General features: G+C 38.7%; 6 protein-coding genes and 1 long non-coding RNA gene across 41 annotated transcripts; 4 read left to right on the top strand and 3 right to left on the bottom strand.

Moving 5' to 3' along the window:
* Window positions 1-8,638: 8,638 nt before the first annotated feature.
* On the bottom strand, window positions 8,639-33,058 carry BRD9 (bromodomain containing 9). 14 transcript variants are annotated; one of them, XM_085540068.1, is made up of 19 exons: window positions 32,947-33,058; window positions 31,815-32,035; window positions 30,923-31,055; window positions 30,395-30,455; window positions 29,882-30,026; window positions 26,904-27,014; window positions 25,953-26,128; window positions 25,028-25,034; window positions 24,359-24,474; window positions 23,707-23,839; window positions 22,277-22,352; window positions 20,018-20,113; window positions 19,091-19,223; window positions 18,186-18,297; window positions 16,608-16,646; window positions 16,126-16,197; window positions 15,443-15,545; window positions 14,249-14,416; window positions 11,927-12,639 (listed from the first exon to the last, which is right to left on the bottom strand). In XM_085540068.1, exons 1-19 carry the CDS (start codon window positions 33,017-33,019, stop codon window positions 12,539-12,541), a joined length of 2,076 nt encoding a protein of 691 aa, XP_085396194.1. In that variant the 5' UTR covers window positions 33,020-33,058; the 3' UTR covers window positions 11,927-12,538. The 14 variants fall into 14 exon arrangements, 11 of the variants coding, with proteins under 11 accessions (XP_015710343.3, XP_015710344.3, XP_015710345.3 ...); XR_014943510.1 differs by lacking the exons at window positions 24,359-24,474; window positions 25,028-25,034 and adding an exon at window positions 25,364-25,435 and having other exon boundaries at window positions 8,639-12,639; window positions 16,118-16,197; XR_014943511.1 differs by lacking the exons at window positions 24,359-24,474; window positions 25,028-25,034 and adding an exon at window positions 25,364-25,435 and having other exon boundaries at window positions 8,639-12,639; window positions 16,118-16,197; window positions 25,953-26,068.
* Window positions 33,059-33,092: 34 nt separating this feature from the next.
* TRIP13 (thyroid hormone receptor interactor 13) lies at window positions 33,093-45,216 on the top strand. 4 transcript variants are annotated; one of them, XM_015854868.3, is made up of 14 exons: window positions 33,093-33,246; window positions 33,569-33,671; window positions 34,424-34,589; window positions 34,840-34,969; window positions 36,399-36,454; window positions 37,549-37,639; window positions 38,586-38,658; window positions 39,476-39,539; window positions 39,780-39,866; window positions 42,328-42,434; window positions 43,261-43,414; window positions 43,596-43,708; window positions 44,411-44,480; window positions 44,950-45,216. In XM_015854868.3, the coding sequence occupies exons 2-14, from the start codon at window positions 33,580-33,582 to the stop codon at window positions 45,043-45,045; spliced, it is 1,299 nt and encodes a 432-aa protein (XP_015710354.1). In that variant the 5' UTR covers window positions 33,093-33,246; window positions 33,569-33,579; the 3' UTR covers window positions 45,046-45,216. The 4 variants fall into 4 exon arrangements, with proteins under 4 accessions (XP_015710354.1, XP_015710353.1, XP_015710351.1 ...); XM_015854867.3 differs by having other exon boundaries at window positions 33,093-33,322; XM_015854865.3 differs by having other exon boundaries at window positions 33,093-33,435.
* A 6,026-nt stretch (window positions 45,217-51,242) lies between these two features.
* SLC12A7 (solute carrier family 12 member 7) lies at window positions 51,243-128,587 on the bottom strand. 5 transcript variants are annotated; one of them, XM_085540061.1, is made up of 26 exons: window positions 128,475-128,587; window positions 92,025-92,119; window positions 90,965-91,087; window positions 88,409-88,555; window positions 87,544-87,598; window positions 85,423-85,553; window positions 84,808-85,049; window positions 82,208-82,419; window positions 81,143-81,310; window positions 79,989-80,087; window positions 79,288-79,345; window positions 77,474-77,648; window positions 76,043-76,161; window positions 74,814-74,912; window positions 72,751-72,870; window positions 70,097-70,201; window positions 67,266-67,434; window positions 64,559-64,754; window positions 64,073-64,242; window positions 63,797-63,928; window positions 61,609-61,716; window positions 59,950-60,066; window positions 58,011-58,192; window positions 56,767-56,781; window positions 52,571-52,704; window positions 51,243-52,177 (listed from the first exon to the last, which is right to left on the bottom strand). In XM_085540061.1, exons 1-26 carry the CDS (start codon window positions 128,491-128,493, stop codon window positions 52,086-52,088), a joined length of 3,282 nt encoding a protein of 1,093 aa, XP_085396187.1. In that variant the 5' UTR covers window positions 128,494-128,587; the 3' UTR covers window positions 51,243-52,085. The 5 variants fall into 5 exon arrangements, with proteins under 5 accessions (XP_085396187.1, XP_032298428.2, XP_085396185.1 ...); XM_032442537.2 differs by lacking the exon at window positions 128,475-128,587 and adding an exon at window positions 107,213-107,376; XM_085540059.1 differs by lacking the exons at window positions 56,767-56,781; window positions 128,475-128,587 and adding an exon at window positions 107,213-107,376.
* On the bottom strand, window positions 92,059-180,506 carry NFX1 (nuclear transcription factor, X-box binding 1). Of its 11 annotated transcripts, none has more exons than XM_085540056.1 (25): window positions 180,454-180,506; window positions 169,025-170,071; window positions 167,230-167,391; window positions 166,204-166,281; window positions 164,052-164,157; window positions 160,575-160,646; window positions 159,864-160,003; window positions 159,280-159,379; window positions 158,964-159,181; window positions 157,883-157,980; window positions 157,059-157,089; window positions 155,435-155,517; window positions 150,298-150,406; window positions 148,428-148,547; window positions 146,828-146,907; window positions 146,196-146,426; window positions 145,826-145,899; window positions 143,644-143,745; window positions 142,717-142,758; window positions 141,033-141,131; window positions 139,341-139,407; window positions 132,728-132,873; window positions 129,895-129,996; window positions 128,475-128,587; window positions 92,059-92,119 (listed from the first exon to the last, which is right to left on the bottom strand). In XM_085540056.1, the coding sequence occupies exons 1-24, from the start codon at window positions 180,476-180,478 to the stop codon at window positions 128,512-128,514; spliced, it is 3,408 nt and encodes a 1,135-aa protein (XP_085396182.1). In that variant the 5' UTR covers window positions 180,479-180,506; the 3' UTR covers window positions 92,059-92,119; window positions 128,475-128,511. The 11 variants fall into 11 exon arrangements, 5 of the variants coding, with proteins under 5 accessions (XP_085396182.1, XP_015710309.1, XP_015710305.1 ...); XR_014943509.1 differs by lacking the exon at window positions 92,059-92,119 and adding an exon at window positions 140,919-140,949 and having other exon boundaries at window positions 125,665-128,587; XR_014943504.1 differs by lacking the exon at window positions 92,059-92,119 and adding an exon at window positions 125,665-126,225 and having other exon boundaries at window positions 128,449-128,587.
* On the top strand, window positions 179,879-181,722 carry LOC107309769 (uncharacterized). The gene is made up of 2 exons (XR_014943517.1): window positions 179,879-180,076; window positions 181,587-181,722. It is a non-coding gene; the product is annotated as an uncharacterized LOC107309769 (long non-coding RNA).
* A 6,394-nt stretch (window positions 181,723-188,116) lies between these two features.
* ICE1 (interactor of little elongation complex ELL subunit 1) lies at window positions 188,117-216,085 on the top strand. 3 transcript variants are annotated; one of them, XM_085540026.1, is made up of 20 exons: window positions 188,117-188,258; window positions 189,304-189,362; window positions 190,474-190,509; window positions 190,930-190,947; window positions 191,033-191,144; window positions 194,405-194,481; window positions 196,119-196,156; window positions 196,959-197,041; window positions 197,300-197,339; window positions 197,421-197,477; window positions 198,525-198,614; window positions 198,709-198,762; window positions 200,390-200,733; window positions 201,254-206,038; window positions 207,677-207,845; window positions 211,172-211,332; window positions 212,206-212,396; window positions 213,568-213,674; window positions 214,314-214,412; window positions 215,212-216,085. In XM_085540026.1, exons 1-20 carry the CDS (start codon window positions 188,145-188,147, stop codon window positions 215,391-215,393), a joined length of 6,816 nt encoding a protein of 2,271 aa, XP_085396152.1. In that variant the 5' UTR covers window positions 188,117-188,144; the 3' UTR covers window positions 215,394-216,085. The 3 variants fall into 3 exon arrangements, with proteins under 3 accessions (XP_085396152.1, XP_085396153.1, XP_015710303.2); XM_085540027.1 differs by lacking the exon at window positions 188,117-188,258 and adding an exon at window positions 188,337-188,482; XM_015854817.2 differs by lacking the exons at window positions 188,117-188,258; window positions 189,304-189,362; window positions 190,474-190,509; window positions 190,930-190,947; window positions 191,033-191,144 and adding an exon at window positions 195,937-196,020.
* Window positions 216,086-216,846: 761 nt separating this feature from the next.
* On the top strand, window positions 216,847-227,586 carry HUS1 (HUS1 checkpoint clamp component). Of its 3 annotated transcripts, none has more exons than XM_015854873.2 (8): window positions 216,847-216,957; window positions 220,876-221,003; window positions 221,501-221,677; window positions 222,332-222,439; window positions 223,139-223,213; window positions 225,293-225,392; window positions 225,750-225,881; window positions 227,285-227,586. In XM_015854873.2, exons 2-8 carry the CDS (start codon window positions 220,983-220,985, stop codon window positions 227,365-227,367), a joined length of 696 nt encoding a protein of 231 aa, XP_015710359.1. In that variant the 5' UTR covers window positions 216,847-216,957; window positions 220,876-220,982; the 3' UTR covers window positions 227,368-227,586. The 3 variants fall into 3 exon arrangements, with proteins under 3 accessions (XP_015710359.1, XP_015710357.1, XP_015710358.1); XM_015854871.2 differs by lacking the exon at window positions 216,847-216,957 and adding an exon at window positions 220,499-220,597; XM_015854872.3 differs by lacking the exons at window positions 216,847-216,957; window positions 220,876-221,003 and adding an exon at window positions 220,499-220,597.
* Window positions 227,587-245,903: the final 18,317 nt, after the last annotated feature.

Below are 245,903 nucleotides of genomic sequence, written 5' to 3'. Positions count from 1 at the left end.
ATCTTTATTTCTTTTCCTTTTCTACTTTTTCCTTATTGTCATATACACTGTAGGCAATTTCAAACAGTTGTGGAATAGACATCCCTGAAGCCCCATCAACTTTCTGCAGCTTCTTTCAGCTACTGGGGGCTGACTTTCCAACGAACAAAGTATTAAACATAATTTTATTCTCTTCTGCTTTTGGGCCCAAATCAGTCCACCTTCTAGCTGTCTCACATAATCTCTTCTCTTGCATGTTTTCACACTATAAGCAGATAAATACCCTTTTATGTTTTTCCTTCTTATTCTCATGTAACATTATCAAAGCCCCCAAACTTGTTTCCGTCAACTTGCATTTCCATCTATTATCATACTCATTTTGTAACAAAAAGAACACATCAACATACAGAATTTCAGCCTGCTTATTTACGCAGTGTATGGGAAATTGCTAATCACAGCCAGAACCTTTGATTTATCAGCTGAGGCAAGTGTCAGGTCAGCTGTGGAAGCACAGGTGATAGTAATTTAGCTGTGCTCCTGGAAGGGGTGGAGCTCGACTCCACCTTCTCTATACCTCATTTAAGGGCTGACCACCACTAAGGTAGCATCTCTTGGAGATTGTTCCTTGGTGGAGATTGCCTTAGCTGTTCCCAGCAGACTGAAGGCTTCCTTTGGGTGAGTTTTTCCTGTAAATATCCTTTTGGGTATTTACAGCTACCATCTTTCCATTATTGTCACTGTACGCACAGTGACATAATAACATTAATTGCAATATTGTATCATGCTTCCTCTTTTAAATGAGGAGAGAGAACTGGCTACAATAGGCATGGAACGGTCTGAGGAACTCCACAAGTTCTTGGCCTCAGACTTCGCAGGCCATCAGGCTTACCACCTCTCACATCCCTGGGTCTTTAGGTTTGGGGGGAGCAAAATCCCCCTCACTGAGAGCAGAGCAGATCAGAGATCCACCCACCTCATGAGGTTGAATATGTACAAGTCTATGGAGCTTGATGACATGCATTCCAAGGTCCTAAAGGAAATAGCTGATATATTTGCTAAGATGCTCTCCATCATTTATGAAAACTCATGGCTGTCAGGTGAGTCCACAGTGATTGGAAGAAAGAAAACATCACTTCAATTTTCAAGAAAGGTAGGCATGTGAAAGATGAACCAGCACAGCTTAATCAAGGGAAAATCAAGCCTGACCAATGTGGTGGCCTTCTGTGATGGAGTGACAGCATCAGTGGACAAAGAAAAGGTAACTGATATTGTCTACCTTCTGCAAGCCCTTTGACGTGGTCCCATGCCACATACTTACCTCTAAATTGGAGATATGGATTTGAAGGCTGAACTATTCAGTGGATAAATAATTGATTGGATGGTTTCAACCAGCATGTTGTGGTCAACAGATCAGATGGAGGCTGGTGACAAGTTGTGTCCCTGTGGGGTCCATCCTTTGACCAGTGCTCTTCAACATTTTTGTTAGTGGGATTGACTGCACCCTCAGCTAGTTTGCTGATGACACCAAACTGAGTGGTGCAATTAATAAAACAGAAGGAAGGAATGCCAACCAGAAGGACCTGGACTGGTGTATGGGAAATTGGTAATCACAGCCAGAACCTTTGATTAATCAGCTGAGGCAAGTGTTGGGTCAGCTGTGGGAGCACAGGTGAGAGTAATTTAGCTGTGTTCCCAGATGGGGTGGAACTTGACTCCATCTCCTCTAGACCTCATTTAAGGGCTGACCACCACTAAGGCAGCATCTCGTGGAGATTGCCTTAGCTGTTCCCAGCAGACTGAAGGCTTCCATTGGGTGAGTTTTCTCTGTAAATAACCTTTTGGGTATTTGCAGCTACCATCTTTCCATTATTGTCACCATACAACTGGCTTGAAAAGTGGGCCCAAATGAATAAAAATAGGTTCAACAAGGCCAGGGTCAGGGCAATCCCAAGGAAGACCTAATTGTGGCCTTTCAGTACTTGAGGGGAGCTTATAAACAGAAGGGGCGCCAAATTTTTTGCATGGGCAGATAAGGATAGGACAAGAGGGAATGGCTTTAAATTAAAAGAGGAGAGATTTAAGTTAGATGTTAGGAAGAAATTCTTTACTCAGGGTGGTGAAGTACAGGAACAGGTTGCCGAGAGAAGCTGTGGATGACCTACTGGGCAGGCATTCAGGGCCAGGTTTGATGGGGCCCTGGGAAACTTGATCTAATCTTTGATTTAGCGGTTGGCAATCCTGCCCATTGCAGAGGGAACCAGATGATCTTTAAGGTCCCTTTCAACCTTAGCCATTCTGCTATTCTATGATTGCCTCTGAAGCAGAAATTTTCTTGGGATTTTCCCCCACGTTATGCAAAACTGAAAGCACATCTGCTTTCACATGTGTCATAAAAACAATTATCAGTTTATCATAAGAAATGTTAATGTTTTTAAAAAAACTATCAACTATGATGTCAGTTCAACTATTTCCTCATTTAATTGCCTCAGAACCACCTTGAGATTTCTTAATGGCACAGGCAAAGCTGAAAGCAGTTCTTATAAGAATAAAGGGGTAGGCCTAAATTACTTCTGCAACAGCAAGTAGAGATGGCCTAGTATGAGGCAAAGATGGGAGTAAGATCTGTAAAAGTTGACTTAGTTTTCTTGCTGCTTTTTGGAAGAGAACTGAAAAAGGAGTGGGCTAACAATCAGCTTCTTCTCCACCCTTCCCTAACCATGAAATGTTTCTATGATCCTGCCCTATATGATTCACTTCAGTGCAGGCAAATTCTGATTTCAGGAGTCCAGGAATCTTTCTGCTAGTAACAACTAGCCAAAGTATAACCACAGTCTTGCTGCCAACTCCTGTCAGCACTCAGGTCTGTAGAATCCTAGAACAGCCCCTGAGTGACTCACGTCATAATTCTCATTCTTTTTTTAATACATCACTACGATTGTGTATTTTGTGTAATGCTTTCATTTGTTGCAGTTGCTGATGTAGCCTCCTAGCGTTTTTTGTTTTGTTTAGTTTTTTAAAGAACATACTCCAGGAAGTATAGTAGGCTTATCTGAAGAGAGGAAATTAAAACAAGTAATTTTCATTAGCAATTGATGGGAAAAGATATTACTTAAGGTGTACAATGCAATTTTCTGAGTTATCTGCTGATGAATAGTATGATTGCTTCTCACCTGTTTAATATGAGTGACTAGTTTATATGTGTCAAAAACATCGACCCATTAATTTTTACCACTGTAAAACTGGAAGTAGGTTTGGTGAGTGAATATTTGAATATGTTTCTTCCAAATACACTTACTTGTTGTTTCACTATTTGACAAGAAGCTGAAGCATTCAGGCACCAGAGTAAGAAAATGTTGCTAATCTTCAAAAATCACAAAATGACCTTTGATCTGAAACAAGTGTAACTGACAAGGCCCCGCAGCAGAAGACAGCTCAGTGGAAAAGAGCAAAAAGTTAAATTTCCCAGGGAATGTAATGAATGACCACCAATTCTTGTAAAGTAAGCTGAATTGAACACAATGGGACCTGGAATGTAACCTTTGTTTTAGGTACTCAGCTGCAGAAGTAAGAAACAAGGTTTAATAAATAGCCTTCCTTGAGATAATTATTGAAGACCAATGTCTTCCTGAACTAAGCAGACAAACATGGATATCTGGCTCAGACTAAAATAAACATAAAAACCAATCAACCAACAAAATGAAAAGAGCACTGGGCTTTGAACTGGCTTCAACTTACACATTCCTTTCCAGCTACCAGGGATGACCAGCATCATGAAAGGGAAGTACTGACATAGGCTGGCTTGTTTAGCAATAGGGATTAGTATCAATATATTAGTTTAAGGACCAAAATATTAGTTTAGCAATAGGAATCAATGACTGTTTTACAGCTGAGCAGCCTTTCTCTCCTAGCCTGCTCTTCCTGTGCGTTATCCCTTTCTTCTTCTATTAACTCAACAGATTTCTCCTCAGCCTACTATGACTGGTAATCATGTCTTGTGGGGAAAAAAAAAGACAACTTGTAACAAGAACAAGTATTTGGACAAAATAAAAATCAGCTGAACTCAAAAATGAGAAATGAAAAAGATGAAAAAAATTTGTTAAATTTGCCTACAATAAATGAGCCTAAAATGAGATGAGCTAACTCCCTGAGTCTGTTCTTTTACAGTCTTTTCTACATCAAAGCTACGGAGATGATAATTAGGATGGTTTTTATACCTTCATTTGATCAGAGATACACACTATTCTGATTTTTTTTCTTACCATTTTTACAGCTTTTTCTTTTATTAATCAGCTTTCAATAGTATTGTCGCGCCTTTGATCAAAAATAAACAGAATCAGATTAAATGAAGGTTTTTGTGATTGTTTACCAGTGGCAGTTTTCTTTGGTGAAAAGGAGATTTGTAAATCCTTTGCAGGGCATTTCTGTGCCACTTACTGCCCAAGATATCTAGTTAAACTGAGAGGGAAACCAGGGTAGCAGAGTAAACTGGAGCAGGTTACTTAAGACTATGTCAAGTATGATTCTGAATATCTCCATGGATGGAGAGTCCCCTGCCTCTGGCTAATCTGCTTCAGCACTTGACTACCACCACAGTAAAACATTTCTTTCATTTGGAGTTAACCTTCTGTGTCTTACTTTGTGCCCACTGCCTCCCATCCTGTCAGTGAGGAGAGGTGGGAAGAATCTTACTTCTTCTGAATTCCCTTCATTAGCTTTTTATGCACATTGCTATGACCATCTCCACCCCAAGATTTCTCCAGCTTGAACAGCTCCAGCTGTGTCAGCCTCTCCTTATCTGAAAGATGCTCTATTTCCTTCATTTTCTTTGTGGACTGGGACTTGGATCACATCACTAAGTTCATTTTTCTCCTGTACTTGACAGAGCCCAAACTGGACACAGTAGATGTGGCCTTACCAGTGCCAGGTAAGTGGAATTGTATCTTCACAATTCTTAGAAGCTGCCTAGTTGCTGCCGAGAAGGCAAAGAAAGAAAGAAAGAAGCATTAAATTATTATTGCAGAAGCCCAAGAAAAAGCACATACAGGAAAGCTGTCCAACCTTTCATTCCTATTTTTTCTCTCAATCTTCACACAGTTGTTTCTTCCCTGTCAGCATATCCAACCTTACTTCCTGCCATTTTATTTACAATTTTACTACAGTGTTATGAGAAACTTTATCTGCAAGCTGCAGTGTGACCACCACTTTTTATGAAGTTCTTGTACTTGCTGCTTTGTTCTTCCTGCGACTTCACCATTGCTGGAGCTCCAGGATTCCAGAGGTTACCAGTTAGTTGCAGAAGTGTGGAGAACTAGTGCAAAGAGCTACTAGGAACAAGTTGGTTACTTTGCACTGGGTTGTCTGACATTCCCCTCCCACCTGTAAAAATTAACCTGCCAAAAAGAACACACTGCTAAAAAAAGCTGCCAAGAAGAACACTCCTCATTTCTCCCCACCCTTTCTCCCAGTCACCTCCCCATCCCCTCCCCCCCCCCAAAAAAAAAAACAACAACAAAAAACAACAACACACATCTGGACTGTTGCTTAGGGAAAAAAAGAAAAATGTAATCTGTGATAAACTTAAAGAAGAGGATATCTCCTGTGTTGGACCAAAAAAAAAAAAAAGGGTTTTAGAGAGGGAAGAGATACTCCATGTGCAATGTTGAGTGTAGTTGCCACAACAGGTTTCTGTTTTGTTACCATAACAGCAATTGCCAATACTTTCTCACTGACACAACAAAAATACAATGAGAAGGTCATTTTCTGCAGAAGTCCCGGAAGTCTTGTTGACTACCCAAACATGATAATTTCCTATGGTAGTGGTGAAAAAACTCATTCAGGAAGAGGCAAAACTAAGAAAGGCAACAGTTCTAGGATATTTCCGCTTCCAAGATCTGTTAAAAAGAAAGAATCCTTCTCTCTCTATGTTTTTTAAAAGCAAATCCTTCTGTCAGGTAGGCTATTGAAATTCTTTGCAGAATAGGTGCCAAATGCTAGTTTTGTCTGCATTTTCTTCTTTTAAAGCAACTTTCCCTTGAAAAATAGCATAAAAATGAAATCAGGCTTCACAGCCTTATGTACACCTCTTCAAGTCGTTCTAGATCACAGCTGGGAGAGGAAGGGAGAGACAGAAACCTTGGAATGAACAACCCGATCTGACCTCTCATTCAAAAACTCCTAAAAATAGTGCAACACAACACTGAAAATGCAAACCTCTGTCTTCCTTTCCTAGATCTCTCCTGCTCTGTAAATGCAACAGTACTTGTGCTACCAGTACCTACCAGCATTCACACCCACCTCAATTTGTAGATGTTTCTGACATTTTCAATTGCAAAAAGTAGACATTTATATACAATTTTTTTCATATACACCATTTTTCAGCTTCTTTCCCCCAGATTACGATAAAAGCATTGGTTGCATGATACAGTGACCATGACTCATTTTAACATGAAAACTAATCAAATTGTTGTGGAACATAATACAATTAAAGCCTAAGTCCTCAAGAAATAATACGGAAGATGCACATGATAGAAAAAACAGGACTATAGATCTTTGGCAAGAATGCTAAAAAACTCAGCTGTAGAGATATTCACCAATATCCTGTGGTGTTTATTTTGTTTATTTGTTTTTCCTGATGTATTTTAAACTTTATTTTTCCAACAGAAAGAGAAGGGACATAGTTAATAAACTATTTTCTCACACACACTGTAAAGAGACTTATGCAGCTGTGCTAACTACTCAGCCTCTGTTTCAACAAGAATTGTTGTGCAGTCATAAGAACATTTCATTGACACCCTATCATTTCCTAGCAACAATCAATGTTTTGTACATAAAAAGTGGGCAAAATGCTGCCTATTAATGTTTTCTTTGTTGTTACTGCCATTAAATTTTTCTCCCTCTCTCTTCTGAAAGGGAAAGATTCTTATCTGGGATGTAATGAGGAACTTCAGACACTGCTATGTCTTGTACTTAATTACCAGAGACAAGAAATCAGACGAGGTTACTGAAAGATATCGTTTCTAGAAATAAAGTTAGTGTTAGTTCACAAATCCAAGACAGACTGACAGTTTTTGAATCTTGCAACTGTTTGTCCCATAAGCAAATAAAGACCTGGCCATCTTGTTTTTCAATGGACTACTCAGTTTTTCTCTGGGAAAATAATATCCAGTTTTATCATTCAAATTCTTTGCCAGCCAAACCACTAAGTATAAGGAATGTTTCACTGTTGTCTACTCCAGTAATGAATCCCCAGTAATGAGGACAGCATACCTGGATTGATAGATATTACTTCTGCAATGTAGCGCTGAATGCAGAGCAAGCACAGAATGGCAGCACGGGATATTCTCTTTATCATTTTTATGCAGATATCAAGATGCCTTGATATACAAATGAACCAGCATGTGCAGCTATTGAAATGCATACTTTCTCTTTGTAATTCTGTTTATTTGTTTCAAACATATGGAGGAAGAAATTCACTCTGACCTGGCTTCCTATGGACTCTTAGCAGCAGCAAGGCCACCTCTTGGTCAGAATCAAGTGATGGACAGCAGCTGCTCAGAACTCATTTCTTTCCAGCACTGATAGCTGCGCTACAGAGCATGTATTGAAGTTGTGCACAGGGAAGATTTGTTTTATTATTGTTAATTAATTAATTTAATTAATTATAAGTTTTCAAATTCCTAATGTTTTACAGAAGTATAAGCTTCCTCTTTTTTTCCTTAAAACTTTTTAATGTATTTAGTATGATGTTATACTTCTTAGACAAGAGCAAATAAGACATGGCTTAGGCTTCCTCCCCATACTTCAAATAAGTAGTGACAGGACTGGCAGAATTGCTTCCTAAAACTTTTCTTGAACTAGAATAGAATTAATTAAGAAATGCAGCATGCTACTGGGCACAGAAATAGAAGAGAGGGTTTATTTTTGATCTTGGGAATAAGTAACAAAAGCACTATTACAAAAAAGCTGAACAGAAACTAGTTACTCTATCTTAATACATTGGGAATCTTTTCTTTTTAAGAAAGACATGTATAATTTAATTAAAAAAGAAAAAAAAAAAGAAAAAGGAGAGGGAGGAGAGGAGAGGATGCAAACACAGAATCCAATCTTTCTAGAAATTGCAGGGGAAAGATTTCTCAAAACCATGTAAAAGATTTCTTCAGGCATTCAGTACTCTCAGTACACCCAGAAAACAGAATTCAAGTCAACATTTGCTGTTTTGAGAAGACAAAGTAGCATACAAGAAAAAAATTTGCTTCTGGGGAGGACTCTGTCTTAAGAGTGCTGTGTCCCATTCCGCCCTCCCTCCTCTGAAGAAAGAAGTTAGTAGGCGTATTAAAAGGGCTGTCTATCAGCCATAGGATCTACAGTTAGAGATTACCGTGTAGAACTGACACTGCCCGAGGGTGAGATACGCTGAACAAATAGGCAAACCTTCCTAGGCACAAAGTGCTTCCTGGAGCAGTAGTAATACACAGACTACACGGCCATTTGTACAGATAAACCACAGAAGCTTAAAGGCTAATTTGCAGAATTCCAGTGTTTGAATGAGTACTGGCTGAAACCCAAGATGAAAATGATAAGATACTGTATGTTATTTCAGTTTTCAATATTTTACAAAAACAGTTTAAGCAAAACAAACAAACCAGCACATTACTCTAAATGAGTACTTAAAACAGTAGATTTTTATTCAAAGACAAAGGTGAGCAATGCAACAGTAACAACAGTTTCACTAAAATTTTCCTCACCATTATTATTAATTAACATATATTACAGGAATAAATTTACATTTATATATAGAGTATGATAAATTAAGCCTGCTGTATTAGGGGTTAAAAAACAAAACAACAACAACAACAAAAAACCATTAGCTTTAAAGATATTTTTCAGTTATTATTCTCTTAGACATTATTGACCAATGCAAGACCCTGTGTCCATGCAAAGACTTTCCAACAGCCAACACTGTTACAGTGCAGCAGATCATACTCATTGCTTCCAGGAACACACACCGGCTACTATGTGTGCATGAGTAGCAGACAGACTGAACACACTGCCACATTGCCAAACACATATACACATACTTCTAACAACTTCCAAAACAGAAAAGTCAAACTCTCTTTTTTTTAGCATTGTGGCAAGTGGTGTGAAAACATACGTGTGACAGAGGTAGTGATTTATGACATTCATTAGCTACCAAAAACATCCCTTAAGCACTGAATTTTTGCACTTCATCAGGCAGATACTCTTCCAACAGCCTCAGCTCATCCATGGCATGTCAGGTACGATAGTCAGGTACAGCCTTCGCTGCTGAGTTACGATCCCACCTAGTGGATGAGGGAAGGTGTGTGGATGTAGTCTACCCAGACTTCAGCAAAGCCTTCAACTCTGTTTCCCACAGTATTTACCTGGAGAATCTGTCAGCCCAAGGCTTGGACAGGTCTACTCTTCACAGAGTAAAAACTGGCTGGATATCCAGGCCCAGAAACTGGTGGTAAATAGAGCTGAATCCAGCCAGCAACTGGTCACTAGTGGCATTACCCAAGGGTCAGAATTAGGACCAGCTCTGTTTATTGTCTTTATCAATGATTTGGATGAGTGCACTCTCAGTAGGTTTGCAGATAACATCAAGCTGGGAGGAAGCAATCTGCCTGAGGGTAGGAAGGCCCTACAGAAGGATCTGGATAGGCTGGATCAGTGGGCTGAGGCCAACTGCATGAGCTTAACAAGACCGAGTGCTGAGTCCTACTCTTCAGTTTCAACAACATGCATCCATGCATCAGTACGGGTTTGGAGCAGAGTGGTTGGAAAGCTGCACAAAGGATCTGGGGGTGGCAGCTGACAGCCAGATGAACGTGAGCCAGCAATGTTCCCAGGTGAACAAGAAGGGCAGTGGCACCCTGAATAGCAGAAATAGCTGAGTGAGGAGCACTAGTGAGGTGATCATCTCCCTGTACTTGGAACTGGTGAATTCACACCTTGAGTGCTGTGTTCAGTTTTGGGTCCCTCACTACAAGACAGGCATTGAGGACCTGGAGTGTGCAAAGAAGAACAATGAAGCTGGTGACGGGTCTGGGACACAAGCATTATGAAGAGCAGCTGAGGGAAGAGAGTTTAGTCTGTTTAGTCTGGAGAACAGGAGGCTTAGATGAGATGGTATCACCCTCTGTGACTGCCTGGGAGGAGGCTGTAGTGAGTTGAAAGTAGGCCTCTTTTCCCAGGGAACTAGTGATAATGCTAGGGGAGGTTCAGTTTGTATACTAGGAGAAATTTCTTCTTAGAAAGATTGGTGAGGTATTGGAACAGGCTGTACAGGGAAGTAGTAGAGTCACATCCCTGGAGGTTTTCAAGAAAAGGCTACTCAGGGCTCTTAGGGACACTATTTAGTGGGCCAAGAGTTGGACAAGATGATCACAGAATCACAGAATTGTAGGGGTTGGAAGGGACCTCTAGAGATCATTGAGTCCAACCCCCCTGCCAAAACAAGTTCCCTACACCAGATCACACAGCTTGGCATCCAGGCGGGTCTTGAATATCTCCAGAGAAGGAGACTCCACAAACCCCCCTGGGCAGCCTGTTCCAGTGCTCCGTCACCCTCACTGTAAATAAGTTCTTGTGCACATTCGTGCAGAAATTCCTATGCTCCAGTTTCTGGCCATTTCCCCTTGTCCTGTCTCCACACACTGCTGAAAAGATACTGGCCTCGCCTCTCCACCCCCCACACCTCAGATATTTATAGACCTGGATCAGGTCCCCTCTCTGTCTTCTTTTCTCAAGGCTAAACGGACCCAGTTCACTTAGCCTTTCTTCATAGGGGAGATGCTCCAGGCCCTTCACCATCTTTGTGGCCCTCTGCTGGACTCTTTCCAAGAGGTCCCTGTCTTTTTGTACTGGGGAGCCCAGAACTGGACACAGCACTCCAGCTGAGGCCTCACTAGCGCAGAGTAGAGGGGGAGGATCACCTCCCTTGACTTGCTGGACACTCTCTTTCTAATGCACCCCAGAATGCCATTGGCCTTTTTGGCCATGAGGGCACACGGCCAACCTGTCATCCACCAGGACACCCAGGTCCCTCCCTGCAGAGCTCCTCTCCAGCAGGTCATCCCCCAGCCTGTACTGGTACATGCAATTATTCCTCCCTAGATGTAAGAGTCTACACTTGCTTTTGTTAAACCTCATCTGGTTTCTTACTGCCCAGCTCTCCAGCCTGTCCAGGTCTCGCTGAGTGGCAGCACAGCCTTCAGGTGTGTCAGCCAATCCTCCCAACCTCGTATAATCAGCAAACTTGCTGAGGGTGCCACTATCCCCTCATCAAGGTCATTAATGAAGATGTTGAACAGAAGAACAGCACACTTAGCCACTCAGTTTGGTTTCCAGAACTCTGGCCTCAGGATGAACCGTGAAAACAAGATCATCATCTGAAAGAAGGCTTACTTAGGCAAGATAAGACAGCTGAGTATCTTATAAAAATCTTAGTGTTACCTGTTCACTACAAAAGGAAGACACCATCAAAGATGTACTGGCACAATATGAGAGGGGTTTGCTGCAGAATTTTTGTTCTGAGAGAACCAGAGATGTCAGAACTTTTGTAAGCAAGAATGCTCATAAGGTAAATGGCAAAGACAGATAGATAGTAAAGGCTGTATAGACATGACTGTATAGGCAATGTGGATGAAAGCTCTGGTTCCTGATTCTCACTCTTTGTTTTTACATATATACAAAAAATATTGTAAATTTATAACATGCCCAGCTTGCATATACCACTATTACATCCCCCATGAATACCGAATTCCAAAGATTTTACCTTAGCATTACCAAAAAGCAAGCTGCATGCAGCATTTTTTTTTCATTCAAGTGAATACAAATATTGAATTTAAAAGTATCAGCGTTGTAATCTCTTCCTTTTTCAAGACACAAGGGTTCATAAAAGCATCCACCTTTTTTAGATACAGGGTAGAATTAGTGTGGTAAGCATTATAAAGCAACCACAAGTACTGTTTTTTTATTTCAGTATTCTCATATTGAATATTTTCCAGGGTGATGAAATGAAAGATTTACAAAGAGAGGGCAACACAAACCATTTCTACAGATTAGAGGGTAGAAGATGGAAAGTTAAATAATGACCACAGTTCATTCCGTTCTGTCACTGCGGAAGTAAGATATTCCTCATTGAGGATGTCCAAAAGAGAAACTGGTACATAATTCTACAGAAAACATTTCAAGATTGCTGCCATGATGGTGGAATAATTACCACTTCAGTTTTTACAGAACAGAAACTCTCTAAAACAGCACTTCCTGTTTTCAGTCAAAATTCACATACCAGCAGACAAGACACACTCCAACATAAAAGCAAAAGCAGATCTAGGCACATTGCTAACATTGTGATGCACTAGAGTACTCTGCCATTTTTGGGGTTTTGTTTTGTGTTCTTTTTTTGACCAGTATATATTGCAACATTATACTGAAATCCTCATACAAACTAGGACAAACTAAGGTTTCTGTCATGTACAAAATCTTTATATAATAACAATACAATTAAAATACAAAATATATATAGAACATCATATTAGTTACTAGTAGCATTTGAGGTTTCTGGGGACTGAAGAAATTCATAGGGATCATGAACTATGTCTTGCTGCTCTCCAACACTCAGATGAGAAGGGCTTCCTGAAGAAAATAGGAAGAGAAATATCAGAACCTTCAGAAGTACAGAAAAAGAGCGTGTGTTTGTATGTGCATACAGAGACATTTAAATGAAATTTAAATAGGGAGAGTCTGAAAAAGAAAGCACAAGATTTTTAAGCATTTAAATCCTTTTTGAAAAAGCAATTATTGTTATTACTTTGAGTTGAAGAATTACCCAAGATGTAACTTAAGAATCTATGAGATGATGTTTGGATAACATTAAAAGTGACACCAACTTGTTTTGTTACCCCAGTATCCCATCACTAAATTATACAAATGAAAACAGAAGATTGCTGTGGAATCATACCTGTGACTTGCTACATGCAAGTACATCGAAACTATATTTTTATTATGTAGTATCAAAATACATAATGTGTTCCTTAGTATTTCCCAAGAGCATAAAATGCAAGTGCCAGTCAGTATTGATTTGTTTTATGTATTGGGTTTATATAGCAAGATTCTGTTAGCAGGAGGTACTGCAATCTTTGAGAAGAGATCAGGAACTACAGTACTAACTGTACTGGACACAGTTAGTTCCACCTAGCTCCACAACAGACCAGTTGCTTGCCAATGCACAACGCCACCAGTACCCTTGTGGTGACGTTTGTTTGCTTTTTAACAACTTTATAAAAGAAAAAAAGCCTTGCACAAGCTACAGGAGTAAGACATCGACCAGTATCTGTGAGGAAGGATGTGTTCAAGGCACTGGAAGAGAGATTTTCCCTGTCACCAAAGAAGAAGATTGTGGTGAATCAGGTCATCCTCTCCTGCAGGCCATGGAGGGTGCAACATCGCAGCAGGAGTACATGCACCAAAGGAAGCCACAGGCTGTGAAGAGCACAAACAGCAGCTCCCTAGTAGGAACTGTGGCCCTAAGGAAAGGAGTCCAGCCTGGAACAAGTTTTCTGGCATGATCTTTGGCCCATGGCAAACTGCACCCCATGGAAAGAACCCATGCTGGAACAGTTTGTGAAAGACTGTATTTCATGAGAGGGACTCCACTCTATCGTAGGAGAAGACAGTAAGGAGAAAGGAATGGCAGAAAAGAAGCATTTATGGACTGGCCACAATCCCTATTTCTCATTCCTCTACACCACTCATTAGGGAGTGAAGAAAGTAAACTCAGTGAAACAAAGCCTGGAAAGAAGATGAGGAAGGGTTATTTCTCACTATTCTACACTTCTATTAAAGTTGGCAGTAAATTAAATTAACCTTCCTAAATTCAAGCCTGTTTTGCCCATTATGGTAATTAGTGAATCATCTCTCTGTCCTTATCTTGACCAATGAATTTTTCTTCCACTGTATTTTCTCCCTGTTTTACTTAGGATGAGGAGAGAAGGGTAACTGGAAAACAGAGTTAACTTACCACCCTTCACAATTACTTCAACTGTGCTCAATCTAAACCAAAAATAAGCAACTGTAGCTTAATTGCTTTTGCCATACATACTTCAAAATTAAAATTACCCTGCAGTTTGAACACTATCTTATCAGAGTAGTTTCTTGCAAAAGATTTATGTAAATTAGAAGTTTTAAACTAAAGTTTAAAATTAGAGCAGAAATACTGCAACTTCTGTGACACAGTTAACTTTACCAAGATGATGCTGATCTCTTTCAGAAGTATTGGAGAGAGAACTCAAATTAGATGATGGTCGGGATCCCACTCTGTCAGCTTGAGCCTCATGAAGGTCCTGCAGAAGCTTAGCTGTTTCATCGAGATGTAAATGGTTATCATCATGATCAAGCTCCTTCTTCACTTTCCCTAGGGGCCACAGGTTATCAACAAAATCCATAATCAGCACATGTAGATTGACTTGTGAATTACTAAATCACTTCTAATAAATTCTAAAATAAATGGAAGCAAATATCCTCTATTAGACTAAAGACATGAATCTTGCACTTTCCTTTGCACTTCTAAAAGGTATCAGATGCAGACCTGTTTTCAGTTTCAAAAAATACACGTTGACATGTACTTGGACATATAGGAGACCAAAGGATCTAGGACATATCCCTGAGAAATGGAATTGATTCCTAGTATTTAAACAGCTACAAGAGCTTAATTTGTCTTTGTGATCTGTTGATCTCCAGACAAAAAACAACAGATCTATTTTGCTGCAAATGTAGTGATGCCAGTAGAAGGACGACTTAAATATGTCACTTAAAATACAGGTAAAACAGAATGTGTAATTCAGGGAGGTGAAGAAATCCCCATTGCAGAAGGTTTTTAAGAACCATCTCCATGCATATGATGCCTTCATACGAAGACATAAACAAACAAATAAAGCACTGAATATCTCCAGAGAAGGAGACTCCCCAAACCCCCTGGGCAGCCTGTTCCAGTGCTCTGTCACCCTCACTGTAAAGAAGTTCTTGTGCACATTCATGCAGAACTTCCTATGCTGAAGTTTCATCCCAGAACTACCCAGAATCCCTACTTCAAAAGATGTCATCCAAAACAGTACCTTTTCTTAGCCAAAGCTCCATAGTGCTTCCTAATATTAAGCTAATATGTACACAAAAACACAAGCAAAGCTATCAAAATTGTAAAATACAAATACTTTAGTTTATTCAGTAGTACAGGAATAGTTACCTTTTCTAGAAAATGGATGTCCCAAAGATAAAATAAACTAAGGCTTCTTTTATATTATATCAGCTCTAAGACTTCTAGCTAAATCAGCTGTGGATTTGTTACTACTTTTCTAGCACTTTTACTTCTTTGCAAATGCAGGTGTTACCTTGCCTAAATGGTACAACTAAACCATAATAGTTTAAACACTTAATTACTTACCTAGTGAACTTAACATTGAAATATCCAGAGATACATCTGAATATGATTTCATAGACAGAAAATCCAATTCAGAAGCATTACTGTCTCCAGCAGATTCTCCAACCTAAATAAAAATTCAAGAAACAAAGAACTGAGAACAGTAGCAAACTGCAACAGGAGTACAAAGTAAATGCATGAATCCATATTATATATTATATATTAGTATATATTAGTATATATATTATACAGCACATATGATCAGTTATCGCATAATTTGCAAGACAAAACTAGTATCACTTAAAGAAAGATCTGATTAGTAACTGTAAAAGCCTAAGATAAACATTATTTTCCCCTACATTACAACAGACATTTGCAGTGGGTCAGACAAAAACTGACAGTGCTTTTATTCCCACTTTTACAGCAAGTTGAACCTCAAATACTCATCATCAGCAGACCAACTATCAGTTTCCTAAGCTTCTGAGAGTTAGTCCACATGTACTGAATTAAACAAGAGAATACAGAATAATAAGACTAACAGACACAAGCTGAAATGAACTGAGTGTTTAGGAACATTTTCTAAGTAGTTCTAAGGAAACTTCCCCTTGTTACTGAATTTTTAATGCTCTGTTTCAGAGGATGTACATCCCTGCACTGAAGCAAAATTGAATGTACTCAATACTCCCATTTTCTACAAACCATTTTACCATAATCTGTTTGGAAGAATCTGGGCAGGTGTTACGCAGCTTGTGTTCTTCTTTTATGAGAACTGGCAGAACCTAAAAAATAATTTAAAAAAAAAGTCATATTATAGATCTTAGCACTTCACTGCTTAGTGACTGGTTTACCATAATCAGATCCTAAGCCACCACGGAACACTATCCTGTTCTGTGATGTCTGCACAGATCCTTTAAAAAAATTAAAAAACAAAGACTAGACTTTCTTTAATGAATGATCATACTTATACTCACAAACAACTGAGAACTAGCTAAGATTTTAACAGCTTTTTTTTTTCTTTTCTAATAAAAATATTTAAAAGGTTGATAAATTGAATGTATATTAAACAGAATACATGCACGTGAAATAAAATTAGGAATTGAAATGCAGAAAGTTGAGAAAATATCATGTTCCAAACTGTAAAGACCAACACAAATTTTCCAATTGAAAACTAAGTATCAGCATAACTTACTTTAACATCATCCAGTGGTTTTACTGGGATGTTTCGTCTCTGAAGAGAAAGAATATTAACAATTAATCCTGGTCAACATATTAGAAAAGTCCCTCTTTCATACAGTTTCAAGTATATTCAAGCTCCTCACACGAAATGATGTCAGAGACAGTAAACTTTCAAGCATCTGTAATTAAAATGCAGCTGTTACTGCTTTGAAATATCTTAAGTCATTACTTCACTTGCTTTTGATTCCAGATCACTCAGGGTTGTGCATATATTCACTCTTACTCATATGAAGCAGCACAAAATACTGAAGCATAAAACACCAAAGCACATCATTATTGAAACACATTCAATTGTACAAAATCTGTATACATACGTGCAAATTACAACTGTACAGTATTTATAAGCATGAAGGAGGCACTGATCATTTGAAAGAATATATTCTCTGTCAAGAAATTCTCACTTGAAACAATATTCATCTAACTAGATGTTAAAAAAGAAACAGTAAAGTGTGCGCTTTATTTTTAAGCTAAGTTATATGTGTTGTATACACCCATTTCTACAGGTAAAATAATATCCAAAAGACTGTTTTAGAACACTTATTTTGAATACTTTTTTTTTTTTTCTTTCATACTAGTGAAGTTTTATATGCAAAACTTTTTCCAGTACTCTATATTTTTTATTCTGTTGTCTCCTATTCCCCAGGCACCACCCACCCTATCCTACTGCTAAGAATACAAAGATTTAGCATAACCTGATTTCCAGAACATCAGGAAGTTTGAGTATCTTTCACCTCAACCCTCCATGGTCCCTCCATACTTTCCCATTTTTTACAATCATTCAGAGCGTGAACATCTTAACCAACAGGCAATTATTTTAAATTAAGCGTGGAATTAAGAGTTAAAATAACATGAAACAAAATGTGATTTCTGGTAGTCTATTTTGTCTTAGCAACGCAAATATTCCCACTACTCTGACACACTCATCTGACACCTGAGAAAATTTCTTCTCCAGTCTGAGTATGGATCTCTCACCTAGAGTGCTTTCATTAACAAGCTACAAGTTTTCTCTTCATACACGCTATACAAATTTAAATGTTACCAATCACAGGCAATATGTATCATTTACAGCATTATTTTCCAACATTCTTTCAATACTCAAAGTATTAAACCTTCTTCCACAAGGAATGTATTCTGCATTTAAACAAATGAAAACAAATCTGAAAATCAAGCTTAGCAGTGTGACTCTAAGCAAAAACTTAAGTGATTACCATTGAGATACAGGCTACCCACACAGCCTCGTTTTGTTAGTTTCACTCCACTCTGTTGTACACCTCTACCTGCTCCTTTCTGCAGTCATATGGTGAACAGCACTGGAGAACTGATTGAGCTGGGGCAAAGACAGAGGAAGATCACTTCACTGCTGACTAATTCTGTTTCTAACTTGGTTCACCATGTTGCTCTATGAAAAGCTAAGCATGCCCATACTAAGCTGACGCTTCAAATCAATGCCTCTCAGCTAATATTAAAAAAAAACAGAGAGGTTTTTGTGTATTCATTAACATGTGACATTTCTGTGCATCAACAGACACACCTGCTTTAGCTGATAAACAGTTTTGGAATGATCTCCGCTTGTGATCTGGTCCAGAAGATCATCTACTATTTTCTTGCTGTAATGTCCAGCATCCTTCACAAATTCTTGTAAGCTAGCAGAAATGGGAGATAAGTATTGCAGAAAATGTTTACATTCATAACAGATACTTCAATTCATAGTATGGTCTTCTCCACCTATGCTGTACTACATTGTCCTCATTCTTTCACTTTTCCATGCTTCTTTAAAGAAGAAAATAAAGCTTTCAAGATGTTGCTTTTTTTTTTTTTTTTTTTTTAAATTCCCATTACTAATGATAGCTCAAGAGAAAATTCATCAGTAGCTTTAACAAACAAGACTGAATATTTATTTACTTAACAAAAATAGTAACAACAACAACAACAAAAAAAAAGGTTAAGAAAACAAAAAAGATTGTGATTAATTCTTTCAGTCCAAAACCAACCTTTTAATGCAAAGTGGTACTCAGGAAGATATGACTGTTTTGAAACACCTTGAAAAACGCCACTGCTTTAAAACAAGCATTTAAATTTATCACTTGTATCCAAGCTCACTTATAGCTGGTGTTTAAAGCTAAATCATTAGCAACCTATAAATTCCTGTAGTCAATATATTTATTATCAAACAGTCTTGCAACAAACACTTAATAGAAATACAGAAACAAACAAACAACCAAGCGAACAAACAACCCCCCCCTAGAAACAAACAAAACTCAACCAAAACAAAAAAAACTAGGATGAAAGGTAGCCAGCTTCATGTTTTATTCATTTGGTAAAGTTCAGAGAATTAAGTTGGGAGGGGGAAGGACTCCTAGCTAATGTTTAGTAATTTTAGTGAAAGGTGACACAAAAGAGACAATGCAGTTCAATAAAAAATGCTGAAGCACTTACCTTAAGGCACATTGTATCCCAGTTTCATCACCATATGCTGAGTATAGGAGTTCCATTTCTTCTGATTTCAAATCATGGAAAATAGAGTTGTTTTGCATGGAAAGGGCTGTACTAGCACTTGTAAGAAAGGTTACTAGACAGGTAGAAAAGGCAGACAACAAGTAATTAGCACAAGTGCACATGACTAGCTGAAAAGAAAGTAAGATTTTTTTTGTGAAGCTGTATTTATCTCAAGCAGAAATCAAGTGCAATATCTCAAGGACACTTCTGGACTCCACATTAAAGCAACAGCTTTAACAATTTTTACATATATATCTAAGAAGAAATAACTAATTTAATATCCTCTGCCCACTCCCCCAATTTTTCCACATTTACCAGTTTTCCATCAGCACAGGAAAAGAAGAGCGCGAAAATAAAAGCTTTTTTTCAACAACGGAATTCCAGATTTAATCAGGTAATTTTAAAAACCACTTTCACAGTTTATGTGATATTCCAGTGCTAAAAACATTGGGTGAGAAACTATTATATGTGTCAGTACTAGGGAAAAAAGTGAATATTCTAACTAGAAAGGCACTCCAGTTTGTGGAATTCCTGTCATATGATAAACAAAGCGGACAACCAAAAGTGTTTTTCTCAAATCTAAGCCCTGCTGGCCCAGGAAAAAAAAAAACAAAAACCCCCACTGAAAATGTGCTACCTTTATTAAAAAGATTCTACTGTGGAAAAATGCATCAACAAACAACTTCTTATGTTTATTTGGACAAATAAGTCAATTTAACTAAAACCACATTCTGCTATAAATCAAGTAATTACACATTATAGAATTAACTAAGTGAAATTTCTGAGACAAGCACCATCTCATATTATTTTGTATCTGGAAATTGTTCAAATGCTTATCATAAACATAACATATTATTTGGCATTTACCTTTGTTCCTTCGTTCATCTTTAAAGCCCAACGAAGTGAAGGCAGGTAAAAATTTGCTTGACAATGAACTCAGATCTACTGGATGAGTCTCTTCCTCTAATAAATTAATTAAAAATAAGATAATGATTTTTTAAAAATCTCATGTTCAGGGTTTACTTACGGTGATGTTTAGATTTTGTGCTTTTCAAAAGTCACAGTCAATACAAAAGCTGAAAGTCTTTTAATCTGCATAGTTTTATTAAGGATAGTTAGACAGATCTAAGTTATCCATTTTAACTACCAATACACACTGTAAATATGTTTTAAATAATAAGTTATTTTACTTCTAATGCACCTAGTATCACCTGAGATTTACTATCTAATTCATAAACAGCCAACATCCAGATATTAAAAAAGCAATAAAAGCAACTTCTTACACTGACTAAGCAGCAGCTTGTGTGTAGAAAACCAAGCCATATGAAGAACCTTGTTAAGACAGCACTATTGCTATAGAAATATTTCTTCCTTCTGAATCTGATTCTGAAGTATGGGCTCATGAAAACCTAATGAGGTTCAACAACACCAAGTGCAGGGTGCTGCACCTGGGTCAGGGCAATCCCAGCTATTTATACAAACTAGGGGGAAGATCTCCTAGAGAGCAGCCCAACAGAGAAGGACTTGGAGGTCCTGGCAGATGAGAAGCTGGACATGAGCCAGCAGTGTGTGCCTGCAGCCCAGAAGGCCAGCTGTGTTCTGGGAGGCATTTAAAAAGGGGTGGTCAGCAGGGAGAGGGAAGTGATTGTCCCCCTATACTCAGCTCCTGTGAGATACCATCTGTAGTACTGTGGCCAGGCCAGTACAGGAAGGATGTAGAGTTCTTAGAATGAGTCCAGAGGAGGGGCCACTAAGATGATCAGAGGGCTGGAGCACCTCTCCTATGAGGAAAGGTTGAGGGAACTAGGCTTGTTTAACTTGAAGGAGAGAAAGCTCCAGGGAGACCTCATTGCTGCCCTCCAATACTTGAAGGGAGCATATAAACAGGAGGGGATGCGACAGTTTACATGAGTGGATAGTAATAGGACAAGGGGGAATGATTTTAAACTAAGACTGGGGAGGTTTAGGTGAGATGTTAGGAGGAAGTTTTTCACTCAGAGGGTGGTGACACACTGGAACAGGTTGCCCAAAGAAGCTGTGGATGCCCCATCCCTGCAGGCATTCAAGGCCAGGCTGAATGTGGCTCTGGGCAGCCTGGTCTGGTGGTTGGTGACCCTGCACATAGCAGGGGAGTTGAAACTAGATGATGGTTGAAGTCCTTTTCAACCAGGGCTGTTCTATGATTCTAAGTTTTGAGAATTGCTTAATTAAAATGGTTTAAATTATCGGGAATGTTTTTATACTGAAAGAAAATGGAAAAAATTTTATATATAAAAAAAAAAGGAGTATGCATTTACAACACTTCCAGTTAAATTATATCTCATGGATTATGTTAACTAATCCTAGCTGTAAATCTAGTATAATTACTATTAACAATACAAACAATAAAGAAGAAACTCTAGAGCCGTGAAACATAGGAAGTATTACACTTACTGACAGTTCATACTGGAGGTTTGTTGTGTTCCCTTTACCACCATTGTCTAAATTTTCAGTGGCAAGACTGCAGAAGTATTGATCACATTTATCTAGTTTGTTCAAAAATAGGTAAGTGCATGATGGCAGCCACAACACTCAATTTCATTCCAGAACAATTTACTCCAAGATGAAAAAGAATTTAGACAGTCAGAAAATATGCAGGGTTGCACCTCCCAGTACGAATAATCAATAAAACAAAACAAAACAATTAAGCAAAACTTAATGAACTTAAACATTTAACCACTACTTTAAAATAGGAAATACATATCCTGAATAATTTTTTACCTTTTTTGAATCTGTGTATTGCACATTTATGTAGCATTACAACAGTTTTATTCACCTTTTGTGTAAGAAAAATAGAGCAAAAGCCTCTCTCCCAAGTTCTCCGGAAATCTGTATCAATGTACTTATAAGTAGGTATTAATTTACCTCACTGTTATCATCAATAAAAAGAGCATCTAGAGACTGAAAACTTGAGAGAGAGATTCCTCTAGTACTTCCAAAATAAGCTACTGGGGAAAACGTGTCATGTAAATACAAATTAACTGAAAAAAAACCAAAACAACTCATCTATCCTACACAGGATCTGTATATACACTACAGACTCTACTACAACATACAATATTAGAAAGGTTTGCTTAAAAGATTTACCTTCTGCTTCTGGATCAGATGAATTTACTACACTGAACAATAAAGTTCCATCTCCATGTTTTTTCAGATAACCGATCTGTAAACACAATAAGAAAGACATACAATTAGTCTTTCAAAAAGTCTAAACTCAAACCATTTTTAAAAATCATTTTTAGCTGTATTCAGATCCTGAGCACCTGTATTACTTCCCTTTTTAGTACAGAGAATATTTAGAAAACTATTTATCTCCTTCTAGCAAATATACTGCTCATTTGTGCTTCTCATCCACAACATTCTCTATTTAGAAGTACTGTTGTGCACATGCTATCGAATTCTTAACAAACAAGTGCTGTGCCAGACCGATTGGAACACACATGTAAGTACTTAACTGGGGTCTACAGTGGGCTGTCAAGCTGACTGACAGCTCAGACATGAGGAACAGAACATCTAAACTCTTCCTTGAGCACCACTGAGTTGCTCTCCTCAGAAGTGACTGCAACCTGATAGGCTTTTCCAGTATAGCTAGCAGGTAGCAGATTGGTATTGCTGTAAATGGTTTGTAAAGAAATGGTCTTACTTCATAGGTTCACAAATGACGTTTGCTCTTAGCAAGGCTTCTTCCTAGCTTCAGAAATACACTGAAGAAGCTAAACCTTCTACTGTGAGACTTTTCTTTTTAATCTAGCTGACCCAGAAGTGACCACAGTCAGGTGTCATAGTTCCAAGAAATAGGCACGTAAGGTTGAAAACAACATTACTACCGCATCAATGCAGATGTTTCTTCTATAACAGCAGTTAAAGCAGCTACTTATCAAAGGCTGTTTTATTTTGTACTTATACAGGAATATGCTATAACTGACAGCTACTACTGCTAGGTACAAAAATAAAAGGGATTCTGGACTTCTCACTGAAAACATTAAGGTCACACTTCAGAATTTCTTAACTCTTTTAGGGAGAGGGAATCCCAATAAAAGTTTAATCTATGCCAAAGTTCTTCTATGGTTGCAACAACAGAGTTATAGAATTGTTTGAATTGGAAGGAACCCTTAAAGATTATCTAGTCTAAATCCCCTGCAACAAACAGGGATATCTGCAGCTAGATCAGGCTGCACAGATCCTGGTCCCGCAATATCTTGAATGTTTCCATGACTAGGGCATCCACATCTCTGGGCATCCTGCTCCAGTGTGTCTTCACCCCTACTGTATAATAAACTTCTTCCTTCTATCCAATCTAAAACTCCCTTTTTTAGTTTAAAACCATTTTCCCTTGTCCTATATGAGAGTATCATATTATTTTAATCATTCTCAATGCTAAGAGTTGAAACTAAGGAAGACTGAAGATGATTCAGTGTTTTCTGCAAGTGAATTTTTCATGTTTAAAACATGACACAACTTGAGATCCACTTTAGTTGGACACAACATGGAATTGTGAACTTTGTCATGAAGCAGACCTTGCTGTTGGGTAGATATCGATTGATCCTATCCCGGGCTTCATCTGCTGCATGCTCTACTAGTGCGAGGACATGTTCTTCAGCAGTACTATCTGTCAGGCTGCATGCATTTCCTTCAGGTTCAAATATGCAACTGAAGAAAAAAAAGAGTAGCAGTTGTAGAAATTAAAAGACAAAACACAAGGCAAAATTCTGAGCTTGCTAAACAGAATAGTCCCACTCCTCTCCCAGTGCCTGCCCAATTCAGCATTAAGTGGAATTACAATTACACTATGAAAATGAAGTTTTGCAGAAGAACCAGTCAACACTTAAACTTCAAAATTTACTTGTTTTTGTACTTCAACAAAATAAAGGGAATACTTCAAAGCATAAATTGGGAATCGATTTTTTAGATCATTACAAGGTGAATGATGTAGATGTCTCCCACACGTACGAATATGCCATTATTCCAAATGAAAGGATGCAGATTAAAAAAAAAATAGATGATGAGGAAATAGAGAGTCTATTTCTGGGTGGGAGGGAAACCAATCAAGAAAAAAACCTAATGTTTTAGTGCGAGTCATCCTTAAATACAAAAGAAATACTTCATAGATCAGAATCTATCAGAGCATTACATATGCTAAAGTTACATTAGACACCAGGGACTGACTACTTTAGGTACTGCATAGCAAACCTCCTCATACCCATTTCCCTCTCCTGAGGTACCTTTTCCATTTGCTCAGCTAACAATTTTTCTCTGTATAGACTCAGACTGATTATGCAAAAAAGCTTTGCTGTTTAAGACAATAAAAAAATAACACATTTTTCTCATTCCTATTCTTCAGAAAAGATTGCAAAGAGCAGCAAAATTTGCTACATCCGAGGCTTTCTCTTCTGTACAAACAACAGACAAGAACTTTGAGTGTTTCACAGAAGACTTCTGTGCTAAGATCATCAAGCCAGTTTTTAAACTACACACAGAGGTTTGAACTACTTTAACACTTCCTGAAATTATGGTCTTCAGCTCTGTTTTTAACAAGCAGTTACAAAATCTACCAAAAGCTCTTACTGTACATCAAAAGACTATTACATGGATATCAAAATACAATTGGTTTAAAGGTCAAGTTAATCAGAAAAGAAACAGTTCTGAGTATTGAAATCACAAACATTTAAGAAGAAAATAAATTTACAGCATTAGTGAATCCAAGGAAACTGGATAGCAGAATAGTTAGAAATAGCTGACAATTCTACTTGACTGCACATTACAGTTGATTCTGAAGACAAAGCAGTACTGTGTCCTTTGGTAGTCTCAATTTCTTGATCTTTTAGCTCTCTTTGAAACTTGTTTACTTTGAAAGCAAGTACACAGATGGTGGCAAAGTAGAAACAGACCTCTGTAATGCAGTTTACTTAAGAATTAATCAGAAAATAAATATGTGCCATACAAACAAAATCATAGACTAATCAGGAAGAATCTGCATAAAGTCCCCTTAACAGAAAGGTACTTGGTTGTCTAATAGGTAGTGTGTAGGAATTATCAAAGAATAATTTGTTTGTTATACAGCAGCATGTCTTTCTGTATGGTGGTACCAGAACAGCTCCACCCCCCAAAATGACTCAGTTTAAAATCATTTTTGAAGATAAACACTGCTGTCTCCTGCTACAAAACTACAAATACCTGTTCTTTCTCCAGATATGAAACAGGAGTCTTATTTTTTTTTCCCAGATGTGGCTGTTTAGAACTGTGAAACTTGTTTTTAACAAAAACAAAAAAAAATATGAGACAGCATAAGCTTGAAATAACATTGCTCCTCCTACCCCCAACGTCAGATATGTAAGTATATCTCAAACAATTAAAATACATTATTAGCAATGTTTTGTTACAGGTTGTTTTTTATATAAAATTTGTCAAATTCCTGACACAAAAGCAATGGGACTCAGTGATTTTCCTTCAAAGCTGACACTTACCACAGGTTTAAAGTAAAACAAAAAAATCAAATTTTCATCAATACGTTCAAGATTTGTGGCTGTGATAAAATGAACATCTCTAACTACCACAAGAAGGAACTACTTGTATTTTCAGCAACTATAAAGAAAAGATAAAACACTTACATATGCACATTAATTGCAAGTTATCATTTAAAAGAACATGAAGTCATTCCACGAGGGAAGAGGCCACAGGAAGTCTTTTCTTCTCAATTATTTGCTCCCGACTAATATTACAAAAACTGCAACAGACTAGAAAGCACACCAATGAAAACCTTTACCTAATAACTTCCTTATTTTGCTTTTTGGATTTCTTGGTAGTCTCTACTTGTACAGGCATAACTTCAGGGACAGGCTCCTCAACCACTGTGTCTTCATCACCCAAAAGAGCTGCCTGCTGAGAAAAATCCATGTCCTGCATAAACGACATGCTGCGCTTCAAAGCTAACAGCCGTTCCTAGAATCAGAAAGGACAGAGCGGCAGGGACTTAACCTTTCCCTCATAGCCAAGATGCTATGATAATGGGATGGGATGGGAATGGCCATGGCCTTATTTTGTTCTTTATGCCTCATTTTCAATGGCGATGCAACATGATTTGTCATGGTAGCATGGCATCAGAATTTCTGCAGACCAACTATCAAGAAAGAGAAACAAACAAACAATGCATATGCAAAGACAACAACCTATTTCACACAAGACTTACCATATGGAACAGCAACACTAGCACATGCACACACAAAGAAGCTCACAAAAATAACTCAAATTTTACAGATCAAGAACTTTTAACTTGAGTTAAAATTTCTCTTTGCATAAATGCATTTATGAAATGTCTGAACCCTCCCCTACACCTACCATATTTGAAAATGCAGTTTCCTTGTTTATGCAAAATTATAACTTAAGAGAAATGAGATTTTTTTTTAATCCAAAGTTAAAGACAGAAGCAACATTTTCTTGTTGGGTTTTCAGCACTTAGATCCTAGTTACTTCCACTGAAGCCAGTAGAATAAGCTCCCACAGACTTCAGTGGTACAAATGAAGTTGAAAAATAAAGCTGTGTTTATAACTTGAATGCTATCAAGCCCCTAAATAGAGTAGCATAAATAGGCACAGTTTTAAGTAATGTCAGATAGATGAAATAGCATTGCTATTAATCACATTTGTTTTGATTACGACCAAAAAAAAGAATCCCCCAAACAAAGTGTTTCTCCTTTGTTTTTAAAAGGTCTCTTACTTTGCTCATCATTTTAAAGCCTGTGTGCAGTATCTTCTTGGCTAGCTTGTAGTAAACAGTGTCTGGTCTGTTGTATGTCATTGCATTATCACACATGAGTTTAAAATCTGCCTGTAAAATACAAAACAAAACAAAAAACTTAAAATTCTAAACACCTTTATTAAACAACCTGCAGATACCACACTACCGAGGCAGCTCTGTGCTTTCCTTAGTGTATAAACAAGCTTAACCTAAGTGACAAATGTAACGTTTCCTCCTTTCTCATACACACTAAACAAATAAATATAAAAAATCAGTAGCAGTACTGAGGGACAAAGAAAAGACTTTCATGTTTTTCCTTCCTCATAAATCAGAACAGGTTTGAGAAATCCAAAAGCAAAAAGGTAAGTATCTTATATATAATTTTATTTATAATACTTTGTAGGAATCTTCAGTCACTTAAAACAGCAACAACAACAAAAGCCTACAAAACTTAAGAAACAACCTTACAAATGCTCAATGCATGCAACAAGTGGGCAAAGCAGCCATTTTGTCTTCTCCTTTGAATGGGTACCTACCACATCAAATATCAGGCAATTTTTAACTGATGCAACTCGCTAAAATAAGCTTTAACACATTCCACTGCAAATTAAGCAAAAAAAATGTATTGTAGATTATGAGAGGTTTTTTGTTTCTTCTGTCTCTTCCCTAGGGAAGACTTTATTTTAGCCAAAAATTACCGGTCCATTAAGTAAAGAACAGAAAGCATTATTAGAAGCTCTATGAAACACTGAGCTAGAAAGACATTATTACAGTCTTCTGAAAATTTAAAAAGTTGACAAATTAATAACCAATGCAGCAGCACTTCACAAATGGAACACTAACAAATTATACTAGTGTGTGGTTTAAGGATGTATTTTTCTTTCAGTAACTTTTCAATATTGAAATAATGACCATTCAAGCCATTAAAGCTCTGTAGACACAAACACAGTCTGTGCAGTAGTCTAGTAGATGACGACTTTGTTCTGTGGTAAAGATCCACACTTGGATCAACGCTTTTTGGAGTGAACCCACCATGTTCACAGTACAGATTTTCTGAGACAAAGATTTCTTAAGGATGTTATTACAGCTTAACATGAAACTCTTCTTGAAGACTTCCTCTGACAACAAACATTAATATATGAAAACAAAATATTTTGCCCTACTGCATTTCTGATCAGATTATGGAGAAAAAAAAGTTTTTATTTCTTGTTTCCCTGCAGTGACTCCAGAGCAGCGCTCTCCTGATGATTCAGTGTCATCAGCTCGATACTAGCTAAGTAGATAAAGAGCTATAAATGCTACCCTGTGACTTCCTGTGACATTTAGGCTGCCTTCACTTACGGAGACCATCACAAAAACAGGAATTGTGAAGTTGGTACAAAGGAGCAAACAGTTAGATAAGAAGCAAATAAGAAGACGAGGGGAGCAATGCATCTAGGTCCTTGAAGGACTGCAGAAAATAATTGAGAAGAGTTTTTTGTTTGTCCAACTTTGGTATTCCTGCAGCAATTTTTCCCATACTAAATACAGCATATGGTTCACAGTAACTCCTGTTTTTGATGTACTGGCTTCTGACTAGACTGAGCTGGTTTTAGTAGATTTATCAGAAATGAAAGACAACCATCAGAGCACTCATTTTCTGAGGTCAAAACCTAAGAACATTTCTGTACTACATAACAATTACAAAAGCATGAGCATATAGTCACATCTAGAAAGGGAGTCCTACCTCTGTCACTGGACAAAGAGGTTGGACACTGGACAGTGATAGATTTCCAGTAAACATTTTTTACTCTTCAAAGAGTGCCAGCAGAAAGCAAATCCTTCAGAGAAAAAGAATCTGTCAGTCTGAATAACACAGTATTTTTCATTTTTTTTGGCTGCTCTCCTACCAGCATTATTAGTGTAACCATGACTGTATGTAAATACAGCCAGGGAGCTCCCATTCAAACATGCTTTTTAAAATCACTAAGACAAGCCAACAGGATTTGAAAACACCAGATGGCGTGGCTGGCTGATTGCAATGATAATATGTATCCTTCTTATTTCCTACCAAAGTCTCCATTTAAAAAAACAAAAAAACCCAATTTACACATAACAAAACAAACATTTGTTAAGGCACCTACAGGAAAACTATGCTGCTCTTTGCTCACCTTGCTGGAATTTCCTATGGAAGAAAAAACAACCCTGAAAAACAAGCCAATCCCCTCTATCAAGACTCTTGTTATATCAGTTCCACAGCTGAAAACAGTGAACATTAAAGGCCATTCATAGAACTTCATGAATAGGTTAAATAAAATTTCTTTCCTTCCAGGAACTGACAATACTAAGAAAAAGAAGGGGAAAAAACAAACAAACAAACAAACAAACCTTACAGCACTGGCTGTAGAATGACAATGTATTCAATAAGGTATTACTGTAGTGTCAATTGCCAATGTAGCTGAGGCAAGTTGCCAATAACCTTGCTAATTTCTGTCAAAACACCCTCTGAAATTGAAGTTATATGGAAAGCAGGGTAATTCAAGATGAAGCATTCACAGCTGTTATTGTAATGCACACACACGCACACAAAAATATTTCATTAACTCCAATTTTCATGCAGATATATTTAAATTGCCATTTAATCAATTTAACCAAGTCTAGATAGAAAAAATAAACCTAAGTTTCTTAAAATACCTTAAACCCTAAACATAAGTAAGAATATCATGTCTAGCAGCATGAATTCCATAGATCTTTAGAGCATGTTATTCATTTCCACCATAATTTGTAGTGAACTTTTCTAGAACAGGCAACCAGGAAATAAAGAAACATGAAACCCATTCTAATATGCAGAATACACAGTACTGAGCTCCAAACAAGCATACAGTAAAATAATTAAGGTAGGAAAGACTTCTAAAGTAAAAATGAATCTGAGGTTTGTTACTGAAGTGTTCTAAGTAACTAAATCTCTAACAATTCACCTTGAATTCAGTCACTGATTTGTATTCATTTGCTGCAATTTTTTCCTTCATAGTACCAAAATCCATGGGGTGCTTTATTATCATGGAATATCCTGGAGCGATGGCATCCGTGACTGGAAAAGCAAAAAACCCATGAGGATCTTTCCTAAAAATAAAATTTAAAAATAAATAAAGAAATAATTAAGATTGAAAGCAGCAAACGAGACTATCGTCGTTTCTACACCACACTAACAGAACAAAGTGGCCAATGCCTTACTTAACAAAGAAAAGAAAAAAACCACTAAACTAAAACACTTTCACAAAACAGTGAAATATTCAGGAAGTTCCCTGCTACAGAACAGTTTTGATAATGCGTATGCAGGCTTCTTTGAAAAAGACAAAACTAGGTCTTGATTTGCTTAATTATTTCTCTGTCAGTCTGTGATTTTAAAACAGAAAGCCAGAAGATGAAGTTGTAATTTAACATGTGTGTGTTAGACACTACCAACACAGTTGTGGATAAGACATTAATACCTTTGAAGCTGACGAAGGAAGTGTTCTAGTAATCGCTGGATTGGTGTGCTCTCATTTTCAGCTGCAGTTTGAGATGGAAAACAGACAAATTAAAGGAAGATATATTCATATATTTGTATCTAAACATACCTGGTTTAAGTATACAATAACTATTTCTTTTACTTAATGAGTTTTAAACTCATTTTTCTTGAAGGGTAGTTTTAATAACATTTGACTTCGTATTTACTAATAGGTTAAATACATGTAACGTAAAATAAAAGTAAGGCATTTTACAGGAAAGAAAAGAGAAATTTAGCCACTCAAATAGCAACACTGGGATGCCCACATTCTGGTAATGCTTTGATTGGTGCAATTTTAATGGCTCCTTTGCTGTAACACCCATGGAATTAGTATGCCTGAAATACAGCCCATTTTTTTCAATCAAATAGAAGAGTGACAGATAGATGCAGACCCATTGGGAAGACAGGTATGGATTAAAAATCCACATAACGTACACATTAAACAGATTGAAGTTCTCACAGTACTCACCTGGCTGAGTTCTGCATGCTCTGACAGGACGATCTGGAGGAGGCTCGACCTCCACTTTTTTCCCAGGATCAAAATCATCAGTCTCTCCTTCAGTGTCACACTGTTCTTTTTCCCTTTTCCTCTTTTTCTCTTCCTACAACAGCAAAAAGATAGATTTTGGAACATACTTGGAATGCACAATCCTAGGGACAGAAAAATAAGAGTGATTTTTTATTTGGCATACACAAGGTTCATCAGAACCATAATACGGTTTAAACAATATTGTGACTGTCATTTTCTCTTTCCCCAATTATTTCCACATTTTTTTTTAAACACAAAGGCAAAAAATAAATAGTATTACATAAAAGTACTACTGTTCTCTCATTAATAGGTGGAATTCCACCTAAAGGTATTCTGAACTCATGTAAAACCAGATTATAAAGAAGCTGTTTTAGACATTGAAACTCTTATGTTTAATTAACAACTTATCTCAGGGACTAAAGTTCATTCTAGATTTGAAAGTCTAGAAATACCCTCTTCAAAGGACAGCAAAGCATATTTCTGACCCAGCTGAAACATAAAACATTAGATTTAAGAACAGAAGTATTCATACCAATACACAAAACAAATGGATAGGAAAAATATCAGTTACAAGGAACAAGCATTTACATTGTTCAACAAAACAACACACTGATCACTCTTCTAAATGGCAGAAATGCACCAACTGGACAGGGGCGTTTTTTACAGCTCTGAAGTGCTGCCTCCAAACAGCGTCTTCCTACTTTAACAGTGATTAAAAAAATCCTTGGGGAGGGAAGAACTGCGGGGATCCTATAGACTGTACCAGACCTGTACACTTATCTGCTCTCAGTTCAAACGATGGTATGTCTGAATTCTAAAAATCACAGCTTACTTTTCTTTTTCTTCTTTCCTCATCATCAAGGTGCTTTTCTTTCTCCTTCTCAGACTTCTTTTTCTTTTTTTTCTTCTTTTCTTTATGTCGTTCTCGCTCATGATCTGATCTGTCATCATAATAACTAGAATCGTGTCCTGATCCAGAAAGTTCAGTTACTTCACTTCCTCCAACCTTCAGAACCAGCTTTAAAGGTTTTTCCAAAGGCTTGTCTACATAATCTAAATTAAGAAAAAAGAAAAAAAAAGAAAGTCAAAGATGCTGATGAAAGTGATAGCATGCTATCATTAAAGCATTTCAGTGATGTTAGTTCTGCAAGTGCTAATTATAAGAATCTGATACAGTTTGAAAGTGCATTTGGAGATAAAAGCAGCAGAAAAGAATCAGAAATCCAAATTAAGAAGCAGCCGTTCCACGATAAAAAATATCACAGATGCAGATACAGCTCTCACATCTCACCATAGGCCGCAATGTTGGTGCCTGTACAGCAAACCATCCAACCTGCTTCTAATCTTGAGCAGCCAAAACCTACCAGCGTTGGAAAATCCACGTGTAAGTAAAGCAAACCCAGTTCTTACAGTGAAAACTGACAGTCACAGTAATTAGTTCACTGTAATTTTCTCCTGTCAGTTCGGACTGTTTGCTGGAAGATCTCCACACATCTGCCAAACGACTAAACTTCCAGCACGTCCTCTCACGGCTCATCACCTCAAGCAGCACGGAAATCCTACATACATCCGAAGAATACTCCCCGCAGCATCAGAGCATGGCAAACACTCGCCAGATACACGAGCTGACAGGAATCTCTCAATAACAGCTGCACAAACCACGAAGGAACCCTCTGTGCTCTCTGCACCTCGCCCGATCTGCCTTCACGCTCAGGCTGCTCCGCTCCCCACCTCACTCCCCTCTCTCTCATGGAGAGCAATCCCGCTCTCTCAGGAAACCTTCGATTCCGCTCTTTCTTTTGTCCCCACGGCCCGCCCTGATAACGGGAGCTCAGGAAAGCCCAGCTCGCAGCATCTTCACCCAAGCCAACGATGGCTTCTCCCTTTATGCGCGGCACCACGACCCAGCTCGCCAAAGGCCGCCCAGGCTCTGCCGCCAGCCACGAGCTGCTCCGGGCTCTTACCGCTGTAGGCGGTGGTGGAAGCCGACCGCCACTCCGCCTTGTCTGCTTTGTGCTTCTTGTGCTTCTTCCCCATCGCAAAGCCTACCACGACGGATGGAACTTCCCCTCCCCCGCCGGAAACGCTCCTTCTGTGAGGAGGAAGATCCAGGTCAGGGGACGCGAGGCGGGGCAGCGCGCCGCTTTTCGAAGAGGCTTTCGGTGCCTTGTGTCTCCTGTGCGCTCCACAGCGCCGTGCTTCTGGCTCTGAACCGCAGAGGTGCAGTCCTCGCAGCGGCCCGCCCGCGGAGGGGGACATAGAAGGTGCTCGGTGCTCAGCTCCCCCTCGCGAATCTCTATCGTCCGGCTTCAGGTCACCGTCCTCGGGGCCCTGTCCGACGTGAGCTCCTCTCCCTTCCGTGCTGCTGACGCTGAGGGTGGAGCGGGCCGAGCCGTCTGTGCTCGCAACGCGCTCCTCGGGCTGGTGCCTGTATATCCCGATAGAGGGAAGGGGTATGTTGATCACGGTGGCTGGGGGGGCCACACGGGTGGGACGTGGTGTTCCCGTGTGAAGGAGGGTTGTTTGCATTCCTGGTTGTAGCAATAACTGAGAGCCTGTTTCTCATTCTTGCCGCTTTCTCCTTAGGAGTGAGAAGGATGGATGAAGCAGCTGGGGATTTGAAGCAAGCCCTCCTGAATACGTGCGATAATGTCCAGATACACGTGGAAGTCCATCAGAAATCAAACAGGTCTCTCTGGGCCTTTCAGCTTTGCGATGCCTTGCTGTGAATTTTTAGTTTGAATAACAGAAAAAGCATACGTGCATGAAAACGGGAAAGGGAATTAAGTGCTTTTCAGGTTTTTCAGGTTATTGGTTAATGGCTTTTCGAGACTAAGTTGTCACTCAGGACAACAGATCAAGTGTTTGACCCTCCTTCCTCATGCCAGGAACTGTTTGTTGTTGCCTGGCTACAACTTTACTTGCTGCAGCTTGTGTCTGCTGCCTTTTGTCCTTGTGCTGTGCACACACAGCAGTCTTGCTCTGTGTTCTCTTAACACATCAGTGAGTTTTTCCAGCCTGGAGAGGTCCCTCTGAATGATAGCTTTGCTTTCTAGTATATTGGTGGTCCTCTCTGTTTTAGCATCATCCCTTATGAAACTTAATGCAGTTGCATTCCATCCCATTGTCCAATGTGATAAAGAAGATGTAAAAATAGTGTTAGTTCCAGCATTAATCCCTGCTCCCTCCCTGCCTCACATACTTGCTGCTCCACTTGGACTACTATTTACTGAGCAGGACAGTCCAGACAGCTTTATCTGTTTTTGAAGAATGTTGCTGCATTTGGTGTGTGTGGTTGTTTGTTTGCTTTGAATGGAGGCTGTTTTCTATGGAGGGAGGCTTACTGTATTAGATAAAACACTCTGGTGTTGTTTCAGATAGTAGTTACTACTTGCCTTCTAAATGTTAATGCCATAAATAATGCTGTTTCTTTCTTATTAGTACGGCAAAGAAAGAAGACATCAGGATGAGTGTCCTAAAACTGTTGAACAGACACAACATTGTGTTTGGTGACTACAAGTGGACAGAATTTGATGATGGCTTCCTTAACAGCAATGTGCAATCTGTGTCAATTGTGGATACAGAGCTGAAACTGAAGGAAAGACAGGTATCAACCAAAAATGTACTGCTTTGTTCATATGTATATGAACTAATTGTAGGCAGACATAGAAGAAGGTTCAACTGGCATAAACAGGGGGAAAAACAATTGAGCTTACACTCATTATAATAAGTCTGAATTGGAAACAGTAGGTTTCAGAGCTGAATGTCAGCTGAGTACTGTAACATTCATATCTTCTAATTATCTCTGAAGTGTGAAATATGATGTATCGTTGACAGTCTATTTGCATCTCTCCTAGCCTATTGACTTGAGCAAAAGCAGTCTTTCCATTCATATTTTTCATCTGAATGAAGAAGGGCCAAGCATTGAAAACTTGGAAGAAGAGAATGAGGATATTGTTGCAGCTAACCACTGGGTGCTACCTACAGGTACCCACCTGATAATTCTGGGAGATCAAGAGCAATTACAATAGAAGAAAGATTTGGAAAGGGTGGAAGTATTTGTAGGGTTATTTTTAAATATAGTAGCTTAATTGACTGTATAATTTTGTTCTTTGTTGATGGAATCAATCTATCTAGAATTTTCTAGTGGTTTTGACTGAGTCACTACAGAAGATTCTACGAAGTGCCAGTTTTGTTTGTAATTGTGGTCGAAATAATTGATCCTGTGGAATAAAGCCTGAAAATACACAGTCACAATCACAAGCATGCAAATGACTTAACCCTACAGGCATCAGCCTACAAGAGCCCATAGCTAGCTATGGTACTATAGGTACCAGCCTGCGAGATAATGCTGCTATTACATTCTTAAACAGAAGCCAATGGTCTGGCAACACTTGAATCTCTGTATAAAACCTTTACCAAGACCAAAACAGAGAAGGTCCAAGAGCTGGAAGTGCCTTGTTAACTTGATGCTCTGTAGGTTCTTGATTCTTGCATCTTTTGCCTTTATTTTCTCATGAGAATTGATTTTTGAAATAATTTCACTTTGCTTCCTGGATGACTATGTTAAAAACCTGGTAATCTGGGGAAAAAACTGAGATTTTAAACAAAGAATACTATCCTGAATTTCTTTTGACAACTAAATCATAAAATACATTTGTTCATAAAGCCATGTGCTAGCAACCTATTGCAAAGATAATTGGAACAAGTTTTCAATTTCAAGAAGGAGCAAAGAAAGTGAAGAGATACAGGGTCCTCAAAATGTTTCTGGAAAGAATAATGATTTCTTCCACAACAGAGCATGGCCTGCTGGCTATTATTGTCTAGAGCCTGTTAAGGTTGGACTATGTATATGGGAGAAGTATAGGTCTGAGCTTGAGGCCAAGGAGGGAGTGTGAGTCTTTGACAGTTCTTGTGCTTTTCACATTGTGAAAGTATTTCATATTTTCATACAGTGAAAAGTGTAAATATTTACAACATTTTCTCTTGGAGGAGAATTCCATCCATAATTGGACATTCCCATACTATTATGGTTTATAATTCTTCATCAGAGTCCTTTTTCACTTTTTCCCTCCTCCATCTGTTGATGTTATTTCAAATAAATGTTGAATATGTTTATATATACATACACATACACACACACTATACATAGGTAATATGTTATACATTATATATGTCTGTGTGTATATATGTAATATATATAAATTTATGTATAGAGTCTTTAGAAAGTAGGGTTTGCTTTTTGAGAAAATAATCCATATATTCTTTCCATATACTTTGATCGCTGTTCTAGATCTGTTCTTGATCCTTAATTTTGTCTGAGAGAAATTTGAAAACTACTTGGTGATGCCACAGCAGATTATGAGTTCCTACATTGATTTGCCTTAAACAGATGTGTAATTTATTGCTTTCACAGCTGAATTCCATGGCCTTTGGGAAAGTCTTATATATGACACTGAAGTAAAATCACATGTAAGTAGAACATTGGTAACAATTAAAATTGCTTGAGGAGGAGTAAGATTTGAAATGTACCCAGCATGAAGTAGCTGCATCGTATGGAGAATTTACTTGGCAATTACCTTGAGAGACAATTCTGATGTCTGCTTGGTACGCTCCTACAAAGAGTGGCACAGTTTTAACCATTTTGCAAATCTTTAAACTCTTACCAAAGTTTCTGTGTTTTTTTAGTAATTCCATACTTAAATGTAACTGTTGTATGCTTAAGAGAAGAAGACAAAGTTGACATTTTAAGATTAATCATCATATCTCTAATGTGTATGAGTAGATATTACTGCAAAGCCTGCACTGCAAAAGACAAAAAAATCTACCAATCAATCTATCTATCTTAGTTTCCATGTTAGAAGTTTCTTTGATGATCATTCCAGAAATTAGACTTCATTTCTTCACGGGTTTGCTCAAGTAATTAAAAAAGTGAAGTGTTGCCATGTGCCTCATGGAAGCACACGGCAACAGTGAATGAACTTCATTTCTGCAGCTTTTTGTAAAAGCTATTTGGGTGAATATTCGTTATTTTTACAGCGTGGAGCTGGCTGAGTATGGTTGGATTCTGCAGACTCTGAAATGATTCCTGTTATGTTTCAAAATGGTGTCTCTGTTTCTCAGGATATTACTGGCAAACATGCTTGATGAAGTTCAGCTTTTTTTTTCTTTCCTGCTATGGCAGGAATGCTATTTTGTTGTCTTATTGATTCAGGTAGATCAAAAGCATTACAGGTAACAGTGATGAAATAAAAAGATGTCAAATTTATTTATTTGGAAGGATAACAAGTCTACAAATACTTGATAAAAATACAAGACCAACTGATATCCATTTGTGGCCAGTACTTGCATTTTTTTTCCCCTGAGGGCAGGAATGAAGTGAATTTCCAGCCTTTGCAGAGAAATTGTGGTCTAAGACTGAAAAAAAACCCCAAAAAAACAGTTTTTGTTGTTGTTGGAGTGTGCAATAGAGATAATTAGGAGATTGCGTCCATTTGTAATTGTATTTGCTGATATGTCTCTAATTTGTGTATCTTTTTTTTTTTTTCCCCCTATTCATCTATTAGTTACTTGATTATGTCACGACAACATTACTGTTTTCTGACAGAAACGTTGACAGCAACTTAATATCATGGAATAGAGTTGTTTTGCTACATGGTAAGTATTTTCTATCTTAAAATAAGTTGATGCACTGACAACCTGCTTCCCTTCAGGAAAAGCTTGTACAGTTCTGTGTAATGAAGTTAAATGTGTTCCTGTGTTACAGTAAGCAGTGCCTCTAGACATATTTAATGACATGCTTCTAGAGATATTTAATGCACCAAGATTTTCTTTCTACATGTATGTATACACGTACGAAATTGTAGTAATGAGCTCTTTATTGTGACTGTAGTAAAGTGAATACTGGGAAATCTGAAACTCTCGTAGTGCTAAATACCACATTTATGCTATAAAGGCAGTACTAACTTTGAATGGAAGTTCTGTCAGCTGTCTGCTGTTATCTGTTGTTATGAATAAAAAAATCAATCTTCATACATTCATGTTCTGTTTAACCATGTTTTTCTGTTTGGAGAAGATCTTTGTGGCTTTTCTGTAGGGCATCATTGCATATCCAAAAGGTGTGTTGTGCAGTATACTTCCTAGGATGCTCTCAGTTGCCTCACAGTGGAGATTTAGGGAATGTGAACAGCTTATCAAACCATACATGATGGGTTTCTGTTTTGCATGTTAGCAGGCTATGTTTCAGGAAGATGAAAGTTTAAGCACAGGTTTTTGAGAGTGCTAACATTCATAAGCCCAGCAAGAGCAAAACACTTTGTTCCAATATTGTTTGATTATTTTAACTCTATGATGTTTGTGTACAAGCTGGTGAACTAACCATACTAATAACTGAAAGTGAATTAGTTTCAGAGCTTCTAGAGCACGACTCTAGAATGATAACTGGGTAAGCAATCTTCTCAAAATACCCTGATATTTCCAGTCCTTGTCTACTGTTATCTGCAATTAGTGCATTAAGGAAATACAGTAATTAAAAAGATATTTTGTCATCAACAACCTGATGTAGATTCTTTGTAATATGTGTGTGAATTTGATTTGAATCCAGGCCCTCCTGGAACTGGTAAAACCTCTCTCTGCAAAGCATTGGCTCAGAAGCTGACGATACGACTATCGTACAGGTGAACGTTCTGGAATTTCTTCACTTTATCTAACTGTTGTTAATTGTTATTTTTCAGTAGCCCGAAGATATATAATACTTGATTTCAAGTGCTGACATTCATGGCTCTGCATTAGCAATAAAGTTGATCCAATGTAAAAGAGAGATAGATACAGTATTGTAAATCCTTCTGAATGTGTAATGGTTTGTGTCAAATTATGAAAAACAAATTCAGATGGCAATATAGTCATTTGTGCTCATAATAAACATTTGTGAAGATCAAAGAATGAAGTATCACAGAGTATTAAGCCTCCTATTTGTATGTTCATGTTTGAGAAAACCTGTTTTTAGAAGGGACCAGTGTGTTTGGTACTTGAATTCTCCAAATGCAAAAATCAGTCTGTATATCAGATATGTCAGACAAGTAGTGAAGTTAACTGTAAACTTCTTAGCAACTAGTAGTTGAATAAACCTTCAGACATTAAATAAACTTCACGGTCTTACTTGGTATACTGAAAATAATGTTGTATGAACAGAGGAATAAGCTAATTAACATGGAAATGGTTTCTTAAACTACATGGAAGTAACAATCAAAACTGTTCTAATGGAGGAATCCTGGTAATGATTTATTGTGGAAAGCTATAGTGAGACAAATTTCTGGAAATTATAATTAAAAACAAACCAGATATTGTGTTTTTAGAAGTAAGTAAATTGAAGTACTAATTCAAGGCATTCCATGGTTGGAATGGAGGGAATAAGACTTAAGGGATTTACTGACCTCACTGACTTTTATTTACAATGCAATAGAGTTGATGTTTATTTTTTCCTTCATATTTTAGGTATAGATATGGACAGTTAATTGAAATAAACAGCCATAGTCTTTTCTCTAAATGGTTTTCTGAGGTATGTATTGATGTATCTTAGTAAGTGGACTGACTTATAAATCTGTATATGTTGAGTTTGGTTCATAACGTAACTGCACCAAATATTATTTAGGATACTCAATGTGCTTGAAAATAATTTAAGTAGAAGCTATATTAGAGATTTATTTTAAAATAAACAATAAAAAGTAGTTTTCCACTGTTCAACATAGTGAGACTTGCAAAGGAAACAGTTTAATATATGCATATGACCTCTTTCTAGAGTGGCAAGCTCGTAACCAAGATGTTCCAGAAGATTCAAGAGTTAATTGACGACAAAGATGCTCTTGTGTTTGTACTGATCGATGAGGTATGATTCTAATAGTATTGATGTATGTAAGACATAGCAGAAAGTTTTAATTTTGGGGTAGGAAAGTGTAATAATATGTATTCTTAAAGGACATTAAAACAATAATACTTAGACTTTTTTGTAAACTACAGAAGAGTGAATTTTAATATTGACTGGAAAACTGAAAGATTTCAAAAGGACACATTGTGATTTAGCAGATATATTCCAGTGAAAATGAAGCAAAATCTTTCTTGGTGACACTTAGTTTGCTAGTGCATGTTTACAAGTAGAATATCATTTCAGACTTCCAAGTAGCCTGGAGTCATATTTATAGTGTTCTTGTGTATGTTGTAAGGCTCTAAAAATAGTTAATTTGGTTTCAGTTAATTGTTGCTTAGTTGTCCTTCCCAGGCTTGGATACATAACCACTTAGTATATCAGTGTCCAACCTTTTGGCTTGCTTGGGCCTCACTGAGCGAATAGGAATGTCTTGGGCCATAAGTCACTTTGAATGTAATGCTTCCAATTTATTTCCATGGATACTACAGCATAAACAAAGAACACAACAACACTGTTTGGTAAAGTAAATTCTCAGCTACAAAACACTGTTTTTCAGCATAGTCACTACATTTAGCTTTGCATTTTTGCAAACGATGAACAAGAGCCTGCATGCTGTTGCCATAACAATCTGCACCAGTGGAGGTGAACCACTACTGCCACTGCTGAAATGAACTGCCTACCACCTCAGTAGGTAGATCACAAATGTATTTACTGCCAAAAAGCAACGACATGATTAAGAGGTGACTGTGAGGTGAGGGATATTCCTTTCTCTTAAGATAAGGATTATGAAAACCTTCACTGGCAAGGGCTCTAGCTGCACTGCCCAAGTTCCAGAAAGCAAAGGTAAGAACTAGATGAAGGAAGATGTGCCTACTGTAAGTGAAGATCAAGTTTAAGACCATCTAAAGAACTTGGAGGTACACTTGTCCATGGGACCAGAGGCAATCCATCCATGGGTTTTGAGGGATTTGGTAGATGAAGTTGTCAAGCCTGTATCCATCATATTTGAAAGGTCATGGCAGTCTGATGAACTTCCCATTGACTGGAAAAGGGGAAGCATAACAGCACTGTCAAGAAGGGAAAAAAAGATCCAAGGAACTACACACCAGTCAGACTCACCACCGCGCATGGCAAGATCATGGAGTAGATCTTGCAGAAGGCCCTACTCAGGCACATGGAAAATAAAGATGCAGTGACTGGCTCCTCATGGATCAGTGCTGGAGCCGGTGCTGTTTAACATCCTTGTAGGTAACATAGTGGGATTGAGCACACTCTCAGCAAGTTTGCAGCTAATACCAAGCTGAGTGGAGCAATTGACAAATTAGAGGGAAGAGCCATACAGAAGGACAGGCTTGAGAGGTAGGCTCATGCCAACCTTGAGTTCAGCATGACCAAGTGCAAGGTCCTGGACCTGGATCTGGGCAATCCCAAGCACAGATACAGGTCAAGTTGGGAATGGCTTAATGGCAGGCCTGAGAAGAAGGACTTAGGGGTGTCAGTTAACGAAAGACTCAGCATGAGCCAGCAGTGTGTGCTTGCAGCCCAGAAGGCCAATTGTATCCTGGGCTGCATCAAGAGAATTGTGACCAGCAGATTAAGGGAGTTAATTCTGCCCCTCTGCTCTCACGAGTCCCCACCTGGAATACTGCATCCACCTCTGGGGCCTCCAACACAAGAAGGGCATCGAGCTGTTGGAGCAGGTCCAGAGTAAGACCGTAGAGATGATCAGAGGGCAGGAGCACCTCCTTTACAGGGACAGGATGAGAGAGCTGGGACTCTTCGGCCTGTAGAAGAGAAGGCTCCAGGGGGACCTTATAACAGCCTTGCAGTACCTGATGCGGACCTACAGGAAAGCTGGGGAGGGACTTTTTATAAGGGCAGGTAGTGACAGGATGAGGGGAAATGACTTTTAATGGTTATTGCAGAACAATGGGTGTGTGCCTGGGGTCACTCTGGAAAAGAGCCACTGCCTTTGCAGTGCAGAGCAGCTGCAGGAAGCATTGCCAGCTGAACCAGGTTGCGAGTTGGACGTGCCTGATTTAGTTCTTAAGTACTTCATTAGGTTTTTTTATTTTAAGTTATGATTGCAAAGCTTGCTTAAATCAAACTTATTTATTTTATCCTTTTTATTTTCTGGAAGTTGAATTAATGAAGACAGCCTCTGCACTCTAAACAGGGATTTCACTCATTACGCTTCTCCCCCTTGATATTCTCTTCACTCTCTCCCTAAATTTCTATTTAACAAAAGACTTTTAAGGGTGAAATTTCAGATACCAAACTGGATCTGAAGGTGTACTGCATTACTTGTTTACTGCCAGCATTCCGAATGTGCAATGTTTGGTATGTGAGCGTTGGAATTGTTTGGTATTTTTGGTTTGGGGTTTTGTTGTTGCTATAAGGTCTATGCTTTTTATTTTTGTAGGTGGAGAGCCTCACAGCAGCCCGCAGTGCCTTCAAGGCAGGCACAGAGCCTTCAGATGCTATTCGTGTAGTTAATGCTGTACTGATGCAAATAGATCAGATTAAAAGGTAAATTCATTTTATTGCAACAGCAACTAATCTGGGTTTGTTAAACTATAGATAATATAATTCCATTAAAGCTGGGGAGGGATGGTCATCATATCTACTTTGGAGAGACAAGAATAAGCTCAGTTAACATTTCTTGGTCTACTGGATTTAATACAGCACATCTCTTGTTTTATTATTGCCACCTCTTCTTTGGGCATACTTGGCCCCGTTCGCACAGAGACAGGTGCCCTGTTATTTAGCCTTGTGTTGCTGCTAATTAAAGGTAAGTAGTTTATTCAAACACAGTACTCAATCTTCATAGAAAAATATCTGTGGTTAAACATTTTCTTTACGTTTTTGTTAGAGGAGTTGTTACTTCCCTTTTCAGCTCACTCTAATGTCCTGCAATGTTGAATGTATCATGTTAGCAGTTACAAATAAATAAATATATACAAATATATAAAAATAAATAAGCACTACTTACTTCCTTCTGAAGTGAAATGAAAAATATATAGATAAAATATTCTAATTTACAAGTCTTAATTTTGTAACTTAATTTATGGCAAAAACTATGCTGTAAACTCTCTTCATGCAAAGTAGTCAGTGTATACTGCTTCTAAAATAGGGTTAGAGAAACTACTTGCAAAATAGCTGAAGGAAAGAGACCATGCATTGAAGTACATTAGTGATAGCTGATGAAGAGCGTGTAATTATTAGCTGATAAGAGTGATGTGGCTGTTGATTGCATGAAATGGCTTAAGTTGTAAGAAGGAAGGTATCTGTTTGCCAGTGCCAACTGGAGCTGATTCACATACATGTGACCTAAGAATGTGCTTTTATCTTGAAGGTATCCCAATGTAGTTATCCTGACTACTTCAAATATTACAGAGAAAATTGACATGGCATTTGTAGACAGAGCAGACATAAAGCAGTATATTGGCCCCCCATCTGCTGCAGCAATATTCAGAATATATCTTTCTTGCCTGGAAGAGCTGATGAAGGTAATATTTTGAAAGTAGATCTATAAAACATTTTATTAAAATGATGTTTTCATCAAACTTCTTAAATAACAAAAACACACAAATTTTATTCCTTCTCTGCATCTACACTCTTATTTTAGAATTTAATTTTAAATGATTTTTTTTAAGGTTTCATACAACAACATGTACCTCTTCTTTCTAGTGCCAAATAATATATCCTCGACAGCATCTCTTGTCACTCAGAGAGTTAGAAATGATTGGATTTGTAGAAAATAATGTGTCCAGGTTAAGTCTGGTACTAAAAGAAATCTCAAGGTAACATTTTTTATAAATTCTACATGAGAATGTATGTGTATGTGTGTGTATGTGCATTCATATTTATATATAAATCAATTGTGAAATTATGTCTTAAAGCAAGTGAATTAAGCTAGAGTTCTGAAACATCTTGAACTCATTTGTTGTTCTGGGTTGGTTTTCTGTTTGTTTGTTGCTTACTTTTTAATATTGTTGTGGTTGGTGCAAAACATCAGCAGATAATAAGTGGAATTGATCAGGATGTGCAAATTTTTCTTGGTATCAAATGTGACTGGTTTCTGTTCTGCCCTTTGAAATTCTATAGACAAATTGCTGTCTGACTTAATGCCCGAAGTTTCAGTGGATATCATGGAATCATAGTTTGATCATAGAGGTCCCATCAGAACCAAACTGTTTGCAAATCCTGCCTAACAGATATTCTCCTCTAGATTTATGAGATATGTCGCAGTGATTTTTGAGAGGCTTGATAAGAGCACTAGTAGGCAATTGTGACTATGCTGTTTCTCTACCCTTTTTTCTTGTACCATGCGGCCTCCCATACGCTATTTCCAGCTTCTGATAAAACTGTTCCAAGTAAGCAAGCAAGGTATTATGACTTGAGTATAATCAGAGTGATTTATGGGTGAAGGAGAATGGAAATGTCATATTTTAAGAGTGAATATTTAGCATTTAAGCAGTGCTTATGTCTCTCTTTTACTATAGAAGAAGTGAAGGTCTTAGTGGCCGGGTCCTCAGAAAACTTCCTTTCCTAGCACACGCACTTTATATTCAAGTAAGTTTTTTCTATTTTGTATATTTTGGTTTGATTTTGAGCCAGGTAGGAAGACCATTGAATGCCTGAAGTAAATGATTTGTCTTAAAATGTTTTGCTCATCTAGACTACAATTTTCTGCTGCCATGATGAATAAATGAATAAAATTAAATTGAAGAAGACTGATATCACTACTGACATACTGTGACAAACCATTAATATTTGTTCTCTCATGTTTTGATGCTGAAAGAAACCCCTATCACTTTGTAAATAATAGTAATTTGTTCAAACGTTTGTTGAAGCAAATTCTCAGTAATGTTGATTGACTCGAGATTTTACATAGCAAAGTAAAACTATGTTAGCTGGTTTATATGAGGTTTAGCATTCTGAGTATTTTGTAACATGAAAGTTTAGTATTTCCTTTTCAAATAACTGTGCTTTGTGTGCCTATGGTTGTGATAGGTCTAACAGAATATTTTCATATTTTCAGTCTCCCAGTGTTACAATGGCAACGTTTCTTCAGGCTCTTTCACTTGCAGTAGACAAACAGTTTGAAGAAAGAAAAAAACTTGCAGACTGTGTGTGATGGTTTACGGCATTATACTTTCCTGTATTGTTATCATTGAAAAGTACTTAACTTTGCATGCAAATTGTGCAGTTTCTATGCATCTATAAAACAGATCGTCAACACCTTAAAAACCCTGAAATGCTTAATCTAGTTTTTAAAAACTTGTATTAATAAACAGTTTTTACCGCACACTGTGCAATTTTATTTCAAATACTCTGTGACAATTGGAAATGTCCTTTTAGGGAGAATGTTTACATCAATTGCAGTTATTAAAAGTGAGCAGAATTCTGATCCTCACATCTTAACTTTCTATCCATACATTAGTTTTGATACTCCTCATTTCTTTCAAATTCTTGGAAGCAATTGAAATTAAGTATTTGATATGTATGCAGTAAATGTACTAATAATTACTTCAGAAATAATAATGAAACTAGAAAAGACTTAAAGTGTTCAGTGTGATATGCAAACATTTTATACTGACATCCTTTTATCCTGAACCTGAATATCAAGGTTTTTTATTTTTTATTAAACTCTATTCAAATTTTTAACTCAAGAGATCACATAACTGATTTTTTGAAATACTGCTTTTTTTTATGTTGCTGCAAGTAGTCTGAAAAATAATTCACTGAATAGTAATTAAAAAAATGTTTCTTCTTCAAAAGGTCAAAATGTAGCATCATACCAGACACCGTGAAGAAACGATCAACTCTGCCCTAGCTGAAACCAGGATAATAACCTATAAATCTCGTAACCTAAATACTATCCCCAATCCGTAGGCCAAACCCCAGCCCAAACTGTAATGCAAACAATATACATAACAGCTCTAACCCCTAAACATAAACCTAACCCTAACAAACCTAATTCTAAACCCAAAACATAATGTAAAATTTACATTAATGATGATCACTTTCTCTGACAGGAATACTAAATGGAACATTGATCATGTACAAAACCATAACCCTAAGCCTCACCTTAACCAAAACTCTAAACATAGTCCTAATTATAATTCTAATCCCAAAAGTTTGTGTCAGCCTAACCCAAAAATGATAAGCTTAATTCTAGTACTAAAACAAAACAAAAAAGCCCTTAGAGTAAAACTGATTATAGCTCTAATGTTAAGCTCTAACCAGTATGTTTAAAACTGGCCTAATGATAAACCTAAATCCAACTTGAAGGAAAATCCCTAATCATAATACCTAACAGTCCTAAACCTAAAGCTAATCATAGCTCCATCTCTATTTCTAATGCATATTCTTAACGTGAACCATAACAGTCACCTATACCCATTTTAAACCTTAACCCTAATCCTGAATTTAAACCAAAGGCAAACCCAAAAGCTAACCCAAGACCCCAAGCCTAATCTTAAAAGCTAACCACAATCCTAAACCTAAACATAACCATAAGACAAATACTAAATCCTTAACCTCTCCCTAAATGAAACCTAGCTTTAAATCTAACCCTAATGCCTAGTGATAACTCTCACCCTACTAAAACTTAACACGTGACTCTAACCCTAACCCCAAACTCTACCATCTAACTCTAAGCATAATCCTAATAATAATAAACCTGACCCTAATAATAATAAACCTAGCCATAAACTAGAAGTAACAAGTAGCCCTAACCCTAACTCTAGCCATTATTATAACCCTAGTCACTTGTAGTAACCCATGACTGTAACCATAACCATCAGTGTCCAACCTTTTGGCTTGCCTGGGCAACACTGATTGAATAGGAATTGTCTTAGGCTGCATGCACAAAGGTTGCTCCAAAAGTAATGTCTCCTATATTTCTGTAGAACTACAATGGATAACAAAGAGTACAATAACATTATTTGATAAAGTCTCAGCTACAAAACATTATTTTTCAACACAGTCACCACCATTAGATACGCATTTTTGCCAGCAATGAACAAGAGCCTTTATGCCACACTGCTGCTGTCACCACTGTTGAAACACACCACCCACCAGTCCACTGTGTTCACATCCACAGTGAACACATACTATTCCATGAACACTCAGTGAGTGAAACTCAACAGGTGCCAGTTTTTCCATGTGGAGAAATTCAATTCCACTCCTCTGCTGCATATATAAAAAACTGATCTTAGTCTTTGTTTTATTAAAAAATGGGGCAAATCACTCTGCTTTTGTGAAACTAATGCATCGGGTTGGTTCGATAGCAGTGGTTGCAATTCTTAGTCACCTTTCAGTGTGTTTGTCAGATTTTTGATGAAATTTTACGCACCCTGTATTCAGCCTGACCTCGGTACTGGGGAAAGTTATGGAACAAACATTATGGAAGTTATGGAACAGCATTTTGTTCTGCTTCCATTGATAATCTTAACTCTTTTCTGTCTCAGTTGCTGTTTCCTAGGACCTAGATGAGTTAACATTGAACTTTTTGCTCCCATATAATATATACATTCTTTTCTAAAAGTCACCACCTGTCCTTAAGGATTAATTGGAATATATACATGTATATCAGCTACAATCATTCATGTGCTGGTAAGGTTTTTCTCAGTCAGGCAGGCCCAATGCAGGCATAGTTCTTTGAGGTGTTTCAGTTCCTTCTTGGATCTGACTGTGGAGTAGTTTATAACCCCACTTTCCTTCAGCATTTTCTTCATTTCTGGCCTAACACCCCCCCCCAGGCAATAGCCTTACTACTCAGAACTAAGCCTATTTTCTTTTGCCAAGAATAGCAATTAAAGTTAGTGTTAGGTTGTGAATCAGTGTAGTAGTTCAGCCAAGCAGCTGAATGCCACACAACGTTTTGCTCGTTCATTTCACTCCCATTTGGATGGGGGAGAGAACTGGAAAAAAGAATTCATAGATTGAGATAAACACTATATACTAAGAATGGGAAGAGAGAAATAACAGTAATTACACACAAGCACAAATGCATATATACAAGCAATATATACAGTGCAATTGCTCACCACCCACTGACCAACACCCAGCCACTGCCTGAGCAACAGCTACCCCCTCAACCACCAACTCCCCTCCGTTTTGTATGGTTTTTTAATCTTTTTTTTTTTTTTTTTTTTAACATGTTGTTATATAGTATAGAATATCCCATTGGTCACTTCAAGTCAGCTGTCCTGGTTGTGTCCCTTACCAGGTCCTTGTGACCTCCCAGCCCCCTTGCTGGCAGGACAATAGCAGAAGCTTAGAAAACTTAATTATTCTTGGCACTGTATAGCACTGCTTGGCACAGCTACAACATCAGTGTGTTACCAACGCTGTTTTTCCCCTAAAGCCAAAAAGTGGCATCAGACCACACGATATGAAGAAAATAACCTTGTCCTATCTAGAACCAGAACAGACAGTGTTAGGAAGAGGCTTAATGCTAGCATTAAAGTCAGAACATGGTAAAGGTTTAGGGTTGGGGCTAGATTTAATTTTAGGGCTATGGCCAGGGTTAGCATTAGGGTCAGTGACAGAATTAATGTTAGAATATATGTCAGGGTTAGGGTTTCAGTTAGGTTTAGGATTAGTTTTAGGGTTGGGGTTTGGTAAGTGTTGGGCTTAGTTTTCACATTAAGGCTTGGATTAGGTTTTGAAATGGGGTTATTGTTAAACTCTGGTGTCAGTTACAGTGAGGGTTAGGGTTGACTATAGGTTTATGGTTAGAGGTTAATGTTAGGTTTAGTCTTAAAAGCAAGAGTTAAGGTTTGGATTAGGTTTTGAATTAGGGTTAGGGATTGGTTTATGGTTGCAGTTAGTCAGGATTAGTGTTGGGATGTGTTTTAGGGTAGTGGTTTGCTTTTAGTGTTAATTTGGATTAGGTTTTGGATTAGGTTTAAGGTTTATGTTTAGTTTAGAGTCACAGTTAATGTTTGGTTTAGGTTTAGGTTTAGTGTTAAGATTAGGGGTAGATTTACTATTAGTGGTTTTCTTAGGGCTTAGGTGTGGATTTCTGTTAGGGTGCTATCGAAATTTGCTCTACATCTACAGAACAAAATACTTCCAAAAGCACTGTCTGTAATACAGGAACTTAGACTTAATTTCAGTAGACAGATGCACTACACATTTTTTTTACCAGAATGTATATATTTATGTATATACCAACCCCAACATCAATGACATAGATGATGGAATCGAGTTCACAGACAACACCAAGCTGAGTGGTGCAGTCAATACATTGGAAGGGAAGCCATCCAGAAGGACCTGGACAGGTTGGAGAAATGTGCCCATGTGAACCTAATGTTGTTCCACTAGGCCAAGTGCAGAGTGCTGCACTTGCACTGGGGCAATCCCAGGTATTTTTACAGACTGGGGGAAGATCTCCTAGAGAGCAGCCCTGCAGTGAAGGACTTGGCAGTCCTGGTGGTCAAGCTGGACATGAGCCAGCAGTGTGTGCATGCAGCCAAGAAGGCCAACTGTGTTCTGGGCCCCATTAAAAAAGGGGTGGCCAGCAGGGAGAGGGAGGTGACTGTAGCCCTCTACTCAGCTCTTGTGAGGCCCCATCTTGAGTACTGCGTCTAGGCCTGGTGCCCCCAGTACAGCAAGGACATGGAGTTCTTCGAGCAGGTGCAAAGGAGAACCACTAAGATGATCAGAGGGCTGGAGCACCTCTCCTGTGTAGAAAGGTTGAGGGAACTGGGACTGTTTAGCTTGGAGAAGGGAAAGCTCTGGGGAGACCTCATGACCTTCCAGTACTTGAAGGGAATGTATAAAGAGGGGAGGGGAGAACTGTTTATGAGGGTGGGTAGCGAAAGGACAAGGGGGAATGGTTTTAACCACGACAGGGGAGGTTTAGGTGAGATGTTAGGAGGAAGTTTTTCACACAGAGGATGGTGACACTGGAACAGGTTGCCCGAGGAGGCTGTGGATGCCCCATCCCTGGAGGCATTGAAGACCAGGCTGGATGTGGCTCTGGGCAGCCTGGTCTGGTGGTTGGTGACCCTGCACATAGCAGGGAGGTTGAAACCTTTGAGGTCCATCCAACCCGGAGCATGACTGAGTAGTTAGCAATCACTACAACCTGCCCACAGCAGCAAGTTGGAACTAGATAGGAGTCCCTTCCAATCCAAGCTGTTCTATGAAAACAGTGATGTTGTCACATAATCATGTAACTAACAAATGAAGGGGGAATAAAATGACATCCAAATTAGAGACACATCAGTGAATAAAATTACAAATGGAGGCAGTCTCATAATTTTCTTTATCATGTACTACAACAAACAAAAAACAAAAGCATGTAAGTCACTCCATTCCAGTCCAAATACTGTAGAGAACTTTTACATAAGTAAACTAATTTATTTACAGAAGTGATATAATTTTCATTTTCCACTGTCCCACTTCTAGCATGTACTTAATCCACGACCAAATACAGACAGTCAGAGACCCTGTTTCCTATTCAGCTGTTATTAAAGCCACATATCTATTTAGAGTGCTGTAGTCAACCCACCAAGCAAAGTACTTATACTTCTGTGTTCCGGTTGCTTTATACTGACACATTCATTTCATTGTAAGCAATTTATATATTTGTTATCCTTTCAAATAAGCAAAGCTGCACATATTTATCTTGAATGTTTACTTTTAAAAGCAATTACTTCATTCTGGAATTATTTAGAACTTGAGATGTGAATCCGTAGTTGTTTTCTTTACCTATAAGAACACTTTGTATTGTTTCTTATTTTCTATTACTGCTACTCGTTAAGTAGTTTTGATCCATTTCCTTGAGTAGGATAATAAAATAGTATTTCCTGTGATATCTCCATGCCACAAGATGTGGCAAGAGAAAAGAGGAAAAACAGAGGAAAAAAGCCCAAAACCAACAAATGCACTGGTAAGCCTGTTGGTGTAACACAGGTTGCCAAGGAAGTTACTTGAATATGGTTGTCTTTCTATTTCTGTGCAAACTTCACAGTATTCCAGCATTGCCACCTTGGCTTCCAGAGCACTGAAGCTGATACTCAGTTCCATACGCAGTTCCCTGGTCACAGTGGACTGATTCACACAGATGAGCTGATCGAGCCACTTTTCATTTTGTGGTGTGACAGCAGTACGTAACTATCTGGAACACAGCTGATCTTTCTCATCATGGTTACCAATGCTGAAACACACCACCCAGCACCTCAAAATGCCGTCTTCTCTTTGGTCTCCATAGATGTTCAGCAAGCAGCAATGCATGTCAATGGGTGCAAGTTTTTCCGCAGAGGAATTCAGTATTCTAACTATTTCCTGAGCACAAATAACACATCCAAGGTATCATTTTTCTTTCAGAAAAAATTTATTTTCATAGCAGCAGATGCATGCAACAATTATGGAAATACACACACGTGAACATGAGATTACACTCCATTGGTCAGCTGTTTACCAGTTGCTATGACTCTTATCTCCAGCAGGTGATAACACTGCATCACAGAATTCCTATGAATTGACTGTCGTAATTGTGCAGTATTCCTTCAGCTGCTGGTAGTTCATGTGAAAGGAACATTTGCAACTTACTGCTACTCTCACCTGGAACCTTTACATTCTTTGCTTGAAGTATTTTAAACAGGAAATTTCATTTAAAACAAATGTAGCAAATCATAAACTTAGGGAAATACTTTGCAGTCCGCAACAACATGTAAATTGGAGTATTTTTATATGTTTCTAAATGAAGTTTCCTGAACCAGGGACTAATCCCATCAGAAGCAACATAGCAGCATCTTAGTAAGTGAGGAAGCAAAGTTTTCCCTTTTATTTAGAAGCAGAACAAAGATTAAGAAAACAAAAGTTCCTTATATTTCTGTATGTTTAAAAATAACACAGCATTACCATTTGTTGTGTCAGCACAGATTAACACGACATAATGCACTATACATATCCTAATCCAGTCAGGATTTACTAATCCACTACAGAAGTGTTTTCATAGGTCTTTAAAATATACTTTTAAATATAACATTTTAGTAGGAAAAAAAAACCAAAACACCTCAATTTTCATGTTTCCCATGCGCTAGAGCTCTTAAATGAAGCTGCTCCCATTACATCAGATAGACTTTATACATTTTATTCCCTTCATTCAAAAGAAAATTAAAAAAAAAAAGAAAAAAAAAAAAAGGAAAGCCAAGGTTAAGAATAAATGGTGATCACTTCACGTCCACTGCCTCGGACTAGGAGGACTCTGTCCAGACCTTCTGTTAGAACCTCCAAGAACTCCATGTCTGAAGTATTGTTAAGTCAAAGGATCGCAGAACAGGAGCAAAACAGCTACCAATGACTCAAGAACTCTGATGTACAATTGAAAAGCACATTCACCAGGGAGCTTCCCCTTTACTGTCCCATTATGCTTGGGCACTTCCACCTGTTTATTCAGTCAGAAGTGAGAACTAATTTAGGGTATTCCCATGGAAAAACATGCTATTTCTACCCTACTTACCTACAGGGGCGGGAGGGGGAGTTTAATTTAAAGGAGAAGTTAAAAATTGAGGAATTTCTTACATCAATTCAGTTGACAAAACCCCCATGGTTAATAGTGCTAGCATTAGCTACACTTACAAAATACAATAGCATAATCAATGGTCCAAGAACTACATCATCATTATCGTAAAGGATACAGTTTTCATCTCCTTTCCTGTTTTTAGGAGGTCCAGGCATATTCAGGAGAACCAGCTGAGCATGTTGTGATTTATTAAGCACCACTCCATTGAGCTTTACAGCAGTGTGCATTCTTCTTACATTCGACTGATTCCTAGTACACAAATATTTTTAGGTACTGAAAATACTTATGTATCTGAATTAATACATTCAAATGTACGTATACTATGTATCTGAATTTATAAATTTAATCTAAAATGCATTTAATAATCTACTTCCATGGAAATCAATACTCATTCCAAGTAAACCTGAAAAAGTGAGATACCTAGGTTTGAAAGATCTCTTTACTTCAAAAATAGAAGTGATTGCTTCTGATTGATTTCAGGAATTTCTTTATGTTAGCATCTATGTTCCATGACTTATTTTCTCTTCAGAAGTAAAAAATAATAGTCTACTTGTTGAGTTCCTGAGGAAGTCACGCTGTTATTTTTGTTACAAAACTAGCCAGAACTGGGAATGAGTCACATGCACCAGTGCAACGGAAATACCCAGTTATCAAAGAGATCCGCTATCCTAAAGCGGATTCTTTACAATTGAAACAGTTGCTTCAAAAGGAGCTTTGGAAACACGTGGTGACAGCACATCTCAAGAGCAGAACTGACAGGCTGTCATAAGATGCATCACTACATCCCGTGCAATTTCCTTAGCACTTTTAGTGCAAGACTACCAGTTAAAGCATAACTGTGCTCCACTCTGCAATATTCATAGATTGTCTTAGGTCAGAAAGTGGACTGGCAGGTCAGTAGCAGCAGGACATGAGACATCCTCTGAACTGCCTGTCCAAGTCCATAACATGTTCTGAATTCCTGTAACAGTAGTCAAAAATGTAGTAGAAACACTCCACCGCTGTTTCAGATCAGGAAAGCAATAGAAATGATTGATATTATTATCCTATAGAAAGCCCCACTTTCCTTTAACAGCTACTCCTACTATTAGGAACAGCACATCTTGAAGTGTATCTTTACCTTTAGTGCTGCAGGTGCAAATAGAAGGGAAAAACGATGAAAAATGGAAGACTGGAAACTTAGTAGTCAGTGGAGACCAACCCTATCAATTCCAATTCTCCTAAAAAATACAGTAGCATTTCCAAAGCTAAGTTTATCAGTCTGCCCTGGGGTGTTTCCTGTCATGGGGCCTTATGTCCTAAACAAGAACTATAAGAAAACCACATATAGAACAAAATACTTGAAGGTCAGCTTTCCAAAGGCAGAACAGCAGCCTGATAAGAATGACTAGGAGAGAGACAGAATTATTTAACTGAAGAGATGTATAAATACTGAAGTAGAAATTCTCTTAAAATACAGATGTGAGTGAAAATTTGCAGTGGAGCGGACAGGATAAATAAATAAATGGTCGAATTGCTCACTGTGTACAGTGTGAACTGAGGCTCACTTAACTTTCAAACACTTGTTGAACTGAAGTCGTACATGGAACACAGTGTAAGCCACCTAGTTTCCTTAAGCAGCTCAAACTGGCAAATACACAAAAAGAAGCCAACACTGAGCTCAAAAAAAACAAAAAAGAAAGAAAAGCAGAGCAGTCTTAAGCTGGTTCTACCCAAGCATGAGAAGGGATACATTATTCAGAAGTGCAGCAACCATGCACACTGACAAAGGCCATCCTTCTTTGTTCTGAAGACAGAATGGTATGCAATTATAAAGGCTACAGTTCCAGCTGAAGCATCTATCCCACCTACACCAGCACTCTTCAATGCCTCTTCCCAGAAACAGTGGCTGAAGGGGGAGTACAGACCTCAGGTTGCAGGAAGCAACTAGACTTTTCTCTTGTAGAAAGGCACAGGGATCAGACCTGCTTGCAAGAAGTGTGCCCAGACAGTAATCTCCTGCAGGAGGTAGCTGAGCATCAATAGGCAGTGAGAAGATTACACATCAGGGAATCTGATGTTATGTGTTTCCATGCACAGTCTGCATCAGACCCACAACCAGAAACTCCCTCAAAAATACATAGAAAGGAACAATACTCAAAACATGGAAAAATGTAAGCTCATTACAGCAAGGACCAGTAGGAAGGATGAGACTTTCCCTGCTGCATGAGATGCCCCTGCTCTAAAGACTGCAGAGGAAGGACCTATCATGTCACAACAGACTCCAGTGTCAACTGAACCACTTGGTCTGTTTTCCAGTATACTGAACAGAGCAACCAAAAAAGTATTATGGGTGACAGTTGTAGAGGTTTCTCTTTTGCAGCAAGTAGAAGCACCCATTTGCCAGCCTAATTTAATCTCAATAGAGGCTTGCTCCATATCAGGGACTCACATTGAGAACATTACCAAGAGATAACCAAGCCTTCTACAGCCCACAGACAACTATCCACTGATGTTTTTTCACATGGGCATCAATTTCTGTCCGGAGCATCCCAGTCGTGTCATGAAGGACTACAGAGCAACTGCAAAATGCTCTCCAAGTGCACAGTCTTCTCTTTGGTCCTACCAGTCAAAGGAAAAAGCTTTGAAAGGGCCTTTTGAATCTGGCAGATCAGTGCATGGTTGCTGGACTGGTGTTACAGCCAGGGATTTGGCTTTTCAGACCACAGTTCTCTTTAAGGAACCTGGTTTACTGGGAATTGATTAATTCCACCTGTCAGAGAAGAGCGTCTTTGGTTATGGGTTTGTCAGCAAGGTTGGTAATATAATCAGAGTCTACTGCACATCACCCAGCTAGGTGGAAGAGGTAAGAGACAAATTCTATAAGCAACTAGAAGACTCACAGTAACAAGTCCTTGTGTGATCAGATACATGGGTTCATGAAAGGTAAGTCCCGCCTGACTAAACTGATCTCCTCCAACAAAATGATCTGACTATAAGATGTGGGGAAGGATGTGGATATTGTGCATCCAGATTTTAGTAAAGTGTTCTGCCATCTGACCATAGTATTCTCCTGGAGAATACTAGTTGCTTAAAGTTAAAAAGCCAGTTCTTGCACTTGGGTCATTAAAAACCCCATGCAGCAGTAAAGATTTGGGAAAAAATAGCTAGACAGTTACCAAAATGAAAAGAACCTGGAGGTATCCATCAACCACTAGCTGAACATTATCTGGCAGTAGGCCCAGGTGGCCAGAAAAGTCAATAGCAGCTTGAACTGCATCAGAAATAGCACTGCTGAAAGGACAAGGAAGGGGGTCATCCCTTTGTACACAGCACTGATGAGAATGAACCTTAAATATTTAGTTTAAGACACTCACTACAAGAAGAATATTAATTTACTCAAGCAGAGTAAATGTTTCTTGTGCAGAAATGAGCATCATAGCTGGTGAAAGGACTAGAGAACATGATTTCTGAGGATTGGCTGTGGAAACTGGGATCACTAAGTTTAGAGGAAAGGAAGCTGAGGGTAGATGTCACCTCTCTCTACAATTATCTGAAAGGAAGGTGTATCTTTCCTCTGGTGACAGTGAAAGAATGCGAGAAACTGTCTCAAATTGCACCATGGTACATTCAGATTGGATCTTAAAAAAAATTACTTCATGGTGAGTGTGGTCAGGCCCAAGAAAGTGTTGGATTCCTCATCCCTGGAAGTATTTGAGGGACATGTAGAAGTGGCATTAATGGGACTCAGTAGCTTAGGTTGACAATTGAAATTGATATCTTGAAAGTTTTTTTCCAATATAAAAGATTCTTTGATACTATGATTCAATTGTTTTTGTCTGCTTGCGTCATACCCAATGTATATCTACACATGAAGAGTAGAAGTGAGCCAGAATTGGCATTCAGTGGAAAGTTAAAAGCTCTTTATGATACAACTACCTGGACCACAAAGATGGAATTAGTTACAAGAATGGGTACTTTTCCAGACTAAGTTTTCTTCTGTTTTTTGGGGTAGTTAATCAGAAAATTAAATATTACTTCGGTGGAGAAGAACACTCAAGTGTTTCATTCATACAGAAACTGAAGTAATTCCTCTGTAACTTACCTTGAAAGGAAAACTAATTGTATTCACAAAAAAAAATTAACCATTAACAGGGCACAATACAAACTGCTTATCAGTGATAAATGCTAAAGCACAGCATAGAAAACAATGAACAGATCAATACACAAACTGCAGATCATGGCTTAGGAGCATGCAGACAAAGTACACCACCACAAGAGCCAAGGAACAAAGCCTAAGTTGCTTAAATGAAAGGAAATTTGAAGACTTACAGATTTCCCCATTCTCTATAATGGAAGGGAAACAAATGCATAAGAAGTTATTTTTATAGTATCAAGTACATTTTAATTCAACAATATTAATAATTGTACAGGCATGCTAAGTTCAAACTGTAGTTTATACTCCCAATGACATGCAGTAGCTTCTAAATAAGAGTAAATGAAGTCTAAACTCTGCACAATTCTAAAGAAATAAGAGGAAATCTTTTTTTAGTTTAAAAAAAACTAAACAAGCAACAACAAAAACCTCCTAAAAATGAGAGAATAATGGAGCTCAGAACAAAACAAAATAAAGGTATTCTAGAAGGTGACGGCTTCATTTTGCAAGGTGTCTGGAATCTACAAAAAGTAAACTCTTTGCAAAGAGCACAGAACAAATCCACAAAGCAACCTGGAATCTTAAGTACTTCTAGAAGTAGTTAAATCCACCCATAAGTCCTCAATTTAAGGTGTTTCCTTTAGACATTAAATTTCCCTTGCTATTCACAGTTTCACTATAAGTATGTGTAGAAAATTGACTAGACCATCCTTTCTTTAAGGACTCAGGAAAGATGCACATGTGCAACATGAATCCCAAAAGAAGTAAGCTGATGTCCTATCATTGGTTATGTATGCCTACTCTATCAAGAGGCAGTATTTCTTGGTGTAGAGGAAGTAGCTCTTATCGAGTGTCTTCTGTTTGAAAGACATTAAGGAATATAACAGTTTCACCAGAAAAGACTGAATATATCAAGACATAAATATAAAGCAATATAAAACTTGTGGCTATATAAATTTACAGGATAAAGACCTAATGCCTTTTTTAAAAAAAACAACCACAAACTAAATATTTTGAAAGAATCTGCTCCTTTGTACTTGCTGCACAGCAGAAAAAAAAATTAAGGCAAATAATACACAATAATTAGGTACTTAAAGGAAGAAAGGAAAACAAAACACTTCAATCAAGAAGCTGAAAAATCTTAAAAGCCTGACGTACTTGACCTTCATTCATAACATTCCTGTAAATATTTTATGTGCTTATTAACTATTCATTACAAACGCTTTTATTCCACCAGCCCATCTCACAAGAATGGCATTTAAGCCAAGTTCATGGAAAGATCGTATTTTCACTCAATTTCAAATAAACCAGAATCTCTTGAAAATAGACTGTACAAGGGCAACAAAAACACACCTACAGAAAGCAAACAAGAAAACCCCCCACAAAAAACACAAACTTCAACCACCACATGTGTACTTACGGCTTCATGTTAAAAATATCTTTAAAACCTGACACACTTGTGTCTTTGTTTTTATGTTTTTCAGCTACGAACTTCTCCTTAGTCCAGGTCATTTGCACTTTTTCTGGCATGGCAGCAGCCACGCTGGCTTTGACAGCTGGAGCTGAACGTGAGGCTGTGTTTCTGTCGTGGATCAACTGAGCCTGGCCACACCAAGAAAAAAAGTAAAATTGTAAGTTACAGATTATTAAGTCCTTGAAATGCAATTTAACTGCAGCATAGCAAAAGAAGAAAAAAAAGAGTATCTTATTTCAAAAACAAATGTGAGACAAACATCAGTGTTTTGACACTAGCATGAAAGGAAATTGATTGTAGAAGTCTAGTTATTTACATATGCAGGATTACTTCCAGGCTAGGATATGATTTTGTAATGTGCTGAATAGAATTTGAATCCAGTTTGAAGTTAGCCTTCTAATATCAGGGGCTTCTGCCAGTGAACAGCTTGAAGGACAATGAACTATCAGTTATTTTTGACTTGCTCTTAAAACTTGCCCTTATAAACACTGTAGTTTCTATCAAAAACAGAACAACTTCAGTACCTTAGACTCTTCCAATTTGAAATGAATTGGTATTAGGGGAGTGATTATTGGTTTTGTGGGGTTTTTGCTGGTTGAGGTTTTTGTTTTGCTTAAAGTTTTAATAGTTTTAACTCTCTTCAAAGAGACTTGTTAAATCATGAACTGAGCACCCTATTCTATTCAAGAACATCAAGCATTCATTTTGGTCTCTCCACACACGTGATAACTCAGGAGAACTGATTTCATTCAGTCATAATGACATGAATAAAATTTAAGTAAATATGCGAACTGCTTTCTGTCTCTTACTACTGCTTCTCCCAGAGGTTCATGGATTGTAATTTCAGCTGCTTTTAACAGTCTTAGAGCTCATAAGTTTTCCTAAATTATTTCTCCAGTTCCTAGTCTAACCTTGAGTATTCCCAAATCCTACAGTTCAATTCTGTAATTCACATATAAACACCTATCTGTTTGATGGACTTCATATCTCCCAGAAGACTACATAATGAGTCAAGTCTACTAAGTAGACTTAGTAGTAACTAAGAAGTTACTGTGAATGTGGTAGCAATTCTTATAATAGAAAAAGTTAATAAATATTTCATTCAATAAATAATTCATGCTGCAGAGCAGAAACCAACATACTAAAACTAACAACTGTAAGGTGAATTCAATTTTGCTTTAACAAAAACTAAACATGTTCATAAAATTGTATATATAAAAAAGACACACGTTTGTTAGTGCTACTTTGAAGACAAATTAATAACACAGAATAAAACATTCTTCTCACTCTTCAAGAAGGGAAACAAAGGAATACATCACTTCTACAAACTAGGCACTGAATCACTGAATCTCCAGAGATGAGCAACACTTCAAGTGCACACTAAAAGCATTAATTACAGCAGTCCATTCAATTTCAAACCCTCCATGTAAAAAAGTTGTCATGACACTTATGGAGTAACAGTTGCATATCAACATGCAAAGAAGCCTTTTCCTCTTATAAAAACCCTAATACATCTATAGAAACTTAGGAACTTCAGCACCACAGTACAGCAACTATAAAGGAAAAACAATGCTCTGAAAGCATGAAATATTAATCTAACACCCTCCATTATCATTTTTAAGATAAGAAACAAATATTTATGCTTTTAAGAAAAATAGGTACTCTCAGATAATAAATATTTATTTTATGGAAACTAACTGTGACAAAATAAAGATGCAATTATTGTCACAATCATCTAGACGAAAAAATACAATTAGGAGAATACTAGAAGTTTATGAAGGACTGCTTTAATGGCAATGAAACAAACTCATTTCTAGTTCGGTTTGCATCAGTGGCACTTCAAGCGTTGCAATAGGAAAACCTACAGAGTACTATTTCTAGCTACCTCCTCCTTTTCATAATCATTATTCAGCAGTGCCTGTACATCTTGGCCAATGGATTGTGGACAAGAGCAGCTTTTTCTTCTAACAGAGCCTCGAGATTCATCAGTGATGCTTTGAATCTGGGACAAAAAGGTTACCAATGACAAAAAAAAAAAGAGCCTGAGAAATAAATGGCTGTATCATTTGAAACAAAAATTGCCTTTATTTATACAGATCTTAGATTGTTATAAACTTGGTTTGTTTTCACAAGCATGATATCTGTTATACACATGTATATTTATTGAGATATATGTATAGTTATTTCAGTAACTAACTGCTAACAGTTTCAAAGTCTCTTCATGGAGATTTTTTAAGTCATGAAATTAAATCCTTTTGTCTGTACGAGTACCTCAAATACACATGCATGAGGGTCTGATGAGTTGTTACATGCAATGATTCAGATGAACAGGTTTCATTCACTCCCAATCAAAATATAGACAAAACTTAAACAGATGAAAAAACTACTTTTCAGCTCTAAATATTGATTTATTCCCAAAAAGTTCACTAAATATAATTTACCCAAATTGCTCTCAATCTTGCCTAGCAGCAACAATCTACAGAACACCAATTATGTGGAACAATCCAGTACAAAGCAGCACTGTGATGGATGACTTCCTTTTCACAGCTTCAACATAATCGCTACCTGGCCCAACAGTTAGGACTAGTCACAGAAGGAAGCCAACTGCAATTAAGCAAAGTGGCAATGAAGTGAATCTGTTTCTACAGTTTTTTTCATATTTGCAATATTATCGAACTGAATAATATCTGGCATATGCACCTAAGTGTGCAGATCTTAAGCTCTGTAGGTAGGCATTTGTTGTGTTTACACTTAGGTAGAAGCAAGCTTTCTCAAAACTAATATGAATAGAAAAGAGTAAACAAAAGAAACAAGTCCTGTATTCCAGTTCCACATGAAAACCCAGCCACCACAGGGTCATGATCAAACAAATCTCCTTTAAAAACAAGTGAGAGAAAAGGGGAGGGACACGGGTGATTACACAGATATAGGAACAGGCCGAAGTGAGAAACAACAAAAGAACACCGCACGAGTTCCCTCTGTATAGATTTAAACCAGGTATGAAGATGTATCAACACAAGTATAAAACACTAATTTTGTTGGGTACCGGAAACAACAGAACTACATGCATGACCCAAAAAAATGGAACATTACTGCAATTTTAACCTGAAGTGGTGATACTAAAGAGAAAACTACTTTAGAGTATAGCCACTTTAAAAAAAAATTATCTAACTCACCCAACTGGAGAAGAGGCTCTCTGGCTATGCAGCATTCTTTCTCAGTATGCTGCACAGACCCAACACATGCTCTCCCTTCAATGGCTGGCCTTTACATGAGCACAGCATGGCTCCATCCTGCTCCACCCCTTCTGGTCACACAAGGAACACAGGTACAAACAATTTGCCTGTGCTCCCCAAGTCATACACATCCTTTCACCAGGTGCTCAATCACCAGTTCAAGCCATGACCTAACCATTCCCCTACAGCTACTCACCCTAATTTTGGCTCCAGGAAACAAGCTAAACAAAAAAAGCTAATTGGTCCAATTGGTCCAACCATTTTTAGATTTTCCATAGAATATCACAGAAAAAGTTAGAAGTTCTTACCTCTCTTTCCCTTTCATTTTTTGATAGCTGCATCTGTTTTAGCATCTGAGATCGCTGTTCCATCATTAGTGTCTTCTCATACGTGAACGCAGAAATATCATTTTCAAACTGCAGAAATGATTGACAACAGAAATATCAGAAGTACTACTCAAAAAAAAAAAATCCAAAACATTTAGACAGTCATACCCCACTTATTCTTGCATTCATTGAACCCTGGGTTCATTAATGGCATTAGAGTAAGCCCAATAGTATATTTCACTGATCGTTTCCATTACCTGAATGGTAATGAAACTAACCTGAATTAACCTGAAGATTAAGCTTTAAGAATTAAGACAATCTTCTTCCACAAACTATTGTACAATATCAACAAAGTAATATCAGCTAAATTTGAGATACATTTGACAGACTTTCTAATATATCTACAGAAACAAGTAAGGGTAGAAAGTGTTTGTTTAAACCATCTGATCTGCTGACTCCAGAGCACATTTGCATGCTGTTGTCTTTGAAAACAGTCTAGAGCTGCAACATAACACACCCTCCTTTCTCTGGTGAGAACTGCTAACAAAGAAGCACTAATGAAGCAACTTCAGCATATATTCCACCTGGAGTCCAGTTCTGGGACCCACAACACAATAAGGACAGCAGTCTGTTGGAGCTGCTCCAGAGGAGGGCCACAAAGATGAGGGCTGAAGCACCTTCCCTATAAGGGCAGGCTGAGGGAGCTTGGGCTCTTCAGCCTAGTGAAGGCTCAGGGAGGACCTTACAGCATCCTTCCAGTACCTGAAAAATGCCTACAGGAAAGCTGGGGAGGGACTTTTTGTAAGGGCATGTAGTGACAAGACAAGGGGAAATGGCTTTATACTGGATGAGGGTAGATTAAGACTAGATATTAGGAAGAAAATCTTTACTACAATTGTGGTGAGACATTGAAATAGGTTGCCCAGTGATGTTGTGGATGCCCCTACCCTGGAGGTCTCTGTTCAAGGCCACAGTGGATGTGGCTTTGTGCAACCATTTTAATAGATGTCCCAGCCTATAGCAAAAGGGTTGGAACTAGATAATCTTAAAGGTCCCTTACAACCCAAGACATTCTCAGATTCTCAGACAGGCGCAAATCTAAAATACAACCTAGAGCTATTACTGATGTAATTGACATTTAAAGTATTTCTTACCATTTGGAAGATTCTCATGCTTAAATGTACAAGTGACAGGGTATTCAGGGAAAGCCCATGAGCTGGGTTAATTGTTTGTTCAAAAGATGACACCCCCGAAATTCTCAAACTACACAACCAAATGCTTTTGTGTTATCTCAAACTTTTTCAGATCCAAGCAGGATTTTTCCCTAAAATTCCAGCTTAACTGCAAACATACTCTGAAGGGAGCATATAAACAGGAGGAGGAAGGACTGTTTACTAGGGTGGGATAGTAATAGGATGAGAGGGAATGGTTTTAAACTGAGACTTAAGTTAATTAGTTGCATGGAATGCTGGGATGCAGGTATCACATGACATGGAATCATGTGAGAGGTATCATGTGGTGTGGTGCCATCAAGTGACCTAAAGCATGGTGCAACATAAGGATGTGTTAATGATCCAAGCCTGTAGAACAAAAAAGTGGATAATATAACCAATGTGCCTGTAGATGCCCTAATATGGTAAATATGTAGATCCAACCAAAAAAGAACACATTGCATTAACAGCCTATTGTTGAGTGTCATGCATTTCCCTTAATAGTAACAAAGGCTAAAGAAATTGTGCAATAAACGAGCACCTTCAGCATCCTATTGGCGTGTGGTGTCTCCTGTTTCAACAGACAGACATTATGCTGCACCGAGCATTCCAGTTGGTAGAAGTTTTTCCCTCAGAGGGTGGTGAGGCACTATAACAGGTTTGTCCAGAGATGTTCTGGATGCCTCCAGGGATGGGGCATTCAAGGCCAGGCTGGATGTGGCTCTGGACAGCCTGATCTAGTGGTTGGTGACCCTGCACATAGCAGGGGGGTTGAAACTACACGATCATTGTGGTCCTTTTCAACCCAGGCCATTCTATGATTCTATGATAGCACTTCATTAAGAAACAATTTCTTCTGGGTGGGACTGAAATCTTTGCAGCACTGTATTTAGGCTAACAGATCCGTTTTCCAAGTTTAGACCTAATTTCAGCTCTAAAAAAAAAAAGTAGTAACTTACCATTTCAACAACTTCCACTTCAGCATTCAGGCGAAGATGGTACAGGAACATCTGAAGATCTTTCTTCATTTGGATGCTGTTATCATCCATTTGAGCAACCGTGAAGATACGCATTTTACATTTTCTCCAAACCTAGTCAAAAATAATTTATTTTTAACTGTTCATATTACAGTGATTGCTCCAAGCATAATTCTTCTGTGGCCTATTTCATCAGAGAGCTTTATGAATACCCATTACAAGAAAATGGAATCCAAGTTGTTTTTTTATTGTACTTGCCTTGTGTTGTCGAAGAAGAAAAGGCAGCAACATCAACATTCCACCATCATGAACAATCCACCAGACATCTATGTTTCCTTCAGTAAAACGTTCTTGATTTGTTGGAAACAAGTCAATGTTTTTAGCCACCAGTAAAGCTTGCTGAGCTGCTGTTGTTTCTCGTACAGTGTCTGCAGCAGAAAATAAGACATTTGATCGAGAACTTCTAGTTTTCATTCACGTTTGTTTTTTGTTTTAAATTCAAAAGCTTAAATCCACCCAGATTGTGCCTCTGTTGAAAGAGGACATCCTGGGTTTAGTGCCTAATCTGCTTTAGAGGAAAAGAGAAATTAATAACTAAAGAGACATAGGAAACCCACTCCACATTAAGTCAGAATTCAGGAAGCATTGAATGTCAACTGGATATTCTACTTTTTTTCCCACACATCAAATACATTAGTCATATAGTTGTCTTAAAATCACGAAAGAAAAATAAAAAACAAATACCAACAAAATTTTTCCAAGAGAAGTGATTTTCTGTCTGCTTCCATGACTGTGGCCATGCCATCAAAACTGTATTGTGTTTCATTCCTCCCAGGCCAGCTGACTGAATTAAATGTGATATTCCATCTCTGAAACTAGGAGATACCACAATCTGGCAAAATCCCTTAGTCTTTTCGACTCCCATTAAAGCTTTAACATTCTGTGGAAAAGGAAGATTACACACGAGGAAATACAGTCATCAACACAGGTAATAAATATCATGAAGAGCAACAGTAAATGTACAAAAATCACTAGATATTAACATACCAACAAGACGCCACTCTAATTCCATAACAGTGAACATGATCCTACAATTAAAGCCTCAAATAACACTAAGTAAGATACCAGAGGTTTTTCATTTGTTTAGTCATCATTCATTTAGTCATTCCAAGGAAGATCATTCCAAAACATTATTAATGGATAAAATAGCATTTTAATGGAATTGCACATCCTTTCTTTTGGAAACGTAAGCGTTTGGGAAATGAGATGCCAAGGTCTTCAGAAGTCCTTGAGAGCTTTGATACTAAGAGGCCAATTCTGTATTTACCCACTCCTAACATGGTAAAAAGAGATGTGCAGACTATCAGAATCACTGGCTATATTTAAATCCCAGAACCCTTGATTTCAGTATGGCTCTCCTTCATTTAAATGTTTGACATAATCAAATAATTTGTAAACAACATTCTAAACAGGATCAATGTCGAGCAGGAAACAGTTTTGGCATTACCCACGCTCTCCAATAGCATGACTTTCAAAATCCCATCAAGAACTTGCAAGGGAGCTCAGCATAGTTTCCAAAGAAAACACTGAAGCACCAAAACTTGGAATTTTTGCAAGCATCAGAATACTAAGGTTTGTTGTTGTTGTTTGTTCTTTTAAGAAAAATCAATCAGAAGCTCAAAGGAATAGAACTTTTTGGACTCACAAAATACAATCAGCAGATGCAGTAGCACTAAAACATTCCTATATTCTTAGAGCTCAAACAACTTGTAAAATGGATGGATTCACTAGGTTTGCTCACCGGCTTCGACGTTTTGTCAGAAACTAAAAATGCTGAGGACTAGAGAACTATCAATACTGATCTGCTCTTTAACCAAAGGACTACCATAGTCAGCATGCTGTTTGTGACCAAAGTCTCCTCAAACTGGTTATCCATAACTTAACATCTTGTTTCTGTTTTCTTCTCAACAAAGGAGGGCTCAATCCTCCCAATTCCGAATCATTTTCCCTAGTTCATAGACAGAAACTGTCCTGGTCTCCCTGTCAGCTGTTCCTTAAGCATATTTCCTTCTCTCATTCCCCATGGCAATGGGAGGGCCAGACAAAATAACGGTTGTTTAAAAGGTAAGACAATCATCTGCTCCTAGATCCTATGCCTGACCACACAGATTGCCACTTGAAAAGTACAACAAAGTACAACTGCAAGAGAAGCCCTACAAAACACCAGCAGGGAGATATTTGATTACAGAACACTGGTGCTAGCTTAGCGTGTTTCACATGAGGAATTTTGTTCTGTTTAGGAAAAGCAGTCCTCAGAGAATTTGATAGTAAAGCTAACAAACCTGCATATCTAAACAGTATCTGTAGGGGCTTATCAGTTTACATGTTTAGTTTTTCTCATTTCTCTTGAAAAAGGAAGGAAAAAAAATGATTTTTGACAAGTCAGAAACACTATTTTCTAGCTGAAATTTTCCAAAAATCAATAAAGTCCTTCATACATTCAGTCCTTTGAAATATCTTCATTTCTATCTTAAAAGCAATCGTTGACTATGATACCAGCAGGTCTAACTTCTTAGACGATCATGGGGATTAGGCTTCCCTTAAATTCATTTCCAGTTCCAGCTCTCAGATCTATTTTTGAGATAGTCTGAATAATTCACAGGAATCTTTACATAGAGTTGAAAACTTCAATCAAAACAGTAGGCTTTTCAACAGATTTCCATTTCAACAACACTGAAGATATTAACCATTTTGAAAGACATAATGGCCAAAGCCTACATAATATTTTCTAGAAATGTTTCACTGTGCTCTGTAAAGTTAGGAGTAAGAGAGCTGTGCATAGATAAGCAACTGTATATCCGTGTCATTACCAAAGTATCAACACTGGAACTACTGAGGTATACAAAGAAGTAAACAAGTTGATTAAGATGGAACAGGAACATATGCTTGCTTGGCACGGAAAATCAAAGTTATATGAACAGATCTTCAGAATTTCTGTCTATTAATTTCCAGTTTTCATTCTAGTGACAGATTTAACATTTTGAGTTCAGATATTTTCATGTTTTTTCCACATAGTTGAAATTATGCCAACGTCTGCATTTCTTAAATGAATAAATCAGTCTTCTTATGAAGTTTTTTTATTAGTTTGTTTTTTTTTTAGAAATATATCACTCAGATTTTCAGATTTTACAAGAAAATAATTCAATTCTGAGCCCATCTGGCCCTCAACACTGAAAAAAAATAAGCATCAGTCCTGACTCATTAGGAATTTTTGTAAGACATTTTGTTATAGTACAGCAAACTGTTTTTAATTTAAATATACAAATAGATCAATGAAAACATTTTTATAAGAAGCTTTTTTTTTTTAAACCATACCTTAATTCAATATCAGATTCAATATTTGAGTACTAATAGAATTTACAAAAAGTTTGTCAAGCTGGCTTCTACATACCTCTTCAGCTTTCTGAGTTTCTACACATTTATCCAAGTAGGTTCCTTGAAGCACAGATCCCACAATAGTCAGCCCTTTACCAGCTTTCAGCTGAGAAGTAAAAGAAAGCAATCTCGGATGCTTCACCAACTGTTCACAATCCAAATTTAACAAGACCAAAAGTTGAGGTCTGCCAAAAAAAGTTACATATGACACATACATACACAGAAGTAGCAAAGAACAACAACAAAAAAAACCAAAATAGAATTAACAAGTAATAAACGTTAAGAGAATGGTTTCACCAAGAAAATTACTGAAGCAGAAATATCACCCCTTGGAGGTTTTCTAGTGCAACCTGCAGCTTGAAGCAGTTAAATAGTGAATTGTAATTGTACTGATTGTTTAGGTCTCAGTCCAGTTGGATCTTGAAAAGTTTCAGGGTAGAGATTCTACCACCTCTTTCCATTATATCATTTTCTCTTATTCTCACACCATATACTGCCGTAAAGTATCTCGCTCAGTAACATCTCTTTAGGGACTGAATATTTACTAGCTGTTTACACAAACCTTTAGGTTCCACTTATCCTATATTTTCATGATGTGTGTGCCCTGATGGCGCAGTGGTTAAGGACACCACCTTGCAACACTGGGGCCCAGAGTTCGATTCCCCCCTGTGGCGCAAGTGGTAGAAGTGCCGCTCTGCTACACAGAGGCTCGAATCCCGAGGGCTGGACTCGATGATCTCTAAGGTCCCTTCCAACCCGCACAAGACTATGATACTATGATGATGATGTTCATGTTGACTCATTCATATACCTGACTAGGTCCTTCCTAAAGATGGTCATACCCTCAGACTGCAATGATAGCACCACAAGTTCAGTTTAACCTCCATGCTAAATTTGGTTGCATTCTATTTCCTCTATTCATTATTCACTTCACATACTTTCCCCAAACTGAATCGTATGATTTTTCTTTAATTACCAAAAGTTCAAAAGAGCTGCAAAAGAAATTGAATGTATTTCCCTCCTCAACATCAGCAGAGGTTTATACTCAACTAAGTCTTTTTCTAGCAATTACCTTGACAAAACAAGAGAATAAGTTGTCTGGAATTGATGTCAGACATTTAATAGAAGCATTGTCAGTTTACACTGATGGTTGTCAGTGCTTGTCGTTTCATGCACAATACAAAAACTAGAGACAGGCAGTGGCTCACACATGCATGGGAGCTTCTCCAGTTTAACAACTCCACAACTGAAGTTAAAATAATACTGTTACACTGAAGGGCAGCAGAACACAACTAGTGATAGTTTCTTTTTTGTGTGTGTTTCACTGATTAAAGAGTACATTAAGAGTGACAATGTGTAAAAACACATTTGTTTTTAAACCTGAAGTCTTTTTTTTTTGTTTTGGCTTGGAGAAAATTGTTAGTTTAGCAAGCAAAAGGAATTAACTGAAAAAATAGCAAGGGACATTTATTCCCATTAAATACAAAAGAGCTCCAAATGTAAAATTTTATTTTAATGAGAACTAAGCACTCTCAGAAGTGTTACTATTAAGTAAAATTTGCCTTACATTATAATAGGTATTAAAAAAAGTTCTGATACAAGTTGCAGCTTGTTTTGTCCCTTATTGGACAATCTTGCAGCATGTTTAGATTATGGGAAGGGTCTATTTCTTTGTATTGAACAGATAAGGGAGACTCAACAACTTTGTATGGACTATGTATGAACATCTGGGAATACCTCCAAGTGTATATAAATTGAAGACCTTTTTGTGCAAGGTATGTGTGATAGGAGAGTTTCCTCCCTGCATCCAGCAGTGCTATTAAGGAATGCCTACTTTCTAACACTCCACATTGAGTCTTAGAGAATTTCTTGATTAACACTTTACAGTAACAGCAGTTCTAGAAATAATTATTCCTCTGCAAGTTTTCACAGTGTATTTCTGTTGAGGTTTAATCTGGCAGGCAGCTAAGCACCACACAGCCATTTGTTCCCTGCCAAATGGGACAAGGGACAGTACTAGAAACAAAACTCGTTGGCTGAGATAAACTAGGACAAAAAAGAAAAAAAAAAAAAAAAAAAAAAGGAAAACAAATAACAGTGTGATGATAACTATATACATAATCTACAATGCAAATACTCACGACCCACTGAACAACACTTAGCTAACAATACTTGCCACCTGTCACTCCACTAACAAAGCAAAGTCACACCACGCTCTGAACAATCTCCAGCTAATCCTAAACAGGCGTCTTCCCCTGCCCTGCTTCTCTGAGCTCTGTTGCCTTCCCTATAAAGTCACATGGCTTGGAATAGCCTCTTAACTAACTCAGGCCAGGTGTCCTGGCTCTGCCCCACTCCCTGCTTTCACACCATAAAGGTATTAGCTCTTCACTGATAAGAAATCTGGGGCCACACACCCATCACACAGCAATAACCAAAACACTGCTGTGCTATTAACACTGCTTTAGTTGAAAACAGAACATTTTCACAGGGAATGATATATAAAAGCAAAAGAGCCTTATGCACTTGCAGCACATCTTTAACAAAACATTCAGATCAAAGGTAACTGTTGCTTTGAATCTGAAAACCTCTAATAAAACATTAACATTCTGCATTTTAGAAAACCACGTCCACATTGCATGGGTGTCAGTTCAATTTTATCCATGTAATCAGCAATCTGCAAGGCTGATTACACGCTACTCATAAATAACAGAATTGTGATTACATCTTTCCTATGCTCAAGTTAAAACATTAAATTAATGTTGACTTTGGTCATTAGCTTTACCAGTAGTATTCACAATAACATCAGCTTTATGTGCGAATTACGTAATCTTAGAAGACTTTTACCTCCAGTTTTTGGTGTGAGGAGGACCATCTTCAACACGAAGCAAAGCATATCGAGCTGCATTCAAAGAGAGTCCTCGTATTCCATCACCCCACTCTTTTTCAGCTCTTTGGAGTACAGAAGAGATTTAATTAACATGGTGCAGCTTATTTATAGAAATTAAGAATATTTTCCCATGTGAAAAGTAAGAAGTATCAAAAATAAGCTTAGTCTCCCCTTTTTTGTTGTTGTTGTTTCCACCCACAACCCCCCCACAAATGCTTGACAAAATCTCATATTATAGATTTATATCTCAGGTCCTTTCAAGATATCTGTTTATAATATTTTTAAGTATTTATTATGGTTTATGCTAAAGATAAAAGGGTTTGTTCGCAATAATGGTAGCCTCCTAAGTTGCTTTCAAGCATTAGAATAAGCAAGATTTTACTTCCTATGTATTAGTGTTCTACCTTCTCCCCACATCCATACTGCTTTCTCTACTTCCTTTCTTTCTCAGCTTCTTCCAGAGAAACCTAAATCTTAATCCTTCTTCCCAATCACTTTCCTCCTCTACATTTTTAGTGGTTTTTAGGATGCTTAGGTGGATTCTCACTCCTCCCATGAAATCAGACTCTGCATTTACAAAGGGAGAGACTGAGTTAGAGCAAAATAGAATCTTTCTACAGGGTAGATGCAATGGCTAAGTTTCAACATTTTGAGAGTCTGAGTATGAATGTGGATGTACGTATAATTTTATATATGAATATACCAATATACACACATAAGGAGAACCAATCATTTGATCTGACTGATGAGGTAAAACAGACAAGAAAAAATTCCTGTTGAATAGCCAGGAGCTGTTACAAGGGCTGCTTCAAAAGGAATGCCTCCTATTTTATTTACATTGGCCCATGATGTCAGAGGATGTTGATGGTATGGCAGCAGAGTTTGAACCTTCCCATGAATATTCTATTACATTATGTTAATGTGCAAAAGATAGCAACAGAAGGGAAGTCTGACAAAATGACACTTGACATAGATGAGTGTATGAAGCAAATGTATGGAATTGAATTCCTCCATGAAGAAAAAATTGGCACCCACTGAGATTCATTAATTCTTGCAGAATGTTTATGGAGACCAAATAGTGGATGTTGGTACAGTGAGGTGCTAGTTGGTATGTTTCAGCAGTGGCAACAACGATGTAAAAGACAAGCCACAGTCCAGATAGCCAGGCAGATTTTTTACTTCGTTTTCACTGCTGGTGAAAATGCATAGCTAATGGTAGTGACTATCTTGAAATGTTTTGTAGCTGAGAATCTGCTTTGTCAAGCAGTGTCATTGTGCTCTTTTTATCTGTTTTAGTTTCCATAGAAATAAATAGGAGGCATTACTTTCAGAGTGACCTATGTACAATCCAGGAAAATTCTTTCCAGGAAAACATCTATTCTGCAGATAGTGATATGAAAAGATGGAGAATCTACAACATGGGATTGTTTATATCAGTTGATCTACAAACATTTATGCTTAATTACTTATCAAAATAACTAGACTCATTTCAATTTTCTGGTCTTGGTCTTTTTTTGGCTATAATCTCTTGTCAGTGGATGCCTTTTCCTTATAAAGGGAAAATTTATACACTAATCACGATCTCCTCTAAATTTTATTTATGTATTTAATAAATTGAATATGCTCTTTAACTCCCCTACCTCCCTTCATTTCTTACAAGTGCAGCTCTAAAAGTATATTTCAAGTTAAAGATTATCTAGACTTCAGAAAATAAATCATTTTCAGTGGGTGTTCTGGTTTCTTAAGCGTGATCCATTCTCAAAAGTGCTGAAGTTCACAGAAAAGAGCAGAGTTTTACCACTTTTGCAGAAGTTCATTGTATTTTTGTATTAGTTGCTGCTTGGTGCAAAAAGATGATCAAAGAGGTTGGAAGGGATCTCAAGAGATAATCAAGTCCAACACACCCCTGCAAAAGCAGGTAATTTATAGTAGGTTCCACGCATAGGCCTCTAGACAGGTCTAAATATCTCCATACAAGGAGACTCCACAACTTTTCTGGGCAACCTGTTCCAGTGTTCCATTCTTCCGCATGTTTACATGGAACTTAATAAATCCAAGTTTTCGGCCATTGCTCCTTATCCTATCACTGCACACCACTGAAAAGAGCCTGGTCTCATCCACTTGCTACCTCCCTCCTTTTAGATATTTATAAACGTTAATCAGATTCCCCCTCAATCTTTTTTTCCCCAGGCTGAACAGACCCAGGTTACTCAGACTTTCATCAAAAGGGTGATGTTCCAGGCCCTGAATCATCTTTGTGGCCCTCCACTGGACTTCTAAGAGATCCCCGTCTTTTTTGAACTGGGGAGCCCAGAACTGTGATGTACCTCAAATACTGAAATTAACAACACAATATTAGTTCAAATTAATATTTTCCAGCCATATTGCTCCTTATTTTGACTAGTTATGTTTGCTGAAGATTTTGGAACTGAGCTGCCAGAGAAGTGAGAATTTTCAAACTTGTAACCTTTAATGTAGATGGAATCTTACCTTGTTTCAAAGAATATTCTTAGTTCTATTGATTGAGTTGTACCTATTTTATATAACAAAAATCTTTTTTTCTGAATGTTAAATATATTAAATATAGAATAAATAAGATATTTGGTCTTACCCTCTATATTCTATGTATTTGTATATACATCCTGCGATTAGCATGGCAATCAAAGCATAGTACCAAGAGCAAATGAACATCAAGGCAAGACATAAACTCATTCCCAGGAATGAAAGAGTCCTAAAAGAAACCATTTTTTCCATTTTTTAAATAGGCATGCATATATTCTACAGTCAATTTCTTACTTAACTCCCCAAAAGATCTCTCCTTACCTTCCAATGTGAATTCATAAGTATATAAGTAAAAATACACTGTCACAATTTTAGTTTATAAAAAAATACATTCTGAAGTCTTTTGTGTGAAATAAATACAATTGAAATAGACATAATAAATTTAATACATCTGTCAGTTCTGAAACTTTTACCATTACCTTCAAGTAGGATCAGTTTCGAAATACTTGGTAATCACTTACTATGGACTGGAATTTAAACCCGAAATTTCTCAAACAACACTGAAGGACTTCATGTTACTTAGAGCAAGAACAGTTGATATTTAAATTAAATTTGACTCACAATTTATTTTTCCACTTACACTGTGATACGCCTCTTGCTTAAGAGCATACACGTAGTGGAAGGCTTGTCTTTCAAAGACTCTCAAGAATGACTGAGCTAGAAAAGTCACAGAAACATGTCCAGACTGAAGTTCATATGCCTGCTCTGCTTCCACTATAATTCAGACAGATGTAGCTCAGCTCAGAACTAGACAGTTTTCTGACTACATTTAGTTAGATACTTGAATTTCAAACACCTGCTTTCAGAGTCAGAACTTGCTTTCACTCTATCGACAAGGCAGAAACAACTTTTGTTTGGTTCCTTTAGTTTTCTTCTTTATTACCATGCAAGCACTGAGTCCAAATGCATCCAGTTTTAATTCAAAGAAATGCTACCCCGCTTTTCTGAGTACATCAGTCTAAATATATTTTGTATAGCAGAACAAAAGCTCCTCTTTCATAATTTCAGCCAACTAATGATATTGGTTTCAATTACAAAACAGTTCCATCCCACTTCTGACCAAGTATTTTGACATTTGCTTTTTCTGTTAAAAATGATTATGTATTCACATGGTAAGTCAGTTGGTTCACTAGTCATTGTGAAAATGTGGGACAGGGAGAACTGTTGCCAGATTTTAGAACTCTTTGCTTTTCCTTCCTTACCATGGTCCATCCTCTTCTTGGTACCCTCCCATCTTATCCATCTGCATTAGCTTCTATGCTTTGTACTTCCTAATATTTCTCACACAATCCCATTATTTGTGAGAGGAGGGGCTTTAAAAACAAAGCAAAACAACCAACCAAAAGATGACAATTCCCTATTTTCTTCTTGATGTTGAAGTGGTAAGACTTGAAAACCAGCACTGAAATATTTTGAAATTTAGGTGCCAAACTAGTAAGTGTTTGCTGAGTATACCCTAAAAGATATTTCAGGAATGAAAATATCACATTTTATTTATACTCTACCATTTAAAGTGAGGAAAACAAAACAAAACTTCCATACTAGAATCAGGCCTGTTTGTCTCCAAAAGGTTCTGGTCTTTAAAGCATTTTGGCACTAAAATTTCTCAATGGAATCACTGTTAATTTAAAACAAACACAGATACATTTTCAGCACTGGGTCAAAATTAAAAAACTTTCCCAATCTTACTATGAACTTCTTCATCCTATAAGCCTCTAAAGCCTTTAAAAGAAAACAAACATACTTTCTATATAATTGACCTTCACCAACTCTGTCAAGTAGTCACTTGTGTACTGTGTACTTTTATACATACTCAAAGTATGACGTATTTTAAAAATACGCCAGTTACAGAACAACCTGGTGTATATTAATTATTATATTTTTCTTTAGAAGTGTTGTTTTTTCATATATGTATTACAAAAATTAAAATTAATCAGAAGGTCTCTCAGACTATATACATTTTACTGTGTAGACCATTCCCAGACCCTGTATGTTAGTCACATGTTTTCAGGCTCACAATTACAACTCTATTCCAGACAGACAAAAAGAAAATTAACAAATCAAAGCTGTATAAGCAGTTTTAATTATTCTGAATGAAAGAATACCCCCTACCAGTGGTAATACTTGAAACGAGGTCTCCAGTTGGGAGTTCGTAAGAGCGTCTGAACTGCACAAGCCAGATTTACAAACATGTAGCACATCAGGAAAAACCTATTAAAGGGAAGAAAAAAAAAAAGAGAGAGAATTTTCTCCAACAGGAAATGAACTACACAGACTCCAAAGAAAGGGTAGAAACTCCTAAGAGCTGCTATGGTTCTGCGCCTTGGATTTAGAAAGAAAATATACTGATAAATTGATGTTCTAGTTGCTGCAGAGCAGCGCTTGCACTAAGTTGAGGGCTTTTCAGCTTCTAATACTACCTTGAGATCAAGCAGGCTGCAGGCACAAAAGGAGCTGGAAGGGGACAGAACCAGGACAGCTGATCCCAACTGGCCAAAAGGATAGACCATACTGTTTGACACTATGCTGAACAATAAAACTCAAAGGAGTAGATGGCTGGGGGAGGGGGATGGAGAAGAATGTTTGCTGAGTGTTTGGTAAGCGGTGCACAAGAAATTTGGAGAGGACAGCTGCAACAGGAGGCCTCACAGTATCAAAGGGATATACTACGCCACATGAAATCATACTTAACAATAAAAGCTGAAGGATAAGGGGAGGACATCTGGAGTGAGGAAGTTTGTGCTCCCAGCTAACTGGTATGAGTGATGAAGCCTTGCTTTCCAGAAAGTAGCTAAGCACCTACCTGGAGATAGGAAGAAGTGATCTTATTTTGTTTTGCTTGCATGTGAAACTTTCATTTTACCTATTAATCTGTCTGTATTTCAACTCATGAATTTTTTCACTTTTAATTTCCTGAATCTTCTCCCTCATCTACTACAAGGAGAGCGAATAAGTGGCTATACAACACTTAGCAGACTACTAGGGTCAGCCCACAACAAATGGAATAAACCTCCATGACAGAGTCAGTAAACTAACTATCCATTCATACCCTAAAATTTGAAAATGTTTCATTAGGGGTATGCTCATTTATTTATTTTTTGAAAGTTAAACATTTTTGCTAGCATTCAAGAAATCCATCAAGGAAAGATTACTGTGCCTAGAAATTAATTGCGACTAAAAGGTTTTTGCTTCAGACTATCTTAAAGATCAGACTGAAATGTAAGTTGTTAGAGGGCAAGGTATATTGGGTATTATTCCAAAGACAAAAATCACCACCCAGTCAATTCAAAAGTAAAACACAATTAATCTGAAAGAACATGAAATAAAGAATTCATACTCACATTGAGAGAATGGGTGCTACATTGTCCAAAGAAGCTATGAGAATTCCTATTTCACAAATAGCAGCTGTAAGGAGCAGGGCCCAAGTTGGTTCTCCATTCGCTTTTCCATGGCCAAATACCTAGTTCAATTCAAGTATAAAGTAAAATTGGGAAAATGCTGCTTATTATACTATTGTATGACATGGTGCTGATTGTGAACTACCTGGAACTAAACCCAGTAATCATTTACAAGAGAAAATAAACAAAAAAACACATGTTTTTTTGGGAGTGTAAAAATATATATCTCCAGTATGAAAAAAAATGTTTACTAAAATAAACAATGACTACATTACAGTACTTAGCAGCTTCTGTTGAAATAATTTAAATTAATTTTAAATCTGCATGCATCAGTTGCATTTAGTCTGTGAACAGCTAACAGTTGAAAGTATTACTTTTTGTATAATACACAACGGGCACCAAGTCTGTAGTTATGAACATACACTGATCTTCGAAGAGGACCTAGGCTGCATTTTAGGTTATTCTGCATTCCCCTCCCCAGTTATGAACACTAAACACTCACTGCTATTTTCCCTAATTACTTCCTTTTCAAATGTGTAGGTTGTTCACTCCATTCATTCATTATTCCATATTCTCATTTCCCTTCTGCTTCCTCTCATGGACACAATGACCATCGAGGTTCTTTTTCAACCTTCATAACTGTATTCTATTCTATGATTCACTGATAAGTCTACTTTTTATTTCTAAATGTTATTTTTTCCTGATTATGGTTTGAAAGTCCTTTGCTTCATTCTTAAAAGATGTCCTACTGTTGCCCCTGTATTAATCTCTTCTCATTCCCAATGCAACAGTTATATGACTGCAAGTACATTCCAAGTCTCAAATCCCTCAAACAAAACCATCTTGATACATGAAGTCATAAGATGGAATTACTCTGTCACCTATTTCTTGACTTCAATTAGCCTACAAAAATGAATAAAAATGAGAACTGTATCTCTGATGTGAGAAGTAATATTCATCTCCATCATGAAATCAGCTCAGTTCACAAACACCAATTGTTAGCTATGTCTAGAGTCAGAAAGCTTAGCTGTTTCTTAAGATTGTTCATTTCAACTTACATACATCTTTCAGTTTTGACCTACTAACATATATACTTTTATTAGTATATTTAATTAGTTATTTTATTAGTATATTTAATTTAGTTATTTTAGTTCACACATACATATATATATGTGTGTGTGTATAAATTGCACTGAAATAACCAAACTTTGGTTTGCAGTAGCTTACTACATTGCTGTACATAAGTAGGCCTGAGCTCCAAATCTTTTCCTCATAGTTCTGGAGGAGCAACAGAAATAAGACCTCTTTTTTTTTTTAATTATTTTTTTAACAAAATAAATGCAATATTTGAAATATATAAAAGTATTATCTCACTTGAATAAATGGTACAATGCCATCTCTTGCAATGGCTTGCAACAGACGGGGTGCACCAGTGAGACTTTGGAGACCAGCACCACATGTTGAAAAGAACGAACCAATCACAATAACCCATGGAGAAGGCCAGGCCAGTGTACCAACCACTAGGTTTCCATTAACTGCTTCACCAAACCTTAGAGAAAGAAGAAACAACACAAAAGCAAAGAATAAACACACAAGTTAACAACAACAACACAGTAAACACTAAAATAATTTCTTCTATTCCCTCACAACCCTCACAATCTTTTTGGACAATTTTAGGTGCTTAGATGCTGCCTTTTAAGATGACACAGTTACTATTAGCTAACTTGGCAAACTTTACAAAGTTAACACAAAAAAAGGAAGAAGTCTGTGACACACTTGTATGTAATACTGGTGTGCCCAGTACATCAACAGGAGATATGTTGAACTAATGTATTCCTTTTAGTAGTGTGATACTAACAAATAGACAAGGAAATACAGAGAAACTACTAGATATAACCATCTCAAGTTATTAACATTTTCTGATTATTATGCTACCCAATGCAATTCAAAAGAACAACTATAACAAGGGAGTATCAAAAAAAGGAAGAAGCACTTTCAATACTGCACTGAGCACTGAATCCAATGCTACCTATTTTTCTTTTACTATTTTCTTACTCCTAAAGGAATTCATGCTCATTTACGGAGACCTTGGGTAAAGCATGAACAATTTCTCATTTCCCACCCCCCCTCCCCCCAGTGATTTTGTTTTTAAAACAAGTATGCCTCTTGTAGTTCAACTTGACTTTGTAAGCAAGTAGCCAAAATTAGATTCAAGAACCCATGCAGTATGGTACTGCATATAATTATTTATTTATTTTTATAAACACCAGAGGAAAAAAAAGGCTGTAGGCTAAGAAAAGTTAAATACTACTTCTCTATTAGAACCAGCTACTTGACAAGGTTCGGAGACATAGTAATCAGATCAATATAAACCAGTGTTCAAGTTCCTGCATGTTCCAAACCTTGCACAACCACATACTATCTTCAGTAGATGAGACGACAGAGGAAGACATCCTTTAAATACAAGGAACAGGCTGTCCAGAGGGGTTGTGGATGCTCCATACACGGAGGTGTTCAAGACCAGTCTGGATGGGGACCTGGACAACCTGGTCTAGTATTAGATATGGAAGTTGGTGGCCATGCCTGCAATGGGTGGGGTTGAAACTCGATGAACCTTAGGGTTCCTTCCAACCCAAGCCATTCTATGATTCTATGACAGATTAACTGCACTCAGCTTGCAAAATCTATCCTGATAAGAGTCCTAATCTACAAGTAACCATTTTAGAAACCAAGAGGTGTCATGCAACCACTAGTTGATATATTGTATTCTTTCTGATGAACTCCGCTTGTCATACAGCTGTCAAAAAAATATTCTTTATTCCCTAGGAATACATATTCCTAGGGAACGCACATTACCACTCCTGAACTAATAAAAACACACTTGTCTCCATCTCAGCCAATTCTACAAATACCAACAATGTTTTTGTCTTTCAAGAGTGTTTAATTAGGAACAGTTCCACTTCACAAACGTTTATTTCAGATGCTTTCTCTATCTCTTGCAGTCATACAGTTCAATATCCCTTTTGGTTTTTGCAACCATCTCAGCTTAATAGATAGACTCTTTCTCCAGTATTAAAAATATTCCACACAGATGTTTCCCAGAATGGCCATTAACAAAATGAGATCTGATTAACATAACTCATGATCATACATGCTGCCTATAAAATTACAAGTTGAATGCAACTTACTTATCTCTTAATACCACACCTTCTATACAGGCACCAAACAACACTATGCAAGAAAGATCTGTTATTGAGAATGAAGGAACTTAACAAATAAAATTAAAATAAATTATATAGAGAAAAACATAAATGTCCATGATAAATAACTTCAGGTTTTTGTTTTTGTATTTATTATTATTCTCCCACACTAATTTTTAGTTTATGTTCTTTACATATGTCCTGCATTTGATCCTCTGTTGTTTTGTAAAGTATTGGAAGCAAACAGCTTGTGCATCATGAAACAGAACATGTAATTTCTCATGTAAAGATATTTGTGCCTTCTAGTTACTGAACAAATAACAATTTCTACTGCTGTTACCCAGCTTTAAGATTTTTAGTGACTGTATTGAATATGATAACAAAGCAATCTGCCAACTGAAATATGCTATAAATCTCTATTGGTTAACTATAAACAAATTGTAATTTGGAGTTTGTTTTACCTTAGTAGAAGGCTGGAAATTTTAGCCATCTAAGTGCATATATTTTATATTTTATAATATATGTGTATGCATAAAAATATACAATATATATAAATATAAGAGATTTATTTTCAGACTAGATTTCATTAATTTTACACTCAGGCTACTCAATGAATTTTTTAAAAATTAACCAATAGTATGCCTACAGAATGTGGACTAGAAAAAAAAAAGTCACAGCACAAAGGATACAAATAAAAGAAGTAGTTGAAATAGCTAAAATTGTTCCAGTAGGAATAGATTTCTGAGCATCCTTAAGATCACCAGATCTGTTTGAACCTGCCATAATACCTGAAGAAAAAGAAATTTGTATGTCATAAAACCAGTAAGTTCTAACTTCATTTAAATGACTAATAGAATGGGAACATTTAACTTTTATTATATCATAACCAAAAAGCAAGCTACAGAAATGTATTATATTACTGCACAAATCCTTATTTTGTATCTTCATTTGATTCATAAATTTGTGTTACTACTTATCATTAAGCGAACTAATTCCAGAAGGCTCAGTAAAAACTTAATCATTTTTAGAACAGAAAAATGTACAAGAAAAGCAAAACATAGGAGATGGATGTTATAAACATGAGTTTAGGAATTTTAGTCAGCTTGACCAGATGTACAAATTCTTACTAAGCATACCATACATAGTAAGATATGCAAGTAAATCTACTAAATAAAAGTGAAACAAGAAGAAAGGAGCAATAAGAAACACAAAAGGAATAGTCATGAGATCACAGGCACACCTTCATGCTCAAAACTAATTAGAGAACAAAAAATGTTTACTAACACAACATTAAAAAGTAGAATAAAAACAAACTGCTTAATATGGGATTTTTCAATAAATGTTTTTCAGTTATTTCAGTAAAACGAAATCTGAGGAAAACTAGCCTAACTTTCAGACTCCATCAAAAAAAGTCTCTGTTCTTAGAGCTGAGGAGAAAATAAACAAACAAGAAAAAACCCACAACCTAGAAGTTTAAACAAGGTACAAGGAGTTCATGGCTTGGACCTAGAACACCTTAATAGGTAACAGTCTTCTTGCATGCATTTATAGATTAAAACATTATAAAGATAAAAACTTTTAACTCAGCTGCAACTTACTGTGGATAGACATCAAGGTTTGTTTTTTTCTGTGAGAAGCAGAAAACAGGCTGTCAACTGATCCATTGTTGAAGTTCTATAAACCCCTAAAATAACCAGCAGCCAGCTATGTATTTATAGCACCTGAAAATCTACTACTTAAAACTTGGATAGATAAGGAATACCATGTGTTATCAATATTTGCAGCAAATTTTTTTCTTCAGCTATAAACTCATCCCCATTTAAGAAAAAAAGTTTTAATCTACCTGTTACAGACGGGAAATAAATCCCTACAAGCACTGTGAAGTAGGTCATGATATCTGTGAAAACATATGGGCGTCCACCAATTTTTAAGTCTTCTGATCCAGACACTGATGGCTGATTTTTTTTCTCAACTATTGATCCTTTTTCTGAATACGTGCTCCACAGATTATCTACAAGGGGAAAAAAAAGCCACTGTAGCCTCTGCTTCAGAATATTAGAGAGAGTGAGAGAGCAATACCCTTGTAAACTGAATGATTTTTCATCTATAAAAAGCATGACGTTTCCCAACACTTCCTTATGAAATTTAGACACAGCAGCAATAACATCAGTATCAGTCATAACTGGTAGACATTTCCACCAGATGCCAGTAGAGATGCAGTGGTATATAGCATATGCTGTAAAAAATAATCTTCTGTTAAGGTCTGAATTACAGAATTATCAATCTTTACAGAGAGTTGCATATTTCTATAATCTAATTCTGTTTTAAGAGAATGTAGAGGACAGGAATCAGAACGTCCTTCTCATCCCCATAAAAATTATTTTTTTCCTATACAATACTATCTGTTACATGTTCAAAATGAAATTTATGAACCTGTGCAACTAGTTTAAATCTCAAGCATCCACAATTGTAAAAAAAAAATATAAACATAAGATATTCTATATACTCTTTATAGAAAGTCTCCTGTCCAAATGCTAGACTAGTAGCTAGAAAAACTTTCTTTTTTTCTTTTCTTTTTCCAAACTGGCATGCTGTACAACATTGGACAAACAACACAACTTCACTTCTCAATGCGCCTCTCTCAGGGGGATTTTAAAGTAACTGTATTTGGTGTGATAGAAAAATAGCTTTTGAAAGAGTGCCTGAAAAGTCTTAATGATCCCCATATGAAAACAATTCATGCTAACCTTCCAAAAGCAGATGGAAATGTTAAAGAGGGAAGCAGACTCCAGGAAGCAATCTTTCAACAGAAGTAGATTATAACTAAGGACTAGTGACAGGCTAGAACGCTCCATCACTGAACAGCTTCAGGTCAAATCAGCCCAGATCACTGTGCTTTCTGACTTACCAATTAGAACTCCACTCAATATTCCTGGAATCCCTTGAATTTCTGTTACATTATTGAGACTGAAGTAATCATCACACATCGCAGTGGGCGAAGAACTATTGCAGAAGAGGAGCCACAGGTTTGTAGTCTTTGTTTCATTATTCCCTTCAGTAAATTTGGCACAGACATCAAAGCTACGTTTTGACAAGGTACGGTTTCCAAGAAGACAGATGCTACAAACAAAAGTGTTTCTTCAGCATAGTACGATGCATTTCAGCATTTTTAATCCATTAGACTTCTTCATAAGTGCAGTATCTATAGTACCTATATTATGGTCTATACAACATCTATTAAAGCAGAAGAGAGTCTCTCCATACAAAATCATCATCAATAACATTTAAAACACCACTCAAACATTTCCACAGCTATTATGCTTTCTGATTATTCTTTGGAAAATACAATAAATTCAAGCAGTTTGACCACTAAATAACAGCACTGAATATATCATCATCTCTATTAAAAAAAAAAAAAAAAAAAAAAGTAAAATAAAGTCATTTGAATATATAATGTAGCTACAAGCTTGACAAAAATAAATAAATAAATAAAAATTAAGCAAGAATCATGCACTTTTCCAGGAAATAGTTTAGATTAAAAGGTAAGGAGGTAAGCCAGGAAAATTGAAAGAGTAAAGTTTAAAAACACTGAACTCTTAGCTCAAAGTATCATATAGTTCTTTGCAAGAAGCAATTACAGCACTTCGAAAACTTGGAATGTTTTTCAAAAAGCAAATGGTTATTAACAAATAACAATAAGCATCTAGAAATTTTGTTTTGTTAACCCTTTGTTAAGCTATGCAAAAGACATTTAGGAGAAATCTTCCCCAGTCTTATTTAAAAAGTGGTTCAGAGTGTCTATAATGATGAAATGAGGAATGATCAAATAAAGCATCAATGTTAGGCAGGTAAGTTAGAGCATGTAAATAGTAAAAATCTGGTACTTCTGACGGAGTTCAGGAATCTGGTAACAAACAGCATAAACACAGCATTTGCTGTCAGGCCAAGTATACTAAGTCATGCAGTATATTTACTTTGTACAAGATCCTGTTTCTGATAGCAGTCCAGAGCACTAGGACAAGGGAAATTTGAAGGACACCAGTACATCTATAGGTTCAGCTGCAAATCTATGGAGGTCAAGCAGATTTAACAGAAAGTCTGATGCTAAAGAGAATGATCTTCCTCATTTCTTATTTTTGCTATTGGATTTGGTTAACTACTCAATCTATAGGAACTTCCTTCAGTTTGATTTAGCTGGAAGATCATGATGTAAGCTAATAAGGTACAGTATTTTACCATCTACAAAATGCCTAAAACTAACAGAGATGGAGTGAGGTGATAGATATAGCTAAGTGAAAGGGGAAAGCTGGTGTTTTTATAAAATGTCCAAATGTTAGACTAGAAGCAAGAAAGCTATTTTTACAAACCCACACCAACTTGCTGTATGATGGTGAGTTTGGTGACCTACTCACAGCTTCATTGTAATATGAAATACAACTGAGTTTCTTATTTTAAAGCAGATTCACCAAAATATGAACTCTATCTACAGAAAGATAAATTTCGTTTAATATTTTTTCCAAATAGTAATGTATCACAGAAACAGTTTCCAGAAACTTGGTAATAAGTCTTACCAACGCTACATATCCAGATAATCCCTCTTTTACCTATATCGACAACTGAAAATTTTTAATATTTTCATAATGGAAGTTCCAGTTTCTAAGAAATTCAGAAGTGTCAAATTTGAAAATATTTTTACTTGCCAACAGTAAAGTTTCTGCTTCACAGTACCGCCCAAATATACAACCTAACTGCTCAATTTATGACTCAACCATTAACACTTCAAATTACTATGGAATTCTGCACCAATCATATAGCAAAGGATCAGTTCAATCAGTGGCAATCCCCTACAGCGACTCTCAACTCTTACCACTGTTGTTTTAAGCATTACTGTTGCATGCTCTCCAAGCAGGAAGAGATGGACAAAAACAAAACAAGCACATTAATAATTGGACAACAGAACAAATTTTTAGTGAGCTGAAGAATGGCACGAGATTAAACTAGATTCTAGTAACAAAAAGAAAATTTTTCACGGACAGCAAGTGAATTTAACAATGTGAAGCTTCTACTTTGAATGGGGTGAATGGAAGTTTCAATTCATGACAATTTTTTTTAAGTACGCTACCTACAGTTCATCGTTATAACATTTCTTCGAAGATTTTACTTCATTCTGTATATTTGATTTCTTAATTCATTAGATAAAGCAGCTATATTTACTGTCAGCAAGACTATTTTTGCATTTAGGTGTGAAAAGAACAATGACAAATACATTAAGTATGAAAGAACATTTTCTGAAGTATTATGTCTCACAAAGGAAGATTCAAATAGGTAGTTCAGGATAACAAAAGAGCACTTAAGTGCCTCATAAAGATACGAAACCTTCAATTGAGATCAGTGTGAACATATTTTTCAGTTTAGCTTAAAATGTAATTGGTCATAGGAGCTATTTTTTCTCCCTACTTTTTCTTTTTTTAAATAATAATTTATACTACTTAATGATATGTCACTTACGGAAAGTCGGGTGGGTCGATAGCAGTCTTAATAACTCCAGCATATATGGCAATGATGGACAGAATCACACAGGCAAGGAAGACCAGTGCAAGTTTGTTGACATACTTGACTCCCACAAAGACTACTATAGCCATCAGAACGATAATACACGTTCCATAAACTCTCATGTTATTCAGCATGGCCTCTGTTTCTTCACCAACCTCTTCTGCTTTAAATATAGCAGCACTTGGAGAAATGTAAGTCTGCAGGAGATATAGAAAATTACCTTTCATGTAATAACAATCATTTTATGAAGAACTAAATTTACTTGAACTTTAAAATCCAAACTACCGCAGTTAGTTTTCTTACTCCAAAGAGAAGTTCAACCAGATGGCATGGTTATTTAGTGAAGAAAGAGCAGAAACAAATATCCTAACATGAATCTAGCATAATAAAACAACAAAAAGTAGAATAGGAATATTGACATACTACAAACATGATACTAAAGCATTCGAAAATCACACTAGACTAGATTTTAGGCCTCACTATAACTTATCTATAATTACTGTATCTAAACAATGCTCAAGCAACCTCTCAAAACAGACTGAAACAGACTTATGAGAAACCAGTACTTACCAATAAGATTTCAATGGTACCAAGAATGTACATTGCTCCTGCAAAGGTTGTACCCAGGTAAAAACAAAGTCCCACTGCTCCACCAAACTCTGGTCCTAAAGATCTTGAAATCATATAATAGGAACCTCCAGCTGTGAATTCAACCAAAAAAGTTCCAACTTTTCAGATTAATAAAAGCAGCAGAGATCAAAACATTTAGTTATTCAATCAACCTAGGTACTTGAGAAAATCTCCATGTGCATCTCCATTAGAATGTTCATACCAAACCCATATTTGATGGTTACACAAACTATGCTGTTAGAATTTACGCTCTGAGGTACATATCATCACATACATTTTCACAAAAGCAGTGTTTTCAAAATATCAAATGTCCAAACTTTTTAAGCATTAGATTCATCCATCCGAATTAAAGTAAAAACTCTTTAAAAAATGGATGTAAAGAGGCACTAGCCAGTTTTGTTGGTTATTTGTCTAAGACCATAGTAAAGAAATGAAAATAAAATTAAAACAAATAGGCAGTCTAATAACTTTAAAAAAAAAAAAAAGCTTACAGATTTTAAGACAGCTAAACCTGGCAATTGAAGATGTTCATTGTTTTTTTATGTTACACAAATAATTCAACATAATAATTCAACAGTTGCTCAGAAGTCCTGCTATGTTTTCTGTTTTCATTAATCCCTAGCAATACTCAGTCAGCGAGATAAGTTCTGGTGCCAGCTTGGCCCTCAGCAAAGTAGTTGACTGTGGCACTACAGACTGTTTAACAACCAGCACAAACAAGAAAATGCATCAGGTGTTAGTTGTAGCTGACTCTTTTCTGAGAGGCACAGAGGCACTAATTTACTGCTCTGACCCACTCTCATGGGAGCTGTGTCTCTAAGCATGGGCTTCTATGTACCACAGATGTTACCAAGAAATTACCAAGCCTTGTACAGCTTGCATTACCCCTATCTCCTGCTGTTATCTCACGTGGCACCAATAACACTGTCAAGAACATCCAAAGTTTACCATGAAGGACTATAGAACCCTTAGAATATGAATAATATGAAGAATCACTTATGTCATAGAAGATTTTTTATTCTAAAACATTTACCAGTGAATCAAGATTATTGGAAGCCTGTAAAACCACAGGAGAATATTACTGGAGGACTGCAAGTTGATATAGCTTACTGATTAGTACTTAGTAAGACCAGAAAGAACAGTAATGACAGTTATCTAGACAGACCTACAGAAAACCTTCAGGCTCTTCTTGAATAAAGCTGGATTTTTTTTCCAGAGCTAGAGATTTTTCCAAAGGGAAGGAAATAAAAAAGGAGGATGAATATTGATGATGTTTACCAAAAACCTTTATCTAATCTCCTTTGAAAGGCGAATAATAAATATTAGTTTTCAGTTTACAGATGCAATGAACAGCTTAAACAGATTCACTACTACTAAGACCTGCTTTTTAACTTTAAAAGCAACAAAATGAAAGTGATGGCGAAAAACAGTAAATTTTATAGTAATAATGTGGAAGTAATGAACGAAACGTTTATTCCTGCCTAGTTTCCTTTCAATCATAGGCACTTTGTCCCTTCCATATGTTTCAGGAGTACTAGTACAATAAACTTAAAAAAAATAAGAGGGAAAAAGAGATGAACAGTGACTAGGATATGTATGCTTAATTATAAAACAAATGCAATCAAAAAAAATCTTACTGCATTTATATTTCACATACTGCACTACATCTGTGAAACAGAATCATGGAATGGTTTGGGTTGGAAGGAACCTTAAAGATCATCTAGCTCCAGCCCCCTGCTATAGCAGAGACACCTCCCTCTAAATCAGATTGCACAAAGCCCCATCCAGCCTGGTTTTGAATGCTTCCAAGGAGAGGGCATCCACAGGATCTCAAGGCAACCTGCTCCAGTGTTTCACTACCCTCACAGTAAATAATTTCTTCCTAATATCTAGTAAAAACCTACCCTCTTCCATTTTAAAGCCACTTCCCCTTGTCCTGTCACTACATGCCCTCATAAAAAGTCCTTCCCCAGCTTTCCTCTAGGCCCCCTTCAATTTATCTCAGACTTGATCATTTATCATTTGACCATTTTTTATTTAAGATTAAAAAAGATTGATTACCTGGAACCACTCCATTTGTTGCTATTGCACTCATTGAAATTGCAGTTAGCATAGTCTGTGGAAAGATGAAACAAAAAGTTAAAATATTTAAAGTATTTTAAAAGATGAGACAAAACAGAGATCAAAAGCAAGTAAGAATTTACTTATAAAACATCACAGCAACTAAAACTGATCATCTTCAGTTAGATATTCCCATGTAAATTGAGTAGTGAACCTTCTACAGGAAGACTGAGTTAGTTTAGATGCTACAGACAGCCTCCAACTAGAATTAGACAAGTACAGACCGCTGAGTATGTACTTAAGATACTCTTTATTCCAATTTAATGGTATTGACAGACTGGTAAAGTATCATTGCTATGACAAATTCATCTACTGTTGGTTTCACATCGCACAAAATAAATTTATGAACACAACGCCAGTAGTTTATGTTTTGGTTTGTCTGAAAGTTGTAAAAAATAAATAAATGAATAATAATGGAAGAGTTCATGTCTCAACGTGATACAATACATACCATTAAATATTTGCTATGAGCTCATTCAGTAGAATCCATTAAATACTTCAAGCTAAAACTTACTGTCATTGGATCACAGAAAAACCAATATATGATGAAATGATACATGAGGTTCAGTGCATATATTTAAATGTAATAGAAGACTGTCATCTAAACCCATCCTGTATCTTCAAATTACACTGAAATTCTATAGAAAAATTATTATTATTTTATAGATAAATTTATATTTATGAAGAAATCTTGTAATGTGTATTTATATTTGAGAAAGCAGCTGTATTCTGGTCAACAGAATAGTAAACTATGTTTACTAAGTATTACTTGTTATGCAAGTAATAAAGAAAAAGATTATCTTACACAAGCACAACACATGAAAACAATGATGAAAGACTCAAGAACTCCAGCTGTTCCTACAATCCATGTCAAACGTAGGAAAAGAATAACTCCCAAGATGTTTTGCAAGCAAGGCAGATACACACCAATAAATGTGCCCATTCGTGGAACCTGGAAACAAAGACACACAAATCCATTCAGTCTTCATTATTAAAATAAACCTTCATGAAAATCAGGCCTTTTCTGCTGAAATACTCAACTTAGAAGCAATAAATGTACATAGTAATCTCCAGGTACAGAGGTTAGTCTTAAATCACAACTCGGGCTGTGAAAAATGAAGCCAATTTGAAATAGCAAGCAAGGGTTGCACTAGATTTCCAAGTACTTAAAAGGACACAATGGCACACAGACTTTATTTTTTTAGCATACTGGATAATGTTAGTAACACTGATGTTGTATACAAGCTCAGTTATTACAGAATCACTGAACAGTTAAGTTGGAAGAGACCTCTGGAGGTCATCTGGTCAAAACCCACTGCTCAAGCCAGGACACCTAGAGCCGATTGCCAAGGACCATGTCCATACTGCTTCCAAAGGTCTCCAAGGAGACTACAACTACTGCCCTGTGTCAATTCTCTCTCACCTGAACAGCAAAGTGTTTCTTGGTTTTTACACAGAAAATATTGCCTTCCAATTTGTGTCTACTGCCTCTTGTCCTGGCATTGGGCATCACTGAAAAGAACAGTGGGCTCTATTCTCTTTATAACCTCCCATCAGATATCAGTGTGTATAAATAAGATCCCCGCAAGTTTTCTCTTCTCCAGTCTGGATAGTTCCTTCTCTCAGTCTCTTCATATAGTAGAAGTGTTCCAATACTATATTAAATCATTATAATTATACTCTATGAGACTATTGCTTTGGTTTAAGGAGAAAAACAATGTTGATAACACAGCAATATTTTAGTTGTTGCTGAGCAGCGCTGTATGGAGCCAAGAAAATTTCAGTTTCTCAGCATACCATACTGCTCTGCCAGGGGCCGAGAGGACACAAGGAGCTGGGAGGAGACACAATTGGGACAGATAACCTATACTGGCCAAAGGCATTTTCCATACCATATGACATCACACACACACAAAAGAAAGAAGAACAATCTTAAAAAATAGCAAGGAGTTGGCTAGGGGAGCAGCTGCTGCTTGAGAACTAGTTGAACAGAACTTGAACAGAACTGGGTGGCTGGTGCACCACTTGTTTTGTGTGTATGTGTGTATATATATATGTATATATATATATTGTATATATGTATGTATGTATGTATATATGCGTGTGTGTGTATTATTACTACTACTTCCTTTCCTCTTCTGTCTTAGTAAAAGAGTATTTATCTCAGCCCATGAGTTCTTACTCATCCCCCAGTTCTTTCCCTTATCCCACCGGAAGTAGAGGGGATGTAGTAGAGGAGGGGGCAGGGGTATTAAGCAAATGGCTGCATGGTGCTTTGCTACATGTTAGGTTAAGCCACAACACTTTCCCAACAACTCCCAGTAGCAGTCAAGTCTTAACAAAAACAGTTCTAGCGCAAGTACTCAAGTACAATACTGTAAATCCCTCCTTCAGTAAAATAAATTCCAGTTATACCCTTAATTCCAAGCAACTTTTCATATCCATCTTCCCATGTCCTTCTTCCCTTCTATTCTTTCTCATCTGTCTTTCCTTCTTTCTTCATAACTTCGAATATAAGTTCAGTAGCAGCACCCCTTCCCCTACTCAAAAACAAATGACTCCCAGTACTCTCATTCTCCCAGTATTTACCCTAAGTTTCTCAGATTCAGTTTCATGCCCAGCCAGTGGCAGCTCATCATCCACCCTTGACTGCAAATTTTTGTGCTATAAATTTTTGTGGTTTTGATCCTGGCTTTCTCCTTCTAAGGCAGCTTCCTTCTCACAGAAGGATCAATATAGTATCTATTATTAGAGACTGATCAGGTAGCTTATGTTTCTCTCTTACTAATGTATAGGTAAGCATTTGGGGCACCCAGCAGACAACCCTTGGAGATCTTAGCTGCTCTCTTCAATCAAAAGAGAGCCTCCTCCAAACACAGGAACAATAGACCTACTCTGAAAAAAAAAAATACAAAAAACAAAACAAACATAAAAACCTGTTACCATATTAAGAAGAAAATACACTTCTGATCATAAAAAGTGACCTGTTCTATTTCAAGTTTTCCTCTAATTTCAACCTGAGATAAAAATCCAGCCACTGAAATAAACCAGTCAAATGAGAAAAACATCAAACTGCATCCTCACTAAAGGTAAAACAAAGTTACTGTTGCTAACACAGGGACAGAAGGAAAAGAATTTAAGAGGGAACTGAGACATATGCAATGCTTGTTTACGGTCTGAGTCTTACATACATTTCATTTGGGACTTCTACAAGGAGTTGCTAAGACATGCCAGCAAGATCACTGAAAACTTCTGCTTTTCTCTCTCCTGTTTTAAAGAATTACACTATTTCTTTTTAGGTTGAAAAACATTTCTCTTGAATATGGCTAGCTTTGTCATAACTTATCAAAAGTTAAAATACCTTGACTTCCTTTCGCTTGCTATCTTCATCTGCTTCATGTTCCACCACACCTTGAGTCACATTTGTGTAGTTTGCTAGTTTATTAAGAAGAGACGACACCATTGGATTGCTATCCATTTCCTCCTGTCAGGATTTTAAAAAACTGCATATAATAAAAGCTTAAATTATGATTTTATGATACTATTTCAAACATACACTCAACAGATTAGCCCTTAATCACTCTAATCTGAAAACTAACGTGACCAAAACCAGACATATGTCAAAGAACAAAAGAAAAATCTTTATAGTTTAATGCTACATGATTACATTGCAGTCCCTCCCTATATTGCAGTGACAGGGTCATGACATTTAGACACAAGCTGAATGCTGGGGAAAAAGAAAAAGCCTAAAAGTAGCCTTAGATATTTTTCTCAAGCACCTTCACTCTCTCAAGAACCATGATCCATAAGGACTATTCTTAAAACAATGTGTGTATTTTGAACAAACATATACTTTGGAAGACATGATACCAAAAAAAGTTCCAATGCTAGATCAAAAACATGTTGAAAATAACTAATGCAAGTATATATATCAAGGATGATTAGGGACAATAAGAAGGGGGTGGGGGAGAGGGGGAAGCAGCAGCAACAATTTGTCAACACTGAGTAATACAGTATCTTATTTGAATGAGAGGTAGTTTTGCATATTGATTTATGAATTAGAGTTTGAAGGAGATAATTCAGAGACAAAACTCTGGTATCGTGATTTCTGTCAAAGAAAATAGTAAGAAATTTCATCAGTGGCAAAGAGATTAACTGGCAAACATCAATGACAATCTTGTCTAAAGTTCAATGAAAAGCAGTACACAAGTTTTTGTCATACAGAAGAGCTAAAAGATTATGTTTTCTGTGCTAATATTGTTGGAAGAAAGAAGGGAAGAGCAGAGAAGGACAACAAATGAATGGGAGGTTGAATTCGATGTATATATGTAATGCACATATATACGATATATATGTATAGTAATACATAAACTACAAAACAAAACATGCATACAGACACACACAACTGAACAAGAACTTACCTCAAAGAGAGCCATATTTTTACCTTCGTACATGTTTCCTCTGTCCATCTCTGCACTATTAATAAATGGACTACTTTCCCTGGAAATACCATCTCCTAGAAGAAAAAACAATACAAAAATCAGCAAGGTTCTTCATAAAAAGGATATTCTGAAGATGTTGTTTTAAGAATATTCCCGGAAGCAAATGGAACTGCAATCCAATACCTACTTCAAAAACAGGACAACTATGAAATACCTAACCTGATAAGGAATGACCACTCTGAAAAAGCTACAAGACACTAAAGCTAGCTAAATGATCTTACAAAGAAATAACTTGGGCTTTTTATTGTTGCTTTTTGATGCCTTAGGCTTTCAATGTTCAGGTTATGAGTTCAAGAAGATATGAGTCAGATGCACAGGGACTCTATGACCACATCTAAGGAAATACTTCAGCAGTACTGAGGAAGGAATTTATGAAAAAAAGTTGTAAGAACTATTTTGTAAAATTTGCAGAGACTCTATGACATTGCCATGTTTATTCGATTTCTTATTGAGATACCAATCAAATGAAGCTGTAGACTCTCTGACCTCCAGAACACCTTTTCAATAAAAGAAATACATCATCTAACAAACAAACATCATCTAGCAATACAATGTAAGAATGTGCTCATACTGTCACAGCACTGGAAAACCCAAATTGCCTCACTAGACCTTACAAGTTACAGCAACAATAACTATATGTAGTCTCTTCGCTACACAATTGAAAAAGAGCTGGAGGGGAAAAAAAAAGAAAAAAAAAAAACTGTACTCTTTTCCCTTCTTCACTCTACCCTTTCCAGGGTACTTCTCCCAACTTGAAGTCCCAGAACAAATCCATTGTAAACATGGGACACCTGACAGCCGTACTATCCTGGTTGTAACAGGAGATAAATATATCTCATTACCTTAAGAAGATAAGACTAAAAATATTCCTGCAAAATAGCCTTTCAATGTTCATCACTCCCTCGTACAATAGGCTCCACACTATCATAACACTATGAGAGAAGCTGCAATCTTATCAGAAGAGATTCAAAAGACAGCTATTGTCCATTAGTCCTCTAGAATTACTTCCATGGTCCAAACAATTTTTAATTCATTCACAACTACTGTTCTTACCTAATGCTTTACCATATCCTCCAGCTTCCACTTTTGTTTCTCTATAGATCATAATTAAAGTCACATTGCTTCAAGCCCTCTAGCCTGGCTAGTTATCCCCACTTTCTCACACATCAGCTTTCAAGTTTGGTTGGTCTTGCTGTTGTTGCTTTTCGCAATGCGTGGAATGCATCAGTCCAGCACAAGATTGTCAGGGAAACTGGCTTTTATCCTTAAATTAGCCCCACCATACTTAAGAGAAAATAGTTCGGCTAACTTTTCTGTACAAAACAAAAATGCAACTATGTCCTCAAATACATGCTGACTTCTCACATCACCACACTAAAGCATACCAGTACTACAACTTCGTAATTTCTTACAAAACTACCAGAACATTGTTTTCTTCAGCTGCATTCCTTGAAATGACTATGCTGTTTCTGTCTAAGTTTTTTAAAAGCATTCCTTGTAAAACCAATGCAGCAGTTAAAACTCTTACATTGGATAAGGTTTCTTAATATTTGTCTTACTAAGACCACAGTTCTGTTGACTTTTCTTGTTCACTAACAGCTAGTAGCTCTACTTATTAGCTAAATACTAACACTCCCTTTGAGGTACAAATGATTAGTCTTCAAAAATGAGTTGGTACATTTCAAGTGTTGGTTTTCATAACTGGAGTTGTGGGTGTAACATAACTGGAGTTATGACTCAGCAGCAAATACTAGACTACACAAAGTATCAAAAAGATATACTAAACTATATATTGCAACTATACATTCACTTTATTAGTCTTAACACTTTAGGAACACATTAGGATGTATTACTTCTCAGAAAGGGTGGTCAGGCACTGGAACGGGCTGCCCAGGGAGATGGTGGAGTCACCGACCCTGGGGTTGTTCAAGACTGGATGTTGTGTTGAGGGACATGGTTTAGTGGGAGCTATAAGTAATAGGTGAACAGTTGAACTGGATGATCTTTTAGGTCTATTCCAACCTTGGTAATTCTATGATTCTATGATAAAATGAATTTCTCAGCACTGTACATTGATAATTTAGGTTATAGATAGCTGAATACTGAAGTCCTCTATTATAAGCTCAGGTTTTACCACAGATGTTTAGGCTGGATATCAGGACAAACTTAATTACGGAAAGGGTTGTTAAGCACTGGAATAGGCTCCCCGGGGAGGTGGTTGAGTCACCATCCCTGAATGTGTTTAAAAATGGTTTGGACGAGGTGCTCAGGGACGTGATTGGGGTTGTTAGGGTGGTATGGTTAGGTTGTGGTAGGACTCAATGATCTTGAAGATCTTTTCCAACCTGAGCAATTCTATGATTCTGTGTTTCTTGATTCTGTTCCAGTAAGAAAAAACTCAGAGTATCATCTCTAACAACCAAGTTTTGTCAAACACATCTTCAAATGGAAATACATAAAACAGGGTTTCAGATCCTCAAATTCTTTTCTCCAGCATTTCCAACCAACATTGCACCGCCTGTCCATGCCTCTCTAATAAAATTATGAGAAGAGTAACTATACCTGCTGTATCACCCTACCCCCTAACATACTAAGCTAGTTTTCCAACAGCAGTTACATCATAACATACAAATTACAAAACAACCCAGGGCTGTGTGGTAAAGTTCTAGCCCAAACATTATTATTCCAACTGCTATCAAACCATTTCTCATTAACACCTCCATACACCTAAGAAAAAATGTTGGAATTAGGCCTGCGTTCAAAGACTTTGTATTGAAGTCCAAAATGCACTTGGATCAAATTCTTATTTCCTTCCATATTCCATTACATTTTGTTGCCAGGCAATATCTGGCTGCAGAGAGGCAGTCTGACAAAATGGCATCTGACCTGGAAGTGCATGTGAAGCAAAAAGTTTGTAATTTGATTCCAATGTGTGGAAAAAATTGTACTCACTGACATTCATAAACACTAGCTGAATATCTGAGACCAAAGACTGAATGCTGGGACACTGAGGCCACAAGTTGTGCATTTCAGCAGTGATGACAGTGACCTGAAAGACAAGCCACATTCTGGACAGCTATGTGCAGCAGTCAGGTCATGAAAGTGGTTCAATGAGCTCATCTACTCAAATTGGTGGACTATGACCAGGGAACTGTGCACAGAGCTGAATAATGGCTTCAGCACTTTGGAAACAACTGTGGGAATGTTGGAATACTGTAAAATTTTCACCAGGTGTTTCTCTATGCATTCTCACACCAGAACAGACTGGACCCATATCCATTTTGAAGACTGTGAAGCACACTATCAGTCTTGGCTGGACTGTACTACAAAATTCAGTGTATATTCTGGATTAAATGCCTTCTGACTTCTATCTGCTACAGCCAATAAAAAATGAACTGTGAAGGAGACATATCCCTACCAACAACGCAGACAGTAGCAGTAGGCCACCTTGCTAGTTCATACATACAAATGCTGTATTACAAGTTCTTGTTCACCACTAGTGAAAATGCACAGCTAATATTAGTGACTTTGTGGAAAAATAATGTTCTATAGCTGAGAATTTGCTCTACTAAACAGCATTATTGTATTCCTTGCATCTATTGTAGCTTCCACTGAAATAAATAGGAGGCATTACTTTCAGAGCAATCTATGGATACATTCTTTAGCAGAAGTGGGTGGAGTAACACTGAGCTGGGAGATAACTGTTTTGCTGTAACTTTCCATCCAGCTGAGTGTGTACGCTAACTACACAAACACTTAGGCTGTCTCTGTAAAGACAATATCAGGATAGGAGAAAAAAAAAAAAACAACAGACAATCTGAGTAAGTAAAACCACTTATTTAGCAGTAACACCATTATAACGGTATTGTTGAATGAAATTATAGTTTCGTGCATACTCCGCAGTAGACCGTAAAAAAATGTCATGTGGAAGTCTTGTCTTAGGGAAAGTAGCAGAGCAGAGCTTAGAGATAGAGATGGTAAACAGTCATCTAAGTGATCCTGAATCTGCACTTGGATGCCTGTTCAAGGACTGTTTTGTCCTGTTAAGGACAAAAAAAAGTACTAGACCACAATCTTTTTTTCCTGTGTTTCCACAGATTACAGAATTTCTGCATTTGGCAGTACAACTTTGAGAAAGCATGCTAAGATTGGACCTCAGTGTTTTCAGAAGTGAAAAAGAAATAGCAGAGTTTAATGATGGTGATGATGATTAATGATTTTCAATTAGCAGAAAACTCTCAAAGAAGTTGTTCCTTATTTTTAACTTAACTAGACCTTTTTCAAAATTTTTTTGCTGTAATTTCTTAATTCACCTTCCAAAAATAACGTGCAAGAAAAATTCAAGCTCTGAAAGCCTTCTAATATTAGGCTCAATTGTGCTATTTAAAGCAGCATAATAATCACCTTTCTACTCCAAGGATCATGCCAGCCCTCTTTAACACAGCATTAAACCAAGCTAGAGCTATTCTATTTCAGCCTGACCCCTAAATCCTTTCCAGATTCATTATTTCGTTTCTCTTCCACACTATACCTGTCATTTAATGCTCACACTCAAAAGTGTTCCTATTTGACTTCATATTTAAACACATTTTTTCCAAACAAACCTCACTTAGCAAGCATCTCTATCTCTTGTTATATTACAGGAGTTTAACATCAATCTGAAGAAGAATAGCTAGTAGTCTTTTCGTGGAAAAGGAGTACAAGTGGCGTTCTGAGAAGCAGGAATTATTGACATTGAATCACATGGCTACAAACCTGATAGCTTGGCCTTGGTCAAGTAAAACTGGTCTCTGAACAGCTAAGCAACAGGTACCTGTTTTTATTTGTTGAAAACAGAAAAAAGCTTTCATAGCTTTTGAAAAGCTATGAAACTAGAAAAAAGCGTTCCAAAATAGCAACTCTAGACTACAGCCCACATATGTTGGAATACATTCCAACTATCAAGATATAATGAAATGTCCCTTTCCAAAAAGAAACTTAAGTAGTCATGACATTAGTATTGGATCAGATTAAGAAGGCACAAACCACTACAAGCTGAAAACGTAAAAGTCCTGTTTGTGCAAGGGTAAACACGCATCCACTATTAACGTAGAAAAACAATTTAAGGTTAAAAAAAATTGGTTTAAAAGTCACTAAAAATGAAATATCAAAATGTCATGTTCAAGAAAACTGCCTGTGTCAAAAAAATATATCTTCTACATCATATGCATTTAGTTTCTACATAACCAAAATTATTTATTTTTTTATTAGCAAGCAAAAGGACTCAGACAATATTAAAAAAATTAATTTCTTACCCTCCTACTCCAAAAAAAACATACATTTTATGGAAGTACTCTTTCAAGTACTAAAGTAGACTAAAACTTTGAAAGTCATTGTCTTATTTCAATTCATATTTTGAAGACATCAGTAACCTTGTTTGAACACATCTTGCCTATCATAATTTTTACATGGGATGAGATTGAAAATTCACTGCAATCTACTTCATTCACAATTTACTTTTTAATAAGGAATTGTCTAAATAAATCACTGATTTCTCACATTACAGCAATTAACAACTAGCACAATTTATCTAAATTAACTTGAAAAGCACAACAAAACATACTTAAGCTCCTTGTAAACCCCTTTATATAATGGAGGATTCCAATACTATAAACACTCACCTTGTCTGCATCACTAAGTTTTACTTTTCTTCAGCTATTTTAACCAAGCACAGCGTAATTTCAATGTCAGCACACTAAATTTTTAATCAATTCTTTACAAGACAGCAGAAGTGCAGAATCTGCTACGTCAGTAAAATACTCAATATATCTACAGTACTATGTTTTAAAGAGACTCACTTGGATTCTGCCCACTGTCTTCATTATCTTGTTCATTCATAATTAAGGAAAAGAAAAAAAAAATCCAGTAATTCCTCTGGGATGATTCTTCACATATCAAGAACAGAAACAAACTGACGGTTGCTTCTTCCCAGCTTTGTTTAAGACCTCAAATCCTGTTTCTTACTAGTATTGGATTAATCCTGCAACAAGTCATTATGGCTTCACACAGTGTGAAACAGGCACATGACACAGTCAAACTACATGACAGTCACAGAACTCACTGATCGGAATTAAGCTGAAGGATTTCCGTCAGCAATTAATACTGTGCTTAGTGAAACAGTCAGGATCAAGTCACTCAAATCCCATGTCTTTACCTAATAATAAATGCAGCTTAAGGTTTTCTTCCCATTAAATAAATTCACTTCAAAATGTTTCCACTAACCAGTAGAAGTTAACAATTAATAGTGACCTATTCCAAAGACTATCTATGGCCAAAAAAGCTGGTTTTATGTATCAAGTACATATGATCTTCAGCAAGCATAGCTGCTAAACACCGATTTTATGTAGGAAGCACTTTCAGGGTACTGAAGATGTAGCAGATTAATAAAACACTTTAAAGTATATGTGATCACAATGATTTTGCAAGCTCTTTTTTAGATTTCATAACACTTGTTTTAGAAAAGAGATTCCTTTTACGCCCTGCTTCATAAGTTGTTAATTCTCTTTCAAATTAGATATATCAACATCAGTGTTTTCTAGTTTGTGTTATTTTATATATTCTATATTAGCCTAAAGCAGCTTCATATAAACGGTTACAATTCATTATATTGATTTTATTGCTTACAACATATTATTTCCTGTGGTGTAATCTTTTAATGACTCCAGAAACCTACTTTTCTCTGTGATCCTAACACCTACACAACAAGCAATAACCTGTGGAAAGGCCAAAAAGTGTTGAAAGACATTCCAGGAACATTTCCTAAAGTTCCAAAAGCCGCTTTTACTCAATGATGCTGACAAATCTTACCTCCTGTCACTTTCTGTTTTCTCTCCTCAACAACCTCCTCCACACACAGGCAGTTCTGCTAAGCAGCTGCACAAGCCCAGTCCTGTCAGCAGTTTTTTGAGGAATGTTATAAAATTCCCTTTCTTAATCTGAAAGGACATTAGACAAACTTCCCATTCTTCACAAAGTAAGAATCAGAATGTTTCCTTCTTCTTCTAAAGACAGAATTTGCTTATTTTTTTTTTCATTAGACACATATTAGTTTTCATAATAAATAAATAAATGTTTTCTAAAGAGGTTGCCACTCAAACTGTCACCATCCAAAGGCTCCCATAATGATTTCCTAAACAGGCCGGACACTGCTTATTTTTGACTGCTGCGAGTTAGCTAAAGATTATAGCCAATTAAGGAAGCTAATTGAGAAATAAGAATTAAGAATTAAATTTGGAAGCACATAAATACTCTCCCACTGATGGGAGCATTATTAAGACGTATTTCCCTGTAGCTAGGAATCAAGAGCAAAGTTACTGAAGTACCAGAGTTAATACAGTTGTAACTGCTCATGAGTTGATTTCTGAAGTAATTCTAAGAGATTGATCTGCCAAAATAGCTTAAACTAAAAGATGTAATATCTCAACATTTGGCAGAAGAAATGGGTCTGTGGGTCCTCACACCCCATCAGTAATGGAACTGGGGCCAAATCAGCCCATAAACAGTCAACAACTTTGTACCCCACCCTACACAAATCCTGAGGCCTCTGTATAGACTAAGAAAGGCAAACTGTGGGAGAAAGGACAGATGGAACAAGATGCTTCCCTGCAAGACAATTCAGCCATCAAACAAGCACAGGCACTTAGTATATTTGATCCCACTCTACCTCTGGCAAATTAGGTGTGCATGTAACCCAGGAAGAATCTGGGTGGGAACTGTATCAATCTCAGGTTTGGCACAGAACAGAAAAAAAGTACTGCCCAATTGATAAACAGTTACTGGCCACCTACTCTGCCCAGCTGGCAGGAGACCAGTAACACAAACAGCAGAGGTGGTAATAAAAACACTACTTATTCTATGATTCTATTCAAGGGTGGGTAAAAGATAAATCACATACTCCTAAGAGAGGGGTGGTCCAAGCCCAGACAGGGGCATGTTGGATCACCTGTCTGGGACAGCAAAGTCACTTGTCCTCCTCACCATTAAAAGAAGAGCTACAAAAGATACTAGGCCCAGTGATGTACCATAGCGATGCTCCTGAAGAGACCATTGTCACTCCACCAGAGAGGAGTGCCTAAAAATACCCTGTCCTAGAAGATGCCTGGTACATGGATGAGTCCAGCAAAGGGAATCATATTAAATGGCAAGCACTTGTATGCCATCAACTGGAGCCATCTGGATAAAATGGACAGAGTAGCCAGGGAACTAAGAGCAGTATGAATGGCTATAACCCAGGAACCAGGTAACAGTGCACCGTACATCTGCATGGATAGCTGGGCAGCATACTGACGACTTACATTTTGGACTGCACAGTGGGTCACTCAGGAACGGACTACCCAAACCTGACCAATCCGGTGCAGAGACATATGGTTGGATATATGGAACAATGAACTGTATATGCCTACCACGTATCCAGACACCAGCCCATGCAGTCACTGGGGAATGATCACAGAATCACTGAATCATAGGGACCTCCAGAGATCATCAAGTCCAACCTTCCCCACCAAAGCAGGCTCCTTACGCCACGTTGCACAGGCAGGCATCCAGATGGGTCTTGAATGTCTACAGAGAAGGAGAATCCACAACCTGTTCCAGTGCTCCACCACCCTCATTGTAAAGAAGTTATTTAGCATATTGGAGTGGAACTTCCTATGCTCCAGTTTACGGCCATTTCCCCTCATCCTGTCCCCACAGACCACTGGAAAGAGGTTGGCCATCTTCCTTTCTCTCCCACACCTAATATATTTATAAACACTAAGAAGATCCCCTCTCAGTCTTCTTTCCTCAAGGCTGAACAGACCCAGGTCTCCCAGCCTGTCCTCACAGGTGAGATACTCCAGACCCTTTATTATCTCCATGGCTCTACAATGGACTCTTGATGATGAAGTCGACACATTAGCTTGGATAAGGTGGCTGGATGATTCTCCAGTCAAGAACATCAACCAGTAGCTACATAAGATTTTGTGACATTCTGGACAGAAGACAACATGGGCAGCAGTAAAAGCATGGGGACTGCCTGTTTAAATGTCAGATATCATCCAGGAATGTCAAGAATGCAAAGCATGCTCCAGGATGAAACTGAGACCTTTGCCAAAAAACAGCAGCACATCTTGCTAGAGGACACCAACCCTTGCAGAGATGACAGATCAACTGCACAGGCCCTCTCCCTCTATCTGAAAAGGCCAGGTATGCCTTGACCTGCACTGACACAGCAAGTAGACTAACACAGGCCTACCCAATGCCAAAAGCAAATCAAGCCCATACTTTCAAGGCATTAGCAAAATTGATGGCAGCATACAGGACTCCCCAGGTCATCAAAAGTGACCAGGGTATGCACTTTATAGGAACAATGGTATGAAAATGGGCCAAGGAAAATAACATTGAATGGTAGTTCCATCTGCCTTATAATCTGATTTGAGTGCAATTGATAGAGCAACATAATGGCATTCTAAAGGCAATTAGTCCTTGCAGGGGTGGATTAAGAGACTACACAAAATGCTGAGAGGGCTCAATGAAAGATCCAGAAAGATCCAGTATTCTGCACACATCACAAACAACTTGTGCCTCCCACTTAAAGATACAAAGTAAAAGAAGTAATGTACAACTGAGACCCCATGTTGGAATGATATGTAATCTTCTACTCCCTGCCCCTGGGAATCTAGAATCAGGAACCCACAAGGTAAGATGGCTGTGGGAAGTGCAAGTCGGGCCAAAATGGTGTGGCCTGCTTGCACCATGGGAGATTATTAGAAGAGAAATGAAAGGTAATACCATAAGTAATTGGCACGTAGCCATCAGAAATTATAACACATGCTCCAATTTTCATTACAAAGGGGACCCTAATTATATCACTCTGGCAGATCAAAACTCCCCCTTTGATACCTAACATAATTATTCAATCATCAGTATCACGCTAAAGGGTGTAAGTATAAAAGGCCTGGACATGCCCCATCCAAGAGGAAATTTTGACTCAGGACAGGAATATGGAAAATTTGCCTCTTTTAGTGCTAATTAAACATCTATTCTACTCTCACCAAGACTCATGACTGGCTATGACAACCAACAGAGTCAGAAGCAGAAGTTCTAGTGTCACTGAAGAACTATCACGACATCTTGTTCTTCAGTGACATTTTATGATGAACTTTCAAACATCTTTCGCAAAAGAAACTGGAAGGACATATCCTACAGGGGTCAGTGCTGCGATACTTTTTAGTATCTTCATTAGTGATGCTGACAGTGGGGTCAAGCATACCCTCAGCAAGTTTGATGATAACACCAAGCTGTGGGGTGTAGTTGACACACCAGAGGGACAGGATGCCATCCAGAGGGACCTAGATAGGCTTGAGCAGTGGGCTCAGGTGAACCTCACAAGGTTCAACAAATCCGAATACAAGATTCTGCACCTGGGTCAAGGCAACCCTCACTACCAATACCAGCTAGGGAACAAAAGGATTGAGTGCAGGCCTGCTGAAGACCTGGAGGTACTGGTGAATGGGAAGCTGGGCATGAGCCAGCAATGTGCCTTCACACCCTGGACAGCCAACCATATCCTGGGCTGCATCAAAAGAAACATGGACAGCAGGCAGAGGGAAGTGATCCTGCCCCTCTACTTCATGCTAATGAGGCCTCACCTGAAGTACCACATACAGATGTGGAATCCTCAGTACAGGACTGGTACATAGACTGGTGCAGCACTTCCTGTCTACAAATGATCCAAGGGATGGAACACCTCTCCTATGAGGACAGGCTGAAAGTGCTGGGCTTTTTCAACCTGGAGAAGAAAAGGCTTCAAGGTGACCTGATTTGTGGCCTTTCAGTACCTAAATGTGAGCTACAGAAAAGGAACACTCTTTATCAGGGTCTGTGGTGATAGAACGTGGGGAAATGGCTTCAGGCTTAAAGAGGGTAGATTTAGGTTGGTGGTAAGGAAACTTTCCAGTGAAGGTGGTGAGGCATTGCAACAGGCTGTCTAGAGGTGCAGTGGATGCTTCATCCTGGAGACTTTCAAGGCAAGGCTGGATCAAACCCTGAACAACCTGATTCAGCTGTGCATGTCCATGCTCACTGAGATGAACCTTAAAGGTCCCTTCCAACTCTAAGTATTCTGATTCTTACATCAATTGAAGATCACAGATTCTTTATGTCACAATGGAAAAACTGTACCCACTCAATGGGAAATAATACCAGCATCACAGCAAATTGTATCTATGTCACAACTGCAATTATGAACCAGACTCAAAGAATAGCTTAACCCTGATATGCTCAATCATTGGATCACATTCTGATTGATGACCCAGTAAAGGGGCAGGGCCAACCCTGGCCACACATGTGGAAACAATTCACCTTGTAGCTATTAACCCAGCAAGAACACATGCATTAACATAGCTCCAATGACTATGAAATATGAATGGATCAATTAGAGTCCCATGGCAGAGCTGGAAATAGAATCATCCAGGAGATTATCTGGATGGCCAATGCCCCTCGAAGCAAAGATGACTCCTATTTTTAACAGTGATGCCTGAGACCAACTGTCATACATGCATTTCTCTGCAATTTGAATAGTATTTCCCATTTCAAAGTTATATTACACAACATGCCAGGGGTAAATAGGAAAGCAACCAATGACTTCTGTAAAAGGACACTGTTTCCCAAAGCTAAGAGAGTTCTTTGAAAGAATCAACAAGTGCATAATGGAAACACAATTTACATAGTCTGCAAGGATCTTTGATACAATCTGACAAAACAACAAGCCATTCACTGAACATGCTTAAAGAAATAAAGCTGCCATGCAATCAAAGAGGAAATCTCAGATAAGCTGTTAATACATAACTGAATGAGAAAATAGAAGACATGTATGGTCTATTCAGATGAGAGGTGGTTAGAATGAGTTTGACAAACAGTATTAATAGCGTTTAGTATTAAGTTCATAAGGTGATAGGATTGGGAAATGAGTAGATTTATAAAATCGTGAGTGATCTGAAGAGGGATTGACAAGTATTAACATGATTTTATGATTAGTTCAGAAACAAAGAAACGAGATTATATGCTTATGAGCATTAAACTTTCCTGCCAGTTTCTAACATGCCTAAAATGACGTCATTTTCCTGACCGTATAAGGGGGGAGGGGAAAATGTCCTTTTTATTTTGTATGAAAAATAAATTTAGAATTTGATTCACTTTTTCATATTTTTGCAAGGTTGGATTTTTAAGTTTCACAGAAACCTCAGCTGCTTCTAACCCACAAGTAGTAACAGCCTGAAGGAGCAAAGAAACATTATTATATTCACCAGTCCATGTTTCCTTGTGTATCCCTAGACATCAGCCTCTGGCCACCACTGAAAATACTGTGCACATCACTGATTAAGTGCATGAATAGGGCAGAGAGGGATAAGTAATATATGGAGATTTTAAAGCATGAAGATATGAAGAAACTGCAAGGGGGCGAAATGTATTGCAAAAATGCAATAAGGTCTTCTTCCATGCAGCAAGTTTTGAACTACAGACTGGTTCTGAATTTTCTGTGCAGGAGCTGACCCTTCACTCTCTCTCTCTCTCTCTCTATATATATATATATACATACATACACACACATCATCTGCTTCAATAATTTCCTTGTCTTTCAGGAGAATTCATGCTTAAATATGAATGCAATAACTTACTTGAAGATAAGCAGGTTTGTCATTGATACTCCTGGTAACTGGAGGTCTCCAATTTAAGAACTTTTTGTAGGAGTTACTTGTCATATTCTTTTGTAAATAAGGTGCTGCTGTTGCCAGGTAAATAACATCATGGGATGCTAGTTATGCTCTGTTATGTTGAATGGCTAATGAAAAACAAATTTGTATATACCTGTAAAAACCCTGAAACTGACTGACAGACATTCACTACTGATATGTGTAAAGATAAGGGGAAAAAAGCCAGAAACTCTCAAAAAACTTCATTTACTACAACACATTCCTCTTTCTTCTCTGCTTTTACCAGTTATTATTTCCTAACCACCCTTCCTTTGCTTGTATGGAATTACAGTGACACTGAGCAACACAAGCACATACAAATTCCTCCTGCTACTCTGTAGTTACCAGGCTCCAACCTTCAATTGTGTTGCTCAATTGATAAACCAATTTCCACACTTTTGTCCCTCATTCTTCATCACAAATCCTACTTTAAACAGTACTATAATCCAACCAAACAGCCACTCACCTAAACTTCACCCTTCTTCACACAAATACAGGGATCATGCAAAAAGAACACTTCAGAATTTCATATGTTTATGAAGGAGTGAAGTAAGAAAATCTCAACTTACTCTGTGATTGCATAGGTTATCAGTAGAGAACGCCTGAATAAATACACAGAATAGTTGATAAGTATCTCGATAACAAACCACCAGGAATATTTTATTGGTGATTCAATGGCTTACAGGCTGTTTCTGCTTCCTTCCAAAACAATTAAAAACAAAAAAAAACCAAAAAAAAAACCCACACAGAAAAGAACCAAACACAAAAGAAACCACTACAGCAGACAAGTCAGTTCCAGAATGATTACTCACCTTTTACGTCAGATAATTCAACTAAAACAGATAAAATTCTAGTTAGCCCAAACAATAAGATCATATAGGGCATATAGACTATGGGTGATCTGAAGAGGAATGTTCCATTATACCTCTTTTCTTACTCCCATCCCGGCTCTTCACTGTATCCTCCCTCCACTTTGTTACAGCTCTAGTAATTGTCATATATTTTTGCAGCACTCATTCATCTCACCTCCAAGAACAGGAGAAGCATGTTTTCCTCCCACTGTTTGAGTTTTTCTGCCAGTTTAGCATAAGCCTTTAGATGGGCTTAATCACGGTACCTTTTAGCTGCCACTGACATTAACAAAGCTTGTATTTAGGATTCTTTAACATTCTCACAAGAATGAGCTAAGGATAACTATTTGATTACAAAGCATTAATTTAACAATCTTATGCATTACAGCTTTACACAGTACACACATCCATATAATACCTCAAGAAACATTAAGCATAATGCTCATTTCCTCAACCCATGAATCTGAGTACAGCAGTTAGTCTGACTTACTGAAATTGGACTCAGAACATGTTTTGACTGTTCAAAATACCATGTAAGATTCAATCAGTTTTCATGCTGCTAGCAGCAGTTCAGGGACCATACTTGGAATTACTGCTGCAACATGCTCTGGAAAGAGGAAGTGTTCAGGGCTTCTCAGTCAAAGGAAGAGTTATTGCTTCCCCAGACAAGCCTTACTGCCTGAGTGAGAAAAGAGCTTATTTAACCCACCACTGCTTGTAGACAAATATCCATCCTGACACACAACAGGCTACCCTGAAGAGCGTCCTGCATACAACATTACAAAGCTTCACCTCAGGCTCCCTCCTGCTCACCTTGGTAACTTCAGGGGTGAGGCCTAGCAGAAGGCAAGGCTCCTAACACAGTACTGCCAGGCAGCAAAAGCCTACCTCACCTAATAAGACATAGATGCTGGTGTAAAGGCGCACAGCTGGCCCTGAAACAAACCAGGTATAATTACACTCTTCTCCACAACCAGAAACTTTCCCTCCTGCCTCTTTCTCTAGCAGGACTTGACTTTTAAAAAGAGACGTATCTTTCCTGCCTGCGGCGCTGGTTACTCCTGTTCTCGGTAAGGCACGAGCAGACGCAGAGGGATTATCGCGCTCCCCGCCCTCCGAGGGCCGCAGCGCCGGTCCACGCTTCGCAGCCCGCGAGCAGCGCCCCTCCCGAGCTGACCCGGGAGTACTTCCTCGTCTCGGCCAGCGGCGGCTGCAGCAGCGCGTGGAAATAGAAACTCTCAGCCACCTCTTGCATTGGACTTTCACCCTCTCCCAAAGCGCAGCTTCCTTACCTGCGTAGGCAGACCCGACGCCACCCTCTACGGCAAGGAAACGTATCCGCTCTAACAGCCGGCACGGGCCCCCCGGGAGAGACTCGGCCCGCTTCACACAACCCAGCGGCACCGGGAGCCTCGCTCCCTCTAACGCAGAGACGCGGCGCTGCCCTCACCCAAGTGCCTGATGCCGCCCTGCTCCCCTCTCTCACCGGAGCCCCGGTCCCTGTTGTCCTCTTCCTCCTCCTGTCGCCACACATCCCGCTCCGCCGAGTCCCGCTCCCCGCCCTGTGCCTCTACCGGCACTACGGTGAAGTTGGTCGGCATAGCGCGCCGCCGAGCCGCACACGATCCCGGAGCACACAGTAGCACCTCCTCCCTCCCAAGGTAGCGGGCAGGGTAAGCTCAGCGCTACCGCCTCCCTCACGTGAGAGCCGTTTCCTCAGGCAGCGGGAGGTGGTGGCTTAGTGCCTGTCACCACCTCCTACCACCACCGCCCCCTTTCTTTACTGAAAGCGCTTAGGCCGAGGCTCTTATGGAAAAGGCGGGGGCCGCTTGGGAGTGCGAGCACGGGAAAGGAAGGCGAGATACGCCGAGGTACTGGCAGGAGTAAATAGGTCCAGCTGAGTGCCGCTGTGAAAGCGGCCTGAGGAGGGTGTGTCTGTTTAAGTGCTTGAAAGCTAAACTGGATTATTTAGTTTTATTTGTTTGCTTTCTAGCTATGGCTATTGGGCATGAAAAAAAAAAAAAGCTGCTTCTCCTGTGTCAAATCTTGCCTTATACATGTGCCTGCAGCACTAGGACTGCCACACTGTTGCTTCTCAGCAGCAGACAGAGCCTATTTTTCTTTGCTTTCCTCCTTTCCCAGCAAAGCACTCTAACAGAGCAGAAGGATCCCATCGTTATATACTAATGCCTTTTGTAAGAGGACTCAGGTCTGTGGGTCCCATACCTCAGTGGTATACCTACCTAACACAGCAATTGAGTAGGGTCCCATACCTCAGTGGGACCACAGCAATTGAGCAGGGGTCTCCAAAGAAGAAGGTGGGGAAAGCAATTCTGGCCATCAAAGATGGTAGTGAAGTCATAGATGTGGAGGCAGTAGGGCTCATGGCAGGTCAGCAAGAAAAGAAGAGGGAAAGAGACAGAACAATAGGATATTTCATATGGTCTTGGTAGATCTGCCCCCATCCAAACTATGGTATAACTACAGCAATGAGAGTGTAGCAGCATGAAAAAAATAACTTTGTCTTAGGAGTATCTTTCTCCTGTACTTTTCCGGACTCCAGAAAGTGATTGGAATACTGCCTTCGTTAGTGACAGTAGATTAATAGTGTTATTAATTTTACTGCAGAGGCAAGGGTATTTTGGAGCACGTTTTACTTTAACTTCATCATGGAACAGTTGATTATCAAGATTAATAGTACTAAAACCAGAAACAATTATTAATTTTACTGACATGTAATTTAAATATATATATATAAACAAAGAAATTAATGTACAATGAAGATGATAAAAACTATATCACAGATGGTAGAATGCTGAGAAATTAGGATTGCAGTGTTCAGTTCTGATTCAACCTGATACAACTTCTATGTATATGAAAAGTCAACAGCTAAAAAATGAGAAACCTTGGAACAAACAACTTTTGAATGAACAGAGGGACTGATTTCTTTTGAAGCTTTCTTCTGTTGTAAACATGGAGATCCATGTGATGAAGAAAAGGTGTAATTCAATGGATCAAGGATGGTAAGATCAAACAGGGATGTAAATTATCCCCGATTACAAGGGATACCCTGTAATAAGAGCTATGATTTATGAGCATCTCAATTTCTTTTTGCCCAATATGGACCAGAGAATGGGAAAAGAAACCCTATTCTTAAGTTGTTTTTCTTTATCATCTCCCTTCAAACAGCATGAGAAAAATAGTGTTGCAATACATGTGTAAGGTAGAAAATAATACAAGGATGGTGGTTAAATAATTCAAGCTAAAGGTTATCTATAGAAAAAACTCACCAATACTGATACCTCCAGTCTAGCTGGAAAATGCTGAAGCTGGTCACCAATCTCCACAAAGGAGCAATCTCCAACAGAGATACTGCTGTCATGGTGGTCAGCCCTTAAATGAAGTCTAGGAGAGGTGGAGTCAAGCTCCACCACTTCCAGGAGCACAGCTGAATTACCTTCACCTGTGCTCTCACATCTGACCAGACACTTGCCTCAGCTGATTAATCAGAGGTTCAGGCTGTGATTTACCAGTTTCCCATACAACATGCCAGGTTGTAGATTATCCTAGATTATCCTGATTGTAACCTTCTAGGAATAAGAAATAAAAAAAGAGCAAAGGTAGAATGAGATTAAGACGTTGTACAGATTTGTGTCTAAAATGCACACTGTTGGAATGATGCACTACATCATAAATTAATAATTAATGAAACATTACATCAGAGTTTTGCTAAATATATATATATGTATATAAACCCCAAATCTCTCATTTTGTGACACAATCTTTTTGCTTGGCAAGATGTGAAATAAGAGAGGGGAGCTGAAAACTGGTGCACTTGGAAAATTTTGGTCTTATTGAAGTCATGAAAGCATAGTAGGATGATTCACACAACTAGAACACCACCAATGAGGGCTATAAACTTTTTGGAAGGGGTAGGCAAGGTAGGAGGGTTGGGTGGGTGGCTGGGTGGGAGGGAGGGAGGGAGGGAGGGAGGGAGTGTTGCCTTCTGTGTTAAGGAGTGGATAGACTGCAAGGAGCTCCAAAAAACAGCCAGGAACAGGTGGAGAGCCTGTGTGTTAAAAATAGGGATAGGATCAATAAAGGACAGCTGGTGGTTGGGGTCTACTACAGGCTGCCTGATCAAGAGGAGCCTGTTGATGTGGCCTTCTTTTGTAAGCTGAAAGAAGGTTCACAATCACAGGTTTTCATCCTGATGGGAAGCTTCAAATATGCAGAAATCCACTGTCAAGACAATATGGTGAGCTGCAAGTGATCCAGGAGACTCCTGGAGTCCATTGACAATAACTTTCTGAGTCAGATTTTGGACAGACCAACAAAAGGCTTCCATTAACAGAAGTGTTAATGGAAATGATGCTCACTAATGTGGAGGAGGTTGTTAAAGATATTAAAACTGAAGGCAGCCTGGGCTGCAGCAACCACATCATGACTGAGTTTGTGATCTCGAGAAACATGGTGCTGGCAAAGAGTGAAGTCAGGACCCTGAATTTCAAGAAAGAGATCTTCAGGTTATTTAAGAAACTGTTGAACAAGGTCTTCTGGGAAGAAGTCCTTAGAGACAAAGGAGCTGAACAAAACTGGCTACTTTTTAAGGATGTCTTTCTGAGAATGCAAGAGCTCTCCATGCCTCACAGTAAGGTAGCAGGTAAGGGAGGGAAGAAGCCAGCATGGCTTGGCATGGGCCTGCTGGTCAAACTGAGGATAAAGATGGGCAGGTACAGACAGTGGAAACAAAGGCAGGTCAGCTGGGAAGAATACAGAGATGCTGTCCATGTTTGCAGAGATGGGATTAGGAAAGACAAGGCACAAATGGAACTGAACATGGGGAGTGTTGTGGTTTTGTGATTTTTTTTGTTGGTATTACACATCATAACAGTCTGCAAGATTCTAGATACTGTACTGAGTCTTCCTTTCCTAGCAACTGCCAGCTATGAATCTGTTCTTCATTTTAAGAGCACTATATAAAGGATTAAAGACCATTACATTTATTGGAACATATTGATTTCTTATTAGATTCATCATTTTCAGTTTTGGAGTTGCATATATGTATAACTAATTAAGGGCACTGATGAAGATGACTGCTTAGTACCTACATCTCCCAGAGGGAGTAGCTAATTTTACAAACAACACAATGTTTACACTGGTTTCCAGGTTCTCCTCTCAGTTGCTTATGCATGTTTGCAAAGCCAACACAGGGATCATGTTATCAATCTCTCCAAATGTATTCCTCCTAATAAATCACATTATGTGGAGGAAGCTTTACCCAAAACCCAAGCATGCTGAGTGGAAGGGAATATAGAAGAGTTTAGGAAAAATCTTAGAATCTCTCAGCTTTTTGTGCACATTCAGTCTCCTTGCTGGCGAGAGCAATTTGAGAAGCTGCGAAGTCCTTCAGTTAGTCTAACTACTTACCAGTAACAACTAAATATTGGTGTTTTATCAACATTATTTTCATCCTAAATTAAAAAAAAAAAAAAAAAAAAAAAGCAGCACCATACCAGATACTAGGAAGTAACTATCCCAGCTAAAACCAGGACAGTGATAATTATGTTTTGAGGTGAGACAATCCTGACATATAAGTTTTGCCAAAGAAGATTACATGTCTCAACAATTATTCCCATTTGATTTGGTTTCGTATCAAATGCAGATTAGGATTTGCTCTGACACTTTTATTTTTAGATTTTTATAGTAAAGTCTGTGGGTGACAAAGGTTGCAATAATAAGTGATGGTGGAAATGTTTATAATTGGAAAGACATATAAAGGCATGCTGCCATAAGTATATCAGAAGGATCAGGACTGCAGGAAACAAACACTTCTTTTGATAGAGCATTGGAAGGAAAGGGGGCCCAAGAGAGTTGGTTGACATTTTGAGAACCACATCCTGGTGTATCAGGGTGTTCAGAATCGAGGATGAGGCATCCTCACAAAACACATGTTCATGCACATTATCAGCCAAAGTGAGCATTTAAGCATTTTATTGCATATATATCGATCCATTGAGAGATGCCAGAAGGACGATTAGCCATAAGGTATGGGATCAGTAGGTTCAGGACCTTGCAGGCATCCCTGTGGAGTCCTCTGGTGTCCTCTGCCTAAGTTACTTCACCCTTCCGCCCTCCTTGGGATATCTTTATACCCTGAGCTGGATTATGCACTCTACATGTGGCCAGTATGTGAATGCATAGTGTAGCACAGGTGGGGCAAACAATTCATGACTTGTTGCTGGTGCCTTGTTACTCTTACAAAAATACAACGTTGGCCACCATTTCGGAGTTCCTTCATCATTTCAGTGTGATTTCCATATACTGTACAGTTTGTTCTGCATGTAGGTCTTTGGTCTCTGATTAATCAGCTGAGGCAAGTGTTGGGTCAGCTGTGGGAGCACAGGTGAGAGTAATTTAGCTGTGCTCCAGAAGGGGTGAAGCTTGACTGCCCCTCTAGACCTCATTTAAGGGCTGACCACCACTAAGGCAGTATCTCTTGGAGATTGCTCCTTGGTGGAGATTGCCTCGGTGTTTCCCAGCAGACCAAAGGCTTCCATATGGGTAAGTTTTTCCTGTACATGACCTTTTGGATATTTACTACTATCTTTACATTATTGTCACTGTACAATAACATTTTGGATATTTACTACTATCTTTTCATTATTGTCACTGTACACAAGCTCTTTTAAGCACTTATTCCACCCTCAGCAACTTTGCTGAAGATATGTAGCTGGGACAAATGCTTGACACACCATGTGGTTGTGGTACTGTTCAACAAGACTTGGGTAGGCTGGTGAGTTGAGTTGAGAGGGACCTCATGCAGTTCAACAAATGTAGGGTCCTACACCTGGGGAGGAAATAACTGCATGCATCTGTACAGGTTAGAGGATGGCCTGCAGGAAAGAAAGGTGGCCTGTGGAGAAAGACTCATGGGTCCTGGTGGACAGCAGGTTGGCCATGAGCCAGTAGTGTGCCCTTGTGGCTAAGAAGGCCAATGGTATCTTGAGGTGCATTAAAAGAATGTGGCTAGCAAGTTGAGGAAGCTTTTCCTGCCCGTCAAATCTGCCTTAGTGAGACACCATCTGTGTCCGGATCTGGGCTACTCACTTCAGAAACGATAGTGATCTTCTAAAGAGTCCAGCAGAGAGCTGTAAAGATGATGAGGGGCCTGGAGCACCTCTCTTGTAAGCAGATGCTTTATAAATATATGAAGTGGATGAGACAAGTGGATAGGGGAAGACTCTTCAGTGGTGTGCAGTGACAGGACGAGGGGCAACAGGCATAAAATGTAACACAAGAAGTTCCCTACAAACATGAGGAAGAACTTCTTTACAGTGAGGGTTACAGAGCACTGGAACAGGCTTCCTAGAGAGGCTGTAGAGTCTCCTCCTCTGGAGAAACTCAAGACTTGACTGAACACCTTCCTATGCACTTCCTTCCTGTAGGGAACCTACTTTAGCAGGGCTGTTGGTCTTTGATCCTCAGAGGTCACTTCCAATCCCTACAATTCTGTGATCTTGGCAAACAGTAACTCTAAAAACAATACAGTGTAATTCAAGTTTATTATTACACATTTCCAATCTGACAATTGATTTCTAATAGCTAGTGGCTCGATTGAAAGCCAGCTATTGTGTTTTGTATTTCCTGAGCATAAAGAAGTGTTTCCAAGAGTCACATGCATCATGCTAACTGGAACTGTTCTAAGATTGTTGACAACTTGTGTCTCTTTTATGAGGAGGGACATCACACTGCCATCAGCCAATTCCTTACAGTCTTTTAACTCTGTGATCATACAGTTCAATTTAGCACTTCACAATGGACATCTTGAGAGTCAGAGTTTCCATTGCCCAGATGTTCATACCAAGGGCATCTGTGGAGATGGTGCAGTAGCTTTCTGTATCTGAAACAAAGTGTTGGACCATGACTCTGTCTTGCAGTCAGAACACGTGAAAATGGAAGCTTATGAAAACTGTTGCAATTAATCATTGCCAATGCAGTGTTTTTCACATGGAATTCTCTGACATCAGAGCCTGGTATAGGGATTTTCCTTTTATACACACAGTAACTAAGATTGGTCAATACAGAAGTTTCCAAAATGCGAGTCATGTCAGGCACAGAAGGGAGAAGCTAGCTGAGAAACGTCCTAAATGAGATCTAATTATCCCAAGATCTAGTCTTAACAATCAACAGTTAAAAGTTACAGAAGAAGCATGGAAAGAAGAAAACATATTGTGTTTTACTTTGAGGAATTCTGCATAAAGTTGCCAAATTTTCCAGCACGATATTTGAAAAGGCCACAATAGGCAACTTTGAGACTCAGCTTAATTTGTTTCAGCCAGCTTTGCTGTTCGAGGGATTATCTTGTTCTAACATAATAATTAATTTCTGAGGAAACACAACAAAGAAATCTATTGCTTCCACCCTTCTCCATCTTCAGAGATACCCAAAACTTTCTGCAGGAAACTGAGTGCATTAGTAGGCCATAATTGCTTTGACCCACAACACCTGAGAGGCAACCATGCACATGTCTATGGTCCAGGGTCTCCATTTAAGTTCAGGTCTGGACTTTTGATACCTACTTGATTTATGTCAGAGGTGTATTTTCTTACAGTTCCATCACAGCTATGCTTGGATATGGACACTGTTGATATAGAATTGTTTGCCTTACTTGTGCATAGTGAAATCGGGCTCTGGCTAGTGAAGCTCTTAGCCCTGCTAGCCTTGCTACAGCAGTTTGCTTTCTGCCCAAAGGGAGTTCAACCCTCACTACTCCCTGATCGTTGCCTGGACAAGGCCCTTAGAAACCTGATTTACCCATGGAGCTTTTCATCAGCATAGAATGCTGCACTTCCAGAGGACCTTCCCAAACTACTTTTTGTTTTCTTTTAATTCTGATTCTGTACTAGCCCAAATTGGAGAATTTGCTCTATAAGAAAACAGGGGAATTAAAAGTTTAATATATTTCTTGCCTTCAACCTCCACATCTGCTCTTTTCCCTTCTATTTTTGCCTGTCTTTATCAGTATGGTATGTTATGTGGACACCATGGTACCAAGTTCTGTTAGTTTGTTGTGTTCTACAGGCAACACTGAAGGAATATGAATTGTAACATGTCCTATCTCTTCTGATGATGAAACTGAATGAGATCAACCCCTTCTATGAAAAAGGCCAACTTGTGTTCTGGTGAGTCAAACACTGCTGACTTGGAGCTCTTCAGAGTCTTGATTTTCATTTGTCCTTGTATTGTTACACATCTCTTGCAGAATTAATTTTTCCATTCTTTCCTTCCCTATAAATTCTTTAATAACAGCCTCATTCCATTTATCATGCTACTGTTTTCTTTCTCTTTTTTTTTTATCTGGGTAGCTTTTCTTCTACAGAGAAGCAAAGGCATACAGTGCACCTTAAAACCACTCTTGTAAAAGAAAAACCATGGTACAAACTTGTCTGTAAGATGAAGGTAGCAACCCTCTGTGCTCTCTCAATTGCTTCTGGTAGGGGAGACAGTGCTACAGACTTTAAACAATGATATTGAAGATCAATCATTGCCAAGGTTTAAATTTGTTGTAAAAGTTCTATTATGCTCAATATGTAAGGAGAAGATAGAAACATTAGAAACATGTATTGAGCTATTTAAGAGCAATACCCAGTCAAATGAATGGCAAGTAAAATCATTACAATAATACAATAGACTTACAATAATACTTTCCTTTTATATGCTACTTCGCTTTAACTGTGTTCTATTATTTTGCTGACACAGTGTACTTGGAAAAAAAACCAATACAAAACAAAAAAAATACATAATGCGTAATTGTTTTTCCTCTGAAAGAAGGAATGTTTAATGCTGGCAGCCCTTTCTGCTCATTAAGAACCCCTTATTGTTGAGCAGCAGTACTGTCTGGTTCCTTTATATACACCCGCCCTAAATGAGTCCTGATTTCTCTACTGCACAGTAGAAAGAATAGGGTATAGCTTCTATCATACTAATGTAGGTTACTACTTTGGGATGTGAGAACAGCACAGCTGAATCCCCTCAAGTAAGGAATGTTTAGAACCAGCCTGAAGGAGTACACTAAGTAAAAAGTTGTTATGCTAAAAGTAAGCATGCTCCTCCTGTTTCTAATTAAAAAACTCTTGACAGTCACTTGCATATTTTTCAATCTGTCCTCTACATGAGGTCACTCAGTGATGTGCAAAATCAGGGTTTTCTCTGCTTTGTCTGAATTGCAGTTTATCTTTGCACATAGACTGATTCTTCGTGTGTTAAGTATCCTAAACAACAGCATTAAAGGAACTTTTGCAAACTAAAATCAGGTATCGACTGAATCAAGCTGTATGCTTGTAACGTTAACAAGAAAGTAAAGTGTGTTTTCTCTGTTTTGGTCATACGTGTGTGTGTGTGTGTAATATCAAGGATTCCTCTTAGTTGAACATTACTTTATCTTGTAACTTGTCCATCACCATCAAATGAGAATATTTCATCTGACTCTAGACTCCACAGTGGGTTTAGGAGTGACACAGTAAATCCATCCATTTTACAGCTTCTGTAGATCACAGAATGTAACATCTGAGAATTCAGAAAACTAATAAAAACAAAGAACAAAAGGAAAAAAGTTTCTTCCAAAATGCTGAGTGTGAAATCCTGAGATGTTTGTTATAGTTTATCTCTCTTCCATTTAATACCATTATGCTTCTCTGCCAATACCAGTGTATGGGAAATTGGTAATCACAGCCTGAACCTCTGACTAATCAGCTGAGTCAAGTGTCAGGTCAGCTGTCAGCACAGGTGAGAGTAATTTAGCTGTGCTCCCGGAAGGGGTGGAGTTTGACTCCACCTCCTCTAGACCTCATTTAAGGGCTGACCTTAAATGCAGCATCTAAAGCAGCATCTCTTGGAGATTGCTCCTTGGTGGAGATTGCCTCAGTGTTTTCCAGCAGACTAAAGGCTTCCATATAGGTGAGTTTTTCCTGTAAATAACCTTTTGGGTATTTACCACCATCTTTTCATTATTGTCACTATACAACCAGTGATACAGACAAGTTGAAAACACACACGGAGGTAACTGTAAATATATGCGTTTGCTTATAAAGAGTTTCTGAGAGGTTCACATTTATGTATGTGAACGAGACCTCATTTTGCAGTATTTTTCCTTGGGTGCTGTCTTTCTTTTCAACTGAAGAGCTGTAAAACAAAGTTGGAAACAATGAATTTCTTTGAACTACAGTTTTTCTGTGACAAGCTCTCCAATTATTTCTCAATAAAGGGAGGAAATATCTCTTGTGTGTTAGGAAAGTTGGCTAAATTCAATTTGCAAACTGATATGGAACTTCTAATGTAAAAGAAACCTTCCTATAACCTAGAGCAGTGGCTACAATTACAACCTCAAATTTGAATTTTACTAAAATTATGTTATATCATGCTTATATATATATATATATATATATATATATATAAAAAATTATTACCTCCTGGTGATCAAAGAGCATGGAAGCAAGAACCAGGTTTTAGTTTATTCAAATAATAACTGTAAATTAGTAACAAATACAGCTGTGAAGGGTTCCAGGAAAACACTATGTTGTGCCTACTAAATAGACTTTGATCACACTTTAGACAGAGATTATGTGCTGCAAACTTATAGACTGAGAAATGCTAATTTGTTTTAAAATTGCTGTCTATATGTCTACTACCACTTGTTCTCACAGCTTTTCTTTGGAGATTAACTCAATACAGGCTGATTTTTGCCTTACAGGAATAAATGCTTGTGCTTTAACGCAGAGGTGAGTGCTGATTTGCGTTGCACATTCACTACACCCTCAGCTGTTTTCTGCGCAGTTTGGGATATGGTTTGCAAAGGCTGGGTGCTGGGCATGGCCTTGCAAGTCTTAATGAAATGTCACCTATTTTGCAACAAGGAAGATGGCCTGAGCCAAGGAAATTATGCTTAATTTTACTTTAAACACTTAGAGCATAAACAGGAAGGCCTTTTTTTCCCTGCACAGCTCATGAGGCAGTGATTTCCTGAAATCAGACTCAGTAAACCATGGACAGTCTGGTCCCTGAGTACATACAACCAGAAGTGTTTCAGATCATTAATTCTCAGCAGAGAGCTAGAATGCCTGTATATTTATATATTTTAAACGTAGGTAACTAGAAACCAACTATTATTCTTGCTGGAAATATTTTGCTGTACTGAGATTGAAGTTTTCTGTTGTTTTTTTTTTTTTACAATATTCCTATGAGTGCATCGCATCTACAATGAAACTGATAGAATTACTTTTGTGTCTTTACTTGGTGATGACCTCTTAAAAATAGCTGGCCTCAAAAAGAGGTGCGTATTCTTTAGCTTATTAGTTTAGCTCTCAAAATCTTACTAAATAATTCCAGAAGAGCTTGTCAATACTGGCACAGATAGAAAAGGCAGATGATACTGCAAAAGTTATGTTTGAGTTGACAAGATATGTTATTGTTTTCTGTCCCTTAAAGCAGATGTTATAATCAAACTGCAACCTCATAAAGAATTCAGTTTTCCTTATATTTTGAGAAAAATGAAGACTATAGTTCTGTCACTGATGTGAAGGGGTAACTGTGTCATTACTGATTTTCCTCTCTCTCTTCTTAATGAAAAAGAAATTAATCATCTCTCACAATGACCAACGCACTCTTAATAGGACAGCTTTGTAACATTAAGAGGCCTTTCTTGACACTAAGATAATCAGAAGGCTGGAGCACCTTTCCCGTGAGGAAAGGTTGAGAGAACTGGGCTTGTTTAGTTTCAAGAAGAGAAAGCTTCAGGGAGACCTCATTGTGGCCTTCCAGTACTCGAAGGGAGTATATAAACAGGAGAGGGAACAGCAGTTTATGAGGATTGATAGTGATAGGACAAGGGGGAATGATTTTAAACTGAGACAGGGGAGGTTTCAACCCAGGTCATTCTGTGATTCTATGATGATTCTATGACAGAGTGAGAGACTCATTTAAATGTTGCATAGTTTTAACCTATGCCTTCCCACTTCATGATTGTACGTACTTTCTATTACCTAGATAACCTTCAGTATATACTTTCTACTGAAATTGTCTTATATCTAAGTACATCGAAGTTTTTGCTCTGACTAATTTATATTTTATTGTAACTTATAATTACATGAGTCAACTTGTCCTCCCAAAAATAGCTGCCATTCTTTCAGGTAGGATGGAGTCATTTTTATTCATAGTGTCTGGTATGGTGCTATATTTTAGCTTTAGGAGAAAAAAATTGCTGATGACACAGTGTTTTAGTCGTTGCTGAGCAGTGTTGCACAGAGCCAAGGACATTTCAGCCACCCTCCTGGACACACTGAGTACAGAGTTGGAGACCTATTATTGTGTCCTGGATCTGGCCAGTGGATTCCTTAGCATCCTAATTGCTGATGAATCATAAGACCAGTTTGCCTTTACATGGGAAGGCAGGCAGTGGACCATCCAGGTCCTACCACAAAGGCATGTTCATTCTCCAGACTTCTGCTGCAATTTGATGGCACGTGATTTGGCAGGATGGGATAAACCTAATGATGTAAAAATATATGATTATATTGATGATTTGATTTTTAACCTTTTCTTCTTCAGAAGTGCTGGAGAAAGCAGTAGGCTCCTTGCTGGCTTACCTGTAGGAGAAAGGATGGGTTATCAATGCACAAAGTCCAAGGGCCTGAACTGTCGGTAAAATTCTTCGGAGTAATTTGGTAAGATTAAAGTCATACCTAATGTGATTATTGATAAAATTCATGTATTCCTTGTACCAACCATGGTGAAACAATGAGAGGAATTTTTGAGGATACTGGAGAACCTTCATACCCTACCAAGTGCAGATCTTAAGACCTCTATATAGATTAACTAAGAAAGGCCAGTTGTGGGACTGGAAATGAGCAGAACAGGATGCTTTTCCTCAAGCAAAGTTGCTTGTTAAACAAGCACAGGTGCTTAGTATATTTGATCCAGCTCTCCCCACCAAACTGGATGTACATGGGACTCAGAAGGGTTTGGTTGGGGACTGTGGCAGCACTGGGTTCTGTTCAGACCCCTATTAGTTTTTGGTCTCAGGTATGGCAAGGAGCAGAAGAGAGCTATATAGTATGACTGAGAAGCAGTTATTGGCACACAGCAGCAACAGAACCAATAACACAAACAGCAGACGTAATAGTAAAAACAACACTGCTTTTTCAGGAGTGGATTAAAAAACTCTGTGGTAAATGCAGTGTACCCCTTGCCAGACCTCATTTAAGGGTTGTCAGTGGAGGTAAAGGATTCTCATGCTGGAGATCCCTGCCTACTTGAGGCCTTTCAAAGGTAAGTAGCACTTTTTCTTCATTTTTGCAGCTGCTGCATTTGAGTCAGTTAGATACTTATTTACAATGGATTACCTTAAAATAATTACGTGTTGGATGGTCACTGGGACCCCAAATACACTGAAAGAAGATCTCTTGGGGGAAATCCTGGGTTCCCTGCGGTCTAATGATGCTTGGATTATTGAAGAATGGTGACCTGTAAAGGACAGTGGTCACAGGAGATTACTGGAGGTTGGAGTATCGGTAGTCTCTCCAGTAATGGGTATATGGCCTGCAGGCATTGTGGTCAGCACTCCAGTTTTCATTGCTAAAGGTATGTTAATTATGTCCCTATGGCAAATCTGGAACTCCTCCCCTTTCATCCTTTGGTACCCAGTATAGTCATGCAGACTCATATTTGGCCAAAGGGTATAGTACAGACAGCTGGGACATGCCCCAGTGCAAGCTGAAGTGTTGACCCAGGACAGGAACACAGTCTGTATCTTGCCATGGAAGGTGGACCTACCCCTTCTGGTACCTCTGAATTATCTATGCTACTCCCTGAGAGTCTCTTTGAGTCCACAGGATCACCGGGAAGAGGAACGTGACATGAAGATGCTCCAGCATCACTGTAAGATCAGTGTGACACCTGGTGGTAGACTATATGAAGCTGATAAGAGTGTGAGCCAAACCTTAGACCAGGAAAGAAACTACTTGCCTCCAGGAGAACTGTTGAGTACTGGCCCATAAAGGAACATGAATCTCTACCAAGTACCAATCATCATACATTTTGTCAGTCTACACTGCAACAGGCAAATAATGCAAGGCGCCATTGTGTACTGGATCACTGGGCTTGCCTTCAACCTGTGCAATCATTGGTTCATGCTGTGAAGGGGTGGAGTGTAGTGAAAACACAAGTCATGGCTTGAAACAGTGATTGAGCAGCTTGTGGGAGGGCAGGACCAACTGAGAGACTGGAAGGGGTGTAGCCAGGATCCACCCCTTCCCAGACCTCAATTAAGGGCTGGCTGGGGGTGTCTCTTGCTGGAAATTGCTGTCTACCTGAGGCTTTCATTTCGTTCTGCATCTACAGCTGCTGTATTTGGGCTTGTTCTGATTTGCTGTAGCCAAAGACTTTGCTGCACTGCTATTATCACAAAACTTTGCATCACATTGTAGCATTACACCAAGTAACGTGTTCTATGGGTGCAGTGGTACAGAAGTGGGCTGAGGAAAATCACTTTATGGTTGTTCCATCTGCCCTATAATCTGACAGGAGCAGGCCTGGTAGAGGGGTAATGTATGGGAACTGTTGAATTGTAGCCTGAACCTCTGAGCACCTGAGGCAAGCAATGAGTCAGCCACTGGAGCACAGGTGAAGGCAATTCAGCTGTGTGACCAGAAGGGTTAGAGCCTGGAGGGAAAGGTTGTTGGAAGGGAGCGGGGGGGAGTCAGTACCTCCACAAGCTGGTACATGGATCCTAGAAAAGAAACCGTGATTGTGTTGCTTTGGAAGGTCAGAACTCCCTCTCTGATGCCTGTTACAGTAATCAAATTTTCAATATCAGGCCAAAGGGAGTGGTTCAAATGCCCTGGGCACACCCTGTTTGGGCAGAAATATTGACCCAGGGCAGTACTACTGCTTGTATTTTTACCTTGGAGGGTGGACTTCCCTGCTTTGGTACTGTTTAAATGTTTTACACCTGAGATCTGTGGCCCACAAGACCATCAGCAGGAGCATATAGCTGAACTCAGATATGCTTCAGTGTTACTGAAGCATGATCGTGGTGTCCTGGTCTTCAGTGGCACCTGGTAGTGGGATTTCTTGAGGAAAAAAAAATGGATATTCTGGAAACATCTTTTGAATAAATCCTGCAACAACTGTGAACCTGGTGTGTGATCTTGCAACAACTAGGAAGCCTGCACACACAAGTGAACTGATTTACAGACTTGTGTGTATTATGTACAGAAATTGTTGATTGTATATATTGTATTTGCAATATATGGGCTCATCTCCAAGTGTGCCCAATCACAGTTCATGTTATGAAGAAGTGGAGTATAGGGGAACTGCCAGGTCAAGGTATGAAGTGGTGATTGAGCACCTGGTGAATGGGTGTGTCTGGCCCACAGAGCACAGGCAAACTGTTTGTACCTGTGCTTTCCATGCCACCAGAAGGGGTGGACCCAGGGAACACCCTGTGCTCATGTGAGGGCCAGCCACTAAAGGAAATGAGTAACAAGTCAAATTTCTTGTATTATTCCTCTGAATTGCTATGTTAATCTAACATGAAGTTGTGGTGGGTCTTACAAGTAAGTTTTTGATAGCAGTCATAGCAGTATTCACAGAATCACAGTATTGTAGGGGTTCGAAAGGACCTCTAGAGATCATTGAGTCCAACCCCCCTGCCAAAGCAGGTTCCCTACACCAGGTCACACAGGTAGGTGTCCAGGCGGGTCTTGAATATCTCCAGAGAAGGAGACTCCACCACCTCCCTGGGCAGCCTGTTCCAGTGCTTGAATTATTACAGTATTACGGTTTCCAATGCAGGGGCTGATGCCTGGATATTTAAACAGTTGCAGAAATGACCCACAAAACTGTTCAGTCCAGGAATGAAAGAAAATGGCTCAGAGTAAAAAGAAGAAATGTTTTCTATTTCTAAAAGCATGAAATGTCTGGAATACAGTCTGAGATGAGTTTTGCAAGTAGATAATATAGGGTGCTAAATTTAACTAACCTAGTAGAAAATCAATGTTAGAACCAGACAAATCACCATTAGCTTAGTCCTGGGAGTTCCTGTCACTCCCACTCTAGAAATTCTGTTTTTTCTAAGAATGCATCTTCTAATACAACAGCCTTAAATATTTTAGGATTTATTTCCTGTGTCTATAGATGTAGTGTATAAAGTGTATTTGCATATTTAATTGTATATTTATATATATACACACTGCTGGATATGTAGGCTATATGTCTCTCTATAATTCCTGTTAGAACAAGGCAATTTAATCCCTCCTTAGAACAAAATTGATTCCTTATCCTTTCAAAGTTGGGGAAACAGAGGTGAGTAATCTCAGAGAAAGGAGTCAGAAATTACTCAGACTGCTGCAGATTTATCCTTTAAACATAAATATGGTCTTTGTGAGGAAGACCTCACAATTGGACAAAAACAGAACATAAGTGGAATAAACTTATAGGAAAGATTACACAGAATAAGATGGAGGAATGACACAATATTTTTGTTCTGAATGGGCAGGATGAGTGACTTATGAACTGTGAGAATAGGAAGCCTGAGAAAGCAGAAGGAATGCCTGAAACCTTAATCTGAGTGAGGGTAGGGATGTAAGGCAAAGAGCTGCAGCTGTGGCTGTCACATAGAAACTCCAGTGCTCAGTGCAGTTATGCCTTGGCCCTTCTGTTGGTATTCCTGAAACACACAGATTCCACCACTTCTTGCTAGGCTATCTTCCCTTTCTCAGTGTTATTTGACCACTGGACACAACTTATCCTCTGGAACTTGTTCTTGTTTTCCTTCCTTACGGGGTCAGTCAGATTTTGATCTAAAACAAGAGTAGAAGTGGTACACACAACAGACTGCAACCAGAAGGGCTTGCTGCCTGCATCTTTCTCTTAGCCCATTCTCTACTCCTGTCTGTTTCTGGATCATTCAATTGCTCCAAAACAGTTAAAAATGAACCATATGTAATATAATAACAAGTGTAATCTGTTGGGTCAGCCCTAAGACATTTTTGCTGTTTAACCCTTCCAGTTTATCAGATCATGCCAACTGCACAAAAGTATTGTTGGCTGTAAATGAAAAATTGTATTGCTGTCCATCTTTTCTTTGATCTCATTGGACTGTAATATATCCAGATGTGTCTGACCTTGTTCCAGTTGTTAGAGGAAATCAATACACTGTTATCCTCTTTCTTCTTAAAGCACTGAATTGTAAACACCTTCTGTGTTCTTCCTTACTGTTATTTGATACCTGTAAGACTGCTATACTTGTAAGACCATAAACAGTCCACTGATCTTTTGATGTAATGCCTTCCAGCTTAAGAACTGCTATCCTCAGAACTAGTCTGTGAACAAGGAGTAGGATCCTTGAAGTCACAGATGACTTCTTCCAAGTGAGTACCTAAGGACCAGAGACATCCTGAATGTACCATCCAATGTTTTCTGACTCAGGTGGTTATTATGGATCTCAAGAGTTGATCTTGTCCACTTACCTGCTAAAAGAGTGTCTGCTTACAATGGATTGCTCAGGATCCTGTCTGGTTAAGTTATTAACATCTTCAGGAATGAGTAGTACAGAAAATTTCTGGGCAAACTCTTTCTGTGTTTTACCAATTTCATGTTAAAAAATACTTTGCATGTATCTAAGCGGTTAATTCTCATGTTTCAGCTTTTCACCTTCCATCCTTCTACAGCAGAGTCTTGTTTAATCTTCTCAGTACCCTCTGCTTAGTAGTGGACAGCAGTAAGATCTCCACTTAGTCTTCTCTTTTTGAGGCTCAACAAATGCAGTGCCATCACCTCTCCATGTATGTCATGTGATTTATCTCCTGACTAACCCGGTGACTCAGTTTGGTCAGGTCTTTACAGTACTGGGAAACCCATAGCTATCTATACCCAACACCAGAAAGACCACAAGTGCTGAATAAAAGAAAGCGATTGCTCAGCTCAACCTGCTGTCTACATCCCGATCAAACAGCACAATAGGATGCTGCCTGCCTTTGCCACAAGGGTGCACTGCTGCCTTAAATTCAACTTGCTACCACCCATCACAACTCCCTTTGCCTCCAGTTCTTTTCATACTAAATTGCCTTCTAGACAGCTTGTGTAGTTTTATGTGTCCAATCCACTCCCAGGGCTTTGCTTATGCTTATGATAAAAACTAGAATAATTCCTCTTAGTCAGAACTGGGAAAAAAAAAATGTGAGAGCTCCAAGATGAAAATAATAAAATCACTGATTTCATTTGGTGCTTAATCAGCTACTCCTAAGTCATAATTCTTAATGATGAATTCTAGCACATAAGATGTAGCATCCCTTCGATAAAGTTACCAGAAATAAACAGTAAGTTGTGACACTTAAATGATGTCAATCTAACACCTGCTTAATTATTGCCTACTTCAGTAGGAAATTATTAGAACCGCATAAAGTTTCAGCTGAAGTTGTTGAATAGTCCTTCCTAAGCAATCACACAAACATATTTAATTAGAAACTGATTTGGTATCTATTTATTTCACACCAAAAATCTGAATTTAAGCAGCAACCTAAGTCAGTGCTTACCCCAGGAGTTACTGAGCTAAGACTTTAATTTACACTTCCTGAAATAATATCTGTATCCATGAGGAGGCACCTAACTTACCTGAGAAGACTACCTGAGATATCACGTATTTTGCTGGCATTATTATCAGATGTTCACACTATTGGCAGCTAGTGCATTTACCAGTTGCAATGCCCAATATGTTACGTCTATCCCTTCCATAAACCATCTGTTCTTTTTACATGCTTTTGAAACTGTCCAGTGCAAGTCCTGAGGGGACTCCTGTCAGGCGGTTGTTAATCTGTCCCATTAAAGCCCTGAAGGATTACCAAAATGCCAAAATAGAGATTGCAAACAATTCAAAGCACAGAACTTTCAATTTACTTTTATTTCAGCTTTATAAAGAAGGTCATTTTACACCAATAACTTCAAAAAAATAAACAAAAACCCAACCAAGTCAAATAAGAATCTTTCAACAAATAACTTACAATTTTTCTACAACACTTTGCTTATTTCATTATGTGGCAGATATTGTACAGAAGTGCCACAGAAACGGTGGTACTGAGGTCTACTTAAGCATCCTACACAATTTTAGGTTAAATCCAAGCAGTTAATACTCAGAGCACTTTGAACACATTAAACAATATAGGTAATATCACAGCCAAAATGCAAAAATATCTATTTTATACACAATTTTAAAAGCGCTTCATGAAGTTGCATGAATCCTAACTTACATCACAAGTTATTCCAAAGGCTGCTTATTGCAGAATGCCTGCAAAAAGTAAATTTACAAGAGACAACGTTACTCTGAGGGCTGTGGAAAACCATTAGGATATTCAAGCTTAAGTCTTGGTGACAGTGACATTAGTAGCTTTTGCTACTCACTTCACTGATGCAAAGGTCGCTGTTATCCACAAAGAGTGTAAAGACCTGCTGAAAGAGTTACAAAATAGCTAATTGAAAATACTTTCCATGAGGCATGCGTGCAGTAAGAGGATGAGTTATCGTACATTTTTAAACTACAGCCTTTAGTACTATTCCATGTGAAAGTCACAGACACTGCAGCCAAAGCACATGAGAACAGAGCAAACACCTCTGCTGAACATTGCTGAGTTCCTTTTTAAGGCCATGTTACTGTATTCTAGGAAGAACGACATCCATACTTATTCTTTTTGGTATCATTTCCCTAGATGTCTGGTAGATATGTAGCATCATGTTTGAATCAAGTTATTAAAATGCATTTCAAACCAAATGTTTTTTTCCACATATGACTTGATGCATAACTACAGATAAGCTCCAACAGCCATGATTTAAAGATGTTTAATATACATATCTACATAAAACCTCTGATACTCATGCAGTTAAGATGTATAGTGAGGAGTATGACTTCTCAGTATGAACAGATTCGGTGTAGTTACTAGTTTCAACTTGAGAAGCTAAAGATACCTGGGTTTTATTAAAGATAGTAGCAAAATACTTCACTGCTGAAGTGCATCTCACCAAGTTCATATTTTTATGTCACGTCAGACGTAACTTGATTAAAAAAAACAACTGAGACAGAGCTGGATATAATGTTATGGAAGCCTTTTAGGTCTTCTATTTCAAATCAGAAGTCCAGATGAGAAGCATCAGCTTTATGTGATGTGTGGGCGAAAAGTTAACACGCTTCAGCCTTATGCTACTTAGTATCAACCAAATCAATTAAGTGTGTTTTTGGTTTTGATGATAGTTTTTCTCGTTATTAGGTCTACCTGCGATACACCAGCTGCATTAGCTGGATGTGACACACTTTCAGCTCACCAGACAGCTCCTGTCCAGAACAAACTTGCAGTGTAACTATGCACAGTCTCCCTATTGCCAGTTACTTGCTTGGAAACACTAACACAGCTCTGAATTTCTAGATTAAAAGCCACTAGCCACAGTGAGCTGACACTACAAGTATTGGGAATAGATACATTCCTCATAATGATGGGACTTGAAGAAATAAATTGCTGAAAAGATGCCAAGCAACTTATTTAACTGAATCAGCAAAGTGGTACACCTTGTAGGATCAAACAGTAACTTGCTTAAAAAAAAATAAGGGCACTATAGGCTTTGTCAATTTATCTTTCATTTCTGTTCACTAAATGTAAGACAAAAAATGAATAACAACGTGAGTCTAAGCATGGATTGCTGCCTTGCATTGTCCTGGCAACAAAAGTTAGAGATGTGCCACTTCGGATCAGACTTAGAGCTTTCTCATCCACCTTATCTCATAACCTGAAACAAATTCACCACCTGTGAAACTGCTTGTTATACCATATACTCATCGCATTTTGTTCACAGCATTTCCATGCAATTAATATCTCCCACTGGCAAAGAGCTAAGACAAATATCGCTCCAACTCTAAACATACTTAGCTCAAACTTCACATATTCCCTTGTGCTTGCACAGTACAGAAAAATATTATAAATCATGAACAAAACCATGCAGAAAAAAACCAACCCCAAAGCCACCAAACTAAATTATCTAAATAAAATATAAACCAAATAGAACTCTAAAATAACCAGTTTGGTGTCTCAAATAACATAGCATCAATCATTTTCTTGTCTATTTTTTTTAATGTCAAATTTGAGATACAACAAAATAAGCCTTAATTTTCCACCTTTCTCAAATCACCTTCAGATACCAAGAGAAGTCTGTGCTCTTAAGTGACATTTACAGTATATATTCATAGTTAGTGACTAAGTTTTGTATTTCCTTGCACACGCAAGAGTAACTCAAATCCCCAGATTTACCACATTAACATGGAAGTGAATTAATAAACTAAGAAAATGCTTTTAGAATATTCCCATTCATGTTTTTAACAGACCATTCCTGGTTCAGTTTAAATTGCATGGGATACATCAAAACAAATCCATAAGAATTACTATTATTCTTATTACCCTGGTGCTCTTTTGGCTCACCAGTTCTCTCACTTTCAAGGCATCGATGGAAATTCACATCATTCTGAAAGCGTGTTAGATAAAAAACAATGCAAACAACCCAGCTTTCAAATAAAATGGTACAACTGTTGGGTGCAATGCACTTAGGTAAAGTATTGCAATCTAAACTTACACGTTAAACCATGGATACGTTGAGCAGGTATTCATTTGACAAAATACCAAAAAGCACCTTTTGCAGTAATTTAGTGTCTTCACCTGTGAGCGTCTGCGTCATAATTCTACATCAATGACTTCAGTCTTGGACATCAAAGTAGTCAATTACTGGCTCTTCTTTTAGTGGTTTGGACAAACCACTGCTTCCACTATTCCTGAAATTATAAGAATATTAGATATTACTCAGCGTGCACCAAAAGACGACAGAAGTAAACTGAAATTCTCATCATGTCTCAGCGTACACTCGCACACTGCATTGGTAGATGACAGTTCTAAATTATGTTCTAATGAAAATATCCCACCACTTCAGAAAGCCTTTAACTGCGATTTCTGGGAAAACTAAGTACATCCATGTGTTGCTTAATTAATACAACTACGTTTTGGCTTTTACCAGAAACTACCTTTTATTAGTAACACTTATTGCAAAACCAATAATGCACCAAAGATTAAATGTTCAACATGCCTTTCTAAAGGAAAGCACAAAAGGAATATTTCTGAAGTGGTCACTGGTCAAATCTGCCTATTTTTAAAAGCAAGAATAACAAAAAAAAATATATGCACATTGGGTTTAAACAGCAAAGCTTTGGTAGGCGGGTGACTGCAGGGACTGCATTTGTAAGAAGAGACTAGAAGGTAAGAGAAGCCATTATACAAGTGTCAGTTCTAGCCAGCTCAAGAAGAGAACTGCAGCTTGCTACATTTGAGTCAACAAGCAAAGCTGCCTGTACGTCTATGAGGGCATATTTAAGAAAGGGAAAAAAATACTGTGCAAAAGTAGCTGGAAGACTGAGAAAAATTGAGGTAAACAACCCTGAAGACATTAAAGTCAGTGAAGGAGCGGGAGGAGCAGATGTTCTGGGCGCTGCCACAGAAGTTGCCTTGCAGTCTAAGAACAGGACCACAGTAGGGTAAGCTTCCCCCTGAAGCTTACAGTGCACAACTTCAGAGCAGACCTACATGGCACAGCCCGGAGTGGAGCAGTGGACACTTTCACTAGTGTCACTGAAGACAGAAATCAATAGAAAGACTGTTCTATTAGACTGTTCACCAAGAAGCCTTATATACTCCATCTTAAGTAGTTTTCAGTATCTGCAAAAAGCATAGTTCCCATTTAGCCAGCTGTGGAGTCATATCCACATGAAAAAAATATGCACACTAACTGTTCGAATAGCTTCTGAAACATCATTATCTTCTGAACTATCTAGTATTTATGTACAGATTAGACCCACAAAATGTGTTTAATTACTGCTTTTATATCACATAGTCAACTCTACATTTTGTTAATGCTTCATTTCAGGTTTACTTCTTGTGGAAAGAATATATTATTGCAGGCTGAAAGCTCCAATGTATCACATGGGTTGGGAGAAACAAAGACCTGGGGATTACAAAGTTGAAGTTCAACACCCTCTCAAGTAACTGAGCACAAAATTGATGAACACAATTTTTGAAACAAATTTCTTACTTATCTGTTTGTTTGTAATGAGGAATAGGAGGTGGAGGCCTGCTCTTCATTTCTTTATCTAGCACAGAAGTTAAGGTATTGCTTGGACAAACGGATTTCCCTCTAGAGAAAAAACAGAAAAGATTATTTTATTAAAAAGGAAGTTAGGCACATCAAGAAATTAGGACAAAAACTCTACATTTAAAAGTAGTGGTTGCAATGTTAGTGTTTGTATTTCATCTATAAAAATATTTAATTTTCATAGAATCACAAAATATTCTCAGTTGGAAAGGACCCATAAGGATCACTGAGCCTAACTCCTGGCTCCACACAGTACCACATAAAAATTAAACCATATACCCATATACCCATAATGGTGGTGACTATGTTGAACAATAGTGTTTTGCAACTGAGAATTTGCTCTATGGAATAGTGTTATTGTGCCCTTTGTACCTTTGATGCTTTCCATGGAAATAAATAGGGCATTGTTTTTGAAGCAACCTACATATGTTGCTGATAAACCAGATTAGAAAGCAGTTGTGGGAGTAACTGAATGTACATTTACTTAAAGTGACCAAAACACTTCACAGTTATACTTGTTATCATTCAATAATGTTTTGTGCATTTCTGAGTTAAAGACAGCATTTACATGGAAATTAAGGGGAAAAAATATCCTAGTAATTATCAGAGAACAGACATAACTTATTAAAATAAAAATCTAACTACATAATTATACATTAAAATTTAACAATGTAAAATGGTTAAATCTGTATAAAACTATATAAAGATATGTTTTTATAAACAGCAACATACAGAATCAATTTGTATATAGGCGTTTAAATGCAGTTCCTGGAAGGAACACCAAAAAAATTAGTTTTATGACTGTTCCAGGATGCCTGAAGTCACAGAATCATAAAATAGTTTGGGTTGGAAGGGACCTTTAAGATCATCTAGTCCCGCACCCCTGCTAGGAATGGGGACACCTCCCATTAGACCAGGTTGTTCAAAGCCCCATCCACCCTGGCTGTGAATTCCTCAAGGGAAGGGGCATCCACAACCAGTATGTCACTACTGTCACAGTAAAGAATTTCTTCTTAATATCTACCCCCCTAAATCTACCCCCTTCTAGTTTAAAGTAATTCCCCTTCATCCTGTCACTACATACCCTTATTAAAAAGTCCCTACCCAGCTTTCCTGTAGGCCCCCTTCAGGTACTGGACAGCCGCTATAAGGTCCCCCTGTGAGCCTTCTCCATATTCAAGAGCCCCAAATCTCCCAGCCTGCCCCTGTAGGGGAGGTGCTCCAGCCCTCTGATCATCTTTGTGGCTCTCCTGGAACTGAATGCAGTGCTCCAGGTGGGTCTCACCAGAGCAGAGGGGCAGAATCACCTGCCTCAACCTGCTGGTCAAACTTCTCTAGATGCAACTGGAGTTGGCAAGCACACACTGCTGGCTCATGCTGAGTCTTTCATCAGCGGACATCCCGAGTCCACACATGTTGCTGCTGAACACTTGACATGATGCAACAACAGACAAGCACCTTATGACACTGCCTAAAGCTGTAGAGGAAACTAAGGTAAGAGACTTTGGGAAACCACCAGCAGCTACAGTGATGTGCATAAAAAAAGACAGTGAAAATAACTTTTGGATGAATCCACTGAAGAAACATTTCCAGGCAGCTGAAAAATATTCTCAGTAGAGCACTCACTGTCATTAAGAACACCAGAAGTAAAACTGCAGCATGGTTGTTCTGTATTGCATGCTCTTCCCTAAGTAACACATAGGAAGGACCGAGTGTGCAACTTCTACTAACACCACAGAAGTCTTCCCATTCTAAATTTGCAGCATATAACATCTTTGCTTTCAAAGCATCATCATCTGTCCCACTCCTTTCTCTAACACTTTCTCCATTTCTTCATCAATTTCTCATCACCTCTTAGCCTCTTTCTTCTTTCTTGCGCCTTTTCAGGTGTCATTTGTCTTACCAACCTCCTTTAGCAGAAATGTGAATTCATGGAGAGAAATCTTACAGAAATGTCCCAACTCTATTGGAAGTACTCAAGATTCTAGCTAAGCTACCAATCCATCAACAGCCTCAGAAGCAAATAATGGCACTCTAATAGCATGAAAGGCAAAAAATTACTGTTATATTTTTTTATTATTAACTACAGTCAATACCTACAGTTATAAACTAGTGAAACTGGTTGTCAAAGAAACAAGATTTGACAGTGCTAAACTAAAGTGTTAAACTAAATAAACCACTCAGTTGTAACAGAATCAAGAAAGTCATGCTCTCTCCAATACAATAGTCATCCTTCACTTCTTCTACTATGAACTTCCTTTTACAGGCCCTCTCCAGGTATCTCCAGTTTTGCTTAGAAATCTCTTGCAGTAACTCCATCTCCTTTTTTGCCTTTTGTATTGAGGGAGGATAGGAATTCCTGTGGCAGATTCAGATAGATTCAAATAGTTCTAATAGCAAGCTTCTTCAAAGAAAGTTCAAATTTAGGAGTGAGTTCTCTACCCAGTGTTTAATTTTAATGAGAATTTATTACATCTATTATCTTTGACACTTCTCTCAAATTCAGCTCATGACAAAAAGAAAATAAGTTAGTGCTGAGACAAGCTTCCAAAAATGTTTTCCTTGCTTTCTTATTTTTAAACTGGGTTTTACTGAAGATGTACTCGATGATGAGAAATAGAAGTCTATTGAATTATCAATTTAAAACTGCATTTAAAATTTTTAACAGAATCTGCTGCGTGTTGCAAATTGCACTGTAAATAAAATCATTCAATTAAGCGATAAAGTATACACATATATACATAGTACCTAGAGAACAAGATTAATTACATACTTGACTGCAGTGATAACAACATTACGCTTTGGCTCGTTGTCATAGCTCACACTTTCAATGCCGTAAACCTGAGCTAATTCATGGATGATTCTGCGGTGATCTCTGTTCATTGGTGGGTAACAATGACTCTTCTTTGTGTACTTGCCCTGAATTCAAAAGAAAAAGAAGAATATGATAAAGATTTATTTCAGCAAAGAAAGGCAGGGGGGTGTGAGGAGGAAACAAAGAAATGGGAGAGAAAGACTGCTTCTACCTTGAAAATTTTACCACTGTGACAAGAAGTAGCACAACAAAATGCTAATAATTCAGTTTTGATAAAAACTCAACTAAAAATGACTATTTAGTTCTCACCTCGAAGCATTTACACACATACATAAGTACAAATTCTGAATACATTCACTCTCCTTACACATCGAAGAAGCAGGGTATTTTTTTCTGAATTTTGGAGGTCGCTTTCTACAATGCAGATACTGCAGATTGCTATAAAGGCATCAGATTTAGTTATCACTTCCCTGTACCAAAGAAGCTGTTCATCTGCAAAATCTGTCACATAATAAAGTCTATTGATATCATGGAAGTATTTTTAGTTTCAGTTAACAAACACTGATGCTTGATCTGACATTGACTGCTACATAAAAAGTAAAATAAAAAAAAACAACCAAACAATAAATATTTGTCCCTCCCTCCTAAAGGGTGGTGTGACTTAGTAACATCAAAGCACCCTGTTTCAGCCTTTGCCTTATTTGTCACCTAAAATGTATCACAGGATTTTGGGCCAATAGGATTCAAGGGGAAGATAAACTACCAGTTAAAAACAAAGTTTGAGTTTTTAAAAACAAAGTTGAGGGATTGCTACAGAATTTTGAACCTTTACGAGTTTATGGGACTGGATGCAGGGCATTTAATGACACTAAGAGACCAGAATCATCCTTGAAAAGTTGTGGAGTTTGGGGTATGAAAAAAAAAACAACCAACAACTATGCTCAGGAAGAATGACAACACAAACTACAAGCTTATCAGCTGCACAAAGCATTTTTAGTTACATGAAGTAGAAGGTCTTCGGGAACAGCCAGTTTAAGAAAGCTTATCAGAATTTGACTGACAAAGGCCTTGAACAACCCAGTCTGACTTTATTGCTGGTTCCTGCTACAAGGAAGAGGTATGGCTGGAATGATTCTAGGATGTTTTCTGACAAGCTACATTTGATGTTCAGATACAAAGATCTGATTAATATACCTTTGGATTACACAATGAGAATTACTCAGAATTACATCAAAAAACAGTCACATTACAGATGACATGACAAGTCTTTTCTAACACTAGGGATAGATACACTGTAACTGCCTTGTAAACGGATGGTTAACATCTGCCTCCACTCAAACTGCTCAGTAGCTACATTATGAATAGTAAGCAGACCTGAAATCGTGGTCAATCTTTTCCATTTTACTTTCAAGAGTCATTACAGGCAATCAGGATAGAATCTTTGCTTATCAACAAACAGTACTGAACTATCCACCAACTACAACATTTACAGGTTCTAGACATACATTTAGATGAAGAGAACTCTGCAGATTCTGCACCTATTTATTACTTCCTTTAGAAGAGTGGTGATAATTCTGGGCTCAGGAAAAAGAAAAAAACCATCAGAATTTCTTCCTTTATGCAGACAGAGCTGGATGATACAAACATTTTCTGTCTTGTCTGCTTACATACATCAACAGCGACAACTTTGCTGTACTAGATTAGTACATGCAGGTGAATCTAGGGAAACAGATGTTCGCGAGGCAAGCAAAGTCATAAAATGACAGATGAGTTTAACTGTGTAGAGTGACCATTCAGTAAATAAGGAAGAGAGTAAAAATCCTTTTTATTGCTCATTTATCCAGTTAAGTTGAAGTCGTATCCAAAGAACAATGCAAAAATGTAAACAAATCAAAGCAGAAGTATGTAAATATATGTAACAGTAATGTGTACGAGACATAATACTGATAAGGGCAGAGCTACCTCAATATTCAATAGTCTAACACTTCTAATACAAGGGAGTAAGCTCTACATCTAGAAATAAAGAACATAAGTTACATCTTTAACCAGAAAGGATTTAGGACATGGGTGTCTAACCTTTTGGCTTGCCTGGAATGCATTGAGTGGACAGGAATTGTCTTGACCACAGTCGCTCCGAAAGTAATGCCTCCTATTTATTTCCATGGAAACTACTAAAGATACAAAGGGCACAATAACATTATTTGATCGAGCAAATTCTCAGCTACAAAACACTACTGCTCAACATAGTCATGCACTCATGAAAATTTGTACCAGGGGACATTCCACTGTCACTGTTACCACTGCTGAGACACACCACCACGATGTCAGTGTGCTCACATGCACTGCTTGGTCTCCATAAATATTCAGCAAGTGTTGATGACTGTCAGTGACTGCAGTATTTTCCGCACATAGGATTTAAATTCCACCCTTCTTCACATGCCTTCCATGTCAGTCAAAATGCCCCCCTGCTGTCACCTGTTGCATGGCAATAAAAGGTAATGGAATATTGGCAGGAAGGTTCAACCTCTATTGCCATTCCACCAACATCTGCCTCTGATGCCGTGGGCCAATATAATAAAATAGGAGGCATTACTTCTGGAGAAGCCTTTGTAAAATGTATAATACTTTTAGTGTATGTATGTAACAAAACTTACTTTAATCTTCAATATTTTTTATTAAAACAAAAAAGCAACATAAAACTAGTGGGATATCTGACCTTGTTTACCTAATACATCAATCAATGGTTTGATGGAAGTGATTGCAATTTTAACGAGTTATCAAGGTGATCATCAGAGATTTTTGATGAATTTTTACTCTTCATGTACTTCCTTTTTGAAAACAGCTGTTCACAAATGTATGCACTGCCACACAGTGATAATTTGAATAAGCTGTGATTGTAAAGTGAGGAACATTTTCCTCTATTAAGATGATCTTATAAAAGTAAAGAGACATGAGAAGTTTTAAGTTGAGTACATGATTGTAATCATACAAATTCCACTTGAAAATATGCAGGTAATGTATTTATGCTGACCAAAAATGGGATTGCAAATATAAAAAAAACAAAACAACAACAACAAAAAAAACCCCATATTTTTGGCAATCTTGAAACCTGTTCTCAAATTCCTTTACCAGAATGGAAAGCACAGCAGCATATTTTTCTCTGTTCACATAACTGTATTTAGCCAGTGTATCAAAATACATAAAATTATTTGCCATAACTTGAATTGGAACTGCATTGCATCTTCCAACTTAATAAGCAGGAGGCATTACTTTCGGAGCAGCCTTCATACAGCATTAAATATTCTGATGCAAGTCCTCAGGTAAATTTTTATTTGCCTTCTAAAGACTTCATGAAAGCATGATATTAAACCTGCACATGTATTTCACAGGCTCCAAAGCTTAAGAATTCTGTCACTCATCTTTGTTGTTCAGAACAGAAAACTCTTCCCCTTTGAAATATAATTTGTCTCCTGGGGATTGCTTTTACCTTGCAAAATAGCAGCTCCCAGCAGTGTGAAGTGCAGAATTGTGCAGAACTCATCCTTGAGGATCCCATGTAACCCTAAGTTGTTCATCTTGATCACTATAGTAGCTTAAACAGCAAACAATTTGCCTTTTATATGGTGGTGGGAGCTGTCTTGGGCAGAGTGATAAGAGTTCTCAGTCCTTGGTGGTCCAAACATGGGTCAGCAAAACTGCTATGCTGGACTTCAAGAGGGTAGGCTTGGAACTGTTCAGGACACTGGTAGCAAAGGTGCCTTGGGAGTAAGTCTTGAAGGGCAAAGGGGTCCAAGAAGGCTGGACACTCCTCAAGAAATAAGTCTTAGAGGCACAGGAGCAGGCTGCCCCTGTCTGCCGCAAGATGAGCCTGTCAGGAACACCAGCATAGCAGAACAGGGAACTTACACTGAGACTCCAGGAAAAAAGAGAATTTACCTCCTGGGGAAGAAAGGACAGGCAACCTGGGTAGAGTACAAGGAAGTTGCTAGTACACAAAGGGAGAAAATCAGAAAGGCTAAAGCCTAATGTGAGCTCAACCAGGCCACTGCAGTAATGGACAACAAAAGATGTTTTCACAAATAAATATTAAGAGGAGAACAAAGGAGTATCAGAATAAACCCCCCACAGTTCAGGTGGAAATAGTAAAGAGACCTGCTACTCCACCTGGACTGTCACAAGTTCATAAGGCCAGATGGAATCTACCCAAAGGTACTGAGGCAGCAGGCAGAGGTGATGGTCAAGCCACTTTCCACCATCTGTCAGTGGTCCTGGTCAACCAGAAATGTTTCAGAGGACATGAGACCTGCTAATGTGATCCCTATTTATAAGAAGGGTTCTAAGGAGAATAAACTATTTAGTGCACAGTATTAGTGGTAGGTGGACAGTTGGACTAGATGATCTTAGAGATCTTTTTGAACCCTAATAATTCTGTGATCCTTTTGGTCAGATAGGGAAAGTCACGACTGTTTTGTTTTACAGTTTTAATTCCCTTCTGCAATGTATACTCTCCTTTCAATACACACTCAATAGTCTGTTTGTAGAATCTTAACAGTTGGTTACTGTCATGGTTTTGTGATTTTTATTGTTGGCATTTTACACCATAACATCACATAAAGCATTGGGAATTAAAGACTTAATGTTCCAGTTCCGTGGACCACTGTTTCTGGGTGCTCTGTTCTCAGAGGGGGAAAGGAGGGAATGCATTGCCCAGTAGACTTCATGCCCAGAGGAAGAAAGAGCTTCTGGCAGGTCACCAGCCAATCTCTTCATTCACTGCCAGGGAGCACACACGTTCCCGTGCTCTCAACTATAGTCTAAGTAGTAAGGCCTTGGTTTTGGACACTCTCTCATTTTGTTTGTTTTTTTGGCCTCAGTTCCAATTGTATCATACTCTACTGTGTTATCTTGCATTGTGAGATCACACTAACATTCCTCCTCAGATCACTGCAGCTTCTCTGTTTTTAGACCCATCTATTATCTCCCTGATCTTTCCCCTCTTCCCCTCTTCCAGAGCACAGATCCACAAGTTCTCTGCCTCATCAGTCATGGGACTGGGCCAGACTGGCCTGTAAATGGTTGACACTTTTCCTTTCCCCCTCTTTCCTTTTTTTTCCAGGACCTGCTGTCCCCATGTCACAGATGCAGATCTAGAGATAACTCCGTGAGAGTTACTGCTGTGAATTAAACATTAGAGATATTCTTCAGCTCTCCTGTCCTCTTCTTCCACCTTTTTTTTTCTTTTTTTTTTCTTTAAATCACTAATTAACTCTATGTTACAAATTAGAGCTCTGTGGTTCAAGCAGTCATAAGCAGAAGAAAGAAAAAGGACACCAATACTGATAAAAAAGGTTACTGTTTCTTGAACTAAGGGAACTGGGGATACTGTGGTCTATTATTCAAACTTCATGTATCAGTTCAGGCATGGTGATGCACCATGACAGGAATATGTGCTAAGGAGGCAGGCCTGAAGGCAGAATTTTGCTTTTACTAAAGGCCTATGATTTTGTCTGTAGTATAGACCTCTTTAGGTACACTGGAGTCGGCCAGAGAACTGTGACTGAATCCAAGTTCCCTTCTAGAAAGAGGACTGCTACATCCATCAAATGTTGGAAAACATCCATAGATTTGTAAGAAACTTCTACAAAAGGGATCAGGAGAAACTAGGGCTTTCATTCCCAAAATCTAAGTCATTAAACACCACGTTTATGATTAATAACTTGTCAGTGGAGATTCAAAAATGATTGGTCATGCATTACAGAATCATAGAATTGTAGGGGTTGGAATGGGCCTCTGGAGATCATCAAGTCCAACCCCCCTGCTAAAGCCTAGAATAGGCTATAAAGAAAAGCAGGTTTTGAATACCCATCCATTTTAGATATTTGTAAGTGTTGACTGGAATCCCCCGCCCTCAGTCTTCTCTGGGCTAAAAAGTCCCAAGCCTTTCCTCATAAAAGATGTTCTGGTCCCCTAGTAATCTTTACAAGACTCCACACTGGACTGCTCCAGTAGTTCCCTGTCTTTCTTGAACTGGAGAGCCCAGAACTGGACACAGTACCCCAGATGTGGCCTCACCCAGGCAGATCATTCTTGATGAACCTCATAAGGTTCCTCCCCGCCCCAAAACTCTTCAGACTGGCCAGGTCTCACTGAAATGCAGCACAGCCTGCTAACAGTGGCTAACAGTGTGTTAGCAACTCCTCCCAGCATTATATCATTAGCAAACATGCTGAGGGTCCAGGTCATTGATGAAAATGTTATCACAACCCTTAACAGTGACGCATTGAAGTCTGACACTATTTGAACCTTAATTTAAACAAAAACCCCACAATTAAAAACCAAAAAACAAAAAACCAAAGAACTACCACTTTGTTGCAATAGAAGTGATCCCCAAAATGTGCATCCTAAGCTTTTTTCTGTTTATAATTAAAAATACGCATTCAAAGAGTCAAAAACTATTTAGTGTTAATTCTTAGCTACTAGTGTTAAAGCTTAATATTAACATTATTCAGATTCCCCCCAAACTGGACAAAACTGCTCCTTTCAATAACTCAAGGAACACCCAAATACTGACCTTATTCACAGCTTCCACAAGCATTCTCATCTCCTTCTCAACATCACTGACAAATTTTAAATCTTTCCTGCAAGAACAATATACTAGGTAAATGAGGCAACTGAATGTACAAAGATGCAATGACTTTATTTTTTTAACATTATTTTTACCAACAACAAAATTAAAGATCTCAATTAACTCAGGCAAATACAAGAGTTTAGAGTGCACTTTGGTTTACACATAACTCAGTCGGCATTTTAAAGTGTTCATTTGTGTCATCACTACTATGAAAATCTTAAATTATTTTCCCCTCAAGCCTTGGAAACCAGCATAAAATTCTACTGTCAGAGTAGAATCTGTCAGAGTGAGCTTTACACTCTGTTTTTAAATAAGCAGATAAACTAACTTCAAGAGTAAGGTTGAAATTTGTTAGCACATCATCTTCACACAGAAAAAGGGTACCTGAGGATTTCCTACCCCAAAGTTAGTAATAAATAAAATTACTTCTTCAAAGGCACTGCTTCATAGTGAGACAACATTATTTTGTGAATTATGACTGAATTTCATCAACCAAAGCTACAGCTGCTGAAGTGAAGGTATGACCAAAGGATCAAGCGGTCTCAAGCAAATATGCAAAATGACAATGCTGAGTAGCTTGTCTACCAAAATCACTGTATCAGTGCTAAAATGGACTCAGCCTATTATTGGAAAACCTTCGAAATTTTATAACAGGTCCCCATTCATCAAATGAGTAAGACACTGAATGGAGTTACCAGAAATCCTGAGAAAAGTATTATATAACTTAGAGAATTCCAAAAAACAGACTGTAGGATTTGATGTTTATGGTTAAAAACAAGGGTCACTGCAGACATCTAGGCTATGAAACAAAGTCAGCATGCGCACCATGAGATTTTGGAAGGAATGCTAACAAAAATTAGTAGCTAAAAAAAACCAAAAACTGATCAATTCAGAACATACTTAAATCCAGAGTCCAGAAATAAACACTGGAGGGAAAGTCAAATGTTTCACCAACTGATGAAAGACCATCAAGAGTGATCAATAAAAAAAACATCGAAGCCTTAGCTCTACAATTTGAAGTTTGCTGCTGACATAAATTCAGATCTGCTAATTCAGGGAGAAACTAATTTATATTGCAGACTATAGCAAGATAAATGAAATTCAATATTCCAGTGTGCAAAATCATTTAAGACTATCAAATCCTTTTGCTTAGGGCCAAAACTCAGTGAGAAGAATAGCTTGAGCGCTTTATTTTACTTTGAGAATCAGTTTACCAATATAAAGCAGCTAAGAAGGAAATGCAAGTAAAACCGTAGAATGAAGCAACAGAAATACTTTCATAAATTAAATACAGAAGTACTGCAACTATTTTTTAAGGCATCTGGACCATAAGACAGGACTCTGGTCAATTCTAAACACTGCAGAATGTGTAGAAAATAGCTAACAGGAAAACATTAGTCATTTGAAAAACACAAAACTAAAAATGTTTGTTTAACGTAGCAAGGTGAAGTCTAGATGAGATGATTGTACTCAAAAGAAAAACAGAGCATACATGAGGGAAATATATACAAGATACTTAACAGTAAGAAAGTGAAAATCTGTATCTTGGTTTCTGAAAGAGAACAGAATCATGATCAATTTTCCATCTTGCCCTCTACAATGTTTATCTGCGACACCCATTATCAAAACACATACCTGGCATCCTCTTTTAAAAGGTCACTATATTTTGGTCCAGAAGAACGAGTATTAAAAGGGTCAGAATTACCATCTATTTCAAGGGCATCAGCAAGGCGCCTAACCCAAGAGAAAAAAAAAAAAAAAGGCAAAAACACCACACATAAGCGAACAAAACAAAATAAAACCAACCTGAAACATTTATTCCCTGGAGAGTAGAGGTGAGTTACCAGTACAGATAAACAGCATATAAAATATCAGATTTTATATGTTCGATACTAATGTTAAGGACTCTTCAATATACTATACTATTAAATTTCAGATAGCTCAATATAGATCCCTATTTGTGGCAAATGGAGTAAAACCCAACAAGCAACTGATCACAGGTGGTGCTACCCAGCAGTCAATATTAAGTCTTAATATTGTTTTGTTTAGTACCTTGTTTAGTCTTGTTTAGTACCTTTATTGATGACCTGGATGAGGGCACTGAGTGCATCCATAGTAAGTTTGCATATGACATCAAGTTGGGAGGAAATCTCAGTCTGCCTGTGTGTAGGTAGGCACTTCAGAGGGATCTGGATAGACTGGATTGATGGGCTGAGGCTAATGGGATGAAGTTCAACAAGATCAAGTGTCGGGTCCTGTACTTTGGCCACAACAACACCAAGCAATATTACATGCTTAGAGCAGAGTGGCCAGAAGTCTGTGTGGCAGAAACAGACCTGGGGTTGTTGGTTGACACTCAGCTAAACATGAGCCATTGGTATGCCCTGGTGGCCAAGAAGACTAATGACATTCTGGCTTGTATGAGAAACAGTGTAGCCAGAAGGTCCAGGGATGTCATTGTCCCCCCCTTCCCCCCAAACCACTAAGCTCTGAGGAGGCCACACTTTGAGTTCTGAGCACTGTGTTTGGTTTTGGGACCCTCACTACAAGAAACACATCGGAGCCCTGGAGTGTGTCCAGAGAAGGGCAACAAAGCTGGTGAGGGTTCTGGAGTAAAAGCCATATGAGGAGAGGCTGAGAGAACTGGGATTGTTCAGTTTGGAGAAGGGAAGGCTCAGGAGAGACCCTATCGCTCTCTACAACTACCTGAAAGGACGCTGCAGTGAGCTGGGGATCAGCCTCTTCTCCCATGTAACTAACAATAGGACTAGAGGGAATGGCCTCAAGTTATTAACCCTACAGAGGGATCTGGACAGGCTGGATTGCTGGGCTGAAGCCAATGAGATGAGATTCAACAAGACCAAGTGCTGGGTCCTGCACTTTGGCCACAGCAACTCCAGACAATGTTACAGGCTTGGAAAAATATGTAGAAGAAACAGATCTGGAGTTATTTGTCAATGCTTGCCTGAACATAAGCCAGCAGTGTGCCCAGGTAGGGCAGTGACATCCTGGCTTGTATCACAAGTAGGTTTGCCAGCAGAAGTTAAGTGATCAGTCCTCTGTATTCACCCATGCTGAGGACACACCTTGAGTACTGTGTTCAGTTTTGGGCTCAATACAAGAAACACATCAAGGCCCTGGAGCGAGTCCTGAGAAGGGCACAGAAACTGGTGAAGGGTCTGGAGCACAGGCCTTATGAAGAGCAGCTGAGGGAGCTAGGATTGTTTAGTTTGGAGAAGAGGAGGCTCACATTTTCACACTGCATTAACTTACTAAATCTGGAGTCTTTTGGAAAAAGGCAAGTAAAGTTGTTGCCCACCTGTTCCTCTGAAGAGCTAAACATTCTTCATCACACTGCAACCTGAATTAAGAAAAAAAACAATTAGATTCACAGCTTCCCCTCACACTTTTCAACTAGTCTTTTGCTGTCATATTATCACAGCCTAAACATAAGAAGAACATATGAGAGTAACGTACTGTATAATATCAGATAACAGAGCTAATAACAGATTAGATTTTAATACATATAACAGATTTTACACAGGACCAAAGGGTGTCCAACAAAGGGCTGAAAAGGATTATGAATGGACTGCAGTACCTGAGAAATGTTGAGAGAACTGAGATCGTTAAGTCTAGAGAAGATTGGCAAAGATCTTAACAATTTATCTAAATCCCTCAAAGGGAAGGTGCAAAGAGAACAGACTCAGGTTCTTTTCAGTAGCATTCAGAGCCAAGACAAGAGACATTGGGCACATACTGAGACACATGAAGTTCCTTCCGATCATTGAGAAATACAAGTATGTATATATAATATAAATATATATATAGGTGCAGGTGACTGAGCACTGGCACAGGTTGTCCAGAGCAGCTGAGCAGTCTCTGTCCCTAGTGTCTAGTAGGCCCTGCTTCTAGACTCCAGAGCAAGGAGTGGGGACCAGTTGAATTCCAGAAGTTCCCTCCAACATCAATCATTCTGCAATTCTGAGTCTAATGACAGAAACTCTGAAACCAATACGATGTTCAATATGTAATTATAACAAGAAGCTAAGCAATGATAGAGAGTTCAGTCTACATTAAAGCAAAAACAAATAAAAAATACTAAAACATTCTAACAGCAGTATTAAAATAGAGCCAAGTCATTGTAAGTCTTTTAACCAGGATTCTACTGATAATACCATGCATTTTCCAAGTCACCTATTCTTCATGTACTCACAAGGATTTCATGTTTCTACAAGCCTGTCCTTACCTGGCCTGCTTCATTTCCTTTTTTGTAATAAGTCTGCTGATTTCCACTGAATCTCCAAGCTGCAGATCTGTTAACTTAGTGGCTATAGATATAGCAGCTATTCTGAAAAAGAAGCATATTCATTTTCATTAGATCTTGCAAATAGTATATAAAGCTCAACATTTAAATATCCAGATAGAAGAAGAAAATAAACATGCTTCCTTGTAAGACTACAGATCTGAAATCTAGTTCTAAATCACTTAGTTTTAGAATATTTATCTACTAACATAGGTTAAAAGGTTACTTTCATTTATGTAAGTAACAGACTTGCTTCTTTATGAAATAATTCAGAGCAACATTTTTAAGTCTAAACTAGACAGTGTGAATACTCTTTCTTCTTACTCGCTTAATACTGAAACTGTACCTGAACATGTAGGTTTAACAGAATCACGAACGTGATTCTTTTTTAACTGTATGCAACTACAACCTACACATTTATAATTACTTTAAAGTTTACCTAGAAAATATTGATGATGCAAGCCAAATGAAATGCCTATTGAAACTTACAGCTTTCTTTATAAAGCTTAATCATTCCCATTAATAGCAAGCCTTTCTAGTCTCATTTTCTTGATAAAATTTCTATGAATAAAATATACTGTACATTTTAAATTGAGTCATATCTTATATGTCTTGAAATCCCACATCTAAAATTATATCATCTGAACAAACTGTCTTTCCTGATAATTCTCAGATAAAATAATATGTTAATCTCCAAACACTTCACACAACATACAGAAAACAACTATTCACACATCAAGAAGGACAATCATATTACATTATAAATAGTAGCACTGAGACACACTACCCACTTCAAATTTATCAGGTTGCGACGAAGTTACATCACATGGTTAATTTGTTGGTAATATCAGTTAATGTCAAGTCAGAGAATTAAATGTGTGAACAAAGAGATATAAACGCTTTAAACTGACCAGTAGTTCATTTCCTTCCTATTCACTTGGCTTATACACACAAAGACTCTCACTGACTTCAAATACACCATTTTCCCTGTACAGGTATTTCAGGAGTGCTTGAGGCTCAAGTGGTGGAAATATAACAAGCTTCCAAGACGTATCTTGTAACACAGTTATGATCCAGCTTATCATTAACAACAAGCTCACACCAATTCCATGTTGGGCCAATCTTTTGGCTTGTATTAGTAGTGGGAAAAAAAAAATCATAAAAATCACACCATTCCTGTATGCCTACTTACTATTGTTCTTTAATGCTTCTGATTAGCACATTTTCACAGTACAAAGAACCTATTACCTAGATGCTAAGCCACCTTCTGAAAACTTTTGGGCACTGATCAGTAAGAAAAGCAATACATTCTCAAGCTGGGATAGTTTCTCAAATAACAGAGCTGAAATAAATCATTAGGAAGCTTTCTTTGAAAGACAAGCAGTATCTATGTCTGCTCTCTCCTATAAACTGGTACCTAAAGTACAATTTTTGTTGTATTTCAACCCTCCAAATTATTTTTCTATTCCCTCTCAATCACAGCCACAGAGTAAAAAGAAGCTATTGCCTATATATTGGTACTTCTACTTCATAACTTCCAAAGTTCAACTTGATTCTTGTTTCCTTTGCCCTCTGACATAAGAAAAATAAATGTAGTTTAGAAATTGAATTTAGAGACCAATTTATTGGGGGGAAAAAAAGAGTTAAGTAGGACTCAGCTTGCATACTGTAAACCCAGATTTAGATATTAAGAACCAGTCAGTGAAAATCTAAAAGGTTATTCAACTATCTAAATTTAGCTGTCTATTTCAGCTTTATCACTCTTTAGACTCCATCATCTGCAGTGACTAGATTCCATCAGACATTAATGGGAATTTTAACAGTAACTCGCACATGGACTGTTAGATTCTATCACCTACATTCAGATGTCTGAATTAGAATTCCACAGATGGGAAATTCAAGATGTGACATGCCAACAGTTACAGACTGACAGTGAAAAGAGAAATGTGATGCAGTACAGCTTGGCTGGTATGGAAGCCCAGAGGAACAGGAAAAAAAGAATCTGTAGGTATAAGAATTAAAGAAGGGTGAAAAACTTTGTGAATGAGATATATTGCCAATACTGAAATCCAATCAAACTGTAAAGATCCAGTAACAGAAGTAAAAGAATTACTGTAGTACAAACCTCTGATAAGTATTAGATGCTTCTGAGCAAATCATACTCTCCTTTCTTCTTCCACATTCACACTGAAGTTCAACCTGTTGCATTACACAAACAACAGTTGGTTTAAACTTTTTCTTTTTTTTTTTTTTGTTCAGGGAGGGAAGTGAGAGAGGTGAATTGCACTCGTACTGGAATAGTGACTACACTAATGATAAACAATTAAAAAACAAAACGAACACACTTCACCCCATCATTCGATATTTTAAGCTTCTATTGACAGCATAACATCTGTGCTATTAAATGTCACTTTTTAAAACTATTGTTTTTGACTGGTAGTTAAATTATACTACTTGCTAGTGAATTTGCAGTTAATTTTCAGTGAGCATCTCACCTTTGCACCGCAGGATGTTGTTGGGCAGGATGAAGAAGGATGACACGGAGCCATACAGGGATGATTACAATAAAGTCTTGGAATAACACATGGCTGTTTACACTCCTCATCTATAAGACATTCCCCTTTATGACAGATTCTTTTACATCTGTGCATTCCACACTTTAGCATTTGATTGCAGCGAAGTCCACAGGAAATGTCAGTGAGATGACAGGGAATATTGCTTCGCAGCTGAAACAGGGGAGAAGACAGATGACAAAAGAAAATCAATAATCATAACAGCAAAACTCAAAGCATTTCTATTGTTCACACCTTTATTTGGCATTATTCACACAAGAAATGTAATACTACATACCAGGACAAAGACTGTGTTCTTTACGTCATAATCCATTAATATCAGTAGGAATACACATGGCATAAAAAATAACTTTTCCTATTTAATCATATTAAATACTAACTGCAGTAATATATTCCAATTTCAAAGAAGCCTTGAAAATACAACTCAACAGTCTTAGAAACTGACATATCACATGGTTATCCCTTAAGTTACATAAACATAGAAGTATATCCTGAACTTCAATAACTATTTTCAAGCTATACGTTATTAAGAATAAAAAAACACTAAGACTTACTTCATGTTTGCCCATACACCATTTCTGAGTGAGATAGGTACAGGGTGGACACTTCTCCTCACTATGGCATGAATGGTACACTGCAGCCACAGATTAAAAAACAGTTTTATTACCATACTTCAGTCAAATACCTTAAAAGAGACATTATGAATTAATACATGTGAGTTGGTATTTCATCAGTACACAATTTATGAGAGGAAAGATGCTTCATGCAAGGATAATTTGTTTTTTAAAATAGCATTTAAAAATTACAATGGCAGGTTTTTAGGTGAATATTCTTCTGCATTTTCAAAACTAAATAGCAGAGAATAGAAAACATTCATAACTTCTGAGAGGGATTACACTATTAGACAGAATATAACAAAGCATATCTGTCCAACCTGTGCTACAGCACAGGTTTTCGGTCAGTGTAATTTTAAGGAACTCAGAAACCAACTATTCACTACTGTCCTATTCTTTCAGTAGAGCACATTATCTCTAAGTAAACGAAACATTTAATGCAGGCATGACCAACATGTGGCTGGCAGGCTGCATGCAGCCCACTCGCCACTATGAAGGTGGAAGCTCTTCACCACGAGTGGTTCCAGGCACACACTCGTTGCTCAACAACAATCAAACTAACAGTGCAATGTCAACAATGTGTTAACTAAAATCAGGGCATGGGGAGACCTCCCTCCCAGAGGAAAAATATCCCTCGCTTCCCAGTTACACCTTATTCATGCCATTGCTTTTTGGCAATTTGGCAATTTTGGCTTTATGGGGGCTGCTCCAAAAGTAATGTCTCCTGTTTTATTATGTCAACCCATGACATCAAAGGTGGATGCTGGTGGTATTGCAGAAGAGGCTGATCGTTCCCACCAATATTCTGTAACACTTAGTTTCCATGTGACAGATGGCAGCAGAGGGGCAATCCAACAAAATGGAGTCTGACATCCAAGTGCATATGAAGCAAAGGCGTGTCAGTGAATTCCTCCATGCAGAAAAAATGGCACCCACTGACATTCATCAACATTTGCTGAATGTTTATGGAAACCAAAAAGTGGATGTGAGCATAGTGGGGCACTGGGTGGTTTGTTTCAGCAGTGGTGATAATGGGTTGCCTCCACTAGCACAGATTTTCATGAGCTTGCATGCAGGCTATTGTTCATTGCTGGTGAAAACACATAGCTAATGGTGATGACTATTTTGAAAAAGTGTGACTGTTTTCTTTGTATCAGCTGTAGTTTCCATGGAAATAAATAAGAGGCACTACTTTTGGAGAAACTCATGGATACGCAGCCCAAGACAATTCCTCTTTATCCAATGCAGCTCAGGCAAGCCAAAAGGTCAGACATTCACGGTTTAATGTGTTGTGACTATTAATGATGTCTAAGTATTGCTATCTGGATCAGAAAGAATAATGTATTGTTTTATGAGTTAAAAGTACCACTACAGTTATTCACAACAAATTTTTAGTTAGTTTTTAAGTATAGAATTTTGAAAATTATATTAAATCACTACAAAAAATAGCTAACAAATGTGTAAATATATTTTCAAACAGACCCATGTACGCTTTACAATGTTTTGAATTATTTTTTTTCAACTGAATAGCTTGACTTACCTGGATGATCACAGTCATGTGGCCTGGTGCATGTTTTTTTGCACTCTGGTGGCTGAGTGCCACAAGGAACAGGGGGGTAAATCACTGATTCTCCACAGTAACAAGTCAATTCATCAAAACCTGAGAAACCAAATCACAAAAGAGACGGAACTTTGTATTTGTACTTCTCTACTAAGAGAAATATTAAAAGGAAATGCAGATGTTATATTCTGGGTTCTTAATTTTTTATTTTTTTTTAATATTAAGAACCACAATAGTGAACTCCTCACCTTCTGTACCTCCTATAAGATAACCGGACTACAATCATTTCATAACAAATATACTTGCTTTTATAGAGTTGTTCTTTGACAACATCTTACACTAGAGCAGAAGTAATGCTCTTGTAAAGTAGAAAGCTGTTCTTGTTGCATCACTGACTCAAAAACAGGGAGATTTCTTGACTTCCTTTTCCAAAAGAGTACCATCCAAATTTTGCCTCTCACATTCATATGAAATCTTCTCTACAGCTTCTTGTTTTTTTTTCTTTACATATCTGACTCTATTCTGATTCAGAAGAAATGTTTGAATTTTCATTCTTTTATCACTCTCTCATGCATGTGATCAGATTTCGTCCTTTTGCCCAGACCTGCACATGGTGCTGGGAAAATTTCAGACAAATTATCAAAAGCGCATCTCTCTGTAGACTTTGTCCTAGAATCTCTTCTGTATACTTCATGCCATTTAGCACCATAAGTATCCACTTAATCCATTTATGAACTGATTTTCCCAGGGCTTGGTACTGGGGCTGCTTCTGCTTAATATTTTTATTAATAATCTTGATGAGGGGATTGAGCGCACCCTCAGTAAGTTTGCAGGCAACACCAAACTGAGAGGGATCTGCTGGAGGGTAGAAAGGACTACAGAGAGACCTGGATAGACTGGATTAATGGGCCAGGGTAAACTGTATGAGTTCCAATAGGGTCAAGTGTCAGGTCCTGCATTTTGATCACAACCCTAGGCAACCCTACTGGCCTGGGGAGGAGTGTGTGGAAAGCTACCTGATGGAAAGGGACCTTGGCGTACTGACGGACATTTGACTGAACATGAGCCAGCAGTGTGCCCAGGTGGCCAAGAAGGCCAATGGTATCCTGGCTTGTATGGGGAATGGTGTGGTAATCAGGACTAGGGAAGTCATCCTGCCCCTGCACTCAGCACTGGTGAGGCTTCACCTTGAGTACTGTGTCTTGTTTTGGGCACCTCAGTACAGAAATGACATTGAGATGCTGGAGCAGGTCCAAAGAAGGGCAACAAGGCTTGTGAAGGGCTTGCAGAATACGCCCTGTGAGGAGCAACTGAAGGAATTGGGGCTGCTTAGCCTGGAGAAGAGGAGGCTGAAACCTTATTGCTCTCTTCAAATACCTGAAAATTGATAACAGCAAGAGCAGGGCTGGTCTCTTCTCACTGGTGACATGAATTAAGGGAAACGGACTAAAGTTGCACCAGGGTAAGTTTAGTTTGGATATCAGGAGAAACTTCTTTACAGAAAGGGTTGTTAAGCACTCGAATAGGCTCTCCAGGGAGGTGGTTGAGACACCATCCCTGAATGTGTTAAAAACCATTTAGATGTGGCGCTTAGGGAAATGATTTAGGGGTGGGTTGTTAGAGGTAGGATAGTATGGTTAGGTCATGCTTGGACTTGATCTTTAAGGTCTTTTCCAACCTGAGCAATTTGATGATCCTATGATCACAGAAACAATAAGAGCAAACTATAGACCTTCAGTTTCTAATTAAATTCTATGTCCAACACGGACTAATTAAAGTTAATACATTCCTATCACGGTTTTTTTTTGTTTTTTTGTTTTTTAAAAAAAAAAAGCTTTATTGTACACACTTGTTTGCCAGCATGTTTGACAACTGCCCCGGTGACAAGGCTCTTCACATCTATGCAGTCCACAGTTGAGTTTGCGACCACAAACCAAAGAACATTTATGCTCCGTGTCCTGTGGGAAGGCGCAAAAGAAAAGCAAAATTAAACTATTAAAATCAACAGGTTTCTCTCTTCTGTGAAGTCATAGCCTAGAGACTGCAAAACCACAAGGAAGAAATAAAAAGTTATCTTAATGGTTAACTCTCTCCTTCAGGTGACAAAGGCACTGATCTGTCAAGGTGGATCTATTAATTTAGACTGACTTCCTGCCTACAAGGGTCCTGAATCTGGTATCACAGAATGGCTTACAATGCAAGGTACCTCAAAGTTCACCTAGCCCTAACCCCTTGCCACAGGCAAGGTTGTCTACTGCTAGATCGAGCACCAGAATAGGTCCCAGGGCCCCATTCAGACTGGCCTTTAATACCCCTGAGGACAGGGCATCCACAACTTCTCTGGGCACCTTGTTCCAGCATCTCAACACCCTCTCAGTGAAAAACTTTCCCAACATCTAACCTAAATCTCCCTTCCTTTAGTTTAAAGCCATTCCCCCTTTGTCCTATCATTATCTACCCGTGTAAAAAGATTATTTCCTTTCTATTTATCATATCCCTTTAAATCCTGGAAGGTTGAAATAAGGTTTCCTTGCAGCCTTCTCCTCTCCAGATCAAACAAGCCAAGCTCCCTCAGCCTGTGTTCTCAGGAGAAGTACTCCAGCCTTCAGATAATCTTCATGGCACCTCTCTGGACCCTCTACACAAGCTCCACATTTTTCCTGTGCTGGGAGCCCCAGACTCACTACCCCAGGTGGGACCTCATGAGGAGCAGAGTAGAGAATGACAACCATTTCCCTTGCCAAGACGAGCTTCTTTTGATGCAGCCCAGGATACAGTTGGCCTTTTGGGCTGCAAGTACACACTGCTGGCACATATTAAGTTGCTCATCTATCAGAACCCCTAAGTGTTCTCCACAGGGCTACTCTCAAAGATTTCTTCACAGTCTTTATTTATAACCTGGGACTGCCCTGACCTAAGTGCAATACCTCGCACTTGGTTTTGATTAACCTCATTAGATTGTCAAGGTCCCTCTAGACGTCATCCCTTCCTTCTGTTGCACTAAGCATGCCATTCATAGTGTATTAGTGTCATCAGCAAACTTGCTAAGGGTGCACTCAATCACATAATCTGCATCATAGATAAAGACGATAGAGAATACCAATCTGAAGACAGACCCCTGAGGGACACTGCATATTACCAGCTTTCACCCAAACATATAGCCATTTACCACAACCCTCTGGCTGCCACCTTCCAACCAGTTCCTTAGCCACATAATAGTCCACCCCTCAAACCCATGTTGCTTCAATTTAGAGATAAGGATATGGTATGGGACTGCGTCAAAGGCACTGCAAAATTAATAGGATAATGCATTAATTAGATACATCTGTAATTGGCTGCAAAACTGGTGTTGGCAACATGGTTTTGTGCCTTGGGACCATCATGGAACCCAGGCTTTAGACTACTATCTGCTTGGGAGTGACTGGATCCATCCCACCAAGTAGGGCAAAGATTTTTTTGCTAATATATTGGCTGACAGCGTAATTAAAGCTTCAGACTAATGATGGGTGAGGGAATGACATACAGAGGTGACAAGAAAGAGGCATAGGGTGATGTGACAGGAAGGGACTAACAATATCAACAAAAAAAAGGGCTGATGTATGATCATGCTCAGCACCTCCACACAAGCAACCTACATAAATAACTCAAATCCCTCCTGGGAACTCAACAAATATGATTAAACAGATCTTAGTGAAGTTGCATGGCTGGTCTTGGGATGATGGAGATGTAATAGTATGGCTCCACTGACTAGAATGTTGCAACTAGGGGCTATAGGAGCAATCCTTTAGGAAGGATTGGTTGACAAGAGGAGGAGAGATTATTGCCCCTTATGTGAGAGAGCAACTAGAGTGCATGGAGCAGTGCCTGGGGACACATCAGACAGAAAGCTTACAGGCTAGAATTAAAGCAGCAGTAGATAACACGCTTTGCTGATACATAGGAAGAGCCTCACTTTAACAGGGTCTGGTCCACATGGGGGATAGTCATTGTCTATCTGCTGTAAGAACAATATAAAAGAATGTATGAAATAAAGAGATTCCTAGAATATGTTGAGGATAACTTCCCCCTAAAAGTGACAGCAAAGCCACCAACATATCATCCAATGGGAGCAGGCCTAACAAGAAAGATGTAACTCGCTGTCTCCCAAACAAGATTATTGGAGGTAAGGGGATCAGTAAACCCTTCTGTATTTGGCACGGAATATATACATAGCCAGCAGAGATAGTAGTTGACACTCTGATCTTCATCACAAAGGGGGGTATTAATCAAATCCAGGTGACAAATTAACACCCCTCCCCCCCCCTTCCCTTTAGGTACCCAATTATAGTGATCCAGCCATAGTATCAGGCCAAAGGTTGCGGTAACAAAGGCCAGGACATGCCCCAGTTCAAGAGGAGGTGTTGACTCAAGACAGAAACAAGGCCTGCACCTTATTATGGGGGGCAGATCTAACCCTCCCTGCACCTATTAAACATCCATACTACCTCCCATGAAGCTGTTAAATTCACAGGACCTGCGGTAGGAGCAACACCACCCCAATATGCTCCAGCACTGCTATGGAAACATAGTGACACTTGCTGGTCAAATTGTTGACCTTCTGGGAACCAGCAAGTGCAAGCCTGAACAGCTACTAGTTTTTCTAGGGGTGCATTTTTATTTTTTTTTTTCCAAAAAATCAAGTACTGGGCCAACATAACAAGAAAAAGACTGTCAACAATAGCCTTCAGTGCCTTAACATCCTATACTATGACAGGTACTGTACGCACATTGCAATGTGCATTGTACTTTGGGTCACCACAACAGCTGGAGCTTACCCTCAACCTGATCAATCATTTGTTTATGATGTGAAAGGGTGAGTGGAATGCAGTGAAATTGCAGGTCATAGCCTGAACCAGTAGTTAGGCAGCAAGTGGCTAACCTACAGAGCTCAAGGTGCAAGCAACGCACCTGAGTGACTAGAAGGGGTGAAGCGTGGATCCACTCCTCCTTACCTGCATTTAAGGGTTAGCAGCTGAGGGAGCAGCATCTCTCTAGGTAAAGATTTTACACCTCTTAAGCCATTATTGGCTGCATGAAGTAGTGAGCTTGTTTTACATCTTTATTACTTGCATCTGATTCAAAGGCACTGTCATCACCTGCTTTTGCCATACATTAATCATTTAAGGAATCAAAAGGAAAATTTGTGCTGGAACTTGAAGATGCTAAATCTGTGAGTCTTCCATTTTTGGTGGATTTGACCACTTATTTAAATGACTTAAATATACATTTCAATGTGAAAAGTATCTGTGCTATGTTTCGAACCATAAAAACATTTGAATTGAAACTTAAACTATGGCACACTAAAGTTAAGAAAAATAACAACTTCATGCATTTTGATGCGCTGGGTAAACACAGTCTTGTGGAAAGTAAAAAAAAACATGCAGCCAGGCTGTCCATTTTGATTCAGGAATTTGAGAATAGGTTTCAAGACTGTAAAAGAAAAAGCCATCGATTTCTTTGTGTATTTACTGCTCCATTTTCAGTTGACATAAATATGTCTGTAAATTTTCACATGGAATGCACAGTCGCAGTCAGACATTCAAATGAAAGAAATACCTGGTCATGTCTCAGAGGGACCTCAACACGCTGAAGAAATGGGCTGACAGGAACCTCATATAATCCCTCCAGGGAAGCAAAAAGTTTTGCATCTCCAGAGGGAACAACCCCAGGCTGTAGGGGAAATATAAAGGGCCACCTAGCAGAAAAGCAGCTTCACTGAAATGGACTGGAGGGTCTTGATGGACACCAAGCTGTGCTAAGTCCGCAGTGTGCATTTGCCTCAAGGTTATCTAATGGTATTCTGGGCTTAATAGGAGGCTGATCCTTCCATTCTATTTAGTATTGTTTAGGCTGCACCTGCAGTATTATTTCCAGTTCTGGGCTCTGTATTAACAGTTACATTGGCATATGCAAGGGATTCCAGAGAAGGATTGAGAAGATCATGAACAGACTAGAATATCTATCCTATGAATAAAGGAGAAGAAAGCTGGAACTTGTTAGACTAGAGAAGAGGATGTTTGGGAAGGACCTTATCAATTTATGCAGGTCCCTAAAGAACAAAGCTCTTTTTAGTGATGCCCTGTGCCAAGACAAGAGGCAACGGGCACCAACAGCACCTCCAACGTCTTCAGTCCTGGAACTTTTCAGCTGCTGTCTGGACATAATCTTGGGCAAGTGGCTCTACAGGGCACAGCCTGAGCAGAGACCAGATGACCTCCAAAGGTCCCTTCCAAACTCAATCATTCTGTGATTCTATAACTGTCAAAACTGGAAAAAAAAAAAAAAAAAAAAAAACCTGGAAAAAACTGTCAATACTGAAAAAAATAGCTTAGGACTGATGCATACAACTTTTCATCACAGAAGGGATTTTTAAAGCTGACTCCGTTAAGATTCCAATTGCGGACTTGGAACTGCCATCCAAGCTGCAGCTAAGTAACATCACACTCATTCTCATTTCCTTGGAATCAGTGAACCAAGAAAGAGAGTCTTTACTTTGATTTTTAAAATTATAGAATCATTAAGTTTGGAAAAGACAACTAAGTTTATGAAGACCAATCATCATCTATCACCACTATACCCATGTTCTTAAGTGTCACATCTACATGTTTCTTGAACACCTACATGGATGGCGACTCCACTACATGCTTGGGCAGCCTGCTGCATTGCTTGATCGTTCATTCTGGAGAAAAAAAAAGCTTCCTAACATCAAACATGAAACTCCTCTGGCACAACTTGAGGCCATTATCTACCACCTTTAATTGTATTTAAGCTGAAGTACATTTTTACAATGCCCATAAAATGAATTCTGCAGAATAAATGTACACGCAAACCTTTGGAACATTACTTGTATTGGAAATAGAGATTCAAAACGCACAGGCACAAAAGTCTTAACTTCACAAAATACAAACACCTCTTTACAGTGTTTATAAAACCACACGTGGACTTACCACACAGCAAACTTCATTACACTTGTGTCTTCCACATGACCTTTTCTTGTTGCATCGCTTGTCACACATAAATGTAATAGCAGCTATTAAAAAAATACAATAATCACAATATAAGTCATGGTTCGCTCTTCACTCACACTAAGAATAAAATCTAAAGTCACAATATTAGGCAAAAGCTGTTCTAAGGCCTGATCTAGAGAGGAGCAGTGATAGGAAGTTAGTGCACAAAATGTAAATTAGTTGCACTTCCATATTAATTTCCCAGGTAAACATTTGCCTTGCTTTAAACAAACCCTTGTTCAAGAAGATTTCTGGAGAGCAGTTTATTTTCACATTATTCTTTATACCATAAACTTTAAACAGAATAGACAAAATAGGATTTCCTGATACACTGATTATACCATAAATGCACTTACTACTATCCACAAGCAATGTGAACAGCTAGTTCTGAGCTCTTAAGCATTCCTGAGTCTTCATAGCTAAAAGTTCAACTTAGAATGCATACTACTACATTATTGACTTTGTAAATGAATACCTCAGTATAACAGGGATCCATCAACTAAAACATCTCTAGATTGAGATTCTTCAGTTTTAACAACTAAATAGCATAAGAACTATTCCCAGTATCAGTGACTAAAGCAGAATGACCAATTCTTTGTATATACGGTTAATATCCGTGAACTCTCCAAGCAAGTATCCTCTCTTTTCTAGTGGGTCAACAGCCATCACAAAAGTCAGGCAAAGGCAGCAAAGACTATGCCTTAGAGAACTCCTTCAACAGTAGTTTAGCCAGTTACAGTGGATTACTTCTAGGGCACAGTTCACTACTGTTCCAGGTCTCCCATCTTTCTTTCATAAATTGAGTGGTGGGAATGGCTAGAAGCGTCCATTCATTCTTTCAGTTCCTTTCTCTAAAGTGATTTCATCTGCTGATCTTGTGGATGAGCAGATAACAGAATGCGCCCTATGACTGACCATTTTGTGTTTATGGGGTGATAACACTACAGTCCTACACAGAGTAGGACCACAACATCTTTCTGTATTTACATTTAGCAGCTCTAGCAATTTCTTTTTCCATTAAATACTGCCATGATCCAACTTACAGGACCGCTCTTGAGGAAGAACTCTAATGAAATGATGCTCACAAAATAATCTTATAATCAAATCCTTTAATTTGATACACAGACAAAATTGAAAGATTGACTCCTGCTTTGGTTGAAGGCCACAGAGCTTTCAGGACTTCTAAGTCTTTAAAAATGTAAACACATCATCTGCTTTATTTAACATAAAATACATTTAATCTCTCTAAAAACTGAGAATAAAAAAAGAAAAAGAGTATATCATGATAAAGAACAAATTGCTAAGGAAAATCCTGAACAACCAGAATTCAACAGAATATGAGGAGCTCAAGTTCTGCCACCCTCTGAGATTTCATAACAGAAAAAAACACTCAAGACAGAAACATACAGCAGACATACAAAATCACTGTCAGAAACTGAAGACTATTATTAAATCAGATATTTGGCAACATCTTGAATCAAAACCAAAACTAATAAGCTTTCATTTTTTAAGACTTCAAAATTATTTCATATTATATACTCAACAAATTAGAAAGTAATACTACCTTTATTCCTGAGTAGAGCACATGGGACTTCCTAGGAAACAGAGAACAATTATATTGCAACAACTGCAACTTATTCATCTAGAAAGTATCTAGTTACATATGACAAAAAGTTTTCAGGTACATAACTCTTTGGAATACAAGAAAGGAAAAAGCTGGAAAAATCCTCAAATTTATGCATTAGTTCATGTTTTAATTTACATATTTTTAATCTTGACATTTTAACACTTGACTTTTTACCCTAGAAATTTTGAAGCAAGAATTTGTAGTTTATGATTCCTCACTTAACTCAAGTAACACAGATAACATTGTGAAGTAATAAGAACATATTTGTCCTAGGAAACTAGAAACTTGCATTGAGAAAAACAACTACACCCTCCTCAAGAGTACTAATAAAGTAAAAATTTGGGCTTTGAACACATGTTTAAAACAAAAACAAGCAAACAAAAACAAGACTGACATTTTTAAACAGAAAGTCTAATCTCATAACTGAAATTTTTTTACTCAAATCAAATACTTCAACATGAAAATAAAACATTTCTGAGATTTCAAAGCTATGGTTATGCAGAGTAGCCTAGTTTAAAAGTATACTAATGACAACTGGTGAGATTATGCTGTCATTACATACAAGTACAAAGAAAGGAGACTAGAAACCATTAATATCACCAAAATTTTCTACAGATCTATAGTCTATCACTATATGTCAATTAGCTTTTCCTCCAACACTACCTTTCTCTTGGTTTTCTCCAGAGCTTAAAAAAAAAAACAAAAAAAAAACCAAAAAAATACCAACTACCTGTTTTCCTGGTCAAGTTCTATGCACTCACCTTTTTTTTGAAGCCACACCTACAATAAATATTTGATGTTTGAGAACACGGTTTGCAGTCTCCTTCATGGCACAGGCTTTCACATGTATGAAGCAACTCTATCAAAATTAAAATAAAAAAGATTAAAATAAATAAAATTCATGATCAGCAGCAAGGTATTTATCAGGACCATCACATCTTGCAGCTAGGTTTCCATTTTGACATATTGACTCAGACAAAAGAGTTCAAGGATTTCACGTTTTTATTATTTGGAGCTTTATGATCCTGGATATGTAGACTAAACAGTAAAGTCTACAATTAACATTGATAACACACAAATACCTTTTATATGTCTCTTTTAAATCTGCAAGATAAATATCTTACAGAAGTTTCACAAATTTAAAGTACATAATTCTTTCTTCTTATTAATCGTAAATGAAAAAAGACTTTAGTGTACCTTCATCTTTCACTTACTGGGTAAATTGCAATAATTTGATTTTAGCGGAATTTCAAGTATAAGAAGTTATGATTAATTCTGTGGTCTCATAAAATTGAAGCTTCATACAATCTCAGTTAAATTTACCCTTATTTAATTAATGCAATTACTGAAGAGCCAATTTAGTTCTGTAAATAACTTCTTCCTTTGAACAGCCCAACATCACATTTCCCTTTGTGGCCTAACACCACACTTCTCTTTGTGGTCACAGTAAATGAGTACTTAATAAAAGTACCTAAAGGTACTAAGTGAAATCATTTATCTCTACCAGTCTTCATATCAACAATGAAGATCTAGGCAGGCTCTTGATATCAGATATGAACAGCAAGAAATTCCTACAGCTCTACCAGTGTGAAAATCCATGGAAACAAAAATTTTAGAGCTAGCTGCTGTTGATGGTTTTTAGACAAGTACATTTCCTGATTTTAAATATCACTTTGAACAAATACAGCCTATCTCACGGGTTCTGCAGTAGCATTCATACTCAATTTGGCTAATACCCAAATCCTTAGAAGCATCTTTGATATCAAACAGCTGTTTAGTTTGTTTTTAAATAATGTAAGGGTTATTTTTTTTTAATACTCTGATGAAGAAAGTTCTAATTACCATAGCTACCACAAGAAAGAGGTTTGCCACATGTTTTTCCACATGATGGGATAGGATCTGTGCATATTTTACGTTCAATACATCCTAGTTCCAGTAACTTGCTGAGAGGAGTCTGACCACAGGGACAGCGATATACTACTTGTGGAAGCCGTGGACAGAGCTGGCAAGGTTGGGGGTGGCATACTTGTGTACAGTTGTGCCTCCCACAATTTAATGTTCTGTGGAAAAAAAGAAAAAGGAATTACAATGACATGATCACTAAGTATGAATAAAATGACCTTTTATTTTTCAGAAGCCTAAATTACAGTGAACTTACTTGCCACACGTATTCTGACATGAGAAACTCCCAAATCCATCATAAAATTCTTCCTTTGTCCCACACAGTACTTCTTTAAAGCTTTTTCCACAGTAACACACTAAAAGAAAGCAACGTTGCATAGAAAACAATAGAAGTGCCAGTGACAAAACACAGCAACAGAGCAAATGCAAAACTGTGATGTGAGAAATTGTCTTTTATTTAGAAAAAGTATATTTTCTTTAGTATACTGGAACACACACTTGATACAGTTTCCTTTCCACAAGTGGGTTTATAAATTTTAAGCAGCAATCACGAGTAGCTTGTTGAAAGGCGATTTGTCTGTCTCTACTCTCTTTCCATAGTGTTTATAAAGTCTTGGAATGATGCAATCTTAAGTAGGATCACAACAGAATTCTTCTAGCTCTTTTCCTATTAAAATATATAGCGATTCTAGTTTTCCAATCTTAAAATATTCTAGCAACATACCTTAGTTATTTCAAAGTAAAGCTCCTGCCTCATGGCAAAGCCCCCTTCCCCCTCACCCCGTCTTTATAGTATACATAAATCATGGGTGGATATGCATAAGGCATTCTGATACTTACCTTGCTGTACTTTTAGTTGGCAAGGTAAACATTCTCCTGCATGGCACACCTGAGTACATCTGTGCTTGCCACAGTTTAAAGTACTTCCACAAACATTAGAACAATGAATTTTTGTTGACTGGCCACAGCGAACTGAATGACTGTAGAGGAATGACACTACATTCTGTCAGTTACCTTAAATCCACAGAGAACTTACTAAAAAGCATAATAGACTTCTGTCAAGAAAATGAGGGGGGAAAAACAAAAAAAGACATTTTTAACTTGAAACTTGAAGTATGGCTATGCATTGGGCCAAAAGCAGATATTTCTATTACACAAATCTTTCCTAAAGGTTTAAATGATCTGAAGTCCTCTAGGTACAATGAAGACAGCAATATAAGTATTAATAGTGGTGCAGCCTACAGGAACATTTTTTGCAACTAAGAATACTCGCCCCCGCCTACATCAGACGCAAAAAACTGCATCAACTCACAGACTGCTTAAACAAATAGGTTTCATAATTCAAGTTCTTTTTCTTAAGATTAAACATAATCGTTTCTTTTAAAAGGAATAATACATACACATGTATATATGTAAACTTCTCTATCTGATTTTAGCATACAAAAGCTCAGGAAAAAAAAACCAAACATTAAATTATAGTACAGAAAACACTGCTATTAAACTTTTAGTGAACTACTATTATGTAAGCTTAGATAATAGAAGAATTCTCACCTTGTCTGTCCACATTCACATGTTTTTGTCACAAAGGCTGGGCATGAAGGACAAGGTCCCGGATGACACAAGCTTAAAAATGAAACAAAAAAGCAAATGAAATTGTAAAGTAATCTCTAACTTTATTACACTCCTGGAGAAATAAAACAAAGTTACCAAAAAATACAGAAAAGTTTTAGGAACCAGTACATTCTCAATACTCCGTATGCATATAATTTACTCCTGCAGGATAAAAAAAAAAATCATTTTAACTCTCATAAAAATATTAGAAATGGTTACAGTTGCATCAGCCTCAAAAGTTTTAAGCCAGTGAGGCTGAACAAAATATTCCATACTCCTGTTGCTGTCAAGTCAATAACGTTGCTACTCATGCATTTCACATTCTGCATTTCAGCAGATGGCCTGCATCAGTTCAACTGTGTTCACTGGGGTAATGCTCAAATATTACATGTGCAAGCCATTAGCGCAATCACTTCCTTCAGTGATCAACAATAACTTTAATTCTAACAACAAAATTCCCCTGCTACAGTTTCTTCTGACTTTAAAAATAAGTCTTCATGGATTGATCAAGATGCATGCATTCACACGCTTCTTATTTAGCAAGCAACTACACTATGATTTGGTTTATGCAGAAGCTACAGTAAAGACAGATGATACCTCCACATTTTGATGTGTTTAAAACAGACAAAAAAAGTAAATATTTAAATAACGTGTTTGAAATATAATAGAAAATACAATAAGACAGCAGAGCAGCAAGATCCCAGGCTGCAACAAGTGAGGACTCGCTCAGATGTGACAACATTAAGTCCAGAAAGAAGCTACTTACCTGCAGAAAAAAATTGAAATACCATATACTTTAGTAGCATATTTTAGAAATATAGTTGTTAAAATGTTATGTGATTAATTCTTGCTTGCAAAACTGTAATAGCTTTAAGATGTTGTAAATAGTACAGATGTATTATAGACTAGAGAGCATGTTGTAAGGTTATTCTGATCTGGTAGGAGACCCACAGAGAAAGAGCTTTTAGATGCTGAGATACAATATTGAAAGCCAGAACCTCCACACAAGGCCAAATTTTTTCACTCTAGGATGCTCCTTGCTATCCTCCTGATATTTTACACATCAGTATACGTAATTAAATGACAGGTTGACAAATGTATCACTATCCAAAGACAAGTAGATGTCCAGAAATAATGAGTGACTGCTGAGCAAGTGTTACAATTTTGGTACCCATCAATTACTTAAAATAAGCATTCTCCTACAGAGCATGTGTTGATGAAGAAGTACAAGGAAGATCCTTGAATGAAGTTAAAGATTGTTGGTGTGACTGTTAAGATGCTGAAAAGATGGTAGATAGTAGAAGAGACTATGAAACAGAAGACTAGGATACCTCATAAATCACTGCCTCACACAGGCGTTTATACATTAATTATCTCACGCATAACTGATGAATATGTACTATCTGTGGAAATATAATGGACTCTGAATCATGTAATATTTGAAGCAGTGATGGTAGAAACATCTCCAGTGCTTCCCAGCACTGTAATTAACATACCTGCTTTATAACCTTACGTGGGTTGTAAAGTTCAGTTCTGCACACTGCACTGAAGCTAAAAGTGCATTCCTCTGCAGACTATAACCAGAAGCCAGATAACTGTCCATAAAACAAAAAGCACCCATTCCACTTAACTGCATTTCCAGCAAGAGATAAAGAACAACACACGTTCTTTGCACCTTTGGTAATTTCCATATTTTCAGGGGCTGTATAATCTCAGCATGGCTTTACCCACGTGGAACAAGTAACATTTGAAACTGGGAGTAAACAGGGACTTTAAAAGGTACCTTCACAGCTTTCAGTGCAGACCAGATTGCCAGGGAGTACAAATGCACAGCCTGCAGTAGACACAATACTACTGCCCTTGAGCAAAACCTTCCCAGATAAGTAACTAAACCACTATTGCAGGCTGTGACAGTAGAGGAGAGAAAAACAACATCTGTTTCTTCTAAAGCACCGTAAAAAGTTCGAAAGACAGCAACTGTGGTCTGGGTGCTCTTAAAGGATTAGGTTACCTACTTCTTGCAGCCTGGCATAACAGGCCTTCACAGACTCGCACCTCTCCTGAGATACATCAAGGTTCTCCAAGAGAAGTGTATTTCACTGAACCAGAGTATCAGCTAGATCAAGTCTAGTCTGCAAATTGATCTGTGTTTCAATCAATGTCGCTCCAAACCCTACCATGTAAACCGCAGTGAAGAACATCAGTATGATGCTGAATTACAAGAGTAGCAGCATTGCTGAAATAACAGTCTGAAAAGAATACTAGTATCACATTCTCATATGGTAAATAAGTATTAAAGAGTAAAGAAATATTATTTCATTCAAGACCAAATGATTCAATCAATTCAAACAACTAAATCGTTCAAGATTGAAATGGCTATGAAACAGTACACATGAAATAAAAAGTTCTACTAAAGTTCTGACTTTTAGAGAATTTGGATAAACTGTAAGATGTCAATATATTGTTGAAAAGACTGAAAAGCTTTTGATTATATATCCAAAGTAGAAAAAAAAAATTGCTTCTGACCATTAAAAATTTCTCAAAACAGAATATAAAAAGGCAGAATAAGGTATAATTCACTTTTATACTATAAAAAAATAAACTCAGTTAGCTTTAAGGATATAATGTTATCTATGCACTACTGTAGAAGATCCAAGAATACAGCCAAAACTACAAATCAAATTCCTCTTCTTTGCCTCTCTTCACTGAAATATAATAACTGTCAATAAAACAAATTCAAGATACGCATACCAATTAAGATCTCCACAAGGATTATGTTTCATAAGTTTGGTAGTCTGAACAAATAGATGAATACATAAAATGCCTTCTTAACCTCAACAATTTGCAAGCTAAAGAACAACAATAGAATTAAATGGACCTTCAGTCAAACCAAGAATCACTGCTGGCAGATCAAGATATACAATTATTTCTACAGAAAACAAAGCACCTAAAATTTCTGTTGACCACTGGGTACACATTTAAGTTACTCTTTCTCTCAATTTTCTTGACTAGAAAAATATTTCTTGAAACAAATTAAGCTGCTGGTTCAGTTCCTGCAGTATGACAGAACCGCTGCCTCAACTATCGGAGCTGACCTCCTTCCTGCCCATCCCTCTGCTATGAACTCAGTTTACACATACAAATGGCCTTCGCTTCTTTCCCCTTTTCCAGTCAGTGGGAACTTTATCAGACTGCCACAACCTTTCAAACATTAGGGGTAGTGTGGACTGGCAACTTCACCTGCCTCTGAACCCATGGATGGATCTCTCTGGGTCCCACAGACTTGTGCACCTTCAGATTCCTTGCCTGGTCTCAAACCTGACCTTCACTTACAGCAGGCAGATCTTCCTTCTCCAAGTTCTTACCTTCACTTTCTGCAAAACAAATTCTCAATATGTTCACGTTACAATTACTTACATGTTACAAAGATGTGGACAATCCAAACCCTGTCTCTTCTTTCCACAAAGTTCCCCACAGCTATGTGGAATTTCATTTCTATTCCATTCTGGATTGTGTACCTTACCTAAAAAAAAAGGTCAAGGTCAAAAACGTGTTTACTGACTTGAGTGCAATATCGAACCTGGGAGAAATATCAGACCAGAAAGAAGTAGTTTCAGTTTTAATACTGACTAAAAAAGGCTTATTATTATTATTATTATTTATTGAGATGTTATGCCCTTTTTTCCCATCTTTTATTGCTGATATGTACATAACATTTTTAAAGTAAATTACACTGGATTAACACCCTCCAGATTGTTTTCTTTTGTGCTCTCAGCAGACACTTAAATTAGCAGATATATAACTTTAAACTAAACTTAGAACACAAAGAAATGAAAATCCTCCTTTAGTTGGTCAGGCTGTTAGTACACAAGAGAACTTAAGAACGTAATTCCCTTTCTGTTTCAACACAGAAAAATAAAGACACCGCTCAATAAGAAAGATCTAGCTACTAAGGAAATGGGGACTGAAGGTAGCATGAAATGACTATGCAAATTACAAAAGTCATTTCTCTAAAAAGAATCTGACTCTATAAAAACTTAAGCATTAAGTGTTGACATTTTGATGAATGCAGCAGGAAATTTTAAAGAAGAAATGATATACCCTTTAAGTTAGCCTCAAGTATTCTGGTTATTTCAGATAACTATTGAAACTACATTTTAATTCATGAGACATATTCTTAGCAAATCTTGTATCTCTAACGGCAATACATGATTGCCAGAGTTAAAGTTAATTACAGTGGTGGTTTATTTCACAGTCAAATGAATCTATCTTTTTCTAAGATAAGCAACTGAGCTAGTATTACAAAATTGGAGTTGCAACAAGTAAGAGATTTTTTTAGTGACAAATCACTTTAACTCATTTATCAGTGTAAGTAGCAACTTAGAAAACTGAATAAACAACACGGATTGCTTAATTCATCTGGGCATTCTTCCAGTGGAAAAAAAAAAAAAAAAAAAAAAAGAAAAATAGAAGATTCAAAAGAAAAGGAAGGCATGAATTTCTCCATGCAATGAAGGGAACAAACCCTCCCCCCCAAAAAAAAAAATTAAAAAAAAAAAATCAATAAATCAGTCTACACTCCACACAAATTTAGTATTCTGCAACAAATACAAGATAACTTTACATAAAGAACTGCTTGAGTCCAAATTCCACTTTATACATAATTATGTATAGATTAAAGATTTACTTTCCAACAGAGTGTTCTGCTAATGTTGACAATGGGGACAACGTGAGGTCCCTACTGCAGACATCCCAAAACTGTTCAACAGTGTAAGCACAATCTCCTTTTTATTTCACAGGTGGATGGCTTATATTAAAATTTTTGTTTGGAAAAAAACAACTTGCATTCTACCTATTCTTTTAGGATTTCACACATTTCAAACACCTGCCACTGACTAATTATCTTACCTGTAGTTACACTGCTTTTAATTGACACACTGAACTGTTCAGATATGGAGAACTGTAGATAAGTGTAGCTTCTTTAGAGCAAGTTCATTAATTCCCCGTTACTAGCTCAATCTCAAAATGGCCTACTTGGTAGGAAGTAGGTTGAAATTTATTAGTGACACATAAACTGAAAAAATTAATCACATATCCACAAAAGCTCTGAATAGTCCAAATACCCTTTTCTATTGAATATGCACGTGTCTTTGATCAACACAAATGACAGACTTGCTAAAAAGATATTAAAAGTTCACACAGTCAATCTGCATTCTTATAGTAACATCAGTTACATGCTTAAACTGTGTACTCTAGTGTGTTGCGTCACAGAAATAAGACATAACACTAGTTATTTCAAACCAACCAAAGGAAAGCTTTCAGAAGCCCAAATCTAGTAGGCATTTTTATATATGATTCTTTCCTTCTTTAGTTTGGATCTTTTAAGAACCAGACACAAGCATGATTCCTAGTGTAGCAGCCTTCTGATTTCAATAGTATTAAACAAAGTTAAATTTAAAAGATGTAGGCAAAGACACAACATTATCAGAATTTAAAATTAAATAATAAGTAAAAACAACAAATCAAAAGAACACAAGTTGCTCTTTGCAAAAGCAATCAAGAAACTCACCACAGAAACAAGTGTAAGTTTTAGGAACTTGTGTAGAAGCATTTTGACATGCTGGACACCTCCAACCACTGTTACTGTCTGTAGATAAAAAAGATGAAAAGCATATAAAGTAATTAAGAGACCTAATTGTGAATCTATAAGAGCTAGAAAGCAGGCAAAAAAAACAACACTGTTTTTAAGAAGCATTTACTGTACTGAGGGATACGGTTTAGTAGGAAATATTGGTGATAGTTGGGTTTAAATTGGATGATGCTGGAGGCCTTTTCCACCCATGGTGATTCTGTTTTGCCCAAAGAAAGACACAAGGCTAAACAGGAAGGGTATTGAAAAATTAACCATACTGGAAGACAAATGTTAGTCCTCAAAGCACATCTACATCATACAACTGAGCACAGCACAGAGTTAGCAAAATCAGTTTTAACTTCCACCAAAACATTCAAAGGGCAGAACATACTGGTAGCAACAGTTTCTAAACATAGTACAATACAAATAATCTAAAACAGTTTAAGACAGTGACAGAAGTAGTACAGTTGCTTAGACATTCTGGTCTCTGTAGGTCCTTTCCAACTGAAATTATTCTAACTCTGGAAGCCTTATGCCTCCTCTGAGTTTCATTTCACTACATTACTTTAGTGACAGTTTTGACACGTGCTTCTTATTTGAGGACAGAACTAAAGAGTGATTATAAAAAAGCAGGCAGCTAATGCTTTAAGTACTGCTTCAATTTGAATAAAAGAATAGGATTTCTTTGTATGTAGGAAAGCAGCCAGTTTTGCATCTTGATGCACTGATTTCATTGAATCCAAACCTAGAAATCAGTTTTAGTCAGAATACTAGAAAGAAAATAGCCAAGAGAACTATATGAAGCATGCAAAGAACCCTGGAAAACATTTCTGATTTAAAACTTGCTTTCTGCTTACTAGTTACTTTGATCAGAAAACATTTAGAATTTGTTTTACATATGTAAAACAAATTTTACTATTATACATATTTGAGAGAAAAATGTGTATACAGCAGAACACCTACCTTCAGCTTGAGAAGCCGGTGATCTCGCCCATTTCTTAATACAGTTCAGGTGGAATACGTGGTAGCAATTCTGACAGCTCCACACAGGTGCTACTATTCGGACAACTTCACAACATACCATACATTCATACTTCTCCGTCGTCAGCTGCTCAATCAAAGACCCTGCAAATAAAACATATTACTTGCAAACAAAGCTTCAATTGTGTAAGAAATAAAGTTCCAAGACTTTATGTAACTTTTAACATAACTTCTTTTTCATTTGTGGCTTTAAGTAAAGTAGTAGCTTACTTCTAGAAGATACTCGATACACATTTCTCAAACTTTAGAGCAGTGAAAGGGAGTGTGAGACTCCCATAATAGTGGTAATTCTTGGTAATGAATGGCAGTTGTTGTGATCTTACAAAAAAATTAATAGTTCTAAACTTCAAAAAATATTTTACTCACTTTATACAGAAAGTTTAGTTTAATGTAAAGTTTACAACAAAAATCTTGAAGAAGTAGCATTCATTGCCTCATCATGTTGCCCACAGAGAGTATGGCTGTTCTTTAAACAGCTAGAAAGACTCTGTCCCTAACAACAGTGGCAGGATATAGTGGTTTCCAAAACAGCTCCCAGCTAAGGCAAGCAAAGAAATGCTGCAACTGTGGAAGGATCCTTAAACTTCCTGTAAAAAAACACTACCTTTTTCAGGTTATGACATAATATGTTTCTCATTTAAGAATGATTCCGAGAGAAAGACTGAGACATCTTTCATTTAATGATTCAAGTAGATCATCAGGCTCCTGCATATTTTTAGCATTACAAAGGATCAAGGAAGCTTCTGATTTTTGAGCATCTCTCGAGATGAGAGCCTCTTACTGGAGTTAACTTACACTTCCTGATTATGCTATTACTTTCTAAGCTCTGAAAGAAAAGAGATGCTGAGAAGCAAAATCACAAGATTCAATAGCTTAGTTAAGGTAGCAAAAATTAGTCTACCCATCTCTATCATTCCAATCAGCAGATCAGGTTGGAATGCTTCACAACAATGAATTAAATATACATTTCAACGTTTGTTCAACAAGAAAAGGACACAAACCTCTCTCCTTAGTTACTGCATCTGAAAGAAAATAGGTACCCAGGCATACAACAGGACTTTCTCAATGCACTCATAAGTCTGTCTAAGAGCATGACCAGGGAACTTGGGCAAAACAGAAACCAGTACTGTGGCACTGAAGAAACTCAACTGATTTACATTTCATCTTTTAAGTTCCTAACCATTTGAGCTGATACAAAATCCAACCAGGGAGCAAAAAGCTAAGAATGCACTTTCCACTATCAAATGCAGGCAAAATAGTCAGACGTATTCTCTATTTCTAATTAGCTTTTCATACTACCATTACACAAAAATATAGCGAGAAAAAAGTTACGTACAGAACGCTGTTGTCCTGAGATGCTCCTGCTCTTACATAAAACATGAAACAAATTATGTAAAAGTGAATTTCACAACTACTGCTCTTCTCAAGACTCAATGTTCAGAACCCTTCCATGTACATTCTTTTTTCTTTAAACATGATGCCTGATGGGCCATCACTTGCAGTCTGGGAGTAGAAAAATATTTAATAACACACGTGTTCTTCTCTACTAAACTTACAAACCACCTGCCTAATCAGAAACCCCACATTTACCTGAAGAAATTGATACTAAGCTCATGTGAAATAATAAGCAGCATCAACTAGTCAAATCTGAAGGCAGATTAAACTACTTAAGATTGAATCTTTAATACTTGAGTACAAGATAATTTATAAACGTTACCTGTATGAGTTTCTTTGTTTTTCGGTATATCACTTTGCTTTTTCCAGTACTGAGTCCAGCTGAAATTAAGGGTAGGTGCTTGATCCCCCTTTAGCAAGAACTTTCTTCCATTACATCTGGTAGACTCAAGCAATTCATTTCTGTTCTCACTGGTCACATTCTCATCATTTTTGTGATCAGAAAATTCTTTCTTCCTCTCATTTTTGTCTTTTGGAGCATAAGCAAAAGATGACTTCTTACCCACTTTTGTATTTTTGCTATGGTGAGAATCATGTTTCTTCTGATAATCTTTCTCTATCGGGGGTTTATTCCACACAGGCTTCCGGGGATATCTTTTGTGTACATAATTGTAGCCTTTCTGCTCATCCCCACTACCAATTGGTGCCTCACTGAATGCCTTTCCAGCAGAAGATTCTGAAGAGTCTGACTGAGTCAAATCCAAAGACGGAGCATTTTCAAAAAGCTCTGCTTTCTGTTTAGAGCTCATTCTCTTTTCTCGCTCATGTACTTGCTTTCCCTTCTCCCTGAAACCTCTTCCAGATGCATGCACGAGGTGTGTTTTCTTTGGCTTTGCTCCTCTGCTATCCGCATTAGCTACTTCCCTGTCACTCTCTGAGGAGATAAATTCATTGTATCCTTTAATAGGCCCTCTTCTTCCAGGTAGCTTTGCAGCATCTGAAATTCCAGGACATGCAGCAGCTTCTGTAGTGGTTTGTCTTACCTTACTTTTAGTACATGTGGTATCATTCCTTGATCTGTGCCACCTCTGACTTTGAAAGCTGCGATTCTTTGAACTTCTACTAGTACCAAAATACTGGTGAAAGTCTTCAGAATTCCCATACCGACTTTCTGGATTATAAACGTCGTAATGCTTTGTGGAAGAGCTTCCATAATCTGTACCTTTTTCAGGCAGACTAGGACATAATAAACTTCTTCTACTCTGATTCCTACTACATTCTTTCCTATCTTTCTTCACCCAATTGATATCTGTAGGTAGTCTTTCTGTTGAAATGGAATCATCGGCATCAGGGTTCAGATTCAACGCACCTAAAAAGTACAAATAATAAAGGCAGAAGAAGACTTAAAAAATAAATATCCCTTAAAGATAAGATTACCATACAGGCAGAGGCCTAAACAATTCCACAATAGAAAGGACAATTACAAATAAGTTTTAGAAACTAGAGCTGAGATATACAGATTCTCTTGTCTTCAAACAAAGATAGCAATGACCTACAAAATAGTAGAGTTCATGAGTCCTGGTCAAGTCAAGAAAGGGACCTGTAAAATTGCTACTTTCGACGTCCTGAAGGCAGATGTTGAACTACTCAGGATTCAGTCCTGGCAGGTAAAGGAGTCTAGGAAGACTGGACAACCCTCCAGAAGTAAGTCTTAAAGTCACAGAAGCAGGCTGTCCCCATCTGAATTATGACAAGACTAGAAAAGCTGGAAGCCCAAAGCTTGGACAGGTTGTGAAATGAAATGAAATGAAGTCAAGCCATTTATGGAATCAGAATGAAAATTTGTGCCAGAACTGAAAACACTAAAACTATGAGTCATTTTTCATTTTTGGTACATTTGACTGCTTGCTTAATCAACATGTGTTTCAACGTGAAACTCATCTGTGCTATGTTTCAAACCATAACAACACTTGAATTGAAACTTAAACTATGGCAAGATAAAGATAAGACAAATAACTGCATGCATTTTGATATGCCGGCTAAACATAATCATGAGAAGGCTGTAAAAAATCATGAATTTCTTCACATATTTGCTACCCCATTTTCATTTGACATAAATATGTTATCCATAAATTTTCACATGGAACATATAGAGTCAGACATTCAACTGAACAAAGTACTTGGTCATGTCTCTTTAATACTTTTGTAAGACCTATCTTAACAGAGGAAAAATACCCCTCACTTAACAATCATGCCTTATTATAGTAAAAATATTTGTGAACGTTCTTAAGGATTAAAACACAGGACAAGTAAAATGCCATCAAAAATCTCTAATGAACAAGTTTGAGAACTGACTAAGAATTGCAACCACTTCCACTGAACCAGAACTATTCACAGTTTCCACAGAAACAGGTCATAAACCCCGCTTGTTTTAAGTTTTTGTTGCTCTGTTTTTTAATGTGTTTTTATGAGAACATTAAATTGTTACTTACATATGTATTTCAGGGCATTCTTGGATCTGAGAGGCAAGGTGTCTCAGAAGCAGAGGCAAGCAAACACACAATCAAGGCAGCACAGAGGGTTATGAGTTTTACTTGGCACACACACAAGCATTCACTTTAGACAACCCCAGTAAGTGGCAAGCAGAACTCCCTAAGCAAGTGCAATATGAACCTTAGCAAGCTAAAACAGAAAGCTCCCTAAGCAAGCGCACTATTATTTAACTTGAGGGAGATGAAACACCAGGTAAGTGAAGGAACAGGCTGGCAGTGGATTCAATACGTAGTGTCAGCAGGGCATCCCCTACTTCAAATTGTACTTTTCCTCACTCGATCACCACAGCTTCCCTCCTGATTTATCCTCTCCAGGGTCTGCAGGGTTTTTTTGTGTGTGCTTTCCCTCCCCACTTGCATGCTGCATCCGCATGTCCAGCACATGATACAGAACCCAAGCAGAACACCTGCTTTCAAACAAGTTCTTGCAAAACAAGATAAACTAGCAAGGTCAGCTCCCTGCAAAACAAAATAAATGGCTGTAGCTGCAAATATCACTTCCCTTAAAACTGTCAGAATACTTAGTTCCATCATCAGGATCATTATTCAGTCAGAGACCTAAAGGTCCCTGACATACATGCATTAACTATACCACATATTTTATAATCAGCAATTCCTGCAGGCTCAGTATTGCCCAGGCAAGCCAAAAATTGGACAGCCACATAATGACACAACAAAAATGAACCAAGCTTCTAAAGGAGAGGACTTCTTCTGTTGCCTTTATGCGCCAAACTCTGAGGCCTATGTTAGAAATCCAGTCAGGATCAATTGTGAGCCACATCCTCAACTCAAAGAGTCTTCTTAGCAATGGGAAGGCCGAAAGCAATCTTGTCTGCAGCGAACTTAAGGACAGGAAGGAGGGTGAAAAGCAAAATAGCAGCTCTGGATTTTAGGACAGCAGACTTCAACTTCTTCAAGGATCTGCTTGGAAGAATCCTGTGGAATAAAGCCCTGAAAAGTCCAAGAAAGCTCAGGGACTTTCAGGAATCAGAGCCTCTAAAATCAAGATAAGACCAGAAATGCCAGGCAGATCACATAGCTGTAGAAGGAGCTCACAAAAAAGAAGTAGAAGGAAGATGAAAGTGAGGACAGGGAACCCTTGGAAATAGCACAGATAAACTGTCCAAACATTCAGAGATGAAGTTAGGAAACCTAAGTGAACCAAAATGCAATCAAATCTCATCAGAATGAGAAGACAACAAGAAGGGCTTCCATAAGTACACAGGTGATAACAGGAAGGCTAGTGAAAATGCATACCTACCTCTGAACAACAGGAAAAGACCTATTACACAGGACAGAAAAAAGGCTGAGGTACCGAAAGCCTTGACCTTGGTCTTTACTACAAAGACTTGCCTTCTGGAATCCCTGCTCCTTGAGACAAGGCAGAGAAACTGCAGCAAGGAGCCCATGCTCAAGGGGTGGGAATACTTAAACAGGCAAGATATATACTTCCATGGGCCCTGGCTGAATGCATACAAAAGTGCTGAATGAGCTCCCTGATGTCACTGTGAAACCACTCTCATTAATCCTTGATTAATCACAGTGATTTGGAAAAGTGCCAGGAGACTAGAGGGAAAGCAAACATCATTATCATCTTCAAGAAGAGGGACACAAAACTACAGGCCATAACACTATAATGCAATTGAAAGCACAGCAATAATAGAGGAGTAGCAAACTCCTAGGTTGCAGCAAATAAGTATAAGCCCAAATGCAGCAGCTGTAGACACAGAAACAAGGGAAAAATGCTGCTTACCACTGGAAAGCCTCAGGTAGGCAGGGATCTTCAGTGAGATACCTTTGCCTCCACTGCCAACCCTTATATGAGATCTGAGAAGGCTCAACCCCTTCCAGTCACTCAGCTACACTGCATGCACATGAGCTCCCCTGCGTTGGCTCTGCCTTCCTACCAGGTGCTCAATCACTGTTTCAGGCCCTGACTTAGCATTTCTGCTACATTGGCTGCTCAGCCTCTCCCCAGTTCCTGGGAAGATAATGCAAGAGCTGATCCTGGAAACCATTTCCAAGCACAGGAAAGACAAGCAAAGCATCAGGAATACTTACCACAGATTCATCATGGGGAAGTCATGCCTGACCAACCTGATTAGCTTCTATGATGAAATGACTGGCCTGGCAATTGAGGGGAGAGCAGTAGATACTGTCTATCTGAACTTAATTAAGGCCTGTCATTGACAAGATGTTGATGTTTGTATTGGATGGGCAAATAGTGAGATGTGTTGAAAACTGCCTGAAAGGACAGGCAAACAGGGTGGTGATCATTGGCACAGTCTATCTAGAGATCAATAACTGGGAGTGTACTCCAGGGGTCAGGATTGGGACCAGTTCAAATCCTAGATGATGGAGCAGGTGACACAGAACTGGGAACAATAGCTGATATGCCACAGGGTTACACTATTACACAGAGGGACCTCAACAGGCTGAAGAAACAGGCTGACAGGAACTTCATGTAATTTCACAAGGGGAAGCAAGAAGTTCTGCACCTCCGAAGGGAACAGCCTCAGGCACTAAGACATACAAAGGGCCAACCAGCAGGAAAACAGCTTTGCAGAAAGAGACTTGGGGGTCCTGATGGATGCCAAGTTGGGCATGAGTTAGCAGTGTGCTTTTTCCCCTATGAAATCTAACAGTATTCTGGGCTGTAGAAGGCAAATTACTATCAGCAGGAAGACAGCAGTGACCCTTCCCTTTTACTTTGCTCTGATTAGGCCATGCCTGGAATACTGTTTTCAGTTCTGGGCACCCTAGTAGGAGAGGGACTTGGACATACCATAGAGTCCAGCCAAAGACCATGAAGATGATGAATGGTCTGGAATACCGCCCACCTTTGAATCAAAGCTGATTCAAATCAAAACTTTAGCTCAAGTTAGAGCTCATCAGTGTAGCCCTGAAGGGAGGGTGTAACAAGGACAGAGATAAGCTCTATTAAATGGCACTGTAGAGAGAACAAGAGACAGTTGAGCACAGACACAGGACATCATATCTGAACATTAGCAAACATTTCTCTACTGTGTGGGTGCTTTTAAAAGCACCTCCCAAATAATATATAAGTTTGAAGAAACAGATGGGAAACCAGGAGCCAGATACTTAGATGCACCTCTAAAAATATGAGTAATATAAAAAGATGATGTGTTATCCATGAATAGAAATCTCATTCTTGCTGCCAGCTTTTAAGTTACTTTAATAATTGCATGTAAGTGGTAAATTCTATCAAGTACAACTGATCTCCCTTTGTCATGACCAGAAACAGCAGAATACACACACATACAATAATCAATAACTAACAGTGACTCAAATATCCTCTGATATACTTACATATACATACACAAAAGTCCCATGGAAAAAAAAAAAAGAAATACCCAGAGCTAATAGTCCATACAATAATCCAAGTTTCATACTTTCAGCAAGCTAAAGTTAACTGAAGAAACATTACACAAGGTGCTTTAATGCATCTTGCAGATGGTGTATTAAGTAGATGATCATGAATAAATATGCAAAACAAAAAACTATATAGAAGTAGTCCTGTCAGAAAAATAACTAAACCAAAAACCTAATGGCTAAAATATTCTAGGTGTCAGAGATAGTACTTCTCTTCCCAAATTCAGTTATACCTCCTAGATAGCAAAGAGAGAAAAAAAAACAAACAGATTTCCTTTCTGATGTTTCAGGTAAACACAAAATTGAAACTAAACATACTACTCTGATTAGTATCAGTCTTTCTGATCATTGATTAGACAAACACTTGTAATTTCCAAGCAGATAATGATAATGCAGATGATGAACTCCTCCTGTGCTATCAGGTCACTGCTCTGTGGATTTGGCTTATAGAGGCTCCTCAAAGGACACAGCAGAGGTAAAATAGAAAAGGACATCAGGGTCTGGGGTAAAGCTGTATTAATAGCAGTAGGAAGCTGTACATTTGTTTGTACTGTCATCCACTAAGACCTCCAAAGTTTTGAGATGAGCAAAGGAGAAATCACAATTACCGAATGTCAAGGATAGGAAGGGACCTCAAAAGATCACCTAGTCCAACCCCCCTGCCAGAGCAGGAACACCTGGATTAGGTCACACAGGAATGCATCCACGTGGGTTTTGAATACCTCTAGAGGAGACCCCACAATCTCTCTGGGCAGCCTGGTCCTGCAAAGAAGTTTTTTTCCTCATATTTACGTGGAACATCCTGCGTTCCAGCTTGCACCCATTACCCTTGTCCTGTCATTGAATGTCACTGAGATGGGCCTGACTCCATCCTCATGACACTCACACTTTATATACTTATAAACATTAATAAGGTCACCCCTCAGTCTCCTCCAAGATAAAAAGACCCACTTGCCTCAGCCTCTCTTCATAAGGGAGATGCTCCACTCCCCTAATCATCTGTGTGGCTCTGTGCTGGATTCTCAAGCAGTTCCCTGTACTCCTTGAACTGAGGGGCCCAGAACTGGGCACAATATTTCAGATGTGGTCCCACCAGGGCAGAGTAGAGGCAGATGAGAATCACTCTCAACCTACTAAGTACATCCCTTCTAATACACCCCAGGGTGCCATTGGCCTTTTTGGCCACAAGGGCACGGTGCTGGCTCATGGTCATCCTGCTGTCCATCAGGACCCCCGTATTCCTCTCCAGCAGCTCAGTCCCCAACCCATACTGGTACATGAGGTTACTCTTGCCCAGATGCAAGACTCTACACTTGCCCTTGATATGTTTTATTACATTTCTCCCAACCCAACTCTCCAGTCTGTCTAGGCCTCACTGGATGGTAGCACAGCCTGCTGGCACATCAGACATTCCTCCCAGTTTTGTGTCATCAGCTGACAGTGCACTCTATCGCTTCATTTGAATCACTGATGAATACATTGAACAGCACTGGTCCCAGTACTGACCCCTGTGTGGGACTCTACTAGACACAGGCCACCAACTAGACTCTGTCCCATTGACCACAACTCTCTGGCTTCTTTCCTTCAGCCAGTTCACCTCACTACCCAATCGTCCAGACCACATTTCCTCAGTTTAACTGTAAAGATGCTGTGGGAGACAACGTCAAATGCTTTAATGAAACCAAGACAGACCATATCCACTGCTTTACCACCATCTATCTACCTGGTTACTTATTCATAAAAGGCTATCAGGATGGCTAAGCATGACTTCCCCCTAGTGAAGATATGTTGACTGTCCCTAACAACCTTTTTATCCTTGATATGCCTAGAGACAGTGCCAAGAATAAGTTGTTCCATCACATTTCCAGGGATGGAGGTGAGGCTGACTGGTCTATAGTTACTGAATACTGCATTTAATCTAAAGACAGAGAATATAACAGAAGTAGAAATTTTCAAAGATCCACCCAACGCTTAAATATATTAGCACTTAACTAGAACACTCTGCTTACTAACATTGTGCTCATATATATTGGTTTCAAGCAATATATATTTCTTCCATAATTACTCATTATTGTATTGACTGAACATCACCTTCCTCAACTGCAGTCAAGTGTACTAGCACTATCTGTAAGTGGAGACAAACAGCCTTGAAGAGAAGTATCTACCACAAAATTTAGCAGCCAATTCAGCAATTACTAGTCATTTCAAATTCTGCTTATATCCTCACTCCCAGAAGTCCAAGTCAACTGAACACATCTATCCTGAAATTAAAACAATTAGAATTCCGAAAGAATAATTATATCTAAAGACAATGGCAGTACAGAGTGTGTATATGTTAATTTACTTCTGTCAGATCTGCATGTATCCAGATACAAAATGATCTGATCAGCTGAATTCAATGTACATGCAATAAAGAAAACACTCCATGCAGATTTTATAGCACCTGTATTACACTGCACCAGGAAAACAAAATAAAACCCACCACGAATAGCACATTATGGAAATTCTCAGGCTTTCTAATTTGTGAAGAAGAGGTTTAACACCCCCAGAACAACCACCTTAATATTTTCTGTCTTCTCGGGGCACTTTATGTAACAGTATTCACCTACAGCATGCTATAATTTCCAGAGAAGGAGCAGATTGACAGACAGTTGGATTTCTTCTTCAGTAGCAGTTACATTGTTTCAGGCTTAAAGAATCAAGAAAGGCAATCCATTTCTACACAAAATGAACTGCCTGTCCAAAACTCACTGTTCATTCCAATTGTGATAGGTGGCCAGCAGGGAGATGGAGGTGACTGTCCCCCTCTAAACAGATCTTGTGAGGCCCCATCTGCAGTACTGCATCCAGGCCTGGGGCCCCCAGCACAAGAAAGATGCAGAGCTCCCAGAACATGTCCAGAGGAAAGCTGCTAAGATGATCAGAGGGCTGGAGCACCTCTCCTATGAAGAAAGGTTGAGGGAACTGGGATTGTTTAGCTTGGAGAAGAAAAGGCTTTGAGGAGACATCATTTCTGGCCTTCCAGTACTTGAAGTGTACAAACTGGAGGGGGAACGGCTACTTACATGAGTGGATAATGACAGGACAATGTGGAATGGTTTTAAACTGAGACATGGGAGGTTTAGGTTAGATATTAGAAGGAAGTTTTTCACTCAGAGGGTGGTGATGCACTGAAAAGGGTTGTCCAGAGAGGTTGTGGATGCCCCGGTCCCTGGAGGCATTCAAGGCCAGGCTGGATGTGGCTCTGGGCAGCCTGGTCTAGCGGTTGGCAACCCTGCCCATGGCAGAGGGGGGTTGAAACTTGATGATCATTGTGGTCCTTCTTAACACAGGCCATTCTGTGATTTAATAATGAGATATGCTTCCTTCCCACAATTCTTAACAGAAATTTGAGAAAGAATAACACACAAAATAACATTATCATAGAATTACTAAATGGTTGAGATTGGAAAGAAACTCACCAGACCATCGACAGCCCAAGCACTCCTCTCAAACTGCCCAATCATGATTCAAGTGTCCCCAAGAATAAATATTTCACAGCCTCTCTGCAATGTGTTCTAGGGTTTGATAACCCACACAGTAAAAGACTTTTTCATGTACTCAGACAAAATTTTACACCAGCTTTTACCTGTTACTTCTTAGCCTTTCACTCAATAATACTCAGAAGAATTTGAATCCATATTCTTTATTCCCTCTGTGCAAGCCTTCTCTCCTCCAGACTGAACAGACCCAGCTCTGTCAGACCCTCTTATGAAAATGCTCAAATACCTTCAGCTCATGGCCCTATGTTGGATGTGAGTCTTCAGTAAACCTTCGTCTTCCTTGTACAGGGAGCCCACAGCTGAACGCAGCATTCCAGACCCTGCCTCATGGGTGCTGAGTAGAGAGAAAGGATCATCTTCCTAGATCTGCTGGCAACATTCTTTCTAAGGTAGTTGGGGTTACTGTTGGTCATCTTTGCAGCAAGTCTTCATTTCTGGCTCATAGTCAGCTTATTGTCTATAGAAGTCTCTAAGACTCCCCTCTGCGGAGCTGCTTGACAGCCAACTGGCACCCAAAGAGTGTTTTTGCATGTTGCTATGTTTTTGTCTTTTTACATTTTTATCCAAATTCAATGCATCCACATTTTAAATGGAAGATGGAAGTTTTGGCCAGTCCATTTGAAGACTACACAGGAGAAATACTAAGTAGGGATAAGAAATGCAACCTCACAAGTCTAAGAGTATCTACTACAGGATAATTTTTTCCTAAGGTCTAAATGCACTGAATTTTCACTTCCTGTTCACCTTTATAATATGTTCAGTACTTTATAGCACCTCCTGATACCTTTATTTTAATACCATGGCATTTGAGAAAACAGAACTAGTTGCCATTGTGAAGGTAAAAGCACTAAGCTACATTCAAAAGCAACAGCAGCTACTCATGGGGAAGAAATCCATAATGACCATTAAATACTATAGCATCTAATCTGGGATATGCCTTCTAGATGCACAGGGCTGGAAACTGGAAAGATACATAAATGGAATCTATCAAGCTCTACACTCCAAGCCACATCACGGGCTATTTCACTTCCCACAAGGCCATGGGCCCATTTTTAAAATATCAAAAATGAACTCAGATTATTTTTCCCTCTTCACAGCCCGGGTGCTAAGAACAGAAAAGACTAAAGATAGTATCTGAAATATAAAGTAACGATATGCTAAATCTGATTTAACTTCAGGGTGCTGTAAAAGCAGAGACTTGTATTTTCTTCTTCATCCCCGGCCATTCAAGTCCAGCACTCTGTACCTGACAAAAATTTAACAGCTATATTAACAATGAGAGGAGTGAGCTCATCAAGCAAGCCCAAAGCCATGTTGATTAACTGGAAAGTCTATTCAGAACAAGAGAAACAGAAGATGTGATGAAAGCAGTAAATACCATGAATGTCTCCAGGCACACAGAGTTTCTATTTAAATACCCAAGACACAACTGTATAAGAATTCTTCTAGTACTAAGTGCCCATAACACGCTATGGGTCATTAAATACTAGGCTGGAATATGCATCTTGAAGGGTCGATCCTCTTCCACAGCAACCACATCCAGCAAATTAAAAGTTAATCTGATCCTACACCTTAAAAACCACCATCGGAAACAATTTCTTCTACTTGCGGCATTCAATCCCACCCCAGGTTGGGTTCCTAACCCTCCCCTCCCCCCCTCCACGTGCTCTGTTTTGTCACCCGTAGGGCACTGGAGAGGACGAGTACTCACCAGCAGCACGCACCTTAGTCATCTCTTCAACCCTTGCAAGGCTCTACACGGAAACACACCGAACACCACAATCTTATAAATGCCTGTGCAACAGGAGCGGGTCAGTAGCACCGCCCTCTGCAGAGTATGGCAAGCACGGGGCGCGAAGGGGGGATAATGGCGATCTCCGAGAAGCAGTAAGTTTTCCAGAATTCAAATGGCTTCTTTTTTTCCTTTCTTTTGATTTTTTTGAGTCCCGTTCGCTCGTCACATACTTGAAACTCACATGTTTCCTCCTGGCCAAAGTTTCCCCAGCCCATCCTGCGGCACACGCACAGCCCGGCCGCCTCCAGCACTGCGGACCCAACAACGCAGCGGTGCGGGCGGCACGTAACAACAGGTGGTGCCTCAGCCCGGACGCCCCAGACTGCCGGCATTCGGCTGCCAGCACCACAGCTCTGCCCTCTGCCCACCAACGTTACCGCAGAGCGATGCGCGTTCCTCCTTTCCCCGTCCAGCTCAGCACACCAGCCCGCTCCCCGGCTCTTCCCCCGAAGGCAATAACCGCACTCACCTGTATTGGGCCGCGCCTCCGCCATGCCAACGCTTCCCTCCCGCCCCCACCCCGAGGTCCAGCTTCCTGGCGGCCGCGCACGCGCCCCAGCGCCGCCAACTCCCCCTCGGCCGAGGGGAGCTGAGGACGCGCAGCCGCACTGAAGAGACGGGCACGAGCCGCCGGGAAGGGGGCGGTGCCAAGGGCTGAGGGCCGGGCAGGGGGCGAGTTCGAGGGCCGGGTCGGCTGGTCGTTCAGGTCCGCAGGGCAAAGTGGGCTGTAATTAACAGAAAAACGGGAGTTTTGAGGTTGAAAGCAAGGAAACGTGATAACAACAAAGAAATGCTACTGCTGGCGGTAAATTGGCTGCTTGCTTGGCGATGAGCTTCACAGCTGTGGCCCTTCTCTGTACCGTCTGTGTTTCAGAGTGTATTGGTCAAGCAGAAGGGAAGGAAAAGAATGGTCCTTTGCTTTGGGCTCGGTGCCCAAAAGAGTTGGGGTTTTTTGTTTTTTGGTTTTTTTTTTTCCTATAAAGAAAGTATAAAGTAGGCATACAGCATCCAGCTGTCTACTGCGTCCTGCATGGAGGTGGCAGTGGCATGTACTTGCTGTCCCAAACGAGTGCTGGAACTTGAGCTTCTGTTGGAAAGCCTACAAGTGGATATTCACAATACAGTCCAAGCTGCAGACAGACCTTGTAATGCTCCAGCTACAATTGCCCCGTAGAACTACACGTTTTGTCATATTGCAGTGTTCAACACGAAGATAACTATTGTATGATTCACACCTCCCTGCAGAGGTTTACAGTGTCATGGTTACAGTACGTCTGCAGAGCAGCTCTATACTTTTACCACTGCAATGTAGCTAGCTACCGAGTCCTTACAGAGCTGCTGATCTTTTCAGATACTGACTAACTTCAGAGTACCATAGCAACTGCAGCTCAGAAAAATGGCACCTCTGAGGAACATCGTCTGAGGTATAGCCTGCATTCCCTCTGAGGAATGTCGTCTGAGGTATAGTCTGCATTCCGTTCTCTGCAGCCCTAGCATGAAATTCTCAGATCAAAGTTCCATTTGCAGAATAGTTCTTCCCATCCTAGTCTTCAAAGTCCATGGCTCCAAAGCTCTTAAAGGACATGTGGTCTTCTTTTGCAGAAACTCTAGTCACTGATATGCAGCCCAGACTCCTGCCACTGCTACAAAGGAAGCACACAAGTCACTACAGCAACAGCTTTATGAAGATGCTACTATGTGCTTGGATTACGAATACAATATGAAGTGTTTTGTTTTATGTAAGTATTTGTCTCACCTAAGCTGGCAAAGAAGAGCATACGGCAGCAGCAGGTTTAATGCATCCTTTCAGGGATAATGCATGGTCTTCCTACTGCTGACAAGAAACTTGAGGTAGACCTCTGACTCATGTTCTTCTCTGTCACTACTATACAGACATCACCGTAGCATTCACACAGAACTACTACATACCACTTTCCATACATGCTACAGCACTACCACTTCAGCATACATTCTTTGGTTACCATCAAAAAGTACAGTTGTGGTATGGATACAATAATTTGCACCTATGTGTGCTGCTGCAAAATGTCAGTTACTAAGTCAACACACATTTTCCTTGATTACATCTTTTTATCTCAACCGTTCTGTGTTGTTGTTTTCCTTAATTTTGCACTGGGCAAATTCCATTCACTCGCGATAGCCTGACAATCGTCCAGCATTTCTGTACAGGCATGTGATTTTATTCTCTTCTTTAGCTTGGCCAAAATTGTCTTTTTATCTTTTCCTCATCTTTTCTCCCTTTCAGTGCAAGGATAGGAGCAAGGATCTTTGTCATGAGTTAGCAACGCAATAAAGGGTTCTCATGCCAGGAAGATTTCATTATTGCTGTGATGGTTATGATCATAATGCAGTACCTCTCTCTCGTTCTTCTAAGCAAGCCTTTTTATATTCTAACACGCACATTCAGTACATTTCCACTAACAATCCATTGGCTAGAAAGCAAGCAAGTTCCATAACAAGTCTTTATAATCAGCAGAGAGTTTATCTTATCCCTAGGTACAAAACATCCATTTATTCAGATCTTCTGTCTGCTTTCCAGAGCCTCATTATCAGACAGTTGACATTCAGCAAGGCCAAGCTGACCTCTGCATCTCCCACAGACCTTCCCATCAAAACTTATTTGGTTGAAACATATATATGTTTTTCTACTTCATCTTCCTTTAATATTTCTCTCTCCTTCCCTGTGCCATTTATTACTCGTGTCTTTTCTCAGTGGCTGCTTTTGGCCAACTGACCCATATGATTGTCAGAAGCAGCAGGGACATACTGCTCCATATGGAACATACAGGCACTTGGATCCAGAGGGTGGCAACCCTGCCCGTGGTAGTGGAGTTGGAACTAGATGATCTTTGAAGTTCCTTCCAAGCCAAGTCATTCTGTGATTCTATGAACGTAGAAGTCAGCAAATTCCACAATACAGAAGCAAGAAGAGCAAAATAATTTCAATAATAATATTCAATTATAGTTCAGGCAACAATCCAGATTGACAGCAAACCTGTAGCAAGAGGGCAGCTCAAACCAAAAATCAAGCCAAATGGTGAAGATCAGACAATATAGGCACAAGCATACCTGCAACATAAGTAACCAGCAGATACTAAGGGTATGAGCATGAATTTTAAAGCAGCTCAGGAAAGGAGAGAAAATCACCCTTTGAGGATTCTCAAGACCTGACAGTTGATTTTATAAGTTAGTGTTGAACCCATAAATACAAACCTCCAGGATGGTAACGGAATACAGGAGAAGATGCCCTAGAGACCCTGACAGCCACAGATCTGTATGCTGGGTCCTGGTGAATAGCATTTCCACTGGGAGGTGAGGGGAAAAATGATGTAGAGATGAGGAAGAAGAAAGAAGGAAATCCCTTGAAATGATCAGAACTAGGTTACCGAGAAGCAGAGATTTTGGTGAGGAAGATTAAATAGGCTCCAGCCACTCAGTTGCGGTGTAAGTCTCCTGCATAAATCCAATATCCTCTTGTGCAAAGGATTTACTAGAGTCCCTGCACTTTAAAGAAGCATTTCCAAATGCTTTTGAGGTTATAATCCCCGTGGCAAGAAGCAATAGTATGATTCAGTAACATGTATCCCTCCAGAAGGCAAATTAAGAGTTCTAAGGTGCTGTGCACGCAGAGAGAGCAGTGCAGAGATGTTCTGTTTCTAGTGACTTTTCATTCATTACATAAGACCCTTACAGGCTGCCAAAAAAAGTCCACCTATATGTGTGATCATTAAAAATTAAATAATAATTATTATAATAATAACAATAAAAAACTACCTAAAACTGAAGAAATTGCACAGAGAGGTAGCTAAAATAACTGTTTGGGGGCAATGGGGAGACTATAAGGATACCATTTTGGGGACTCAGAGCAAATGTTTATCAGAGGAAAAGGAACTTGTGGTGGTTAAGCAGCACAGACAAGGGAGCCTGTTGCTATGGACTGCTTTTCAGAAGCATCCCTCCAAAAGATAAATTTGGGTCTAAAATTGAAAATAGAATCCTAATCTCTCACAGATGAAATGTAAACCACGCCATGAGACAGGCCACAAGGGTTTGAGGAACAATTGCATAAGGCATGAAATCAAATAATAAATCCCTTCTAGAACAGTTCAGGCTCTGGAAGCTTACCAGATAGTCTGTACCGTCAGGAAAATTGAAAGAAATTTAAAGGAGTTTACTGAGAAAAGTAATGTAAAATCTAAAGTAATTACTTACATCTGCTTTCAGTAAAGCAGAGCTAGATGAAATTCCAAAGACAGACCCTTATTTATGGGGAGACTCACCAGGGGTTCTGCCTTGGAAGGGTTACTATGAGAGGATACTGAACATATAAGCAAAATGATTAGTAGCAAATCATAGGGACCAGATTTCATATACTGAGCAATTCTAAAATGATTCAAGGCCAAACTACAAACTTTCATACAAAGCAATTAACATAAAGCTGCTTTGGCAGCAGGAGAATGAGATGTGTTAACTGTAATGTCAATTTTTTAAAAGAATGCCAGAATAAAATCTGGAAAACTACAGGTCTGATGTCTATGGCAGGGAATTTAACAAAAACTGTATGACAGATTAGAATTAGCAGGCATATGCTTAAAAATGAGAATAAGTCAAAATGGCTTTTCTTAAGGGAAGAATTGCCTTACAATTCTAATGAAATTCTTAGGAGTCAATAAGCTTGTGGCCAAGAGAGATAAAGCTGAACATGGATTTTCAGAAGGTATTTTAAAAGATCATTCATTAAAAGCTCTTAAAAATTACACAGCCAGGAAACAAGTAACTACAGAGATAAATAACTGGTTAAAAGGCAGGAAATAAGAGTCAGTAGTCCATTTCCACAATAAAAGGGATTCAAGAGTAAAGACTCACATGGATTATTCCAGAACCTAATTGTGCAACACATTTACCAAGGATCTGGAAGCAGTGTCAAAGTGTGTTTGTGGTATGATATTTTTTAGAGAGCTGTAGGCAGACTGAGAAGAAATACAATCAGAAAAGTCTTAGGAGTACTTGGGCAAAAAATGGAAGATGGAATCCAGGAAAGCTAAATGTGAAGGGGTGCACATGGGAAGAAACAGTCCTAACTTCACATTTAAAATAGAACAACCCTCAGCTATTGCAACAGTTATTACAGATAGTTGTATGCAAATATCTTCTCTGTGAAATATATCTTCTTCCTCTGTGAAAAAAATATCTTCTCTGTAGTGTGAAAGAAAGCACTTGTAAGAAAGGAGCAAAAAATAAAATAGAGAAAACATCAAGACAGTCTATAAATTGATAAATTGTGCACAAACGTGGCCTCATCACCCATCTCAAAAGAGAAATGGGGGAAGGTTCAAGAAAAGGCAAGAAAAAGAGAACTAAAAGAATGCAATGGCTTCTGTACAGTAAATGACTTACATAAGCAAGTACATGGACATGGGGCCATGTCAAAGGCTTTGCAGAAGTCCAGGAAGATGACATCCAACACCCTTTCCCTGTCCACCAGTGCCGTCACTCCATCACAGAAGGTCATTAGATTGGTCAGGCTTGGTGAAGCCATGTGGGCTGTCTCAGACCACCTTTTTGTCTTGTTTGCACCTTTCCAAAGCTTCTAGGAGGATCTGATCCATTATCTACCCAGGCACAGAGGTGAGGCTCACCAGCCTGTAGTTCCCCAGGTCTTCCTTTCTCACTTTCTTAAAAAATGGGAGTAATTTATCCAGTCACTGGGGACTTCACCAGACAGCCATGATTTTTCAAACATGATGGGGAGTGGCTCAGCAACCCATCAGCCATCTCTTTCAGAACCCTAGGATGGATATCATCTGGCCCCAAGGATTTACATGCATTCAATTTCATGAGGAGGTCTCAGACACATTCCACTATTACACTGGGATGGAATCTTCTCCCCACACCCTCATCTAGAGGTTCAGGGTCTTGGCAGACATGGGAAGCCTGACCACCTGTGAAGACTGAGGTAAAGCACTCATGAATACCTCAGCCTTTCTATGTCTGAGGGATCCAGCTCTCCATTACTTTTTATCAGAGAGGAACACTCTCCTTGACCTGTCTCTTCCTGCCTGTGTACCTGTAGAACCCCTTCTTATCTTTCATATCCCTTGACAAGTTCAGCTCTATCTGTGCCTTGGCTTTCCCAATCCTGTCTCTACAAACAAGGACAACAGCCCTGTATTCTTCTCAGGGTACACATCCCTGCTTTCACTTCCTGAACATTTCCCTCTTTTCCCTCAGTGTAAGCTACAGCCACTTGCTCAGCCATGACAGTCACCTGCCTCTCCTGCTCGACTTCTTCTGCTGGGGGATGGAGAGCCGTTGTGCTCTCAGAAGGGTGTCCTTAAAGAGCTGCCAGTTCTGTTCTATACCCGATGCCCTTAAGGTCAGTTTCCCAGGTGATCCCATCCTTGAGAAGCCAGAAGTTTGCTCTCCTGAAGCACAGGGTCCTGACTCCTCTTTTTGCCAGGTCTGCATTCTTCAAGATCACAAACCCCACCAGGGCATGGTCACTACAGCCCAGGCTGCCTTCAATCTTAACCTCTCTAATGCTCTCCTCCACACTGGTGAGTGCCAGGTCCAGTAAGGTTTCACCTTGGGTCAGTCCATCTAATACCTGAATAAGGAAGATCTAAGCATGGACACACAGAAAAGTTCTCCAGGTCATGAGTGCATTAATAAATCTTATTTACTCTGACCAGTTTCATCTACTCAGTGTTTTATTGATCTACAGTAACAGCATGAGTAAAGACCAAGGAAACTAGAAAACTGTTAGTCTAGCTTCAGTATCTGGTAAAGTTATGGAAATTACCCTGGGTTCTATTGAAAGGCATTTAAGGAATGAAGCTACTGTCAGGGATAGTCAAAATGAGTTGACAACCAGTGTCTCAATTCTAGTGCTAGTTTTCTTCAATATTTTTATCAACAATCAGGATGCAGAAGTGATATGTATCCTGAGGATGCTAGCTGAGAGGTGCTGTTGGCTACCTGGAGGGATGAGAGGACTTGCAGAGGGATCCAGATGCATTGGACAATCAATAATGGCATAAAAGTTGACAAAGAAGAATGCTGGGTGCTGCATCTGGTATGGAGTAATGCTGTGCAGAGGTGCAGAATGGAAAATAAATGTGCAGCATGTTTGCTGAGGGGTAATGTATTGCTATTCATAATGCCACCACCTCTGTAGAAGAAGCTCGTGCTAAGATGAAAAAAAATGGTTAGACTTCTGAACTGTTCCAATCACCCTAACCAAAGGTCTGATTCAAGGGGCTTTCACACAGATGCTGGTTTATCACCTTTCTACAGTCCTTGGGGCTTACCAGGTAAGGAAAATGGCTGGCACAGATTGGGACTAACCTTGTAAATTGGATTTGTATTTTTGATGATTAGCATAACTATTGTTAGATATATGATCACTGATGATTTCTTCTGTCTCTTATTTTTATTTCTTCTGTTATGCACGTATCACTACTCTTGAAGATGAACTTTAGACCTTTATCTCTAGTATTTGTTGTCTGAGCCAGGAGGTGGTGTCTGAGACCAATGAGGAACTTCGCCTGTGCTGAATGAAGAGCAGAAAGCTCTAAAAACGGAGAGCTAGGAGAAGGATGGATGGAGACCTGCAGAGGCAAAGCAGCAACCAGCTTTTCACAGAATCACATAATTGTAGGGGTTGGAAGGGACATCTAGAGATCATCGAGTCCAACCTCCCTGCCAAAGCAGGTTCCCTACACTTTTTTCTACTTCCTCTTATGGACAGCATCTACTTTCTGTTTATGGACAGCATCAGTTTCCTCTTATAGCTGAAAAACACGAGTTAAATAAAAACATCATCCTGCAGCTTGCAGCCACCAGCCTCCTCCTCTCGCGAGGCGAGATATGCCTCTCCACATCGGCGCCTGCGCTGACAGCGGCTACACTCGCGCAGAGTGAGGAGGAACGCACGTATCGACAAACCAGAATAGCACCGTTCCTCAGTCTGTGCCAAGATGTTGTTCACCGGGCCCTTTCGAGGCCGCCATCTTTCGTCTTTCCGCTGCCCCCACTCAGGCAGCGTCTCGGTCGCTCCCGGGTCCTTGCTGAGGTGTCGGCGCGGCTGGTGACGCTTCATCCGCGTCGCCGCCGGAGGGAGGCGTGCACGGGGGGCGGTGGATGCGCGGGGCGTTGGGCGCGGCAGGGACTATGATGCCTGGGGAGACACAGCTGCCGCCAGCGGGGACTGCCGCCGCCGCCGTGCCATGCAAGAACTGCGGTGTTCTCCAGCAGGTAGCGGTGGTCCGCGGTCCGGGTAGCGCTGGAGCGCTTGGGCGGGGTTTTTGCTTAAGGACGCGGTGGTGGGAGTAGGCCGGGCCATTGTGGCGTGAGGAACGGTGGGTTCTGCATCCCTTCTCCTGGTGCAGCGTGAACTCGGATAGTGAATGTGGCATACGGGGTCTGGAAAGGTGGCAGCAGAGGCGAGCTTTAAATGGGCGAAACGCGGCATGTGTTTGGTAGAAAAATATTTCCTGTTGTTGCAGTTGAATTGCAGCTTGACTAGAGACGGCTAGTGAATTTCTAGTATCCTTATGAGGTTGCTTTGATGCAGCAGAAGAAAGATATTTGCCTTTGCAAGAACGTTATACTTTACGTTAACTTCTTTACAGTGAGGGTGACGGAGCACTGGAACAGGCTGCCCAGGGAGGTGGTGGAGTCTCCTTCTCTGGAGATATTCAAGACCCGCCTGGACGCCTACCTGTGTGACATGGTGTAGGGAGCCTGCTTTGGCAGGGGGGTTGGACTCGATGATCTCTAGAGGTCCCTTCCAACCCCTACAATTCTGTGATTCTGTGTTGTATAGTATGACTCTTTGAACGGTCTTTGTTTCCCCTTTAAGTGGGAGGAAGACGCTGCTGAGAGTTCATAGAGTGGGAAAGATCATCCAGGTGCACCTAGAATTGGTATCAATCATATATCTGGGATGTTTGTAGCCTGGAAAGAACTAGATATTGTTTATTCAAAATGCTCTTCCCAAGTTTAATTTGATTTTGAGAGATAAATTATGATGATTTTTCTACACATTCTACTGTGCAAAGTTTAAAGAACTTTTTTCCTTTTTATACATATTTTCATGTGGAGTCTGCATTCTTAATGCATATTTGTATGTGTGCTTTAATATTTTTTTTAGTAAGTAAGTAAGCTGTTTTATAAGACAAAATTTAAAAGGCAGATTCTTTTACAATGTAAAGTGTTCATAGATTAGGAGTCATTTACTGTGCATGGTACTGTTCTGGGAATGAAATATGTTTACCATCTTGATAACTCTTCCTTGCAGAACATAAATGAATATGTAGCTGCATTAGTTGCACTGAAGCAAAAAATGATTCATGGCGAGTAAGTACAATTGCACAAGTGTGCATCCTGTGTATATATAGTTGTTATTCTTAACTAACTAATAAACCAGATGTGATCTATGGGATATAGATGTTCATTTTCCAGGAAAACTTCATCCTAACATTGAGATATGAAATGCTACTGGAATTAAATACCAGAATATGTAGTGATGCTCCATACCATGGCCAGATATACTTGCTATATCTCCTAATTACAATGGTTTGTTTCTTATTATTGTTCTCCAGATACATGTCAATCAGGCTTTAGCTAATCTAATTTCCAGAAGACATTTAAGAGAGCCCTTGCCACTTTACTTTGAGACCCTCTTCTTCTAAACTCCTTACTCTCTCTGCTCCCATAGAGCACTTTTCCTGTGTCCAGACTTTGTGTCCTTCTCCTTCTTGCCTGTGTGCTCCTTTGCTATGTGAATTACCTCTGCTCTATCTACTTGCAACTCAGCCCCTTTATTTTTTTGGCTGACTTGATGGGTCTTTACTTGCTGCATGAGAAAGCAATGGTGGTCTCTTTGGAGTAACTGCCACTGTACTTCTCATTCTTGCCCTTTCTTCTCTCCATTCATAAAAAATGTTAAATTCGAAGAAAGGAGAAAATAGCTCTCTTGATGCTGTCCCTTGGTCCACTTTACATGCTCAAGATTTCTAGTATAATAATAATATAGAGATCAAATCCATAGAATCTTTTAGACTGTTTTTCTTCCATTTGTGTTCTTTCCTTGAAAGATATTGAGTTTGGAAACTAGGGCTTAATTTTGTGATAAACACACAGATGCACACACATTGCTTACTCAAATTGGTTGTTTTCTGTTTTTTATAAAAGCTGCAAAGAGTTAATTACTGTAAGTTTATGTAACTATTAATTTAGTTGTATTTTCTTTTCATTTTCTGGACGTCTGATTTGAAATTTGAATGGCTTAATGAAACCAGAGAGTAATATTGAATTCTATCTGAAAATGGAAACTAAGCATCTGTTTTCTGTACTTGTCTATGAAGCGAAAGGGAAAGTATCTTAGGATGTATTGTTAAAATCAGTTTAGAAAATGAATAGTGTAATTGGCTTTTATGAATAATTTTTTTTTATCTTTTTCTTGCAGCCATTTGCTGACGGAGTATCAACAGAAATGCACTGATATCCTTTATTTTTCTATTAGCGTCCAGAGGTGGTATATTAACATTTCTCACAAGAGGGCCTGAGCCTTTTTATTTGAGGCTTAAGTGAAGAGAGCATGCCTTTCTGTAGTGAAGAGCAGATTTGATGGACTTAAAAAATGAATGGGGCTTCAAAACTATCCGTCTGTGTCTAATATACGTTTTAGCAGGAACTACTTCAAATCTGCATTGCTGAGAATTACTCATTTTTTTCAAAGAAAAGTTCTGCTTATTCACTTCAAACACATTGAAGTGAATTTTGATGTTAGACTTGGAAAATGAAGTGTTTGCTTGTTGGTTGGAAGTCATTAGATTTTGTTTTGCAAGTGGTGATTGGGCTGAAATATACTTCAGGATGTAGAATGAATTATCTTAAATGTCTACCTTAACAAGAGATTACAGCTTCAGTTTGCTGAAAGGTAAGCTTGATCTGATTAACTAGTTTTAAAAGTACCTGTACATTTTTGGAATTTTTTATAATTTAAATTATATTTCCTGTTTCAGGGAGATCTCTGCTCTACGTTGTCAAGTGGAGCAGATGCTACAGAAAATCCTGCCTCTGGAAAAGGGTCAGAAAGAATTGGGTTCCTTGAAAGCAGAGCTGGAAGAGAAAAAGGTGCACTTGTAAGGTTTAAATAACTTGCACTTAGTCTGTTGAAAGAAGCAAACATTTAATGCTTATGTTGGTGAGTCAAATTGCAATGAGTCCAGTTATTGCTACATTGCTGGGACAAGGAGCTCTGGTTTTAGGTGAAATCAAATAAATGGCTGCAAGTTTCAGGTAGGAACTACCTGAACTTTTGCTCTATTATTATTATTTTTTTAAATCATATTATTTGGTTATTATTTAGGAAAGGTGGAGTTATATTTAGATTCCTTTGCTTTTCTGTTCTAAGTTGGATTACTAGATTACTGACTTCTTAAACTGTACTATTAAAAAGATGCAAAGAATCTGTCTGAACTAATTAGTATTTTGTTTGTTTGTTTGTTTTACAATTTTGAATGTATGGTTCTACATTATTAGCTACTTGGGTTTATTCCTGACTTCTTTCCTGCCTCTTACCTAATTATTCTGCAGAAGAAAATTTAACTGTTCAAATCCTCAAAGTACACTTATTTACTAGACATTAGCTATTATTTCTGCCAGAAAACAAGCAAACAAAAGAAGAACACCTCAGAGCTCTAGGGTTTGTTTGGGGTTTGTTTGGGGTTTTTGTTTTTGCCTGTAGGGAAATAACATTTTTTGTGTCACTGTATGTAGTTTTTCTTCTGTGTTAGATCCACATTTAATCTTTGTCTTCTCTCAGCAAGCCTTAATAGAATCATGGAATGGTTTGGGTTGGAAGGGAACTTAAAGATCGTATTTCCAACACCCCTGCTATAGGCAGGGACACCTCCCTCTAGACCAGGTTGCTCAAAGCCCAGTCCAGCTTGGCTTCAGGTGCTTCCAAGAAGGGGACATTCACAGCCTCTCCGGGCAACCTGTTACAGTGTCTCACCACTGTATCAGTGAAGAATTTCTTCCTAATATCTAGTCTAAATCTACCCTCCTCCAGTTTAAAACAATTTTCCCTCATCATGTCACTGCCAGCCCTCCCCAGCTTTCTTGTAGGCTCCCATCAGGTACTGGAAGGCCACTGAAAGGTCTCCCTGGAACTTTCTCTTCTCCAGGCTGAACAGTCCCAACTCTCTCAGCCTGTCCTTGTAGGGAGTTGCTCTAGCCCTCTGGTCATCCTTGTGACCATCCTCTGGACCTGCTCCAACAATTCCATGTCCTTCTTATGTCAGGAGATCCAAACTGGACACAGTACTCCAGGTGGGGACTCACAAGAGCAGAGGGGCAAAATCACCTCTTATGAGCTGCTGGTTTGATTACTCTGATGCAATCCAGGATATGGTGGACCTTCTGGGCTGCAGGTGTACATTGCTGGCTCACGGTGAATCTTCCATCAACCGACACTCCCACATCCTTCTCTGCAGGGTTGCTCTCAAGCCATTCTCTGCCCAACCTGTATCTGTGCTTGAAATTGCCCCAGCGCAGGTGGAGGACCTTGCACTTGGCCTTGTTGAATTTCATGAGGTTGGTATGGGCCCACCTCTCAAGCCTGTCCAGATCCCTCTGGTGTGTCAACTGCACCACTCTGTTGTTGTCCACAAACTTGCTGAGGGTGCACTTGATCCCACTGTCCATGTTGTCTACAAAAATATTAAAAAACACCAGTCCCAACACCAATCCCTGAGGAAAACCACTCATCACTGGTCTCCACTTGGACACTGAACTGTTGACTGCAACTCTCTGAGTGTGACCACCCAGCCAGTTCCTTATCCAGTGGGCGGTCCATCCATCAAATCCATTTTTCTCCAATATGACAACCAGGATGTCATGTGGGACAGCATGAAATGCTTTGCACAAGTCCAGGGAGATTACATCAGTTGCTCTTTATCCATTGACACCGTAACTTCATCATAAAAGGCCATTCAGTTTGTCAGGCATGACTTCCCCTTGGGTTGATTACTATGTTGAGTACCACCAAGCACCTAATCTTTTATTTTCCCCATGTCTCAGAAAGGCCTTCAGGGGGATCTGCTCCATGATCTCGTGCACAAGAAGGACTTGTGCACCTTCAGGTTCCTTAGATGGTTTCACACCTGATCTTCTTTTACAGCAAGGCAGGTCTTCGTTCTCTTAAGTTCTTAACTTTGCTTTCCGCAATTTGGGTGGTGTGGCTAGAGCCCTTGCCAGTGAAGACTGAAGCAAACAAATCATTGAGCACCTCAGCTTCCTCTGTATCCCTTGAGACCAGGTCTCCAGTTTCCTTCCCGAAAGGGCACACATCCTTCCTGACCTTTTTAACAACTGATATACCTTTATGTCCCTGGCTAGATTTAATTCTGTCTAGATTTTAGCTTTTCTAACCAGATCTCTGGCTGCCTGGTCAACTTCTCTGTAGTCTTCCCAGGTAACCCGTTCCTGCTTCCACCAGCCTCTCCTTGTTGATGAGGATGAAGTCCAGCATAGCACCTTTTCTTGTGAGTTCCTGTACCACTTGGAAGAGGAAGTTATCATCAATATATTCCAGGAACCTTTTCAGTTTCTGGTGCCCTGTTGCATTGTCCCTCCAACAGACATCAGGGTGGTTGAAGTTCGTTCTGAGGACCATGTTTTATGAATTTGAAGCTGCTCCTATGTGTTCATAAAGGGCCTCGTGCACTTGGTCTTCCTGATCAAGCAGCCCATAGCAGACCCCCACTATGATATCTCCTTCCCCTGCTTTCCCTTTAACCCAATCCTATAAGCTCTCTGCCAGCTCCTCATCTATCCCCCGGTGGAGCTCCAGGTGGTCATTGATGTAGAGGGCGATACCCTCTCCTCTGCTTTCTTTGCTAAAGAGTTTATAATTCATCTATTCCTATGGTCCTGTCATGAGAGTCATTTCACTACATTTCAGTGATGCTAGTGACATCATAGCCTGGTAGGTGTGCACGTGCCTTTAACTCCTCCAGCATGTTCCCTGTGCTCAAGTGCCTTGTGCACCATAGCTGATTTCCTGATTGCTTTTCCTGAGCAAATGCCAGGTTATGTGTATGGTGTATATTAGCTTTGCTTTCAACTGCAGCTTTGAGTTCCTATCCAGATAAGGTGTTGGATATGTATGCTCAGAAGATAGATTCACTTTTTGTTATAGCTTTTACTCTTTAAGTGCATGGGAGAACTTTCAGTGGGCTTCTTATTGAATGTACTTTTTTGGCTGTGCAACAGTTCTCACTAGAATAGCTAAAATGTCTGCTATGTTTTTACTTTTATTTTTTTCCCCACATCCCCACCCTCCCCCCACCCAGGAAGAACATGCTTTAATAAAGTTTTTTTTTCCACAGAGTTCTCTCAAGATTTATCAGGAGAGCCAACTGGAATGTGTTAGAATTAAAGAAGAAATAGTTAAGAGTGATGCTGCGTAAGTGATATTTTTGGGTTTTTTTTTTTCACCTTTCTTTTCCACTTATTCTTCCAGATCTTGATCTTGTACCTTACCTGGTTACCTTTTTCTTTTTGCTAACATGTTAATGCTTGTAGTTTAGTAGAACAGGGAGTTGATGGGAGAGTTGTCTTAAACTGTATAGCAGACTCTCTAGAAAGTAATATTAGGGGAATAAAGAGACCACACAATAGATTTTATGTCTCTCAGAGAGATACTGAAGGGATTGGGAGCAGAGGTACTGTTCTCTATCTTCTGATTTGGAGACTGGGACCCAGGAGGGAGAGAGAGAGATAGGTTGGATGAATGACTGGCTGCGTGGATGATGTTGCTCTCAGGGTTTTGGGTTCTATGATGTTGAATGTAGCTTTGAGAGACCAGTCTGTCAATGTCAGATGAATTGCAAGTGACCAAGTGTGGCAAGAGTATTCTGGGCAGCGAGCTGCCTGAACTTGATAGCAGAGCTTTGAAATTAATTCAGGAAAGGAAGGGTTTATATTTTTTGAATGACAGAGAACAGCCAGGGAACACTGTTGCTCTAGGAAGCAGCAGAGAAAAACCTCAGGATTGTTCCAAGTGAATGTTGGAGGGCTACTCTGAGAAAGTTATGCAGCTGATAGCCCAGCTGTAGTGCCTCTACACCAATGTGTATAGTGTGGGAGACAAGTTGGAGGATTTGAATATCATGGTGCAGTTAGAAAACTATGATCTTGATGCTATAATGGGAATATGGTGGGATAAATGGCACAAGTGAATCACTGCAGTTGAGGACTACAAGTTTTCTGGATGAGATAGGCAGGGCAGGAGGGGGAGTGGTGTTGCTCTCTATATTAAGAAAGAGATGGATTGTAAAGTGTTGCTTGAGCAACAGCCACAAAGAAGCTAAGAGCTTGTAGCTGACAGTTAAGAACTGGACCAACAAAAAGGATGTCTAGTAGATGGGGTCTTCTGCAGGCTGCCTGAACAAGGGGAGTCTGTTGATCAGGACTTTTTGTTTCTGTTACAAGAAGCATTGTACTTGCAGGTTCTCATCTCAGTGGGGTATTTCAACCACCTATATGTCTGCTGGGAGAGCAACACAGTAGGCTGTAAGCAATCCAGAAGAATTCTGGGTTGCACTGGGGAGAATTTCTATTTATTTATTTTTACTTTTTCTTAAGTATGTTACTACAGAGATGATACCAGTGTCACTGATAAACTCAGCTATGGTCTGCAGCGGATCTGTTTTGGAGCTGGTTGGAATTACTCTTTTCTCAAGGAGGCTACCCCACCCTGCTTCCAAAACCAAGACCCCACACAGCACCGTGTGCACAGAAGTGCAGAAAGCTGAAGCCAGTTTTCTTAGAATACTTTTGCTCAAAGCTTTAGCTGAATGTATATTTATATATATGGATTAGTGGACTGGCTCTCTTAAGTAAACTGTTGCTGTTACAGATATATCTGTTGATCTTGGAATGTCAGCAGCATGTCACTGATTGAAGCTTTCAAATTCAGGGACACAGGCCTGAAGTCTATGAAGTAGGTTTTTTCTGAAATGTATGGGTTTATTTTCTGGTGATTTTTCATGCAGTGTAGTTGTATACAAAAAGTATGTATCAATGCCTTCTTTTTAACAGGAGAAAGAAACTGGAAGCAAAAGTGAAGAAACTTGAAGGTAACTTTTTATGCTGTGTTACCAGTGCTGTTGTCGTATTGTCTTTTAATTCTTTTTGGTTCCCAAAGAGGTAATTGGAAAAGTTAAAGAAAAACACTCTAATTCTAAAGTCCCAGAAAGCAAGGCAAGTGTGATGCTTAGTCTCTGAATTACATCTGTCATTCTGCAGGATGTTTTCAGTAGGGTATTGTAGGCTTGTGACCTAGACTAAGTTAGAAGGGAACTTGAAAACATCAAAGAATGGAGGTTGACCAGCCTGTCCAGGTAATCTGATCCACTACCTGACAGCCCTCATGGTGAAAAATCTTTTTCTTTATTCAGTTAGAGTCACTTATTTCCTTCCACTGTGCGCCACCTAATTGAGTGGTTCATTGTCACTCATAGATAGAGTCAACATTGAGAGTTACAGCATTGTTATCTACATCTGTCTGCACTATCTGTGGTAATGCTTATCTACATTTTTCTAATGCAGTTGGCTACAGTGTTACCACCATTAAGCCAGAACCTCTGTTCTAAATTACAGAAAGAAGCAGATGAAAAGGCACTCACTTCATTCTTAATTTTTTTCCCTTTAATATTAAATGTGCAGACAAAACGTACATGAATTGTACATTAAGTTTGAAGTATTAATGTGCTAAAATGTAACTTGGGTAGATTTTTATTTCGCACTGTCCGTTTTTTCTCATAATGTGATTTACAAATTGGTAACTTGTATAAATTTAATTAGTTAACTCTTCTGCTTTTATATATAACTTGAATTTTGATTCTTTTTTTTTTGTTTGTTTGTTTTTTTTTTTTGAAGAGGCTGCAACAAAGCATTCACAAGACTTTAAACAACTGAAAATTGAGAAGAAAAAACTTGAAAAAGAGTTAAAGAAAGCACAGGTAATACTTTGCTGTTTTGTCAATCCAATCTTTTGAGTTTTCTTTGAAAAATATAAGGAAATTGTTAATAATACAGACATTGAAATAATGTAATAACACGTGGAGATAATGAGCGAATAAACAGCAGTTTTAAGAGATTGTAAATGTTCAAAATGAAGTATGACGTTTGAAATGTAGATTTAGATTTCAGTCTAATTTAGAGCTAGTCTCCAAAGCCAGTATATTACATGAATAATTAATACTGTTCAATTTTTACAGGGAAAACTGGATGGTGTACTTAAAGAGAAGTGCAGGAAGGGTATGTATTCAGCTTTTATGACCTTCAGATTTGTGTGGTAATGTTTCATCTGAATTCCTTTTTTTCCCCACTTCTCAACAGTTAAACATGCAGAGACCCAGAGTTCAAATGAAGGCTTTGCAACAGATATAGACAAAGGTAAGGTTTCTGCAAGATATTTCTCTGTGCATACCCAACCATTATGAATATTATGTCTTATAGACATTTGTTTATTTTCCTTCCTGAATTTACTTTATTATTTTTTTAAAGAGCATTTGGACTTCTTGGGGTGGCACATTGTTAAGAGAATGGCAGAGCTAGTCTAAGAGCAGAGTTGTTGATTGATAGAAATATGTTATATTGATGAGGGGAATAATGTAGTAGATGGCTAGACTACCTTCGGTTTTGCAATAAGGAAGATACTTGATTTGTTAAAATGACTACATCTGCTCCATGTGTAGTGTGTGGCAGATTGATTTGCAATTATAAAACAAGCAATTATAAAACAAAGCAAACAGTAAGAAAAATAGAAACAATTCCGTTATTTTTGAAAACCATCCAGATAATAATGGAAGAATGCTAAGCAAAGGAGACAAGATAGGAGTGCAATCTGTAACTATGTGAGGCTGTCTGCTAAATTAAAGTAGAAGTCCCCAATAAACAGTTGTCTTATGATATGCTTTGTGATTTTCTTTTTTTCTAATAACCTAAAGTATTTCCTATAAATTATCTAAACCTAACTTCAAAATGAAGCTAACACATTCAAAACTTCCTCTAAAGTACTGAGATAAGAGGCTTAACTTGTATTTTTTCACTTCTAAAAACACTAGTATTGATTTTTTAAATTAAAACAAATTTTTAAAAAATTGTTTAGAATATTTTGAAAGCAATTTTCAGGCAAAAAAATAACTTCTATTTTCTGTTTCTTGTTTTGCAGTACTTGTATATGAAATTTGGTGGCAAAATCAAACTATTATGAAAAAGATAGACATTGTCAGAGCTTGTAGGTCTTGGTAGGATTTTGTTGCCTCTTGGATTGTAATAAATTAGGATCCAATCCTATAGTTTAATTTTTAATTGCCCAGTTTTCTTCAAGTTCTTGTGTATTTTGTTATAGAGATGTCTGTTTCATGTAAGAACAGAAAAACAAATTCTTGGTTCTCCAAGCAATTTTTCCTCACTTTACAAAAATGTTTCATTTAACAGGAAAAATAAAGTTCTTGTTGGAAGAACTCTGGACGTGCATTGACAGTGCAAAAGAGAAAGGAGAGAAGCAGGAAAATGATCCCATCTTGGGTGAGATGGCCTACAAAGCCTTGAAATTCTCTTGAAGCTGTCATTTTATTTTTTTTTTAATTAGTAAAAATATATTTGTAACTTTTTAATTCAGTTTCTTCTCAGGACAAGGCACGGCTTGGGAAAAGAACACCGTGTGTTACAGAAGGTAGGTTCTAGTAAATGTGAATATATTAATATACAAGTGTGTTGATTGTAGCCATACTGGAACATCATCAGATTGGGTACTACTTGTATAACTCTTTTTGGTTAGACTAAAATACTTTACTTTGAGATTGCTCGATCAAGTACATGTGATTAGAATATTTGAAAACCATTGCCAATTTTGATTTGAACAGCCAAGTGGGCTAAAATGCTCCTGTACACAGAAACTGACTTTTAATCTGCTGCTACAGTTCAGAAATAAAATTCTTAGAATTAGTCAAAGCAGCTGATAATAGATTTAGTCAAAACACACCTCTCATATTCCTACCTTAATATTATATTAATATAAGCTATGTAGAATATAGTGCACTGTGTAATGTATAATGCAAAAATTCATATGAAAGCACTTAGGAAGAGTCAGTGTATCAAAATGTGCTTAAAGGTTGTTGAGAGACAGACCTCTAGGGGACCATTTTCACCTATGGAATTGAGTTAGTACTTTCATATCTGGTACTACCAGTTGTGCTGCTTGACAAGTATCACTGTAAGATCTAGCAGTGGAGAAACAGCTGCAGCAATAATGAAGCACAGCATTATTTCTTACTTTTCTAGATGGAGAAAAATCTGTTCAAAACCATTTTGTGCATGTGTTGTGTAGTGGGTGAATGTACAGGGAACAGGCTTTATCTTTTATCTGCGTACATAAAAAATCGGTTAGTGTGTAATAATAAAGTACGTGGTTTGAAAAGGAACAAAACAAATGTATAATGGAGAGAACCACTGAGAGCATGTGTGCATTCTTGCTTGCTGCTAGAATAACTTCATAAACTGGTGTAGCTATCTTTATCTTGGAAGAGTTCTTACCCTCTCAATATCTTTTTGAGTGTTACAAACTCATTTTTGCATAGGTCTGTTTCCAAAAAAAAAAACAAAAATAAAACTAACCGCCTCCCTTCTAGGAAGGTTTTCTTTAAGGGTTCAGTTTAAACTAAGTCACATCATTAAACACAGAATCTTATACAAATAGACTGAAAACAGAAATTTTAAGAATGAATACTTTAAAAACTTGTATTAAATCATAAAGCTAGGTGTGTGGTAAGAATTCTGTTTATAGCAGTATATAATTGACCTACACATTATGCTTTAAATATGAAAGTGCAGCTTCCAGCTTAAAGCTGCAGACTGCTTTAAGCAGAAAGTTAGAGCTTGAATGGGGAATGTTACTGCATGCTTATCTTGCTTTTCTGGAAGATCAGTTATTGGACTAAAACTGGAAATAAATTGTTGGACTGTATGGACCTTCACTGCAACACACATATAGCCATTTCTAGTAGGAAAACATGGAGAAAATAGTCTTAATGATCAAAGTCAGAAAGTGTTTTTTGGGTTTGTGCATACATATAGCCTATTCATGAGAAAAGGGCTATTAGTGAATAGTAAAATGTGATCTCATGGAAACATGAGAATAACAACATGTGAAAAATATTTCTGGAAATCGTCTTAAGTGTTTCTTTTTACTCATCTATAAGAGTATCACTTGAAAAGACGTTAATGCAGTCTTATTGTATTAACTGTATAAAAAATGGGAAAGAAATATGTCATAATTTCTTAACAATGTTTTTGTCTCTTAGAAACAGCGCAGACCCGCCGAAAAATTGGGAAGCGTGATGGCAAAACACTGCCTTCAATAGGAAGTGCTGGAAAGCAAAACTCTGTAACAGCTCTGCAATTTCAAATGAATACTGAGCTTCTTGGAAGTGACTGTCTCAAGAACAAGGCTACTGAAAATTATTTGCAAGGCTGCGAGGATAATGCTATAGATGCAATAGTACAGAGGGATAGAACACACAGTAGTTCAGCCTTTTCTGATCAAGAGCAAAAGGGCCAAGGTGGGAATGTGATCGATATATTGAACTGGGTCAGGCCTCTCCCTGCTCTACTTTCTCCAGTACGGCTTTCACCAGTAGCTACACAAGTAAGTTCAAGGGTATGTCTGGCAACTCAGCATTAACTTGGTCATATAATTAAAACAGAAATAACAAGTTGATATTCTTGGGCTTTTTGGAGTACTAGTATTGCTTACTCCTACGCTAAAATGATTTCTGAGTGTTTGGATTTGTATGTGTATTCTTTCACATTCTAGCGTACTGCTTGTAGAAGGCTGCAAAAGGCAATTTTCTGAAGTATATTTAAGTGAAGTTGGCCATGTCTTACTCAAATTGTTATTTTAAATTTTTTTAAGTTAATTGTTATATTTTAATAATTATTTTTAAGTAATCTTGGAATTGAATTTGGTAAGCAACAAAGTATACATTTTCACAAATATGCTTTAATATTTTCATTTTCACAAATATGCTTATTGTGAAGAACAGTGATGTAGAAAGATGTAATTCTGCTGGTCAGCCTAATCTCTCAAAACCACTGCATGGTAGTGTGTTTGCTTAGAAAAGCAGAGCTCTTAAAAATGAAAACTAACTTTGTATTTTTCATTAAAGGATGTATTGTTCGGAGAACTCACGGATTCTAGTGATGAAGAAGTTGATTGCACTGCTTCTGCATTGGAGTGCATTTTACAAGAAGACCAAGTTCAGCCTCAAAATTGTTGTAATTTATTCAAACCAAATGAGGAGTATAACAAATGGAACAAACCACATGGACATAGTCTTGATGCAGAAATTTCACATAACTCAAGTGGAACAGAAAAGATTGTTCATATTGGCCCAGAGACATTTATCAAAGAGGAGAGAAATACAAAACAATGTGAAGTTGAAACTTCAATTACAAATATAGAATCTAACAGAGACTATTTGGAGGAGAATTCTGAGAATGTAGAAACTACGAAGGGAGATCTAATGGAAGCAACAGCATGTGAATTAGAAACCAAAGAGGAATGGAAAGGAGATATCAAGGAGATAAATGATGAAGAAAGAGCCTCTTCATTGCATTCTATGCTACACAGTTTCGACATTCAAAATCAAATAGAAAGATGTAGTGAGTTTGAGCAAACAGAGGAGAAGGCAATCTTAGTCAGAACTAGTGCTTATGAGGGTACACATGAAAAGTATGGGGAGTTAATGAAAGTGGAACATGAAAGAGAAATTCCCAAGGCAGTATCCATTCCCCAAAATGTTACTCATTTGCCTCCTGAGCAGTACCTACAAAGAAAAGATTCTGAGGGGAAATCTGGTATGTTGTTAGAGAGTGATGTGGTTGAAAATGAATGCAAGGATGCAATGAAGTTAACTAATATGGCAGTTAATGTCGAGGAAAATATCAAAGAAGTGGTATCTGGAGAGGAAGCAACAGCTGCAGTACAGATGCAAGGGCTCTGTGCAGAGCCTAACAATGAGAGAGAGCTCTCTAAAAACATACTGTACAATTTCAGTAGCTCTGAATCTTCCTGTAAAGACAAGTGTCCTGAAAACCTAATAGTACAGTGTGATGGTGAGGGAATAGTTATGGAGACTGATGAATGCACTGAATCTACTGAGATTTCTGTTTGCTCTCAGTGCTTTGAAATAAGACATGACAGTGCAAAGATAATGGAGGGAAAATGTACACATACACTAAAGTGTGAAATAGTCAGAAAATGTGAACTGGAGACAGATCAGGTCTCTCAGTGTTACTTACCTGTGTCTGCTGTTGAAGGAATAGAACATGCGCTGTGTACGGATGATACAGACAAAAAAGTATGTGTGGTGGGAAATGCTTCATCAGCCTTTCCAGATGATGATGGACAGCTCAGAATTCAAGACATAAATATAACCAAACCCAAATCTGCTGAACCAACTACGAAATTGAACAAAGAAAGTGTTCTTGAAATAGCTGAATCATCAGGCCTACTTCATAGTGCACAAAATGGAAAACTACTATATGAAAAGGGAAGAGAAGATTTAAAAGGTGAAAATCATCAGGAAGAAAGTTACAGTAATTTTTTCCAAGGGAAGTCAGATTTTGAAAGTATACCTGAGGTACCAAAGGTGGCATGCATTACTGATGCAGAAAGCAGCGTAGTGAAGTATGAATCACCTGTGATGGATTTTACAGAAAGAAATGGTGAAATTAAACAGCCTGAAAATCTGTGTAGTACCTTAGAATATGGGTTGTCTACAACTCAGAACTTCAGAGCGATTGAATCTCAAGGGACTGAATTCAAAGTTAATCGAGATTTTACAGGGGAAAGCAGTGAACTGTTAGAAGAAGAGGATACCATCCAGTCTGTCTTAGTAGAAAGCAATCTTAGTTCTCAAACACAATTTGGAAAACCTCAGAATCAGGTCTTGGTAACTACAAATACTAAATGTGATGAAACAAAAGCAGAATTCAGCAGGCAAAGCAAGGAATTGATTGAGGCTTGTCCCAGTTCATGTGAGGAGGAGAAGAATGTTGTGAAGAAAAATAGTGTTTCAGAGATTGTTGAACAGCCTTCTCCAGAAATGGATTTTAATAGTGGCTTTGCTCTGTGTTCTCAAATGGACTTAAAGACAGACTGTATAAATTCAAAAGAAACAGGTTCCCCTGTTCAAGCGGGAAATGGCTTGGAATCTGCAGTGCCTAGTGATCTAAATTTCAGTCTTCAGAAAGTTGTTGGAGTTGTTGAAACAGATTTAACAGAAAATTCTGATGTTTCCTCTACATGGGAAAAAAAAGGAGATAAAAATTGCATTGTGAGCAGTGCATTTAATTGTTCTTTAGAAGGTTTTAAGAAAGATGCTGAGATAATATCTACTAAAAAGGTTAACATATGCAAAGAACTAGACTCCTGCTCTGAGAAGTACATGCACAAAAATGAAGGGGAAGTTCCAGGAGAGAAGGAGCTGCCAGTAGATAAAGAACCTGAGACATCTGTTGAATTACAAATCCTGCATGCAGGCTCTCATGAAAAGAATACTTTAACCTTTCAAAACAGTATTTGTCAAGAATCAGAATGCAAGATTTCTACACAGGAGGCTAGGACAGATTCTTCTAGAACTTGTTCATTAACAGCTGGGAGGAAAAGTGAAGGGTTGAATTGTTTTGAGGCATCTGAAGAAAATAGCATTAAAAGTTCTAAAAATGCTTTTGATATTGCAGAGCAGAGTAATGAATCTAAGGAGAAGGACTGTCCTCTACAAAGCGTCAGATGTGTGAAATGTTCTGAATACATGTTCAGAAAGGAACTGAGAGCATCAACAAGAATTGTAGTGGATGCTCTGAAAGCTGGTGCAGTTGTTGATGCTGATGACCAACCGCATGAATTTCATTCAACAGTGCACTCAGGAAATACAGCGACAGACAGTTGTCTAAAACCAGATGCAGTAATGGATATGGATATACACTGTGAAATAGGCTCCTCTCCAAATGCGGCAAGTGAGAAGACAGTTGTGGTTGAGGAGGGTTATCCTAAAGACTATTCTGAATTGAAAAGAGGTTGTACATTAGTTGCCTCTGAAAATACTGATGGTGCTAGTGAATTCAGGGTGGATAACAGCATAACTGGGCGGATGAGTGACAGTAGGGAAGATCTGTTAAAAACTGAGGCATTCAAAGGAAGCCCTGTGATGCTGAGTGCTTCAAAAAGTAGACTACCACTACGCCAGATGTTAACCACATTCTCAGAAGCTTACAGAATAGCTGTAAAACACAATAAATTAGATACAAGAATGTTAGAACTTGGCAGTTTCGTAGAAGAAAATTATTCTAAGAAGTTTGAGTCAGATGTGCAAAGATTACCACACAGTGTTGATATGGACATTTCAATTTTTGAAGAATATAATCAAAATTGCTCTGCTTGCAACTCAGGAGAAAATAACACTAATGTAATGTTAGATGGGTTACACCGCTCTTGTTGTTTTAGTGGTACAGCTTGGAAGGACTTTCTGGATAGTGGTAGAAAAAACCTTATTGTTAAGTATTTTGCAAATCCAGCCCTATCTGACATAAACTGTAATTCTCAAATGGTTAGTCAGGCTTCTAAGCCACAAAAGATGGTATTTGAGGACTCACGTATGCTGGAGTCAGAGTCTAGTGTGGATGTTGCTCTTAAAAAGACCAATAAATTGAATTGCAAAGGGCAAGAACAATCTGAAGTCTTGAGTGTTTCAACCAAGACAGCTGTCCAAGTAATGCATGGCAGGCTATCAAAAAAACTGTTTCAAGGTAAAAGAAAAACAAGCGCTCTTGAAGCTAAAGTAACAGAGCCAGTTGTTGCAAATGCTGACACTTCTATGCCTGCAAAATGTTCATCTGAGACGATAAATAAAATCAGGCAAGAGCTGGGTCCTCCTCTGCCCCCCCTCCTACTGCCTTTGATTGCTACGCCTCCAAGAGCTACTGCACATTCTATGGGCTCAGTAATGTCTTCAGCTGATCGATCCTCTTTGCTTTCCCCTCTTGATGAACTGATATCACCACTACATGAATCCCCTGTACCTCCTCTGATGTCTCCCTTGACAGATACACCAACAGTCAAATCTGCCCTTTTGTTTTCCTCTCCATCACCTTCAGAAATGACAGTAGGTAAAAGGATTCTCTCCTCACCTTTGCAGTTTTGTACTTCCATTCCAAAGCATGCACTTCCTGTCCCCGGAAGACTTCCTCTGTGTGCGGCTGATGGTGCTGCTGCTGGTGCTCCTCAGGAGAACTCTGTGAAAATATTGGACACTATGTATCCAGAGCTATCTGCAAGGGCAAGGACACTAAACATTCTAAAAGGCAATATTCAGCTTAATCTGTGTGCTCTTTCAGATAGCCACAGTTCCCCAGGACCTGTGGCTCAGATAGGTGGTTTCAAAACAATAGCATCTACATCGACTGCTTTTGTTAAAACTGGGAGCAATTTGAAATCTGATGGTAGCAAAGATCAGGACAAAAATGTGAAAAATCAGCAATTGATTTCAAGCTCATCGAGTCGTCTTGAAAAAAGGACGTTATTGCCAGTACCTATGCCTAAAAGTGCAAAGAGGCTGAGGTTAGATAGTGAACCACCAAAACTGGAGCCCACTGATATTGCTACTAACAGAAATGGTCAAAATACGGTCTCTGAAGTAGAGGAGAATTTTGATGTTGAGAGCTGTGAAATCAGTGATTCAGCGCACAGTTGCAGTTTAGAAACATCTTTACCAGTAAAGGAGATCGTTGATCCTGGCTGCAAGAAAGTTGATTTGGCATTGAAGAAAATTGCTGAATCCTGCTTTGACTTATTACCAGTAATTGAAAGTAATTTGGGCAGTATCTCAAAGATTCCAATAATGAGAGATGAAGAGAAAGAAGTTGTCAATGAATTTGGTATAAAAAACAAGGTAAGTAGCATCATTCTGAGTTTTGTATTTTAGTAGTGGCTCCTATGCAAATGAAGGAGTATGTTGTAGTAAAGTTTTCCATTGTTCAGGCAATCTGTTGTGGGAAAGTGTAGTGCTGAAAGATAATCGTGCATGTAAACTTTTATAAGTTTTTCCGCTGAGAGTGTGGTAAGGTGCTGGGGTAAGCTGCCCAAAGAGGTAGTGATGTTTGGGCAGTTGTTTGTGGTAAGGTTGTTGAGGTTGATCCTTCCTGCCAATGTTCTGTTAAATTTTGTTGCTGTGTGACAGATGGCAGCAGAGGGGCAGTCTGACAAAATGATATCTGATGTAGAACTGCATATGAAGCAAAGATGTGTAATTGAATTACTCTATGTGGAAAAAATTGCACCCATTGGCTTTCACCAACGCTTACTGAACATTTATGGAGGCCAAGTAGTGGTGGATAGTGCCTTTCAGCAGTGGTGACAGCAATGTTCATCTCCACCAGTATGGGTCTTTATGAGGGCAGCATGCAGAGTCTTGTTCATTACTAGTGAAAATTCATAGCTAATGGTTGTGTCTATGGTGAAAAAAAATAGCACTTTGTAGCTGAGAATTTGCTCTGTCAAAGTGTTATTGTGCTCTTTGTATTTGTTGTAGTTTCCATGGAAATAAATAGAAGGCGTTACTTTCAGAGCAACCTACATAGGTGGATGCACATACATTGTAAACACCCACACAATATGGGTCCATTCTGTAATTAGCTTTATACATTTAGTCTGTCTAGTAGGTGGCTCATATTTCTCCCCTTTTGTGCCAGGCATCCTTAAACACATGGTCTTGTGCATGTTGACTTATAGAATGGCACAAAAGAATGCATATTGCTGCAGTAGCTAGACCAGGCCTATGACCGTACCAGAATCCGACCGTCAGATTCCCACATGGTTGGATTTTTGGTTTCTCCAGAAGCCACCATTCAGGCTTTTGATGTCTGTGGGTTCCCAACCTAAACTCAAGGCCTCTCCAGCACTGGTTCCTAAGCTTCTCAATTCTGTTTCATACTTTCAGCCCTCTAAACATCTTCTAGTAAGTCTTGCACGATCCAAATTTTCTTCTATTCTGCTCACTTTGTATTTCATATCCCTGTAGACAGTTAGACCTCACTCCCTACTTCCCTCAAGGGAACATCAGATGGTCTGTGGAGAACCTCTGTGCTTGAATAATCTGTTAAAACTTGCACCTGAACCATGGGCTGCTTGTCTTCTTGAGGCAGCTCTGGGAGCAGCCAAGTTAGGATGCTCCATTCACTCTCATTAAGTTACTGGGGTTTTTTGTTGCTCTCCTCACCTTTTGTTTATGGAAGATAAATTTTAGTCTACACAATATACACAAACAACTACAAATAATACACAAATAACTACATAACTCATTATTAAAGAAGAGTAGTCCCGTTCTGTACCCTTTAAAGGCATGCGTGTTCAGGGAAGTTTCTACTCACTTTTCTTCTTTCATTTGCTGGTTCCCTCTGATTTAATTATGTGTATTCTTATATATATGCAAACAATACTCTTACAGGTAGTTCTCTTGTCATACTGTTATAATGTTATTAAACATTCTCAAATGTAGTACAGTCTAATAACTATTTTTTATGCCTTATAGCATTTATCAGAGTCATTGCTGCATGTTATTCTCAATAACCTCAAGGCTCAGAAAACGGCCTCGAATTACAATTTCAATCAGGCTCTTTGTCGAGTTTATACTGGAATTTGTCGACAGCTGGGAGATTTGGAAAGAGCCCGCCTCTTCTGCTATAGCTTACTGAAAGAAGGTATAGTGTGTGTCTTGGTGGTCTTGTATTTTTGATGATGTGATGTGTCCATACTGTAGTGTTCCAGAATGATTATCTGTAAAAGCGAATATTAAAAAAAGAAAAATCCTTCTGTGGAAGCAGCGCTTTCTTCAGACCTTTCATCCACAGTATATGGATATAGACCATTCTAGCAGAAATTTACTCAGTTCCTCTACCTTTGTATCTCTGTGTCTCAGCTTGGTGCTCTTACTGATCGACTCATTTTTCAAATAAATACTTTGTGCTTTCATTTTTTGCCCTTCCATCTCCAAAATGATACTGTGATGCCAGGATGATTTTCTACTTTTTGCTTATTATTGTTTTTTACTGAATAAGTACTGATATCTAAAATTATTATTATTATTTTTTTAAATCAAAACATGCTTTGGCTTAAAACAGTATCAGGAGTTGGACAACAACACCTAGATAAAGCCAGTGCGTGTATGTTACATGCCCTCCTTAATGTTTTGCCATCATCTGTTGTCCTAAGTCTTGCTTAGTTGAGAGATTTTGATTGTTGTTTTTTGTTTTCCTGCATTTGTTTCCGTTACCTTGAGTGATAAAGTAACAAAGATAATTATATGTAAATAGTATCACTGTATTACCTGAAAACTGTATTAGCTCTGGAAGGGGTTTCACTTAACTTCAAAATTTGTGACCATCTGGAGATCTAAAACAGTCTATTGGTATCTGTGTGCCAAATTCAGATTAAAAAAAAAACAAAACACTGGGGTGTATTGCAAGGCTAAATGCTACAACTGTTGTTTTAAGATAAGGATTATGATTTTATTCTGTTCTTAAGTATTTTTCCTTTATTTTTCTTTTTTGTAACTTGTTTTCTTACCTACCTTTTCTTTATATCAACGTCAATCGTCATCCTTCTCTTTTTTCATTTTATTAGTTTTATTGCTCTACTGTGTCAAAAATGATTTGCATATACCTTTTCTTAGTCTAACAACAATTAACACTTCTCTTCTGCAGTATCTTGGTACTTTACCTTTTCGCAGGCCCTTACAAATTTCTTAAAGTTCACTTTTTTTTTTTCGGGGTGAGGAAGTAAGATCTGAACTTCGGTAGCTAAATGCAAACTCTGTTGAATGACTTTCTGTACTTTACTTAGAATTACATCAATTCCTATTGTGTATATTCTGTGTTTTTATTATTAATTTTGAATGTGAAGTGTTATTAAGCATATCTTGAGGTTTTTTTCATTAATTTCACATAATCGTAGGGATTGGAAGGGACCTCTTGAGATCATCAACCCTCCTGCTAAAGCAGGTTCCTTAGAGTGGGTTGCGCATGAAAGTGTCCAGGTGGGTTTTAATGATCTCCAGAGAAAGAGACCGACTCCACAGCCTGTCTGGGCAGCTTTCTGCTGTTCTCATTCACCTTGAATCTAAAGTTTTTCCTCGTGTTCATATGGAACCTCATGTGTTGCAGTTTGTGCCCACTGCCCTTTTCCTTATCATGGGGCACTACTGAAAAGAGCCTGGCCTTGCTCATCCATTAGATATTTATAAGCATTGATTAAGATCCCCTCTCAGTCTTCTCTTTTTCTAGGCTAAACAGTCACAGGTCTCCCAGCTTTTTCTCATAAAGCAGATGCTCCAGGCCCCTGGTCATCTTCCTAGTCCTCCACTGGACACTCTCTAGTAATTCCTTGTCTCACCTACCAGAGGCTCAGGGGAGATTCTGGGAAGCCCAGAACTGGGCACAGTACTTCACATGTGGTCTCACCAGGGCAGAGTAGAGAGGCAGGAGAACCTCCCTTGACTTGCTGGCCAAGCTCTTTTTAATGCATCCCAGGACATCACTGTCCTTCTCGGCTACAAAAGCACTCTGCTGAGTCTTGCTCAACCTGTTACCCACCAGGACACCTGGGTTTGCAGAACTCCTTTCCATCAAGTCAATCCCTAAATTATATTGATGCTTGCAGTTTTTGCTCACCCAGTGCAGGACTTGCTCTTTTTGAACCACATCAGATTCCTTTCCTCCCTGGTCTCTAGCCTGTCTAGGTCTCACTGCATGCCGGCATAGCATTCTTGTGTATCAGCTGCTCCTCCCAACTTTGAATCATTAGCAGACTTGCTGGGGATACACTATCCCTTCATCCATTGATGATGATGTTAGGCGAGACTAGACCCAGTACTGACTGCTTGAGGAACACAAGTAGCTACAGGCTTCCAACTAGAATGTGCTGCTGATCACAACCTTTTGAGCTATGCCGGTCAGCCAGTTCTCAGTCTACTTCACTGTCTAGTCATCTGTCCCCATTTTTCCTGTGCTTACCTCTGAGGATGTTACAGGAGACAGTGTCTTACTGACTCCTTACTGAAGTCAAGGTGGACAACATGAACTTCTCTGCACTCATCTACCCAGCTGGTCATGCCATCAAAAAAGGCTATCATGGTCATGATGAACCTATGTTGGCTACTCCTGATAATCTTTTCTCCCATGCTGTAGATGGCATCCAGAATTTATTTTGATTTGATTACCAATGCATTCATTTTGAGGTTTTTTCGTCAATATAATTTCATTTATTAGTTCTTGTCAGAAACTTGGCAATATGAGTGAACTATGTTTCTTTAACACATCTGTCAGTTTGACTATACATAGTCAATACTACCTTTTTAGACTTGCATTATTTCTTTACTTCCTTTCCATCCATTTTTGTTATGTTCTCATTTCAGCTATTCTGCAATAAATAACTTCCCTTTGCTGTTCTTATCATCTTTGTTTTTTCTTCTCCTTTTTTCTTTCTTGTGTTCTTGACTACCTGTGGCTTGATCAGTGATCTGAGTATCCATTTGTGATTGGAGCGTACTAGGCAGGATTCTGGAGTACATGTTCCAGTTTAACATCATCATAAAGGAATCCAGTTTCTGTGCTTCAAGACCACTCTACTTAGTGAATTAAACATCAGTAAGAAGAATAAAAGACAAAGCTTAAAAGACCAAAGATCTGTGGTCACTATTGTTACTCAGCCAAGTCTGGTGAAGCCATTGCTGGCCTACTGACTAAAACACTCTCTTTTTGGAAAGATTTAAAAAAACCAAACAATTACAGTGGTACAGGTGGCTTTTTTGTTTTATTCCCCCCTTCCCACCCCAATTTGAGGAAAGGTCTGAGGTGTGACAGTATGACTCCCTTTCATTGGACTGCAGCTGTTAAGTAACTTCTGCCTTTTTTCCTTCTTACATTGTTATAGAGTGTACTAGCTTTTAATGTCTGAGTATACTTTTAATTTGCTTTTTATAAATGTTGAAAACTTATGTTGTTCTCTGGTTTTTTTTTCTTCTTTTTAGACTTTCCAGATTCAGTGAAGTTGATTTTATTCATCACAAATATATGGCCTGACATATTTTCCTTCCAAGGTGCAATAAACAAAGCTATGCAATTAATTATCAGGCAGAATGCAAATGACAGCGTCCTGGCCTGTTTGAATGCCTATCTCAGCTGGGAGCAGGTAACTTTTTCACTAAGAGTATCAGTTTTCATCTGCTTTGTTCCCCAAGAAGCCTCTGGTAAAGGGTGTAAAGGTGCTCAGTGAATCTCCTACGGAGTTTGTAAACCACGTATGTATGGTCTCTCAAACCACTATGTATGGTGGTGTTGGTTTGATGATTGGACTTGATGATTTTAGAGGTCTTCTCCAACCTTCTGTAATTCTGTGATCTTAGTATTAAAATGACCGTATGTATGACAGAAAAGCTTGTATAGCATAGAGATTTTGTTCCCAGTTGAAGTACACCAATTTTAGTGACACTGCAGAACACTCTCATTTATATGATCTTATGCACCAAGAAATTAAGCAGCCAGTATGTTTGTGTTATGTGCCTGGATGTTTTGTCTTATTTCTTAAGGTTTTCAAAGGATGTTTGTCTTTAAATTTCCTTACCCTAGCTTTTTAATTAGCAGATCAATTTTACATGACATATTTTCAGTCATTATTACTTCAGATATTGAAAATACTTGCTTTGAAATTAAACCCCAATGAGTAATAATCAGTAACAAAATATATATATTTTTTCCTAAGCCTCAAAGTGAGATGGTGTAATCTTACACTGGGCAAGGCCTCTTCTCACCTTAAAGTGTTGTCAGGAGAAATAAAAATGTCCTAATTGTGGAAGCAGAGGGAAGAGTATGGTTTGTGGTCTTGTTTGTTTACTATGCTCTTACTGAAAGCATCAAGAAGAATACAGATAACTAGAAGATATTAGTTCGGTGTATTTTTGTTTGTGATGGTTTCTGTACATAGTCAGAATCTATTATTTGTAAAGAGTATGGTTCTGGATTTTAACTTTTCATGCATTAAGGTAATAAACTTCTGCAATTCCAGGGTTCATCTTTAGATGCTGGTAATATGGTCTCAAACCTGCTTTCAGAAATGCAGTCATGTCCAAAGGTAGAATTTCAGCTGAATTATAAGTATGGAGAAGATCTGAGTGAAGATGCTTGGCAGTACATATTTGCTATTGATCTACTTTGCTCTCACCTTAAATGGGATTGGACACATGACAACGTTATAAGGTATTGTGACAAGCAGTTTGTTGAAGTATTTTTACCTGTTGTTTTTTGTTGTTGTTGTTTGGTTGGTGGGTTTTTGTTCATTTTTGTTTTTTGGTTGTGTTTTTAACTTTTTTTTTTTCCTCCCCAAAACAAGCATTAAATCCTGTTTGTAACATATCACTTCAGTGATATAACAAACTTGTATAAAATCTTGACATTTGAAAATAGTGTGGTGTACAACTCATATATAAATACAGATGTAAAAAGTCAGTGCAGTAGCCTCATGACTTTATGTAGAGATGCAGAATGTTGCAAGGAAATAGTAGACAGGCAGAATTAATGCTCTGAACAAGAATGATTCCTTCAGGAAGTCAGCTTATATTGTTTGGGTTTAAAACTTTCTTTATACTGCCTTCCAGTACTTGAAGGGAGTATATAAACAGGAAAGGGATGTGACAGTTTATGTGTGTGGATAGTGATAGGACAAGGGGGAAATGTTTTTAAAATATGACAGGGGAGGTGTTTAATTTAGATATTAGAATCATAGAATCATCATGGTTGGAAAAGACTTCTGAGATCACCCAGTCCAACCATACATCAACAACATCACCAATGTTTCCCACTAAACCATGTCCCTCAGTACAACATCAAAACATTTCTTGTATGCAGCATAGTAGTGATGGTTTCGCTGCCTGTTTTTTCTGTTTGCTGCCTTGGTGTCTGTTTTACCTCTATCTTGCTCTTTCATGGGCACAGAGAAACATGCTTTGCAGGAGTGATGTTTCCCAGGAGCTGGGAAATAAAAGTGGTGCAGAATAAAGGTGTCTAGTGATGGGCTGTACTCTTCCCCTCACTCTACTTTCTAGGAAATTTTTCCACACAGGGGGTGGTGACACACTGGAACAGGTTGCTCAAGGAGGCTGTGGATGCCCCATCCCTGGAGGCATTCAAAGCCAGGCTGGACATGGCTCTGGGCAGCCTGGTCTGGTGGTTGGCGACCCTGCACATAGCAGGGGGTTGAGAGTGGTTGATCTTTGAGGTTCTTTTCAATCCAGGCCATTCTGTGATTCTATGAATTAAAGATATAAATGGAGTTAGGGAAATCCACAGTAAGCAAAAGAATCATTTGTTATTATATAAACATGACCCCCTCATGCAATATGAAATTTTCAAATTAATTCCTCTTTCACAGCAAAGTGCTTTGGCCTTCTATGGATAAATGGATAAAGAAGAGAAAAGACCATGAAACTGCACAATCTGTTCCTGATAGTATTGTAGCATTGACGCTCAGGCTAATTGGTAAGTAATCTAAATTTCTGTTTGAACTTATCTGCTTTTATCTTTGAACTTCTGCTTAATGTATGTCCTTGAAAAATGTCAGTTCAGCATGGAAAGTAATTTGAGGTATTTTTGCATTTTTCTGGATTTTTTTAAAATTTCCTTCAAAAGTTTTCATCTTAGGAGACAAGTTGTTACAATCCTATCTGGATATTTTCTATTTGTCAGCCTGTGAAAAGCATGTACTTTGGTTCTGAGAGATGTTACTACGATTTCATGATAGTAACTATCATATAAATACATGTTTTATGTATTTGAAATAAAAGCATATCCTTGGTAGCTATATGTTTTTATAACAAAGGATGCAAAGTAAGGCTTTACCACTTGCTAAGTTAAATTCCTTAATTTGCTCTCTGGATGGCACTCAGAGATGAACAGATGAACTTTGGTTTCCAGTAGATGTTTTTAGTTACATAATTTTTAACAGAAGTTGCATTTTTCAAGAGTTTTACTCTTTCCAACTGCATGAAAAATACCTTGGGATCTGTAGTCAGAAGAGGGTTAGGACAACTGCTGTTCCCAAGACAGATGCAAAATAACAAGAAGGTGGTTCTTGGTTTTTTATTTTGTTGGGTTTTTTTTGTTTTTTTTTTTTTTCAGGTCGATTGGGACAAATAGGTTTGAAGGAAGGATATCTTTCTGCTGTGAAGAATATTAGTTCTGTAATTGGACTGTTTGTACAGCATGCAAAAGAGGAAGGTAATGTCTGTTCAGAAGAACTTTAATATAAAATCTGCAAGAAACAGAATTGAGCACAAATTAGGACATTCATGTTAAACAGGCTGCTTGTACAGTTTTATGTTAGTAGGGTACAAACAGGTTTCAGTTAGAGTCTTCAGCTCTTCCAAAGATAATGAAGCCTGGCTATTAGTATTTTTTTCAGTCAGGGTGCTACTCAGAGGTATTTTCAGACAATTTGAAATTATGCTGTTTTACCCAACGTACCAGCTGCTTCAGAATACATTTTGATGCAAGCAAGAAAAGTTAGTTTGCTACCTGAGCAGCTCATACTATTCTAAATTCCAGACTGAGACAAAGCGAAGGCAGAAAGAGCATCAGAGATATGCACTACTGTTATTCTTGCTATTAAGTTCATTTTGCTGTGAAACATTCTGCTGTGAGGAAATTATTTGACCTACAGCTTCTCTCTTGAGTCTCGGCCTTTTCCACATAAGTGGATGGACACATCTGTAAGTGTCTTTTTCTGTCTCTGTGTAAATCTGTTTGTTTTCATACAGTTTGATCACCCTGAACTAGAGTACAATTACTGGATGCTCAAATCCTTTGTGTCCATTGAATACTAAAAACCCAGTGAATTCAGAGAACTGGAAAATGCAAGTATAAATTGAGATGCTAAGGAATTTTTGTGCAGGTCATCTTCTTGCTTTTTGCAGGCTGTAGATATCTCAACTGTTAATGTTTTTATTCCAGTTTTTGAACTAACAGTTTCCCTGCATATTCAAGTTTATAGAAGCTAATTTGTGTTGATTCTTTGCAGATGTTCCATGGGGCGTGCAGCTGGCAGCCATATATTCACTGTGTGACTTGGGTTCAAGCAATCCAGTGGGTATTGTTGGGGCCATCCATGCTTGGAGAGCAACAGTTCTTAACAGCGTCCCTTTCGCGGTCACAAGTGGCTTAGCTGAAGTCAATTCTTTGTGTAAAATGGACCTACACTAAAACAGTTAAATGGTCCTGTCTGAAGACATGAAGTGCCTTATTTTACAAAGCAGAAATTCGTTCCAGTTAAGAACAATACAAAGTGGTGTCTTCTTCTTAACAGAATGTCTGATCACACAAAGCAAACTCAACTGTTTTATTTGGCTTTTCTGCTTGAGGGATGAGTTTTAAAAGAAATAAAAAGGCCTGCATTCTCGAATAACTCATCAGTGATCTTGAACGCCAGTATGGTTTTGATTTCCAAGACACTTCTGATTTAATGTCAATAATAGTCGGTAGCTATTTCAATTTGGAGCATGGGCATTTCATTACAGCAGAAGATTGAGCTTGGCTGAAACTTGTCTCTATTGTTTTGTAGTATATTTGTAAAGAAGCAGTTCAGATATTCGAATTTTGGCCAGATTCTGCTTTATTTTCCTTGAGTAACTTCATCAACTTAATATTAAATGCTTGTGTAAAGGAGGTAGAACTTGTGTTATAGTCACTTATAGAGTAACAGAGGTATGAAATCTCTGAACTTGTATATATGGTATATTCTGATAATGTGTTTTTTACATTTGATATTGTTCCACTTGAGGAATTTTGTGAATGTAAATAGAAAGTTGGTTCAGAAGAAGTTTAAACTTCTAATGATAGCTTCACTACAGCCTGCATTTTTATATCTTCCATAATAAAAGGAGCAAACACTGTTACGTTCTTGTTGGTCTTTTTAAATAACGCACTGGGGTGAACTGTTGTTTCTAGTTTAAATAAGTAGTAATTTGAGCAGAACAGTTTTCAGTGGGATTGTTTTCAGTCAGTTCAGTATCTTCAATTGCAGCATTTCAATTTCTTCTGGATCTCATAAGTCTTTTTGGCACTTGAGGATTCTCAGTGGGTCAAGAGGAAGTCTCTAGAATGGTGTGGGGGCTAGAAAAAGTAGGGATCATAAGACCTGCATGTAGACCATGTAATTCCCCCATATAGCCAGTACAATAGTCATATGCCACATGGAACATGACAGTGGATTACAGAGGATTAAATAAGGTCAGGCCACCCATTCATGCAGCCATACCCAATATTGCATCCCTGAGTAGGGAGACAGAAACCTACGACTGTGTCCTAGAATCGCAAGACCAGTTTATATTTACATGAGGAGGCAAGCAGTGGACATTTCAGGTTCTGCTGCAAGGCTATATGTCTTCACCAACCTACTGTCAGGGGCTGTTAGGGGCACATGACCTAGCAGAGTGGAATAATCCTAATATCATCAAACTGTACCACTATACTGATGATCTCATGTGGCATCTGACTCACTGAAGGCACTAGGAAAGGCAGTGGACTCATTAACTGCTTGTTTACAAGAGAAAGGATGGGCTATAAACCCACAAAAAGTGTGAGAAACGAGCTTATTGGTTAAATTCCTGGGAGTAGTTTGGTCAGGAAAGTCCAAAGTCCTACCCAGTGCAATGATAGACAAGGTGCAGGCATTCCCAGTCCCTGCTGTGCCATCCATGACCTGGAGGTGCATCAGCATCAGGAGCTGCAGGAGGCAGGACCTTAAAAGGGGGTGTACTTAAATGCGGTGAGTCCTTAAATTGGGGGGAGTCTTTAAATGGGGGGGGTCATTTAAATGGGTGTTCCATGGCCATAAAGGACTTGGATAGGGACATAATGGGAGTGGGGTGTGGGGGGGTCCTAAAATGGGGGGGTTGCCTAAAATGGGGGGTGGTTCCTAAAATGGGGGTGAGGGTCTTTAAAATGGGGAGGTGTCTTAAATGGAGGTGAGGGTTTTTAAATAAGGACGGGTGGTTAAAATGGGGGGACCCTATAATGGAGAGAATTGTTAAAATGGGGGGGGTCCATAAAATGGGGGGGGTCCTTAAATTGAGAGGGGCCTGTAAATGGGGAGTCAATGGCCATAAATGACCTGGAGGAGGCAGGTTGGGGAGGGTGGTGTTTAAATAAGGGGGGGGTCCTTAAATGGGGGGGTGGTCCATAAAATAGGGGGTAGTTCCATTGAGGGGGAACCAATAATGGGTGGGGGGGGGTTAAAATGGGGGGGGTCCTTTAAAAGGGGGGGGGAATTAAATGGGAGGTTTCTTAAATGGAGGGGGACATTGAAATGGAGGGGGTCTTTAAAATGGGAGGAGTCCTTTATATAGGGGGGGATCCATATAAATGGGTAGGGGTCCATTAATTTGGGGGGGGACCATAAAATGCGGGGGTCTTAAAATAGGGGAGTTTAAAATGGGAGGAGTTCTTTAAATGGGGGGGGGGTTGTCCTTAAATGGGGGGACCCTATAATGTGTGTGTGGGGTTAAAATATGATGGCCCTTTAAACTGTGGGGGGTCATTAATTTGTGAGTGGTCCTTAAATGGCAGGGGGCCCCTATAATGCGTGGGGGTGTTAAAATGGGGGTGTCTTTAAAAGGAGGGGATCCTTAAAATGGGGGAACTTAAATGTGGTTCATTGGCCATAAATGACCTGGAGGTGCAACAGCGTCAGGAGCTGCAGGAGGCAGGTCCTTAAAAGGAGGGTAGTTAAATACAGTGGGTCCTTAAATGATGGGGAGGCTTTAAATGGGGGGGTGGGGTCCTTTAAATGGGTGTTCCATAACCATAAAGGACTTGTAGAGGGACATAATTGGGGTGGGGGGGAGGGGGGGTTCATAAAATGGGGGTGTTGCCTAAAATGGGGGGGGGGGGGGTGTCCTTAAATGGGGGGTGGTTCCTAAAATGGGGGTGAGGGTCTTTAAAATGGGGAGTGTCTTAAATGGTGGTGATGGTCCTTAAATAAGGAGGGGGGTTTAAATGGGGTACCCTATAATGGAGGGGATTGTTAAAATGGGAGGGTCCATAAAATGTGGGGAGTCCTTAAATTGGGGGGGGCCTTTAAAATGGGGAGTCAATGGCAATAAAGGACCTGGAGGAGGCAGGTGGGTGGGGAACATTAAAATGGAGTGATCTTTAAATGAGGGGGGGGCTTTAAAATGGGAGGAGACCTTTAAATTGGGGGGGGATCCATATAAATGGGTAGGGGTCCATTCATGTGGAGGGGACCATAAAATGGGGGGGTCTTAAAAGGGGGGTGTTTAAAATGGGAGGAGTCCTTTAAATGGGGGGGGTGTCCTTAAATGGGAGGGACCCTATAATATGTGTGGGGGGTTAAAATGTGATGGTCCTTTAAATAGGGGATTGGCACATTAATTTGCGGGGGGTCCTTAAATGGAGGGGGGGGGGGGGGTCTATAATGGGTGTGGGGGGTTAAAATGTCGGGGTCTTTAAATGGGGGGGCATTTAAATGGGGGCGTGCTTAAATGGAGGGGGACATTAAAATGGGGGGGTCTTTAAATGGGGAGGGGGGGGGCTTTAAATTGGGAGGAGTCCTTTAAATTGGGGTGTATCCATATAAATGTGTAGGGGTCCATTAATGTTTGGGGGACCATAAAATGGGGTGGTCTTAAAAGGGGGGGGGGTTTAAAATGGGAGGAGTTCTTTAAATGGGAGGGGTGTCCTTAAATGGGGGGAACCCTAAAATGTGTGTGGGAGTTAAACTGTGATGGTCCTTTAGTAGGGGGGGGGGCATTAATTTGTGGGGGGTCCTTAAATGGGGGGGGACCCTATAATGGGTGGGGGTGTTAAAATGGGGGGGACCTTATAATGGGGGGGGTCCTTAAATGGGGGGGTGTCGATTTTGGGTCTGATTTGGGGTATATTTTCCCCCACTCTCCGCGTTTGATAATTTCCAGCGAGTGTTTAAGGCGATGGAGGAGCTGCTGGAGCCGCTCCATGAGAACATCCAGCATCATTTCCTGCTGGCCCCACATCTAGCACAGTTACATGGGGTGCATCTATGGGGCTGGGGGGCAGCTATGGGGCTGGGGGGCAGTTATGGTGGTCTGGGGAGGGGCTGGGGGCTGTTATATTGGGCTGAGTGGGTAGTTATGTGGGTCTGAGGGACAGTTATGGGGGCACAGGGGTAGTTATGGGGGGATGCTATGGGGCTGGGGGGCAGCTATTGGGGGGCAGCTATGGGGCTGGGGAGCCTTTTTGGGGGCAGCTATGGGGCTGGGGGCAGGTATGGGGGGCTTGGGGGCAGTTATGTGGCCTGTGGGGGGGATGGGGGCAGTTATGGGGGTCTGATGCAGTGTTTGGTGCACGGACTCAGATGTGAACGATCCAAATCGTTTATTACAAGTTCTCACATCCCTTCTATACCTTCACAAGTTGTTATTTTCTAACTTTCCCATCCGCCCTTACAACTTTCCCAACCACCTTTACATGTCAACAAAGCCTTCTACAAAACACCTTTCAACTGTCCATGCAGGCACGTATCCAATCAGAGCTGTGAGACCCTTCTTCTCCTTGCAGAGGTGTCCTTGGTTCTCATGCTGTTTATCTTGCTCCACAGCTGCTGCTCTGAACAGCTTTTCTTGTATTCCCACACTACCCTTCCAGCTGAACTAGATGTCCATGTAACTTGGGACGGGTTTGGCTGTGGCAGCACCATAATTCCGTTTGAACCCCAGTAGGGTTCTGGTCTAAGGTTTGGCATGGAGCAGAGGAGAGGTACAGTATGGTTGAAATAGTTATTGGCTGCCTACTCTGCACTACAGGCAATAGAGTAATCCAAGCATCTGAAGGTCTGATCCTCCTTCCTAAGGCAGGGGTGACCCAAGCACGAGCAGGGGCACAATGGGCTGCCTATCTCAGCCAGAGTAGTAGACTGTCCCCATCACTGCTGAAAGAGTTCCAGATGATCCTAGGCCCAGTGACTTATCACAGCAATGCGACAGAAGAGAACGGCCATTCCACCAGAGAAGAGTCTGGCTCAGGAATGAAGATATTCAATATCTGAAGATGCCTAGCATACGGATGGGCCCAGCAAGGGCAATCCGAGCAAGTGGAGAGCAGTGCCATACTGTCTCTCCGCTGAAACTTGCAGTACAGAAAAACCCTCCCCAGGCAGAACATCATTTTGCTGAAGACTCTCAATTAATTGCCAGGTATCAGTTCCACACAGCTCAAGGTGACCGAAATCGTTACTCCTCTCCTAGAGCTCAGTGCTGTCCGACCCTCCCTTCCCGCCGGGTTGCTCCCATGAGCCCTCCTCGGCCCCGCCTATCGCTTTATAGTTGATGGAGCGGCGCGCTGTGCGTTGTGTGTTATTATGCGCTTTAGGGCTAAGATCGTGGATCTCGCCTGTCTCAACCACTTCAGCCGTGAGTACTCCGGGATGAAGGTGCTGGGATTGGCCATGTCGTGTCTAAGCAGCTTGGGTTGCCTCTCCCGACGAAACGGAAGAGGAAGGGCTGTGTGGTCGTAGGGACGCAGGCCGTGGGTAGGGAGGCGGCGTGAGGCTGTTTGCTATGCCACGATGTGTTTGGGAGCTTCTGCGGTTGTGATTTTGGCTATAGAGGCTATATATAGGCTATATTTCTCCCCTGCCGCCGTGGTACACAGCATGAAGCAGATTCTGCTGTTCCTTCTGCCCCACCAGGTGTCATTAACACGATCGCAAAGTTAGCTAAGACCTGCACCCTGCGTCTCACTGTGAACAAGCTGTACTTCATCCTGTCCGACAGAGTCGCTAATGGAGGAGTCAGCATGTGGTGTGAGCTGTGCCAGGTACGCTGGGGAAGTTACATATCCACGCGGCACTGAAAAACAGCGCCGGTAGCGAGATGACTTTTACAAGGCGTTTCTTATAAAGACAGCCCTTAGCTGGGGTGTCTCAGATCACTCCAGCTGCTCAAGCCATTCTGTTTTGCAAGACTGCCTCTTAACTGTGCAGGGCTGGTGTTTCTGCCTTGACACTTTTCCTTGGTTATCTGTTCTCTGTGTACTGGCCTGCAGGGGCCTGTCCAGAACTGGAAACAGTGAGCCATAACTCACCCCTTCTACCGTGTATTTGGAAGACTTGTGGGTGTTGGGGTAGAACCTGGAATTAATAGTTTAACCTGTGAAGCAGTGGGTCTCCATCTTCACATGGCCTGTGTTGATTCCTGCAGGTGATGCTGGGTTGAGTATACTTGCAATAAGCAGCTAAAAACTGTTAAATCAAACTTGCCTTTTTTTTTTTTTTTTTTTAATTTGCTTTATTTCTCAACTTTCAAACCTCGCAGGGGAATTTCTTTGATGAATTTCAGATGGAGGGAGTGGCTGCAGATCACAATGAAATATATTTAGAGCTCATGCCTGAGAACCTGTCAAGAGCGTTAAAAACTGCCCAGAGTGCCAAGGCAGTGAAGATGAAGTTAACTAACAAACACTCTCCCTGTCTCAAAGTTGCTGTGGAGCTAGTAAGTGCCATAATGATTTTATCCTCATTGTTATGTTAAAATTGTTCAAAATGTTTTTTTCTCTAGATTAAATTGTAGCTTTGGTGTAATTCTGGAGAACTAAATGAAGGAAAATCTTGGCATTTTTCACCTTACTGGCCTTTCCTACCAAGGTTATTAAAGTTGGTCTGTTACCAAGGTTGGTAACAGATAATACCAGAATTGTATTTTCCAAAAGACAAGAAAGGAGTGGGGGTGGAATGAAAGCTGTATGACTGAAACATCTTTGTCACCCACTACCTTTCTCCATTTCTCCATTCTCTACATATTCTGTGGTTTGCTGCCTTCTTATTGAGGCTCTCTTAGGTGCAAGAGGTTTTGGTGTAGTCTTTGACCCTTTGGTTTGCTTTTGTTTGTCTTGCTACTCAATTTCAGGTAACATATCAAAGTTTTTGTTGTTGTTGTTAACACTCCTTTGCAGTTTAAGGTTTGCTCATAAGTTCTAAGGACTCTTAAACTCTTCTGAACTCAAAAGAGCACCTGTGTAAAAATAGAGGAGTAGAACCTGAGTATCTAGGGTAGTTGGATCTACTTTTTCCTAGTCTGGGTCTGAAAAACTTGGATTCAGAATTGAACCCATTTTTTACCTTAAAAACATGTTCTGTCTTTCTCAAGCCATCCTTAACAAGCAGCAGTAGGATTGTGACGCATGACATTCCTGTGAGAGTTATTCCCAGAAGACTATGGAATGATTTCAGAGAGCCCAGTGTGCCAGACTTTGATGTAAGCTTCTGTTTTTTTCTATTTCTTACAGAGTGAGAAGTTTTATACTGCCATGGGGTTTACTGGCAGTGGGTTTTGGAGAGGAGAAGGATCAGAAAAGGGGAAGCTAGAGGTTTGGAGAGGTTACATCTCGACAAGAGCCCTGGATCAGTAAAAATGGAGCGGATAGTTACAAGTTGCTGCTCTATTATTTGGGTTGGGGCAATGGAGAAGCAAAGGACTTGCATAACTTTGTACAGGAGTGTCTCCAAAACACTAAGCTTTGTGATTGCTTCGTATGATTTCCATAGCTAAGATTATTTCAAATCTGAAAATGTAGACACAGTAGAAACTTGATGCATTCTGTTATTTCAGATTTATACCGATGTGGTTTCAAACGTGATTGGCTGTAGTAACTTTAAACTGCTTAGTTACACAGATGTAGGTTCATATGAAAATCTTATCTATAAAAAATGTCACCTGTTTTCAACACGGATTTGAGATAATGCATCTGAAGCAATTGCCAGAGGGATGGCCTGTTACTGGCATGGGGGTTCTTTTGTTCTTGGATTGTTTATTGAATTTAGTTAAATATCGTTCCTTGCACTCAGTATGTAGCTGAGGTGTTCAAAATAAGGATGTACTTGAAGGGGAAACTAGAGCATTACAGATAAAATACTGTCATGAGTGTAAGGTTGTTTGTTTGTTTTGTCTTTCTAGGTTAGTATTTACCTACCAGTGCTGAAAACAATGAAGAGTGTTGTGGAGAGAATGAAGAATCTCAGCAATTGCATTGTAAGTTCAGACACCTAAGTTTATGTCCTGCAGACTTCATTTTTAGCTGGGATGTAACACTTTTCCCTGTTGCCTGAACTAATGCCTCTGTGTTATATTTGTTTTTTGGATGGGATAGTTTTTGAAATAAAGGTACCTGAAGATTGTTTAGGGGCTGGAGAGAAGTGATGAAGGGAATGATTGAATTTGTTTTAGGACTGACAATGAAAAGCTTGTCCGGGACCTCATAGAACATCCTGTTTTTTTGCACTGAATTCCAGAAAGAACATGATATTATGTTGATACAAGTCACTCTTTACAGATGGAAATAAATTCCAGGCTTTCATGGAGTGTGCTGGATACCTTATAGGTGATTCCATTAAAAAGAATGCCTTATTGAGTGGGCTTTTTTTTTTTTTGTTTGTTTGTTTGTTTTTTTTTAAATAAATGACCTTTTGGTGAACTTGAGTTATGATTTGGAGGAAGTCTTTTTAATGGTGCATGGATGTTGGCCTGTGCTTTAGATTCTGATGTGGTGAGTTTGCAGCCTACTCTGAGTTTCCGGAAGCTGCTAAGCCTTTCATTGAGGGAAGCCTCTTGTGGTTGGTCTAATAATGGATTGTTTTGTTTTGTTTTGTTTATTTAGTCACTAAAATTTACTAGCATTGAAGAGTAAGTAGGTATAGAGCTTTGGAAAGGTTTTGGAACTGTCCATAACAATTTTGTTAAATGGGACCTTTTTTTTGTAAATTACGAGCCCTGAAATTGGGTAGTTCTGTTTTACAGGACTTAGAAGGGTTGAGAAATAAATGCTGGCTTTCTGTCAATGTTGAAAATGGCAGTTGTCCTACAGGCAGATGAGTGACATTCTTCAAACTCTTCTTTTTTTTTGGAATTTTATTTTTCCTCTATCTAACTTTCTTCCCCAGTGTCCTCTGTGAAAGTGCTTACATGCAACAAAAGCACAGCATGTAACTGCTTTGTTTCCAGAGTTAATGACTGTTTATAGCACAGGATAGCTGTATGATGGGATTGATCTTTGTGTAGCAACACTCAGAAGAGGTAGTATATCAACACAGGTTGTAACCTTCTTCCTGAGTTCTTAACCTCCTTCTCCAAAGTGGGCTTATAAGTCAAAACAAAGTAAAACTTTGGGAAATACTTCCAATGACTTTAAGGGAGGAGACAGTGTACTTGCACCTTGTGCATGCTTTCCAGTTACTAACAAATAAAAATATGAAGTATCACAATTATTTATGCTAAGTGCATCGTAGTAGTAAATTTGATCAAGATGAGAGCTGCAAACACTGCTTTCAGAATGTCTTTCAAATGGTAATTGGTCCTGTGTGCATCTCCCATTCTGTAGGAATTTTTCATTGTCATATGAGCCTCTGTAAAAGCACTGGGGATTCTTCTGATCACAGAAATCATATGCATGGATGTGCATTAGTAGTCCTCTGATTTGTCTAGACTTTGTGTAAGGTAACATACTGTCTTCTGGTAGTATACCACTTTCAGGATGGAATTTGAAGGCTTTCAATACGCTTCCAGGGTTCCTTGTATTTCCAAGTCCTTCTTGGATTAACTGCTCTGGTGCAAGTAATGCTTGTTTTTAAGTCTTGGAAAGCAAATGCAGATTAGCCCCTAGTGCAGTTTTCTGTGTGTGTATGTGTCTTCCTGTGTGTTGAAAAGCTAGAAGAAAAGGCAGCAAATGTTCCACCTCTCCAGCTTCAGTCACTTGTTTCAAAGGACTTTATCTTAGCACGTGGACTTTCCAAAGCCAATACATATTCTACAAGCAATGGAGTGATTAAATTATTCTCTTCATTTGAGGGAGGTTGGTCTAGGATCTTTCACATAAGAGTGATAAAAAATATAGGTAATAATAGGTAATAGTCTCGTGCGGGTTGGAAGGGACCTTATATTTATATATAATATATAAATATGCTCTGTAGCTCAGCTTTTAAATATTTGAACCGCATTGAAAATGTACAGTCGAGCTGTGAAGGCACTGAAGCACTTCTGGAAGCTTGAATCTTGTTATTCCTCTTATAGTTCTGCATTTCAAAAGCGACTTGCTTAAAATTGATTGTATTGCAGGTAATTGAAGCAAATTTGAGTGGAGAAATGAACTTGAAAATAGAAACTGATCTAGTATCTGTAACAACACATTTTAAAGATTTGGGAAATCCTCCCTGGGGTAAGTTTTCCTGTTTCTTACCTCTTGTGTCTGTTTGATCTCATTACTTAAGTACTGTCAGTAGTACCTATCTTCTGTTAGTACTTAAAAATGCTATCAAATCCTTTGAAGTCTTCAAATGAAGCCTTAAAAAGAAAGTATCCAATTCTCATATTTACGGGGCAAATATCTTCCAGTAATTTTGACAGCGTGCTGGAATAGTGGGCTTCCATTTCCTTGCAGTGCTTTTACTGATAAGCAACCCCTTTGAATATCAACTGTTCTGTAATTATCAGGTGCGTCCTAAGTTTTGAAATCTCTTCTGATTTTATTTATTTATTTATTTATTTATTTTTACTAAGTGTTGTGTTCTTTCAGCATCGGAGGATGGATGTCAAAGCTCTGCTCAAGGCAGAGATCTGCAAAGCATGGCTGAAGCACGCATAGACATCAAGAAGTTGCAGCAGCTGCTTGTAGGACAGCAGGTCAATCCCACAAAAGCCTTGTGCAGTAAGTTGAACTGCTCCCTTTACAAACCCTTAAGGAAGGGATGTTTGCTGTGCTTGTAGTCTTGGGTGGATAGTATATCTTCTGTTTTGTCACTTTGAAACTTCACTGGTTTTACTGGTGCTGAGAACTTTTAATGTTTCTGATTTTAGTCTGTGAGCATCAGGTCTTAGGTTCTTCAGGAAGAGAAAAGTAATACTAAAAGCATTTAGCCAGGACATTTTAAAAGTATCAGTACTCAGACTGAGTAATAGAATCACGGACTATCCTGAGTTGGAAGGGACCCACAAGAATAATCTACTCCTGGCTCCACACAAAACTACTTAAAAATTAAACTGTATGTCTGAGATAGTTGTCCAGACACTTCCTGAATTACAGCAGGGTTGGTGCTTTGACCACTACCCTGAGGATCCAGTTCTTGTGCTTGACCACCTGCAAAGAACCTTTTCCTAAACCCAACCTCACGCTCCTATGGTGATGCTCCATGCTGTTCCCTTGGGTCCTATTGCTGTCACCAAAGAGATTGTGAGGATGCTGTAGGTTGCCATGAGGCCTCCTCTCACCCACCTCTTGGCTGAACAAAGCAGGTTCTTTCAGAACCTTTCAGAACCTGCCTCTCTCCTCATGTGTCTTGCACTCTAGATCCTTAGCCATCTTTGTTGCCCTAACGTCTTCACTTACAAATGCTTTTAAACCTGGATGAGTGGAAGAATTCCTCATTTGTCCCTTCAAAAACTTGTCCCCCCTTTTTTTTTTTTTTTTAACGTTGGCTTTCCAGGTTAATACCAGACTGACTAATCATGAGTGGGCTTTTTTATTATCTTTGTTTTGAAGTTAAGTTGATATATTTCAGAGCTGAATTATTTTTAGAAGGCTGTGGTTTATGTTAGAGAAATAGATTTACTGACTTTTGCTTTTTCCCCTTATGTACTTTTTTACATCTAGAACCAAACTGATTCTGATACCAAAATGGTTTTTACATAGCAGGGGTTTCTATCCATTGAAAAAGCATGTTCCCCTTAGGCAGAAGTTGTACAGGGGTCAATATGTTATTTTGATAACACTGCAAGGTTTTGTCCTGGATTTCTGGCTTTATGAGAAGCACCATGGTTTAGTGTAGACACTAGGGGCTTCCCAGTGAAGATTAAGTTATGGGCTTAGCATTATTTGCCTGTTCATTATCAATTTCCATTTTGGTTTCAGTGTCTGTAGGCTCCAGTAATCCTTAATAGACCCCCACGTACTTTAATATTTCAGGGTTGTACGTCTGGTCATACTCTTTACTTCTAAGTATACTTTAAAATGACATCCTGTATCAGAAGTGATGCTGTGTTCTTATGGTGGCATTCTGTTACGTATTTGCTGTGCTTCAAACTGGATTTGTGCTTTTTTTTCCTCTTTAACAGATATCGTAAGTAAAAGAATTGTCCACTTTATCTTGCTCCATGAGGATGTTTCACTTCAGTACTTTATTCCAGCGCTTGCCTGAGTGTTTTGGAATCAGAGCCATTTTCCAAGCTGAGGTCTTTTCCACAAAGTGGGATAGCAACTTACCTTGATGTTACCTGTTTGGTTTATAAATATGTATGTGATTTTCTGTAAGATATGGTTGGGTGGGAAGAGAAGGGATCACTGTTCTTCATTTAATAAAATTTAAGATGTAATCCAACAATTCAGGCAAATAAATGCTTTATACTGTTGCTTTGAAGCAGTTGACATCTATGCTTGTTGATCTATGGATCTGTAGAAATCTCACGTTCTTCTTAATGGTGCTGCCTGTCTGATTCCAGAAATGTACACGTACATACACGTACACACACACGTACATACACATACATGTACATACATGTACTTCCTACTGGGCTTGCTTTGTAACTGAAACATGATGTAGGTGATAGAAGCATAACTCAGCAGCATTTCATCTCAAATACAAATATCAGGATAACCAGGAGGTGTACAATTCTTGAAAGTTTTCTGCTTTCAACATTTTTTGCCTTGGTGAGTAATCCAGAATTGAAGCTTTCTGGAGCGATTGTAGATTTGGGTCCTCGTTATGAACTGTTGTTCTTGAGTGGGGAAATAACATCAACTTGGCATTGTTGGAAGTGCTTGGAATCGATACTTTTCCATCAGGCCAAGATATTGGTGAAGCAGCTATTTATTTTTTTTTTTTTATTAATGTGTATTGCAGTAGCTGGCACGCGCGTGGCAAGGGCAAAAACACACACTGAATCAGTGAAATGCTTGACCATTATGTACCTTTTCTTCTGTCACAGTTAATTATTTTCCTGTTCTCCTATTAGCCGGTTACTCCAGGCTCACAATATATGCAGTGCATTTGCTTATCTGTTTTTTCATACAGGGTCTATCACCAACCTGTTGTTTTTAAGATCATTTTGTACTTTTCTATGGATGCAGGACAGCAGTACTTTTTTTGAGGCTGTCATACTTGTTTTATTGCAATGCCAGGCTTTCCTTACGTTGCTCTGTATTTTTGCCATATCCCTACTTAGGAAAGCCATGCTTAAGAAAGAAGAAACCCGTATCAGGTAGTATCTAAAGGCTAATAAGCCCTAATTCCTGATTTGTGGTACCTGTTATGCTGTTCTAGCAAGCATAAATTATTCATTTACATTTATTTAGCAGCCTTTTCCTTTTCAATGAACTTGCACATTCTGTTGCAAAAGTTGATATTGTTCAAGTTAGATCACTGTGAGTGTTGCTTACACCCTTTGGATTAATTTCTTACCCTGTTAAGGACATCTTAGCATCCATTCTATTCTGCTGCTCAGCATCCTTCTTCTGTAAAAACAACCAGTGCAGTCATTTTAACCCATGCAGCTATTTTGTAAGAAAGTTGTAAGTTTAGTAAGGGCCTGTACCTTGGTATTGGAAGCTTTTACTGCAAAAGCACAACCTTAATTCTCATGACATGCAGCTGTAAAGAGAAATTTAGGCACGATCTTGCCCAAAGAATTTAGTGATAGTTCTACAATACTGTGTTGTTGCATACTCTGAATAGCTGAAGGAGAAACACAGTAGGTTTCCCATGTACTGTTTTATCATCTGTAAAAAGACCATCTAATCGTAGTTCATGCCCTGGTGAGATGATGAAGGTGAGCATTGAGGGATAGGAACAAAGCTGCTGAACTTCTGTGCTAATTCTGTTAATATGGAAAGCTGCATCACAAGCTTCTTAGATTCCCTGCCAGAAACTTCCAGAGATCCCCCTCTTCTTGTTTTCTTTTGCTGATGTTTTCCCTTTTGCTGAGATTGATTTTTATTTTTGTTCCTCTTAGTGAGAAAAGCCCTGCTCTGTACCAAAATGCTCTGTACCAAAAGTTTGTTATCAGAGCCACATGTCTGCCTCTGCTGCTTTTTTGCTTGTAAGGCTGAGTCTGCTTACTGGAAGTTTGTCCCTTAATTCTGGCGCATTACAACAGTTCTGCAGTTGATTCAGAGTTTTTACCTTTTCTGCTAACAAGCATTGCACTTGAATATTTTAGTTCTGCTTCCATAGGTTATTGCTCTCAATTTTGTTATCCTGTTTAAATTTCAGTACATCCATCAGATTGCCTTGTTTGTAAAAGATTTGAGAATTAGAAACATAGTCATCTGTTTTCATCGTCATGGAATCACAGAATGGTCAAGGTTTTGGAAGGGACCTCTGGGCGTCACCTTGTCCAACCCTGTTGCTTGAGCAGGGTATGTGCTGCTTTTGAAGACAGCCAGGGAGAGCAAATCCTAGGCTGCCATTAGTCCTCTTGGCCACAAGGGCGCGCTGCTCCAGCAGATCATCTCTCCAGCCTGTCCTGCTGCATGCAGTTATTTCTCCCACAGCGCAAGACTCTGCACTTGCTTTTGTTAAATCTCATCTGTTTTTTTTTTTTCTCTGCCCAACTGTTGTGAATTAGCAACCCAATACAGGGTTCTCGTGCCAGGAAGATTCCTTCATTGCTGTGATGGTTATAATGCTGTATCTCTCATTCTTCTAAGCAAGCCTTTTTATATTCTAACACGCACATTCAGTACATTTCCACTAACAATCCATTGGCTAGAAAGCAAGTTCCAAAATAAGACTTCATAATCAGCAGAGAGTTTATCTTATGCCTAGGTACAGAACACCTGTTTGTTCAGACCTTCTGTCTCCTTTCCAGAGCCTCATTATCAAAGAGTTGATATTCGATGAGGCTGAGCTGGCCTCTCCATCTCCCACATTTTCCCCTTCTTTACTAATGAAAAAAAACAAACCATGATTTAAGGCATCTTGAATCATTTTCTGAATATGGGAATTGAATGTTGTTTCTGCATTGGAACAAGATAAGAATTTTGTTAATTTCATGGCCTCTGCTATCATTTGGGGTCCTTATTACAATTCTCTTTATTTACAGTGTTCTTTTCAGGAGTCTTTCTACTTTATCAGTTTTCATTGCTCATCTTATAGATAAACCTTCCCCAGCAAAGCACACTCAGTGTGTATAAGTAAAGTTTTTGTACTGTGTGTGTGTGTGCATGTATTTGGTAGATGGAGTAAGTTATAAGCACAAAGACTGAAGCTCCTGTCTGTCCAGCCATCTGAAAGACCTCTTGGCCTTCAGTTAAAGGTGAGTTAGATGTAACAGATAACTTTACAAATCAGAAACCCCTTGATGTTGGAAAACTACCAGTTTTGGTGCTGGATAGACAGGACCTGAGTAACAGATTTAAAGGAGGAGAAGTTAAACAATTAACAACACGCATACATAAGCTATATCAATACAAATGAAAAGAGTACTGAGACATCTTGGAGACAACAGGACCACTACTGACTGACACCAGATAACACACAAATTAACGAGTAATTAACAAATGTAAACCTTTTGATAAGATCATGAACCTGGAGTACCCAGCCAGTGGGGAAACAGGGGAGACAAGAGGGTGAAAACAAGGTAAAAAAGCTGTCGTATCACATCCATAAGCATGTTTTTCCTGCTTGTGGGATGCTTGCCATTGCAGTTGTGAATAAAATCTGCTTTTATCAGAGATACCGTCCTGACAAAATTATTTGGATATTTCCAACAGCGCCCAGGTGACCAAGAGGGCCAATGTAGCCAGCTGGACCAGGGTGGTGCTTGTTCCCCTTTGCTTAGCTCTGATGAGAGCACACCTTGATTACTATGTTCAGTTTGGGGGCCCTTGCTACAAGAAAGACATTGAGGCCCTGGAGCAAGTCCAGAGAAGGGCAAAAAAGCTGGTGAGGAGCATCTGGAGCACAACCCTTAGGAGGAGCAGCTGAGGCAACTGGGATTGTTTAAATTGGAGAAGAGGAGGCTCAGGGGAGACCTTATCACTCTCTGCAACTACCTGAAAGGAGGTTGTGTCAAGGTGGGTGTTGGCCTCTTCTCCTGTGTAACTGGAGATAGGACAAGAAGGAATGGCCTCAAGTTGCTCCAGGGGAGACTCAGATTGAATATTAGGAAGAATTGCTTTTCAGAATGAGTGGTTATGCATTGGAACAGGTTTCCCACTGGAACCTGGTGGTGGTGGAGTCACAGTCCGTGGAGGTGTTAAGGGAAGGTGTAGGTGTAATACTTAGGGATGCTGTTTAGTGGGCAATATTGGTGGTAGGTGGATGATTGGGACAGGATGATCTAAGAGGCCTTTTCCAACCTTAATGATGGCCCACTAATTCTTCAGTTTCCCCTACCTGGTGTTCATGTGTTTTGGTAACGTCCTCTAATTATTACTCATTTCTGGTATTTCAGGTAGGAAGAGATGAGGCTGTGGGGAGAAGCATGATGGCTATCAAGAAGGACTTCAGGGCATTTAGGTGATTAGTTTATGGAAAACACTCAGATGGTGTTTTTCTTGATCTGTTTGGTAGCAGGGAAAGATACTGAGAGGAGAAGGAAGACCCACCTGATTAATATGTGGCTAAGAGGCTGGTGCCATAGGAAATTTAATTATTTATTTAATATGGGATGGTTTATCTGACACCAGGCCTGCAGGCAACAGATGGGACTCACCTTGGTCAATGGGGGAAAAAGAATTCTGTCCTAGGAATTGACAGAGCTCAAAGAAAGGGCTTTAAACTAAGTCTGAAGGTTAAAGGGGATGAAACCAGGCTTGCTAGAGATGAGCTTAGGAGCAGCACTCCAGGGTCATAGGTGAGACCAGTAGCCTGGCTGAAGTACGTCTGCACTAATGCTCACATGGACAATGAACAGGATCTTGAAGCCACGGTGCAACAGGAGAACTATGACTCAGCTGCCATCACTGATACATGGCGGGATCATTCTTATGACTAGAGTGCTGCACTGGAGAGCTGTAAGACTTCAGGAGGTGAAGGCAAGGGAGGAGAGGAGGTGGGGTGGCTCTCTATTTTAGGGAGCATTTCAACTCTGTAGAGCTCAGTACTGGGAATCATAATGTGGAGTCATTATGGGTGAAAATCAGGGAGGATGATATCCTGTTGGGAGTCTATTATAAACCACCCAATCAGGATGAAGAGACAAGTGAAGCATCCCAAATGCAGCTGCTAGAAGTTACAATTAGCCTTGGTTCTTGTGGGGGACTTCAATGTATCCAATGTGTGCTGGCAATAAAATGCAGCTGAGGGGAAGCAGTCTAGGAAGTTCCTGGAGTGTATGGAAGGTAACTTTCCAAAACAGCTGGTAAATGAGCCTACCCGGGGAAGCTCCCTGGTAGATCTCTTTACAAACAGAGAAGGAAGGCGTGGCTGGAAGCTGTCTTGCACATAGCAGTCATGAATTAATGGATTTTCATCCATGGAATAGTAAAAAAGGAGGTTAGCAGAACTGTCACTTTGGAATTCCAGGGGGCAGACTTTAGCCTGGTTGGAGACTGGTTGACAGAGTTCCTTAGGAGTCAGTCCTGGCAGGCAAAGGGTTGCAGGAAAGGTAGATGTTGCACTAGAAGGAAATCCTAAAAGCTCTGGAGCAGGCTGCCCTCATGTGTTGAAAGAGAGGATCAGCCTGAATAGAGAGCTTTGGCTAGAACTCAGGAAGAAAAAGTGTTTGTGACCTTTGCAAGAAGGGCAGGACATTCAGTGGAAAAAACGAGGACGTTGTGAGGCTCTGCAGGGAGAAAATTAGAGGAGTCAAAGCCCAGTTGGAGCTTAAGCTGTCTTCTGCCTTTAAAGACCAGCAGTACTATGCCTGCCTTTATAGCTCCGGTTCACAGTACAGCAAAGGAACAAAACTCTCTAAAATCCCTCTATGCACCCATTGTAGTGCATGCATTTCCACTCCACAGCTGCATCTGAGAATTCTGCCTGAGTTTGGGAAACGTTACCTATTATGGAAGAGAGGAGAGTATCATGTGTTCCTTCCATGGTTTCAATCATTGCTTGCTCAGAATCAAGCTCATCCAGCTTTATAAGATCCAAAGATAGATAAGATGTTGTTTTCCCTAATTAAGTTAGAAATTTGAGTTTGGATAATAGTTACTAGTTCACTTCTCTTATTTGATCTGGTCTTGCTAAAGAACTACATTTCCCTCCCTAATTTAACAGTTCATGGACTGGCTTAAGCGAACACTACGGCCATTGATAAAAAACACTGCTTGTATTCAGGATTTTTTATTTCAGAGGAAGATGATTAATGAAAAATTGGACTACAAGGAGGAAAGTTGGAAGTTCAGTTGGAAGGGACCTATGACAACCATCAGATCCAATTGCCTGACCATCTCAGGACTAACCAACAGTTAAAGCATATTATTAAGGCCATCATCCAAATGCCTTTTGAACATTTGCAAGCATGGAGCATCAGTCACTTCACTAGGAAGCCTATTCCCCTGTTTGACTGTCTTCACAAGACAGATTTTTTTCCTAATGTCCAGTCTGAACCTCCCCTATTATGGCTTTGTACTATTCCTATGCATCCTATCATCACTTACCAGGGAGAAGAGATAGATGTGTCTCTCCATTTTCCTGCCTCAGGATGTTATAGAGAGCAACAATGTTGTCTTTTAGCCTCTTTTCCTCCAAACTAGGTAATGCAAGCATCCTCAGTTTCTCCTCATAGGACATGCCTTCCAACCTATTTATATAGTATCTTAACTACATATAGTGTACTCTCAGGCAACAACTCTGCCATATTTATATTTTCATAGATATTTTTTCAGTAACTTCCCTCTCTCCACAGAAAAGTATTAAAATCCTTACCACACACTTTAGGCAGTATGGCTAAAGATGCACAAAAAATATAACAAAAAAGATTTTCCTTGTTATTTAGGTGATTCCATTCTAAATAGTGATTCCAAATATGTCTGATATTTAGTGTTACAAAAGACTATGTAGGAAGGGCAAAACAAAATAATTGGATGGATTTCGTAGTGGCAAATCTCCAAGGAAATTTCTTACCTGGTGTATGGGAAACTGTTGATTGCAGCCTGAATCTCTGATTGACCACCTGAGGCAAGCAATGAGAAAGCTGTGGGAGAGAAGGTAATTCAGCTGGGCTACTGGAAGGGTGGAACTTGGCTCCACCTCTCCCAGATCTTATTTAAGGGCTGACTGCCACTAAGGCAGGATCTTTTTCTGGAGATTGTTCCTGTGTGGAGTTTCACAGTGAGCCTCAACATTGGTGAGTATCTGTCTTTACAGCAAGCCTCAGCATTGCTCAGTATTTATCATTTATCCTCTTTCTGTCATGCAACTTCTGGTTATACATCAACTTTATAACTGTACAATTGTAACTGTACACCTGATCCATGAAATACTAAAACTCAACTAATACTGAGTTTGTTTTCACATTATTTACATATTGAGAGCCATGTGTACCTAGGTTTACATTCTTAGCCCTCGTTTACACTCAGTTTTATCTCAGTTTCCATTAGATATACTGTGGAGCTGGCATTAGGCATAAGAACAGAAGGGTATGTTACATTTGTTTTGGGAAGGAGATATGAAGGAGTCTGAACATGTGGATAATAGTTTACCTGTAGAAGAGTTCAGGAAAGCCAGGTTAGATGTGGCTGATGCAGGTGATGCCAAGGAGCAGGCCAGAGGCTCTCTACTGGGACAGTCTGAAATGAGTTGTCTATCTCCCTTTTCCTGCAGCAGGAAAAGGTGTATCCAGCACTACTATCCACCCTTCTTTCTTCCCTATGATACCTCTGTCTCCTATCATTTCTGTCACTGAACATGAGTGATCCCCACTTCTGCCTGTTTTTGAGAGAGAAGCACTTACCTTTTTCCTATAGCACCATGAAATTTTCATCACTGACTGTATCAGAGTCGCTCAGACACTGACACCAACCTTTGAGATATTCAAGAACAATTTTCTTATACTCTGGATAGCAACTTAAAAGACCATTTCTAGTCTTTCTGTTGTGCTCATCCCCTCTCTTAACATGCAAGTTGAAACAAATTTCAGTTTTCATATCTAGTAATATAGATGTAAATAACAAATAACATAACTGTCTTCCACCCACCCTCTTCTGCCCTAGTTCTGTGTGTGATGTTATACGTCATTTCTGGTATCACTTATATGTTGATCACAAGATCATACTGGCTACAATCACAGGAAAGAAACTTTCATACTGAGTGCAGAAGTATTTCCTCCTTCAGCCTTTATATATGAAATCTGGGAGTAGAAATCAGAGAACTCTGTGCTCAGTTATTTGCTTTTCAGGACTTTTGAACTAAACCAAACAGTTATGCAGCATGGAAAGTATTATATTTCAAGAGAGTCTGGAGTTCTGGAATTTATTTGAATGCTGCTCGTAGGTCTCATTTTATGGAGATCAGACAGCACAGGCAAAATTTAAAAAGAGGAAAAAGCAAAAAAATGGAAACCAACCCAACATCCCAGTACAGAAATGGACACAGGAAGTGGCAACATGATGAATGTGTGACTCTGAAATAATCAGGAGTTTTGAAATCCTTACTGGCCTAATGAGCCGAAGACTTTTATAAATATTCCATTTTAAGAGGAATGGGTAGACAGACACAGACTAACTCCAGACAGTGTGTGAGTACAGTGATGTAGGGAAGATTCAGCTTTCATTAGAAGACTGACAAAAGTATAACTGTGGGAAAGATAATGGGAAACAAAACTGAAGCCTCACACAAAGTGAGAGGAAAATACATTTTAGAAAAAAAGATTTCAAAATTGAATTGAGTGTCATCTTTATTGTATTGCTTAGAATCATAGAATAGTAGAATCATCAAGGTTGGAAAAGACCATTAAGATCAGCCAGTCCAAGTCCAACGACCACCAATATTTTTTTCACTAAACCATGTCCCTTAGTCCAATATCTAAGTGTTTCTTGAATCTCTTCAGGGTTGGTGACTCAAGAACTTCCCTGGGCTGCCCAGTGACTGACAACTCAGAGAAGAAATTTTTCCTGTCATCCAACCTGAATTTACTCTGTCACAACTTTTGGTCATTCCCTCTAGTCCTATTGCTAGTTACCTGGAAGAAGAGGCTGACACCCATCTCTCTTCCTTTCATGTTGTTGCAGAGAGCAACCCTTAAGACTCCTCTTCTTCAGACTAAACAATCTCAATTCCCTCTGCTGCCCCTCAGAAGACTTGTGCTCTTGACCCCTCACACACATGCTTTAGCTTGTAAATTTATTCCCTTCCAAGGGAAAAATGGCCTCTGCCTTGACACATAAGCAAGGTTAAGGTAATCAATCTCTGTAAGAGTGAGTAAATAAGATCTTACTTTTATTTTATGAACAGGTTTATCAGGGCCCCAGAATAGTAAGGATAACGCATTCGTAGTTGGTGGTTTGTTGTTTGTTTTGTTGTTAATCATAGAATGGCCTGGGTTGAAAAGGACCACAATGATCATCTAGTTACAAACTATGTGCAGAGTTGCCAACCACTAGACCAGGCTGCCCAGAGCCACATCCAGCCTGGCCTTGAATGCCTCCAGGGATGGGGCATCTGCAACCTCAAGCCTCTGGGATATCTGTGCTGTTATGAGGTAAAAAACAAAAGTAGCAGCTATAGTTTTGCCTGAAGAATCCAACATAATACTGCTCATCCTTTCATTGGGCTTTTATATTTTCCTGCCAAGGAAATAATTCTTCTATGAATCGTTATAGTCACATATATTTTCCTTTTTGAAATCATCACAGTGTTTCATCTCATGAATCTTTCATAACTTTTGTTTGCCCTCCTCAGTCTAGGAGCAAGGAGTGTAATAACAATACTCTTTCTGTGTGGTCTGGAGCACACTGCTGCATATCGTAGCCCTCTGTGAACAACAAATAATTTGTGAGTAAATGTTGTTGATAGCACTGCAATATAAATTTATCATGACCATGTATCAGCATGAAGAGATGATCTCTGTGACCTTTTGGAAATGGTGTTTCAATAGAGGTATCAGTGACATTTTTATAAACCAAAAGGTCTTCAGTCTCGTTAAAATGTAACCTAAATATTGGCAGATGCGTTCTTGAAGCCTCTACTGTCTCTTTTTATATTTCACATTAGAATTAATTTCATGTGAACTGAAAACACAGCAAGAGATATCTTAGTATTGTATCTGCAATAGTACAGACAACAGCCAGAATTGTTACTTGGGCTGCAAGAAAATTATTACAGCACATACATACTGTGCTGGCTTTCTACAGATGGACAGATGTCCCTCCTCACTTCTCTGGCACACACACATATTTAACACAACACATATACACACACACTACATTCTTAAGAACAAAAAAGGGATGAGAAAGAAAGAAAGAGAAAATCATACAGTTATATTTTCTTCCTTTGGGTTGTTCTCTCCCTGTGCCCTTTGGTTGAGTTTACCTTTTTCCCTCCAGGCTGCCACAATATTCTGTGCACAGTGACCCCCAACTGACTAAAGTGTTGTTCAGTTCTAAAATAAATACCTTCAGCATCAGTGTGCCTAAAAACTCTTTTCTGATTCCGAAGCTGCCAGAACAGATTAGCTCAGTAAACGTTAAAAGGATATTATAGGACAGGTACTGAGACGAAGAAAGCATCAGTGAGATTACTTTTCCAGTCAGGGAACAGCTGAGTGTTAACGTGTTCTGACAGGAATGGATTTTCTCTACGGGACATTCAACTGCTGCTTTTTGGGTTAGTGGCTTGGAGAGGAGGTTAAGAAGACTTAGTCAAACCAAACCACAAACAGTCTCTGCATAATTAATGATGCCCAATCTGTTTAACGATGACTTAACTAACATTCATAATTTTCATGACTTAAAGGATTATCCAACCTGAGGACGCATAGAAGTCATGACAGTGAGTTCACAGGACTGTGTAATACACAAGGACGCAGAAGCTCTGTTTCCTAAGTTTCCCTACTTTATTACAGATTATCGCAAGCAAGTATATCTATGATTATTAAGACAAATACATGCCAAGCTATTCCAAATCATCACCAGGAAAACAAGCATATATACTATCAACAGTATAGTAGCAATTAAGAAATGTCCAATCAAAACTGCCCCTAGAAGTGGGCCAAGAGCTGGGACAAATAAAATTACAGGCAGAGGTCTCTCTTCAAAGATGATTCCTGTCATGAAATATGGAGTCAGACAGACATACTTGGAATTGTTTTTGGGTTTTGTTTTCTTTTTTTGGTAGAGGGGTGGGGGGTCTTTGTTGGAAAAAGCAAAGTCCATGCAGTATAGGAGGTTCTCATGTAGAGTGGTTTCATTTTGGATATTCTGTCCAAAGTTTGAAGTTAAACTAAATCCCGCTTTTTGAGTACATGTAGTTACATTTTACATTGTGCTTAATAAAAGTGGTTCACTTTCTCTGAAATTTTGATTTCATAACTACATTTCTAACAGCAGATCTTTTTTCTTAGTTCAGCACTGCAACTTCTTTGTTGTGAAGAGACTTCTTACTTACACTGACATTACTGTTTGGGATTAAGGAATTAAAAATAAAAAATCAAAAGACAGTGTTTGTTTCTGTTGAAAGAACACATATTTTGGGAGACCTAACCCCCGGGATACATACATGGATTTGTGTTTGTTTTGTTTTTCATGGAGATTTATGGGCATGGTAGATTTAGTTTTTATCTGGATTACTCTGCATGGGATATACAGAAAGCTCATTCTTTGCTTAGCCTGCTTAGTCAGTCATATACATCCAACAGATGAAAAAGTGTAAAAATTTTGCTAACAGGCAGTAGGAGAAATAATGAGTTACTTATATCCAGTGTAAATATGAATACATCCTGGAAACTGTGGTGGAGTTGTTGGAAATAAAGCAACCAAAGAATTGTTGGCTTTGGTCCTTTAGTAGCATTGAGTAAAGGCAGCAGTTGTGCAGTCAGATTAGTCCTGTGATTTTCACAGTACTAGGATTATGAGGGTGTGGGGAACTTTACATGACTTAGAAACATATCTCTATTTATTCTCCCATTTTAATGTAAAACTTATTCACTAACCTATTAACTGCACTAAGACCTTAGGAAAGTTTTAAAAGCTAAAGGATATGGAATGCTTTCAGCTCAGTGTACCCATCTTTAAACTAGCCCTCTGTAGTCTCTTGATGTCCTTGTGTCAATTGACTTTGAACATTTTTCTCTTCACTGAAAGATTTTTGATCTTGCACTTGCCAAGCAAGAGATGTGGGAGAATTCAATAGTACATGGATTAAAGGAACAGACAATACAACCACAGCTAGTTGATGGGACTTAATGAAGTAATGAGTGTGGCTTTTGGTTGGGCGTGGAAAGGTTCTTCCTCCATCTCTCTTTCTGGGGAAGTGAAGGACAGAATCAGAGACTCATGAAATCACATAACCATTTAGGTTGGAAATGTTTTTAAGATTAAATCTAACCAACACCTAACAGTACTGTCTACCACTAAACCACATCCATAAGGGCTACATCACACAGAAAAGATGACTTGGCATCAAATGGAAATTTATTTGAAGAAGACAAAGATTTGAGTGGGGTCAGGCCCCTCCTGATCTCCTTAGCTGTTGCTCTCGAAAGGAAATTGGTGCCAAGAAAGAGTAATGCTGACAAACTTGCTGTTACACTATGTGGTGACTGAAAGTAGAGAGACTGTGACTTTCAAAAAGTTAGTCAGTTAAAGTTGCAGCCTTCATAGTAAGAGTCCATTGCCTGTGGTTTTTCTGCTGTCCACATCAAGAAGCTTGCCTGACATCTAGTACCACTACTTCAAAAGCAGCATTACACAGAAGCATGAGTGCTTTCAGTTTGAGGCTCACAGTACACTTTGTCCACTAAAAGTTACTTCTGTGTTACTTCAATTTTCTAGTTTTCTTATCTTCCTCTCCTTGTGCATTTATTCTTGTACATTCATAAGACAATTAGCTTTGGTCTACTTTGTCCTGCATGCTCATATCACCACCTTTTCATCAACATCCCAACCATAAATGCTAGATAAGTTAGTGTAAGGCCAAATATTTTCCTTTGGCGTAAACAAGAAAATGTCTTTTGAAAAGTACTTTTTGTGCGTGCTTTTGTTTTTGTTTGGATTTTTTATCATACGCTTAGGAGAAAGGTTGGTTTGGATCATATTGGATTATATGTTTAGAAGTAAGGAGAGAGGCTTGCAAGGGGTTTGTCTTGAGGAAAGTTCATTTTTTGAGGGAGGAGCTTGTATGAAGAGTCCCCAGTTTTGCAGAGTAGCTCTTTGCATGTATTCTTCTTCTGAAGGCAGCTTGCAGAGTCAGCTTTGGATGTGAGTAATAAAGACCTGGCAGAGATTAAACGTTAGTCAACTGCTTGCTCCTGAAATGACAAAAGCACCAGAAGGCCAGGAGAAAAGGGCTAGGGCTCAGTAAAAAAACTCTGTCACTGGGCAAATGAAAACATTACAGCAGCTGAAGACCATTTCCTGGTATTTCATTGCTGTTCTTTAGCAAGGAGGGAAAGCGTCTGGAAAATATTAAATTTGCCCTACAGGGCATATTAAAAACATCTGGAATTTTACAGACATTAGCTGACTGTTGCATGACTGTATGTTTTTGTTGGAAATCCATCATGGTTACGCAAAACATTTGGGCTTTTTAAACTTTTCTTTTGTTTCAAGGTACCACCAGAGCTTTTGACTACTATTTTCATCATTATGACGAAGTAAGTTTTAAGTATGTGATCTTACTTCCAATGAAGAGTTGAGTTGATTTAGACAAACTAGCCAAAAACAATTGCCATTTAGATTTGTATTTATGCAGGCATTTTTGCTCTCTCTTTCTGATACACGTCTCCCACTCTGAAGTGGCTTTTGACAGAAGATGTTAAACTCAGATCATTTTCAGGGTGAGGCTTTCCTTGAGATGGGATGTTTATTGAGTGCAAAGCAGTAATAAGGCCTAAACTATACAAAGAATAATTGAAATCACTGAAATAATTTTTTTTCTAATCTTTCCAGGCATATATACTGGGATTATAAAACACTATTTATTTATTTATTTTCCCCCCAGACATAGTGAGGTTGTTAAATCTGCCACATCTGTCTCTCCTTTCTCGACCTCCCACATTTTTGGCTGGGGGTAAAAAAGCAGTGTTTCCACCATAATGGGATGGCAGGGCAGAAAAAAGGGTTTTCCACAAATGAATTGCAGAACAGAATAATCTGCATCTTTTGTAAAGCCTTTTAACATCGGGCTATCTGGGGAAAAGTGGTTTTTGTTTTGTTTTTTGTTTGTTTGTTTGGTTTTGTTTTTCTGTTTTTGTTGTTTTTTATAAGAGCATAAAAAGGAGAGGTCAGTGGAGACAGAGATAAGAGAATGGCTGGGGAATGGTTCATTTTGGCATATGAAGTTTTTCAATTCTTTTACTAAAAAAAAACCACAGGAATTAGCTTATTTGTGTATACTGGTGTCATGTTGTAGTCTGGAGTAATTACAAGTGCTGGATAAGTCATGGAGATACAGTACTAGAAATTACTTTCACATAGCTTTTTCCTTAAAAAGCTCAAGGCAGATTAAAAAGTATATAAATACTAATGTGAATAAAGAACTTATAGGAACTCTGACAGTGTAAAGAGGCTATGTTCATCTTAAGGAATTTTCTAGTTTCTGGCTCTAACTCTGTGTTTGCCAAGAGAAATGTAGGCTTATTTTACATTCCATCTTTCTCACATCCATACCATACTCGGATCTGGAACCTTTCTGGTATAGCCAGGATAGCAGTATCACAATGGCAGAGCTCTTTTCTGCCAGTGGCATAGAACATTGCTGGTACTACAGTCAACCAGTTTAACAAATAACTATATTTGTTGTCTATGAGCCCTGATGGGATGCATCTCTGTGTGTTGTGGGAGACAGACAATGATATTGTGAGGCCATTCTTGATAATCTTTGGACTGGGAGAGCTGCCTGAAGATCAGAGAAGCACATGAAAGACAAGGGAATCATCAAGATTAGCTAGCATGGATTCATCAAGTGGAAAGCAAACTTGACCAAGTTCATCTACAATGAAATGACTCACCAGGTAGATGAGAAGAAAGCAATGGCTGTTATCTACCTGGACTTCAGTAAGGATTTTGACGCTTTCTTCTATAAGATCCTCATAGACAATCTGTTGAAGCAGCTTGTTGGGCTGGATAGGCAGACAATGAGATGCCTGGAAAGCTGCCAGAAAGGACAGGTCCACAAGACAGTGATCAGTGACACAAGGTTTAGTTGGAGGCTAGTTACTAGCTGTTTATCACAGGGGTCAGTCAGTACTGGATCCAATCCTGTTTAGCATCATCATTAATGACTTAGATGATGGGGCAGAGTGCATCCCCAGCGAGTTTGTAGATGACACAAAACCGTCAGTAGTGGCTAATATACCAGAGAGGGCCATGCCTCCAACAAAAGGAACCTTGCTAGCTGGAAGATAGAGTGGCACCTCGTGAAATTCAAGAAGAGGAAATACAAACTCCTGCACCTGGAAAGGAGCAACTCCAGGCACCAGTACTTGATAGGACCTACTTCTACCTAGGAGTCCTGATGGGCACCAAACTGTACATGAGTCAGCAGCGTGCTCTTCCAAAAAAAAGGCTAAAGGTATTCTGGGCTTCATTAGGTAAAGTATTGCCAGCAGGCAAGCAGAGGTGGGTTTAGTTTTTTTTTTTCCTGCTCTATTTGGCCCTGGTGAGGCTGCAAAACTTGGAACACTGTGTAAAGTTCTTAGCTCTACAGTATAAGAGAGACATGGACATATTTGAGAGAATCTAGCAGAGGTGGAAGATGATGAAAGGACTGGAGCATGTCACATAAGATGAAAGGCTGAGAGAGCTGGAACTGTTTAGACTTGAGAAAGCTTAAGGGGAGATCTTGTCAATCTATATCTGAGGGATCTGTGCAAAGACAGAGCTAGTCTCATTTCAGTAGTGACTAGTGAAATGAGAAAAGACAACAGGTATTAACTGAAATATAGGAGGTTCCCTCTGAACATTGGGAAAATTTTATTTACTGTGATGGTGAATGAGCACTGGCACAAGTTGCCTGGAGAAGTTGACGAGTCTCTGTTCTAGGAACTATTTTGAATAGATCCACTTGCAAGTCAACCAGGTCCAGGTGACCCTGGTTGAATGAGAGGGAAGGTTTGAACAAGATGACCTACAGAGGACCCCTCCCATCTCAACCACTCCATGTTTTTGTGATAAGGCAGTATCTAATGATTATCGCACTGAGTTCAGAATTCACTCTAGAAATCCTAAGCCCGATAAACCTAATTTTCCCCCAACTATACACTTCTTTGTCATGCCTAGGTAATCTGAATAATAACAGTTCTTTAATACATACTGCTAAAGCTAATGGGAGCCTTTTGGCAGTTACATACCTTAAAAACAAAACTGTTCAGTACAGAGGGAAGCTAAGTATTAGAAGAACAGGAGGATGAGATTTGCACAACCCCAACAAAGTGTGCAAAGCATACGAGCTGCTCCTGTTTGTAGTTCAGCAATGCTAAAATTTCCCTGGGCTTTTCAAGGAATTTCAAATAACTGCTGTGCAATCAGTTTTTTCTCTCTTTATGTTCCAACACGGAAGCAGGGTCATGAAATAAATATAATTTTTTGTTACTCAGTAAAAATAATAGCACCACATGAAAAATGCTTATCTGGCCTTACTAATCCTTCTCTCAACAAATAACTGGCTATAGTTTCTTTGATGGCTCCAGATTAATGCATTTCCTGCGGAGTTAATGGCAGACTTGATTACAAACCCAGCTTTGCCGTAGGCTGTGGTCATTATTCTCTAGAAAGTGACCTATGTCTTAGCCACAGTTAATCTGTTAATTTGAATCTACTATCTATCTGTGTATTTTTTTGTTACTTCTTTTCCCACACTCCTTGGTCTATGATTGTCTCCCTCTTATTTTGCTTGTACAAGGAGGAAAGCCATCTTTTCTAACTGCTAACAGTGGTGGATGAAGGAGGCATGGGAATCAGTACTAGAGGAAAATGCTTCTTCTGTTCATATTTACTTGAATAATGATGAGTTATCAATACTTGCCTACTTCTCCTTTATATAAAATCTTATTCACTATATTCTTTAAAGAGACACTGTTTCTGTTCATGTACTGCATTGGATCTGATCTGTGGTAACAAGTTCGTAATAAAGCCCTAGTCTGTTTCTCAAGATTAGGTGACAAGCTGCCTACCCACCATTCAAGAATCTTTGTGAGAAAGGAAGTGGTGGCACTGGTCAAGACAGCCATAACCTCAATGATATCTACCAGTAAGCATGACTGTCCCCTTGTAATGTTTGGACAAGATGGCTACTTGATTCTGCTCTGGTTCTGAGAAAAAATAAAAATAAAAAAAATCCAGTTGTTGGCATGTATTAATTTTTAAACAGAACAAAGAAACAATAGAACCACATGATCGGCTGGCTCAGTTTCTTAAGTTTTGCAATGTGTTGGTAATTAAAAGTAGTGTCAAAACACTAAAGCAATGGAAGTGAATATTTACTTAGATAAAGCAGTGAAAATTCTGTCAAAAGAAGTTATCACTTCCTCATTTATTTCTGCAGAGGCATTTAAAGCCTGTAGATACTCACTCCTATACTATCAAACTAATAATACTGAATTAAGATCCTTCCTCCAACCATTTATTTGTGGATCAGTCAATGAATCTCAGATTTGCTCCCTTGGAGTAGGGAAGCCAGTACAACTGCTAGTTGGAGAGGTTGCTTTTGACTAGCTTGTAAAAGGCACTTACACTTTCCCATACTGTGGCTCTAATCAGTTTGCGATGTTTCAGATACAGCTCATTATTCATGATTTGTGACTTCCCAGTGAAAACCTTGTAAGACAACAACAGACCTTCAGGTTACCTAAGAATAGCTCTTCCTGTAACATTTCTCCCTTAATCTATTCCTTGTCCTGTAGAAATAATTCATTTGTGCGTTCAGTCTCTTTGAACACAGAGTTTAAACAACAGGGAGGAGGGCAGACAAGATTAATGTGGTGAAAATAAGCTGACAGCGTAGAATTGACCCCATGCAGAGTACTCAGTGTATACCTGAATTCCTCTATACAAAAGAACAGAATGTTTTATCTAGTAAATAACTTCAGTCTCTATGAGTAGAGTGCTTGGCATAATGGGTGCCAAAGGCTCAATTAGAATATCCAGGGTCAAGTGGGTTTAAAATAACTAAAATTTTAAAATAATTTAAAATTGATCAAACGTTCATATATGTGAAAAGTTTTGTGTTCAGTATTACCAACCCATCCTCATGTTAACATGAGTGTTAACGTTTATCTCACTTTATTTTTTGTCTGTAGAAAGGGTGGATAGTTTTTACTTATCAAAACATGCCAGATTTTATTACTACTGAAGTGTTTGGAAAAGACTTCTTAATTCTTCTATTCCTTGAGAAAACAAAGCAAACAAACAACCTACTTACAAACAAACGACCTACTTACTCCAAATCTTTTAAAATATAGAACACTGCTAGAACACTGAAATTCAAGTGCTGGGAAATAGATAACAAACCCTCACTGTTATTCTGTTACAGGCATCTTTTTACAACATGAGAGTTGGATAAGCGTGACTTGAACTTCTCAGGACCCCTGAGAATGAGCTACAGATTCTCAGCTTTGTGGGCGATGCAGCAGC

Source organism: Coturnix japonica, chromosome 2 (assembly GCF_054131305.1).
Source record: "Coturnix japonica strain WE chromosome 2, WE-NBRP24, whole genome shotgun sequence".
NCBI classification, from domain to species: Eukaryota; Metazoa; Chordata; class Aves; order Galliformes; family Phasianidae; genus Coturnix; species Coturnix japonica.
The sequence above is the reverse complement of the archived record's forward strand: the minus strand, read 5'-3'. Positions and strand labels throughout refer to the sequence as shown.

Excerpts from the sequence above, each read along its gene's own strand:
- BRD9 (XM_085540068.1), bottom strand. The coding sequence starts at position 33,019 with ATGGGGAAGAAGCACAAGAAGCACAAAGCAGACAAGGCGGAGTGGCGG. Across the intron at positions 31,056-31,814 it reads AGGAAAGAAGAAAAAGAAAA|GAAGAGAAAAAGAGGAAAAG; the intron begins GTAAGCTGTGAT and ends TTGCTGTTGTAG. Across the intron at positions 26,129-26,903 it reads GCTTTAAAATGATGAGCAAA|GAACGGCTGTTAGCTTTGAA; the intron begins GTAAGAGACCTT and ends TTCTGATTCTAG.
- TRIP13 (XM_015854868.3), top strand. The coding sequence starts at position 33,580 with ATGGATGAAGCAGCTGGGGATTTGAAGCAAGCCCTCCTGAATACGTGC. Across the intron at positions 34,590-34,839 it reads TGAAACTGAAGGAAAGACAG|CCTATTGACTTGAGCAAAAG; the intron begins GTATCAACCAAA and ends CATCTCTCCTAG. Across the intron at positions 34,970-36,398 it reads CCACTGGGTGCTACCTACAG|CTGAATTCCATGGCCTTTGG; the intron begins GTACCCACCTGA and ends TTGCTTTCACAG.
- SLC12A7 (XM_032442537.2), bottom strand. The coding sequence starts at position 107,327 with ATGCCGACCAACTTCACCGTAGTGCCGGTAGAGGCACAGGGCGGGGAG. Across the intron at positions 67,435-70,096 it reads CCTCACACCAAAAACTGGAG|ACCTCAACTTTTGGTCTTGT; the intron begins GTAAAAGTCTTC and ends TTTTTTTGGCAG. Across the intron at positions 61,717-63,796 it reads AAGTGGAAGTTGTTGAAATG|TTTGAAAATGATATTTCTGC; the intron begins GTAAGTTACTAC and ends TCATTTCTGCAG.
- NFX1 (XM_085540056.1), bottom strand. The coding sequence starts at position 180,478 with ATGGCGGAGGCGCGGCCCAATACAG. Across the intron at positions 167,392-169,024 it reads AAACAAAGAAACTCATACAG|GGTCTTTGATTGAGCAGCTG; the intron begins GTAACGTTTATA and ends TTTTATTTGCAG. Across the intron at positions 128,588-129,894 it reads CATTACAAACAAACAGATAA|GAATAGTGGAAGCAGTGGTT; the intron begins GTAAGAAATTTG and ends TTATAATTTCAG.
- ICE1 (XM_085540026.1), top strand. The coding sequence starts at position 188,145 with ATGCGCGGGGCGTTGGGCGCGGCAGGGACTATGATGCCTGGGGAGACA. Across the intron at positions 189,363-190,473 it reads CAAAAAATGATTCATGGCGA|CCATTTGCTGACGGAGTATC; the intron begins GTAAGTACAATT and ends TTTTTCTTGCAG. Across the intron at positions 214,413-215,211 it reads ACAGCATGCAAAAGAGGAAG|ATGTTCCATGGGGCGTGCAG; the intron begins GTAATGTCTGTT and ends GATTCTTTGCAG.
- HUS1 (XM_015854871.2), top strand. The coding sequence starts at position 220,546 with ATGCGCTTTAGGGCTAAGATCGTGGATCTCGCCTGTCTCAACCACTTC. Across the intron at positions 221,004-221,500 it reads TGTGGTGTGAGCTGTGCCAG|GGGAATTTCTTTGATGAATT; the intron begins GTACGCTGGGGA and ends CAAACCTCGCAG. Across the intron at positions 225,882-227,284 it reads TCCCACAAAAGCCTTGTGCA|ATATCGTAAGTAAAAGAATT; the intron begins GTAAGTTGAACT and ends CCTCTTTAACAG.